The 288,358-nt window shown below is 42.6% G+C and overlaps 3 protein-coding genes and 1 long non-coding RNA gene across 11 annotated transcripts in view; 2 read left to right on the forward strand and 2 right to left on the reverse strand.

Moving 5' to 3' along the window:
• Positions 1-1,422: 1,422 nt before the first annotated feature.
• On the reverse strand, positions 1,423-129,308 carry DEPTOR (DEP domain containing MTOR interacting protein). 5 transcript variants are annotated; one of them, XM_014580813.3, is made up of 10 exons: positions 129,017-129,308; positions 128,475-128,566; positions 87,865-88,043; positions 83,489-83,612; positions 63,892-64,070; positions 47,235-47,420; positions 43,360-43,494; positions 38,295-38,365; positions 36,935-37,039; positions 1,423-8,995 (listed from the first exon to the last, which is right to left on the reverse strand). In XM_014580813.3, exons 2-10 carry the CDS (start codon positions 128,558-128,560, stop codon positions 8,867-8,869), a joined length of 1,194 nt encoding a protein of 397 aa, XP_014436299.2. In that variant the 5' UTR covers positions 128,561-128,566; positions 129,017-129,308; the 3' UTR covers positions 1,423-8,866. The 5 variants fall into 5 exon arrangements, with proteins under 5 accessions (XP_014436299.2, XP_025034472.2, XP_075776295.1 ...); XM_025178687.2 differs by having other exon boundaries at positions 128,475-128,652; positions 129,017-129,156; XM_075920180.1 differs by lacking the exon at positions 129,017-129,308 and adding an exon at positions 128,740-128,984 and having other exon boundaries at positions 128,475-128,652.
• A 27,381-nt stretch (positions 129,309-156,689) lies between these two features.
• Positions 156,690-164,298, reverse strand: LOC142826953 (uncharacterized). The gene is made up of 3 exons (XR_012901244.1): positions 163,814-164,298; positions 163,478-163,563; positions 156,690-159,499 (listed from the first exon to the last, which is right to left on the reverse strand). It is a non-coding gene; the product is annotated as an uncharacterized LOC142826953 (long non-coding RNA).
• On the forward strand, positions 164,286-188,317 carry DSCC1 (DNA replication and sister chromatid cohesion 1). Of its 3 annotated transcripts, none has more exons than XM_075920182.1 (9): positions 164,286-164,638; positions 170,154-170,322; positions 176,539-176,673; positions 177,393-177,483; positions 178,631-178,769; positions 180,578-180,630; positions 183,545-183,702; positions 184,319-184,467; positions 186,886-188,317. In XM_075920182.1, the coding sequence occupies exons 1-9, from the start codon at positions 164,469-164,471 to the stop codon at positions 186,989-186,991; spliced, it is 1,170 nt and encodes a 389-aa protein (XP_075776297.1). In that variant the 5' UTR covers positions 164,286-164,468; the 3' UTR covers positions 186,992-188,317. The 3 variants fall into 3 exon arrangements, with proteins under 3 accessions (XP_075776297.1, XP_075776298.1, XP_075776299.1); XM_075920183.1 differs by having other exon boundaries at positions 183,548-183,702; XM_075920184.1 differs by lacking the exon at positions 164,286-164,638 and adding an exon at positions 164,714-164,911.
• Positions 188,318-193,587: 5,270 nt separating this feature from the next.
• TAF2 (TATA-box binding protein associated factor 2) overlaps positions 193,588-288,358 on the forward strand; it is a 116,328-nt gene continuing 21,557 nt past the window's right edge. Inside the window, exons 1-23 of one of the 2 annotated variants that reach the window (XM_014577326.3) lie at positions 193,588-193,769; positions 195,750-195,804; positions 198,324-198,484; positions 208,770-208,888; positions 219,326-219,467; positions 219,912-220,143; positions 221,716-221,900; positions 222,933-223,046; positions 225,677-225,776; positions 230,094-230,179; positions 235,282-235,417; positions 240,052-240,206; positions 242,062-242,176; positions 242,323-242,432; positions 246,768-246,833; positions 248,946-249,198; positions 257,074-257,214; positions 258,940-259,050; positions 261,462-261,655; positions 262,506-262,645; positions 271,887-271,956; positions 274,171-274,280; positions 286,782-287,011. In XM_014577326.3, coding sequence (XP_014432812.1) covers positions 193,717-193,769; positions 195,750-195,804; positions 198,324-198,484; positions 208,770-208,888; positions 219,326-219,467; positions 219,912-220,143; positions 221,716-221,900; positions 222,933-223,046; positions 225,677-225,776; positions 230,094-230,179; positions 235,282-235,417; positions 240,052-240,206; positions 242,062-242,176; positions 242,323-242,432; positions 246,768-246,833; positions 248,946-249,198; positions 257,074-257,214; positions 258,940-259,050; positions 261,462-261,655; positions 262,506-262,645; positions 271,887-271,956; positions 274,171-274,280; positions 286,782-287,011 — 3,078 coding nt within the window. In that variant the 5' untranslated portion in view covers positions 193,588-193,716. Of the gene's footprint in view, positions 193,770-195,749; positions 195,805-198,323; positions 198,485-208,769; positions 208,925-219,325; positions 219,468-219,911; positions 220,144-221,715; positions 221,901-222,932; positions 223,047-225,676; positions 225,777-230,093; positions 230,180-235,281; positions 235,418-240,051; positions 240,207-242,061; positions 242,177-242,322; positions 242,433-246,767; positions 246,834-248,945; positions 249,199-257,073; positions 257,215-258,939; positions 259,051-261,461; positions 261,656-262,505; positions 262,646-271,886; positions 271,957-274,170; positions 274,281-286,781; positions 287,012-288,358 lie in introns of those variants that run through there. The other variant, XM_014577327.3, reaches the window with a different exon arrangement.

Here is a 288,358-nt window from a genome sequence, read left to right on the forward strand (position 1 = left end):
CAACACGTGACTGGTATTTTGACCAACTTTGGCTTTTGTTAGCTGTTTTTACCCACTGTGTTTTATTTTGATAGTATCTGTCAGGGGTTAAAGTGGCGGAGTGATACGAACGACCACCTTGCCATGTACCTACTGCACCATATCAGGTTTATAATGGCACCAACGGTGCAATGGCCTAGGCTCAGATTAGGGAAGAGGCCCAGAATCCTTTGTGTGTAATCTTAGGGCAAAAAGACTCATTGCTGGTCGCCCTGTGACAGCCACCTCAACCTGCAACTTAAACTTGTAAGTATTGTAAACCTGTGTGGGTGTGTGCTGTGTCAAAGACAACTCCTATGTGGATCACCTGTCTTCTACAATCCTTCCCCACGGTGGCCTACAATTATGTTTGGTGCCAGGCCCACAAAAAGTTAATCCAATTTTAATTCTGCAGGTGGCTCTCATTCTGTTCCCTTTTACCACTGACAGTGATGGCAGCTGCTGCTTCTCTCTCCTCTGCTCTACTCCCTTAGAAGCAACTGTTTGCCTCCCTGTGAGCCCAGGGATAAAACTAGTAGTAATTCAACAACTTTTTTTAAAAATTAACCAAACTAGGACAAATCTCCTAACAACAGACCATTCCACTATGTACAGAATTCGTAAAAGATGGAACAACAGTCCCATTGCTTGGCATATTAAAATATGGACTGCATGTAGCTATGGTCAGAGCAGTACAACATAATTGTGCAATAGTCTTCTTAGAGGATAGATTAGATGACCGGGCAGGGCTTTCCAATCTATACTACTAAATAAACACATTGGCTGGATGTTTCCCATAAAAATATCAATAGCAAAAAATTTAACAATGTCAGAATTAATTAGGTCTCTGAGTTAATATTAAAATTAGATACATGGAGGAAATTAGCACTTCTGTTATGTTGATTTCAGGCTGTCTGCAGAGCGAAGAAGCTACAGTCCTTTGGGTCACATGCAACAGGTCATCTTTACAATTTACAAAACCTACAGACAATACTGACAACCAGTAGAAATTAAATGTCAACCAGTGTAAAAAAATTGGGGCAATTTGCCTTTACTTATGACAATGTATTATTGTCATAGTTGGGCAGTAATGTTTAGAAAGATAGCTTAGGAACCTTGAGCCACTCACATTTTTCATGAAAGTCTACAATGCTGTGAGTTAAGGAAAATATTTTCTGTGCCTTCACCTTCGAAAAAAATATTCCCAGCGAAAGCAGAATAGAGAAATAGTGTCTCCAGCCAATTAGGGGATGAAATCAACTGGATTTTATATTCACACGGAGTCTGAGACTGACCATAGACGGCAGCCACAAGGCAGGCAAAACAATAACTCTTTGATAAGAGACTCTACAAGAAGCATGGATGAAACACAACCATCACAGAAGCACATACAGTAATGCTGAATAAAACAGAGTAAAAGCTTTTTAATGCAATTTTACTAGAAAACTGGTATTACACAGTATATCTCAATAACATCATTTTATATATGGCACTTAAGTCACAATAGAGATTAGCAGTTTTGGTATGTAAATGAAAGAAAAGTTAAATCATTTTTTTCCTACAATATCTGGTAGATAGCAGGAAAAAAGTCTAACCATGATAACCTTAAATTCATGATGGGCAGTGACCTGATAATTTGAGACACACAAAGAAGAAACATTAAAAATGTTGTAAGTATTTTTGTATTCTTCCATAAACCTATTCTGCGTATTTTCCTATGAGAACAGTTTCATTCTGCAATGTTTAAACTAGTTTGGAGACAAGCAAATCCAATTTAAATAATCTGGGCGTAAAGCAAGGAGCTGGTACATTTAACAAAATACAGCTAGCTTGGGGGCTGATCTGATAAGCTGCTAGGCTCCCTTTGTGAGCTGAGGCCATTTGGCTCTTCATCACAGGATCTGCTCTGCATCATGCCAACCTATGTTCTGGCTAACATTAATGAAGGGCCCTTCAGTTTCCATTGACATCAACAGCAAGACACCATTGACTGTCCCTCTTCTATTTATGTCGAGATTTGCCCTTATTTTAATATGCTAAAATATTTTAAAAGCTAGATTTCTGACTTCTTCTGTTTGAATTTTTTAAAATATACCATAACATAAATGAAAGACTTTTTAAAGCAAATAATTTGGGGTAGCTCCATGATTTTTTTTAAAAGAAAATACACTTTGCTTCATAGAACCCAAGTATAACTTTTTGCTACACTTTCATCTAGACACTGTCAAGTAAGCATCAATAAAAATTTGACCTACTGTACTATAAAACTTTTCCTCTGTATTCTACATTCTTGTTGGTTTATAATTACACCTACCAATGGAATTTTAAACCAAGTTTGCCAAATAACAGTAAGCTTGCACAGAAAGAGTGGCTTGTGCTTGCTGTTTATTTTCAGCAGCAGTGAACTTGTCCTGGGCACTATACAGCAGTTTTTACTTGGGCAAAACTCCCCTGGGAAGACTCTTTGGGAGTTTTGCCCAAGAAAAGACTGCAGGGTGAGAGCTATTATTCTCAAAGTCATGCTGGGATAAACAGGAAAGTAAACAAGAGTTCTGTTAATCTCAACCTCCATTAGAAACATAGGATGGAAAACCTCATGGTTCCTAAATGGAACAGAATGAAACGGGAGAGAAAACGACTTTGTTTTATAAGAGAGTATTACAAAAGCAAAGAGGGAGAGGAAAAAATTAACTCTGAAGATTAATTTCTGTAATCACTCTTCTGCAGCCCACTCAAATCAGCAATGTTGCCCTATAGTATTTGGGAGTGTCCCTATGGCTCATAGTTTAAAACATTTAGAACAGAGGTGCTGAGGCTGTGTACTCCAGCATGAATGAGATAGAAACCCATAAATGATTGTTCAACAATACTGTGCAACAAAATGTGAGGTAACAGACCAAAAAAGCTTATGTGCATTTCTGTTGCTTAGGTTTTTGGGCTATTTCCAATGCACCTAATGGACTGGAAAAGAGGATCAAACATTTCTGAGCTCTCAATTTACAGATGACCACACAAAAGATACGTGTGACCTACAGCTCATATGACACGTCAAATGGAGATCTGGGGTTAACTGGCTACACTCAATACTCTCTTACAGCAGAGATGAATTTGCTGCTATATTGCAAAAATATACAAGTTCAATTTTATTCCCTATTTAGTCTGATACATCTGATACATAAAGTACTGCAAGCTTATCATGAGCTAATGACCATTTTTAAATTTTATCCACAATGAAGAGTCAGTCAAATACTTGAACACTGAGTGTTAGAGAAGTCAAACAATACTAGCTGCTTCAAGCACTCATTTTAAGACTGGAGCAGAAAGTAGGACTCGGCAACAAAGTACCTTTTATACTATTCAGCAAAGAGGAGCAAATGGAGAGAAAAGCCTGTAAAATGTGCTCATAAAGCTTTTGGAAGAAAAGTATGGGCTTCATTCCTGCATACTTTCCCTGTCCCCAATACCATGGAAAGCCCCAATGCATGAACCCTTCTGAGATAAAAGTTCTTCAGAATGTTGTAATAATAAACAAAGAGATGAGAGTGCAATTAAATATAAATTGTGTACACAATTATGATCATTTCACAGTTCAAAGACAAAACAGAGAACAGCTATTGTGCAGTATATTACAGGAACTACAGTGACATGGGATAAAGAAGTTAAGTATATTATAAGAATGCTTCACTACCACTTACAGTACAGAGTACATTGGGTTTTTTTCAAAGGTACCTGTCCAAAGTTAGTCATCTAAATTGATATGGAGGCATATAACGAATTAGCCTGATTTTCAGAGCCCCCTCTGCTCCTACTGACAATATGGATTTAGGTATATAAACTTGGATAACATTACCTTGGATTTAGGTATATAACTTGGATACTTTACTCAGCTTGAGGTGGATATTTTTTCCAAGCTAAAAATGTCCTTTAAAATACTAAAGAATTACAGATTTAAATATGTAATTATTATAACACAAAAAGTCTTGTTATCTGATTTTGAGGTAAGTCAAGTGCTACTAAACTCTTGAATATTCCATTGCATTAGAAGCTCATCCTAAAAAAATGTATATAATAATTTATAAAGCTTTTTTTCATTCATACAATGTTTATAAAAGTCATTTATTTCATATTATTCCCTTCTCTGTAATATACTCTGGACTTTTCTTTACGAATTATACATTTTATCTGAACATTTTCCATGTACAGGAGGAAAAAGGATTGTGTTTGCAGTTTCACTGCTTTTTAAAGCACCCTACCAAATATAAAGTATGTCACACACCTGGTAAAGAAAGACTGTTCCACTTTTAAACAACTACTGTAATATTCATGTTATGTTGGTGGCTCTGTTTATTATAAAAAGACAGTACATAACCATATTGCAAGAGAAGCATAGTATTGTACAATCTTAAGCATTGACCATGAGGAAGGAATTTCCAAGGTTTCTCCTTCTACAGCCATGGTCATAACTTCTCTGCCTCTTTTAAAATAATTCTTACTTAGCAAGGATGTCTTTAAAATGTCAACATTCACCAACACAGTTTTATCTAAGATTATTACTGCATTTCCCTGTAGTTAGAACAGGTTGTGTCATTCCAATTATGGCAAAAGGAAACATCCATGCACAGATTCCTAATCTATATGCAGAAAGGGTCAGGCACCATTTCACCCTTCCCTTAAACATCAAATTGCTTCCTTTGGGCTGAAGAATCTACACCACTGAAAGGAAAGAATCTCTGCTAGTGGAACCTTGAAGGCAATTCCTCCAGACTGCAGCCTGTCAGTATGTTTCCATGGAAAAAGAAGTGACAGGATGGAGCCATTGATATCTCAGTTGTCCTTGTGATATAGCTGTACACAAGTGCTGTCTCTCTTCAGTTCTGAGCACTGGGCCTTCAATTTGTATGGGACTCTAAAACAGTTACGGTCACACTCAGATACACTTACGCTGAACAGTGCTTTACTCCATGAGGGATCCCAATAAAGGGTTATTCAACACTAATAAGCATATCAGAATTGGATCCTTTAAGTAATGACTGTAAATTTCACCTATTCAGAGAGAATGAAAGCAGTGCATATATGGAAGCATATTGAATTGGTGCTCCAATTAGCTCAACAACTATTTTAATAATTTGCCTAGCACTCTATACAGATATTGACTTTCCATCAAGACCTTCTGTAAAGGGCCTGCTGAATGTATATGTACCTTCTAATTTTATACTCCTGTTTATTTCACCAGACCTTTTAGGTTTACTACATTAAGTTGCACAAGATTTATAAGGCCTTCATTTTAGCTTGTTTGGCATATTTGTGTTTGCATGAGTTATCTCAGTTCCTTAGAATAACTCTTGGGAGGGTTCCATAGTAACTGACAATATGGAGGCTCACTGCTGCATACAAAGGGGCCGATCCTCAGCTGGCATAAATTGTCTCTGCTCCATTCCCTTTCATGGACTTCAACTGAGCTACAGCAGTTTACACCAAGTAACAAACTGCCCATGTGTCTTTTCATTCCCTGTTAGTTGCTGTGGGCCGTACTGTGATATTCTCACTTCGGTTTGGCAGTTCCCTAATCCCACTGACTTCAGTGGTACTTCACATGATGTAAGGCTTTATAGAAAGGGTGAAATCCTGGCCACACTGAAATCAATTTGAGTTTGCCATTGACTTCAATGTGGCTAGGATGTCACTCTGTGACTGTCTTTTTCTTAGCATGTGAATAGGATTCATTGCTGGTTGGATCATTAGCTTCTCTAATATGCGCCAGGTGCCGATGGGGAGTGTGATGTGAAACACTATCATGTGTAGTGAGATCACATTCTAATCTGAGTTGATACATATCATATGATTTTTTTTTAAATCTCACAAATAGTTTTAAGAAATTGTACAGCTCAAATATATAGAGAATATTAAACATCTCTGTAACAATGAAGAGGGAAAGAAGTTATTCAACTCTGGATCACAAATCAAGTTTAGAAAACAATATGGAAATTGCCATTAAATGGTAGGCAAGCAGTGGCATTCAAACTGCAACAGAAACTAATGTATCTCATGAATCAAAATGCCATATTCTATAATGAGACGCACAAATCTCCCCTTCATCTTCACTGCATTCCTTCTTACTAGGATCTCAAGAGCTCTCTCTATGGCATTTGGAAGCTAAATTCTGACCTAGTTTCATAATTGCCTGGAGGATACAGAGAAGTGGTAGCAGCATACTAACTACATCAAGGAAATACAAGTACAATGCTGATATTAGCAAAATGCTTATCATTGTCTGTAAAAGAATCCTTTGCATTTGAATAGTTAACCTACCCTGGCAAATTGGGGCCAGCTGACTTCTCTGCTGTCTCTCTGAGGGCCTTTAAAAGCCTCAGCAGTTGGAGGCTGGAGAGGAGAGTGAGAGGACGAAAGGAAGGTGGTGGAGAGGCAGAGAGGAAGAAAGGGAGAGAACAAGTTGGACCAGCATTAGGTAAAGGCAGCAAAGGAGGGAGCCTGTGGGCCCCTGGCTCGGGCTCCCTACCACTGAGACCCGCTGCAAAACCCCAGTAGTGGCTTGGGGAAGAGGGGCCCTTGCCACAGAAGAAAAGGATATAATAAATTAGAAATATTTGTGGAAGCTTTCCTATTCTTATATACATAAGCTAAATAGCAGCCATTTATCATATTAGAAGCTTTTCTGGGACTTCATCCTACAGCTTAAGTTCATGTGAAGCTGATCAAAGACATAAAAGCTGTACATTAATGCCATGTCACATAACATTATGCAGTGTGGAAATGTAAGTATAAGAAACCCTCTTGCAAAAACCTATTTATTTTAGTTGCACTTAACATTATGGAACTAGCAATATATTAGTATGGTGTGATGAAGGAGTTAGATGTGTACAAGAATTCTTCAGCTACATTTGTATAAGGACTAAGCAACTCTAACACAAAATGTTAAGAACCCCCAAACACAAGGTTTTTATACAGGGATAGTATTCTCAGAGCATTTAAGATCTTACAGCGGTAAACATTAAGGAATTATGAGGAATTTTTATTGTGAGTCACTCAAAGTACGGCCTTTTTGAGATGCTTAGAAAATAAGCCAACATACAATTTCACTTTTGATGTAGCAAGCTCAAACAATCTCAAAGTCTTATCACTCCTTTAATCAAGCTTGTGCAAATAGCTGAGTGAAAATCACATTGCAAGAATAATGTGTGATGAGGCCAATTTCTTAGTATAAACAGAGTCAAAGCGCTTAGTATGGAAAAATACCAAAATAGGTAAAAAGTCTCAGAGGGGTAGCCGTGTTAGTCTGTAACAAAACAAAACAAAACAAAACAAAACAAAACAAAACAAATTAAAAAACCAACAATGATCCTATAGCACCTTAGAGACTATACATATTTTTGGTTAGTCTTTAAGGTGCTACAGGATCATTGTTGTTTTTTAAAGGTTTTTTTTTTTTCAAAAAATACTTAGTTAAGGTTTTTGGATATTCTCATACTGAATGTCAAGTGTTCGTATTTAATTAAAAAGGTATTACTGTATATAAACTCAACTGTACCAGAAAGCCTACAATCTATGGATATACATATTTATGTTTTGTGAATAAGACAGCATACATTCAATTAATCTCAATTTGAGAGACCTATGGCACTCCAGTTATAACAGAATTGAGAACTAATTTAGATTCAGGAACGTATATCATTCACATGTACATTTTACAAATATTTTTCCACAAGTACATCAACAAAAATTTCTGCTTATTTCTAAAATGAGGAAGAGTCAGTTAAATACAATATTTTATTAATAATGGTATCAGATGTAAATTATTATATGGCACATTTGTTGTTTTTAAGCTTTTCCAGGTTTGAAAATGCTGGTAATCAAGGACACATTCAAGTACTTTACTTCAATTTGAAATGCACTGTACCATATCAGAGCTACTATTTCAGTGCTAATGCTAACATTGTGATTCTCTGACCTCAGCTCTCTAAAATCTTATTAATCTTCTTATATCAGGAATACCAACTTTGTGAAAAGAACCAAAATGACAAGGTACCAGGAGATTAAACTATTTTAGACAGAAGGTATAAAGATAAAAATTTCCAAAATTTGTACTTTGACACCTTGCTAAGAGGACTGGTTTTCAAAGACTGTATTTTTAAAATGAAAAATTAATGCTCACATTCATAACATTTGTCTGCTCTTGTGTTTTCCTTCATAGAACAATTGTGGCAGGTTTTTACAGGGCTATTCATCTCTGGTAATACAGTGCTTTCCACAGAAAGGCACACATTTTTATATCTGCGAATTTTAATGTTGTCTGCTAGCTGTTTACATTCAACAACAATAAACGTCTGAAGTTGATCACCTTTTTCTTCACTCTATGATTACAGATAGGGAATAGCAGGCAGCTGCTCTCCTGGGATGCACTTTGGACACCCCTAAATTTCATAGAGAAGAGTTCACTAACATTCATATGCCAACCCTACCATCTGCAAACCTTACCTGACAGCAACTTCATTTCTTTCTCCTTTTCAAGTATTGTGATCACATGGTTGAACGGCAGGCGAGATTACGCACAGCCTTTTCAGTAGCATACCATCCCAATAGATAGAGCTGGATTGACAAATAAAGACCCTGTCCTTGTCTTCAGCAAGATTGGGTCTTAAATGGTAACATCCTGGCATATACTGTTCACTTCTTAGCATATGAACCACAGCTACTATTGTTAAACTGAAGGGAAGTACCGAATGGCAAAATAATCTAGTTTGACAAGGCAGAGTTTCACCTTCTTGTGTCGTTTGGCCAGAGATTGGCTCTCCAATTTCTAATCACAGTTTGCGGTAAGGGAATGTCCTTCTCAGGAGTCTAATTCCTCCATCACTTCCATGACAATAGTCCGAGGGCCAGTCAGAATGAGATTGCTCACTGTCCTGTAGTCCACATGAAGAACATTGAGTCCATTCACAGAAACCACAAACTGACAGACCTACAGGGAAAAGAGAAGGGATGTATTACAATTGTGGTGGACTTGCGCTTCCCTTTGTGGCAGATGCAACAATATTCTACTCAGTCAATTCATTTCTCCAACAGAATTAACATTTGCACATTTTTTCACATTTGGTGAAACCGTGCCAATAGATAACTAATAAATAAATGAAATACAAAATAATACTAATATCTCACTGCAAGAGTTCAAATACATCAATGTGCAAGGAGTAAACTCCCTGTTTAACTCGCTTCTAATATCTGAAAAGATTAAAAGGGACAGATAATGAAGTAAGCTCCTGACTGACTAGTCAATCAAATGCTAAGTGCCTAACAACCTGATCCAAAGCTCACTGAGTCTTTCTATTGACTTCTGTGGGCATTAGATCAAGCCCTAGAGAAGAGAATCAATGAAGAAATAACAGAAGATAGCAGCAATCAGCTACTGAGTACTATAGAAACTTAGGTATTTAGATACTATGGTGTGGGATACAGTCTGATGGCCAAGGCAAACCAGAATGATAAGACTATCAGAGTGGTTAAAAATGGGAATAAATTGCCTACAGAGATTGTGGAATCTCCATCATTGGAAATGTTTAAAAGCAGGTTGGATAGACATCTATCAGAGATGATCTAGACGGTGCTTGGTCCTGCCATGAGGGCAGGGGACTTGACTTTATGACCTCTTGAGGTCCCTTCCAGTTCTAGTATTCTATGATTCTAAGACTGTAATGCTTTCAATGCTTCTGCCTCCCTGGTCCTCTTTGTCTTTAAGAATAGTTTCTTGTATGAAAACAGACAAGAGCTACATTTGAAACACCTAACAGTTCTATAGTTCTGAAGGATTCCACCATGTAAAGGTTAATTTCTAAGGACAGATGTGAGGAATAACATTAAAAACAGGAGGCTCTTTCAAAACTACAGAATATTTAACTACTCCCACTGTATCATTCAATTTTTCATATAATACCATGATTTACATAGTACAGTACTTTAAAAATCTGTAGAACAATAAGGCTCTGGACCCAAGCAGTGCACGGTCTAAAAAATCCTGTTTAATCCAACAGCACTAACAGGATTAAAAGAAAATTAAATGCATGCATAAGTGTTTGCATAAGGACATAGAATCAGGGCCTAAAGGTGAAATCCTGATCCACTGAAGCCAATGGCAAGAATTTCACCCTAAGAATCCAAGTTCCAATAATCAATGGGAGTAATAGTCACTTAGTATTAGAGCGAATCAGAAAGTACTAGTCCCCCTCCCTGCCAGAAATTTTTAGAAAAGCTAATTTTTTAAACTTCCTGAAAACATTTTTCAAATTGTCATAAAAAACACTGACCAATTTGAGGCAGTGAAATGTTTTCAAATTCAAAATTTATTTATTTTTGTTTTATTTTATTCAAATGAAATACAAATGTTCAGTGAAAAATGGTCACTTTCTGTGAAATGTTTGGATGTGAAATATTTTACCAGCAATATTTTGCACTTTAAAAAGTTAGAATCATGCAGAAAGGAGGATGCCATGCGATTCATCCTGTCCTGTTCATGCTGGTTTTAAGCAGGCTCCCCACAAGCATCAGATCTGCCTTCCCCTACCCCCTGCACTGCTGCCTCTGATAGAGAGGCAGCAGCGCAGAGTATGAGTGGGGGCAGGCTGGACCCGATATGTGTGGGGAGCCAGCTTTTGGCTGTCTGTGTGTGCCGGCTCTGTGGACCCGCCTGCCCCCCTCCTTGTTGCCTCCTACAGACAGCGGTGGGAAGGGGAGGCAGGAGCCAGTGCTGATGGAAGCCAGCTTAAAAGCTGGTTCACTCTAGCACCAACTCTGTGGTGCCACCTGCCCCCACCCCCACTCTGCTGCCTCTATTAGAGGCAGCAGGGCGGGGGGAATGCGGGAGAGCTGACATGAAGCAGACTCTGTCTGCAGCAAGCCTGGGGGTTACTCCAGCCTCTGTCCATGAGGAGCTTGGACCCCCCGCAGTCAGGGGTTGCTGCCAAGGACCAGTCTCTATCCACGGTAGGCCCAGGTTTGCCATGGACAGAGGCTGCTCAGTGGAAGGTGGACAGGGGCTGCTGCTGGATACAGAGGCAGCAGCACAGGGTTGGAGGGGGCTCCCTGGGAGTGGGGCCGGGAGCACACCGGCTTCTGCTCCCCCCCACCAGGGACTATCGAATAGTTCTGTAAACAGAGATTTCATGCAACTATTCAATTACGCTATATCTAACATCCCTATCCAGAACTTCTAAAAAATATTAAGTAAGTAATACAGGCTGAACCTCTCTAGTCTGGCACTCTCTCATCCGGCAACATCCGTGGTCAGGCATCATTTTAGTTAGCTAGATATCTACTTATCATGGGACTGCCCAAGTTTCCCACAGTCCCATAAAATTTTACAGCCACCATTGTCTGGCTCTCAGTGTTCTGTGCTGTTATTTAGCTCTAATTTACCCTTAAATATCTCCTAAGGGCCCATTAAGCAATGGAAGTGTTGGTAATGCTGCTAAACATCATTAACCTCTTATGGTTCAGAAAATTCACTGGTTTGGCACTGGTCAGGTCCCACAGGTGCTGGAGTAGGGAGCTTCAACCGGCATTCATTCCTCCTTGTCTTTTGGCTGCTTACTGATAATCTAAATATTCACTAATAAGGGTTGTACCGCCCTAAAACGTGACTCTCTGCTCTGGCAACATCTGTGGTCCAGCACAGACCATGGATGTTCCTGGACCACTGATCCCAGGAACAGGGAGATCTGGTAGTGGGGCAGAAGTGCGGTAGGGGGGACTGGTAACTCAACCGGGAGCCTCATGTTGGGGGGGGGGGGGGGTAGCCCCATTAGCCCAGGAGCTCTGACCCCAGTGGCAGCCCTGGCTCCATTCTGGGTCCAGCAGCTGGGATCTCTGGCCTCACCCTGGTCCCGGAGCTTCAGCCCTAGCAGCAGTCCGGCCAGCGGCCGCTAGAGAGCCCTGGGGGACTGAGGCAGCAGTGGGGCCAGGCTGGAGTCCTGGCCTGGGGGCAGCAGGGAAGCATGGGCTATGAGGGGAGGGACATAAGAATGGCCATACTGGGTCAGACCAAAGGTCCATCCTGCCCAGTATCCTGTCTGCCAACAGTAGCCAATGTCGGATGCCCCAGAGGGAGTGAACAGAACAGGGAATCAAGTGATCCCTCTCCTGTCATCCATTTCCAGCCCCTGAGAAACAGAGGCTAGGGCCCCCATTCCTACCCATTCTGGCTTTTTCACCGTTCCTACCCATTCAGTTTTGTAAAAGGAAGGTAGGCTAACGTTAACTGTAAAATCAGTACAATAATATTGTTTTAAGAATGAACTATTTATCCATAAACGATATTCATATATACATTGGACCTCCTCTGATCCACCAAATCCTCTCATTCAGGACCTGTCAGGTCCCCAGGGTGCCCAACCAGGAAGGTCCAACTCCTGTATGAATACCAAGGAAATCCTTCCCTTTACAAAACTGTTCTTAACAGTGTTCCTGTGATTTTAGTACTGTATGCACAATGTTTTAAGTCTGAAAGTCCTGAAAGATAAGAAAATGCTAGGAATTCCTGCAGCAGCACTTGGCATAAGTGAATACTGCAAGGTTTCACTAGAACCGTTCCAAAGAAACACTTAATTTTATAGATGCCTGAATGCAAATGTTCATGAGACCACTAATATAAAAAGCGCTAAAGTGGGGATGAATTTTATCTTGTCATTTATATTAAGAGAAAATCTGGCAATTTACCCACAAAATAGCAGAATAAGACCCTCATTCTGAACTGGTTTCTGTTCTTGTCAACACCTAATGCTGATAAATAAAATCAACGATGATTTGTACCACTGTTTTTAGGAAGTCCAAGCACTTTTACAAATTGCTACCAGGTGGTACTAAAAGTACTGTTTTAACAGATACAAAATAGCAGATCGCTTTTCATTAAAAAAAAAATACATTTCTGCAATGATCATGTGAATTCTGGGCCCAGTGAAGTCACCATTGACCGGTCCCAGAGTTCCCCTGCCACAGCTGAGTGGCTGGAGCAGCCAGTCCCTCATTTGCTGCATCTAGGGCAGCTTGCCCCCACTAACCCAAGCAGTCCAGACTCCCTCCCTTTGAACCCTGTGCCTCTGGAGCCCCCTGCCATTGGCTACCCCATGCTCCCCCTCACACTTCTGTACCCACCCTCTGTCCCAGCACCACCCCAGAGCCTGCACCCCCAGACAGAGCCCTTGTACCCTAGTCCTTTTTTCCAGCCCTGAGCCCCTCATCCCCAGAGCCCTCACACTCCTGCATCCCAACCCTCTGCCCCAAAACTAAGCCCCCTCCTATCCTCAGAACTCCTTGGCTCCACCCCAGCCACATGCATTTTGTTATGTGCACCAATAAGAAGAAGGTGATATGTTGTTCATCACCTCCACTTTTCACATTACCTTCATATTGGTGCACATAACAAAATTCATTCTGCACTGGGGTGGGAAAAATTAGAGGGAACAGTTCGGAAACCCCTTTCAGGTAATCAAAGGCTGCTATCAAATCCCCATCCCCCACCCTCCCTTCTCTTCTGCAGACTAAATAAGCCCAATTTCCTCAGTTTCTAAATCATGCCCTGCTGGCCTCTAATAATTTTTTTTGCTTTCCACTGGACAAAAATCTTTCAAAAGTTTACAGTTGAACATTGACTTAACTTTCCTTTTATTGTTTTAGTAGTTTATGTTTAACCTAATACTGTGCTCAATTTGCATTTTTAAAAAAAATCTCTGCTGTTGCCTGATTATCTATTTCCAGTTCCAAATGAGGTGTGTGGTTGCCTGCTCAGTTGGTAACTCTGTTGTTTGTAATGCTGAGATTCTACTGTAAAACTTAATATCCTCTCACTCTCATTTGGGCCAGAGAAAATCTCAGCTTGTCCCAGCTTCCTACACCGAGATCCAGACCCCCAAAGAACTTGACAAGGTCCTCCAAGAAAAGCATGGAAATCAAGTTTTTATACAATTTTTTATAAAGATTTAAAAATAAAATACTCTGTCCAGTTTAAGGTCTTCTTTAAATGTCATACAGGAACAATCAAGGATAGACGTTTGTTATTTTGCCTTGTAGGTCACCTTTAAAAAGAAGCAGTAACATACAGGATCATTTATTATCTGGTAAGTAAAAATATTCAAACTTCAGTTGTACAACTTATAACAAAGTTCCTGAAATAATCCTGAGTAAAAGAAATAACTATATTGACAAGTACTGTGAACTGAGATACTGTCAAGAGAAGATCCAAGGAAAGATGTATGTTTTCCCCCTCCAGATAAAAGCAAGCACAAACAGTACTGGGATGGTCTGCTTCCATTCTCTTAATCTTTACATCGTCATACAAGAAGATGAAGATAAAAGGAGATAAAAATCAGAGGTTCTAAAAGCAACTTAGTATTTTAGATCTCTCAAACGTGCTTCATGAAATCCCTGTTGTATTAATACAATGAGGGCTGGAACATCACATTTGGACTACTACTGTACATGATCCAAAGGTTTAAATATGAGCAACATCCTTTTCAACATAACTGAGTTTACTGCAATAAAACAGAATCAACTGCAGCTGTGTGTTCAGCTCTGTAAATAGTCTTAGCAAATGTGTAATTGGCTGTAGAGTGGGCGTTGTGGGAGCCGGCAAGGATCCAGTTCTTGCATAAAACACTGGATTTCATCTCCAGAGAGTTGCAGTTCTATTTCAAATGCTATAGAAGCTGTAAGCTTACTTAATGTCATAACAGTGTTCCCAGAAAATGCTTGGCAATTTCCAGGAAAGAAAAATAACTTCATGTATGGAATAACAAATGTGTCCACATTGCAACTCCTATGCACCCCATTCTTCAGTCTTTATTCAGGCAAAAATCTCTCTGGAGTTTGAAGAACTGTGAGGCTTTTGTTTTTGTATTTAATAAAGATTGTGGAGTCAAGCCATTTAAATGTCAAAGTTGACATTTTTCCATAGGATTTTTTAGAACAAAGCAAGCAATTACATTTTTAAAAGATAATCATTTTTTTATGATGCTCCACACCCAGAGACCTCTAAGACTGAGTGACAAAATTAGTAACAAGAAGCTACGTAAAAAAGAAACTAAAATATGGTTGGACATTCAACAACACTGAGCACCAGCTTAGGTAGGCTCTAACTGGAGGCAATGGGAAATTGACCATTGATTTCACTGGGAGTCAAGTTAGGCCATCACTTCTGAAAATCTACTTAATTAGAATAGGCAAAATAGACAAATAAAAGAAAGGAAGACTTGGGGTTAGACTATCTGAATTCTGTTCTTTACTCTATGACCCTGTGCAATGTATTGAGCTTGTGTGTGTCCAATCTTTAAAAGGGCCTGGCCTACCAGATGGGAGTTGTTTTGCCAATTAATTTGTTGGTATTTGTCAACTCTTTTGTTGCAGGAGTAGGGTTGCCAGATACCTTCACAAAAAAATCTCGAACTTGGCGGGGAAAAAAATTGGTTGAGAAAAAAAAAGGGGGGGGGGGAGGGGGGCAAACTTGTTAAGAAAAAAAAAAGAAAAGAAAAGTTGCTGCATTTTACATGTCCAGTATTCCGTTATTTTCTGATGCAATTATCTGACTGTCCAGGTGAAAACCAGACACCTAGCAACCATGAGCAGGAGTGCAGTTTAGAAAGTTGCACATCAAGAAGAGGACAACCAGCCTCAATCCTCAAAGCACATTATTGTTAGAAAGTTATAATAATATTCACAGCCCATGAGCCTACACCACTTTAGTACATGTTTAATATTATACTTGTAAGTAATCCCACAGAAGTCAACCATGTTACTCACATACATAAAGTTAAACATGAGTGGAAGTACATGGAGAATCAGAGCGTTAGAGTCCAGAATGGGAGTCTTACAAAAACAGGTATGTGGAATAATAGTACCCAGGAAGACTAATGGGGAATCAGTGTGCAAATGAAAACCCATTAGACTGACTGAAACCGTGTGGTCAGCAAAAGTCCCAACAAGAAACACCAGGCAGGAAAGTAGATCAAGATTCAGGTGCATTGTGAAAGCTTCCTCAGCAACTCGCTAATTGTATGCTTGGCTTTAAGGACTATTATTTATTGTATATGGCACTCTATAAATGCATTAAATTAAAAGAGAAATGGAAGTCTGGGGTAAAGTAATGCATCAATAGCAGCAGAAGAAAGTGCTTAAGATTGGGAATGCCTCCTTTTTATGCTTTGGCCTTTTTGTGCTTTTTACTTGCACGTCTACATATAAACTAGCTACTAAAAGAAAAGTTATATATAGGGAATCTGGGGTTAATATAACTACAAACATTCATTTTAAAATATCAAGAAGCGCTAAATTTGATGCTGCAAGTTGCCAAATGTATAGGAAGGATGTGACATTACAAGGTGCTTCCACTAAATTCACTGGGAGTAGAGAGGACTCAGAACTTCACTCGGACTCTAATTCTGCACATAGGGGTTGATTCCTCCGGGGGTGGGAAGGCTTCTTTGAAGTGTAGAGAAGTCTCCAAAAGTGATGGAATTTAAAGCCAGTGCCATACCTGAGCAGAATCAAGCCTGTAATGTATTTAAGTGGTAAGTCAAATAGCTGTTCTCCTTGTTTTCACAAACAAAAGTGCAGTTGTTTCTGATTGGGTATGACTAACTACGGATTGGGTATGACTAACTATGTCGAGCCATAGCTTTAACCCAACATCTTTTCTTAATTATTTGTCAACATCGCTAAAAGGATGACAGTTTGTGTCCTGAACGACAACAAAACACAATAAGAATTCTGATGAAGGGTTCTATTAAGTAGGTCAAGCTGATCAGAACCCTACATGCTTTGTAAACATTTAAGCCAAGTAGCCACAATATACACAATGCTAACAATGACATAATTAAGGAGGAAAATAAATGTAAAGAGTTAACTAAATTGTTCTATAAAGGGCTAATTCTGACTGGTGCCTAAGTGCTGACTGCAAGGGGAGTTCAAAATATTCAGCATTTTGAAGGGCTGGGCACTTATTCACTGTTTATGAAACAACAGCCATCCATAATCAACTTTCTTCAGACTGTAGAATCCAGTACTGGGACAATTTTTAAAATGCTGCCCCATTATTTAAGTAGTCTCTCTGTTGTCTAGGAGTGATCTGCAGTAGCCTGAGAAAGCTGAAGTGTGTAAGGTCACAGCTGCTCTGTCTGGCACTAAATCTCACCATTTAATGGGCTGTAGACCAGGCTGGAATTTAGAAGTTGTATCAAAACACAGGCACACCAGTGTTTTACACAGCAGCTGAAACCAAGACTGCTTTATCTCTGTCTGAATGGACACAGCTGTAATGGCTCAGAAACGATCGACAAAAGCAGATACACAAGTCCTGGTTGTGGGGATATCTGAGCTATAATGTCATGAACTCACCCCTTATTCAGAAAGATTTTTAAGCCTTCATTTTATTTCAAAAGTGTGACTTGGTTTAAAAAACAACCTCTAACTCAAAGCTAGGAGATAGCTTTTTGAACTGTTTGAAGCTTATTGATAAACTAGGCAAATATAACTTAGATAGGGCCACGATAAGGTGGGTGCATAATTGGCTGGATAACCGTAGTCAGAGAGTGGTTGTTAACGGTTCTAAATCCTGCTGGAAAGGGATAACAAGTGGAGTTCCTCAAGGGTCTGTTTTGGGACCCATACTGTTCAATATCTTCATCAATGATGTAGATATTGGGATAGAGAGTACGCTTATTAAGTTTGCAGATGATACCAAACTGGGTGGGGTTGCGACTTCTTTGGAGGATAGGGACATAATTCAGAATGACCTTAGCAAGTTAGAGAAATGGTCGGAGGTAAACAGGATGAGGTTTAATAGAGAGAAATGCAAAGTGCTCCACTTAGGAAGGAACAATCAGTTCCATACATACAAGATGGGAAGCGACTGTCTAGGAAGGAGCATGGCAGAAAGGGATCTAGGGGTCATAGTGGACCACAAGTTGAATATGAGTCAACAGTGTGATGCTGTTGCAAAAAAAGCAAATATGATTCTAGGTTGTATTAACAGGTGTGTTGTAAGCAAAACTCGTGAAGTCATTCTGCCGCTCTACTCTGCACTAGTTAGGCCTCAGCTGGAGTACTGTGTCCAGTTCTGGGCGCCACATTTCAAGAAAGATGTGGAGAAATTGGAAAGGGTACAGAGAAGAGCGACAAGAATGATTAAAGGTTTAGAGAACATGACCTATGAAGCCAGGCTTCATGAACTGGGCTTGTTTAGTTTGGAAAAAAGAAGATTAAGGGGGGACATGATAGCGGCTTTCAAATATCTAAAAGGGTGTCACAAGGAGGAAGGAGAAAATTTGTTCCTCTTGGTTTCTGAGGACAGGACAAGGAGTAATGGGCTTAAAGTGCAGCAGGGGAGGTTTAGATTGGACATTAGGAAAAAATTCCTAACTGTCAGGGTGGTCAAATATTGGAATAAATTGCCAAGGGAGGTGGTGGAATCTCCCTCTCTGGAGATATTTAAGAACAGGTTAGATAGACATCTGTCAGGGATGGTGTAGACGGAGCTTGATCCTGCCTTGAGGGCAGGGGGCTGGACTCGATGACCTCTCGAGGTCCCTTCCAGTCCTATGATTCTATGATTCTATGATATAAAAAGACACTAATAAGTTTCATGGCTTCCCAATGATGTTTTAGAAAACAGACACACAAACACTGGATTAAATTCTGATGGTCATTTCATAAATCTTTCCGTTATAAAAACGCCTTTAAAAACACACACAGTTATAAAAAACATAGTGCTCTTTTACGTGGTCTCTATGGGCCAGATTTAAATCTGGTGTAGGTAGGTGCCCCTCCACTGAATTCAGCTGCAACATGTTAAGTACAATAGCAAACATGATATTACAGTGAAATTCAGATTTATGTACAAAGCCAACTCATTCTGTTCTGTAGGTTCTTACACTACCTTCATTATCATAGTATATGAGCATCTTCCAGCTGATCTCTCCTGTGGTTCAGGCATGGGGCCAGGAGCCAGGAGAATGTAAACAGATAAAAACGATGTCCTCACCAAAGTGCCACTTGAGCCATACTTTGTGGTCCCAGGAGTCTTATCTTAGTCTTCTCCATAGGGGTGAATTTTACCTTTATAACTTTATGAGCTACCATTTCAGCTCCTGAATAACAAGAATACTATCCTTTGTCATTCAGCCATGCCCCCATGCTAGCTTTACCTAGGCCTGTAGTCTAAATAAAAAGTGCCATGCAAAGCTGGTTAAATAACTAACTTCACAACCAATAAGTAAGAGAGGAGAATTCCACACTCTACCCAAGCAGATGCAGACTCTCCCCATCAAATCTCCCCTTCTCTATGATGACTGTGCACTCCAAGTCTGTAGTCGGGTGGAGATTCCATAATCATCAAAGACACACCCAAAATAAAGATCAAGTTCTCTGAGAAGGTATCTTTGAAACAGACGAACCCTTAAACCTTGTAGGCAAAACACAACTAAATAAACAAGCCCAATTCCTTCAGTCTTCCTTCATAGGTCATGTTCTCTAGACCTTTAATCATTCTTGTTGCTCTTCTCTGGACCTTCTCAAATTTCTCCACATCTTTCTTGAAATGTGGTGCCCAGAACTGGACACAATACTCCAACTGAGGCCTAAACAGCGCAGCATAGAATCATAGAACACTAGAACTGGAAGGGACCTCGAGAGGTCTTCGAGTCCAGTCCCCTGCCCTCATGGTAGGACCCAGTACTGTGTAGGCCAGTGTTTCTGAAAGTGTTCCGCAGAATCACTCTCAGAAACACAATAACTGGCCGCCCCGGTTTGTTTATTTACCGGTGCCGTGGCCACAGAGCCTCACAGTTCCCATTAGCTCCATTTTGTCCTTTACAGTCAAGGGGAACCACGGGAAGCAGTGGCCCAGTCCAGGCCGCTCCCCGCAGCTCCCATTGTCTGCAAAAGACAAAATGGAGCCAATGGGAGTCACGAGGCTCCATGGCCACGGCACCAGTAAATAAACAAAACTGGAGTGGCCAGTTAATGTGTTTCTGAGAGTGATTCCTCAGAATACTTTCAGAAACATTGGCTGGCCCTGTACACACTTAATGGTGTGCTTTGGGAGCCTCCAGGAATAAAATTATTCCAGCAGTAATCTGGATCTAACCCCAGGACAATAATTATAAATAATACACATCTAATTGATTACATACAATTAACACACCTTTAATTAACAACTTAAAGAAACAGGGTTTAACAGGTTAACAGTGAAAATCAATTAAAGTACACAGAAATAATAGGAACTTATCTATCTGGCATTTGCACTGCCACCATTTATCCCACCCCAGAGCATGCACTCCTCTGGAGTAAGAGTCCCAGACACTTGCTTGCATGAGCGCGCTTGCAGGTGTGCAGCTGGAGGGGAGACAGCACTGTGCAGGTCCTGTGTGTGTTAGTCCAAGCTGAGCAGCCAGCTGCAAAATACCTCTGCCACTGGATCAGGGCCCACTAAATGCCAGCAGCTCTGTTTCCCTGGGCATATCACTCTGGCTCTCAATGGACGCAGAGTTAGTTTGTCTTTTGTGCTCCTTCCCAGGCAGCACTTTTCCAAACAGCCCAGTTACTCATAATCATCTCGGGTATGTCTACACTACCACCCTAGTTCAAACTAGGGTGGTAATGTAGGCAACCGGAGTTGCAAATGAAGCCTGGGATTTGAATTTCCCGGGCTTCATTTGCATAAAGCCGGGTGCCACCATTTTTAAATGTCCACTAGTGCGGACTCTGTGCTGCGCGGCTACACACGGCACGGACTAGGCTTCCTAGTTTCACGAGGAGTAACGGTAGTTCGGACTAGGAAACCTAGTCCGAACTACCTAGTCCGTGCCGCGTGTAGCCGCGCGGCACGGAGTCCGCACTAGTGGACATTTAAAAATGGCAGCGCCTGGCTTTATGCAAATGAAGCCCGGGAAATTCAAATCTCGGGCTTCATTTGCAACTCCGGTTGCCTACATTACCACCCTAGTTCGAACTAGGGTGGTAGTGTAGACATACCCCTCCTGTGTAGGTTTATGTAAGCTCTTCGCAGACACAGGCACAGCCAGAGTTTCTCCCCTTCAGGGACAATCAACAACATCCCCCAAAGCAGCCTGCTAGATCCAAGCCCCAGCAGTAATAGTAACAGGTTTAGTAACAAGCTCTAGCTCCAACATAACAGCTCCTGGCCTGGAAAAAGCTCCACACCAACAGCCTGGCTCCTCACTCCAAAAAAATGGAAACTCGCCTAACTCTCTGTCTGCATAGCATGGAAGAGGCATCGTTCCCCCTTTTTTCCTCAAGAGTTCATAGGAGTTGTAGTCTCTAGGGCTAGATTGCAGCACAAAGGATCCTCCCAGAAAACGTCAGAGGCCCCTTTAGTAAGGGGACTACACTCACAACCCTCCTGTTAATGCATCCCAGAATCATGTTTGCTTTTTTGCAACAGCATCACACTGTTGGCTCATATTTAGCTTGTGGTCCATTATGGCCCCATATCCCTTTCTGCAGTACTCCTTCCTAGACAGTCGCTTCCCATTCTGTATGTGTGAAACTGATTGTTCCTTCCCAAGTGAAGTACTTTGCATTTGTCCTTATTAAACTTCATTCTTTTTACCGCTGACCATTTCTCAAGTTTGTCCAGATCATTTTGAATTATGACCCTATCCTCCAAAGCACTTGCAACCCCTCTCAGCTTGGTATCATCTGCAAACTTAATAAGCATACTCTCTATGCCAATATCTAAATCATTGATGAAGATACTGAACAGAATGGGTCCCAAAATAGAACCCTGTGGAACCCCACTTGTTATACCCTTCCAGCAGGATCATGAACCATTAATAACTACTCTGTGAGAATGGTTATCCAGCCAATTATGCACCCACCTTATAGTAGCCCCATCTAAGTTGTATTTGCCTAGTTTATTGATAAGAAGATCATGCAAGACCATATCAAATGCCTTACTAAAGTCTAGGTATATCACGTCCACTGTTTCTGCCATGAGACTTGTTATCCAATAAAGAAAGTTATCAAATTCGTTTTGACATGATTTCTTCTTTAAAAAACCCATGCTGGCTGTTACCTATCACCTTATTATCTTCCAGGTGTTTACAGATTAATTGCTTAATTACTTGCTCCATTATCTTTCCTGGCACAGAAATTAAAGTGACTGGTCTGTAGTTTCCTAGGTTATTCTTATTTCCCTTTTTATAGATGGGCACTATATTTGACCCTTTCCAGTCTTCTGGAATCTCTCCAGTCTGTCATGATTTTTCAAAGATGATAGCTAAAGGCTCAGATACCTCCTCTATCAGTTCATTGAGTATTCTTGGATGCATTTCATCAGGCCCTGGTGACTTGCCGGACCTGATGTGTAACTTTGTGACAGTGTGTGACAGTTCTGTCACAGACTTCAACAGGGCTAGTACTCACCCTTAATTTCTAGTGGTTTATTACATAAAAATATAGGTGAATATGATGAGTGTGTGCAAAGGACACAAAACTGACAACGTGGGAAACTGAAAACCTCTGTGTCCACAGAAGAGCAACATTCCAGGCAGCGATAGTCCAGGGAGTTCACCCAAAATCACGTTAGGAAAAAATCTCCACATAACTCACAGAACTGGAGCATGGTGGCTGGCTTTGAAAGCTACTAACCCTGTTCAGTGGGTGGAAAACTTGACTGGACTGCAGAGTGGAGGACAACCTCAGTGGGAAGAGGTATAAGGAGTGCATGTCAGAAGAACATAAGAATGGGCCCTCTATCCCATCAGCTCTCTGACACCTATTGGTCAGCCAGAGGGAAATAGGAGTGGATTGGCTCTGTGCACTCTCCATGTCAATTAAACCTTTGCCCTAATCTTGTAAAGCCTCTTGTTCCATTTTAGCTACCTCGCCCTTCCTCCGTGTAGTTGTAAATATAGGAGCCGTGTTTTCTGGAATCCGCGGGTCTGCCAGATTGCCAGTTTTGTAGGGCAAGAGGGAATTTTTTGCTGTTGGGGCCAAATCAGGAGAGGCCTGGTAAGTTTTTTCAGTTTCTTCACAGCACTATGTAGGACTAGGACTTGAAAATTAGCCTTAGGGACTTTTACAAATTTTTAGTTTGTCACAACTTGCACCAAGGATGCATCTACACGGCAGGGCTTAACTCGAAATAATCTATGCAAATTGAGCTATGTCAATTGTGTGTCTTATTTTGAAATAGGGAGCATCTACACAGCATTTATTTCGAAATAGAGCGCTCTTCCTCTGACTTCCCTTATTCCTCATACAATTGGTGTTACAGGAGTTGGAGTAAAAAGTCCTCCAGCTTGTCATTCTTTTGACACTATTTCAAAATTACTGCCTGCTGTGTAGATGCAGACTAAGTTATTTCAGAACAGCGCTAGTTATTTTGAAATAGTTTTGCAGTGTAGACGTACCCTCCATGTCCAGTGAAGATAAAAGGCCAGAGTTGGGACTTTTAATGGTGGACACTGGGCTTATGGGAAAAAGGCAGATCTGGAATCTTAGCAGACTTGTTACCCTCTGTTTGCCTCACTGGGGTGCAAAAGGAGAAGAGGATTTTGTGCTAAGTTAACAGCATCTCTTGATCAAAGGGCCAGTTGGCTTCCAATGTTTAATCCATATTACCTAACCCCAATGAATGCTCAACAGCTGTGAAACTGCTGCTGTGCAAAGCACGTGTACCTTTTAAAGCCAGTCTCTGCAACACTGACTCTTTCCCGTGCTCTGTGGGAATATAGCACAGCTCAAGGGGACATAAGCAAACTTTGGTAAACTAGGAGTTTACATTTATCAGTGTTTGTACTGTATGAAGTTCCACACAATGGACACCAATAATTTCTCCCTGTTCCAGAGGGGCCATTTCTAGAACAGAAGCAGGTATTTCAGTTTGCATTGTCCAAATTTGGAGAAAAATTACATCTGCTGCGATGCAGTTACCGATCCCCAGGAAACTAGAGACGACTTAGTTGTCTCACAGGGCTGAGTCAATTTGTTTGAATGCTTCAGATTAATACACATTTCATCTGTATGTACAATGCTTAGAGGTCACAGAGGAAGAGTGGAGAGAGTGACTGACCCAAAGTCATCCAGGGTATGTCTATACTACAAGGCAAAGTCGAGTTAAGATAAGCAACTTCAGCTGTGTCAATTGCACAGCTGAAGTCAAAGTAGCTTAACTCAGCTTTTGACACTGTCTACACGCAGGAAGCTGAAAGAAGAGCACTCTTCCTTCGACTTCCCTTACTCCTCACAAAAGCAGGGTTACTGGCATCAACCAGAGTGCCCCTCTCACTTTGAATTAGCTGTCTTAACTAGACTGCTAATTCGAATCCTGGAAGATCAACAGTAGCAGCTTCAATCATTCTCTGCAGTGTAGACATACCCCCAGTGAGTCAATGGCAGAAGCGGGAATAGAATCTAAGGCTCCTAATTCCATATCCCATGTTTTATCAACCTAGCCCCACTGCTGTCTCTTCCACTCAGTGCCAATTTGGGTCAGATTCCAGCAATAACTCCACAGAAAAACCTTTCATCTTGTTACCATGTTCCATCAGAAAGATGTAACATTTTGGATAGGTCTACACTGAGAGGGTTTTTTTTTTTTTTTCTTCAAAAAAACGGCCTTTAAAAAAAAAAAAACTTCACTTATGTCCACACTGCAATCACATTCTTCCAGAAGAAAATCAAAAGAACAGAGGGGTTTTTCCAACATTGGTAAACCTCTTTCTATGAGGAAGAAGCCTTTTTTCGAAAGAGATCTTTCGGAAAAAGGCGTGTGTGGACAGGAATGAGGGAGTTCTTTTGAAAGAAAAGGAAAGAGGAAAAAGCACAGATGCTCTGGTGGCCACTCTGTCCATAGCAATCACAACTTAAATGCGAGACAGCATCCATTCAGTGTGGACGCTATCTTTCAAAAAAGTAGATCACTTTTTCGATGTGCTTTTGCTGTGTAGACGCTCTCTTTCGGAAGAAGTTTTTTTGGAACATCTCTTCCAGAAAAGCTTTTTCTGAAAGAAGCATGCAGTCTAGACATAGTCTTTCAGAACACCCTCCATGCCCTCAAAATTTTGCCATAGAAGAAGAATGAAAGAGAAACAGTATCTGAAAGGTAAGGAGATTGGCAAGGACATTGAATCCCAAATGGGAATAGCTAATAACTCAGGGTATGTATACAGTACCACCCTAGTTCGAACTAGGATGGTTAATGTAGGCATTCGAAGTTGCAAATGAAGCCTGGGATTTAAATATCCCGGGCTTCATTTGCATCTTGCCGGGCGCCGCCATTTTTAAATCCCCGTTAGTGCGGACTCCGTGCCCGCGGCTACACGCAGCACGGAGTAGGTAGTTCGAATTAGGCTTTCCATGAGAAGTAACAGTAGTTCGAATTAGAAAGCCTAATTTGAACTACCTACTCCATGCCGCGTGTAGCCGCGGGCACAGAGTCTGCACTAACGGGGATTTAAAAATGGCGGCGCCCGGCAAGATGCAAATGAAGCCCGGGATATTTAAATCCCGGGCTTCATTTGCAACTTCGAATGCCTACATTAACCACCCTAGTTCGAACTAGGGTGGTAGTGTAGACATTCCCTCAGAGAGAAAAGGGTGGTTGAGGACATATTACAAAATTGAAATAAACCTAAAGACAGTTTGCTAATATTCTGTATGGTCACAGCACTAAGAACTCACTGGTTATACTCATTGTACTCTAGAATGGTAGCAGAAGAAAACTTTGGCAAAATAGGTCTTCTTTTATCAGACAGATTAAGTTTTGGAAGTGACGTAGAATGCGGATGTAGATGATCAGATTTTCCACCACAAACTCCCTTATTGAGAGAATCTTCTTTTTCACTATGATTCTTGTTTGTTTGCTTGGTTTCTTTTATGATAAAAGGTCATCCATTTAGTGAATTGATTGTGTTTGCTAACACCACAAACAACAAAAACATTTCGGCTGTGTCTAGACTGCATCCCTTTTCTGTAAAAGGGATGCAAATTAGACATATCGCAATTGCAAATGAAGCGGGGATTTAAATCCCCCCCACTTCATTAGCATAAAAATGGCTGACGCTTTTTCCCCTCATTTTAAGACAGATAAGGGATATTTCGGAAAAGGCTTTGTTTTCTGAAAGATCCGCGTCTAGACTGGCACTTTTTTCCAGCAAAGCTCCGAGACTTTTACGGAAAAGGGATGCAGTCTAGACACAGCCTTCCTGCAACTACTAAAACTTAATGGGATTTGAAGGCATTCATACTGCAGGATTGGACTCCAAAATGAATAGCAGCAAAATTAAACATGAAGTGCCTGCTTCTGCTCTTATTGCAGTCAATAGGAAAATTCCCATAATTTAAATAGTATAAAATACACTGCTTAATTCCCTATTTGAGCAGAGGAATCACATTTTCTCTATAAATCTGTATCAGAAGTATTTCCGTGTCAAGAAGTGGGCATAGCAATTATTTTAAAATCTAAATATTAACCTAGAAATTATTACACTGCATTTAGAAGAGTGTTTAGATGAGCTGTTTTTTCCTCTTTATACAGTCTAAATCACGGGTGGGCAAAATCAAGCCTAGGAGGCTAGATCTGGCCCGCCAAGCATTTCTCTCTGGCCCATACTTGCAGCTGGCAAAGCTGCCTCTCCCTCCATCTTGCTCTGTCCTGCAGCCAAGCTGCTCCCAGGATTCTCCCTGCTAGCTGTGCAGAGCTGAGGGAGGGAGATGTAGGGGTAGAGGAGAGCGAGGAGTGCTGAAGTCAGGGTGTCCCCCGCTCCTGAACCCCATTTTTGCAGAGCAGGGGTCAGGGAGAGGGAGCTGTTCCAGTCTAAAGCATGGATGATAAATGACTCAGAGGAATGCCTGTCTTAAGAAGCAGTGCTCCCTCTCTCTCTCCTCCTCCTTCCCTCCCCCCGTTCTTCCCCATACCCCAGCTCTGCAGAGCTGGAGAGGGGACAAAACAACAGCAGGACATGGCTTCTGTCAGAAATTTATCCAACAACAGCCAGCAACACACTAACTCACACACACAATCTGTGTGTCACAAACTCTCTCTCTCACACATAGAGTGTCTCTCTTTCACACTCATCCTCTTTTTCTCTCTCTGTTGTCTCCTACCCCACCCCTACTGCCTAAGGCCTCACCTCTTCCAGGGGGTGGAGCTGGCCTGTGACTATGTACCAAAATTCATGAAGTGGCCCCCCCCTGTGAAAATTATTGCCAGCCCCTGCTATAGGGAAATGAGCCAGAGAGAGGGGAAATCAAAATAGGATTTCACACCCAGATGAGGCAGATGTGGCAACTGATATCATTGTTAGTACTAGAGAGCAAATAGCCACAAATCTATTTTACGTGCTACTTATAACATAGCAGAAGTATTTTCAGATTCACTGAGGTTTGAAACACTTCAAACTATCCCCAAAGGATGCTAACTAACGTCAAACTGCCTGACAGCAATTTTTGTCCTTGTTTTTTTACATATATATTTCCACTAAGAAAAAATAAATGAAAACTTAACAACTTGCTCTTTGTTCAGCATGAGTCATAGGACATACAAAGCTAAAATATAGTTCTGTTCTCTGATCATACAATTGAGACTCTGTTGCAGAATGTAGGTTATAAAACCTCTGAATCCCTGCCATACCTAATCTTTCCTTGTTGGATAAGTGAAGGACAGAGTTGCTGTTTCAATTTGAAGTTGTCTTCCTTTTGTCAATTTAAGTCAAAATCCAAACTGGGTATTATTGTAAAACAGGCTGTATGGTAACAACTTTCAAATGTGGGTCATTGAATTCAGACTTCTAAGGCCATTTTTAGACCCTACAAAAAAAAGAGGCTTGATCTTTTTGAAGAATTGAGCATCTACGTCATCAGTGACGTAGATGAGACCAGCAGGTGCTAAGCAACTGAAAACTGGTCCTCTTATATGTAGGTATCATGTTTAAAAATTTGTGCGCACATATATATTCCAACCATTACGTTGATAACACTAACCACACCCTATTATTATATACATTTATCTCTACTCCCCTCCACATTGCACGTTTAAGGGCATAGTTACAGCATGCCATGTAACTCATCTGTCATCAACTTTTTTGATTGTTCACCCTTTCTAAATAAAGGCATTTCTGAATTCACTCTCTTTCTAATGTAATTATCAAATTCAGCAGCCAGCTGGTCACACAACTGTATTAAAATACCAGTAGACTTCAGTGTTTTCATATAGTAATTGGAAACAGATGGCAGCCCATGTCACTGGCGTTTTTATGTAATCAGTAACATTTTTGTATAAGAGGAGAAATCTAAGTGTGAACTGCATCTGCTTCAACAGCACAATATGCTTATTACACTATGTAAATATTTATTCGTGGTCTCTTTCATTTATTCACTTGGAACTCAATCCTGTAAGAAGATGAGAACTTCCTTTGGTCACCTGCCCTTTGAAGTCACCTCACAAGAACCATTCAACACCTTGCAGGATCAGGGTCTTCGGGCCAAATACTACAAGCTGCTGTGTAACTTCAATGACCACTGAAATCTATGGAAGCAGTCTAAGGACGTGGCACTTACTCTTCAATGGAATCTTTTCAGAATGCAGATCTAAAGTAGTCATCTGTGAATGTAAAATACCCTGCTGCAGGAAAAAACTCACAGGACTGCCATTAAAGATCGCAAGGAAACCAGTACCATGTAGACAAACCTAATGTTACTGAGAGAGCCCTGAACCATAATCTCAGAGCTGTGCTCAAAGCAGCAATGGTATAAGTGATTGTACCATATCCCAAATCTCACTACTACTAATTGAAAAGACAGGGAAGGGGGAAACAGAGTATATTATCATTTTTTATAGGATGAAAAAGATTGGGTGGCATTGCTATGAAAATGAGTAACATTAAACTCATACGTATAAGACAACTGTAAATTGCTGGTTATTATTCTGAGGCTTCAGATGTTTACTCCATATTTTAACAATGATCTTTGTCCCCCGCCTTGTCTTAGTGCTATGTGCTGAATTTCCCAAACAGGATAACAAGGACAATCAGGAAAAACTTAAAAAAACAATTAGTCTAGTACCACCTTAAAGAATAACAAAACATGTAGATAGTATCATGAGCTTTCATGGGCACAACCCACTTCTTCAGATGACAGGAGTGTTGGAAGTCCAAATCCAAGAATAAATAAGGGAAGGGGGGTGGGGAGAGAGAAGGGAAAAAATGGAGGGGAGGAAGAAAAAAGACACGAGAAGATAAGCTTCAGAGGGATAGCCGAGTTAGTCTGTAACAGGAAAAACTTGAAAAACAACAAATAGTCTAGTAGCACCTTAAAGACTAAATAGTTACAAGAGGCTGATAAGAGCCATTAGTTTGCACTTGGAAAGGAAGATGACCAACACCAGATTCTACACAGACATCCAGAATCATTAGCACCTTCATTGTTTGCTTGGTTGGTTAAGTCATTACGATGTGGAAGATAATGTGCGAGATATCCGTTATCCTGATTCATACCATGTGCATAAGAATTAAACTTGTGAATGAAGTTAAGTTCCAACCCTTCTCTGTGTATTTGGCTTGTGGACTTGGTCTGAAACAAAACAGCAATTTTGAGATCCATTAATGAGTGTCCAGGAAGATTAAAGTGTTCTCCAACAGGTTTTTGTGTGTTGCCTTTTCGGATATCTGATTTGTGTTCATTAATTCTTTCCCGTGGACACTGTCTAATTTGACCAATATACATTGCAGTGGGGCATTGCTGGCATTTGATGGCATAGATCACATTAGTGGATGTGCAGTTAAATGAGTCTGATTTGGTGGCTCATGTGGTTGGGTCCAGTGATGAAATCACTTGTGTAGATGTGTGGGCAGTGTTGGAACTGGGGCAGATGCAGGGGTGGGTTTCTGGATGATTATGATGGAGGTCTGTTGCGTGGTTACTGGAAAGAATTTATTTGAGGTTAGGGGGCTGTCTGTAAGCGAGAACTGGCCTTTCCCCCAATGACTCAGAGTGAGGGGTCATTTTCCAGGATAGGTTGTAGATTGTTGATAATGTGTTGGAAGAGTTTAAGTTGTTGACTCTAGATGATGACAAGTGGAATTCTGTTGTTTTGGGACTGTCTTGAAGTAGTTCATGTCTGGGTACTTTTTTGGCTCTGTCGATCTGTTTTTTCACTTCTCCAGGTGGGTATTTCAGTTTTAAGAATGCTCTATATAGATCCTGTAGGTGTTTGTCTCTGTCTCTGGGATTGGAGCAAATACGGTTGTATCTTAAGGCTTGGCTGTATACAATAGATTGAGAAACGTGTCTTGGACCGAAGCTAGAGGAATGAAGGTAAGTCTAGCAGTGATAGGTTTCTGGTATAAGGTGGTTGAAATTTGTCCATCATTTAATTGTACTGCAATGTCAAGGAAGTGGATTTCTCGTGTGGACTGATCCAGGCTGAAGTTGTTGGTGGGGTGGAAGTTGCTGAAATCCTTGTGAAATTCTTCAAGGGTCTCTTTCCCCTAGGTCCAGATGATGAAGATATCATCAATGCAGGATAAGTAGAGTAAATGTGTTAGGGGGCGAGAGCTGAGGAAACGTTGTTCAAGGTCAACCATAAAGATGTTGGCATATTGTGGTGCCATTCAGGTGCCCATGGCTGTGCCATTGACTTGAAGATACAAATTGTCTCTGAATCAGAAGTAGTTGTGGGTGAGGACAAAGTTGCAGAGCTCTGTAATCAGGTGTGCAGTGCTGTCATCTGGGATGGTGTTCCTGATAGCATGTAATCCATCTTCATGTGGAATGTTGGTTTAAAGAGCTTCTACGTCATGGTGGCCAGTAATTTCAGGAAAATTACTTATGTTTTGTAGTTTCCTCAGGAAGTCGGTGGTGTCACGACGGTAGCTAGGAGTGCTGGTAGCATAGGGTCTGAGGAGAAAGTCAATATAGCCAGATAATCCTGTTGTAAATGTGCCAATGCTTGAGATGATGGGTCGTCCGGAATTTCCAGGTTTGTGTATCTTGGGTAGCAGAGAGAAAACTCCTGGTCGGGGATAAGGGAGGGTGTTAGTGTAAATTTGATCCTGAGCAGCATCAGGGCCAAACAGTTGTTGCTGAATAGTTGTTTCAGGTTTTCTTGGTATTCTTTAGTGGGATCACAGGAGAGAGGCTTGTAGAATCTTGTATTGGTGAGTTGTCTGGTTGCCTCCTGTTCATAATCTGTTCTGTTCATAGAGAGTACAGCGCTCCTTTATCAGCCTCTTTGATAATGAATTGTTTTTGAGGCTGTGTATAGCATTGAATTCTGCATGACTGAGATTATATATATGTTATGTTGTTTTTGCTGACAATGTCAGCTCGAGCATGTTAGTGGAAGCAGTCGATGTAGAAAACAAGACTCTTGTTATGATCATTAGTAGAGGTTCATGTAGCCTTCCTCTTGTGGGATTGGCAGGGGAGAGGAAGGGAGGAGCAGCAAGATCAGTGTATTGTACATCGGTGTTTTGGAAATATTCCTTTAGGCAGAGGCAGCAAAAATAGGCTTCCAGATCTCCACAGAACTGAATCGTATTCATACAAGTGGTGGGGCAAAAGGAGAGTCCTCAAGATAGGACAGGTTCCTCTGCTGGGCTAAGAGAGTGCTTGGATAGGTTGACAATGTTGCTAGGTGAGTTGAAAGTATCTGGAATGAGAAATCTTGAAGCATGTAGCAGTTTGGATAGTTTATTGTCCTTTTTCTTCTGAAGGAAGATGGAGTGATCTTTGTAGGTAGTTTGTTGAATTTTAGTAAAGTCTGGAAAAGATGAAGTGTGTGTGGAAGCTTGGTTTTTTATTACAGTTTCTAATGTTGATTTTCTTCTGTTTGTTGTATAGAATGCTGATAAGGTGGTTCCTGAGAGTGTGGCATAATCTCTGGCTGTAGTCTGTGGGATACGTAGATTGCAGTGGGTTTTTCACCTTCAGTCCTTTAGGTATGATCATAGGCATGTGCACGGGGTGTGCCAGGTAGGCCCAGGCATACCCTAATGTCTCGGGCTGGCTAGCCCGAGCCATTTTTGCGCCCTGGGCCCCACCCGGCCCGGCAGTACCGCTCAGCCCAGCAGCACAGTGCTGCGCCCCTGAGGTGCCCGAGAATACCCCCGCCCAGCACTGCAGCATAGCGCGGCACCCCTGAGGCACCCGGGAGCGCCCCCACCCAGCCCTGCAGCACTGTGCGGCACCCCGGGGGTGTCCCCGCCCCACCCTACAGCACCATGCGGCACTCCCAGGGTGCCCCCACCTGTCCCGGCAGCACCGCGCAGCACCCCCTCTGCAGCACCATTCAGTGCCCTGGGGGCACCCCCGCCCGGCCCTGCATCACCATACGGTGCGCCTCCCTGGCCCTACAGCTTGAGCAGGCTCTGACTCCAGCCTTGCAGCTGTAAGACAGAAGCTGAAGGTAAGGGGGGGGGGAATAAGAGGAAGGGGTGGGAGAGGAAGGGAATTTTGCTGTGGTGGAGGAGGAAGAAAGGGGAAGGGGCTTGTATGGAGGCGGAGGGGAGAGGGGGAAGAAATGGGAAGGCACCAAAGGGACAGGGTAGAGGAGACACAAATGCTAAGAGGAAGTGGAGACAATGAGGAAAAGGGCAGGAAGGGAGGTGTCAGTGGGAGGGGGGACAGGGTGATTCTGGAAGAGGAGAGGGTAAGGGCATTGGGGATTGGAGCGAGAGGTGCTGGGAGAAGGCTTGACAGAAGGGGTAGGCATGAGGAAGGTGGGATTGGATCAAGTCATGTGTGGGCACAGGGGCATGAGGGGAATGGGGGCAGAGGGTGGTGAGGGGGTGGGCATCAAGGAAAAAAGGGCAAAGGGCGCAGGGGCAGCGAGGGAAGGGGAAGGCACCAGGAGGGTGCAGGGGTAAGGGAAGGTGCAGGTGCCAAGGGATTCTGGAGGTGAAGCAGAAGGGCAGACACCTGCAGGGGAAGGACCAGCACCAGAGGAGAGAGGTAGGGCATCTGTGTAGAGGGAGGTGTTAGAAGAGGGGATGAGGTGGGGTAGCTCACATGATCAGAGTAGGGCTACTGGAGGAGTGGGCACAAAGGGGAGAGAAGGGCTGGAGGAGGGGGGCAGGTCTCAGGAAGGCTGAGGGCAGTGAGAAGGGCAGGAGTCAGGACAGCAGAGGAGGGTGAGTGGTTGGGGGGCAGCAGGCACCAGGGGAGTTGATGGAGCAAGGGGAGGAGACATGGCAGCAGAGGGGAAAGGTAGATATTTATTAATAACTTGGGTGCCACAGTGGCACATCCAAACAAGCCACATGAACTCAGTGCAGGTGCACAACACAAAATTCATTCTGCTCATGGGAGGAAACTTGGAACGCTTCCCTCTCCCCAGCCTCTCCACCCCCGCATTAATGTCACACACATTGGATTAATGCAATTGCAGGATAGTTGCATGGGGGAGCTGAAGGGGTCCAAACTCATCCCTATTGGTAGGAGGATGGTGGGAAAAGTCCTTGGGTCGGGGGTCACATAACACTTTTTACTTTTGGTCATGTGCCCATCTTGCCCGGAAAGGGTAACCTCCAGGGGCTTGGCTAATGGGGGGTCAGAACTGTGGTTAGAGGAGTCAGGGGTGTGGCTAATGGGGGGTCAAAGTGCATTTTAAAAAATTCTTTGGGTGCACACCCTAATGAAATGTGCTGCACATGCCTATGGCTATGATGTTCATCTGTTTGCACTCCGAAAAGAAGATGATGTCTTTTTAGAAACAACACTACTGTCATCTGAAGAAGTGGGTTGTGCCCACGAAAGCTTATGATACCATCTACATGTTTTCAGTCTTTAAAGGTGCTACTAGATTATTTGTTGTTTTTAAAGTTTTTCCTGTTACAGACTAACTTGGCTACCCATTTGAAGCTTATGGACAATCAACAAATTAATAATCCAAATTGTAACCTTTTAATCCCATTTGTGGGTCCCAAAAGAACAGACCTGCACTGAATACAAGTTTCTACACGTGTACTGTCCCATCAGACACTCTGGTGGTTACATTACATTAAAGAATACTGCCTACAGAATTAATCAAGTGGTTTTCTTTAACAAAGTTGTGTGGCTTTTTTTGAAAATATTGCCTCCTATGGGATAGAAATTAACTTAGCCACATGATACTGAAATGGAAAAAGACTGGCTTACCTATATCATAAGAACATAAGAATGGCCACACTGGGTCAGACTAAAGGTCCATCTAGTCAAGTATCCTGTTTTCCAACACTGGCCAATGCCAGATGCCCCAGTGGGACTGGACAGAACAGGGAATCTTCAAGCAATCCCTCTGATAGAGGCTAGGGATACCACTCCTACCCATCCTGGCTAATAGCCATTGATGGGCCCTAACCTCCAGTATCAAGATTGCAACAATGCAAAGCAAGGAAATATGATGTTTTGCAATTGAAAGAAAGGAGAAATCACACGTTTTATCAGCCAAGACTGCATAAAGAGTAGTGCCAAAAATGAACTCTTCAACTAAGTGACAATGCTGAGTCTGGGCTTTTCTTCAAATTCTTGCCCTTTTTATCATAGCCAGTTTTTCTTGTTATGGTACAGTGCTCAGAGCAATACTGGCAGACAAAGCTTCTTAAACCAGAGCAGACCTTGGCTGCCATCAGTTATTATGCCTAATGTTCTATTTGAAAAATGCCTGCCTCTGTGCTTCTAAAATGGGCAAAGATTTACTTTTGGGGCATGCATACATTCTAACGTATTGATACATATTTTCTTTAAATAGTCCAGATAGAAGGGTTTAAAAACAGACAGATTAAGTAAACAGACCAAGCTTTTCAAAAGTGGCACCTCAAATTAAATGCCTAGTGCCCATATTTCATTATGAGAGGCAAATGCTCAGCTACCTACATAGGTGCCTAAGAAAGAGCTAGATGTCAACTTATTGAAAAGTTGGCCATAATGTTTAAAGTGCAGCTCTAATTGAAAAGAGAGGCTCTAAAATAGCACCGCTGAACTTATCATAGTTACTATGCCTGTGTGTTCAGAGCTATTTCTGCTGATTTTAGTGACTAAAAATGAGTTTTTACAATTTACTTCTATGAGTGCTGTGGAGTTAAGAATTGGGCTGCATTCTATAGGTTCTTGTATTTCAAACTCTTTAAGTTCCCGCTGAAAATAACTGGGTTGCATGTGCCTCCTTGCCTACCTAAGTAGAAGACAATGAAATTCAATGGGTATACCCGAAGGCATAATTTGGCCTGTAAATCCTCTCTTTCAGTTGATGAAGCATGAAATGGACAGAACCCAGCTTGACTTTATCATCCCAGAGTGAAGGAATGACATTTAAAAAAAAACCTCTGTATTTATTGGTGAAATGAGCAAATTAGAGCTGACATCATGTAGACAATAAATATGAAACCTCATAAAGCTATTTTAACAAAGTCACATTTCAGAGTAGAACCACATTATCACAAATTGATAAAATGCAGAGAGAATAAAGACTGCTACAAACCGCTTGAGCAAACTGTTTCCAAAAAAACATGACTAGGAATAAGTTTGAAGTCCTGGAAGTGTAACTCCTTTATACATCAGTAAGGATTAGTGTTCTAAGATGACCCATTCCAAATAATATTGTCAAGATATTTTAAGTCTTTATTTATGTTATGCATAATGGACGATTATTCAAAGTGATAGAATTTAGAAAAAAACTATTAATTTTTCACCATGCATGCTAGACTTGACTCAGGCTGGACATTGGCGCAAGATGGTGGTCAGTTTTCCCTTCCAGTTCTTACACATATTGGCACAATGAAGTTGCTTTTGGGCTTCCCAGTCTTTAGGTGAATTATTAAATCTATGTATTCCAGAGCCTGACCTAAAGCCCATTTAAGTCAATAGAAAGATTACTACTAATTTCAGTGGGCTTCGGATCTGGTCTGCAAAGACTTCATACAAAAATTTTAAAAAAATGGATGAAAATATTTCATTTCATATTAGGCCATGTAAAATCTCTAGTTTTTTTCTATTCTTTCCCAAAATTGTGCTCTGGGCCTAAATGAATTTACTTTGAAAAATTGATTGCTAAACAGTCTTAGTAAAAGAAAACAGTGTCCTGTTATATTTGGCCTGACCAACATAGAAGCAATATTCCAGTTATATACCATACATTATAAATTATATAGAAATCTTACTATATATTTTACAAATGTGTATCTGCCTGCCTGCCTGTAAGTCTGTTTGTTCAAGAACCACTCCTAAATGGTAAGAGTTAGGGTCACCAAATGTGACATGCCACTTCCTGATATCATAACTTAAAGCAAGGCCAGGGTTTGGTTGTGCTGGGATAATAGGATGTGCATGGAAAGCAATTGCTTCATATCAAATGGAAAGGGAGGGGTCTGATAGCAGGGACAGTTATACTCACATATGACCACAGAGGGCCAGAAAGCACGGGGGACAGTTATACTCACAAATGATTGTGGGGGAGCACCAGTGGGTGGCGTGGCTGGCCTCCCTGTCCTAGGCCAGCCTCAGGGAGTAGCTGGAGAGTGGGATGCATTCCGTCTGCCTTGCCCCGGGCCAGTGCTGGCCCGGGGCAACACCAAATAAGTCTTCTAGTATCAAATAAATGAGAAAGTGGAGGTGGGGAAGGAGGATAGAAACCACACACAGCTGGAAGGATATGAAAGGCCTTTTAGAAGACTAAGAGAGAGGATTAAATATGGCAAAGGTGACTTTGGGAAAGAAAACACTGAAGAGCTTTTAGTTAAAAAAAATGAAGGTCAGAGAATGTCAAGGACAGAAAAAAGAAAAGGTAAAGACTGAAGTTTTGGAGGAGGAGAACAACATGTGATCCCAAAAGGCCAAAAGTTAGTACCTCACAGTGATTGTTCAGAGAGAATCACTGAAGGACACAAAAAAACCACTAGATAAACAGCTGATGAAAAATTACCTTCATTCCTGCCGCAGCTGCAGGACCACTGGGATCTACAGCTTGAATATAGCATGGCTTGCTCCCCCGCACAACAAAGCCCCATCCGACAGCATCGCCAACAACCTTGAAGAGGGGAAAAAAAAGACACAACAGTATCCTTGTAACTCATGGGGTAAAGTTCAGATGGTTGAAGTCATGATTTCAGCATCTTGTAGTCATCAGCATACAGTACATGCAGCTCTGTGGAGAGAAATACTTTACAGTACAGGTTATACATCCCTTAACCGGGACTCTCTGGTCTGGCGACATCAGTGGTCTGGAAGGACCATGGATATTCCTGGACCACAGAGCCCAAGTATAGGGTGGTTGGGCCACGGGGCAGGAGAGTCAGGATGTGGAGATTCAGCAGGGAGTCAAGGTGTAGGCTGCAGGTGGCATGCCAGGGAGTTCTGGCTCTTGCAACCAGGCATACCCTGGCCCAGCAGCAGCAGCCGTGGAACTCTGGCCTCAGCTGTGGAGCTCAGGGGCCGGCAGCATCAGCCGAGGAGTTGCGGCCCCAGCTATGGAGCTTGGGGATGGCAGTGGCAGCCACGGAGTTCCAGCAGCAGTGGAGCTCTGGAAGTGGCAGAGCTCCAGCCCCAGAGCTTTATTCCCCAGCCATGGAACTCCGACCCCGGCAGCAGCCAGGGAGCGTTATCCCAGGCTGTGGAGCTCCAATGGTAGCCATGGCCGGGCAGGCAGCAGCAGTGCTGGGCTGGAACCTTAGCCGGGGACAGCAGGACAGGACAGGCCATGTTGGGAGGGACCTCCCCTAGACTGGCAAATTCCCTTGTTCAGGACTGGTTAGGTCCCGGGGGTGCTGGAGAAGGGAGGTCCAACCTTTACCCTCTGCATGAACTATTAACTCTATAATTATGAAGAAAGCAACCAACTGAATGATTGCATTTGTGCCCACAGTACTTTTCTTTTTAAAGTTACATCAGAAATATAGACTAAAGGCTGTGAGAAGCCGTACTTCCAATTAATACGTTCAAAACAGCTACTTTTGAAACAAGGGGGGTTGGAGAGCACAGCGAGCCCGGGGCGCAGCCCCCTAGTCTCTTTATAATCTTAAGTATTAATAACACTTCAAGAGAATTTGTGCATATTACTAGATTTCTGCCAGTGTAACTCTACTGAAGACAGTGTTAGACTCTCAGACTGATGGTATAATAAAGTGGAGAATCAGACTCCCCATGTATAAAACTAATATGAATGGAATCTTATGGTTGAGATTTTTAGAGCACAAGTATCAGAAAATGTAATTAGGATATAATTATACCATCAGAAAATATTGCACAATTCACATATAGAAGACAAATATGTACTGGAGACATACTGTGAATGTTTTTCTTGCATATGGGGCTCCAGGCATCAAGAGTTCATCAGAAGTCACCGGTCTTTTTAATACTGGAAAGACATACAAATGAGTATTAAATACAAACACTTCTGAAGAAACTTTCATAAAGAATAGTCTTCGCCTTTTTAAAATTTATTTATAGGACTTAATATTTTAGTGTATGCCTCGGTAGATGAAAAGTTGTGAAAGATCATTATATTAAGAGCTTTGGGGGTGAGTGATCTGACACCTTTGGCTAAACTGAGGTTTAGATAATTAGAATATTGGTATAATACATTTTGAAGTCATAAGTCAGGGCCTATGGAATACAAGTTTAAAAAATAGCTGTGTCTGTGCCAAAAGACATAAAGAGCTAGCAAGTGACCCAAAACCTGACCAGCTCTACGGGAAGGTTGATGTTCTGCAGGTTCAAAGCTATCATTCATATGAAATTTGAATAGACTGCTAATCACAATAGTACATTTATGTATTAAAAATATTTCCATGAAAATTCTGAATGACTACATGGAACTTAATACATTATTAAGCTGGGGTTTTTTTGCTTGACAATTCTGGTGCGGCTCTTCGCATTTTTTCCACCGCTGTTTTGGCTCTTTTTGTTAAATGGGTTGGCCACCCCTGAGATACAATAATACTAGTCATCCTAACTCTTCCTCAGACAGGGAGACAGATTAGATAACCCGTCACTACAGGAAACAATATTATTAGTATTTGTGCAGTCATTTACTCCTGAGTAAAGTGTGAGTAAACACTGCAAAATCAGAACTGTAGATTTTAGACCCACATGGTACTAGTGTAAATGACTGCACTAAATGCAAGGCAATGGATAAACAGGCCTTCTATTTATTACATTTTGCTTCCTCTGTTTTTTTTAATTAAGACTATGTTTGTGTGTTGTTTTCAGTGATACACTTTCTGATTATATCTGATTTTCATACCATGGAAGCAAGCTGAAATTTTTCAGAGATAACATCCCACATATCTGTAAGGGTAGGTCTAGACAGTGGCACTATTTCAGGATACTTTCAGTATCCCGAACTAGCATTTTCCACATCTTGACAGTGCGCCCGTTATTTCAAAATAGCTTTCGAAATAACGGACACATTATTCCAACATCCTGGTAAATCTCATTCCACGAGGATTAAGGAATATTTTGGAATAGTGGTTTATTTCAAAATTTGGCACTGTGTAGACAGCACCAAATTATGAAATAAGCCTTTTTGATAATAACTCAAAATAAGCTATGCAATTCGCATCACTCAAATTGAGTAGCTTATTTCGAGCTCAGGGTATAGTGTAGATGCACCCTAAGTGTTCTGAAATGCCATATATTGAAGGAAAAAGAATTCTGGAAGATAAAAGATTTTTTTAAAATTAATGTATCTGAAGAGTTAAATTTTGCAGATTCTGCCAGTACTATCATTCTATCTCTTTGAGATCAAAGCCAGGTCATGTTTCCCCTTTTAATGATCAACTCTTACCTTTGTACTGCAAGATGTTTTTTTCAAGAAAGCTCAACAAGCTCTGTTGATTAACATGTCACTGCTCAGTAATTCAGGTGCAGCTGATCTCAATTAGATCATAAATCATCTACACTGGTGTCCTTCATAGCATTTCTCCACCTTCAGAAATAGTTTCTTTTTCTTCATGATTGGCTAAACCATGCCCCAGTCTTCTTTTTAAGTTTTCATTTCTCATGAAATACAGCAGAAGGCATCCGGCAACTGGTCTAAGTACAATTTATTAATGTTTTTCTCATGTAGTCATTCTGGTTCTTGAGAAATTTTCTAAACGATTTATTCCAGTTTAGCAGGGGATTACTTGGAGTATGGGAAAAGCTGGTCGATCCCTGCTCATAGGTACTTTTTTCAGACTTAAAAATAAGTCTGTTAAACTGTTCTGAAGGTAAAATTTATGCCTAATTCTCTTCTTCCAAGATTTCATAATCAGCTATCTTAAGATACACTTCTTCTCACTATATATAACTAGAGCCATAAATAAATGGAAATACTGGGTACACTTAAGATGATGCATACATTTATCAACAACAATAAAAATGCCAGTCCACTTGTCACAATAATATTTCCAGGGTATACTAAATGGCTTAATGGGCGCAAACATTCACCATTTAGAATAGGTCATAAGAGACTCTCTGGAGAGAATACCTGACAGGTGCAACTAAAAAAGATTACACTGTGACATTCACCCACTGGTACATACAGATGGCAAGATGGAGATGAGCAACAGACAGCAGGAGACCCAGGGTGTCTCTACACAGCCAAGTTATTTCGGAATAATGGCTGTTATTCCAAAATAACTATGCGAGTGTCTACATAGCAATTCTGTTATTTTGAAATAATTTTGAAATAATGGCTGGCTTATTCCGACTTCTGTAAACCTCCTTCTACAAAGAATAATGCCTATTCTGAAATAGCTATTTTGAAATAAGGCGTGTGTAGACGCTACTCTTCTGCTATTTCGAAATAGACCTTCACCGGGACCATTCTAAGTTATTCCTCCTGGGGCTGGCTCTAAATTGAGATAGAACGTCTACATTAGGGAAGCCTGCCTCGGACTAATTTTGAGACTTCGCTGCAGTGTAGACATGCTATTTCAAAATAAGCTATTTCGGAATAACTATTCCGGAATAGCGTATTCTGAAGTAACTGTACAGTGTAGACATAGCTTCAGTGTGCAGAAAGCAAGACTGAATGTTATTCACAAAGAAGACATGCTCCAGAGAACACTAGCACTACTGAATAATGACGTCTAGTCATGTGACCAAACTGAACACACCAAGTTCTTTTGATGTAGGCTTTTATTGAAGACTCCAAGCAATGGCCAAAGATAGACTGTGCAATTGCTCTAGAGGCCGGAAAAAAAAAAATAAAAAAATTACCACTCTCTGTCTCTATTAGTTATACCAAATAGTCACCGTGTACAATGAGGGTAAAATTCACCCTTCCCCTGCACAGAATCTGAATAAATGGCCCATAATTTGAACAGCAGCCACTGGCCATTTGGACCCTTTATCAGTGGGATCAAGAACACTAGCCCCACTGAAGTCCATGTTTACACATGCTTACACTGCCCCTTTCCCCAGCCTGTTCCAACACCCTACTCCCCATCGGTTCCAAACTCCTTTCTGTATCGCACTGAGGATGCTGCCTCATTCTGTACTCTCCCTATTCAAGAGCTACTTCAGTGTGACCATGTCCTTTTGTGGCCATGAATAAGGAGTGAATAATCATCTCTAAAAGAAATTCCATTAACATTTTGATTTTCAGCCAGCCATGTGTACTACTGAATCCAGAACACACAGGCCATATTAATACCCTGTTGGAAAAAGTTAATGGTAATAAGGAGAGGAAGAAACTCTGCTTTGATATTCAAATAAAGAGGCTGAAAGAATATGTTTCCTGAGCTACTTTTTCCTTTCATAAAAAGACAAGTGCAAACAATTTGAACTTAGCTGTGGATGAATGAATGGCTGCCCTTCCATTTGTGGTAAGACAAAAAAAAAAGTTGAACCCTGACTGCCTTTATCTTCTTACACAGAGTGGCATAAAATTTAAACTAACTTAAGGGTTTAAATTGTCCCTGACATCCTCAAAGCTACATTTTTCTCCTCTTGTTCTGGGCTGTGTTACTTACTTCATAACCCAGGTGATTACCAAAGGCTAAGTTCTCCTCTCACCCTTGCAAAGTCACACCTGTATAACTCAGAAGAATTTATGTTTGGCAACTGATATGGTAATCTGGCAGTAAGAGCGGATATAAGGCTGGATGTCTTTCTAAAAAGATATGCTCTAGCTCAGCGGGTATCTAGGCTGTCCGTGAGTCATGTCTGGGGCTCCACTGCACTATTCCTCCTCCTCCTCAGTGACTCCAGCATGCCATAGAACAACTCCTCTCCCTCCCAATGGCTCCTTCATGCCACAGCATGCAGGAGGTGCTGGGAGGGAAGGGGCAGAGTGGGAAAGGGGTACTTGTGTGGGGGTGAATGGGGGAAGAGGATGGCCAGGGTGGGGCAGGTATGTAGCTATGAGTGGGCCGGGGGTGGGGGGGCACTGGCCAACCCATTTAGCATCCAGGTCCATCCCCAGCTCTACTCTGATCCTATTGCCTGCCATGCTTTGTCTACTTGTCTGGCACTCCTGTTGGGAAGCAGCGTCAGGGTGTACCCTACTCCACCCGCCTGGTGCTCCTGAAGCCCATACTCCAATCTCACATCTCAGCTGGAGAGCTGAGTGAGCAGGCAGAATGGAGGAAGCCCCTGGACTCCTATTCTGCTCCTTGGAAGGAGCACTGGGTGGGCAGAGTGGGTGGGGATATGAGGGCACCCATTTTTCCAGGACCCCGTAATCAGCCACTGGATGGAAGGCAAGCATCAGGCAGCCAGCAGCAGTAGATGAGATCTTAAAAAAGCTAGGCCTGACACCTGAGAGAGCTGGGCTCGGCCTGGTGTGATGGGACCTGGAAGAGAGCTGGGAGCCATGTGTGTATATCCAGGGCCCTGGGAAGCTCCTGGCCCTGGGGTCCTTCCATTGATCCACACAAGGTAGACTCCCGTGGGTTGGGGGGAGACAGGCCCCCCCATCCCCAACATAGATGCCCACCCACGCAAGATCAGAGTGCACCCATATACCCCATGCTGGTTACACCACTGGAGTAGGGCCTTGGGGAAGTAATAGAGTGGGGGCAGGGTTTGGGGCTGAGAAGAGGGGCTAGAGGTCCATGAAAAAATATAAATCAAAATAGGAGTCCTTGACTTGCTAACGTTTTAGAACCGCTGCTCTAGCTCAAACAGAAGTCATGGGTTTGATGCAGAAGTTACTGGCTGAGGATCTCTGTCCATGTTATACAGGAGGCCAAACTAAATAATCATAAAGGTCCAACTAATCACAAAATCTTTGAATCTATCACTCTTTAAAATATGCCTCAACAGATAAGTTTAGATGAAGAAATACAGTCAGTCATTTTCCCTCACTCTCCTTGAGAGGGTTGCATGGTGTCTAGTATGTACCAAATTCAATCTGCTTACCAGATTTGGGGTTGCATAATACTGGGGGGCTACTACTGAGAGTAGGACTGCTGCTGAAGTAACCACTACTGCCACAACTGCTCATGCTACTCCTTCTTACTGCTGACACAATCTTTATCTCCTTGGTGGGACTCACTGTGGAAAGGAGACAGAAAATACAGGGAGAAAGGAAACTCATCTTGATTCTTTTGGCACATTTCCCCTGCTTTGTTTGAAACAGTGGTTCCCAAACTGTGCTTCGTGAGCCCTTGGGGGTTCATGAAATGTTTTAGGGGGTTCTCAGTAAACATTTTGTAATGGCAGAAGAAAAAGGGTTTGCACACCATCCTGGGACTAAGGTCATTGCAACCAATATAAAGGCAGTAATGTCCCTCAGTTAGTCAATACTCAGGCATTCTCTGTGGTGCGCTGTTTTGCTCCAGTGAGATGTGACTGAATCTTCTCCTTTACTAGTTAATTCATTTGTAAAGTGTTCTCAGCGTGGTATTTTTATCTGAACTGTCACACACCCAATAATGGACAAGCGCCTGAAAATAGAAAGTGTAAAAACACAAGAAAATGAACATTTGACATCAGCTAGTGTTTCATCAAGTCCAAAGAGTAGAAAATCTTAGTCAAATAATCATGGCAGTCCTGGAAAGTTGCTTATGAAGAAAAGAAAATATGACGATTATATAAAATATTGTGATCAAGAGTGTTCCAAACCACAGTGTGTAATTTGTGGTGATGGTCTAGCAAACATCAGTCTCAAAACATCTCTTTTTTGGTGCCACTTAGAACTAGGCACCCCCTGCACAATTCAATAAGGCTTTTGATTTTTTTCAAATTAAAATTAGCCTAGTGGAAAAGTGACATTACCCATTTTGTACCCAAAGCAAGTACTGATAGTGAAAATGAACTGGAATAGTAATACTGAGTGAGCAACCAAGTAGCAAAAACACCAGAAGCCCCACATCATAGCAAAGAGCTTGATTGGTCCATGTATGCAAGAGTTCATTGAATATTTGGAGAAAAGGCTGCAAAAGGATTGACATATTACCTTTGTCCAATAATATGTTGTCCTGAAGAATTAATTATATGTATACAGAGTGAAAAATAGACCATACTATGCTACACAGATGGATAAATCAACTCTCTCTTTTGCTAGTGTTTTGTACATTAAATGAATGAAGATATGAGTGAAGAGAACTTGTTGCTTTGCCAACCATTGAAGGAATGTACAACTGGAGAAGATATCTTCAATCTGACTAATGCATATTTTCTCAAAAAGGAAACAGATTGGTCTCATTGCTTAGGCATTTGCAGTGATAGGGCCAAATCAAGTATGGGTACATATACCAGATTTGTAGCTTGAACAAAAAAGATTGTATCAACATAAGAACATAAGAACGGCCGTACTGGGTCAGACCAGGAGGTCCTTCTAGCCCAGTATCCTGTCTACCCACAGTGGCCAGCACCAGGTGCCCCGGAGAGGGTGGACCGAAGACAATGATCAAGCGATTTGTCTCCTGCCATCTCTCTCCAGCCTCTGACAAACAGAAGCCAAGGACACCATTTTATCCCCTGGCTAATAGCCTTTTATGGACCTAACCTCCATGAAATTATCTAGCTTCTCTTTAAACTCTGTTATAGTCCTAGCCTTCACAGCCTCCTCTGGCAAGGAGTTCCACAGATTGACTACACGCTGTGTGAAGAAGAACTTTCTTTTATTAGTTTTAAACCTGCTACCCATTAATTTCATTTGGTGTCCTCTAGTTCTTCTATTTAGGGAACTAATAAATAACTTTTCTTTATCGGCCCTCTCCACACCACTCATGATTTTATAACATCTCTTGGACTCAGTGTAGTAGCCATAGACAAGCCCTCATGGCAAAATGTATGCCTGAGGGACTGAAGGAAGTGCCAGACAATGCTGTGAATTTCATAAAATCATGGCCACCAAATTCCAGAATATTTCCCATATTCTGTGAAGAAATGAGTAGCGTACACAATTGTCTGTTGACCCATACTGAAGTTAAAGGGCTCTCATAGGGCAAAATCCTAGCTTATTTAGCAGACATTTTCTCCAGGATTAATGACCTAAATTTATCTCTTCGGGCCTCAATACAACAGTTTTTAATGTGCAAGACTGAGTTAAATCTGTGATAAAGAAGTTGCAGTTCTGGAAAAGGTGTTTGGAAAATAATCAAACTGAGCATTTCATTACTCTCCATGGCTCTCTGGAAAAACATTAACTTTGGGTCAGTGCACAAAAAAACCACAATATAACTACACCGTGCACTATATAAAATCAATATAACTGCAAACAACTTTCACAACATTCAGGGAATACTTTCCAGATATGTCAGGCAATAGAAAGCACTGAGGAGCAAGAGAAATTGATTGAGATCTTCTATGATAAACTGAAAAGGAATTTCAGCAGACTGCCATTGATTAACTTTTGGTTGCTTTTAAGACATGAGTTCCCCTGCTGACAGAAAAAGCTATTACAATTTTGTTACCATTTTCAACAACATACTTATGGAAGAAACCACTTTCCTTGTACACACATCTGAAAAGTAAATACAGAAGCAGACTTGATGCCAAACCAGATCTGATATGTTTATCTTTCTCCAGTGGTTCCATGCTTCCAAGAGCTAAGCAGGTCAAAGCAAGCACATTCATCTCACTGAGGAAATTTAAACTTCAAGACTCTTTATGAGAAATGGAAAGGGAGGTGGTTATTTTTTGCTGCTTTTAAAAATAAATAGGCTTCTAGTGTTTTAAAATAATTATGAAGAACAATGTAAGGTTGTTGTAGTTGTGAGTTTGCATTGCTGAAGACCTGAATACTGGTGGTAGGAGGAACTCTTTACTTCAGTGGACTTCTTAAATACCTTCATGCTGTTTCACATCTAATACTCCTTGATGAAATGTAGGAATCTTGTTTGATTATTATAATAGGATCAAACCACGAAAGTGAAATCCTGGAAAAGTGTTGCTGTTATAATAATGTGATAAAATTAATAATGCAATAATAAATAGTAATGTAATAACGGTGTGTAATAAGTGTGTCATAAAAATATATTTCTATGATCATTGCTTTTATAATTTATGCTCAGATAATGGAAATATTCATTTGTAGGTGGGGATTTGCAAGATTTTTCATGGAAAGGATTCACGGGTTGTTAAAGTTTGGGAACCACTGGTTTAAAATAACATCAGAACATGTTTTTATTTTCAATAATGCAATCATACAATCATAGTCAGAACACTCACCTATGTGCTGCAGGAATACATGATGTATGCACGAAAATATATATTTTACTCGGATATGTTGCATTACTACATGATCCATTTTTAGCTCATTTAATTCTCTGCAGTGCTTCCACCACTTTGATTTCTACATGCTAGTGTAACAGAGTGAAATAGGCATCTACTAAGTAGAATATTTTCTGCAATTATCCCCTGCTTTCTTCCTCATTTTATTCTGCTTCCTGCTGTAATAGTATATAACTTGTTCAGGCATTCTTCCCTCCACCCCCAAATTATAACATATAATTTATGCCAAAACCCTTTGGCTAAAACTATTTTAAAAAGCAAATAAAAAAAAAATCTTCTAAACTGACTGATTTCTGCCTGTGTAAAAAATGTAAACCTGAAATCCTTTATTTATATGATAGCAAAGAACAACACGAGGCAGCTAATTCTCTGAAAAACCAAGCAGGGAGAAGAACCTGTTTACTGGGTATGATATTTATTCATGGATGAAATTCTGAGCACTTCTCTTCAGTTAAATCTGCCTCATGCTAGAGTGAAGGGAGCCAACCTTGACACCTATCTGCAAGGAAAAGTTAAACAGTGAAGAAGTTAAAGGCAAAGAACCAAGGAGTCACCTGACTGAAAACTGGTGTGTTTTCTGTTGTCATGGTTCTGCTTGCGCAGGCAAAAGGGACTGTCATGACTTTCTGGCATCAAACGGGATTTCTCAGGAAGCAGCTCCATCAGCCTCCGTCGCCGGCGGAAATTCATTCTGAACTGGTAGAGCAGGTTACTATCTGTAAAATGGTGCTTATTGGACACTGAGGAGAGAAAAATGAGTGAAAACTCTGTTGGGCAGAACACAAAGTAGGGAGCAAATAGTATACATAAAGTTGCCATTTACATGCACGCATGCTCTTTTATGATAGCAGCACTAAAGGTACTGTCTACATACCAAGTGAAGGTGTGATTGCAACACAGATCTCTGTGCTAACATGGGTAACTATAGCATTGTTTTGAAATTGTTGCACAGGCTTCAGTGCAGATTAGTTGCCTGATTATATACCCAGGCTTCCCTATGGCAGGCCATTGTGTGTGCTGAAGCCTGTGCCACCACATACACATGGCTACCATTGCCTAACCTAAATAGATTAAAGTAGCACAGATATGCACACCCATGCTACAATCTCATCTTTGCTTGCCCTTGATACTCGTTGGCTACGTCTACACTGGCCCCTTTTTTGGAAGGGGCATGCTAATTTTGAAAGTGGGAATAGGGAAATCCGCGGGGGATTTAAATATCCCCCGCGGATTTAAATAAACATGTCCGCTGCTTTTTTTCCGGCTTGGGGAAAAGCCGGAAAAAAAGCGTCTAGACTGGCCTGATCCTCCGGAATAAAGCCCTATTCCGGAGGATCTCTTATTCCTACTTCAAAGATTCTAATGACACCATTATTATGGTGTTCAATTCTGCTCAGCTCATCATTTTGGATACTTTCATTTTGTAACAACAAAATACAGTTAAGGAATTATCCCTGTTTTTAAAATGAAGAAAGAGACAGAGAGGTTGGAGTCTTGTCCGTAATCGTAAAGAACCTGCTGTCAGAGCCAAGGCTAAAATTCAGAAACATCTATTTCCAAGCCCCATTATGAAACCCTTAAAACATTTCATAAATTATTCCCAGAAGTATTGTATTGTCATAACAGAGTAATGTAAAACAAACTCTTGAAACTTCTCTTTACATTAATCTTATAGACAATTTACTGAAGTTGAAGAAGACATGCTATATACAGCCCGTTCTAAAGACATTTTTATGCCAGCTCTCATGGGACTGAGCCATCATGAATATTTACAGGTAAATATATACTCCAATTACCAAGTATTTATTATTATTATATCACTATAATAATTACTTCCAGTTCAATTTTAATATTTCTGTACTGCATGCAATTCTTCTCAAGTAAATGTATATTCTCTATCTTCTTACTCTCTTTTATTAGTACACTTGTTTGGACAATCTTAAGAAATCATGACTCCTGGATCATTAGAAAATCAACACACATTGCCACTACAGATGCCAAAAAGTAGTCAAAAATTGTAGAGTAACAATTGCCCATGACACACATTAACCTAATTTCCTATTTTAAGATATCCATCTGTATCTTACAATAATAAAGCTTGTTTTGACTAATATACTAAGTAACCATGAGATAGAGGTTACAGACAGAATGGGCTATTCTCATCCTTTGTGTAACTCTGTTGCAGACAATGGAGTTATGCCAGGGATGAGTTTGATCTAGTATAAGCATATAACTGGAAAGAGCAAAGTTACAATGATGCCGTCATCATCTGTTGTAGCAACACAAAAAGATATTCTTTATCATTGGAATATTCTCTCATCTCACATAAATAATTACAGAATTCTGGGTGCTCATTTGACTGTTACAAAATGTTTCCCAAATTCTGAGTTATACCCATGTTAAAAACATAAATAACAGAGTGCAAGCTCTCAGTGTCAGGAAGAATAAATATTTGACTCCCAGATAATGTTACTTAATATGTGTTCCTTGCCAAAATTCAGTGGCAAAGTGAAATTAAGTAGAGTTTGAAAAATCAAGCTCTTTAAAAGGAAGGAAATTCCAAAAGTTAACAATGATTACTCAATTTCAGTTGCCTCCTTGTGCTTATGCTGTCAAATAAGGGATTCTTTAAAAGATATTACTGTGGGGCACTGAGTATTTTCTGCTTTATTGTTGCTTGATGGCTTCCATCTGAGTCATTATACTTTGAGACTTCACCTTTAGGGCTGAAATTCTCCATATTTGGTCTCTGCCCACATGTGACTTTATCTGGAGTATATGAGCATATATAATCACTTGTCTTTTGCTAAGCCTCTTAATGTGGATCTACAGAGCATGGGCGCTTATCATCTTACCTATCACATATTTTAAGCACATATCTAGGCTCACTCGCATAGATCCAAACCAACATCATATTTGTTAAGTCAGCAGAGATGTTTCAGACGGGTAGCCGTGTCAGTCTGTTTCAGCAAAAACAATGAGTCCTGTGGCACCTTAAAGACTAACAAATGTATTTGGGCATAAGCTACTCCTGTGTGTGATATCCGGGATATGTGTACTGAATTAAAAATATATAATACAAATCCTAAGTATTTTTGTAACTTTTTAAGCACCAATTTATGGTACCTTCTCAATTATTGGTAGAGCTTTCCTTAGTACCTTCTCAATTATTGGTAGAGCTTTCCTTAGTTTCAAAGTATGCACATCTAAGTTAATTTTAAAGTTAACAAACTTATCCACTGAATTACACCTAAGAAAGTTCATGCTAGGCAGGTCTGTGTGTTTCTTTATGACTGCACAAATTGTTCAGGAAATTGTGCTTGCATCTGACAAAGTGGGCACCAGCCTACAAAGATTATGCTCAAATAAATTTGCTAGTCTTTAAGGTGCCACAGGACTCCTCATTGTTTGAGCAAAAATGCCTCCACCGGTTTTGAGCACAAAAAGAATGAGTGATAATGGAAATCAATTTTTAAACAACCACAAAGATAAAGTGGTAGCATTTGAAACTTAGGCTATAGCTACACTACAAAGAAAAGTCGGAAAAAAATACGCAAATTGTGAACCACAATTTGCGTATCTTTTTCCATTTTTCTTTCGAAAAAGGCTTTTCTGAAATTTGGCATGTCTACATGGTGCCAAATTTCAGAAAAAAACCCTCCTCTTTCGACACATCCCTTCTTCCTCATAAAATGAGGTTTACAGGGATGGCAAAAGAGCATGATTGCGTTTCTGAATTTTTTTTCAGAAAAGTGGATGAGTTCCTTGGATGCAGCATTGCTTTTCTGGGATCCTCTGGTATCCCGGAAAAGAGCTGCACTCTAGACATAGCCTCAGTATGGAAACAGCCTTCAAAAAGGAGAAGCACTTAGCCTTGTTCCTGAGGTTACATATTGGGAATATATAATCATTTGTCTTTTGCTAAGCCTCTTAATGTGGACCTACAGAGCATGGGTGCTCATCTCATTTGTCAGCTTACCCATCACATATTTTGCTTAAGTCAGCAGAGAGAAGAGAGGAAATAATCCTGAACAATTTGCATAATTACAAAGAGATACACAGATTTGCCTAGCATGGCCTTTTTTAGGTGTAATTCAATGGATAAGATTGTTAAACAACCTTAAAACTAACACAGATGTGCATACTATGAAACTAAAATACAAATCCTAAGTCAGTACATACATTCTGGATGACACACACAGATGTAGAGCTAAGAAAAAATGCATGATGGGTCTGTTGCCCTTCTCAGCTATTTCGCATGGGTGCAGCTTCAATGGCATTACTCTTGATTTACATTAGTGTGGCCATGTCTACATTAGGAAATTATTTCAAAATAGCTAAATTTGACTTAACTCCTGATTTTACAAAATCGATATAGCGTGTCCCCACTATGGGGAAGCCTCAAAATTAGTCTAAGGCAGGCTCCATTACAGTGGACTCACTATCTCGACTTAGAGCCCCAGGAAGCACTGGGGATTAATAAATTCAAATTATTCTGGGAGTAGTTATTTTGAAATAGTGGCACCGGAGTATCCACACTAATGGTATTTCAAAATAACTATTTCAAAATTGGTGTTATTCCCCAAGAAAAGCAGGAGTACAGATTTTGAAATAAGTGGCTCCTTAATGCTAATGTAGACACTCTGTTTATAAATTCGACCTAAGGGGTGGTTATTTCGAAATAAAGCTCTAGTGTAGACCAGGGCAGTAAGTGCAAGGCAGCCTTTGAGTTGTACTGGAACTAGAGCTGTTTTTTATGGCTCTATCTGTACATTATTTGCCAAATACAACAAATAAAATACAACACAAACTGCAATTTACCAAATAACTTATACAATTTGTAACATTGACATACAATTTTGCGATCAGCAAAGGCAATATACAACTCTCAGATTTGCAGCGAGAGAGAAGTACAGCAAAAGAACAAATATTATGTTTATTCAAATTTCACAGAACTGGAGAGGATTTACAAAATGTGAAAAGCCACTTTAATAAATTAGGTGACTCATGCTTGAAAAAAAAAACAAGTAATTTTCACAATCACTTTTTTTCTTCAGGGTACATCTAGACTGCAGAGCTTTCCCGGGATATCAGAGGTATCCAGGAAAACCTGTGCTGCATCCAAGGAATGCGTCCGCTTTTCCAAAAAAAGTCGGAAAAGCAGATGCGTTTTGTCGGCATCCCTGTAAACCTTGTTTTATGAGGAAGAAGTGATGTTCTGAAAGAGGGGTTTTTTTCCTAAATTTGGTCCTGTGTAGACAGGTCAAATTCTGGAAAAGCCTCTTTTGGAAGTAAACCAGAGTTTCTTTTTCCAATTTATCTTTGTAGTCTAGACATAGCCTCAATCTCACCCACAATTTCAGTTCCACACAATTTCAGTGCTCATATCTCATCCATCACCACAATGTGGTGATTAATGCTTTCTGCTACTTGAAAGCTGAGATTCCTCCCCTTGGACAGATTCACTAGTACACTCCAGCTGCTTTCTATCCTGCAGGCATGAGAAGCAGCTGTTAACTCAACATAACCACCAACTAAAATGGGTTTATAACTCACTGGAGAAGAGCAAAGGAACCAGAGGTTTAGATGAATCTGCTTGCTTAGCAGTGCTCAGCTCAACAAGCTGGAAATGGCAAAATGTTAGCAAACTATATGGGATTTTAAGACCTGATGTCTCATGTATTTTCACAACTGGAAACAAATGCTTTGCTCCACTGGGAAGATGATAAATGCTGCTTTCCAGAAACACAAAGACTGCAGTTCTAACCCTTCTGCTGATTGAGAGATGGCCTGATTCATCATTACATTACAATGATGTAAAACAGGAATAACTCCACTTGTTATGATAGAGACCTGCTGGCATAAAACTGTAGTAAAGGCCAGAATCTTAAACGGCACTAGTACCTCCAAGAAGTAATATTTTGGCAATCATCCAAGAATTATATATAGCAGCGTTTCCCAAACTATGGGCTGCGGCCCGCTACCAGGCCACGGGAAAAAAATACCGGGCCTCAGCATGGCTACCGGGAGAGAAGCGGAGTGGGCCAGGCTAGGAGGAGGTGTGTGTGTGGGGGAAACCAGCCGCTGGGAAGCAGGGTTGGGGGCAGCGAGGCTGTCCGGCGGAGATCAGGGTGGGCGGTGGAAGCAGAGTTGGGGGCAGCAGGGCTGTCTGGCGGAGATCGGGGCGGGCAGCAGTGGAAGCAGGGCTGGGCGGGGGGGGGGGACGGGGGAGGAGAGGGCTGGCCGCAGGAGATCATGAGGAGGAGGACAGGAGAACCAGCCACCGGAAGCAGGGCTGGACGGGGGCAGTGGGGCTAGCCAGGGGAGATCGGGAAGAGAAGGGGGGGGAGTGAATCGGTGGGTGGGAAGTGGGAGTGACCCAGGCACATGCAGACCCGGGCACACGAGTGAGTCCAGCCCTGGGGATTCCATTTTGCCCCCCCCCCCCATACTCTCCTTCGAGTAGTTGAGAACTGCCTGGCTGGTAGACACACTCAGACATCATGAGCACATCTACCAGCCAGGCAGTACGCAGCTACGGACTGATACACCTAATAATAATAAAACTTACCTAATTAGAAAATACCGGACATTTTATATGTCTGGTATTTTCTCAATTTGTTTCCCAGAAAGAACCCTCAAATACCAGACTGTCCAGTACAAAACTGGACACCTGGCAACCCTACGCCTCCTTGCACCCTCCCTCCTAGCCAGATACCCTATCCCCAATCTGCTCCTGCTCCCGCCTCCTGGAGTGCCCATGTGGCGACGGGTCCCCCAAGCCCTGGCCCAGACTGGGCAGAGGATGCAGCCGGGTGAAACACTGAATATTTATTCATTTTTAATTATTTTTTTTATGTGCGTTTATATTTTAGGCTGCAAAAAACAATACTGAAAAAAAAACAGGTTCCAACTAAACTAAAAAGTTTGGGAAACCCATGTCTAGCCAGCTTTCTATCCATTTTACAGTCCATTTATCCAATCCATATTTCCTTAACTTGCTGGCAAGAATATTGTGGGTGACCATATCAAAAGCTTTGCTAAAGCTGGCACTGGGGGCTTTGGGAGGACCAGAAACAATTTATTTGAATATTCATCATTTTCTTAATGAATATGCAAATATGCAAATGAATGTTACCAGTCCTCCAAAAGCTCGTGAATGGATTTACTGGTTCCCATGTCAAAAAGTTTGGGAACCCCTGATATATAGCAAGTCTCAGACCCCAATGTAATGTTTTGCTTTTTGAAACAACATGATGTTGCACTGAGGTTTATACTCTAAAGATACAGCAGGTAAAATACAAAACAAATACATGACAAGGAACAGATCCTAACTCGAAGACCTTGCAACATAAGTGGTCTTTAGAAAGTATTTGAAGGACAGTAGGGAAGGCTCTTGGTGTACATGAGTGATATGTACCATCCTTCTGGGGCTGAATTGTTTTCTAATGTGGCTTTTCCACATGCTTCCTATAAAATGTTTTGGATCAACTCTGATTTCTTATCAATTATTCACTTTTGCACACAACCACAAGAACTCACATTTTAAAAAGCAGACGATAAGGCAACATTATGATGACAGTCTGTATCTCTAAGGTCATTCTTTTACAAAACTATAATGGATTTTTGTACAAAGTATGCCTTGTGCCATATCATTTAAAACTCATAATATGATGGTCATTATTGTCCTGGTAAAATGTGTGTGGCAAGTTACAAGATTCTACAGTATAACATTACTGAGACATATTCTAAGTATAGAGAAGCAGGCAGAAACCAGTTCCTCACAGACAAAAGGCAAGCCTCAGTCAGGTGTCAACAAAATGAAAAGGACTATTGCCTGGTTATGTGACCATTCTTTGGCAGGAAAAAGAGAGGGAGGGAGAGAGAAATTTACATCTTAGCAAAGAAACTGCTGGAAGTTCCCATTACTAAGACTTTCTGTCTCCTGAACACCAGCTGGAGATGATTCTCAAAGAGGATTAAAAGATATAAAAATGGGGAACATAGATGCCCCAAATCATCTTCCCTTCTTCTCTACTCAAAGCATCAAAACAACTGAAGGACAAGGTAACCAACACTGAACAGCCAAGGTGGTCTTGGCTGAAAGGTCTCCAGTCAGTAAGACTGCTAAAGCGTGTGGTAAGAGAGACCTTTGCTTTGAATTAGTTTAGCATGTTAAATTACATATTAGATATATTTTACCTTTTTATTGTAACAAATTATGACATTAATATTTCATTACTTGTAATTATTTAAAAATCTGTTACTGTAGTTAATAAACTCATTTTCCTGTTTAATCTAAACCAGTATGTGTTTGAACTGAAGTGTTTGGGGAAACTTCACTTGGGAGAACAAGATTTGGGCATATCTTTTTCTATGAATGAAATGACAGACTTTATATGAGCTTTATATGAGCTTGTGTTGTCCAGGAGGGTACTGGACGCTACAAGATGCACATTTCTGGGAGAAAGTCTGAGTCTTGGGATCTGCTGGTTTTACCCTGCAGTGCAATTCATGAGTGGTTAATTATAGCACTTGTATAGTACAGCTGTAAGTGATTTACATGTTGAAGGCTGTGTGTGAACAGACCAGGAGTGGTTGCTTTCCCAGCGAAGCAGTGTCAGAGGCAACCCCGGATGGTGAACTGAGGAAGCTCAGCTGCCAGTCAGTTCAGATTGTGCCCTGGGTAATGTCACAGTTATAAAATAATGGTGCCTTTTAACAGCCCTTTTTTGAGGAGGATACACAGCTTTCTGAGGCTGCTGCTTATTCCTTTGGCCTTTTGCCAGCTCAGTTTCTGTGTCTTAGGGACAGAAAACAGTGTGAGGACCAACTTGCTGGAAATGTGTGCACTCTTTTGCACAATGCTCTGGTTGAGTGAGCCCACAGACTTTAAAAACTAAATAAGGGCCTTGCACTGTAGTCATCTAGCATTCACCATACACTCAATCATTAAGAGCCTTCCATGGATACAAGAGGGTATCAGAGCCCTGAAAATTCATGATCAACCACAGTCTTGATATCTCACACACTCCACTCAGAACACAGCCATTGGGACTCTCTGCACATTCCATTTTTGCCTTGTGCATTCCTACTGCTTTTCACACATGAAACAGCTATTAGATGAAAATAAATGGCGCTGTATTTCCCACTGGACTGTGCTTTGCCCATTCCTCTCAAAGGCTTCCTGTTTTTCCACAGCTACTCTAACATCTGTGAATGTGTTTTAATAATGGAACCTATTCAGATTAGTTTCTTATTACACATTGATGAATCACGCCTGTTTGGAGCTCTCTCAAGCTAAGGAAGAGTCACAATGTTTACCCAAATTCTCAATAAGCAGAGAGTCAATGATTGGTCCTGGATCCGCTCTACTATATAAATATTATGCAATTCTAGCCTTATCAATTTCTATATATTACATGAACTGCAGATAAAGCCAACTGTGTACATGCTTCCTTAAATAGATTGTAAGCCGGTTGCTTGATTCCTAGGTCCCTGACTTATGCTCAGGCCTGTAAGTACCGTTCTAGTGGCTCCGGTCAAACTGGGTACCCTGAAATCAGGGCAAGCAGCGATAAGCCCACTGTCCCACACAATTTTAATTAGATCACCTTTATTTGTGAATACAAACAACAGCATTATACCTTTTTGCTTAATAGTGTGTTCCTTTGCTTAGGGAAAGTTTCTTGTTACACAACGCTAATATATTTCTGCTTGCAGAAGGGGGAGGAAAATTAAACATTGTAATATGTTCTTGCAATGTGAAAGCTGATAGCAGAAGTCAATATTTAATGTACAAGTTACTATGAATGTTGTTTACATCCACAAGAACAGCTGGGGTGGAAATTAGTGAACAATCAGTAAAATCTTGTGAAGTGCTGAGCTCTCCCATCTACTATAATAGGATCTACCTATGCTTAGTGTCTCTCAAAATTTGGCCCAGTGCAATCAACCAGATTACATTTTTTTATTTAAAATTTGTTTAGATTTAATATTTTTATAATAATATAACAAAGCCCTTACTCAAACAGAAGCTCTGCTAGCCAGCTACCTTCAAAAGAGTATTCTTTCCATTCCTGCATCGTTCAGGGAAGCAAATGCTGAGACCTCAACAACAACAAAAAAACCTATCACACAGATGGCTAGTGCTGATGAAAGGTATCAAGCAGAGTTCTGTAGATTGTAAAGACTTACTCATTAACACAACAGGTATAGAATAATTAGCAAGAATGCAAGTTTCTTCAGAAAACAGCACCTCTGAGTATCTTCTCTGTCCTACACAATCTACCACTAGGCCAGAGGGGATTGTCTAGAGGCGATCCTGGCAATTACAGACCGGTAAGTCTAACTTCAGTACCGGGCAAATTAGCTGAAACAATAGTAAAGAATAAAATTGTGAGGCATATAGAAGGACATAATTTGTTGGACAAAAGTCAACATGGTTTCTGTAAAGGGAAATCATGTCTTACTAATCTAGTAGAATTCTTTGAAGGGGTTAACAAACATGCGGACAAGGGGGATCCAGTAGATATAGTATACTTAGATTTTCAGAAAGCCTTTGACAAGGTCCTTCACCAAAGGCTCTTGTGTAAATTACATGGCCATGGGATAAGAGGGAAGGTCCTTTCTTGGATTGAGAACTGGTTAAAAGACAGGAAACAAAGGGTAGGAATAAATGGTAAATTTTCAGAATGGAGAGGAGTAACTAGTGGTGTCCCCCAAGAGTCAGTCCTGGGACCAATCCTTTTCAACTTATTCATAAATGATCTGGAGAAAGGGGTCAGCAGTGAGGTGGTAAAGTTTGCAGATGATACCAAACTGTTTAGGATAGTCAAGACAGAATCAGACTGTGAGGGACTCCAAGAAGATCTCACCAAATTGAGTGATTGGGCAACAAAATGGCAAATGACATCTAATGTGGATAACTGTAAAGTAATGCACATCAGGAAAAATAACCCCAACTATACGTACAGTATGATGGGGACTAATTTGGCTATGACAAATCAGGAAAGAGATCTTGGAGTTATCCTGGATAGTTCTCTGAAAACTTCCACACAGTGTGCAGCGGCAGTCAAAAAGGCAAATAGGATGCTAGGAATTATTAAGAAAGTGATAGAAAATAAGACACAGAATATCTTACTGGCCCTGTATAAAACTATGGTACGCCCAAATCTTGAATACTGTGTACAGATGTGGTCTCCTCACCTCAAAAAAGATATTTTGGGCTTGGAAAGGGTTCAGAAAAGGGCAACTAAAATGATTAAGGGTTTGGAACGGGTCCCATATGAAGAGAGGTTAAAGCGACTGGGACTTTTCAGTTTAGAAAAGAGGAGACTGAGGGGGGATATGATAGAGGTCTATAAAATCATGAGTGGTGTGGAGAGGGCGGATAAAAAGGAACTATTTATTAGTTCCCTAAATAGAAGAACTAGAGGACACCAAATGAAATTAATGGGTAGCAGGTTGAAAGCTAATAAAAGAAAGTTCTTCTTCACGCAGCGTGTAGTCAACCTGTGGAACTCCTTGCCAGAGGAGGCTGTGAAGCCTAGGACTATAACAGAGTTTAAAGAGAAGCTAGATAATTTCATGGAGGTTAGGTCCATAAAAGGCTATTAGCCAGGGGATAGAAATGGTGACCCTTGCCTCTGTTTGTGAGAGGCTGGAGAAGGATGGCAGGAGACAAATCGCTTGATCATTGTCTTTGGTCCACCCTCTCTGGGGCACCTGGTGCTGGCCACTGTCGGCAGACAGGCTACTGGGCTAAATGGACCTTTGGGCCGTTCTTATGTTCTTATGACAAATGAGACTCAGAGGAGAGACACCAGTGAGTACCAATTGTGTGTTGATCATGGGAGAAGGGCTTCAGCCAAGAGGGCAGAGAAGAGATGGGGCGGTCTTGGGGGAATGGGTGGAGTAGAGGTAAGGTGGGGCCTGTGGCAGGGGGTTCCCTAGGCCCCATGCCTGTGGCGCTGAGGAGGGGTATATCCCAGGCCTTGTGCCCCCTAAGGGACGATCCTGCCTCCAGCAGCACTCTCTCAGACACAGTTCCTCCTGGTACTCTAAGCTGCACTCCTGCTAGTACACCCAGCTACCTCACTCTGCATTCAGCCCCGAAGCTATTCCCTGCCTGCACCCTGAACTACCCCACTCTTTGAACACAGCCCCTAGCTAATCCCTGGCTGCCTTCTGAGCTTGTTGAAAGGCTGAAAATTGTATATGAGGTCAGGTTGAGCCCTACTAACATATGTTCCCAGCAGGAAAAACATGGGCAAGGAAAAGCAGGCACATCCACCCCATTAAAAAGACTCCTGACCTATAAGTTACTTTATATTTTTATTTACAATATTTAATTTTTTTCTAATGAGCAGAGACTAGGATTGGGTCTTTATTTACACAGCACAGAAATTCAAATAAGACACTGAAAAGAAATTGAAAACATAATATAGTGTTCAAAGTTGGACAGTTATTTTGTTTTAAAATCAAATTACTCAATGTGTTTTAACAATTTTGCTAACGCTGAATTGCTTATTGTTCGATTTTATACACAATTGTGCTTTCCCTGTCTGAACACATTTTGCTCTCAATATTTGTTTTAAGTGCTTTACTAAAACTGCTTGGTTTCAAAAAAGCATTTATTTGAGTATCTATTGCTAAGGTTTTCTATCATTACAATTGTTTACATTGAAGTGAAAAGAAAACATATTGTTTATTTACAGTGTTACAGTTTATATGAAGGCAATAAATTCCTCAAGAAGTGTTAATAATGGGGTGCAGTATCTGCACTGGGGGGCTTCCGGGAAAAAAGTTTGGAACCCCCTCGATTAGAGAAGCCGGGGAATATGCACTAAGCTGTTGCAGAACAGGGCAAATGGAGAGCTGTAACTAGCTCCCTCGTACCTGCTCTTACCGCTCTGTGCCACACCGCATTAAGTGAATTTTAGCAACTGCAGATAATCTGTCATAGTGCTTCCAACACTAGATAAAATATGACAGATCCCTTGAATGTAAAAAAACCTCTGATGTCTGAATGTTGAAACATTCAATGTGTCTAGACGTCTTAAAGAAGTGGAATTTTATACAGCTGCAACATTTGTCCTATGCATGCACAGACATGCTTATCGCTCCTTTTTAGAATCTTTGCTCTGTCTGATTAATTTAATCAGCAGTTGCAAAGACAGGCTAAATACTGATAATTGTCAGAGGCAACTCAAGCGTTAAGAGATGTACCCTAGTACAAAAAGGGACCAATTTTCAGGCTATGACTTTTACTAGGGCTCACAATTTTTGTGAACCATGACTTGAATGCACAACATATTAGAATACTCATATGAAACCACTTTTGCTCATACAAATCCTTTAGATGTCAAAAAGGCTAGTTGCAAAGTCAATCATAGTATATGAGAAGTTGTGCGTGCATAAAGGGAGGTCAGACTGAGATCCTTTAGAAAATTTACCACAAGTTGTCTATCAACTGTCTATAGTACAACACTTCTGAAGTTGAAACATTTCACCTTTCCTACAGCATTTGCATAATTCATTTTAATCATCTAGTTTTCCTTTTTAAATTAAGCAGAGTTACAAGCTTTCTGGGTAAAATTAGGTTTGAGGCGGTCTGATTAAAATGAAGACAAACATGACGGCAAACTGCCCAGAATATTAGAAGAGTCAGAGACTGCCTCAGCTGCAAAATATTTTTCTGTAGTCACTGAAATGAGAACAGGTATCAATAAATAACTATTTAGTTATAAATGGAAAATTGCTATTAATCTAGTATCTAAATAAAGACTAGATCTATTAGATGTGGAATTGTAGTGATAATATTATAATAAATAAAAATAGAAGAGCAAAGTGTATTTTTTTCTCCTTCATGCATATTCAACAATATTATTTGCTAGAGATCACCTTTAGGAAAAGAAGGAATTTCATTCTCCATTTTTATTCCATCCATGTTCTTTCCACTTGTACTGTCAACAAGGATGTCAATTAATGTAAAATGAAACTTTATAGCTGATATCAAAGGAACGAGCAGGAACATAGTTTGGTGTTCAGATTCTAGAATGAACTCACTATGCTGGCAGTGGGGAAAAATACTGTTTTTTATTGGTAAATGGAGTGCATTTGACCTAGAATTCAGTAAGGGGGAACAAATGGAATACCACATACTGACTGTTACAGTTTGAGTCTAACATTTTCTAAAGAAAACCTCTCCATTCTTCTAGCTCTGTTATTTAAGGAAAACAAAACTGTACCATCTCAGTAAGTCTATAGATATACCCACTTGCTACAGATAAATCAGTAATCACACATTCTTTTATCAAATAATGTCTAACCATATCCAAACAAACTGCTTTACTGAAACCAGTAGGACAAAATACACTTATGAAATAATCTGTTGTTTTAAAAGACTACCCAAAATATTCCCAAATACAGTGCTAAATCCCAAGGTCCTGATTCCGTTTTTATTCCATCTTTATGCAAACAAAATCTCTAAGACGTTAATGGAATTAACCTTTGTCAAATAAAGGTGAATAAGGAGTTTAGTATTTCTTTTATATTGGGTACAACTCTGGTCTAGCTTTATTAAATAACCAGCCCTGTTCAGCCACCGATTTTCAATACCCTTAAGAGATCACTAAAAGGTTCATGGGTTTCAACAATAGACTCACAGGGTAGATTGTGTTTTTGGCACCCTTTAGCTCACTGGAGACAGATGGATGAGGTATAAAATGAGAAACAGACTAGATGGGTGTGGAGGAATTCACTGTCTCTAGAATCTCAAAGAGAAATCCTAGATGATTGGACCAAAAATTCGTATCCAGGCAGCGTACACAGGTAGGTCTACCAAACAACATGACTAACAGGTCACTTCTCTGGACTCTCATCCTCTCTCCAAGGGGAGAAATGAATACAGTGTGAAATGGTCTAGATTTACTATTCTAAAAAATATTTACACATGCAAACACATGTCGGTATATGTTTGTTAGAGAAAGTAAGGTCAAAGAGGTGCACCTCGCACTTAGAACAGAAGATAGTGAGGTTTGTGATGGCTCTTAGTTCCTAGGGGAATTCATTCCATGGTCTTGGGCTGGCTCCCCCAAGAAATCTGTAGTCACCTGAATCGGTGAGCTTTACCCTTATTGAAGTAAGTTATGTTGTGCCTATAGTACCCTGGGGGCCCAGTTTGCTGGGCACTGAACAGATGCTAAATCCCTTCCTCGAAGGGATTCTTTACAATCCTTACAGTGCAGGACTAACAGTAAAAATGTTCCAGGTGAAAGTGATTTCACCATTTTTTTCCAAACAGACCTGGCCAATTGTGCAAGAAGACATGCTTAGGACATTCTTTTCTGGTACTGCATTAAGGTCTTCTCATGTCTTGAAGTGTGAGGATTTATAAAGCTTGTGTAAACACTGTCTGCATAAATGCTTCCCTGAGAGCTAGCTGGGAAAAAAGGAAGAGACTCTGGGTGTGTTTATGTATATACAGTTTGCTCCTGTCTTGCTTAAATGTCCTCGATACTCAGCTGATAGAGCTGTGCTTTGCTCATTGTAATCAACTTGGCTGGTGCTGGGTAACAAATTTTGTTAGTACTAAATGCAATGACTATAATTATTGTGGGAATACAGAAAAGAAAAACTGTGCTTAACCTGTCCCAAAGGAGGGAGACACTCACCATTTATAGAGGCTTGGCACATGCATGTAAATACAGTTTGCTCTTGTTTTGCTTAGATTTGCTAGATAGTCAGCTGATGGAGTGGTGCTTTGCTCATTGTAATCAATCTGGCTGCTGTTGGGTCACAAATTATGTCAAAACTATGTGCAGGAATTGTGAAATATGGTTACCAATGCTTGTAATTATTGTGGGAATACATAAAAGAAAGACTGTGCTTAACCTGTCCCAAAGGAGGTAAACCCTGTCAGTTTCAACAACCTCAGATGGGTAAGAGCTCGAATTTCTGAATTCTGTGAGGGTATGAGGGAAGGGCGGGATTCCCAACCAGCAGGCTACATGCCCTTAAGGGTCTGCTGCAAGGCTGGTTCAACCTGTTTCTCCCCACTGTTCCAAGAATAGAGCTAAACAGGCTCCATTAGGAGCCTCTTTTTTATTTTTAAATTGCTTCATTGGGGCTGAAATTTTTGTTCAAGACTGTGTTTGGGTCCAAGTGCTAAAATCACTGTGAACTGAAATCACTTGTGGCAGGACTGGATATCTGCCCAGAGCAAAAAATCACTAAGAAACAACCCTATGGGATGGCTGATGGGAGCAGCAATCAGATGGCTAGCAGGAAGTCAGTGAGTGGGTGGCCAGTAAAGTGACCAGCAGGAGCAGTCAATGGGCAGCCAGCAGGAAGACTGGCTGGATCAGTGAGCGTGGTGATATTACCCTCCGTCCCATGTATAATCAAAGAAGACTTCATGCAAAGGTACCTATGAACTCTGGGTCTGCACTGACCAGACATAACTTTGAGTGGGGCATTAAGAGGGAGAAGCACGCCACGAGAATTGGGGTATTGGACTCAAGAATTTGAAGCAAAGGACACTCCCCAGCAGGCTCTGGGGAAAGTGTCTTGCTCGTGGGTTTGTTTGTTTACTAAAAGTAATCTAGCATTAATCTAAGAATAACAACACATACAGTATTTATAAAGAAACAAACTCTTTCTATCTTAGATCCTGTGCTTGCGAGAGGGGCAGAACAGCCTTAAAAGAATTGCCTTGCCAATGGGTAGAGTAAAATGTTCTCAGGTTGCTAGGTGGGGACTTGAACCAGTTTGGTTATATTATTGAAAAGAACCTCTTAAATATTGAACCTGGCCCTTTTTGCTGTCCACTACTACTAGCAGAAGAGCTATACTTGTAATTTCCATTCTAGCTAATATAATTCTCCTTATTTATTGCTCTAATCACCTTTGACCCTTACTAAGCTATTACCTCAATTACATCATATGGCAATGACTTCTACTGTTTCATTATCCTCCCCAAAAATAGTTACCTTGTATTCATTGCTGATTTGTTACTAGTGGTTTTTGAGTGCTTTTGAAAATTCCACCCTTTCAATAATTATACAGCCATCTATCATTTGGATAAGAGTTAGAATTAACAATATTTTAGGGCGAAGCTTCATGATCTGCAACCTCTTTACATGAACCTACATGGAAAAAAGTGTTGTAAACAGTATTACTTTTGCTACGAGGCAATAACTTCCTCACCGTGCTGTATAATTCCATGCTCCAACAGTCTACGGCCAAGTTGTTCTGCCTCAGTCCTTGCTGTGACTTCTCCTTCCTGGATCAGCCATTCAATAAACTCAGATGCCACAAAGGTCCGTTCATACTTGACTTCCTCCTCTTCTCTGGCTTGTAATAGTGTGTTCTCAGAATTCATCAGCCTGCCACACAAGAAAAAAAAACAATATATAGGGAAAGCAGTTCTTCAGAAAGCAATTTCGAATCCATTTTAGTAGATGTCATTAGTAGTAAGCAAACAGATGCAATTTGTCATTGTCTAGCAAAGTTCTTAATTATAAATTGGCATGTGGAAAGAAAATTGAACAAAAACATTCTCAGGCTAAGCATGTAAAACTGGTAACTCCAATTCAGAAAGCAAAAGGGGCTGTTAACAGGTGTCTAAAGAGTCTTGAAACAGATCCTGTGAAATATATTTCCAAAAAATAACTGTCCCAATGTTATGATTACACATAGAGAAAACTGAAAACGTTTTTCTTTAACAATACTTGCCTTTACTTTAACTTGTGTGATCTTATGATGTTGAACTACGCCCAGCTTTCTTTCTGTTATGTCCTCCTTGATTTTATCAGCGTCATCAAGAACATTCAAGGCACTAGTGTACTAGGGTATATTACAGTTACCTTGTGCTCTCTTTGAGACAGCTACTTTGCTTGAAAGAAGTCAAATTTTGTTGTTCCTCTATTTTTAAAATACTTGTAACTCATTGTGCCAGAAGGCCCCAATCAAGATTGTGCTGGACAAAGTGGCAGCAACTGGGCCAATGAGGCCTATGCTAGAGGCCCCAGCCAACTAGACAAGCCCCAATCCCCCTCTCTGGCAGAAGTGCTATATGGATCGAGTGGGGCAAATCCCTGCACCTCAACCCTACTCCCTGGCAGGAGCACTGAGTAGGGGGACAGGGCAAGTCTCCATGTCCCTACTCTATATTCTTCACAGGAGTGCCAAATGGGAGGAGAGCGGTCTGCAGGCAGAACAGATGGGGAAAGGCCTCCACTTGCTCTGGCCCAGAGCCCCACAACTGGCTGGAGAGAGGGAGAGGGAGTGTGTGTGTGTGTGTGTGTGTGTGTGTGTGTGTGTGTGTGTGTGTGTGTGTGTGTGTGTGTGTGTCAGACTGACAGACAACTTCCAAATGCTTACAGATCGAACGATATTGGTTACAGAGTGATGAGCGTTTTGTAACAAAACAAAAAGATTGTTTTCAGAATCAGAATCCAGAAAATATTCCCCAACAAGGAGGATCATTGAATACTAGAACTGGAAGGGACCTCAAGAGGCCAAGTCCAGTCCCCTGCCCACAACGGCAGGACCAAGCACTGTCTAGACCATCCTTGATAGATGTCTATCCAACTTGCTCTTAAATATCTCCAGTTATGGAGATCCACCAACCTCCCTAGGCAATTTATTCCAGCATTTAACCACCCGTACAGTTAGGAAGTTTACCTAATGTCCAACCTAAACTTCCCTTGCTGCAATTTAAGCCCATTGCTTCTTGTCTTATCCTCAGAGGCCAAGGAGAACAATTTTTCTCCCTCCTCCTTGTAACACCCTTTTAGATATTAGAGATCGGCCATCATGTGTCCTCTCAGACCTCTCTTTTTTAAACTAAACAAGCTCAATTCTTTTAGTCTTCCCTCATAGCTCATGTTTTCTAGGCCTTTAATCATTTTTGTTGCTCTTCTTTAGACCTTCTCCAATTTCTCCACATATTTCTTGAAATATGGTACCCAGAACTGGTCACAAAACTCCAACTAAGGCCTAATCAGAGTAGAGTACTGTGGAAGAATGATTTCTTATGTTTTGCTCACAACAGTCCAAAAATCATATTTGCTTTTTTTGCAACTCTGTTGACTCATATTTAACTTGTAGCCCACTATGACCCCTAAATCCCTTTCTGCAGTACTCCTTCCTAGACAATCACTTCCCATTCTGTGTGTGTGAAACGGATGGTTTCTTTCTAAGTGGAGTACTTTGCTTTTGTCCTTATTAAACTTCACCATATTTATCTCAGACCATTTCTCTAGTTTGTCCAGAGCATTTTGAATTATGACCCTATCCTCCAAAGCACTAGCAACCCCTCCCAGCTAGGTATCATCTGCAAACTTAATAACCATACTCTGTATGCCATCACCTAAATCATTGATAAACATATTGAACAGAACCAGTCCCAAAAGAGACCCCTAAAGAACCCCACTTGTTATGCTCTTCCAGCATGACTGTGAACCATTAATAATTACTCTCTGAGTACAATTATCCAGCCAGTTATGCACCCACCTTAAAATAGCCCCATCTAGGTTGTATTTGCCTAGTTTATTGATTAGAAGATCATGAGAGATTGTATCAAATGCCTTACTAAAGTCTAGGTATACCACATTCACCACTTCTTCCTTATCCACAAGACTTGTTATCCTATCAAAGAAACCAATCTGATGGCTTTGACATGATTTGTATTTTACAAATCTATGCTGGCTGTTACCTATCACCTTATTTTCTTCCAGATGTTTGCGGATTAATTCCTTAATTACTTGTTCCATTATCTTCCCTGGCACAGAAGATAAACTGACTGGTCTGTAGTTTCCTGGGTTGTTCTTATTTCCCTTTTTATAGATGGGCACTATGTATGCCCTTTTCCAATCTTCTGGTATCTCTCCTACCCCATTTCCACTTTTATTTTAACTTGTAACCCTACCCCATTTCCACTAGCATTCACTATGTTAGGCATCCCTTTGTCATCAAGCTTCTTGGTGAAGACAGAAACAAAGAAGTCATTAAACATCTCTTAACTTCATCACTGGGCCTCAGTGTTCTCCAGAAAGTACTGGCAAGTTCAGCACTGGGGCTTTTAAGGTAGGTCCACACTGCAGTAAAAGGCTTGCACTGATGCAGATGGCCTGGATCAGCCTTTCTCGGCTGACATGGCTCAGGTTGTGGGGTTAAACATTGCAGCATTCAAGCTCAGGCTGAAGTCCAAGCTATGAAATCCCACAATGGAGGTGGGTCTCAGAGCCTAAGCCCAAATGTCTATATACCAAAAATGTCTCTGGGACTCAGTACCGCAGATGTTTTTACTGCAGTGTAGACCCCAGACATCCTTTACAAACAATCCTTACAATTTTCAGTATAACTGCATAGTTAAGTTGGGAAGACAGGATATCCCAGTGGTTAGGGCAGTAGCCTTGGTATTGAATTCAATCCTCTGCTCTCCCATAGACTCCCTGTGAATTAGGGCAAGTCACTTAGGCCCTGATTCTTAAAGGGAGGCACCTAACTTCCATTGAAATGAATGGGAGTTAAGCACTGCTTTGAGGATCTGAGTCTCTGTCTCTCTGTGCCTTGTATCCCCTTACGTAACAAGGGAATAATAGCTCTTCATTCATCCTTTGCTCTATTTATGCAGGCTTGCATTGCAGCACTGACTGCCTGATACAACCTCTTCTTTAAGGGGACCTTGTGGCCTGATTTACAAGTGTGTGCCACATTTCTCAGAATCAGCATAACAATCCTCCCAAATCTTCTAAAACCCTCCAGCTGGAGATGTTACAACACAATTATCCCACAGCCTCTCAACCTTTTTGCCCTTCTAGTTAGAAGCCAGAATGTGGTCCACATGTACATGAGCTTGCTTTCAAATTGCAAGAGCATCTACAGCTCATCTCAGCAGAAAAAAATAAGCATCTGTCCCTCCAGTTTTGTAAGTCCCAAGTCTTTGTAACCTCTGTATAAGATGTTGTTGATCACCTCTCTTTTGCACTGACTTCTTGGATACATGCATTACAACTGCAATGACCTGGGATCATTTTCAGATGTTAAATGACATGAAACTCAGCCCACAGAAGGTCTTTTTAAACACAAATTAATTTCCAGCTAATCTGAAGGGACATGACTCTACTCTAGATATATACAGGCAGTCCCCGGGTTACGTACAAGATAGGGACTGTAGGTTTGTTCTTAAGTTGAATTTGTATGTAAGTCGGAACTGGTACATATTGTAGGGGAAACTCTAGCCAAACATTTCTCCAGAGCTCAGTTTTATTCTCCCACACCTTACTTCCCTCAGTCCTTTATTCTCAAGCTGAGGTGTCTGCTGAGAAAAGCCGCTCCGCGTCTCCCTGGTCTGCTGGGGTGGGGGGCACTAGCTTTGCGTCTCCCTGGTTTGCTGGGGGGAAGCAGCTAGTGCGGGGTTGCCTCACCCCATTTGTAAGTAGGGATCCGATGTAAGTTGGATCCATGTAACCCAGGGACTGCCTGTATTGAAGTTGTTGATTTTATACTCCCTCAAATAACTATGTTTAAAGAGGTATACAAGCTCAGTGCTGATACTTAGTGGAAGATATCAGTATGGTGCACAATACTCAGGAATTGTGAAAGCTTCCTAAAACAAGAGAGGGGAGCTGCACCCCTCTGCTTGCTATGCTCGCCCAAACTGTGGGCCCTTCCCCCACTCTAACCCTTATCCTAAGCCGAAGCCCTATGCTGCTCCTTCTCCTTGAGCCCCCACACTGCCCCCCAATCACTCCTCTCTACCCCATCCCCTCATCACCTGCCCTTACAGCCAATAAAAGTGGTGGGGAAAGGGCCCCCGACCTCTCCGTTGTGGTGCCCCATATCACATTCGTGTTGGAAGAGCATGATATGTATATATTAACATCACCTCATCTGGGGAGAAGTTTAGAATTAATTAATGGGGGCATCAGAAAGTGATGCTATAGGAAGATATGGAGAATGCTCAATTAAAATCTACATTGGCTTAAGCCAGCAGTTCTCAAACTTTAGCAACTCAAGGACTTCCATTCTGATTTAAATGTTTTGTGGATCCCCAAACTCCTTCCTTGGCTCAGGCCCTGCCCTCACTCCATCCCTTCCACCCAAGGCTCCACCCCACCTCCTCCTGCCTCTCATTCCACCCCTGTTCCTCCTCTTCTCCATCTCTTTCTATCCCCTCCCCGAAATGCACCACATCCTCACTCCTTCACCACCTTTCCAGCACCTCTTGCATGGCACGAAACAGCTTTTCCCTGGTGTCCAGGATGAACTGGGAGGGAGGACGGGAGGGACAGGAGTTGATCAGCAGGACCAGTGAACCCCCTAGAATACCCTTGTGAAGCCCTAGGAAATGCTGATTTACATTGATAGGTACAACACATACAATCAGTGGACCGCTGGGGCTCCGCATACATTTTTACACATGTAAAGGGCTCCGGAGCCCAAAAAGTTTGAGAACCGCTGTTCTAGGACAAACCCAAAACCAGGAGTGACATTCTGGGGTGCAATCTATGCCAGTGATAGCCTATGTTATCACCAGCCCTGTAACCTGGCATTCCCTGCCAAAGCCTTACTGCTGAAGTGCCCAACAGGGATTGCACACAAACAGCCACCAGCAAGCAGGTGCTACTGAGTGTCTGGGGGTAACTGCAGCCTGCCAACCACACCTGGCATACCCTCTGACTTTTACCAGCCTTGGTTACTTCTGAAGGATGACCTCAACACACATTCCAATCCTGGATTTTCCCCCAATAATGTAAGTTCTGTCTTCATGTCAAGATTCTTCCCCAAAGTACAATGGTTACTTCTTTTGCCTTCTTAAGTGAGAGGAATGAGATGGACAGAGAGAGGATAACTTGTTTGCTCCTCACTTTGATAGCTCAGACGCCTTCATAAAAGTTTTTTTTTTTCAGTTCAAAGTAAGGAGACATGAAAGTCTGGTGGGGAAGGAAGTTTGCTATGTTTTTTAGTAAGATACAGATCTGTTTGTTCCTGCCTCCTTTTCTTGCCAAAATCCACTTCATAGCTGATGGCCCAGTAGCTTTGATGACACCTGGTGAGGAGTCAACTTGTCCTTTGACTTTGAGAAACACATTTACCCACTCACCAGACTTGTCTGGTAAATGCACTTCAGTATTCATTTCATCTCATGCTCATAATTTCACAAAAAATGTTACATACATTTTACCATCATACTACTGACCAGTGATAGAAATGTAGCCGTGTTAGTCTGGGGTAGCTGAAGCAAAATGCAGGACAATGTAGCACTTTAAAGACTAACAAGATGGTTTATTAGATGATGAGCTTTCGTGGGCCAGACCCACTTCCTCAGATCAAATAGTGGAAGAAAGTAGTCACAACCATATATACCAAAGGATACGATTAAAAAAAATGAACAAATATGAAAAGGACAAATCACATTGCAGAACAGGAGGGGGATGCGGGGGGGGGGGGGGAAAGGAAGGTAGGTGTCTGTGAATTGAAGATATTAGAGGTAGGGAGAGTGGGATGTTTGTGAGTTAATGGTATTAGAGGTGATAATTGGGGAAACTATCTTGGTAATGGGTGAGATAGGACTCAACAAACATTTGAACTTTTTGGAAAGTGTCGAATTTTAACATGAATGACAGTTCAGAGGATTCCCTTTCAAGTGCAGATGTAAAAGGTCTTTGTAGCAGAATGCAGGTGGTTAAGTCATTGAGAGAGTGTCCTTTCTGGTTAAAATGGCAAGAAACTGTTTTCTCTTTGTGATCTTGTCTGATATCTGTTTTGTGGGCATTAATCCTTTGGCGAAGTGTCTGAGATGTTTGTCCAATGTACATAGCAGACGGACACTTTCGGCACATGATAGCATAGATTATATTTCTGGATGCGCAGGAATATGTGTTCTTGATCTTATAACTCACTTGGTTAGGTCCAATAATGGTATCAGCAGAATGAATATGTGGACAAAGCTGGCAACGGGGTTTGTTGCAAGGGAAGGTACCAGGGTTGGTATTAGTGTGGTATGTCCTGTGGTGGTTGGTAAGAATCATCTTGAGATTAGGTGGCTGTCTATAGGAGACTATGGGTCTGTCTCCCAGAGCCTCTTTGAGTATGGTATCCTGTTCCAATATAGGCTGTAGTTTATTGATAATGTGTTGGACAGGTTTAAGTTGGGGGTTGTAGGTGATGACAAGTGGTGTTCTATTGTTGGTTTTCTTGGGTCTGTCTTGAAGTAGATAGTTTCTAGGTATTCGTCTGGCTCTTTCAATTTGCTTTTTTATTTCTCTGGGTGGGTAGTTGAGATTTATAAATGCTTGGTAGAGATCCTGAAGCTTCTGGTCTCTGTCAGTGGGATTAGAGCAGATGCGGTTGTATCGAAGGGTTTGGCTATAGACGATGGATCGTGTGGTGTGTTCTTGATGGGAGCTGGATGCATGTAGGTAACTGTATGAGTCGGTGGGTTTTCTGTAGAGAGTGGTGTCTAATTTTCCATTGTTGATTTGTACGGTGGTGTCCAGGAAGTGGATCTCTCGTGTAGAATGGTCCAGGCTGAGGTTGATGGTGGGGTGTAGGTTGTTGAAATCTCTGTGGAATATCTCCAGTGTTCTGGAGTAATAACTACTGACCAGTGAGTTATTAGTTGTCAAATAATACCTTACAAGCATATTTTGTACAAAGATGATGACAATAGTGTCTAGGGTGTAAATAAAGGGATGCATTCTGTCACAGCCATGGGCGCTGATTCTATGGGAGCTCTGAGGCTGGCATGCTTACAGGGACAAATTAGTAGTGCAGAGCACCCACCAGCGCCAAGCTCTCCTCCCCTTCCAATACCTACACACCTCTCACATGCTAGGAGCCCTGCGTTTACTAACCTTTCAGAGTACTACAAATAGCTAATTCATAGACGTGATTCTCCGGAAAATAAGCCCTTTTCTGGAGGATTTCTTATTCCTACTTGAAAGTAGCATATTTTCCGGAGAATCACGTCTAGACTGGCGCTTTTCTCCGGCTTATCCCCAAACTGGAAAAAAGCGGCAGCCATGTAAATGCAAATGCCGCGGGGGATATTTAAATCCCCCGCAGAATTTGCAATTCCGAAGTCTACATTAGCATCCCTTTTCCGGAAAGGGGTGCCAATGTAGACGTAGCCAGAGAGTTCAAGCTCTGGAAGGGAGGGGAGGAGCAGGGACAGGGCATGCTCGGGGAAGGAGGCAAAGACAGGGTGGAGCATGGCTGGGAAGAGGAGGGGAAGGGGTTTAGTGGAAGGGATGAAGTGGAGGCGGGGCTTGGAACAGAGGAGGGCACTAGCAGCCCCCGGCAAAATGAGAAGTCTGCGTGTCTGGTAACAGAAGTAACATAAAAACACAATACATAAGAAGCAGAACAGACTTTCCAGACCACTGATACATTTGCATAGCCCTTATTCTTCCTTTCAGGGTTTTTTCATTTCTTTTAAAAATACAGTTAAGCAAGTTTTAGCTCCTGACCGCATAGTATGGCTGCATCCAGAACTCTTAAGGAGCTTCTTCAATTATGCCTTGGTCCACCAATATATATAAAAACACACACACACAAAAAGCAACCAAGCTTTTCAAGCCAGCTGTTGCACGAGAATTGGTTGCCCAGGCTCTTCAGGCACCAAATAAAAATTCTTTACAAAGCCTCTGTTAATTGTTCTTTCATATATCTATAATTACTGTGTCTGGCTGATGACAGAGGCAGATAGAAAGGTCCCTGCAAAAGAGATGCTAATGACTGAATTTACAGAGCTACAAAAGAATCTGGAAAAATATCAAGTGAAAAACATTCAGCTTGATATTTCACACTATTTTCCAAGAGCTCAGAATGGAACTGCTACAGATTAGAATTTGTGAACAAGCAGACATGACAAATTGACAGTTTAACAAACTCAGAAATAAGACTGTCAGCTAGTGTACTTCACCCTAACTCCTCTGACTTCAACAAAACTATACCAGACTACAAAAGATAAGGATATATTTTATCCTTATCAGCCAAATTTTAAGCAGGTTTTAAGATGGTTAGAGATAAAAATAAATCATTTAAAAAATTGGAAGTCAAATCCTACTCAGGGGAAAAAAAGAAAGGAGAATAAATTCTGGCAACGCGAGTAGACAAGTATAAACTGGCAGACCAGAAGCTTGGAATGAATAATAGGGGAAGGATCACTCAATGATTTCCTGTTCTGTTCATTTTCTCTAAAGTACCTGGCATTAGCCACTGTTGAAAGTTAGAATATTGGGTCAGATGGACCATTGGTCTTATCCTATCTGGCCGCTCTTATGTAGCAAAAGAGGCAACTAAGGGGAAATATGATCGAGGTCTACAAAATCATGACAGGTTTGGAGAAAGTGAATAAGAAAATGTTATTTATCTCTTGATATAACACACGAACCAGGGGCACCCAATGGAAAGCAGTCCTGTCCACAGGACGGACTGGGGCAATCACCTGGACCCCTTGCTTTCAGCAGCCCTGCACTTCAGGGGGACATGGAATCCAAAGCGGTGGTGGCCTGGCACAAGCAGCAGTGAGCAACCCAGCCCCAGCCCACACCACTCAGCTCCACCCTACCAGCTGTCAGTGTCACTCAGGGGAAGGGATGGAATCCAGAAAGAGATGGTTTGGGGACTCGGAGGAAGGGGTAAAATAGGGGTGGAAAGTGGGTATAACAGGGGTGGGAAAAGGCAGGGAAAAGGAGCAAAGTGGGGGCTGGGCCTATAGCAATGTGGGGGCAGTATCCCGGGCTCTATACCCCTCTAGGGACAGCTCTGCCCAATGAAATTAACAGGCAGCAGGTTTAAAACAAACATAAGGAAGTACTTCATATAATGAAAAGTCAACTTGTGGAACTTGTTGCCAGGAGATGTTAAGGACAACAATAATATACAGTAGACTTCCGATAATCTGGAACCTATGGGATTTAGGTGGTGCCAGATTATCAAATATGCCGGACTATCAGGAAGTACTATAAAATGGTTATATATATATATATATATATATATATATATATATATATATATATATATATATATATATATATATACACACACACTGTATACATTATATACTGTATATAAAGTGTTCTTAACACTTTTTATTGTACATACTATATACAGTATACTGCAATGTTTTAGTTTTTTAAGCCTTTTTTACCCTTTTTGCTCAGTTCAGCTGCTGCCGCTGTTACCTTATGTCTCATTTTTTGCCGAAGCACACTCACTAGGCTCTTGCCATTTTGATGCCGGACTATCAGGAGTGCTGGACTATTGGATGCCAGACTATTGGAGTTTTACTGTACTGTAACTGTTCAAAAAAGAATTTGGTAAGTTCATGGAGGATAAGTCCACCAATGGCTATTAGCAAAGATGGGTTAGGAGCTGCATCCCCTTGCTCTGGCTGTCCCTAAAACTCTCATTGCTAAAAGCTGGAACTGGATGACAGGAAATGGATCACTTGCTAATTGCTCTGTTCTGGTTCATTCCCTCTGAGGCTACGTCTAGATGGCAAGCTTCTTCTGGAAGCAGCTTTTCCAGAAGAGATTGTCTGGAAAAGCTTATTTTGAAAGAGAGCATCCACACAGCAAAAGCACAATGAAAAATCAATGTGCTTTTTTGAAATATAGTGTCCACATTGATTGGATGCTATCTCGCATTTAAGTTGTGATTAGTAAGGATGGAGTGGCCACTAGGGCATCTGTGTTATTTCCTGGAGGCCTCTTTTTTTGAAAGAACTCCCTCTTCTGTGTCCACACATGCCTTTTTCCAAAAAAGCTTTTTAGGAAAAAGGATTCTTCCTCATAGCATAAGGTTTACCACTGTCAGAAAAACCCCTCCATTCTTTCGATTTGCTGTTGAAAGAACTCAATGGCAGAGTAGATGTAAGTATTGTTTTTCTGGAAAAACAGCCATTTTTCTGGAAAACCTCTGCAGTGTAGATGCATCCTGAAACATTTAGCACTGGCCACTGTCTGAAGACAAGATACTAAGATAGATAGATCATTAGTCTGTTCTATGATGGCAATTTTTATAAAAAGGCAGATAGCTGACAGATTTCTTCATCAAATAGTTGCTAAATCAACAAATGGTGAAGCCATTTTAGATTTAGTATTGATGAATAGTGAGGACCTCGTAGAACAACTGGTTATAGAAAACAACCTTGGTTTGAGTGATCATGTGCTAATTAAGTTTAAATTAAATGGAAGAATAAGCAAAATAGATCTTCAACAAGGATCTCTGATTTCAAAAGAGCTAACTTTAATAAATTGAGGGAATCAGTTAGGAAAGTGGACTGGACTGAAGAACTCAAGAATTTGAATGTAGAGGGCATTGGAGTCAAAGTTGCAGAAGTTACCTGAAGCTGGCATCCTTAGCAAGGTGTGAGGGAGGAGGAGGGGAAAGAAAAGAAATGTGTAGGGATGGGTTGAAGACCAAGCTGAATGAGCAAGCATCTCAAACAGGTGATTAAGAGAAAGCAAAAAGCTGTCAAGGAAAGGAAGATGTGAGGGATCAGCAAGGAAAGCTTCCTCTTGGAGGTCAGAAAGTATAGGAATAAAGTAAGAAATGCCAAAAGCCAAGCAGAGTTAGACCGTGCAAAGGGAATTAAAACCAACAATAAAGGTTCTATAGCCATATAAATAAGGAGAAAAAAAGGAGAAAACAAGGAAAAAAGTGGAACCACTATGCAGTAAGCATAGGGTTGAGATTAAAGATTATCTATGCATGGCCCAACACCAAAACAAATACTTTGCCTCCGTTTTTAATGAGGCTAATGAGGATATTAGGAGTCTAAGGGCAATGAAAGTATGGAGGTAGAAATTACCACATCCATGGTGAAGTCAGACTTAATGGGACCAAATCAGAGGTCCCAGATAATATCTCTGTAAGAATATTAAAGGAACTGTCTCATAAAATTGCAACCAATAGCAAGGATTTTTAATTAATCTGTTAATTCAAAAGTTGTATCCTATGATTGGAGAATTGCTAATATTGTCCCTATTTTTAAGAAAGAGATAAAAAGGAAATGACAGGCCAATTAATTGGGCCTCAGTTGCATGCAAGATATTGGAAAAAATATAAAAGAGAAAGTATTAAGGATATGGAGGTGAATGGTAACTGGGATAAAATACAACACGGTTTTATAAAAGATAGATCATTCGAGACAAACCTGATTTCCTCCTTTGAAAAGATAACTCATTTTTTAAACAAAGAAAATACCGTAGATCTAATCTACCTGGATTTCAATAAGGCATTTGGTAGAGTTAAACATGGGAAATCATTGGTTAAGTTGGAGAAGATGGGAAATAAAATGAGAACTGAAAAATGGATAAGGAACTGGTTAAAGGGTAAACTACAATCGTCATACTGAAAGGTGAACTGTCAGACTGGAATAAAGTTACTAGTGCAGTTCCTCAGGGATCAGTTTCAGAACCCATCTTATTTAGCATTTTTATTACTGACCTTGGCATCAAAAGTGAGATTGTGCTAGTAAAATTTGAAGATGACACAAAGTTGGAAGGTATTGCCTATATGGAGGAGGGCCATAATACCATACAAAAAGATATGGATCACCTAGTAAACTAGAGTAATAGAAATGGGATGACATTTAATTGTGCAAAGTGCACAGTCATGCATTTAGAGACGAATAATATGAATTTTTGCTCTAAGCTGGGGATTTACCAATTGGAAGTGACAAAGGAGGGAAAAGACCTAGGTGTACTTAGTGTTTGATAACAGGATGATTATGAGCTGTCGATATGATGCAGCTATGAAAAAAAGGCTAATGCAGACTTAGGATGCATCATGTGAAGTGTTTCCAGTAGAAACAGCGACGTGTTAGTATCATTACACAAGGCACTAGTGAGATTCCATCTGGATTACTGTTTGCAATTTTGATCTTCCAAGTTGAAGAAAAAAATTAATTCAAACTAGTGCAGAGAAGGGCTACTAGGATGATCCAAGGAATCAAAAAATAACCTTAGGAGAGAGACTCAAAGAGAGTGGCTTGTTTAGCCAACAAAAAGAAGGCTGAGGGAAGATATGATTGCTCTGTATAAATTCATCAGAGGAATAAATACCAAGGAGGAGAGGAATTAAATTTAAGTTAAACAACAATATGGAAATAAGTACAAATGGCTATAAACTATCAATGAGTATAGGCTTGAAATTAGACAAAGGTTTCTATTCATCAGAGGAGTGATGCTCTGGAACAGCCTTCCAAGGGAAGCAGTGGGGGGCAAAAAACCTAACTGGCTTCAAGACTGAGCTTGATAAGTTTATGGAGGGGATGGTATGATGGGGCTGCCAACTATAGCATGTTGCCCACCGGAGACTGCCAGTAGAAAAAAATCCCCAACTGCTGGAAACAGGACACTAGGGCTACGTCTACACTGGCATGAATTTCCGAAAATGCTTTTAACGGAAAAGTTTTCCATTAAAGCATTTTCGGAAAAGTGCGTCTAGATTGGCAGGATGCTTTTCCGCAAAAGCACTTTTTGCGGAAAAGCGTCTGTGGCCAATCTAGATGCGGTTTTCCGCAAAAAAGCCCCGATCGCCTTTTTCACGATCGGGGCTTTTTTGCGGAAAACAGTACTATGCTGTCTACACTGGCCCTTTTGCACGAAACTCTTTCGGAAAAAGACTTTTGCCCAAATGGGAGCAGCATAGTTTTTCCGGGAAAGCACTGATGATTTTACATGAGATCATCAGTGCTTTTCCGGAAATTCAAGCGGCCAGTGTAGACAGCTGGCAAGTTTTTCTGGAAAAGCAGATGATTTTCCGGAAAAACTTGCCAGTCTAGACACAGCCCATGAGTGCATCTACACAGCAAATTTATTTTGGAATAACAGCTGTTATTCCAAAATAACTATGTGAGCGTCTACACAGCAATTCCATTATTTTGAAATAATTTTGGAATAAGAGGAGGCTTATTCTGACTTCTGTAAACCTCATTCTATGAAGAATAACACCTATGCCAAAATAGTTATTTCAGAATAGGGGCTGTGTAGACGCTCCACTTCTGCTATTTTGAAATAGCCCCTCGCCAGGGTCATTCTAACTTATTCCTCCCCAGTGCCTCCTGGGGCTCTAAATCAAAATAACACATCTACATTAGGGAAGCCTGCCTCAGACTAATTTTAAGGATTCCCTGCAGTGTAGACGTGCTATTGAAATAAGCTATTTCAGAATAACTATTACAGAATAGCTTATTCCAAAATAAATGTGCAGTGTAGACATTGCCTAGATGGGAAGGGTTCTGAGTTACTGCTTAGGATTCTTTCCCAGGTATTTGCTTCATGGGTCTTGTCCACATGCTAAAGATCTCACAGGCACCGACTTCCATTTTTCTGGGTGGGTGTTTCATCACTCCTCTGTGCCGCCGTCACTCTGCCCCTTTCCCCAAAACCACATCCTTGCTCCATCTCTTACCATATATGCTCTGTCTTCTTCTCCCAGTACTTCCCTCCTGCTGCTGTACAGCTGATTGGTGCAGTAGCTGATGGGTGCTGAGCAACCACTATTTTTTTCCATGACATTTCCAGCCCCGGTGCACCCGCAGAGTTGATGCCTGTGGTCTAACTGATCACACCTAGGGTCAGAAAGGCACTTCTCAGATGGCCCCAAGTTGCTGCGATGAGAGAGGACTGGGGTTGTCCTTTCTCCCTGCCTGCATACTGAACCTCTCATCCCGTCCCCATCCCAGAGCAATGATTTAAATGAAGAAAAACAAAACTTATTTGAGTTAAGGACCTGAGCGATGCCAGGTAAATCTTCTAGTCCATATATATGTGCTCATACTGAATGAAATGTATCCTGTCTCCTTCCAAGGACTGAGGGTTCAGCTCCCAGTGCTTGTGTACTGGGTATAGGAGGCATTTGCCTTAAACCAAAAGGTTTACAGAGTAAGAAACACCTTCTTGCTGAATGAATCAATTTTGTTGTTCATGCAGTAACTTTCTTATCTTAATTCATGCTCCTCATAAATAATCCACAGAAGGTACAAATCTGTATGTGATGACAGTAGATATTTTTTGTCAAGCACAAACTGTCCTGGATTCTGAATATTAATGGTGCTTGTATTCAGTTGAGAGAGAGAGGGAGGGAGGAGGAAAGAATAACATTTGAAAGCACTAAACCCAACTAGCCCATATTAAGGTCAGCAAAACACCAACAGATCTTTGACATTGATTTTAAAAATCTGTAATAATAAAATGTACAGGATTCAGATTAACTTTGCTGGGTCAATATTTAGCATTGATTCATTGCTTTGAAATCAGAATTGCAGGCGTTTTGATGAAAGGTATGAAATACTGGTCATGGGAAGTAACCTTACATCTTCCACATGCTATATGGCAGCGGTTTTCATCAGTGAGTCAAACACTATGCTTCCTTCATCCACCTTAGAATTACTATTTGACCCCTTTCTCCAGCAATGTAAGTAGATCTGTATAAAAAAAGTTTACTTCAGTCACAGAACTAGGTCTTTTTACACTGGTACCAGCACTGCAACTTTTCACTGTAAAGTTTATCAAATGAGACTTATAGTGCTTAGATGTGTTTATAGGTGCTTAGCATTATAATAACTCTACAGCTCTACTTTGCTTCCTGGAGGGATTCAATAGGTAAGCACCTCTCATCTCAAACTACTTTATGAACATATGCTCGATAAAGCATATCTGTCCTTGGAATGGAGAGTGGCAGCTAGTACACAGCAGACCGGGGGGCGGGGGAGAATTTTAGCTAAGTAAGTTGCAGCAAACCTAGATTATTACAAAATGTGCTATAGGATTAGGTATTGGATTATGAAGACCAGCTAGACCCTTGTTTAAGTTCTCATCTGAAAGAGCCCACACAACCAAGTGTAAGTATATCTGCTTATCTAATAGGTTGACCTAGGTCTGGGACCAGTGAGCACAGGCACTGCAAAACTGATGCCAACTGCTAAGCATTCCCTCCAGAAATAAAGTGACACCTGTTTTTTTTCCTATGGCAAGAAAGAAATAGTTGCTGTTGCCAGGAAGTATTCAACAAAAAAAGCTCAGACATTAAACATTATGTCTGCACTAAAACAGTCTTGTCAAGCCATCATGCAGGACAGAGGCACTAAGGCATTTTGCTAAGTCAGAAACTTGGGATCACTATTCAGAAAAATAAATCTGCTTAGTCATATTTTTCCCTTTAACAGAACAAATCACATCTTTACTTTTCGATCACCATAATTAGAAAAAGGATATTTCTATGGAGAATCAACAACAAAGCAATGTGCTTTGAACAATGAATCAAGAAGCTTATGCCAATAGTTTCAAACTGTATTGATTAAATATAGACACCACAAATCATATTTAAAGAGCCTACATAAATTAATGATGCCTAACTTAAGATACTCCAGTTTGAAAATGTGTACCTTTGTCTAACCATGTGCTTTCCTCTATATGTTCTAAATTTAAAAAGAGCCCACAGAATATAATTGGCACCTAATGACAAATCACTGTTTCTGTGAAAAACAACACATCATATCGTTATCTTTTGGTGAGTAAGCATTGTGTTGACTTGGTATCTCATGTTTTTTTCTGTCAGTGGACTCTGTACTGTCCTTTATTACTAATTATTTAACTATTATTCAGTGCTTGTAATGCAGTAGGGGTATGTCTAAACTACGGGGGTTTTTCAAATGAGGATATGCAGATTCCATGAGAATTTGCATATCTTCTTCCGATCGCTTTTTCGAAAACGGGTCTTTTGAAAATGAAAGGTTTTTTTGTGGGGAAAAAAAACTTTTTTGAAAACCACGTAAACCTCCTTTTTTTTAGGAAAAGTGGGGTTTTTTTAAAAAAGGGGGGGTTCCCCCCCCAAAAATGCATCCAGACTACTTTCACTTTTAAAAGACGTGCTTTCAAAAAAGCAATCAGAAGAAGACATGCAAATTCCCATGGAATCTGCATATCCTCTTTCAAAAAAAACCTCGTAGTTTAGATGTACCTAAGGTGATTTACAAAATACATAAAAGGGAGCAATGCTCCATTGATTTTGTACCAGCTAAGGGTTCTAACCTGTGGTCTCAGCCCTGAGCAGCTTACAATCTAGAAATAGGCAAAATATGACAAGTAATGCCAGATGGGCCCTGGGAGAGGGATTTGGAGGATGGGTAAGAGAAAACTAGTAGTATAATGTGACTGTCTTGGTGCATGCTTCGTAGGAGTTAGTTATTTTTTATTTACTCTGATGCCATAATTTGGTTCTAAGGTGTCTAGGCCACTGCATGAGTTGCTTTTAAGGAAGTAAAGAAGGAAATCTTGCCACTGGATGGAGTCTGGAGCCTTCCCAACTCTACCAATAATGATCCTAACAATAATTCACATAAATGTTGTTACTTGCTGTTTCTGCTGCCCTTTACAAGGCCTTCAAGAAACAAAATAAAAACATGAGCTTCTGAGGTGTCTATATTCCACTGTTTTCCTGTGTTCCAAGGCTAAATTCCCAGTTCCAACTTTTAAATCTGTCCACAACAGTGTAATATCACAGTTCTCTGAGAAAACAATCTCAAGCGATCAATTACTGTATTCAAAATAGAGTTTGTTCTGTAATTTGCTGCTTCTTTCAATTAAAAATCAAAGACACTTTTGTTCTGGTTACTGTATGTCAAAGAAGTTTTGCCAAAAAGCAATAAAAGGAAGAAATTGATAATGAAAAGTCCTTCACTAAATAGGAAAAACAGGACAAGTCCACAATACTTTCTAACAGCACCATATGGTACATAGGTTTATTGTAATGTACTCTATGTGGGGCTGCCTTTGAAGAGTCTTCCAAAGCTTCAACTGGTCCAGAATGAAGCTGCTCAAGTTTTAACTAATACTCATTATACAGAGTACATTATGCCAGTGCTTCAGCAGCTGTACTGGTGTCCGGTATGTTTCCGGGCACAATTCAAGGTCTTGGTTATGACCTATAAAGCCCTAAATGGGTTGGGACTGGGGTATTTGAAGGACTGTCTCCTCCTATATGAACCTGCCCAGAGATAGAGGTGAGCTGTGGAGGCTCTGCTCCGTGTTCCTCCACTTATGAAAATAAAGCCGATGTCTACGCAGGGCAGGGCCTTCTCAGCCTTTGTCCCCAGGCTATGGAATTCTCTCCCCCAGGACATTCACCTGGCACCAACCTTGGCACTATTTTGGCACCAGGCTAAAGTCATCCTTTTATTGTTTAGTTTGTGTGTGTGTCATCCTCCACTTGAGGTGTTTTAGCAGGTTTTAACCCCTTTTGGGGTTCGGGATGGGATAGGATGGGATGGATAGAGTTTTAAAAAGTGTTGTAAGCCACCTTGAATATTTTTAATGGGGGGGAGTAAAAATATTTTAAATAAATAAATAGGAGACAAAGCATATGTCTTGCTTTAGAGGCTACATCCCAAATTGTTCCCCCTTCCCACACAATCCTTAAAGCACTTGCAGCTATGAAGTTTCTCCATGTTTGGTGCCTTACCTCTGACTCGCTGCTAACGAAAACACCATATTGCCCTCACCCTCTACATCTTCCCCAGTTCCCTTTGCCTCTGTCCTCACCAAGTTCCTACTTGCACTTTCCCTTTCACATCTTTAAGGTGTCTATCCACTTGTGATGTTAGCTGATGGCCCAGCATGCCTTGGTCCTGATGACTGTTTTGATACAAACTGTAGGGCAAGGAAGTTCTTCAGAGCAATTGCCAGCTACTCTCCCTGCTGCATGGCAGCAAAGTTAATCTCCTATTGAGGATTTGGCAGGTTCTCCCATCCTTGTTAATCCTTTGCCTTTCCCTTTGAGTGCTTCCCACTATTCCTCCGCTGCTCTCTTCCTCTGCAGGTCAAACACGAGGGACAGCTCTTGGAGATTCTTTGGCCCTTCTGGGCATGTAAGATGGAATTGCTGGGAGAGGGGTTGTGTTAAAAGAGCCATTATTTTTGCCTTTAACAGCTTTCTCTGTGTGAATTTTTAATCTAAAACTTTATTCTAACAGGTAAACAACATTGATGCAACCCAAAGTGAACACAGTATCTGACATGGCTACTGTGCATTTGTTCATTAAATGTATCTAGGCATCTAATTCTCATTGCAAAGGTGTTCCTAAATGCTTCGGGGGATCTGAGCCTCGCTGCCGTAGGTGCACTGCCTGACAGCTAGAGTCAGTCAGGAATAATACTTCAAGCATTTTAATAAACAACACAACTTACTAAACAATTCATCTTAATAAACAATACAGTTTCTAATATATGCCACTAACATTTTATTCATTCTGCCTGAAACTACAATATTACAACCCCCTGTGCTTTGAATGAAAATTAAATTAATTCTGCAGTGGACAATATGGTTAAATGTCTCAGTTATTTGACACACATAATCCAGTGGGATATCCAGTATCTCAGCATAACCATCTGTTTCAACTCTTAATTAAACATTCAGGGCTGTTTTTGTAACTAGTTTTAATATAATCTTTCTTTTGTGGAAATAGTGGCGGCTGACTCAGTGAAAATTACTTTTTCTTGTTTCCTAAAATTGTGTCTGCTATTAAGGCCACAACTATGTGGCCTTAATAATCATTGATTTAGTATGTTCTGGCAGTTTTAAATCCCAGGTTTACACTTTTAGATTATTTATTTTGTGATAGCATACAAAGACTCTAGTGAGAATTGGAGTCGCATCATACTGGAAACAGTTCAACAGCTTACAATTCAAGACCAAAGGACTTGCAATCTAATGTAAACCAAGATGTTATAAGGAAGCTAACTCACATTACCAACATGCTATGGTTTTGCACACAACATACTTCTCATATAGCCTCTGTCCTCTCATGAACACCTTCACCTCGTTATCCAGTGGGAATGTTCCATCGTCTTTCCTAAAGCGGTAGAAAAGTTTGACATCCTTGAATTCCTTATGCTCGTCACAAACTGAAACATAAAATAAGGGACATGAGAAATGATCACACTTATGTTAAAGACCCAACACAATCAGAACAAGTTACCAAGCATCACCAGTGAATTTAAAACCAGAACAGGTGTATGTAGAGCTCAGTCTTGCCTTGTCTGCTCCAAAACTGTTTATTGTACAAACATGCCCCCACACATAACAGGCTGACTAGCGCCTTCTGGAATCCAAACTTCTAGATAATTATCCAAACAGAATCTCTAATATTTTGGAGCTTGCCCATCAAACATTTCAATGGATGTTGCAATAGCAATGCATAGCAAAAAGCCACCTATCTGGAAAAACCTTGTGATTAAATCAGATATTCCCTAAAAACCCTGAATCTAGGACTCAGTATTTTAAGGACTGGTTAACCAATGACTGTCACTTGATCAATCCAGGGCTGGACCAAGCAAACCTGAAACTTGCATGTATGTAAGTCAGAACATGTCTGGGCTGTCCGCTGCCTGTGTGTTCCGCCGCTTTGCTCCCCATCCCTCTGGTATGCAGACCAGGGAGACGGGGAGCAAAGCACAGCAAAGCCGTGGAGCCCGAGGGCAGCAGGACAGCCATGGTGCGTCTGGGCTGTCCCGCTGCCCCCGTGCTCTGCGGCTTTGCTCCGGACGCCTGTGGTACAGCAGCTGGGGTGCTGCCGGTTGGTCCCAGCTGCTCTGCCCCAGGCGTCCTGATTCAGCCACTGCTGGTCAGTTTCAGCAGCGGCTGAATCAGGACGCCTGGGGCAGAGCAGCTTGGGTACTGCTGGGTTGGTCCAGTAGCGCCAAGGTGCGGCGGCGCTACTGGACCAACCCAGCAGCACCCCAGCTGCTCTGCCCCAGGCGTCCCCAAGTCAGCCGCTGCTGAAACTGACCAGTGGCTGACTACAGGAAGCCCCTGGCCCGGGCTTCCTGGAATCAGCCGCTGATCAGTTTCAGCAGCGGCTGAATCTGGACGCCAGTTCTGACTTACATACAGATTCAACTTAAGAACAAACCTACAGTCCCTATCTTGTACGTAACCCGGGGACTGCCTGTAATTTAAGGACTGGTTAACCAATGACTGTCACTTGATCAATCCAGGGCTGGACCAAGCAAACCTGAAACTTGCAGCAAAGACAGATAATAAGATTTTCTGTGTGATTCTGCTATGACAGCTAGGGAATAGAAAAGGTAATGGAGAATGGATTGAGAGCTGGAAAACACTTTTAGGGAAACAGTGGACAAAAGAGTCTTGTTAAAATTGAGAGAGTGGACTGAAATGACTCCAGCTAAGACAGAGATAAAGTGGGGGACATCCCAATCAAGCTATTATCACCACAGAGCTCTCTGCATGCACAGACTCATACTCTACCCTATATGGCACTAGTGCATGCACATTAAACATTGCATTACTGTTTTAACTTACCGCTGGTGGCATAAAAGGTGCCAATGGAACCTGGTTTACTAGCCTACCTAAATGTGGCCTACCTCAAAACATTCTTGAAATAATATTAACTTTAAAGTCAAGGAAAGAAAATCCTTGAAAATATCAATTTTGTACTTACAACAAGGAATCCGGTGGCAATTTATTAGGGCATACATGTTCATGAGCTACAACTCACTTCATCAGATGCTGAAGAAGAAAAAATGAATGCAGAGAAGGCAGGCAAAAACATCTTCAAAAACAGACTGCAAGGGAAAACTGCTGAGCTGGAATTCATATACAAATTTGACAAGGTTTAAATAGGCACATTCAGTGGTTCTTACATTACAACAGGTAAATCCCCAGTTAGGTACTCTCACCTTCTCATCCCTGGTGGAGATGAGCCACATCCACTCTGATTTAATTAGCACTGATGTCCCACTGCCTTCTCTGTATCTTTTTTTAAAATTCAGTCTGATGAAGTGAGTTGTAGCTCACAAAAGTTTATGTTCTAATACCCTAATAAATTCATTAGTGTTTAGAGTGCCACCAGACTCTTTGTTGTTTTTTCTGAAACAAACTAACACGGCTACCTTTCTGAATTTGTACTTAATTTTTTTTAAATCTTTTTTTGTCAAGGACTCTTGCCTTCACTCATTGACCCAGCTAACTAGAAGTAGAGAGTGAGATTAGGTTCTGAGGGGGGAAACATTTTAACATTTTGTTAAAAGTTTAAATAAACTTTCAGATACCAAGTTTCCATTGTTCAATTAAATTAGGTTACTCTAACCTTCATGTAACTGTTCACTAACATTTCTTCAATAGAGGAAAAGCAGTTGGCATTGGAGTCCTTATAATTGCTTGGTATCAGTTCTTTAATTATCTACCTCAATTCCCAGGTTCCATAAATATCCAGAATTTTAATTTCTGAATCAAGCAGAATGTGTAGTAGTGGCACACATTCCGTCTGCATATATAGCCCTTCATTTAAGGTATTGTTTGTGCACTTCTGACTCTTTCAACTGTGCTCATGTACACATAGTTGCCTCTGGAGAAAGTCAACATTTGTTAGTTACAGACATTACTATATTCTCTGTTACAAAGAGATGAGGAAATTGCAATTTCAGATGTTGATTTTTTTTAACCGGACAATACTGTACACTTGAAACAAAGGGCTTGATTCTCCACTGCCTTGTACATTGGACATTTTGTACCTATACTTTATATAGATGTAAAATGAGTATATAAACGTAATAACTGATAATGGTTTGCAGGGCTCGACAAATAATACAACCTACTCACCCGTGGCGAGTAGATTGTAACCCAGAAGAGCCGGGTTCAGGCGATCTGCACATGCGCAGAACGATCTGTGCATGCGCAAATCACCGCACAGCGCAGCTGGCAAGCGGGGCTTGCCGCGGTTCGGCGAGCCCTGATGGTTTGTATCCTCATTTTATAAACAATGCATGTGACTTCCAATACATCATTATTATAGAAATGAAGTAAGGGGTCACCATGACACAGAGCAAGAGAAAAGATCCAGAACAGATTCAGTTTATAAAGAAAGGATGTTGCATCTAATGTATCTCACTACAGTCACTAAGGGAGAAACCCTCCCTTTTAACAGCTCCAAGTCCAGATGGTCAGAAATAACATCAGAGGTGTTCTAGACAGCAGAATCTCCGCTGAAGGACAGTAGAAGTGCAGGAGATGTGTAGCCATTGAGGCAACAGTGCTGTCTGAAGCAAGTGCATCCTTCTTTGCGGAGGAAAATGGACAATGGTCATAAAATCATAGGGCTAAAAGAGATCTCAGGAGGTCACTGTGTTCAACCCCTGCTAAAAGCAGGACCAATCCCAATTAAGTCATCCCAGCCAGGGCTTTGTCACACTGGGACTTAAAAACCTGTATGGATGGAGATTCCATCACCTCCCTAGATAACCCATTCCAGTGCTTCACCACCCACCTAATGAAATAGTTTTTCCTAACATCCAACCTAGACCTCCCGCACGGCAACTTGAGATCATTGTTCCTCATTCGGTCATCTGTCACTACTGTGAACAGCCTCTCTCCATTTTCTTTGGAGCCCCCCCTTCACGTAGTTGAAGGCTGCTATCAAATCCCCCCTCATTCTTCTCTTCTACAGACTAAATAAGCCCAAATCCCTCAGCCTTTCCTCATAAATCATGTGCTCCAGTCCCCTAATCATTTTTGTTGCCTTCCACCGGACTGTCCAACACATCCACAGCCTTTCTATTACAGGGGCCCAGAATTGGATGCAATACTCCAGATGTGGCCTCACCAGTGCTGACTAAAGGGGAATAATCACTTCCCTAGATCTGCTGGCAATGCTCCTACTAATGCACCCCAATATGCCATTAACCTTCTTGGCTATAAGGGCACACTGCTGACTCTCATCCATCCAGTTTCTCATCCACTGTAATCCCAGGTCCTTTTCTGCAGAACTGCTGCTCAGCCAGTCAGTCCCCAGCCTGTAGCAGTGCTTGGGATTCTTCCATCCCAAGTGCAGTACTCTGTACTTGTCCTCGTTGAACGTCATCAGATTTTTTAGCCCTGAGTAGTCATGGTTCTGTTGGCTCCATCCTTACATCTCTATTAGTCACCCCTATACATTGGCATGAACAGGAGTCCCCATGAAGCAGAGATGTGCAGGGCACAGAGTATAAGGACTTCCCTTTCCATGGGAATGACCGAACCCTGACTTGCCTATATACAGCAGAATAATCGGAGGCCTTCTTCAATTGCAGAAGAAAGGTCGAGTATCACAGTTACCAAGAAAAAAATTAAAACAATTGGGGCTACTGCTATTTAACTCACCATGATGGATAATGCTGTGATCCAATAATTTCTGCACCAGTTTAATTGCTGTCTCTCTGTCTGAGGCTTCTTTGCGATCCAGCAGCCAGTCAATCAACTCTTTGGCAACAAAACAGTTTGGATATGTCTTGAGATGATGCCTTCTATCTTTAATTACCTTTTCTTCATGCAGTCTGAGCCTGTGGGTTAAATCACACTATTAATAACATCTGCAGAGAAACTATATAACCAAAGAAGGAAAAGACTCCTTCATATATAACATTCTACTGCCCGATTGCCACACAATTCACATGGAACCCAATAAATACTATGCCTAATTATAAAAATGTATAGTGGCAAGCCTGTTGAAAGGCAAAGAATACAAACACAAATTGTCATCTCACCATTTTCATTTTCAGCTGAAAAAGGACAAAAAAAGCAGAAAAAGAAACAATATCAATGATTATTTTAAACCCAGCACATGGAGATTTTTTCCGTTCCAGTGGAAAATAAACAGGAGGAGAAGCAGATGTAATGCTCAGTGTAATCTGCTAAACATATGAATGCATGCTCCAGTGTGTCAATACAATTACATTTTAACACTTTGGTGTCAGTTGAAACTAATTCTCCCACATTCCCTTTAATATGCTTGATACTACTCCATTATTTTTTGAGAAAGCCACTTTCAATGATTCATTAACCCCACTCACTGGACTCAGCAGCAGTTTCTTTGTAGTATAATTCTTTTAATTTCCACTGGTTATGCAACTGCATTTTATCTACGCTACATACTAGGTACAGAGGCTGCTATTTAGAAGTCAGTATCTAGACAGTTTCCACACAAAGCTGTCTAACAGCAGCTACTTCCTTTCCCATGGGAAACGGAGCTCTGAAGTCTGCAAAATCCCACCCATATCTGGACTGATCAGAGGAAGTAAAGGTCTCTTTATGATTAGTCACTTTTCCAAATGAATATTTATTTTATATTTATCTGTTTGTTATCTATTTTATTTATACCAAAACAACAGGCAGAGATTTTGCAGATGTTTTAATTGTTTATTACTTTTTACTTTTAATTAATAATTTTACTGATAACTACTGAATTTTTATAGTCCCATTTATCAATAACTATGAAGAAAGCACAGGAGCCTCTCAGTAGAGCACATCATGGAGGGGGGAATCTTAGACTCCAACTGCAAAAACTTACACACATTTAAGTTTATGTGCTTTCAATGAAATTCTGGCCACACTGAAATCAATGGAACCATTGCCATTTACTTCAATGGTGCCAAAATTTCACCCTAAAAATAGTCTCAGTGACTTCAGTAGGGCTATGTGCAGGCATAGAAGGGCTTTTCTCTGAAAACAAGTAGCAGGATCAGGACCTAAATAGGCAGAACAGTTGCCAGAAATACAAACCAGTGCAATATGAACAATAGTTATTCCTCACTAACTAATCTGGTTTAAAATATTGCAGCACCTCAAAATCTTCAATGTATTTACCTTCACAGTGCTTCTGGGAGGGACAGCAGTGCTATTATCCCTATTTTGCAGATGGAGAACCAAGGAACAGCAAGGCAAGGTCACACAGGTGGTTGAGTGGAGAATTGGACCTTGGCCTCCAGAGTAGGGCCCTAACCACTAGTCCAGTGGCTCCCAACCACCGGTCTGCGGTCCAGTGGTGGATCACAAACCCATGCCTGCCAGGCCGTGGCACTCTTCCAGGTCATACCCCTGGCTGTGCACAAAGAATTTTAGGCGGGCTGCTTAGCGGACAGTTGTCCTGCCCTCATTGTGCTCCAGCTGGACCTGGGGAGCATTGAGGCTGTCCTTATTGGGGCAGCCTCGGCAGGCAAAATGCTGTGGCCGACTGGCCAGACCACGTGGCAGTGGGCAGCTGCAAAGCTAGAGCAAAGGGGGGCAGCCACCCACTGCCATGCAGCTCAGCCAGCCGGCCATATTGTTCCGCTCACCAAGGCTGCCCCAGCAGAGGCAGCATTACCGTGCCCCGGCTGCTCCTGAAAGGTTGATGCAGATTTGGTTCTTTTTGATTTTCGATTCTTTGATTTTTTTTTTCCAGCTTTGGCTTCTGCCAAAGGGGGGCATACAATGTATATAGTTATAGTTGATATTAACGTATTGAACTGGACAACAAAACTTGAACCTTTCAGCAGGGCCAGCCCAAGCCATGTTGGCGCCCTGGTCCCTAAGGGTATGTCTACACAACCCCGCTAGTTCGAACTAGGGGGGGTAATGTAGTCATACGGAGTTGCAAATGAAGCCTGGGATTTGAATTTCCCCGGCTTCATTTGCATAAAGCCGGCCGGCGCCATTTTTAAATGCTGGCTAGTTCGGACTGCGTGCCGCGCGGCTACACGCGGCATGAACTAGCTAGTTCGGATTAGGCTTCCTATCCGAACTAGCTGTACGCCTCGTGGAACTAGCTGGCATTTAAAAATGGCGCTGGCCGGCTTTATGCAAATGAAGCCGGGGAAATACAAATCCCGGGCTTCATTTGCAACTCCGTATGACTACATTAACCCCCCTAGTTCGAACTAGCGGGGTTGTGTAGACATACCCTAAGTGCGTGGCGCCTCCGGGCGCACGGTGCATGGCCCCGCCTCTGGGTGCACAGTGCATGCGCAGGCCAGCCCACGGGGAGCGTGGGTGGACTCACAGTGCATGCACTGCCCAGTCGGCCTGGCCACTGCCGAAGGCACGCAGCCCGGGGCCACCCGGAGAGGGCTGCGCCTAGCCATGCAGGGCCTTGTGACTGCAGGGGGAAGGAGGCTGCTGGCTGGTGCTGCGGGGGTTAACATGGCCCCCGCCCCGGGCAGCTGCTGCAGCCCGCCAGAAGCCGGGTGCCCCCCATAGGTTGGCAGCTGACCGGCTAGCCCATCCCTTAGTCCGGCCCTGCCTTTCACAGTATATGAAATTTCAGAGGTAATATAGCTGCTCTTCAGTTAAGGCTGTGCTGGAATTTGCATTGAAAGAAGAAATTAAGCCTAATTTTTTAAAAAATGAATGATAAAATGTATTTGGCTACAATTAGGATTAGCATATAGTCTAGGAGTGAAGACGATTTACAAGTGAATGTATTAACTTTATTAATCAGTCTTGCATGGTGCCTAGTTTTCAGTGTTGCCCTGTAATGCCAGACTGTATTGAATATATCTCAACATGGAATTTGGCCCAGTGTGTGCCATATTATGTGTTATTTTACTACCTCATTGGCTTCTGTGGATGGCTTCTGTGGGGGATCTGTTAAAGTAGTGCTTACGCACATAAAAAGAGATGAGTACATGTTGTTTAGACTAGAGGAAATCTTTGTTTCTTCTAAGATAAGTTGTTTCATGTATTTACTTAAGATTTATATAATCACAGCAAGGTTTTATAGTAATTGTGTTAGTGCCTTCTTCATAGCATAGCAATAGCTTGTTAGCAGCTGTGAAATGCTTGGCAAATCCTAACTTCTTTGCACAATCAAGAAGACTGCTTTAAATTGAACTATGCAGACTCTGTAACTGCAAATCCCATGTTCTACTCAATTATACCATCTGACATCCAAGAAAAATGTGTGTAAGCATTTGTCACAAAAATTAAAATGCTTTAGAGGGGAAGGTTCTTTGCATAAATTCATATTACCCAGGAGAACAAAGCAATCAACACTGGCTACGTCTAGACTGGCATGATTTTCTGGAAATGCTTTTAACGGAAAAGTTTTCTGTTAAAAGCATTTTTGGAAAAGAGCATCTAGATTGGCATGGACGCTTTTCCACAAAAGTACTTTTTGCGGAAAAGCGTCCGTGCTAATCTAGACGCACTTTTCCGCAAAAAAGCCCCGATCGCCATTTTCGGAAAACAAATCTGAGCTGTCTACACTGGCCCTTTTGCGCAAAAGTTTTGCGCAAAAGGACTTTTGCCTGAACGGGAGCAGCATAGTATTTCTGCAAGAAGCACTGATTTCTTACAGGAGGAAGTCAGTGCTTTTGCGGAAATTCAAGTGGCCAGTGTAGATAGCTGGCAAGTTTTTCCAGAAAAGCGGCTGATTTTCCGGAAAAACTGGCCAGGCTAGACACAGCCACTATGTAAGTGGTATGACAGCAAGAGCTATCGTCCTCCTAAAAGGTTTTTTCTTAATTAAATAAACCTTTCGGTGGAGAAGAGAAGTTATATGATAGCACGGAATATTTTGTAACATTAGATAAAAAGAGATTATTTTTTAAAAATGTAAAACAAAAATAAATATGTACTACTTAATAAAATACATTATTAAGTGCATAGGAATCAGCACACAGGTTTAGGCCAATGAATGACATGTATTGTGTACATACAAATGCAATGTAAAACAACACGTGACCTTTTGAAATAAATTACCATAACGAATATGCAAATATGTTAATTGTCATAATGAATATGCAAATGTTTCCATCCTGGTCCACCAAAAGTTTTGAACGAGTTTGCCAGTCCGTGGTATAAAAAGATTGGGAACCACTCCACTGGTCCACCCTTCCTTTCAATGTGATATTAATATGTTTTAGCATCACACTGTTCCTTTTGAAACCCACAAGGGCAACTAAGATGACTAAGGGTGTTAATGATGCCATTACTTGCGTCATAAACAAGACTTAAATATGGCTTCCACCTATAACTATCCATAACCAGCAGTATAGGAACTGTTTTGCAATATTTATCCTATTACTCTAGAATGAGATTGCCCTTCCCCCGCCCAAAGTTTGGCAACTCTGTAATATTTATGAACTGGACAAACCAGCAGGAGTGCTGGAAACTCGCCCTTCCCATCCCTTCTCCTTAAGGGCCTGCCCCTGCCCTGTCCCTTCCCCCTGGAACCTTGCCCATTCACTCCTCTTTCCCTGTCCCTCTGTTAATGGCTGTTTTTTGCCTCTCCTCCATTCCCTGTGTGGGTCAGGAAGGACTCGCCTGTAGAGCTGGGGCTGGAAGCTGCCAAACACAGGTAGGAGGTGGCCCTGATGGAATGACTCAGTGCCTCCCCAACTTGATAAGGCTACGTCTAGCCTGCAGCACTTTTCCAGGATACCTCCAGTATCCTGGAAAAGCAATGCCGCGTCCAAGGAACGCATCAGCTTTTCCAAAAAAAAATTCAGAAAAGCAAATGCATTCTTACACCATCCTCTAAACTTTATTTTACGAGGAAGAAGGGATGGTTCTTAAAGAGCTGTATAGACATGTCAAATTTCGGAAACGCCTCTTTTGAAAGAAAAGTGGAAAAAGATATGCAAATTGCAGTTCCCAACTTTCCTTTGTAGTCTAGACGTAGCCTAACTGAACTTTGGGTGTCCTGAGAGCAGATCTGAATGGACACCATTAGGTCCCCTTTTTGACCAACAGAAGACCTGGCCATCCATAGTGTGGCTTAAAAGACAATTTGACAAATACCATTAAAATGAATACTTTTGCGTTAAAAACAACATAGAAATCAATAGAACCTGCAAATCTGCATATATCCGCTTTATATCCACAGGTATCCACATCCGGGGACGTGGCTGCAGATATCTGCTGCTCATTTTTGCAGATATTGATATTAATTTTGTTTCTAGAGCCCTGCAAATTTACAGATATCCACATCTGCAGATTGTGAAATACAGCAAGCTAAAATATGTCTTTGGTTACAGCTATGATACCGTCCAGCTGTAATATAACATCTTACTGTACTTTGAAGTAAAAGCCTGTGTAACCACCACCGGGCAGATGTGAACCTAGAACTTCTGGAGCTGAGTATAAGAGCCTCTACCCTCTGAGCTAAAAGCCAGCTCATGCCTAGCTGCCTCTGTTGTAGAGGTCTCTTGATCTTAGCTGTTGCTATGGTCTACGTGCCACTGCATCGGTCAATGAACCACACTAGGTGTGTGTATTACACCTGCACTTTTTATTTAAAGACCCTGGTGTTATGTCCATTTTTAAGCTACACAGTCATCTGAAAGTACAAAACAGTACTGAAACAGCATAAATATATCTATATGCACACAGAGGCTTTGCTCGCCCTTTCACTTCTATAGATGTAAATGTAAATGAACGGAATTACACAGGTGTAAGAGGAGAATCAGGCTCTGATGATTCTTTGCTACTACATAAGGAGTTGATATGAGTTAAAAGGACACTAGTACCTAGGTTGATATGGTGTTCCCCAAGCAAGAGGCAGCATTTACACACAAGTATCAAATGGGTATGGGACATAGCTATTATTCCAGACATCACATTAAGTGACAAGTGTCTCAAGCCTCTCCTTTCCCAAGGCAGGGGTGGGGAAAACATGTGCACTAGTGCTGGGCCTAACTGGCTTGGTGTGTGACACCGAAATAGGAGCCCAACACTCCTCCGTAGCAATGCACAGCACTACTATTAAATCACAAAGCTATCCCTCTACTCTGAATAGCTATATGCTCCTAACTGTACGGTACAAAATCAAGACATTTAAAGAATACCTAGTGCTAGTCATGATATATAAGACCCCATATACATTTACTGCACCTATTTTTAATTACACAGAGCAGATGTTTGCACTCTGGCATTTTGAAAATGTTTCAGTGTTCAGCCCTGTGGATCAAGAACACAAGTATGGTGTCTCTAGTTATAAAAAGAATGGCTCAAGACCTACTGTATAAGTTTGATACACAAAGCAAAGCTCACTCATAAAACTTCAAATGAAGGTAAGGGAATCTGGATTTCAGAGTCCTTTGAAGAGTTGCCCACAGTCTAGCTACTGATGCTTCGCAACTCGACTATGGTAACTACCACAAGAAACCAACCTTCCTCACACACAGTATTAGACTATCATACGAATGTGATTCCTCATATAGCAAGTTGGCATCAAGGACATTTTGCACTAGAGGCCACATTCTGCCCTTCTTGAAGAAAAAAGTGAGAGCATTACAGCAGGTCTCTGGAACTAACAGGACAGGGAAAAAAGCATATACTTGTCTTCAGCCCTTTGAAATTCACGTCTGCATGCATTTCTCATATTCCAGACTCCAGCGAATACAGACTGTGCTTAACACTTACATATTTGCATGTAGAGGTCTGTGCTCACATATTGGTCTGTTTTATGCTAATCCAGAGCAATCTGTTATTTCTTTACCAGGCAAAACAAAACAGACTCACAGAGCCACCAAAATCGGCATTACTTAAAGGAAAAATTGATCTATTTGATTGTCAAACCAAAAACTAGTCACTAACTTCCTGGGCCAAAACCCTGGGCCAACACCATTCCCAGCAACAGAGCCACTAGAAACACAGGATGGTTCAGGGCAATTGTTGCTTCAGGAGGATGCAGAAGTGCAAGGCCCAAGGGATTAGTGGGTGGGCCTGATATTGGCAGCAGGGGTCAGGCCCACCCCTACACTCACCACTGGTGGCAGGAAGTGGAGCAACCCAGCTTCAGCCCACTCCACTATGCCAGCTCCCAGCATCGCTTGGGCGAAAGGGCAGAGGCAGAAAGAAGCAGGGCAAAGGTTTGGTGGAAGGAGTGGCATGGGGGCACAGCCAGAATGGGGCCTGAGGTGGAACAGGGGCGGGGGCCTCGAGGAATAGGGTAGAGTCAGGGCAGGACCCAGGGTGAAGGTGCCCCTAGAGTCAGCCCTGCCTAGCAGCATTTGTCCATTACATTTTCTATTAGAGAAATTGCCCTTTCAGAGATTGTCACAGTTCAGAGCAACTACACCTGCGTTCTCCTTCTATAGTCTCCCCAAGGGCACCAAATCTAGCTCCCAGCTCTCTCTGCTGTTGTAACCATTACAGGATAGATTTGAACCTGAGACGGTTCACGCAGAAACCGCTACAGCTTGAGGCTACAAAGCCCGCTCTCCGTCAGCTTAGGCTGTAGAGCTCCCTTGTTCTTATCTCTCGCTGTAAGTGGTCTAAGTGCCACTACATGAGACTGTGAACCACACTAGGTGTGCAGGTTACACTGTCAGCTGGGCAGAGATCTGCATCTCTCTCCCTTCTGACCAAGGTTTTTCAGATGCACAGCTTCCTGCCTATACTGTGATATTCCCAGCAAGCCAGACTGCCTAAAAGGCCAGCACCTGTGCTTTGCTTTGTCTCCAACTTAATTATCACCAATTAGAATTTATCACAGAGCTCTTTCTAAGGAAGCACATTTATTTTTAAAGTGAAAGGATTACAAAGAAAGCATATTAAAAACAACATAGGAAACCTACATGCATGCTAAAAAGCTTACCAGAAGTAATTCGCCAATCATATGAGGCTTCACTAGGGTAAGTCCTTCCAACCCTTCCACAAGGGTTGGAGCATCATACTCCCAATCCCCCAAACAGAAGGTTCTGCATGTGTCTTGTAACAGAAGACTATAGGGCAGTTTAGACTGAGACTGTTTATCCAAAAGTCCTTCCTTTGTCAGTCTCTGGAGAACCTAGATTGTGAGTAGTACCTCTTGGGGGGGAGAAAGGGGCACAACTTTGATGAATTGCCTTAATCCCCACTGGTTTTTGTTCCTGGAGGAGCTGTGGTAGACCTCCCCCAAGGAATTGAACAGTGTCATACATAAGCCATTCATAAACACAGTGAACCCCAAAGATGCTGCATAGGGCTGTATTACTTGCCATATCTTCCTCCTGGAGAGGTTACATATAATCCCAAAGTACAAAAATAAGGCCAACTCCACAGTACTGTAGGCCATCTGTCTAAGTTATGCAATTTCAGCTATATCAATAACGTGGCTGAAGTCAACGTACTTAGATCTACTTACTGTAGTATCTTCACCATGGTAAGTTGTCAACTGATGCTTTGCTATCAATACCACCTATGTTTCTCATTCTGGAGTAGTACCGGAATCAATGGGAAAGAGAGCAGCAATTGATTTATTGTGTCTATACTAGACACAATAAATCAACACCCTCTGGATCAATCACTGGCTGCCTGCTGATCTGGCAGGTAATGAAGAAATGCCCTACATAAATAATACAGTGATGTTTTTCAAGGATATCACAGGAAACTGGCATCTCTATCACAAACGTTTCTTGCATATTTCTTTGAAACAACTGATAAGGATGCTGACTAGTCTAGATGCTAGATCGGGGCAGGCAAAATACTGCCTGTGAGCCAAATCCAGCCCACCAAATCACCACATCTGGCCCACAGCCCAGTGGGAGACTCAGTCAGGCTTCCTGCCTACCCGGCCCTGCAGGCTGCTCATAGCAGCTGTATAAAGGAGCCATGTGTGCTACTGTGAGTGCTGCAAACCCGAGGGAACCCAGGACATGCTTTGCATGCTGCCTTTGCCCCGAGCACAATCTCACAGCTCTCATTGGCCAGAAATCGCCCAATGGGAGCTGCCTACTTGCAGGACAGGCAGTGCACAAAGAACCCCTCCCCTGGAGCTTGTGGTGTTCAGAGAAGTACATGGCCAACACAGCCCATGCAAAAGGCAGGCAGCCTGGCTATGGGATCTGCTAGGCTACTGGCTGGGCACTGCCCAGGTAAGTACCACCCAGCTAGTGCCTGCCTCTGGCCCCACCATCTCCTCCCTCCTGCCAACCCTCTGGACCCCCTACTGCAACCCTGCCCCATGTAACTCAATCTTTCTGTACCCATACCCCATCCCAGACATAGCACTCCTATCCCCTGCCTGAGGTCACAATCCAAACCCCTACATGCCCTCCTGCCCCCCTACCATACGTAACCACTCCCACATCCTCCTACACCCTTCCTCCAGAGCTGAATCCTCTCCTGCATCCATACCCCCATCTGGACTCTGCACCCTGCCCCAGGTCACAACCCCCTCCCCTTCACCAAAATTCCCTCCCAGATCCCACATTTCCTCCTGCATCCAACCTTCCTTTTGCACCCAACCTCATCCCAGACCCCGCATCCCCTCCATTAATATCAGAGAAGAGTACAGTCCTTGACCACTTACCAAATTCTTGGTGTGGCACCCCATCAAAAAATTATTGTCCATCCCCGTGTTAGATGGACAATTTATCACCTCCCAAGTTGTTGAACAGTATTACCTATGTTGTCACTTCATTTACCCTAGTGAAGCTCAGGCATTGTACAGTTTGGATCTGAAATTTTTTCAGACCAAAAGCATTTGAAGAAGTTTTATATTGTTCTTACTCCTTCACCTCTATTTTGCCCAGATCGGGCCTGTTTTGCAGACATGCCATCACAGAGTGTAAGACATATGGCGACAGAACTTTTTAAACAACAAAAACCCCAGGGAATGAACAATTAACTGCTGAGTGCTTTAAAAATTATTATTTTTTATTTCCTAATATTCATCAATGTGCTAGCTAGAACCCTCACAGAAACTGCACAAAAAACAAGTCACTACCCCAAAGAGCTTATCTACTAACCCAGATCCTGCAAACAATTACTCCTTTGTGTTGTGCTTCCTGTAATGATTAGTCTCATTGATTTCTATGTGACTATTCATGCTAGTAAGTGTTTGTAGGATCAGATTCAAAAGATGGACTTGACAGAAAAGTGAGGACACAAGGAGAGGGAGGAATTATTCATTACTCATTATTTGACATTTTCTATTCTTTTGTAAATGTAAAAGGGACACTACATAACACTATATAACAGTGTCTTCCCTAGGAATTAACCGGCAAATACTAGGTGGATTAAGTTTGTTCCAGGTTTGCATCAGCTTGTGATGTCATAAAACGCAGGTTTCAGAGGGTACGTCTGCACTGCACGCTTATTTTAAAATAAGCTATTCCGGAAGAAATATTCTGAAATAGCTTATTTTGAAATAGCACGTCTACACTACAGGGAAGACTCAAAATTAGTCCGAAGCAGGCTTCCCTAATGTGGATGTGCTACCTCAATTTAGAGCCCCAGGATTACTTCAAATGATCCTGTGGAGCTTTTTCAAAATAGCAGCAGTAGAGCGTCCACACTACCGCTATTCTGAAATAGCTATTTCGGAATAGGCATTATTCCTCGAGGAATGAGGTTTACAGAAGTTGGAATAAGCCTCCTGTTATTTCAAATTTATTTTGAAAGAATGGAATTGCTGTGTAGACACTCGCATTGCTCTTTCGGAATAACAACTGTTATTCCAAAATAACACTAATGCGTAGGTGTACCCAGAGCTAGAATGTTTGCCAAAGAGGCTACAGTGGAGTAAATAGTCACAAATGCTGGTCACAACCAGCATTCCCTGTAAGCTTAGCACAAGGAGAGTCAAATGCCAACCAGCTGATTAGCAGAGCACCCACAGCCAGCAACATACGTTTCTGGTGGTTTGCATCTGCACATGCCTCAGGACACATAACAAAATTTATTCTGCATATGCATGGGAAAAATTAGAAGGAACATAGGTCACAACCTCTTTTCTGCTAGGAATGACTGGGTTTGGGTTTCTGCCTAAACAAGTGGGAATCATTAGAGAACAAAATGGCATAGCAAGGACAGCCAGAGAGCAGACTGGTTCAGCACCCTCCCTCAATGAGTCCAAAAGAGATTGATGAAAGATTAAATTGCTTCTCTCCAGATGTGCAAACTAACGGAGGGCAGTGGCAAAAACATTGCCAGTTCTCCCTGGAGCTGACACTTGCCTGAGGTGCATGACACTCTGCTGGAAATAGGGAATGAATAATTTACTTCAGTGAATCTGTCCCATCACTTGGTCAATATTTACTATGAATGAGATTTTCATAAGTGCCAAGGTGACTTAGGAGCAAAAGGCTCATTATAAATTGAAACTCCCACTCCAGGTATCTTCATCATACGAGAATAAACAGTAAAGCAAAATAAGAAATACCTAAATATTATAGTTTTACTCTACATTTAAACCCTTACTCTCCCTCTCTTTTGCCAGCCAAAAAACATGTAGATCAATGAAAATATAAACATAGATGCCTAGGTGAAGGTATTCTGGAAATGCAATGTTAATCGCCTAGGACAAGCATTTCCACAGAGGCCTGCCAATTCTTAGCAACTAACCACTGACACTTTCCAGCTATGTGTTCCTCTTTCTATTTATGCCTCAGCTTTGAGACTACATAGTTCTGTTACCTGATATTCATAGCAGCTATAACAGTCTTGAAACCCGTGGTTTACACTAGAAACTGGATGAAGCTATTTCTGTTAGTGTGTGCGCTAGGGAGGAAATTCTGTCCCATGAACTAAACATTTTGAATGGTGTCTTCAAAGCATCTTCTGAGATCAGCTCCCCTCATGATGCCTGTCTCTAATTCAGGCACAGCCGAATCTGCAAAAAAAGTGGACTCTGGGGGCACAGAAAGGGAAAAGACATTCATATCTCCTACCAAAAAAGCTGCAACATACCAATGCCTCTGTGACCTTAAATTAGTCATTGGAGCTGCCTGGTTTTTTTTGTGAGGGAGAGGGTCTTAGTAAATTATTTAAGTTTAGAAGATAAATAAGCCTTGATACTCCAAGTGACTGTGCACAATCACACTCACATAGCATCCTACTGACTCCAATAGACTTGGCCCAGGCTCAGCACCACACCAAGATGTCATTTAGAGCCCAGTAGTAACAGAGATGTAGCCGTGTTAGTCTAGTCTAGCTGAAACAAAAACCAGGACTATGTCGTACTTTAAAGACTAACAAGATGGTTTATTAGGTGGCTCATCACCTAATAAACCATCTTGTTAGTCTTTAAAGTGCTACATAGTCATGTTTTTTGTTTCGTTTAGAGCCCAGATAACTCTGCTCTCTCCTACCCCAGAAATGAAGACAAGGACCACACTGCAATGTGGCTCCCTAAACAGGACTGGTAGTCTTTTCTGTCGAGGCCAACACTGTCTTTGTCGGTGTCTCATGCAACGCTGAGCACTGATTCTTGGTGTTTAATAAATAGTATTTATGGATATTAAAGGTCTGGCTTGCAGTTGCAAGCAAAGATATTTTAGGAGTCAGACCATTCAGGAAGCAGGGAAGTCCAATGCATTTTGTCAGACAACAGCCAGATCTTCAGAGCATTTTTACAGCTATTCTATGCGAGGCATGCAAATAGAATTTTTTTTTCTTTGTTACTCAATCATTCTTAGCCTCAAAGGGCTGAAATCATTCTTAGCCTCAAAGGGCTGAAGTCATTGGCTGGCTGCAATATGCTGAGAATTACTGTTGAAAAAGGAAAAGATAAGCCAGAGAAAAAGTACCTTTCTAGTACAGTGTATGAAAAGAAAGAGAGACTCAGATGGACAATACAAGGGCTTGCTTCCCCACTTGGTTACACCAGTTTTATTTTGGTGTAACTTTACTGATTTTATAAAACTGATAGTAGATAATCCAATTCTGTTCAGCTAGCTCAGGGCAGAGTCTGCCTTGGTTTAACCCCAACATCTTGGAATGAATTTCGCCCCTTATTAACAAAAGCAGGGGCAAGATATTTACTCCTTGATCCAGCAAAACATTTAAGCACATTTTAAGTTAAGCACATGCTTGTTTTGTTGGATCCATATATAGTGAGGTGCACCTAAAAGTGGAATTTTCAAAATAATTTGGTGTTGGCCTAAGTTTGGCCTGTTCTCATGAAGTCATCGTCAGTGAGTTTTATTGATGATTTCCAGACCAGTAGCATTAGGCTAATCCCTGCTAATCCCATTCTAAATCAATACCACAGTCTCAACTATTCACCAGAAAGTATCCACAAAGGCCAGACACCATAACCTGCCCTCAGCACAGCAACCATCAGCTGAAGTCACAGGTACTAGCACCAGCAATATGTCCAGCACAGTAATACCTGCCATCCCATTAACATTGTGTGTGGGCTGGGATTTTTTCTTCCATGATCTTCACCAATTTTTCCCCAGGCAGAATTATTTTTCCGTAACTGTTTCCTATGCAAAGTTATCACTCCACTTATTATAGCAATAAGTGCATTGGGAAATACTTTCTTTTTCAGCAGTGGAAGACCATCATGAATCTGTGCTAAAAAATCAGAGAATTTTCTTGGATGCTATGAAAAATCTTGTTTGCTCAGTGTAGCTCAAAAGCATGTCCCTTTCACCAACAGGAGTTGATCCAATAAAAGGAAAAGTCTTGTAAAATACACACCTAAAAAAATAGGAAGTGATTTTATTCACAAATTTGTCTTTCTTCACCACAGTATCTGAGCACTTCACAAACACAGCTGAATTTCGTGTGACACAGGGAAACTGAGGAATGAATAGATTTAAGAACTAGACCTCTCCTCCAGACCTGCGAAGTCCATGAAAGGGCAAGGGACAGTTAAATTCCCTGCACATAAGATAATGGTTTTAGTCTCTGGTGTCTTCCCATGCTTTCACATCCTTCCATCAACATGGCTTTTCCTGCAGCCTCACATAGAAACAGAGCTCCCATTGTGTTTTGACTTTTATAATACTTGATTTAGATCTAGATGGGTGAGATAATTTCTCTTATTGGATCAACTTTTGTTGATGAAAGACACTATGCTTTCAAGCTTAAACAGACTTCTTTTTTAAGTCTGGAAACATACTCAGTGTGTCATAGTGAAATACAAGGTGGAGCAGATAAGTTAACCCATAGAATCATGAAACACTAGAACTGGAAGGAACCTTGAGAGGTCATCAAGTCCAGTCCCCTGTACTCACAGCAGGACCAAGCACCAGCTAGATCATCTCTGATAGATGTTTATCTAACCCACTGTTAAATATTTCCAGTGATGGAGATTACACAATCTCCCTAGGCAACTTATTCCGGTGTTTAACCACCCTGACAGTTAAGAAGTTTTTCCTAATGTCCAACCTAAACTTCCTATGCTGCAATTTAAACCCATTGCCTCTTGGCCTATCCTCAGAGGTTAAGGAGAACATTTTTTCTCTCTCCTCCTTGTAACACCCTTTTAGGAACTTGAAAATTGCTATCATGTCCCTTGTGAGTCTTCTATTTTCCAAACTAAACAAATACAATTATTTCAGTCTTCCCTCATAGGTCATGTTTTCTAGACCTTTAATCGTTTGTGTTGCTCTTCTCTGGATCTTTTCCAATTTCTCCACATCTTTCCTGAAGTGCAGTGCCCAGTACTGGACATAATACTCCAATTGAGGCCTAATCAGTGCAGAGTAGAGGTCTTGATATATGAACAATGATTGCCAAACAACCTGTTCCACTTTGCATTTAGCTGTTACACAGTGTAAGCTCAAAAACTTGTTTCCCTCACCAACAGAAGCTGTTCCAATAAAAGATATTACCTCATCCACCTGATCTCGCCAATATCTTGGGACTGATATAGCTGCAAGAACACTTTTGCACACATCAGAAACCTAGGCAGACTGGTAAATCAACATTCTTTTATCTTGAACAAAATTGATAATCAACTGTGCCTGGTTACATGATTTAAACATTTTAGTATATACATACAATTTAATTATTACCTGTACATACATGATATAGAGCTTGTAATAATTAGTTTAATATCAGCTTTCCTTTGATAACTCATGTGACATTCTTCATAGTAGGTAAATACTATGACAGCAATGTGTTAGGTGTAGTGATTGTCAGCCCCCTGTGTTCACTAGTCCATGTCAGCAACTAATGGGCCTTTGTGTCAGAGGGTCCATTCTCACATCAGACAGTTGGGAAGAGGGTGAGTTTCAGAACACTAAGTTTCTGAAAACTATGTAGTGGACTATGTATTCCCTCAGGCATGGTGGGAGAGGGAAGGTGTTTCCTCCCACTCCCTCTCTGAGGGGAGGTTCAGTTCCACACAACTTTTAAAGCAGAGCAGTTCTGAACAAGCAGAAGATCGTCTCTGCTGCAACTGATCTTCCAGAGTTTAATTTAAAGAGTCTAGTTAAGACTCGCTAAATCAAACTCAGGAGTCCCCACCAACAGCTAGTATTCCTGCTCTTGAAAGGAGTAAGGGAAACTGACAGGAGCATTTGCTCCCATCAGCCTCCTGCTGTGGAGACAGCCCCAAGCTCAGCTTAAGGTAAGCCAACTCCAGCTATGTATTCTGTGTAACTGGAGTTGCGTACCTTAAACCGAGCTTCCAGGTCTAATGTAGATCTGGCTTAAGTTATTTGACCAATGTTCGCTAGGAAAACTGGGGTAAAGCTGGGACTAGAATCTCTATCAGGCTTTAACTGTAAGACCATCCTTCCTCTTTAAATACACTTCTGTCTAAACAAGAGGTAAAAATAAAAAGACCTCTGTGAGTAGTTGCTTTGGGGCACAAAATTAATGATGGAAGCTAGAGCCAGATCTTCAAAAGCATGTTATCTGATCTCACGAAATGATATTTTTCCTACCCAGTTTCAAGGGCTACAACAGATTGTCACATAAGAAGCCATACACGGGGCCTGCAGCCCAGAGGTCTGGGATGGAAGTTTCCATCCTTGGAGTACACAGCCTAGTACAGCCTTGAACCCTGCAAATGCAAACACCAGATGGCCCTTATGGGCCACAGTTGAGTTGGGAATGTAGTGAGGAATAAATCACGTTGACCTTGACTATAACTTCATGAGAATGCTAAGAGTGGCGTGGGGCTCATACACGCAAACACAGTAAACAACTGTGATATAGTGTGGGAAGTCCCCTGCATGGTGAGTTTAACAAGGGACCTAGACCTCGGAGGGTGCCCTGGATTCTCCTCCTCAGCTGGAGCCACGTTGACCGCAGCACTTAAAGCGAGGATAAGGGTCAAGACTCCCCGCAGCAGAGGATGTAAGCATTCCAAGTGCCTTTTACTCTTATATGCATTGCTCTGTAGTGCTTGCTGATGTGCACTCTGTAATAGCTGTTTAACAACAATTCAGCAACATTAACTCTGTAGCAGCAGTGACGTAGTGAGACTAATAAAACTAGCTATCCCTAATCGACTCTGTGTTGAAGCGAATCCATAATCATGTGCGTCCATGGCCCTGTGATTTGACACAGTCAAAAGAGCTTCATATTACAAGAGTAGTTAAGACTAGATTATTTTAATGTCTAATTTACCTCTATACCAACACAGAACTCTAAGGGTATGTCTACACTACCCCGCTAGTTCGAACTAGCGGGGTAATGTAGGCATACCGCACTTGCAAATGAAGCCCGGGATTTGAATTTCCCGGGCTTCATTTGCATAAGCGGGGAGCTGCCATTTTTAAAACCCCTCTGGTTCGAACCCCGTGCAGCGCGGCTACACGGGGCACGAACTAGGTAGTTCGAACTAGGCTTCCTAGTTCGAACTACCGTTACTCCTTGTGAAATGAGGAGTAACGGTAATTCAAACTAGGAAGCCTAGTTCGAACTACCTAGTTCGTGCCCCGTGTAGCCGTGCTGCACGGGGTTCGAACCAGCAGGGTTTTAAAAATGGCGGCTCCCCGCTTATGCAAATGAAGCCCGGGAAATTCAAATCCCGGGCTTCATTTGCAAGTGCGGTATGCCTACATTACCCTCCTAGTTCGAACTAGGAGGGTAGTGTAGACATACCCTAAATGTTTCATGTTAGTAAACTAGTTTATTATACAGTGAGTAACTTTGTTTAGCAGAGTCTCAGAAGGGTTAGTCTGTAGCTTTAAATACCACAAGTAGTCCTGTGGCACCTTAGGCCTGGTTTACACTAGGGAGTTATTTCGAAATAACAAGCAGAGCATCCACACTACCAATCCTGTTATTTCGAAATAAGGAGCTGGTTATTTTGAAATAATAACCCCTGCTTTCCTTGGGAAATAAGCTTATTTTGAAATAATTATTTCAGAAGTTATTATTTCAAAATAATTTCCTAGTGTAGACATGCCCTTAGAAACTAACAAAAATATGTATAGTATCATGATCTTTGGTTTTGCCCACAAAAGCTGATGATACTATATATATTTCTGATAGTCTTTAAAGTGCCACAGAACTACTCATTGTTTTTGTTTAGCAGAAACATTTAATCATCAGCTGACAGACAGAAGTATTAGTCACAAAATAATGTGATGTGCTACAGATAACAATAAGGGCTTTATCAGTTTAAAATGAGAAACTATAATTTGAGGTTTTCTACACTCATAACAATTCAAATGATTATTTTTAAAAAGTGTTAGTGTGACGGTAGAGATTTCTTACAATGAAGGTATGTACAGTGCTCTTAGAGCAGCTCGAGTGTTGCAACAAAGCCATCTATTGACCGTGCTTCATATTTTTGGTTGCAACTGACATTCTAGATGAAAGAATTCTTTTTCCATGTTTACTATGGCTGCAGTTATTACATTTTATATTAATTTCAGATGGCACCATTAAAGCTGTAGAGCAAAAAAATTGCTTACTAGGACAACTGTTCTATATTGAAATATTTATATGGGACAGATAATGCCAAGTTTCTCCTGCAAGATACTAAGCATCCTCAGGTCTCTTGGACTTTCACACCTTCCCTAGTTGGATCTTATACGTCTAAACTTTAAAAAGAATGTTTCAAAATTGGGGGGTGTCTCAAAGAGATACACGAATAATCAGAGGGGTCTGGAAAACATTCCTGGCTGTCAGCAGGTTGCCAGATGTTTTTACCAAAAATACTGAACACTCCCATCCCATTCCCCCCACCAAAAAAAAAACACTAGGGAAAAAAATTCTATTGAGAAAAAAAAGCACCCTGAGAGTTATTAAGCAAAAAAAAAATTATTTTTTTTAAAGTGTGGACCCTTTAAGAAATGCCTTTGAGGCTCTTTGGCCCTAAAAGGCTGCCGCCATCTATCCGCCATCTTGTCTCCCTGCTCTGGGCCAGACAGCTCCCCTGCGGGACCAGGTAAGCACCCAGGATTTTTAGGTGTTCGGTATTTTCTGAATTTTTTTTTTTTACCAGACAGGAGGCAAAAATACCGGACTGTCTGGGTCAGTACCAGACACCTGGCAACCCTAGCTGTCAGAAACAATTTAGTTTATCATAATGATTATTTGATCTCAGTGTTGAAGTACCTGCACAGAGAGAACATCTCTGATTTTAGGCAGCTCTTTAAGCTATCAGGAAAAAGCATAACAAGATCCAGTGGCTGAAAGTTAAACTTAAAGAAACAAGTCAAACTGGAAATATGATGCAACTTCTTAAACAGTGAGGGTAAGCAGCCATTGGAACTGATTACCAAGGAAAGAGGCTCATGCATCATCAGCATGCTGAGCTAAACTGACATAGGGAATAGAGAGCAATTTAAATGGGGATGGGTATTTGAATTTGTCTTTGAAAACTTTACATCCAGAATAAATAGCTTTCTAAAAGCTATGCTGCATGTCATCCTCAACTTATTGGGCTTGATAGTGCCCACTTAAGCAGGGAAGAAAAGACTATCCCTCCTCTGTATGATTTACTGACCAAATTGAGGTATGTTAAAATATGTTTTTTTGTGTAAATGTGCACCCGCTGAAATTTTCTGCAGATACATGTTTACACACAGGAGGAGCTGGAGGGAGGCGGGAGCTGGTGCTCGTAGGGAGCCAGCTTTTAAACTGGCTCCCGCCCCTCCCCCTGCTCTGCTGCCTCTGTGGGAGGCAGTGGGGAGGAGGGCTGCATGTAACCGAGAGGGGTTAAATCGATGAGCCTAGGCTTATCGGTTAACTGTATACTGGGCTACACATTCACATCGCTATCCAAAATCCTCTTACCTGAGGTACGCAGGGCTCAGATTAAATAATCACAACGATCCTTCTAGCCTTAAAATCTCGGTGTTTTATCCATATTCTCCAACAGTAGCTTATGCATAGCACTTACTTTGCATAAGGATTGGAAATTTGTTTTTAAATTATTCTTGCAGCACAATTTGACTGAAATAAAATATAATGTATCTCAAATCACTAACAAAGTATTTCAATATGGCACAGCAATCTAGGCAGTCATGTTATGACCCTTTTAAATTACATTGAGCTATTGTATTTGCTTATGAAATAGTTGTTTAGATATGTGTGATGAAGTGGAGATTGTATTCACTCTGTTCGCTTGTTATGTTGCATGTGATTTCTACTGTTCTGTAGTAACCCTGTGTGCACCTCAGTTTCCCTGGGCACTGCACCAATATGTAGATGGTCATGGGAATTTTGATGTGTTTCCCTCGTGTACACAATGGCCGATGCTTTCTGTAAGCTGAGCCTGGGAGATGGAGGAACCAGGTGACACTTTTTGCCCAGGAATCTGGACAAAGGCAAGAGATAGGGCTGCAGCAAACTGCTGAGTATTGAGTTAGTCTCGCTAGCTTGGGATGCAGAGATGAGGGGGCAGGGCCCTTGGCTTTGAGCTCCCTCTCACCGAGATGGATTGTACTGACTGCTACTGGTTTCTGTGCTCACAAGTCTGCTCTACACTGTATCCCTATTGACTAATAAACCCTCTGTTCTACCTGCTGGCCGAGAGTCACATCTGACTGTGGATGGGGGTGCAGGGCACGTTGACTCCCCAGACTTCCATGACAATATGTTACAAGTCAGAATGGTTTCCTGTGAAAGCCATATGCACCTGCCTGGGCCCTGGTCTACACTGAGGAGTTATTTTGAAATAACTCCCCTTATTTTGAAATAACAAGCAGAGTGTCCACACTACCAAGCCCGTTATTTTGAAATAAGGGGCTGATTATTTCAAAATAACAACTCCTACTTTCCATGAGGAGTAACGCTTATTTCAAAATACAGTAGATTTCCGATAATCCAGAACCTATGGGACCTAGGTGGTGCCAGATTATCAAATATGACAGACTATCAGGAGGTACTATAAGATGGTTATATATATACACTGTATACATTATATACTGTATATAAAGTGTTCTTAACCCTTTTTATTGTACATACTGTACAGTATACGGTAATATTTTAGGTTTTTTAAGGCCTTTTTTACCCTTTTTGCTCAGTTCAGCTGCTGCCGCTGTTACCTTGTGACTCATTTTTTGCTGAAGCTCACTCACTAGGCTCTTGCCATTTTGATGCCGGACTATCAGGAGTGCCAGACTATTGGATGCCGGACTATTGGAGTTTTACTGTAGTTATTTTGAAGTAGCGGTAGTGTTGACGCTCCACTGCTGCTGTTTCAAAACAACCACTTCCCAGAGTCATTCAAAGTAATTACTCCCCATGCGTCCTAGAGCTCTAACTCAAGCTAGCATGTCCACATTAAGGGAGCCTGCCTCGGGCTAATTTCGAGACTTCCCTGTAGTGTGGACATGCTATTTAGCAATAGTTATTTTGGGAGTTATTCCTGCAAAATAATTTCCTAGTGTAGACATGCTCTAAGAGACAAGATCAGCCAAAGACCCTTATCATTTCATTGTAAGTGCTAAATAACAAGAAAGAAAATGAATCTCTTTCTCTACAGAAACTGAGAACTACCGTGGAGAGCTACTGATTATGCCAAACACTACATTGCTTCCAAATGCATTTATGTTAAATGACAACAATGACTTGACTCCGAGATTCTGTAGCATCAGATTTTTTTTTTTTTTAGGGGATGGGGGTAGAGTCATTTCTATCTTTCCACAAATATTTTCAAACCACAAAAACAGTCCTGATTTACACCCATTTCCTTCATCAAGTTTTGATCCTCCAAGCATATTAGCATGTGAATTTAAGAATACTCAAGTGCGTGAAGTTACTCGCATGTTTGGTAGCATACAGAGTCAGGGTTTTAACTAACACAAAACTTCAGCTTTGAGGAAAAAACGTGTTAATAAAAGTTCCTGTTAAAGATTTTCACTTCAAATCACACACACACACACACACACACACACACACACACACACACGCACGCACACACACAGGAGGGGTTTTGTGCTGAGCTCAACACTTTTGCTACACCTGATTAGTGACATGAATGTGTACACAACTATTGTTGAGTAACTCAGTTACTTTCTTTTGCCAATCAGCTATCGAGGATTTTGTCAGGCTTGATTAGATCGTCAAACATGGTCACAAGTGGACTTGCTTTTAAAAGATAAGGATCACACAGAGGCATTTCTCCACCACTCTTTGTAATTAAATGAAAATATCCCCAGACAAAAATACACCCAGAAAAGTTTTTCCCATCATATTCAACAACTTGCCCTCCTTGCTCAGCAGTGTTAATGGAGATTTTATCTACAGCCAGGTCTAAACTACAGACCTGTATCAGTATGACCATATAGCTCAGCGTTGTGAAAAATCCACACCCCGGAGCAACATAGTTATACCAATAAAGTCCCTATGTAGGCAGCTCTGTGTCAACAGGAGAACGTCTCCTGCTGACGGAGCTACTGCCTCTTGGGAAGGTGGATTAAATACACCAACAGGAGAAGCTCTCTCATCAGCACAGAAGCATCTTCACTTAAGCACCAAACCTATCCTAAGACTATGGCCTTTCACTCATTGCTCTGGCTGGAATTGTCCCTCCAAACACAAAGGGGAGCTAAGTGGGTAGGTTCAGGGGCGGCCTGTCCATATAGGCAAACTAGGCAGTTGCTGAGGGCGCCAAGTTAAATGGGGCGCCAAATGGTGGCACAATATCATTGAGGGGTTTGGAGGTGGGGGCGCCGATTGCATGGTTCGCCTAGGGTGCCAGTTGTTGGCAGCTAGTCTAGAGCTGCCCCTGGGTAGGTTTCCTATCTTGTGGGGAGTAAATGCATGAACAAGTATACCAATTTTATTAGCAGAATTCAAGCATCCTGCTCCTTACTCTGAGTCCCAGCACCTGAATCCCATCCAACAGGGTTGGGATGCTTAAATTACAACAATATGCTGGCCTTATAGAAGACATCATTACAATGGATTTTTTGCCTGGAACTTTGGAAAGGTCTAAGTCTCTCCTCACCACGATACAAGCACATTACACGGGCCACTTCTGCAACTACTGCTCCATTCCCTGTGCTAGAATAGGGGCAAACAGTTCTTACATATTCACCGCTAGAGGTTTGTCAGTGAAAGTATGGCCCTGTGCCTGCCACCTACCACCAGCCTGTCCCAGCTCCTATTTCTACCATGTCATAAGCAGTGCTGGTCTAAAACCTCTACCTACAAGAATACTCAGTCCTCTTTGCACCTACTCTGTAACTGCCCATACCTCATGCACCAGAACTGTTAGAACTCCACTGCATGGGGACCTTTCCAGAACCCCTACAAGCTTCAGTGACTTTCTCTCTCAGTGTTTATTTTACTTACTCTTGAATGGGTAATGCAATCTTCTCTTCCTTCCTCTCTTTGCCCAGTACTGCAGTTCCCAGGAGTACAATAATTACTGGCCTTTTACATAGAACTCGGATGTTCCAAATGTAACAAGAACAGAATCAACAAGAAGGTTGTTATTAGCATGGGTGGTTTTTATTCTATACAGTTTAAGCTGCTTCCGCTTTTCTGAGTTAGAGATGAATGAAAAGAAATCCAATACATCTGTTAAAATGTTAATTTAGTGCAGCTCCAGCACTTTTAAGTCACTAACTTTCCAAACATCAAGTGTATGCAAGCAGTTTGTTTTTCAATTTTCCAATTTGGTCAATTACAGGAGACCCAAAGCACAGAGCCTGTCAAACAAAGGTTTTATATAAAGTCTAAAAGCAATAGAAAATTCTTATGATTTTATTCCTTACTCTAAACTTATGGTCTCCTCCTGGACACTTCCTTAAGGTAGGGATGTTAAATTTTGATTAACTAATTGAATAGTCAATGGGATTTCCATCAACTATTTGATTAGTTGAGAAGGACTAGGTGGTGTTCCACCTTTGAAATGTACAAGATTGAAATGCCATGTGGAGCCTGGGGCCAGCTGGGAGTCCCCCACTGATCCCGGGCTCCATACAGACACTTTCACTTTAAAATGTACAAGAGGCCCTGCTGGTCGACTAGTCGCTTCCCCTGCACTTGCAGCCTCTATTAGAAAGAGGCAGCAAGTGGGGGAAGAAGCGGAGGAGGTGCTGGGGGGAGCCAGCTTAAAAGCCCATTAGGGCTCTTGTACATTTCAAAGTTGGAACACCACCGCTGCACCCCTGCCCATTCCCACAGAGCTGGAGTTGAAGTGAACCAACTTTTAAACTGGCTCCCTCCCTTCCCCCCCACCCCAGCACTCTCTCCACTTCCCTCCCCTTGCTGACTCTTTCTGATAGAAGCTGCAAGTGGGGGCGGGAAGCAACTAGTCAACTATTCAGTAAGCTTTTGCTTATCAGATAGTTGACTAGTTGATTAGTCGCTTACATCCCTACCTTAACGTAGCCTTGCAGGTGCTGCCTTACCTCAGTTTCCTTCTTGGTTTCTCAAATAAACTCAGCATAGCCTTCGGACCACATGAATAGCCTTATTTGCAGGGGAATTTATTACTAAAAGTCTCATTACCATTAACCAGAGTCACTGTCCCTTCCACCCACCCAGTCCAATTAGCACATTCATCCCAACAGCAAACCCACCAACTTCAGTTCCAGCATCTCTCATCACAACTCACCCCAGTTCTCAATGTCTATCACCAGACCTCACTCCACTTCTCAGGCACAGCTCCAATGTCTCAGCACTGCTCACTTCTGTTCCTAAGTTCCAGCACCTCTCATCTCACCTCAGTTTCCAGGTACCAGTGTCTCTCACCCCAATTCCTAGTTACTGCTCCAGAATCTCTCCCAATGCCTCACCCCAGTATCTCTTATAACATCTCACCCCAGTTTACAGGTATGGCTTCAGTGTCTTTCACTAGTTTCCAGATACAGCTTCAGCATCTCTCACCACACCTCACCCCAATTCCCAGGTCTGGCTCCAGCGTCTTCCACCACACCTTACTCCAGTTTCCAGTTACGGCTCCAGTGTCTTTCACCATAGCTCACCAGAGTATCCAGATACTGTTCCAGCATCTCTCACCGTACCTCACCCAATTCCCAGGTCTGGCCCTGGTGTCTGTCACGACACCTCATTCAAGTTCTCAGATACAGCTCCAGTGATTAGGAAGGCTGTACTGAGGTAAATGATTGTCTTGAAATAATAAAGAATGACACAGATATTCAGCACTACTCATGCCTATATGGAGATCTACCCTCAATAGCCCTTATTGTGCCAGACCTTTGAGGACTGGCACAAAGCCACTCCCTAACATGGCCACTTTGCCTTAGATTAATAGAGTCTAAGGCCAGAAGAGGCCATTGTGATCATCTAGTCTGACCTCCTGTCCAACATAGACCACAGAACTTCCTGAGCATACTTCCTCCCTCCTTGTGCCCCTTGTCTTCACAAAATGGCATGTTAGGCCTTCTGTGACATGGTGGACCTTTCAAAAGCCCTTTGAGGACTAGGGTGAGCTACAGTGTTGCTCATATTGTGGAGAAAATAAAATATTCTTCTGATGACAAAAATCCACTAACTAATTTAGCCTGAATGACTTTATAATTCTCTTTTTATGTTACCCTAATTTTTAAAGTTTTTTAATTTCCATATCATTTCCTTCTTTAGACTTCTGTATTCATCATGTTCCTGCACAATGCATTTGGTGGGTGTATAATTTAATGTTACTTTTAGTTTCTTTATACCTAAATTTCTCTTTTTGCACTGACCAGGTGGCAACTACATCAGCTCAGGGTCTCCCTTCCCACTAAAGTAAATTACTCGCATCCAGCTGCTGAGCTCATTCAACTTGAATCCTTAGAAGTTAAGAAGCAACTAACTGCTTCCTATTATGTTGCACTGATTTCTAAATTATATTCTACAGTAACAAATTTGGGTAATAATCAGTCAGATGGATAATGTATACAGTTATTATGATCTTGATTGAAATTGTTCTACCTACTTGCAGAATCACTGCCGTGAATAATCACTAGTGTTCCTCTCTTCAAAAGCAATTGACGCTATTTGATATTCTAAATTTGAACAATTTTTATTGGTTACTCTTCTCTGACTTTAGTGAGCTTTAGTTCTGAAATTAGGTTTCCGAGGTAAACATTTCATATTCAAAATGTGCTTCTTCTGATTAATTAAATTTAAATCCACTGCTTCTGTGATATGTATTATATTTGTGCTTGGTGGGGTTAGGTTTTTCTAGGACACTGTCACTGACAGTGTGCAAGGCTCTGTGCAAACACAGGAATACACAGTTCATGATGCAATGTGGTTACAGCCTTTAAAGATTGAAAATACTTACACAGGATGGAAGAAAGAAAAGAATATAACATGCAAACACTATTTTATTAAAATCCTGACAATATGTTTACTTAGTAGACTACCAATAGCAAAAACAAACAAACAAAACCCCAAAAAGGCAAAATAGATGCAAACATATGCACAGCAAATCTGGTTAAAGATTGAGATGAACACTAATGGTAATGTTGTGACAGTTTTCACCAGCTCTAATAATAGGTCCTGAGAAGAGGAGATTGTGAAATGTAATAAATAAATAACAATCTTGGTTCCCAAGACAAATGTGGCACTAGGGAATGGTTTGCATAAGCCATGTAAAAACCACATAGTAACCAGAAAGGGTAAAAATGTCAAAGCTGATAATGTTGAAACTATTTATAAACAGAAGAAATCTGGAGGCCACGTGGATACATCCTGCATAAAATCTCTGAGAGAGCCTTTCCTCTCCATCCACACACTGAAATTCTCATCTAAGTCCTCATCATTTCACCTCTCAAGACTTCTCTTCTCTTCCTTTGAGAAATGTAAACTTGCCCAGTTCACAACCATTCAAAGACAAAGATAATTTTCCTGGCAAGTCACTTTGATTATATCACACTCATGTTGACCTGAGAATTTGGCCTTAACATCTCTGCCTTGGTCTTCCTATCTATAAAATAAGGACAATAGTATCTACTTACATACCAGAGGTATTGGGATGATTAACTAACGCTTCTAAAACTCTAATGAGGTATCCAGGGGAAAGACATGATATAAGTGCAAAGTATACTGATATAACCTAAACCTCTTGAGAGCCTGAGTTTGTGACCAAATTCATAATATTTGAAGTTTAAATTCCAGGGAAGGGTCACATATTAAAGATAGGGTTGCCAGTCATCCAGTTTTAGACTGCAATGCTTGGTCAAAAAGGGACCCTGATGGCTCTGGTCAGTTCCATGAACCGGGCCATTAAAAGTCTGGTTGACAGTGCAGTGCAGCCCAGGGGCTAAGGTGGGTCCTATCTATCTACCATAGTTCCTGTGGCCTCTCGACCAGATTCTCCTTGCCTCTGCACACTGGCCTGCCCTTAGTGCTGATTTTGCAACTCACACTGGCTGGAACTGCAACCAATGGGAGCTGTAGGAGCAGCGCCTGTGGGTGTGAGGGCAAGGCATGGAGCCTGCCTGGCAGCCATGTGCATAGGAGCTGCAGGGACCTGGCGGCCACTTCCTGGGAGACATGGTAAGTGCTGTTGGGACCCTGTACCCCAAACCTCCTCCTGCCCCCCAATACCCTGCCCCAACCTGAAGCCCCCTTCTGCACCTTACAAACCCCGCATCCTTGGCCCCACATCAGAGCCCACACCTCCATCCAGAATCCTCAACCCCCACATCCTTAACCTCCTTCATCCCAAATCCCTCATTTCAAGCCCCTCCACAGTCCCTGCACCCCCAGACAAAGTCCTCACCCTGCCGCATCCCAACCCCCGTCCTACTCTGGAGCCCCCTTCTAGACCGCAAATCCGTCATCCCCAGACCCATCACAGATCCCACACCCCTAGCCAGAACCCTCATAATTCCCGAATCCCAATCCCTTGACCCAGCCCAGAGTCCTCTCCTGCACCACAAACTCCTCACCTCTGGCTCCACCCCGGAACCCACACCTTCATCCCTTCCCCAACCCCAACCTGCTGACCCAGACCAGAGACTTCTCCCAAACCCCTCATCCTGCCCTGCCCCAGAGCTTGCACCACCAGCAAGATCCCTCACCCCTCTCTCACACCCCAACTCCCTTTCCCAGCCATGTAAAAGTGAGTGAGGTGAGGGAAAGCAAGAGATGGAGGGAGTAGGTAGAGTGAGCAGGGGACAGGGTTTCAGAAAAGGGACAGGGCAGGGCCTCAGGGAAGAGCCAGGGCAGGGGTATTCAATTTTGTGCGAGTGGAATGTTGGGAACCCTAACTAAAACCAGATTCTCCATTTCCTTGCACAAGTGCAAAGTGAGTGTGAAATGTTATCACTTTGATTTCATTGAAGGATCAGGCCTCTTGATATTTAAAACTTCCTATTTACTTAATTTGCAGGCCTAGTCAGGTACTTTTTCAGTTATCTGAAAGCACATTTGATGCATTGGGATGGCCAAAGATCTGAATACACAGGCTGAGTGAAGCATTATTTAAAATAGGGCAGAAGTCATTGTAAAATTATATTGTTGGAAGTTCTGAAAGAAACCTTACACTTTGAAGTTGAGTTTTTATAAGATGGAAGCCTATGCTGAACTAGTTACAGGGTTCATTCAATGCAATTTTCAGCACCTATTAAATGGAAAAGTCAATATTTGCGCCCACCTTTTGTATTATAACCTGTAAAGCATACAGTGGAAAGATACAATAGAGACCTTGACTAAGAGAGATGTCAGACATGCTTGTATGTAAAGACCTTTGCTCAATGTGATTTAAAGGCCAATTTATCTCACCATACCACATGCTGGATTTCATGATCTACCTTATTTTTAAAAACTGTTAAAGTGGAATCTGAAAATTCTGTGTGTTCAAAGAGTGACTGTCCTCATGGTGCTGTGGGTCTTTTTTTTTTTTTTTTTTTTGCAGTGTAGATGTACCCTCCAAAGCAAATCTTGCCTCTGCCTCAAACGTGGAGGGACCCATCTGAGCCAGCAGGACCAGGATCTGTGGAGCCCACACAAGGGTGCAGAATGAGCCCAGCTCTACGAGGCCTCCCTCTTTATCCTTGTTCAGTAATGGTGGAAATGAGGAGCCTTGGTAAGGCAGAGTAGAGCAGGCTTTAGGCTGATTCAATTGATTCCCCCAAATTGGGCCCCGTGCCTAAGAGAGCCCCGCTCTGGCTGCTCCCCTCCCACAGCTCTGCGGCGTGCTGGGTGCACTGTGGGAGGGGGCGTTGGCCCCGGAGGAGCACGGTGGCTTCCCTGGATTTAAAGGGGCTGTGACTCTTTTTGTGTGTGTGGCTTTTTTGTTTTGTTTTTTTGCTCTTCTCAACAAAAAATCCTGGCTGCCGGGGCCCCATTGAAACTGTTCGAATTGGGCCCCTCACTTCCTAAAGCCGACCCTGAGGCAGAGGGACAAGGATAGAGGGTCCAAATGGCAGCACAGCCACAGGATTTTGCGCTCTGAGAAGTTGGGTGCAAGAGCAGCAGTGGTAACTGAAGCTTCAGAGCTGCTTTGCAGTCATCATTCCAACCCTGCCTCGGGTCCACGTGGTGGATTCACGAAGCTCAGACATTCTGGTCTGGTGCAGGAGAGGAGGGAGGATTTGCCTTATAAATAGGACTCTTGCACCTTTAGTGCAACTATTTTCATATAGTCATTCAACTATTACAACTTTGCTTAATGTTACAGAAAGCCAAATTCTAGATTACAACTCTTTGATTATTTGTGTAGAGTCTCTGCTGAGGTAAATTTTAATTGTAACCTATTCCCTGCTCTAAATGTATGAGTTTCTCTCTTTGGTGAACAGGACTAATTTCATTTCTCTGCGATGGAACATTCTTTGCTTTCCCTCCTCCACTCATTCGTTCAGTGAAGCTCCACTCACTCTGTCAGTGCAGCATTGCCAACTATTAGAGGTAGCTATGGTATATCAGTTACCAATCCAAACAGCAGCAGCGCTTCTTTCCTCTCTGGGTTGCCATCTCCTCTCCTACCCCAAATCTCTCTAATGTTATACAAATAGCTTTCTTACCGCATCTGAATATTAATACCTTTCTTTATCTCAAACCTTCTTGGATCTCCTGTGTTTCTCCCTGCTGACAACCTTTGTGTCTTTGTGTCATCCTTCCCCGTCCAGGCATCTTATTCCCCCTCCTTGTTTCTGAGTTTCACAGACATGAAAGAGCAGGATTTCATATTATTATACCCATAACAATGCACAATAGCACTTTCATGGCAGAGTGTGACTGTCCAGATTCAAATATTGTATTTTTCTTTAGATCTAAACTCACTTTCATTTGGCTGCTGTCTCTGCTACTGTGCAGAAACATAACTTGCTGCAGAGATTTATCCTTGAATGCTTGGGAAAATATGGTATTTTAATACACAATTCAACCCCTCCCCATCCCACATGCATAGCAAAACTTTAAGTATTTATGAATTTGATTAATATTTAATTTAAAGAAAATTGCAGAGACCTTGAGGGAAAAAACTAAATATTTTAAAAGCAGAGTATATGAAAGAAATATCATTTTTATGTAATATGGCAGGATTACACAGTTAATGTTTTTGAAGAGCTTTAAAATAATGTTAAAATTAAGGTCCCTAAAGTAAAATAATCTTGGCTACATTATCCAGTACATATTGAAGTAAATATGGTTACACTGATATAACTAGGAAAGCAATATAGATCATGTTTAATTTGTAGTATCATACACTATTTAAAAGCCTAAATGAACAGCTTTAATGCTGTGTATTCTTTCTGCAAAGAAAAATTTGAATAAAAAATAGTGCACAGATGGAAGTTAGTATTTCTGTAGAGATCTTAACTTTTGCATTTCCTGACATTATTAACCTTGCAAGCTAACATTATGTTTACTTAGGCTTTTTTTTCAGTCAATTTTCTGGGGTGCTATTATAGAACAGTGGTGGGCAACCTGCAGCCTATCAGGGTTCTATGTGTAGGCTGCAAGATATTTTGTTTACTTACCATTGACCACATGGAGGGTTGCCAGATTCTGCTGATTTCCATCCACACAGGTTTTTTTCCTACCAGTATTAGTAAAGTGATGCATAAAGCTAGGGCACATTAAGGGTAAGTCTACACTGCAATACTATTTTGGGATACTGGTGTATCCCAAAATAACTATCCTGCATCTTCCCAGAAAGCCCATTATTCAGCTCGCTATTCCGATGTCCCTGTAAATCTCATTGTACGAGGAATAAGGGACATTCCGGAATAATGCTTTATTTCAAAATTTGGTGCTGTATAGAAAGCACCAAACAACAAGATATTTCGAAATAGCATTGAAATTAGATACACAATTTGTGTAGCTCAAATTGCATATCTTATTTGAGTTTTGGTGCAGTTTAGACACACCCTAAGCGACTTGAGTGCTGACTGCATACATTGACCATGAGAGCTGTGTGCTTCCCCTGCATCCAATCAAAGCACTGCTATGGTTCAATTTGCATACCCTGAAAATTCTAGGTACATGCGTGTAGTTAACAAAACTATCCTATCCTGGGAGATTACACTGGTTGCAACTAGGGATGTTAAATTGCGGGTAATTGACTAATTGAATAGTCGATGCATTTTGCATCGAGTATTCAATAGGGTGTTTCCGCCTTTGAAGTGTAGGTGGGGAACTCCCCAGCTGATCCCAGGCTCCATGTGGCACTGCTGCTTTGAAATGCCAGGAGGAGCCTGACTCCAGGCTCCCGCAGCATTTCAAAGTGGCAGCGCCATATCCCCCAGCTGTTCCCAGACTCCGTGCGGTTCTGCCGCTTTGAAATGCTGGGAGGAGCTTGACACCAGGCTCTGATAGCGGCGTTTCAAAGCAGCAGTGCCATGTGCCCCAAGCTGCACGTGGCACTGCTGTTCTGAAGTACCACCTTCTTCCCTCCCCCCTGCTGCCTCTTTCTGATAGAGGCAGCAAAGGGGAGTGAGCGACTTGCCAACAAGCTTGTCGACTATCCGATAAGCATTTTGACTAGTCCTTCACATCCCTAGTTGCAACAGTCTTGCGGCCCACTAAGAAGTAGGGCCACTAATGTGGCCCGCTCATTAGCAAAGGTAGCCCATCATTGCTATAGAGTGTACAATTCCTGGAAGCCCAGGTACACTTCTTGAACCCAGCACACAAACTAATTCTGCCTTGCTGTTGCATCTTTACCTTGGCCCTCCTACTCCTTGTGCCAGCCCTCCAACGAACACAGTTTTCCCCAAAAAATAATAATTATACATTAAACGTTAAAAGTTCTTGGGCTTTGCACTCCACAACAGACTGGGGTCTACAGGGACCAGGATATTTCTTCCAAGAAGAGGAAATGCCTAGACTAGTCCCTGATCACTGTCAATCAATCCAGGAACCGAGGCCAATCCACCTCCTTCCAAGTTTCATGGTGTTATTCTCACCTCATGCATTCAAAACTCTCTACTATTGTCTCCAGCTCTGATGATGTGACTGTGGAAGTGGGAACCAGGAGAGGGAATTCCTGTCAGAGTATTGTGCACAGAGCTCCCAGTCCCCAACCATCCTGGTAACTATGAGACAACCACTGAAGTGCTACACCTGGGAGCCGCCACTCGCTGCAGTTTCAGACTTCCACCTATCTGGGCCTTGTGTGCCTGTTTCTAGAAGGCAAAGATGGGTCTGCAATTAGTGAACAAGGAGGGGCTGGATTCCAGGCTGAATCTTTCCTCAGTTCCCTAGGAATCTCAGCCTCATAAGGTCTCTCTCTTTTCAGTGAAATCCTAATACTGACATTTTCAGCTGCCATCAGTTGTCAGGTAGCTAGCATATCGGATGAGATTTGTGTGGGAGACAAGATGTGTATGGACCATTTTTGGTTCTGTGTTTGTGAAGCACTGAGCACAATGGGGTCCTGGTCTGTGACTGGGGCTAATGGGCATAGGGTGACCAGTTTTCAACCGAATGCCTGGTTGAAAAGGGACACTCTCTGGCCTCGTAAAAATGAGTGAGCGAGTGAGGATGGGGGAGAGTGAATGACGTAAGGAGGGAGGGTTGAGTGAGCGTAATAGGGCTAGAAAAAGGGGCTAGGGTGTTTGGTCAGAAAGTTGGCAACCCTAGCATCACATGATAACGTATCATAAACCCACAGATGCCCCCTGCCCAGGAAGAAAAACAAAAAAACTACCACACCAAAAATGCTGCAGTGAGAGAATGGGTGAAGAGCCAAGCATACAAGAAATGGCAAATCCAGGCTGGCTGTGCAGTGTTAATTCTGGCCTAATTTCACAGGCACAATTATTACTTAATCTTCAATTATTTGATCACAGGGTATTTTTCAAACAAAATACAAATATCCATGCATTTTAACAGTGTTTCTAGACACAAATAGCTTCGCATGGCAAGAGACTACCCTGGCTTAACCAACAGATCCTACAAAAGGGGCAATAAGGGCAACCCAGGGAATTACAGGTAAGTCAGCTTACCAGGAAAGATAATGGAGGAAATAATTAAAGAATCCATTTGTAAATATCTGGAAGATAATAAAGTGATAAGTAACAGTCAGCATGGATTTGTCAAGAACAAATCTAGTCAAACCCACCTGACAGGTTTTTTTGCAGGTAACAAGTTTTGTGTATAGGGGGGAAATGGTAGACGTTGTATATCCAGACTTTAGTAAAGCTTTTGATACAGTCTCACATGACCTTCTCATTAATAAAATTGGGAAATACAACCTAGATGGAACTACTGTTACGCAGGTATATAACTGTTGGATAATTGTTCCCAGAGATTGGTTATCAATGGTTCACAATCATTCTGCAGAGATCAGTTCTGGCACAATTTATGTTCAACATCATCAATGATTTAGATAAAGGCATAGAGAGTAAGCTTGCAATGTTTGCAATGATACCAAGCTGGAAGGGGTTGCAAGTCCTTTGGAGGACAGGATGCAAATTTAAAATGATTTGGACAAACTGGAGAAATGGTCTGAGGTACCACATAGTATGAAATTCAGTAAGAACAAATGCAAAGTACTCCACTTAGGGTATGTCTACACTGCCATCCTAGTTCGAACCAGGGTGGCTAGTGTAGGCATTCGAACTTGCAAATGAAGCCCAGGATTTAAATATCCCGGGCTTTATTTGCATGTTCCCGGGCGCCGCCATTTTTAAATGCCCCGTAGTTCAAACTACCTGCTCATGGCTACATGCAGCACGGACTAGGTAGTTTGAATTAAAGCTCCTAATTCGAACTACTGTTACTCTTCATTGCAGGACTATCGCCGAGTCTCATTTGCATACCTAATGAGCCGCCATTTTTGCAGAAGAGGCTCTTGCGCCAGAAGGAGCTATCTATACTGCCCCTTCTTGCGCAAGAAAAACTCTCTTGCACAATGCCATTACGCCAATTACTTTTCAGGAAGAACGGCATTTCGCAAGAGGTTTTTTCTTGCACAAGAAGGGGCAGTGTAGACAGCTCCTTCTGGCGCAAGAGCCTCTTCTGCAAAAATGGCAGCTCATTAGGTATGCAAATGAGGCTCGGCGATATTCCACGCTTAGCCTCATTTGCAGGGCTTGACAAACGGTGGTGAAAACCACTCGCCAGCCCCTTACTGCGCATGCCCAAGACCCGCATTGTGCATGCGTGCGCCGCCGGTGAAGGGTGCGCGCGGCTGAAATCTACTCGCCATGGGCGAGTAGATTCTATAGTTTGTCAAGCTCTGCTCATTTGCATATTTCTCATGCAAGAAGCCGCGAGTGTAGACATAGCCCAGGAAAAACTTCCTAACTTTCAGGATGTTTAAGCACTGGAATATATTGCCTAGGGAGATTGTTACATCTGCATCATTGGAGATTTTTAAGAGCAGGTTAGACAAACACCTGTCAGAGATGGTCTAATGGTGCTTAGTCCTGCCATGAGTGCAGGGGATTGGACTCTCTGATCTCTGGAGGTCCCTTTCAATGCTATGACTCTATTTATTAATACAGCTATATATTCTAATTATTAATTTTCTCTAAACCTGACTAATATTGTCCAAACAATAACTAATCATATAATGTCTAGGCTCCGATACCTTCCCTCAAAGAAATCCATCCTCAAAGAAATCCATCTTGATTTAGAAGATCCTGTGACATAGTTCACATAGTTGCCTATCTGGAGATGCATTGAGAAACTAGTGAGGAAACAGGTTTGCAGCTTCTCAACTCGAGTGCTGTAGAAAGCTGGATCCTCTGCACTGTTCCTCTAGGTTTCCTTCCCCCGAGATCATGATTTCTTCAGGACCTACGCTGCCATTCGTCATGCATGCATTATCGACTACTTCTAAATGAAGTAGAGACTACTGGATCCTAAAAACATTTATTATTCTATCTCATAAAGGCATGTGGCATGACCCACCATCACCTTACACATCCACAAAGAATTTTTAATCAAGATATTACAGATATATGAACTAAGTCACACACACTGATTTGATTTACAAATAGTATAAAAATATAATTATAGATGCCTAATTTTCATAGGATTTTTCTGACATAACCCTGTACACCCCTCTTGTGTTTTCATTCTTTTCCCCCTCCCCCACTTCTGAAGTACAGTCATCTCGAGATATGTAGCATTTGCTCATCCACACTTTACCTACATACCGTATACGCATAATCTCCAGTCACTAAATCATTACTTAACCATTCTCTCTAAGGTTTTATGTAATATTTGTGAGTATCAATAAGAACTGACTACAGTATGTTTCTTCAAAATATGTGTATAGTAGTTTTCTAGCATCATTCTGTCTATCCTATAAGTACATACCTTTCTCTTCCTCTTTGAGCCTGAGAATGAGGCAAGTTGACATTTAGCATTAATATTTATATACAGTACTTCTTTTATATAGGAAAAGAAAAGGAAACCACAAATATGTTATTTGCCAAAACTTGTCTATGAGCCAGTTTGGTATATTTAAAGCTCCTATTTTCTGAAACAAGAAGTGCAACTAACAACCCTATTCTGTTGCCCAGAAGATCTAAACAGTGAAAAATATAAGAAACAAATATTTGCACCAGAGGGAGTTACAAATTCAGAGATAACCTTAGCCTCCAATCCTTCAGTCTGATTGATAAGGTTGGATCCTTCCGTTCATGTCCCCCGCTGATTTATAGGGCACAAATTGTCTTTATTTTCACTAGAGAAAATAAAGACAATGTATTATTATCATAGGAGGATGGCTTGCTTCATGGGCTGCAGAGCCTGGAGGTAAGCCAGCCCTGATTACTGAATGAATCTCACCTGAGAGAAATCAGGTGATTCCAGTATAAAAGGAGCAGGAAGTTGCAGCAAATGGAGAAAACTGTAGCTATCTATAGGGCTTGTGTGAGATCCTAAGTCATCCAGGATGACACTCAGGAATCTGCAAGAAGTAAGAAAAGCTCCTGGAAGGAAGACTGATATCTGGTAGGGTTGTCAACTTTGACTGAAGCTATTCTGAGAGACTTTTTTTTCTCTAACGTGACATAATATACAGGCAGTCCCCGGGTTACGTACAAGATAGGGACTGTAGGTTTGTTCTTAAGTTGAATCTGTATATAAGTCGGAACTGGCATCAGCCGCTGCTGAAACTGATCAGTTTCAACAGCGGCTGAATCTGGACGCCAGTTCTGACTTACATACAGATTCAACTTAAGAAACCCAGGCGTCCCCAAGTCAGCTGCTGCTGAAACTGATCAGCGGCTGATTCCAGGAAGCCTGGGGCAGAGCAACTCTGCCTCGGGCTTCCTGTAGTCAGCCGCTGGTCAGTTTCAGCAGCGGCTGACTTGGGGACGCCTGGGGCAGAGCAGCTGGGGTGCTGCCGGGTTGGTAAGAAAAGCCTGGTCTGCTGGTCGGGAGACGGGGAGCAAAGCCGCGGAGCATGCCCGCAGGGGGACAGCTCAAGCGCGCCCGGGCTGTCCCGCTGCGGGCGTGCTCCAAGGCTTTGCTCCCAGTCTTCCTGCAGACCAGGGAGACGGGGAGCAAAGCCTTGGAGCACACCCGCAGACCAGCTCCCCGTCTCCCAACAGACCAAGGAGACTGAGAGCAAAGCCTTGGAGCACGCCCGCAGCGAGACAGCCCAGGCACGCCACGGCTGTCCCACTGCGGGCATGCTCCCAGGCTTTGCTCCCCATCTCCCTGGTCTGCTGGTCGGGAGACGGGGAGCAAAGCCGCGGAGCACGCCTGCAGGGGGACAGCTCAAGCGCGCCCGGGCTGTCCCGTTGCGGGCATGCTCCAAGGCTTTGCTCCCCGTCTCCCTGCAGACCAGGGAGACGGGGAGCAGCTTTTCTCGCCCCGGAGGACGGGGGCAGCGGACCGCGGCGCATCTGGGTGTCCTGCCGCTCCCATCCTCCGGGGCGAGAAAAGCCCCGTTCGTAACTGCGGATCCGACATAAGTCGGATCCGCGTAACTCGGGGACTGCCTGTAATGTTCTTAAAGTATTCTATTAAATCCTTCAGGATTGCTTTCAATAATCACCAGAATATTAATGCTGATTCTGGGAGATGCCAGGCCAATCCTAAAGGGGAGGCAACATTAATATCTAGGGGCTTGGATGCTTAGAGGTAGAAACCTGAGACTTTGACCTGGGAGCGGCCAAGCAGGAAAGGCCGCAGGCAGAAGGCCTGGGAGTAGTATGGTGAACAGGAGCATGCTGGGAAGGATCAGGCTCCATCAGAAAGGCTTGTATTGCTTCCCTATAGACACTAAAGGCAGGAAAAGCCTAGGAACGACATGATAAGACTGATAGACTGTGTGTTGGGACTATTTTATTTTAGAGCATTGTTTATGTGAATAAACTTGGAAAAATGGTGGTGAATGGACAAGAAAAGCCCAGGCAGTGTTTATTTAAGAAGCCTTTTGAGAGGGACATGATTGGCAGAGCAGCCCAGCAACATCTCTGGCCATGAGTGCCAAGGAGGTGGCTGACTCTGCCAGAACTACAGAATGAATATTTATAATTTCCATCCTCTTAAGAACATAAAAATGGCCATACCAGGTCAGACCAACAGTCCATCCATCCCTGTATCCTGTCTGCCGACAGTGACCAATACCAGATGCCCCAGAGGGCGGGATCACAACAGGCAATCCTAATGTAATCCCTCCCCTGTCACCCACCTCCACAGAAACAGAGGCTAGGGACACCATTCCTACCCATTCTGGCTAACAGCCATTGATGGACCTAAGCTCCATGAATCTATCTAGCTATTTTTTGAACACTGTTAAAGTCCAAGCCTTCACCACATCCTCTGGCAAGGAGTTCCAGAGATTGACTGTGCACTGAGTGAAGAAAAACTTCCTTTTGTTTGTTTTAAACCTGCTACCTATTAATTTCATTTGGTGACCCCCTAGTTCTTCTATTGTGGGAATAAGTCAATAACTTTTCCTTATTCACTTTTTCCACACCAGTCATGATTTTATAGACCTCTAACATATCCCCCCCTTAGTCTCCTCTTTTCTAAGCTGAAAAGTCCAAGTCTTTTTAATCTCTCTTCATATGGGACCTGTTCCAAACCCTTGATCATTTATGTTGCCCTTTTCTGAACCTTTTCCAATGCCAATATATCTTTCATGAAATGAGGCGACCACATCTGTATGCAGTATTCAAGATGTGGGCGTACCATGGATTTATATAGAGGCAATAAGATATTTTCTATTTTATTCTCTATCCTTTTTTAATGGAATAGAGATGAATCTCAGTGAGACTCAGTGAGTCTCCAAGGGCCAGACTTTTAAACATATTTAGGTGCTTAGTACCAGAGAGAAGCTTCTGGTGGCATTTTCAAGACAGCCTAGCTGCCTAATTCGTATCTGCCTCTTTAAGCACTTAAGCACCTTGAACCTAACAGCGGAAGCTAAGATTCCTAAGCTAATTGCTAAGAAAATTTATATGTATCAGTTTAGAATAAGAACTCAAGTCCATGGGCCAGATTTTCTTCTGACGCAAGTCAGCAGTGCTTCACTGACACTGGACCTACACCAGTTTAAACCACCTGAGGAGCTGGCCAGCATAAGTAACCAAAATCCAACTACTAGCCATGAAAATGTCTTCTAAGGTAGCAGCTCAAAACTGAAAAGGTTTCCTAAACACTTTGCTTTAGTACTATTTTTTTCATAGTTTAACTGCCAATGGCATAAACAAACGTAAAATATAAACTGATCTTAATGCAGGTTGCTGAACCAGGGAATCTGCTGGACCAAGGGAGGTCAATGCCAAGCTCTCTGGTTGTGGAGGTCTGCTCCAGCAGCAGCAGAAGGGACTGAGCAGGGACTGGGAGGGGTGCAGCTTGGGGGAAGAGGTAGGGCAGCTGCAGAGGGGACCAGGAGCTCAGCCCCAGGGGCTCTGCAGACACCCTGCCCACCTTCCCTGAGTATCTCTCCCCTCCCCCCCCCCCCATCCCTGCTCATCCCCCTCACTCCCTGAATTTGAGCACCACAAATGAGCTATTTACTGTGCTCTGGAAGCTCTAGGAGGGTGGGGCAGTATTTGCTGAGTGCAGTACCCAACTATTCCCCATGAGCGCTCCAGCCCGGGAGCAACCACAGGGCTGCCAGACACAGATGTTGCCAGACTATGGAAGTCTGGACTATAGAAGTCCAACTTCCAATAACTTTGTTAGTCTGAATATTTAACTTCTATTAAGATGAAATAAAGAAACTGGTTCTCAGCTTAATAGCTCCCAGATCAAGCAATATTTTCAAAATTCTGAATGGAAAATGTTAAACCTGCACTTTCAAATTTTCAGCAAATAATTTAAGAACTTCTGGCCAAACACTTCTGTTACCACTTTCTAATTATATCACTAATGTACCATATTCTGTGTTTCCTTAGCTACAGATTTATAGAGAGAATTTGGAAACTTTAAAATATTCTTCTTTATGGTGTATAATACACAGGAAGTTGATCAGCAAATTCAACATCTATTATAAAAAGAACAGTGTTACACCCAAAGTCTTTCTGCATTATTATAAGAGACTGCAAAACCCTGGATCTTAATGAAGACCTATTCTATCCATCATCTAACTTAATCATTTTTACAGCACCAATCATCATGCTTGAAGGGTTAGAACAGAAGTTTATAAAAATCTGATTTTAAATTATTCATCTTCAGCTGTTTCCTTTTAAATCCCCCTTTGCTGGCTTGCTGTCACCTTACCCAGAATCCTTAAATATCATGGCAATGACCAAATTAGAAGACCCTAAACAGAATGTAACAGAAAGCTGCCTCTGGACTGTAAATATTGCATCCGTAAATATTGCAGGGGATAACATTATCCAGTGTCTGCAGTACTATGAATATATAGCCCAATTCCTAGCTGTAACAGCAGTGCTGACCAGCTGTCAAGCTAAAAGTGGGAGTTTTTAAGAATCTAAGTGAAACCCTTCATTTGCAGGAGGGATGAGCAACAACTAATCCCAAATGAGAGGTTTAGCAGGTCTGAAAGATGTGTGTACACTAATAATTCCGTTTTTAAGAGACGTCCGAATGTATATCTGCAAAAACACCATGGCACCTTAAAGACTAACAGATTTATTTGGCCATAAGCTTTCGTGGGAACCAAGTCACTTTGTCAGATGCATTCGACCAAGGGGTTTTTACCCACAAAAGTTTATGCCCAGCAACCCAAATAAATCTGTTAAGTCTTTAAAATGTCACGGGACTCCTCCTGTGAGAGCGAGTGAGGCACAGAAGATCGCAAAGGTTGCGGTTCACCACTTACACCCCTTTACACGATTGACATCGGTGGCGTTCTACTGGTGTAAATCAGAAGAGAGACCAGAATCAGAGCCAATCGGGTTGCACCTGTGCAACCGAGAGTAAAATTTGAGCCGCTGATTTCAATGGAGTCAGTCCAGATTCACGCCCCTGTGAAGCCAAAACATGGCTCTTTGACAGCCATTTCCTTACATACAGGAGCAAAGGAGTCCGTTTCTCCTTTTCGAGTCTGTAGTAACGTTTGTGCGGGGCGGGAGGAAGGAGCCGTCTCCTACCGTAACTGCTCCCCAGTCAGTAAGACCTCGGCCATGTGCTCCAATTCAGCAGCCTTCTGCTGCATGCTGTCCAAGTCCTCCTCCATCGCTGCCTGCCGGGCGGACACAACACAACAGGGTTAGGGAGGCTGCGGCTCTCAGCACTGCAGGACGGGGCTGGTCTCACGTGCTCAGCCGGCTAGGTTAAGTGACAACACAAACACATGAAACCCCGAGCCCAGTCCAGATTCCCTCCCTCCCCTGCAAACCCAGGAACCCCGCATACCCTTCGCCTGCCGCGCACAAGGGAATTGCGCCCCGGGTTAACCAAGCCCCATCGATCAGGCCGTTTGATTAGGTTTCCCGGCGCTGCAAAGCTCTTCGTTTTGCAGCCCCCCTTTTGCCCGGCGCTGCCCAAAACACGCCTCCCAAGCCCTGCGGCGAGGCACGCGCTTTATTTCTGACAGCTCAAAGGAAATACGCCTTCTGCTCCCGTTGCAAGAGCCTGCCTTCCCCGGCTGCTTCTTTCAGGGGGGCACGGCCAGCGCCTCCCTCTCCCTTACCTTAATTGCGCAGGTCACCTTTCCCTTCTGGAGGGACCCCACCGACTGCCTTGTTATTGTGTCACAGCCAGAGAGAGACACAAGCTTGCAGCAGCGGGTCCGGCCAAGGCAGCAGCGTCCCCCTCCGTCTAGCAAATTGCTCGCTACTGCTTCCTCCAGCGTGCAAAAAAACCCCTGACTGCCACAGCAAAGCCGTCGCAGCCAAGGGGGAGGAGGGGAGGGGAGGGAAGAGAGGGCCCTATGTTTATCATCAGCGACCTTTGAGACTGCAGGGTGCAGCACAAGCTGCCAAGGTGCTCTGGGCACTCAAGATACCGCTAAGCAGCCTCCCCAGCTCCCCGCCCTCTTGCAAGGAAAACTCCAGCTGTTCCTGCCCTCACTCTCCACAGAGCTTTTCCTTCTTGCATGGCTTGCTCCACAACAACTAAATAAAACTACTGGGGTCCAGGGAAAATTAGAAGAGTGTGGGTGCGTGAGAGGGGGCCGAATAGACTGATCTTTTAGGACCAAATCCCCCCTCCCCACACTCCTCTAATTTTCCCTGGACCCCAGTAGTCAGTGCAGAGCTCCCAGTGTGATTCTCCTCCAAAATCACCCCAGGCTTTCCCTTCTGAGGCTAGGGCAGCCAGTGTTGCTTTCCCTCACTCAGTATGGGGGGAGGTGAGGGGAGAGAGGTTTCTTTCCTGTCAGAAGAAAAGAGCAAGCTAGAAAGAAGTGCCCAGCCAAATGTGCTCTGAGTTCCAGTACCTGGCAGAAAGTACAGCTGCCTCTCAGGTTGCACAGAATGTACTTTGGCAGCTGGTCTTGGATATTTGCTACAAGGAATCTGAGGCCAAATTCTGAGCACTCTAGCCTGTAATTCAAACTGCCCTATATCTCTAGCACTGTGTATTCTTGGTCACTCAGCAAGCCAGTGGGGTATTCATGAGAAACAGCTCTCCATTCCCCTTTCTTTGCATTTCCAGTCAAAAGGGGGTTCCAGTCAAAAGGGGGTGCTAAATCCCAACAAGTAGAGAGAAGGCCACAGAAATTTCCCACATGGGGGGGGGGGGGCAAATGTCAAGTGCTATAGTCAGATAACTTAAATTTCTTACATGTTCTGGTATATCCCTGGGGGGAGGGGCAGAGTGAAAGTCTGAGAGGGTGATATGATAGTATTTGTAAGAAACATAAGTGTGGGAGGCTCAGGGCAGGGGTAGGGATGTGGGGGTGTGTGCGCAAGAGTCAGGGTTGGGAGTGTGAGGAGGGACTCGGCAGAAAATTGGAGAGTGTGTGGAGCGGTGCAGGAATCAGGACAGAGGGGCTGGGAGTGTGGGGGCATATGGCAGGGAGTGAGGGATTTGGGGGGAAAGGTACTCTTTAGGGAGGGCATGGAGCAGGGGCACCATTTCAGATTTTAGTGGGAGGGGGCAACCTGTACATGCCAAAATGGGAGGAAAGAGTGAGAGCATGGGTCAGACTGAGGACAGGCTTCAGCAGTGTCACTGAGTGCAAGCCAAGCACCAAATCCTCAGTGCAAGCCAAGCACCAAATGGGGAGGGGGGAACCAACCCCATCTGCCCTCCCATTCACCCACACATCTCTATCCAGAGGCTACCAAGGTACTGGAAAACTCTACTTTTTTGGCAGACAATATAGCAGTTAGCTGACAGGAAGACTGTATCTAATTCCTATATCAAAGAAAGAAAATTAAACATTAAACCCACTCAACTCTAACACTGATATCTTGTGGCAAGTCACTTAAGGGACACTGGTTAGTCTTAAAAATGTAATGTATATTCTTACTTTGTTACTAACTCCATGGAGAGAGAGAGAACCTAGGAGTCCTGACAGAATTTATGTCAGCTCTGGAAGAAGTGGGGTCCAGTGGGTTATGGCAAGGAGGCAGATACATTTCAGCTCTATATAAGAACATCAGAATGGCCATTCAGGGTCAGACCAAAGGCCCTTCTAGCCCAGTATCCTGTCTTCCAACAGTGGTCAATGCCAGGTCCTTCAGAAGGAATAAACAGAAGAGGCAATCATCATTATCCATCTCCTGACACCCATTCAAAATTTCTGGTAAACAGAAGCTAGGGACATTATCTCTGCCCATTCTGCCTAGTAGCCATTGATGAATCTATCCTCCTTAAACTTATTTTGTTTTTATTGGAACCCTGTTATAGTTTGGGCTTTTCCGCCATCCCCTGGCAAAGAGTTCTACAAGTTGATTGTGAAAAAAATATTTTGTTTATTTTAAATTTGCTACCTATACATTTAATTGGGTCAGCTTCTTGTGTTACATTAGTGAAGGAATAAATAACATTTCCATATTCTATTTTTCCACACCATTCATGATTTTCTAGACATCTGTTCAAAGCTGAAAAATCCCAGTCTTGTTAATCAATCCTCATAAGGAAGCTGTTCCTTACCCCTAATAATTTCTGTTACCCTTTCTGTACCTTTTCCAAATACAATATAGCTGTGTCTAGACTGGTGTGTTCTTGCGTGAAAACAGCTGTTCTTGCTCAAAAACATGTCGCCTGTCTACACTTGTGCAAGAGTTCTGGAAGGCTACATCTACACTGGCATGATTTTGCGCAAGAACTCTTTTGCGGAGGAGTTCTTCTGCAAAATCTCTTCCAGAACAGAGCGTCTGCACTGGCATGTGCCTTTGCGCAAGAGATGTGCTTTTGCACAAGAGCATCCATGCCAGTATAGACGCACTTTTGCGCAAGAAAGCTCTGATGGCCATTTTAACTATAGGGCTTTCTTGCACAAGAAATTCATGTTGCCTGTCTACACTGGCCTCTTGTGCAAGAACAGTTGCGCAAGAGGGCTTATTCCTGAGTGAGAGCATCAGATTTCTTGCGCAAGAAGCATTGATTTCATACATTAGAACTTCAGTGTTCTTGCGCAAGAATTCACGGCCAGTGTAGACAGGCAGCAAGTTTTAGTGCAAAAGCGGCTGCTTTTGCGCAGGATCACACCAATGTAGACACAGTCTTCGAAGAGTTTCTGCAAACAAGAGAACATCTTTGGCAAAAGAGTTTTTGCGTGAGAACGCTCCAGTGTACACATAGCCTATATGTTTTTTTTAGATGGGTTGACCAGATCTGCATACAGTATTCAAGATGTGGGCATACAATGAATTTATGTAGAGTCAATATGGTATTTTGCCTTATCTATTCCTTTCCTAATGACTCCCAATATTCTGTTAACTTTTTAGTCTGCCACTGCACATTGAGCAGATGTTTTCTGGGAACTATCCACAAGGATTCCAAGGTTTCTTTCTTGAGTGGTAACAACTATTTTGTATCTATAGTTAGAATTATATTTTTCCATGTGCTTTACTTTGCATTTATCAACACTGAATTCCATCAGCCTTTGTGTTACCCAGTCACCCAAATTTGTGAAATCCCTTTGTAGCTCTCTACAGTCAGCTTTGAATTAGTGGGCTGTGTCTAGACTGGCCAGTTTTTCCGGAAAATCAGCCACTTTTCTGGGAAAACGTGCCAGCTGTCTACACTGGCCGCTTGAATTTCTGCAAGAACACTGATTTCCTACTGTAAGAAATCAGTGCTTTTTGCGGAAATACTATGCTGCTCCCGTTCGGGCAAAAGTCCCTTTTGCGCAAAACTTCTGTGCAAAAGGGCAAGTGTACACAGCTGAGATTTGTTTTTGCGCAAAAGTGCATCTAGATTGGCCACAGGCGCTTTTCCGCAAAAAGTGCTTTTGCGGAAAAGCGTCCATGCCAATCTAGACGCTCTTTTCCGAAAATGCTTTTAACAGAAAACTTTTCCATTAAAAGCATTTCCGCAAAATCATGCCAGTCTAGACATAGCCGTTCTGTTCACCCCTTTTTCAAGAACATTTGTAAGTTTAACACCATAATCCAAATGCAGATCCCTGCAGCACAATACTCATTTCTACTCTTTTCCCACCTATTTTTAAGTGGAGTACCAGCAATGTTTTCATGATGATCTAGCAATCCTTCATTTACTTGAATGCCCAGTCTTCTGTTCTTTTAAATCACTCTGCCTTCCTCTTTCTATAACAGACTCCCTGCCCCAAAGGCAAAGCTGCAAGCAGCTCAAACTCTGTTGCATTTAAGAACTGTCTCTGGAGTCAGGGCATGCAGCTTTAAGCAGACATCAAGTATGAGATCCAGGAGGCTCAAACTTGGGAGAGGGGGTTACTGCCCCTAACCCCGCATAAATGGTGACCTTGGCATGGAAGCTGAAGCCTTCCCCCCCCCCCCCAATTCCTACCAAAATTATTTGTTGCTCACAACTAGGTTACTTCCTCCTCTGCCCTGTGGATTGTAGGAGGGAGAGGAACGCTTGGACAGTGCGTACTTTCCTGTGTCACTGCAAGAGAGTGAGAAGGGGAACAAGAAGCAAACAAATATCCTCAGTAGGAATGGGTGGGGGAGAGCTTCAGTACCTCCTACCCTCCCTAATGGTGCCCTGGGTGGGGATGAGGCTATCCCAGACTGGTGCAGGGCATGCCCTGGCCTGGCCAGCCCCTTTCCCTGTCTCCTACTTAGTGCAGGTGCCTGCACAAGAGCCCCAGCAGGCTAGGAGCCTGCCTTCCCTTCTCCTCAAGCTGAGCACCCCAGCTGGCTCTTATCCGAGCAGGGCACTCAGACACACTGGCTTACTTTCAACTTGGACTATAGCCCAACTTGCTGAATCTGCCTTTGCCCCACTGACACACCAGTGTCCTGCCAGCAAGGGAGACAAAATGAGGGAATTTCACCATGAAGCCTGACCGTGCTTCATTTGTGTATACACTCTCTACATACTATAGTGGAATGTTCTTTAGTTGCATGATATTTCCTTTTTATTCCCGCCCACTTCAGGAAGATGAACAGGGCAGTGTATATTTTAGGTTAGTGTTTTGGTTTTTTTCCCCCTTTACACATTTTCCTAAATTCATGAACTTTAAGGCCTTAAGGAACATTTTGACCATCTAGTCTGACCTCCTGCATAAAACAAAGAATTGTACCAAGTCAGTCCTGCATCAGAACCCTCTCTTGTAGTTGAGTAAGAGCATATTTCAAGAGAATATTATTTATTCTTCATTATAGAGCATGTCTGTGTAAGATAGGTATTTGGATGATTATTTTTTTTATTTAGAAACCTAGGAGAATGTCATTTTTTGTTCAGGATTATGTAGTTGCATATCTGTGTAAGTACACCTGCCATCCAATTTATCACTTGTTACATATGTTGAAATTGAAGTTTCTTACACTATTTAAAGAACATTACTGCATGGATGAGGAAGTTTTGAAGACATTATGGTAGGGGGCATCCTACTAAATATATATTCCACTTTTATGCATTTGCATAATTTCTTCAACATTTTAAAAAGGTAACTGTTGAAACACATAAAATGTGACTCTCGGATTCAGGAACTAGCTTCATCCTGCAAACTAGAAGCTTATAATATGAATTAATACACTGACAGTGAATAAGAACTTGAGTACCAACTATCAAAGCCGAGGTTTATTTTTACGTAGCAGTTATGGATACTGCTTGCTTAGCACTCTAGCTACTTACTTAAGCCAGCCCCCAAAGATGATGGTCAGAGGGGACAAACACACACATCAGTCTTGGAGAAAGCACAGATGGAGGTCTGCTGGTGGCACAGTTGCAGCATAACTTACAGACACTTTTTAAGATACTGTTCAAGGAATACATTTCTGCAAAGAATTGTTAGTTCTCCCCTCCCCACGTGACAGTTACAACTATACTTGTGAGTATTTGTCATTTCTGCTATGATTAGTCATGGGAGGAGTCCCATAATATTGTTTCTCTTTCCCTTGAGTGGATAACTAGAACTAAGTAAGGACAGTGAGAGCAAAAATAATTAAGATGTTGATTATTTCATAGAAGGGCTAGGGGAGTCCTTTAAAGAGAAAAGGAGCAGATAAATAGGATTGGGAGTTTTAAATTTTAGTTTTTCCCCTCTTTTTGCTACAAAAGCAAGCATTACATGGACTTCAGAATTTAAAATACCAGGTTCCTCCTTCCTCAAGGGAAACAGAAAAATATAAACTAAGTTTGTAGCTTTTCAGCTTTACCCTATTTTTCTGATAGCACTGATATAAATTAAGTATATTTTTGCATATTGTGGCAGCGTAACCTCACTCCTGGGTCCCAGTACCCTGCTAAGTCCTTCATCAGGCAGGCTCCTTACTGCATTACCAGCCCTTGGCAGGATTTAACTTCTGATCCCTCGGCTACCAAGGGCATTGGGGCCAGAGCCCCAGGTACAGCCTGAGCTGCAGAAACAGTCCTTTCCAGCTATCAGCTGGGGTCTCAGGCTGCCCAGAAAAGGTAGGCCTAACACCCCTATTTAGCACTTCTAGACCATTACCTTTCTTAGTCTGCTCAAGTCTTCTTTCACCTCTTTGCTTGTGAAGAGGGCTTCCTTTTAAAGGCTCCATGGCAGCCTCAGGTGAGATCAGCTGGCCCTGATTAATTAACAGCAGCCCTACCTCCTTTGCTCCTGATTGACCAGCTGCCTTAGAGCTGCCTTTCTCCCTCTTAGTTGTAGTCCTCCAGCCTGACCCTGTTACAATATGTATATACACACAGGCTTATTTGCAAAAATAGAGTCACCTATCATTGTTGGAAAACTGGCTAATTTTTAAATTTCCAGGGTTCTAGCCAGATATTGTCAATTCTCCCCTCCACATTTCATACTGAATATAATACATTTTTCCATGCACAGATTGAAATTATTGGTGTTCATTTATTATAACCTTCAAAACATTGTTAGGACAATATAGTTTTCCCACAAAACAAGTCCAAAGTAGTCAGACAAATCCGTGCTTATCTCTCTGTATATATAAAAAAGTTTTTCCTGCTGGGTGATAGAAAGACATCATCACATTCACACCCTCTCTGGCCGCGAAAGCGGCCAGAAAGAAGGGGGTTGGTGAGCATAAAAGCCAGAAATAGGGGGGTTGGTGAGCATAGCAGCCAGAAAGAGGAGGATTAGCAAGCATAGTGGCCAGACAGAAGGGGGCAAGCATAACGTTCGGGGGGGGGGGGGGTTGGCGAGCATAACATTCAGAGAGAGGGGAGTTGGCGAGCGTAGCGAGCAAGGGGCACAGCCCCCTAGTGTGATTAAAAGAATGGAATACTTCAGGTTTCTAGTCTACAATGGGAATTCTAGACTGGGACGTGACTGTGTAGGAAGGAGTATGGCAGAAAGGGATCTAGGGGTCATAGCGGACCACAAGCTAAATATGAGTCAACAGTGTGATACTGTTGCAAAAAAAGCAAATGAGATTCTGGGATGCATTAACAGGTGTGTTGTGAGCAAGACACAAGAAGTCATTTTTCTGCTCTACACTACACTGATTAGGCCTCAGTTGAAGTATTATGCCCACTTCTGGGCACCACATTTCAAGAAAGATGTGGAGAACTTGTAGAAGGTCCAGAGAAGAGCAACAAAATGATTAAAGGTCTAGAAAACATGACCCATGAGGAAAGACTGAGAGAATTGGGCCTGTTTAGTTTGGAAACGAGAAGACTCCGAGGGGACATGATAGCAGTTTTCAAGTAGGTAAAAGGGTGTTACAAGGAAGAAGGAGAAAAATTGCTCTCCTGGGCCTCTGAGGATAGGACAAGAATCAATGGGCTTAAATTGCAACAAAGAAAGTTAGGTTGGACATTAGGAAAAACTTCCTGTCAGGGTGATTAAACACTGGAATAAATCACTTAGGGAGTTTGTGGAATCTCCTTCACTGGAGATATTTAAGAGCAAGTTGGATAGACAGCTATCAGGGATGATCTAGACCATGGTTCCCAACCTTTTTTATACTGGGGACCAGAAAATCCATTCACAAACTTTGGTGGATCGGTAACATTTTATTTGTATATTTGCATATTCATTACTTGCATAATGAATATGCAAATATACAAATAAACTGTTACCAGTCCACCAAAAGCCCCAACCTCCAGAGCCCCCAAGTGCCAGCTCTAATCCCTAGAGACACCAGTGCTTCCACTACTCCCCCAATGCCAGCCACTGACCTCAGAGTTCCCTACACCTAATCCCCCCGTGCCAGCCTCCCATCCTCAGAGCCCCCCAGTACCAGCCTCCCATTCCAAACACCTCAGTGCCAGCCCCCTGTCCCTTAGAGCCCACCACCACCAGATCCTCCATTGCCAGCTTCCTGTTTCCAGAGCCCCACTGCACCCAACCCCCTCAGAGTCCTCCCTGGTGCCAGCCCCCTTTCCCAAATATTAACCCCATCACTACTAGCTCCATCCCCAGAACCCTGCAGTGCCAGTTCCCCACTCCAGATGCCCCAGTGCCCCCCAGCATCAGCCTCCTGCCTCTAAGAGCCCCCCAACCCTTAGAGCTCCCTAGTATTAGCCCCACCCCCAAAGCCCTCCAGTATTAGCTTCACCCCCGGGTAACCCTGGTGCTAGCCTCTTAGGCTATGTACACACTGGTGGGTTCTTGCACAAGAACTTGTCCACACTGCCATGTGCTTTTGCGCAAGAGCGTCCATGGCAGTGTGGACGCTCTCTTGTGCAAGAAAGCTCAGAGGGCCATTTTAGCCATAGGGCTTTCTTGTGCAAGAAACCCCTTCCGCGCATCCACACTGCCCTCTTGCGTAAGAGCTCTTGCACAAGAGTGCTTACGCTTGTTAGAAAAGAGCGTAGCTCTTGCGCAGGAAGCCCTCTCTTACCACACTTTACTGTAAATCTTCTTGTGCAAGAACGGGCGGGCAGTGAGGACGCTCTGTGGAGAATGGCTGTTCTTGCGCAAGAACCCACCAGTGTAGACATAGCCTGAGAGTCTCCAGCCTCCAGAGCTCCCCAGCACTAGCCTCATCCCCGAAGCTCCCAGTGCCTGCCCTGCCCCTTTACCTAGCCCTGTGCTGCCTCCCAGTGTGGCTGCTCTAAGGCTACTGTGCTGGGATCCACATAGCCGTCCCGCTGCACAGCAAAGCGCTTTTTTGTGTTCAGGAAGAGACCCCACCCCTGCCTGGTGCTGGTTGTCTGGGAGGCAGAAGAGGACATGCCTCTTCCAGTAGCTGCGGCAAGAGCGGTGTACCCCAGCTCTGGCCCCCAGAGCTACTGTGGCCCAACTGCCAGAGGTCTGCATCCCAGCAGTGGGCCGTGGAAGATAAGAAAGTGACTCTGTGTGGTCAGGGTGCTACTCTACCCAGCACACTGGGAAAGCATCAGAGTAAATTACTTGTGGTACCTACTGACAGTGTGGAAGCTTGTAGCAGTCTAGAAACCTACAAGGGGAAGGAGGATGTCTCTGACATCTTACCAGAGAAGTCTGTTTATTTGTCTGAAAGAAGGTTGTGAGCAGGGGCGGCCCATGGTTATAGGCGGATTCGGCTGCCGCCTAGGGCGCCTGATGATGACGTCAGTCCATTGACAGCCTTGAAGGCAGGGGCGCCGATCGCGCCTTCCACCTGGGGCGCCAGCTGCCACAGCCAGCCTCGGGCCGCTCCTGGTTGTGGGGAAACCTGCCTGGGGGGCCAGAGGTGATTCAGGGACACTCCGGATGAGTTGATGGTGGCTCAGCAGGGCAATGCTCCTATAGGGCCAGGGAAAGGTGAGCTTTTGCTTACAGAAGTTCATAGGGAAGAGGATCCTTATGGTAATGTTGGCCAGCAGTTTGCTGTGCTTGAAGGGGGTAAAAGTGACTTGGGGTTAAAAAGATCTTATATGGACAAGGGTGAGGAAGCTGCAGAGGGATTGGAGGTTGTTTCAGATGGAGTGGAGATAGCCAGGGAGATGAAGCAGCCCTCTGATGTCCAAGTGACTGTGTTTGTCCAGCTTCCCAGGGAGTGTGTGTTGCTGGGACAGGGATGGTTCCAGTTTGATCCTGTGTGTGGGCAGTGTGTGTCTCAGGTTCTGAGGAAGGATTGTGTAGCTGGATATGCAGACTAGAGCAGCTGTGTTGCACTGAATCTCTATGGAATGCAGGAGATGGCAGAGAAACTTCCATCTCTGGACACTGTGGACACTTGTAATTTATCGGTGGACTTAACATCTAATTACAGGAGGAAGCAGAGGTTAGTGGTGAAAGGACAAGAAATCTGTAAGTCTATCTGTACACCTACGCCCTGTCTCTATGAGGCAGTGTCCCACTTGGAAAACTAGATTGAAAGCAGGGGGCCAGATTAGTGTCTGGACTGCTTGCTACCTGATTAGCTGTGGGAAGCAAGGAAATTCCATGGCCGTTGTGAGCAGCCAGCCCTTTGTCTTTGGGATAGGGAGTTCAGAATTTGAACCCACAGGGCAAGGGGAAAGGGCAAGACTTGTGTTTGTCAAGGAATGCTGCAGCTTTTTAAATCTAAAAGGCCAGAATTATCAGGGTACACTTGCTATGGGTTTGTTCCCATGGCTGATGTCAACTTTTGTAACCACTGTACTGCTGTAACTAAGAATTGTAACAATGTCCAATGTGCATGATTTTGTGCCAAAATCCTGGAAACTGTTAATAAATGTACCCGACACACTGTATGTTAAAAAGCCTTGTGATGTTGAAATTTCACAGTTACTATCTGTAATTAGTATTGGAGCTTCTCACCTGAGAAGGGGCATTTCAGAATTGAAGTGCTATGTGAAAGGGGAAACTGAGGCACGACTACATTTTTGTTTCATTGCTAAATGTCAAGATGCCTACGTTATGGGGATTGAGAATACCTATATTAACTCAATAATAATTGGATTTCAGACCATTGCCAAAGCTGGCATGGATAAATTTAATTTCTTTAGCTCTGAGCAAGGACATGGCTGTACCCACTAATGGGTGTTGGGTCCAAATGCTGTGCAAAGAGGCCCATGTAAGGTGCCAAATGAAAATGTGTACTCTGATGATTCTATGTATAATACTTGTGTACGTGTGTGGGTTTTGTGTATTATGGAATGGACTCTGTTCTTGTATTTTAAAATTTTTCTGTCTGAAGGAAGCAATGGGCCTGGACTGCCTACTGTGAGGAATGATCATTCAGTGAATGGCAGTAGCGCTGCTCCAGGGACAATGGCCCATACACACCTGAGGAATGTGTATGGGAGCTTGCAGATCAACCAGTGCATGGGACTGCTTGCATGTGTAACACAGACAGGTCATTTGATTATGTGACCAGCTCCAGTTGGAAGATGCAAGAAACATCAATGGGCCCTTTGAGGCTGACACTAAAGACTTTTAAGCTAGTGGTTTGTACTATCTCTGCTAACAGCCTGCATCAAGCACATGGTGACTGATGTATGACACGTGTTCAAATTAACAATCTCACTCAACTTTTTCTTTCTTTTATTAATACCCCTTTCGAGTTTAGATTCTAAATAACTGGCCCAAGCGTGCTCTTGTGGGTAAGATTTAAAGTAAAAATTGTCCTGGAACTGTCGCTGAGTCCTTTGGACCAGGAAGATCTGTTTGGAGTTGGTGAGTGTGGGTTTTTTAACCTCTCATCTGTGTGTGAGGTGTAGCTCTGATTGTGGCACAGGAAAGCTGGGGTGTCTGAAGGGTTTTGCTGGTGGGGCTTCCTGCTGGCTAGATTGGCAGCTGAAGTGCTGTGTATGACTGGTAGGATGCCTTATGGGAAAGGTCCCTAGGAGAGGGCAGTAAGTAGCTCTGGTTTTGAGCAATTCACCCTGAGCTGATGCCCTCAGCAGAGTCAAGACCCAGCCTGGTGTATGACAGTGGTGTATTCCACAGAATGCACAGTGCCTAGTCAATTGAGCTTTGGGTCAGGACCCCATGCTGTTCTAAATTTGATTTTGAAACTGAGAGTGTGATTGGTTAAAGGGGCAGTTATAATGAGTCAACTACGAGATGAGGGCCTTGGCAAAAAGGCCCTGCAAAAGTAATACTCTACAAGAAATTTACTTAGGACTCTCTAGCTATGTCTACTCTGGCGCGTTCTCACGCAAAAACTCTTTTGCGGAAGAGTTCTTCTGCAAAAACTCTTCCAGAAGAAAGCGTCTATACTGGCATGTGCTTTTGCACAAGAGCATCCATGCCAGTGTAGATGCTCTCTTGTGCAAGAAAGCTCTAATGGCCATTTTAACCATAGGGCTTTCTTGGGCAAGAAATTCATGTTGCCTGTCTACACTGGCCTCTTGCGCAAGAACAGTTGGGCAAAAGGGCTTATTCCTGAGCGGGAGCATCAGAGTTCTGGCACAAGAAGCCCTGATTTCAGACATTAGAACATCAGTTTACTTGTGCAAGAACACGCAGCTAGTGTAGACAGGCAGCAAGTTTTTGCGCAAGAGCGGCCGCTTTTGCACAAGATCGCACCAGTGTAGACACAGCTGTATATCAGTCATGGTACTCCACAGAGGTGGAAGGGGTTTGTTTAATTTTCATGTATTCCATAGTCTAGTAAAGTGTGCATGTACTTATTAACTATGTTTTATCCCAGGCTTCCCAGAAGAAATCACAGCCAGTGTGGCCAGAAGCTGTCCAGCACCCTCTGCAATTTGGAGGCATGTCATAACCATGAGGGCTGGCCAGCACCTGGGGACTAAGGAGTTAACTATGTCTCCTATCTCTAGCCAGATATCTGGTCAGCCAATAGTAATGCAGGTAGAGATTTCAAACTGGGACAAAGGAATTTTTAACTTTTCCCTCCTTGTCTGAGTCAGAGCGTTTTCTTCCACATAACAGGGAGATGGGAAGGCCTGTTTCTCTCCCAAGAATGGACTTCTTATAAGTGTAAGTAGGGCAAAGTCTAGATAATCCATCAGGTTTTATTGTTTTCTGATTTGGGACTGTGGAATTGATGTCTGAGCTGTTTGAAGTGTATTTTTTTCTTTTCCTTTTAAAAGTGTTTTCCTTTTGTAACCAAGTTTGTGCCCATGGGAGATCCCCCATGAGTATATCAATTGGTGGCTCTTTTTCATCTAGCCACTTAATTATGCTTGCAACTATGGTATTGTTTTGATAATAAAAGTTTGTTTTCTATTTCTAATAAACTGGTATTGGTAAATTTGTGTGTCCTGGTGTTATTTTAGGGAGGAGGTTTCCCAGGTGATCTCTTCCCTGGTTTCTTTGGAATACTTGGGTGGTGGCAGCATTTTTTATTCGCCAAAATCCGGATATTAGGATTCTGGGAGAAAGATTTTGTACCAAAGCCTGTAGAGATCAGGTTTTGGGGTGCTTTTGCAGGCCCCTCACTTCTGCATTTATTGTGCCAGAGTGGGGAACAGCCTTGATAGAAGCATTCCACTCCATTATCCATAGATGAAATGTAAATCATTTCTCATTCTTACCTTCACACAATGTTAACTATGTCCAAACATTTCCTCTCCCAACTTTGTTCTGACAGTTCTGCCACTTGTTTCTTCCACTTATGTCCTCATACCACTCTGTTCATTGAATGATCTTCCAGATCCAAAAGGTCAAGGAAGTCAATAGAGACATTAGAAAACAGTCTGTCAAATATGGGGAAGAGATACCTAGGGTCCTTCCAAATTCATGTCTGTGAAAAATGCATCATGGATGATGAAATCTGGTTTCTCCCCATAAAATCTGGTCTTTTGTGCACTCATAAACTATACTACACAGCAGTGTTTCTCATACTGTAGGTACCAACCTAAAACAATGTTGTGGGGGCAGTGACGGATTAACCACGGAGCTGATGGCGCCTGTTTCCAAGAGCCCCAGCCACCAGGTCAGAGGAAGCATGCACACCCTGACACAGCTTTGCAGCATCAGTGAAGCCCCTCCATGGCCCCTGACCTGGTTCCCATCAGGGTAAGCCCCTCCAGTGGCTTCCAAACCCATCCCCAGCAGGGCAAGTCCCTGTACCCAATCCGCTCTCTAGCAGAAATGTTGGGTGGTAGAAGCCCCAGTATGCCCACCTACCTGAGCTGCAGCTCTGGGACTGGAGAAGCTCTCACTCTCTGGTTTTGGACCCATAGTTGGACAGGAGAACAAAAAGGAGCAAAAGGGCTTGCAGTGTTATAGTAGGGTGTAGACTGGGGGGACCCCGCGTGGAACAGGGGCAGGCCCTGGGAAAGGTCAGAAAGGGGTGGGGTTGGGGGTGGTGCCACGGGCAGAATGCTGGGGTAGGGCCCTACACCAGTGTTCTCTCTAAACTGTGGGGCAGCACAACTTCACAGGTGTTAATCAGCCCCACCCAGTCAGAGGCTCAGGGCTCTATGGGCCGAGCTGACTGACTGGGCGGGGCTGATTAATCATCTGTGAAGTTGTGCTGCCATGCAGTTTACACTGCCCTACACCTGCTATGGCCCCAGGCCTAAGGAAACCTTATTCTATTGAAGTTTTGGGAGGGGGGTTGCACTATTATTGTAGTGGAATCACGATATTTCCACCCTCACTTCTGCGCTCTCTTCAGAACTAAGTGGCTGGAGACTGGTGACTGCTGACCAAGAACCCAGGTCTGAAAGCAGTGCCACCGTCAGCAGCAGGGCACAAGCAAGGATGGGAATACCGAGAACCCCCTACAATAATCTCACAACCACCTCCCCACTACTCCTTTGGGGTTACAACCCCTACAATTACAACACTGAAATTTCAGATTTAAATATTTGAAATCATGAAACTTAGGAGTTTTAAAATCTTATGACCATGAAATTGACCAAAAGGGACCGTGAATATGATAGCAACCTACTTTAGAATGAGGATTTGATACAATTGCCCAGATGTGTTTTTATCTGACTACATTTATCTGATGGTGATTATGAATTCTTCAACCTGGATACACAATTTTGGTTTAAGGAACAGCTACAGGGAATTTGGTGAGATGACAGCCAAGTAGCTACTGCCATGAAATGTGAAATCACAGTTCAGCTATTTTATTAAAGAAAACCTATAAGCTACAAATAAGCAAATAGTATTTCACAAAGCTAGACAGCTTTGTCTTTCTACACCACAAAAAAATCTAGGCTGAATACAATGCTAGATGTAAAAATATCACTCTGGTCATAGTGACATCTGGTGGTACAGCATAGACTTGTAGAATGTAAATTTTGCCACCAGTTTGGGCTAAGGTTGCAGGGGCTACATCTAGACTGCAGGCTTCTTTCAGAACAAGCTTTTCTAGAAGACATCTTCTGAAAAACTTCTTCCGAAAGAGTGTGTCAACACTGCAACAGAGCATGGAAAAAGCAATCTGCTTTTTTGAAAGATAGCATCCACAATGAATGGACGCTGTCTCACATTTAAACTATGATTACTATGGACGAAGTAGCCACCAGGGCACCTGTGCTTTTTCCTCTTTCCTCTTCTTCCGAAAGAACTCCCTTCTCCCCGTTCACACGCGCCTTTTTCCGAAAGAGCTCTTTCGGAAAAAGGCTTCTTCCTCATAGAAAGAGAATTACTGATGTCAGAAAAACCCCTCTGTTCTTTCGATTTTCTTTCAAAAAAACGCAATTGCAGTGTGGACGTAAGTGAAGTTTTTTTCAGAAAATTGGCTGTTTTTCCGAAAAAAAACCTCTGTAGTGTAGACATACTTAGGGAGACGCTAGTCACTCTTCGGTTACACCTAAACTTGAAAGTAGGGGTAATTCCTGTTGTATAAAGCCTCTGCCCAATGCAGTATAATGTGAATGTAAGTTTTGTAATCTTTTGAGCTCTGTAATATCCCATTATGTGAGAAAGGGATCAGGAAGATTCTTCTGATTCAGCATGATCCCACTGTTGCTCTTAGACGTAATTAGAACATAGATATGTTATAAAAAAATATGATGAATGATTCTTTGTATTGAAAGAGATTGATACCTTTTGTATGGACAATTGTATCCCTTTTCCCATGTGTGAAATGACTGTACAGTTCCTGGGGAGGGGGATGAATGAGTTTGGAATGTGAGTGTTTGGAGAAGAGGTGTCAAGGTACCAAAAATTGAGGCCTAAACAAAGCAGATCAGCGCAGGACATTATGGATAGCCTTGGAGTGTAAAGAGCTAGCACCCTTTTACAAACAAGACAGCCTTGAACTAACACTGGGAAGGAGGCACCAACTCACTGTACTAATGTCAGTTGGGAAGATAAACAGATGTTAAAATGGTAATTGATTAAGAACTGATGCAGCAAAATGTATAGACTTGTATGGGAGAAAAGTCCTATAAAAGATAGGGCATCTTGCATGAAACTCTGGATCTCATCTTGTCAAGATCAGAACGTCAGTCCAGACCAAGAGAAGTCCCTGCTCCTCCCCCTCATATTTAACTCACTTGGCCAGTGAGTTAATGTGAGTGACAGACTGGTAACTAAGGAAAAGCAAGACAGGGTTTGTTTATTTGTATATGAGTGTATGGATGTGTGTGATCAAGTTCAATCTCTTTTCCATTATATTCCATTTAATTAAACAATAGCATTTAATAAAAGCAATATATATGTAACCCCGAGTTGGTCTTAAGTGAAAATAGGGTAACAGTTCCAAGCTCACTTACACATATTCACATGTAGTCATGGTAACATGGCTGTGTGAAGCACATATCAACAGGGTTCAGAGAGTTTATTTTGGCATGACCAGCCTCTGTCACTGCTGGTTGCTCACTGCTGTCAGTGATACCCTGACTACATTACTATTTTTAGCGTACTAGCTCAATGAGCTAGTGCAAATATGTCCATGGAAGCTAGGAATCACACCTCATGTAGACAAATCCTCAGAACAAATGGGATCAGTTATTAAGACAATATTCACCAGTGTCTATTCTTTTTGGTCCAAGTTTGTGCCTAGGTTTGGGTGAGAAAAACAATTATAAATGTCCTGCTGTTTTTGGTCAAAGGGTAGTTTAGAGTCAGAATAATTGGCCATTACCAGCCTTTTGTCACAAAAATTACAATTTCATCCCTTCCTGTTTTTGCTATTATATATCTGTTTCAGGTTGGTAACTGAAGTTGTATTCTTTGTGCTATAAATGCCCTTAATTTATGAGATTTTTTTTTTAAGTGGCCCCTAGGCAATACCATTTATTTTATTTCATTCATTACAGAGCATACATCACTGTGCATAATTTAAAATGCTAAATATGTAAAATGCCCGTAGCAGCATGCATACAATTTGTTATTGTGAAGTGTTTATGTAAGTATGTGGAACCTACTGAGAGGCATTTCTTGTATTTATACATGCATGGCTCAAAACCACATTGTTGGATGTCAAGTGGGAGAAAAAAGGCATAATTATGAGCCATCTTTTAGATTGGCACCAGTCTGCCTAGAGGCCAGCAGAAGAACTGATTTTCTCCAGGGAAGCTGCAAGTTGTAGAATACTGGAGTTATGTGTATTATACACATGTGAGCATTTATATTGTAACGTGGGCTTTTGCCCCAATTCATTGAGTTTTTAAAAAAATGATACATCAAATAAATTGTTTTTACTACTTACATGTTAAATTAGTCTGACTCCATGTGGTTGTTTTTGGAAGCTAGCTAGGAAGGGAAATGTACATTAGAGATTTCTTATTTGTTAATTCTCAAAGAGAGGTGGGGAAAGAATGGTGGTAAGTGAAATTACTGGTTCTTTTATGAGAAAAAACATGGAAGTATAATGCTGGGAGTTTGGTGAAATGTAAATAAATAGGATTGCTTCAAAGAAATACCTGACTCCACCATTTCTCCTAAACTCCTACTGGAAATGAGCTGCAAGACACTCAATTAGCTAACTGCTTGGGCCACAAGAGGTAACAATGAATATAGAAAACTGGAGTTTCATAGAATCATAGAATCCTAGGACTGGAAGGGATCTTGAGAGGTCATCGAGTCAGTCCGCTGCCCTCATGGAAGGACCAAGTACTGTCTAACTAGTTTCTTCTTGTATCTTTTCTGTTCTGACAATGACTTGCAGTAGGAGTGTTTGGCCAGCACTTCCTGATCTCATAACCCACTTAGAATTGTATTGCAGAATGATAAACAAGCCTACAAAACAAGATTTATACTGCATTGTTATGATTTTTCTTTAAAAGGGATCTGGATCAATCCTTACCTGTTATTTTTAGTATCACCCTTAATTATGTTGTGTGATGTTCTATTTTAGTGGTTTACAACTTCTGATCTGAGAACTATGTCTAAGATTTTTAAAGGAGTTGTCATGACCATGAGGAATTGCCAGCATCCTGGGAACTAAGGGATTATCTATGTCCCTTACCTAAATCAGGTGGCAGGCAGCCAACAGAAATGTAGGTAGGAATTTCAAACTGGGACAAAGAAATTTTGGGGGTTTTCCCTCCTTTGTCCTGGGGAGTTCCTCTCCAGCAACTGAGAGAGAGAGACATGTCTCTCTCTCCAAGAAACCATTCTTCACTTTCTGTAAGTAGGGTAAGGTTTTTAGATAAATCCGTTTGTTTTATGGTTTGGGAAATGGGATCTGATGTCTGTGCACTTTTTAAAAAAATGTTTTGGCTTTCCTTTGTAACTAAGTTCTAGGCCCAAGGTGGAGTTTCTCCATGAGTATATTATTTTGTTACTTTTCCATCTAGTCATTATGCTTGCAACAGGAATATTGTAGTGATAATAAAAGTTCTTTCTCTTTTATTTTTATTAAACTGGTATTGGTTAATTTTTGTGTCCTGGTTTGTACTTCAGGGGTGAGATTTCCCAAGTGATCTCTCCCTGGATCTTTGTATCAATAGTTGGATGGTGGCAGCGGAATTTTTATCTCCAAAATCTAGGTTGTTAAGATTTTGGGGGGAAGTTTTATACCAAAGCCTGGTAGATAAGGTTTTGGGGTACTTTTGCTGGCCCCCACTTTTGCATTTATGGTGCCAGAGTGGGGAATGAGCCATGACAGGAGTCCACATCTCCGAAATTTTGTAGGGGGTCTTCAAATTAAAAAGGTTGAAATTCACTGATCTAGTGCAACACTGTCCACAATCACAGGCTATTTAGTACATTGTTGTTTTGTCTGTCACCAAACAGCTGTTGGAAGAGTACTTTCCATACACATTTTAGGGAAAGAGACTCTGTCACCTCCAAACCTACTAGCTGCCAGAATTGTCCTGTTTTTTTTCCATTTGGTCAGTCAAAACATTTTTTTCTTATCTATGAAATGTTGCTTTCAGACATATCTCTAAACAAAATGGACTGTGCTATGCACTTACAAGGAACAAATACTTTAGTGGAATAAGTATTAAGAACGGTAGCTGGAGATAAGAGCCAAATGAGATTACCATTTCTTTAAGCTGTTGTTTTGATCAAAGGGAATGTTTTTGACCCTTCACAGTGATTCATGATCTACTAACTGGCTACATTTAGACTGGCATGATTTTCCGCAAATGCTTTTAACGGAAAAGTTTTCCGTTAAAAGCATTTGTGGAAAAGAGCGTCTAGATTGGCACGGACGCTTTTCCGCAAAAGCACTTTTTGCAGAAAAGCGTCCATGCCAATCTAGACGCGCTTTTCCGCAAAAAAGCCCTGATCGCCATTTTCGCGATCGGGGCTTTTTTGTGCAAAGCAAATCTGAGGTTTTGGGGAAGAAAAGTTTGCCCTGAGGCAGTTGAGCAGGACACAGGGAAACAATGCTCTCATCCAGCATGTGGGTGAGGTCTGTGCAGAGATGGTTGAGGAGGCCACCTGGAAGCTCCCTTCATGGAAACCAGACCAAACGAGAAGGAATGGTATGGAACACCGGGTTTCTCAGAGCCACCATCTCCCATTTCTTCCCTAGGCATGGGACCCCTTTTCCCACAGCATTCAGTGCAAAGTTTCACTGGAGTCCCAGGGAAGGCAAGTTTTCCTCCTACAAATCAGTAGGCAGAGATTTCTGATCATAACCAGCAGGACTTTCCAAAGCTCCCTTTCAACCCCATATGCTGCTACCAGCAAGGGCTGAGCTGCAGTGCTTGAATTACAAGGAAGCGTGTGTGTGGTGGCAAGGGACCTCACCACTTTTAAGAGCTACCTCACTTCTGCCTTATTCAAAGATGCAGTGGGGAAGCACTTTAGTTCTCACCAATGTTCTTTATATACTGTGCGCACACATGGCTACATAGAAATCTTCCATATACCGCACATGCCACTGACAAGTTCCACTGCCCCTTAGGTGGGCGCTGCAAGAGCCTGGCTGGTAACTCAGCCTGGATGAGATTCCATGGTTGCCTGGGGTGCAGGTGAGAGTGAGGCCCAGTAGGAATCAAGGTGACTGGGCTGGGGTCAGGAACAGCTAGCCCTGGCAAGAAAAACATGAACCCCTCTTCCCAGCCTGGAGCTGGCTTCCCCCTTGCAGAGTCTCAGTAGCTTCCCTTGATTTCCATGCAAAGCAACAATACTATCGCCCTCCTGTCCCTGACACCCTGACTGTCTCCTAGTGCCCAAGCAGAATACCCCAACTCCCTATCCTGTTCTTGATATCCTGGCCTCTCCCCTCTCCTGCACATCATCCAACTTCTCATAGACTCATAGACTTTAAGGTCAGAAGGGACCATTATGATCATCTAGTCCAGTGGTCCCCAACACGGTGCCTGCGGGCACCATGGCGCCCGCGGGGGCATTTGTGTGCACCCGCCAAGTGCTCAGGGCTGGCCTGGCCCTGGGCACATGCATGGTGCCGGAACTGGCCCCGGGTGCACGGCGAGCACCGGCCCCGGGAGCGCCGCGGATTGGCTGCCTGCACTCTGGGCGCGCGGCGCTTGGTTGGGGCGCTGCCACTGGGCACGCGGGGCTTGGGGGGGATAGCGCTGGCCCCAGGTGCACGGCACTTGGGGGGAGCTCCGGCCCCAGGTGCGCAGCGCTTGGAGGTGCCGGCCCCGGGCGCGTGGCACTTGGGAGGGGGTGCCAGCTCCGGGCGCGCAAGTGTCCCCGCCCTCTAGTGCCTGGCGGGCGAACAGCCACGCCCCCTGGCACCCGGCAACCTCCAGTGGTTGGGGACCACTGATCTAGTCTGACCCCCTGCACAATGCAGGCCAAAGAATCTCACCCACCCACTCCTGGAATAATCCTCTCACGTATATCTCAGATATTGAAGTCCTCAAATAATGGTTTGAAGACCCCAAGATGCAGAGAACCTTCCAGCAAGTGATCCGTGCCCCATGCTACAGAGGAAGGTGAAAAACCTCCATGGCCTCACACCCTACACCCCTTCCTATCTCTCCTTGCAGAGCAGCCATCCTGGCTCCCCTCACTCCCATTGAGAGTGCCCATCTTAACACCCCTTCCTGTTTCTGCCCCCAACTTCCCATCTCTTCCCTGTGGTCCTGGGCTTTCCCCATGGGCATGGGCTCAGCCCTAGTAGCACAGTGGCTCTGTTGCAAAGTGGCTCCCTGTGATAGAAGTGTTTGGTCTGCTTAGATGAGGTCCTGTCATCCTGTAGGAGTCTGTCTCCCTTTGGGCCCTCTCTCCTCCTGGGCTTGGCCACGTTGCACTCACTCCCATCTGGAGTAGTTAGGGGAAGTGGAAGGGATGAAGCAAGCTGAGGTATCAGGAGGTGAGCAACCAGTGGCCCCAATCATAGTGAGCATCCTCCATAACATTTCCTCCAACTACAACTCTATATCCTTTTACAGAGTTAGGGCATCCGTGTAAAGATCAGATGTTGATGGTCAGAATTAAATCAGTCATCCAGGGGGCTTAAACCTGACACAAGTAATCTTTACTCACCAGGTCTTCTCAATGAAATCAGTGGGAATATTCAAGTGAGGAAGTTTTCAGTAAAATGGAAAAAATATTGAGGGTCATTGTGGGTGTAGATGAGAGCAGCATCTGGACTAAAGTGGGCCAAATTTTTGAACAAAAGAAGGTGAAATGGCCAGACTCCTATTGAGAGCAGTGAGGCTCTAAGCAATTTTGAATGTCTACTTTATTGAGCTACTTAAATAGGAGAGGTTGTGTAACCACCTGCAGGCAGAACAGAATCTGGGACCTCCGGAACTTAGTATAGAAGCCTCTACAGCTAGAGCTATAAAACCAGCTGGCTCTCAGCTTAGGCTGTAAAGCTCATTCATTCTTCTCTCTCACTGTAAGTGGTCTAAGTGGCACTAGATGGGACAGTGAACCACACCCCATAGATTGCAAGCTAAGCTCTGTTGAAAATCCAGCCGGGTATGACTGTCAGGACTGGAAACTCATTAACAGTTGTGTTTTGACAACAGGCTTGGGATATTTAAAACAGGAAGTTGGACCGGCGTTCTAAAAATAAATTTTCCTCCTTTTATTTAGAGCTCCTACTTTTTTTCCCTCATAATCTGAGCAGCTGCCATGGGCCGTGTTTTACAAGAGGTCATACAGTGATTACCCTTTTCCTTAGGAAAACATGTAAGATACTTGCCTTCAGTGTTCTCTGGAAGCCGTGCTTGGGCAGCCACCCAGGGTGGCAGGGCAAACTACTGCTGCCTTTACTTCTGTGCTGCTGAAAGTAACAGTGCAGAAGGGTGGCATACTGTGGCATTGCTGCCCTTAGTTTTGCCATGCTTCTGGTGGCAGCGCTGCCTTAAGAGATGGATGGCTGAATATCATTGACTGCTGACTGGCCATGCAGCTCTGAAGGGAGCTATATCACCAGGTGCAACACAGAGTAAAGCGTGGCATGGTATGGTATTGTCAACCTTACTTCTGCACTGCAACTGTTGAGGAGTTTTCCTCAGAACAGAGTGGCTGGGTAGTTGTGCTTACTGGCTGGCCACCCAGCTCCAAAGGCAGTACTGTCAGCAACAGCATGGAAATAAGAGTGCCAGGGGATGGTACTGGCACCTTTATTGCTGCTCCACCACTAACAGCGGCACATACATAAGGGTGGCATGGTATGGGTATTGCAAAACATACTTCCACGCGCCTTCTGGTGGCACTGCTTTCAGAGCTTGATGTCAGGACAGCAGCACAGAAGGGTGGCATGGTATATTATTGCCCCCCCTTCCTTCTTCATCTCTGTGGGTGATAACATTGCCTTCCAACCTGGCGGCCAGAGAGCAGCAGTTGCTGCTTGAGTGTTCGTGTTTCTTGCTTCTCAGGAGCACTATTTTTTTAAACCTGCTCCCATCCTGCCCCATATGCCCACTCCCATCCACTCTCCTAATTGTATAAATTTGATCCCACTATTATGGCAGTGGGTCCTGCTGGACCCCTTGGACCCTCATCCTTCTGCAGGGCTCTAACTCTACTATTTTTCATCTTGTTTTGCCCTTTTCCCCTTGATATGAACCCCAAGTTGGTGACCTGTTTGCCCTGCTCTGATGATGGCCCTGCCAACAAACTAGCCCAATGCTTGCGTGGCCATTGTGCTGTCATGGCAACCTGGTAAAAGGTGATGAGAATGGCTTCTGGGTTATCTTCAATCCTCTTCTTTGGGAGTTTTAGCTGAATGTTTGGAAATTGAGTGGAGTTTGAAGGTCTTGCTTCAGGATTTACATTTGGCCTCTGAAGCTGTAAGAGGGTGGTGTCATGGACTGTGTGGCCCAATGGCCAGAGTCAATATGGCTGCCCTCTTGAGTGAGGCAATGGCGTTGCAGTCCTGCACCTAAGTCCACTTCACCATCCTTAATCTTAGGGAAGCCTGGAGTCAACAAGTACCCTCTTCTTCAGGGCTGTGTGGCCCAATGGCTAGACTCAATATAGTTGCCCTCTCCTTCAGGCAACATGGCCAGAGTCAATAGTGCTGTCCTTGTAGTTGGAGCTCTGTGGCCAATCAGAGAGTAAGCAGAGATGTGGTTTAATGGCTGTAGGAAATAGGAGAAGGGCCACCATCCAAGTGGGAAGCTGGCCAGGATAGTAGGATCCACACTTTCCTTACTACATTGGGTCGCAGCCTAAGGTCCTATTAGTGAGGAGTACATTTGTCACTGGGTCAGCGGGGATGCTACCAAAACACACCGATTTAGCTTTTAGTTCTCTATCAACATAGTGTCCTCCTGGGTTATACTCTGGAGTGCAGCTCTCAAGGACCCTAGGGAAACCTCTATTGCAGTGCTGTGCAACCTGCAGCCCATGGGCCATATGCCACCCATCGGGGTTCTATGTGTGTCCTGTGAGCCTTTTTATTGACTGCTGCCCATGCACAGGATTGCCAGGTTCTGCTGGTTTCCATCTGCATTTTTTTTTTAAACTTACCTCTATTACTAAAGTGATACACACGTAAAGCAAGAGCATTTTGACTATGAGCCGTGCGCTCCCTCTGCATCCCATCAAAGTGCTGCTGTAGGTCAATAGGCACACCTCACAAATTCTAGGCATGCAAACGCAGCTAACAAAACTACTCTATCACAGGAGACCCATCTTGGTTATGACAATCTTATGGACCACTGAGATGGAGGCCCATTCACTAAGGGTATGTCTACACTCCCCTCCTAGTTCGAACTAGGAGGGTAATGTAGGCATACCGCACTTGCAAATGAAGCCCAGGATTTGAATTTCCCGGGCTTCATTTGCATAAGCCGGGCACCGCCATTTTTAAATCCCGGCTCATTGGAACCCCGTGCCGCGCGGCTACACGCGGCACGGACTAGGTAGTTCGGACTAGGCTTCCTAGTCCGAACTACCGTTACTCCTCATTCCACGAGGAGTAACGGTAGTTCGGACTAGGAAGCCTAGTCCGAACTACCTAGTCCGTGCCGCGTGTAGCCGTGCGGCACGGGGTTCGAACAAGCTGGGATTTAAAAATGGCGGCGCCCGGCTTATGCAAATGAAGCCCTGGAAATTCAAATCCCGGGCTTCATTTGCAAGTGCGGTATGCCTACATTACCCTCCTAGTTCGAACTAGGAGGGGAGTGTAGACATACCCTAATTTATGTTGCCCATTGGTACATTATTGCCTCCCGCAGAGACTCTTCCTTGTACTAGTTGCTTGGGACTTGGGGTTTTGGAGCTGACAGACTTTTCTTCCCTTCTCCTTAACGATGTCTCTGGTAACTGGATTTGGTGGCTGCAGCATGTGGATTTGTTCCAAGAGGAAGTCAAACTGCAGCACGACAAGGACATTGTGACCTCAGACATAGACAACTGGTGCCGGCCAGGAGAGGGACACCCAGAGGAACAGGAGCACCCCATTTAGCAATCAAAATTCTGGCAGGGGCACAGGGAGCAGTACACCTCCTGTGTGCTACCATGAGTCACCTATGTCTTCAGCACAATAGGCCTGGGGCGAGGGGGTTCCACTATTGGCCTGTGATGGCTCTGGGCAAACCCCACTCTCTTTCTGGGAATCCAGTAAGGATCAGGCAAGAGCTGGGTGTGTCCTGCCCACTTACCAACCTGGTAGCTCCCCTCTCAGACATTCATGGGTCATCCAGGAAGACAGGGACAGGAACTGGGTCCCTGGAGACACAGTCCTGTCGTAACTCACCCACCTGGAGATTCTTTTCATGCCCTGTAGCAATGGATTCATGGAACACATGAACCCACGATTATTAGCAAGACTCCAACCCAGGACCTTTGAAGCCATCCTCTTCCCACTGGCTGAACAAGGAAGTCTAGGTGCTAAAAACAGGTATCAGGATCTTCACCAGTCTCCATCATGTAGGCACTGTGGGGACACCCAGACAGATCCACACGTTGAGATGTGGGAGTTCCTGGCAGAAAATTCTTATCTCCCCCAACTTATCTGTATTCCTGTAGCCCATTCTCCTGGAGCCAATCCCAGCACCACAGGTCTTCAGCATTATGTATTGTCAGCCCCCTGGGGAGGGGGAGGAAGAGAGAGCCACAGATCAGAGATTACACTTGTCACAGGACTGTAAGGTGTAGGATGCACTGGTAAGACCTCAAACACATACCCTGTCCTCTCTCATTTATATCCTACTGCAGGCTTTGTCCTCGGCTATTTCTTGTTTCTCTAGACTTGACATTTTAGAATGCCTTGGTGCTCAATACCATGACAGAACCCTTTCTCCATCACAAATTACTTTAATGCGCATTATCTCACTCAGACTCACTTCTGCCAGGAATTGCAGGAGTGTTTTGCTTCCCATTGGACAAACTGGGATCCTGAGGTACAGCGAAAAGAAATGATCAACATCAGGTCACACAGCAAGGCGATGGTAGAGTCAGAGAGAAAAGCCAATGTAGTAGGGTCACCAATGTAATAGATCAGGATTTATTGGTGTGGCGTCCTGAGAGGTCTCCTGTTCTGTCAATGATGATAACCAGAAGGCTGCGTGCCTGCATGCGTGCTCAGTGATGTGTGCTGTGTTGACTTGTGCAATTAGTCAACACAGCAGACTCCAAGAGAGCCCTCAAAGACCACAAATCAGATAAAGACTGAAGGCACCCGGCCAGATTTCTTGTCAAACGAAGTACAGTAATAGTTGTCAGTAGACTCTACCGAACCACTACGCATATGTACCCGCAACAATGGACTCAGCTCAGTCAGTGGGAGGTTCCACTATCCCCTCGAATGAACAAAGGCTGCCCCTCCAAGACACCACTTTATATACAGATTCAGACAAGTTACACATCTCTCCTGTGTCAGGTTACCACCCTCGGACACTACTTAGATACCACCCATCACCTTGCACCTCATGGTTCAACTTAGAACATCTCTATCCATCATGCTGTCATTTTAGACCCTTTCCTGAACCTGGGTCAGTATCTGTGGGGAGAGTGGGCAATGTACGCTTTTCCATCCAGGCGCAGAATAAATTTTGTCATGTGCACCAAGGTATGTGCAGATGTGCACCACCAGTAGAAACATTTGCTTCTGGCTCTGGGCACTGTGGGTGCTCTGCTAATAATCTGGGTGGCATTTGAATCTCTCCTGGGCACCCGTACAAGCACACAGCTTACAGGGAACACTGAATGTGGGTACCATAGTCTCATTACATACAAAGAGGAGAAAACTTTAATTTAGAAACTAGATCAGATACTTCAGTACTGGTAAAGTAGCTGCTCCTTTTAATGGTTTAAAACTAATAAAACACCAATAACATACACTATTTCAGCTATTAAATAGGATAACACCATTGACCTCAGATACCTGGGACTGGAGCCTGAACACAATAAAAAAAAATCAGATAAACCAGAAAATAGGAAAGTACAAAGCTGTAGCACCATCTGGTGGCCACAGGAGAAATCACCTGGTTCTGGACCTGTGCACTAGGGGTACGTCTAGACTACAAGCCTCTTTCGAAAGAGAGCGTCTAGACTGCAACCTCTTCTTTCCAAAAAGTGAGCCACTTTTTTGAAAGAGAGCACCCAGACAGCCTGGATGCTCTCTTTCGAAAAAGCCCTGTTTGCATTCAAGAATGCCTTTTTTTGAATGAGCACTTTCGAAAAAAGGCGTTCTTCCTCGTGAAATGAGGAGTACCGCCGTCGAAAGAAAAGCCACATTCTTTTGATTTAATTTTGAAAGAACGCGGCTGTAGTCTAGATGCACGTGAAGTTTTTTCGAAAAAAGGCTACTTTTTTTGAAAAAAATCCTGCAGTCTAGACACTGCTTAGCTGTTCAGTTAACATGGAAAGCTGTATAACGGAAGGTTGGAAAAACAGGGTTCTAGTGCACCACATCATAATTTATAATGACTCAACATAATAGGACACCTCATATTATACCAGGGGCGGGCAAGGCCTTCCGCGGGCTGGATCTGATACATAGGCTGGATCCGGCCCAAGGCCGCCCTGCCACTCACTCACTCCCAGGCCAATCAGGGCCTCAGGGTGGGGGAGCATGCGAAGTCTCCTCACTCCTGCAAGAGCACACAGTGAATAGAGAGACAAGCTGGCTGTTTTAAAACAGCTGGCGTTTATCTCTAGCTGCTGCATGACTTTGGCAGGGCCAGGGAAGTGCGGGGGGGGGGGGGGGGGGAGGAAGAACTTTGCGCACTCCCTGCTCTTCAACATTCATGTGACTTTAGAATTAAAACAAAAAAGTCAGACTCTTGTTAACAGGGCAGAGAGATTGCCTCCCCATATGACAAACATTTAAATGTTTGAGAGAGAGCCATGTTAGTCTGTAACTTTAAAAACAATGAGTAGTCCTGTAGCACCTTAGAGCAGGAGTGAGGAATCTAAGACCTGGGGACCAGATATGTCCCCTGGGTTGCCTGAATCTGGTCCCCAAGGCTTAGGGCAGGCATGTCCAAAGTCCGGCCCGCGGGCCAATTGCGGCCCGTGTTCCGGTTTAATACGGCCCCACAGGTAATTTGGCAATATCTATCTTTTATGGCCCCCAACGAATCCATATGTATTGAGATGAATACATTGTAAAATCTCAGTTAATGTCAGTTGGTCTAAATCAGTTATAAATATATTTGGACACTACATGTATACTTGGTGTTATGTTCCTGTTCATATTTTTTTAACTTAAAAGTTGACAGACAACCTTTATTACCAATAATATGTAATGTACTTTACAATGTTCCTGACATATATTTCAGCTTCCTGGATTTTTTTTTCATCTGGCCTTCAGATATGAAAGGCAGAGTGATTTAACACCTGTTTAGATTTGTCATCCATGTGACGAAATGAAAAGTATGCTGTTTGCAATAAATTTTGCATAAAATAGTTAATTTGCATTTAATTTTAATGGTTCAAAGAATGTCAGGCAAAATGGTCGGCCCTCACGCATGTTCACTTCATCAAATCTGGCCCTCTTTGAAAAAAGTTTGGGCACCCCTGGCTTAGGGCCTCTGCCAGCATTGGGGAGCCCAAGCTGGCACTCCAGCCCCAACACCGCCTCCCTGAAGCCCCTGCCCGCCAAATGATTTTTCTGTGGGTCAGCAGCCCCCAACCCCAAAAAGTTCACCACTCCTGACTTAGAGCATCTAGTGTTGATTAAAAAATTCCAGTGATGGAATATTGACTACAGGCTTTGGTGAGATGCATAATACAGAGATAAAATAATAACAACAATATAAAATGAAGCAGAATATGCTAGTAAATCTTTACTCATACATTTTTAAAAAAATGTTTGTTTACTATGAAGGCACTGAGTCAAGTTCTTTACTAATGCACCTTGACAGAATTTTCTACCACAAATCTTTTCTATACAAAACTTTAATTTTACTGCTGTTTACTGGCTTTGTGGAAGCTTTCCCATGGCCTTATAGTCATGCAATGTCTGATCTCCAAGATCTTGTCATAGCTGCTGTTCATTAGTGGATCTGGGCAAGATACATGGTTTTCCAGAGGCATTTTACCAGCCTAATTGCATCCCCTACTAGACTGCAAGGGACTATACTTTCAATCCTGCCATCCACCCTATGGGACGGGAATGGATTCAAAAATAGTCCTTTCACATCGCACACATGAACTCACCAGCTGCCGCTCTCCATGCCACCTTTACATGTGTGCTGCCATGACAGCTGAATGACTGGAGAGCTGTGACCACTAGACAGCTTCTCAACTCTAAAGGCAGAGCTGCCACAAACAGCAGTGTAGAAGTCACTGAGTAATATGGTGTAGTATTGCTGCCTTTACTTCTGCACTGCCACCAGTAAAAACATGGAAGGGTGGCAGGGTATGGTGTTGCTGGTCAAATTCTGTACTACCACCAGCAGAAGTATAGCAGCAAGGGTGGCAGGGTATGGGTATTGCTGCCCTTACTTCCACACTTCTCATGGTACCACTGCCTTAAGAGTTGGATGACTGGATAGCAGTAGCTGCTCACTGGCCAACTAGCTCCAAAGGCAGTGCTGCCATAGGAAGAAGCAAAGGAATAAGGGTGGCATGATGTGGTATGATCCCCCACCTTGCTTCTGTACCACCAACAGCAGCAGCTCAGAAGTAATGGTGCTAGGGTATGTCTGGTTATGATTATACTATTTATGTGCATGTATCATTTGTGTACTTGATAATGTGCATTAGCTCTGCATCTGTATTTCAAATGTTGGCTCCTTGAGTAACACCCACAGAATAGTTAGCCAGTATGTCTTAGGCCACTTATCTATGAGATAAGGTCAAATTTATTAAGGTTGATTTCTTACCACCCGATTGAAGGTCACAGGTCCATGTCCCCACTGTGCACAAGAATTGAACATAGTTTGAAAGTAGCGTGTCCCCAGTAGGGAGATTGCCATCGACTTTGTGAGTCATGTACTGTGGGTAGCTATCCCATAGTGCCTGCATTGCTTTGCATTCTGGATTATGCTCCCAATGCACACTGGGATCAAAACTGTGCAGCAGGTGGTTCTGTGTTCATGTTGTCAATGCCCCATAATGCACTCATTTACTCCTTTGCCCCTTGCTTGAGATCAATGGGAAATGGTCTTTTCACGCACTTTTTGGCTCTGGTTACCCACTCAGACACCATAGCAGGGTGAGCATGACCCCCCTCATGATTTGCATTGTACATCAAAACATTGTGACGTTGATGTGTACCTTGGTGCAGCTAATGGAGGAGTATGTTGAAAGTGTATGCACATCACTCCAGGAAGAGGATGAGGAGGAATCTTAAGGAGCCATAGGCATGCTCTTCAGGCAAGCCCTTGCGTTGAGCAAGGTATGGAAATGCAGCTGGCATTTGATCCTCTGGAAACAGTGAAACGCCATTTCTTGAGCCATCAGACAAGCACAGACTGGTGGAACTGCATGAGACTGCAGATATGGGACGATCAGCAGTGGCTGCAAAACGTCTGAATGAGCAAGGCCATTTTGACAGAACTTTGTGAATGGCTTTCCCCTGCCCTGAAACACAGAGACACCCGAATGAGACTCACTCTGACAGTGGAGCAAAATGCAGGACAATGTAGCACTTTAAAGACTAACAAGATGGTTTATTAGATGATGAGCTTTCATGGGCCAGACCCACTTCCTCAGATCAAATAGTGGAAGAAAGTAGTCACAACCATATATACCAAAGGATACAATTTAAAAAAAATGAACAAATATGAAAAGGACAAATCACATTGCAGAACAGAAGGGGGATGCGGGGGGGTGGGAAGGGGGAGGAAGGAAGGTAAGTGTCTGTGAATTGCTGATATTAAAGGTAGGGAGAGTGGGATGTTTGTGAGTTAATGGTATACAGGTGATAATTGGGGAAACTGTCTTGGTAATGGGTGAGAAAGTTCAAAGACTTGTTAAGTCCTTGTTGGTAAGTGTCGAATTTTAACATGAATGACAGTTCAGAGGATTCCCTTTCAAGTGCAGATGTAAAAGGTCTTTGTAGCAGAATGCAGGTGGCTAAGTCATTTAGAGAGTGTCCTTTCTGGTTAAAGTGGCAAGAAACTGTTTTCTCTTTGTGATCTTGTCTGATATCTGTTTTGTGGGCATTAATCCTTTGGCGAAGTGTCTCAGATGTTTGTCCAATGTACATAGCAGACGGACACTTTCGGCACATGATAGCGTAGATTATATTTCTGGACAGTGGAGAAGCATGTGGCAATTGCCCTGTGGAAGCTTGCAAAGCCAGATAGCTACCAGTAAGTTAGGAGTCAATTTGGAGTGGGAAAATCTACAGTGCTGGGGTACTATTATACAAGTAGCCAAAGCAATCAATACCCTTCTGCTACAGAGGGTAGTGATTCTGGGAAATGTGGCTGTCAGAGTGAAGAGCTTTGCCATGATGGGGTTCCCTAACTGCAGTGGGGTGATAGAACACACCTCTCCATCTTGGCTCCTGACTACCTTGCCAAGGAGTACATAAACCCCAAGGTGTACTTCTTGGCGGTGCTGCAGGATCACAAGGGTGGATCACAAGGACTGTTTTACCGACATCCATCTGGGATGGTCAGGAAAGGTGCATGATGTACTCATCTTTAGGAGCTCGTGCCTCTTCAGAAAGCTGCAAGCAGGAACTTTCTTTTTCCAGACTGGAAAATTAGAATTGCAGAGATGGAAATACCAATAGTGATCATTATTAGGGTTACTCTTCAGGGAGTGCACGGGATTGATAATTCTATTAAATGTACTGTTTGTGTCACTTGTGTTTTCACACGAAGCTTTAGTTCTCTCTTCTGCAAATTCCCTCCCAATGTGGAGCTATTCTTCAGGATCAAAGTTCCCCAGGGTTCTTCTTGCTCTGGAATCAGATGCGCACGCACGCACACAGACAGACACACACACTCATTCACACTAAGGGTACATCTACACAGCAACATTATTTCAAAATAACAGTCTGCGTGTACACTGCAGTTATTTTGAAATAATGTCAAAATACTGTCCAGCTGGAGGTATTTTGGTGCCCTGTTGACCCCAGCACTCCACAGGTTCGCAGGAAGTAAGGAAAGTCAATGGCAGAGTTTCTCTCGTCATCCTCCCACAGTGGGGACGCTGTAGAAATTCAACTTAAGATATGTCACAACCAGCTACACTACTCTTGAAATCCTCATTGTACAAGGAATAAGGGAAGTCAGAGGAAGAGTGCTTATTCTGAAATAAGTGCTGTGTAGATCCTCCCAGTTTTGAAATAAGCTATTTGAAATAAGCTACGCAAATTGAGCTAAGCCCTGTTGTGTAGATGCACCCTAACAGAGCACATCTGAGAGGACCAGTTAACCAGTACTCACAAGGTGATCCCTTATATGACTTGGAGTCAACAGGCTGGGTTGAACAGCAGTTTTAAGCTCTTAACCACATACGTCTTTGGCCTCAGCAAACTGGGCTAAACACTTTAAGGTGCCACCCTCATATGCCCCCAGGTTCAGCACATTTCTATCCCACTTTCACACCACAACCATTCTGCTGATAACCCACTTGATGAGCAAGCCCCAGAGGATTTTGGGGCGCTGCAGGAATCTTTAGTTTAGTTTAAGGAGCACTGCTGCAGAGGAAATGGGTAGCAAAAAACACCTACAGAAGAAGTGTTTGGAAAGAGAGAGAAAGAGAGAGAGGCAACCAGTTTAACATGAAAGTAATTTATTTTCAGGGAGTAATCATACAAGGGGAGCCAAACAATATAGTTACAATATTAAATCTAACAAATGTGATTAAAAAGTTACAGTTAGCAAACCATAACTGATCACATAAGACAAAACCAGGTGGCTGTTCTGAGAAAGAGAGGTGGATTTTGCCACTCTGTGAAGCTTGAATTGATCAGAGTTCCCAGGTGATAATGGTAGCTGAGAGTATTTAAAATCCTTTGTGTACCAAAGTGTTCATTCAGCTACAGGTTTTTCTTTTTCATCAGTAAAATATGCCAGATTAAATTCTTCTTTGAGGATTCGGGGAGTAATGGAAATGCACATCCCTCCCGTGTTGAGGCATTCCTTCCCTCTTCTCTTGTGTGACATATCAGCATAATTACATGCACTTAAGCCAGGACTACACTAATGCTATGTCTACACTGGAGGCTTCTTGCGCAAGAACATCTTGTGCAAGGGTTCTTCTGCAAGGGGTCTTGCACAAAAAAATGTCCACACTGCCATGTGTGAGCTGTACTTTTGCACAAGAGCGCCCATGGCAATGTGGATGCTCTCTTGCACAAGACAGCCCTGATGGCCACTGAGCTCCTGCGCAAGAGGGCTTATACCTGTTAAAAAGGAACGTAGCTCTTGCGTAAGAAGCCCTCTCTTACCATGCCGTAGTGTAAATTTCTTTGCGCAAAAGCGGGAGGGCAGTGTGGACGCTCTGCGCAAGAAGCCTCCAGTGTAGACACAGCCCAAAAGAAAAGTTGAATCAAGATACACAAGTTCAGCTATGTTAATTATGTAGCTGGAGTCAACAACATACCTTGTTTAAAGTTTTCCTGCTGTCACCACAACAGGAGGCCAAGGGGAGCAAATGCTCCAGTTGGCTTCCTTATTCCTCACACAAGCAGGAATATTGACTGCCAGCAGGGGCACCCTGTAAGTTCCATTTAGTGAGTCTTAACTAGACTTGCTAAATCAAACTCCGGAAGATTGATCACGGCAGATTGATCTTCCGTTTAGTGAAGACCGGGCTTTACAGACTCCTGATGATTTCTACCTTCCTGTCTCAAATAAATGATCTTAGCTTTGTCAGGTGCTGCCAGTTCAATATCTGACACTAGTGGATCAATGAGGTTCTCATTAATCTCCCAGGCTCTGCTCCCAAGAGGCTAAGAGAGTCACCTCATAGTAGGGGTCCAGACTCAGCACTTCCTTTGAAACTTGAATGACAGATGGGCAGCTTGGGGATTGGGATCGGGATCCAGATCCAGAACCCATCTCCCAGACCCTCTTACCAAAAGTGGAGCGCTCCCCTTTTTCTGGGCCACTTGCCACCACCGTTTAGCTGCAGACACACAGCTCCCTACCATGACAGATCTTTCCTTGTAATAGGAACAGTAGCGGTTAACCAGTAAGTATCTTGCCAGTTACTGGTCAAGCTGTGAACTGGCTGGGCTGGAACAGCCTTCTGCTCACTGCAGATGGGGAGGGAAGCTGCCATGCTGTGGACATGGGGTGCTCCAGTCTGGTCTAAGAAGTCCCCTGCACGCAGCAGGACACCAGCTGGCCCAACCAGCCTTCCATGCTGTGACCAAAGGGTGCCCTAGCCCAGCCACAGCAGGCTCCGTCTGCAGCAGCCCAGCCTGACCAAAGCACCCCACCCCTCTTGTGTGTGGAGTGCTTTGGCCCAGCTGGAGCAGACCCTGCCCATAGTAAGCCCAGCTTGGCCAGAGCAGCCCTCACCCATGCTCCCATTTAATTGGTTAACTAGAACATTTAACTAGTTAACTGATTAAATGAGATGTTACATCCCTACCTTTGAAAGCCATGCCTTCTCTTCTCTTTTTCCACTGGGTAAACTCTCAGCCACCAGGTGCCTTTAGTCTGGGAAGGAATTGTGACCTGGGAGAAGGGGAGATAGGAGGTGCAGTGAGTTTGGGTGGTGATGCAGGGCAGGGGAATGAGGTGCAGGGTTAGGTAGGGGTACTTGCACAGCAAATAATTCTGGCCTGAAGGAGGGGTACAGGAGGGGATGCAGGGTCTGGGAGGAAGTGGTGACCTAAAGGAGGTGGGAATACAGAGGGTCTGGGTGGTGGCCTGGGGCAGGTAGTTGGGGGAGGGCAGAGGCAGGCTCTGGCTGGGATGCACTTACCTAAGCATCTCCCACCCAGCAGCCCTGCAAGCTCCCTGCTTGTTGGCCGCTCCACCGGGCTCTGCTCCAGCACAGGAAAGGGGGCGGCTTCACTCGCTGTCCCTGCGTTCCGTAAAGCGTCTCAGTTCCTATTGGCTGAACACTGGCCAATGGGAGCTTGGAGATTGTGCGCGGGAGCGGGGACAGCGCAGGGAGTTTTCCCCTCCCTGCCCAGCTTGCACAGCGAGTGGCAGCCGGCTGTTGAAAACAGCTGCGCAGCGAGGCGCCTCTTTGATTGTGCAGCCCGGCATCCAACGGGGAAAACTGAGGGAAGGGGGCAGCAGGATGAGGGAAGCTCCTCTCGCGTTGCTTCCTCACAGCCCAACCCTCGCGCCTACAGGGGACGGGGAGGGGGACTATCAGCGCGTGAATGACAGAAACGCGAGGATCCATACGGCGCGCACGCGCCCTAGCCCTTCCCCGCTCGCGCTCGCCGCTGCCCCCTCTACCGGTCACTGTGGCGGGGCTCCCGGCGCCTTCTCCCGTGCGAGGGGTCACGTGACTCGCCTGGGCTGGGCTCTCGCTCCCTCGAGGCTCCGCGCGGGGGAGGAGGAAGAGAGCTGCCGTGCTCTGGCGCGCTTTTCGAGCCGTGTGCCGCGTGCCCCCCCCGTGCAGGATGCGGAGCCGCGAGGAGGTGGAGGCCACGCTGCACATCGCGAAGCTGAAGCCGGCGGAGCTGCTGCCGCCCGTGCACTGCCTCAGCTTCAGCCCGCGCGCCAGCGCCGCCGAGTGCTGCCTGCTGCAGCTGGAGCCGGGCCTCTGCGCCGAGCTGGAGGCGGGGCACAGGTGCGGGCGGAGCCGGGGTTCGCGGCCCTCACGCGGGGGGGGGGCCGCCTGCCGCGCCGTCTGGCGGGCGGGACGTCGCCCTGCGAGGCTGCGAATGGCCGTTCGCACGGGGCTGTGCCGTTAGCCCCGCTCGAAAGCCTCCCTAACTCCTGCCCCATGTTGGCAGGGCGGCGCCTCTCAGTGACCCGTGTCGGCTCTGCAGTGCCCCGGGGCTAATCTGCGGCTCGCGCCCTGCAGAGAGGGGGGTGTCCCGCCTGGCTGTGCCAGTAACAGGTTTGCTCACTCCTGGGTATTGCCAGGCTGGATAATCACCCCCTCCCCCTCAGAGGAAGGCGTGAGACACTAGGATAGGGAGAGAAATGTAGCCGTGTTAGTCTGGGGTAGTTGAAGCAAAATGCAGGACAATGTAGCACTTTAAAGACTAACAAGATGGTTTATTACAGGCATGTCCAAAGTCCGGCCCGCGGGCCAATTGCGGCCCGTGTTCCGGTTTAATACGGCCCCCGCTTCCTCCCCCTCTCCTGGCTCCCCGGTGCTCTTTTGAACTGGCGCGCCCAGCGCGCCGCTTCCGGCCGCGCCGCCACCGCCCATGGCCTCCGCGGTCCTAGAGCCTGCCCTGTAGGGCACGTCCGCAGCCCCGATCCCCCGCTCGGCTTCGCCCGCCCACCATCCCATGATTTCAAATAGGCCCAGGCCGCCGTGAGGCCGGCCTGCCCTGCGCTCTCCGCCCGCCTCCGACCCCGCGGGCCCTCCGCCTTGGGGCTGAGAGTGCAGGGACGGCCCTCACGCATGTTCACTTCTTCAAATCTGGCCCTCTTTGAAAAAAGTTTGGACACCCCTGGTTTATTAGATGATGAGCTTTCGTGGGCCAGACCCACTTCCTCAGATCAAATAGTGGAAGAAAGTAGTCACAACCATATATACTAAAGGATACAATTAAAAAAAATGAACAAATATGAAAAGGACAAATCATATTGCAGAACAGAAGGGGGATGCGGGGGGGGGGGTGGGAAGGGGGAGGAAGGAAGGTAAGTGTCTGTGAATTGCTGATATTAAAGGTAGGGAGAGTGGGATGTTTGTGAGTTAATGGTATTACAGGTGATAATTGGGGAAACTGTCTTGGTAATGGGTGAGAAAGTTCAAAGACTTGTTAAGTCCTTGTTGGCAAGTGTCGAATTTTAACATGAATGACAGTTCAGAGGTTTCCCTTTCAAGGATAGGGAGGTGGGGGATAGGGAGCCCTCTCCCTCCCTGTGAAAGGCTCAGCCTCATTCCTAGCAATCGGTCCCGCTGTGTCTACACTGCCCTTTTAGCACCAAAACTTTAGTTGTTAAGAGGTATGACAAAACCACTGTTCCAGCATGCTGAAAAGTGTCAGTATAGACAGTGTTTTATCTTTGGGAGTCATTTCCAGTGATAAGTTACTACCTGGGGCTTGGGATACTTTTTTATCGCCAAGAGAGCTCTCCCTGGGGAATAAAATATAACGACTATACTATGGCAGCAGTGCAGTAACATGGGCAGTGTAGACAATAGCCCAAGTAAAATCCCTGAAGCATGAGGATTTATGACCCTTTTCAAAAAAATACTTTGCATAAATTACAGTAATTACTCGTTTAACACGTGCTCGCTTAACACGTTTTTGCAATAGCATGATTTTTGGGGGGAATGTATTTTGAATAACATTACTGTCCCCAAAATAACACAAAAATAATCAAGTGGCAGACTACTTCGTGCGGCGGTATAAATTGGTGAAAATAAAGTGGTGGTATGCATGAGCAGATGAATACACATGGTCACAGCGCTCCTCTGCTCACTTACGTGTTTATCTTTGTGTTTTAACAAACTGCGGGGACTTGTGTTGCTTGTTATCTTGTGTTGCTAGATATCTAATGTTGACGTTGATGACCCAGTACCAACAAAAAATTTACTCTGCTACCACCACCTGAAACGCAACCCCCAACTTTTCCATTATTTTTACTGGGAAAATTGACCCCGCATAGCACGTTTTTGCTTAGCAGGAACATTTTCAGAAATGCATCTATGGTGTTAAATGAAGAATTACTGTATAACTTTGTACATAGTTATCAACAGTCCTGTGATGTATCACTGCAGTACATATAATATATCTTTACTACTCAGATGTAGCTCCTGTGGTCAGAGAGTTGGAAGCAGTGTCACAGGGCATAGCAATTTTCAGATACCACTGTGATGGATAAGCGACAGGAATCCTGTGACACCTTATAGACTAACAGATTTATTGGAGCATAAGCTTTCGTGGGCAAAGACCCACTTCGTCAGATGCATGTAGTGGAAATTCCAGAGGCAGGTATAAATATACAGGCATAAGAAAAGAGTAACAATCAAGAGTAAGGCTAGAGATAACGAGGTCAATTCAGTCATGGAGTATGAGGCCCATGCAGCTGATATGGAAGTGTGAACACCAAGAGAGGAGAAACTCCTCTTGTAGTCAGGTAGCCATTCACAGTCTTTGTTTAATCCTAAACTGCTGTTGTCAAATTTGCAGATGAACTGTAGCTCAGCAGTTTCTTATTGAAGTCTGTTCTTGAAGTTTTTTTCTTGCAGGATGGCTACCTTTTAAGTCTGCTATTGCGTGTCCAGGGAGATTGAAGTGTTATCCTACAGGTTTTTGTATATTACCATTCCTGATATCTGATTTGTGTCCATTTATTCTTTTACGTAGGGACTGTCCAGTTTGGCTGATGTATATAGCAGAAGTATATTGCTGGCACACGATGGCGTATATTACATTAGTAGATGTGCAGGTGAATGAACCCGTGATGGTGTGGCTGATTTGGTTAGGTCCTGTGATAGCGTCACTGCTTCCTCCTCCCCACTTGCTACCTCTTTGTGATAGAGGCAGCAAAGGGAGAGCGACTAGTTAACTTGTCCTTCACATCCCTAGTGAGGATAGCTACCTATTGGAACAAATTGCCTAGGAAGGTTATGAAATCTCTGTCATTGGTGGTTTTTAAGAACACGTTAGATAAAGGCCTGTCTATGATGGTCTGGAACAGTGATGGGCAACCAAATGGGACACTTGAGTTGCCCTCCTTTGTCTCAGAGGGCTGCAAGACAGTTGCAATCAAGATGGTCTCCCAGGATAGGTTAGTTTTGTTTGCTAACTGCAATAAAACTAGTTAAAAACTAACTGCATTTATGAATCTAGATTTTACATGATGATTGAACTAGATTGAACTATAGCAGCATTTTGATGCAGAGGGAGTGCATGGCTCTCATAGTCAATGTTGTGTGCAATCAGCATGCATCACACTTCACATGCCCTTGTTTTACGTGTGTGTCACTTCAGTAATACTGGTACGAGGACAGAAGCCTGCAGAATCTGTCACCCCTGCTGTGGGCCACACCTGGAACCCTGATGAGTCACAGGTTGCCTACCACTAGTTCTAGAATAATACTTAATCCAGCCTCAGTAGAGGGTATTGGACTAGATCAGTGGTTCTCAACTAGGGATGTTAAATTGCATTTAATCAGCTAATTGAGTAGTTGATAGAATTTCCATCAGCTACTTGATTAGTCAATAAGCAGAAGAAAACTGCAGAGCCACAGCAGGGTTAACCCTCCTGCGGCTCTGCCTTTTAAATATATTAAACGCCGCCAGTCAGTGTCGTACACTGTTGTAAATGCGAGTTGCGGATGTAAGTGGGGGGGGCGGGGTAGGAGCTATATTGCATGAAAAAAGGTTGTAAATGCAGGGGGTCGTAAGTCGGCTGGTCACCTGTAATTATATGTAAAAAATGATAAAGTGGGCAATTTTTCAGTAATAGTATTCTATAATACTTGTATTATTGTCTGATTTTGTAAGCAAGTCATTTTTAGTGAGGTGAAACTCAGGGTAAATAAGACAAATCCTCCTCCTGAAGGGAGTAGTCTGGAAACATCAAGAGCCACTGGACTAGATGACTTAACTAGGTCCTTTCAAGTCCTTTACTTCGAGCTCTTATCACAGGTTTATAGAAGGGGAGACTAGCGAATTTGCAGCTATGGGGTATGTCTACACTTACACCCTCTTTTGAGACAGGGATGCAAATGAAGACATTCGAAACTGCAAATGAAGCTGGGATTTAAATATCCCGCCCTTCATTTGCATATTGGCTTTATGGCGCTATTTCGAAATAACAGATGCTGTTAAGACACGGTTATTTCGAGAGAAAACCCTTCTCTCGAAATAACCCTTATTCCTCATACAATGAGGTTTACCAGTTATTTTGAGAGAAGTCTTAACAGAGTCTGTTATTTCGAAATAGCGCTATTTCGAAATAGCACCATAAAATGAATATGAAAATGGAGCATGGGATATTTAAATCCTGACTTCATTTGCAATTTTGAATGTCTTCATTTGCATCCCTCTCTCGAAAGAGGATGCAACTGTAGACATACCCTGTCTGCACTTTTTCTGTGGGTATCTGTATCTTTGAATGTGGATATCTGCAGCTCATTTTTGTGGATACAGGATATCCGCACAGGGCTCTAGAAACAATATGGAAACCATCTCACCTCTGTAATTATTACAAAGTGAGTCAGTGAAAGTGCCAGAAATGGAATCTGGGCCTCCTGGTTCTCATTTTTCATTTCATCCAATAGACAAGAAGTTCTCACAACTCCAGAAGTTCTCACAACTCCAGATTTAACTTCGTGGGTTACCAAGAAGTCTGCTGGAGATTGGGACAATGTACAACAAAATGTATATGTATTTATGTGCAATTGATGACACTTTCAATAACAATCCATATGTATTGTTTAAATTTATATTTTAATTATTTGTTAATATTAATTTTGTATACATAGAACCGTATATGTAACACAATTAATTGAAACATCTCTTAACTTCTAAGCACTTCTGCCTAGTTCTTTGAAACTCAATAGGACTGTTCACAAAGTACATATGTACATGTGAACTTCATTTGTTTTTGTGGTTCAAGTTAGGCTTTTTGGTTGAAACAATGGAATATATTCTGGTTTAGGGGCCACAAAGGATTCTGGATCATGGAGCCATGGGAGAAAAATGTAAGTGGCTTGAGGATTGTGGTTGGAAAAATATTTGAAACCCCTTTCATTTGACTAAAGTTGTCCTGTAAGGCAAAAGTATAGGAAAACATAAAAAATCATATGTAAGTAGAATGTTGTTGTTATGCTGTTAACCAGTGATCTAAATTAAACTGGATATTACTGGGACTTCAGTGAAGCTTTGACCATATATATGAGCTTGCAGGATCAAGATCTAAAAGATAAGAAAATGGGTGAAATGAGCAAAAGGTGTGGGAAGGAGAAAGGGATAACAATAATATGGTTAAATTAACTGTGGGCACAACTTGTAGATGTGATATTCCAGTTAGTTACTCTGATTACTGCTACCAACTTGCTACCAATATTGTTAATGTATTTGAAATGTGTTATCATCTGTTAATAAAGATAAGTATTCCTTTAATTATTTTTGTATTTAAAGACAATAACTTTTTTTTTTTTTTTGCAGCCTAGTGATCCGTGGTGAAAAAGCTGAACAAGCTGTACTATGCAGTAAAGATAAAACTTATGATATGAAAATAGCAGATACTTCAAATATGTTGCTGTTTATTCCTGATTGCAAAACTCCAGAACAGTTGCTTGCAGATCAAGCACTATGTAATATCATTCACACCCAGGTATATTTTATTTTCTTATCCTCTATTCTTCACATTAGTGTTACAGCTGAGATGTTAGAAATGATCAGCATTGTATTAACATAAAACTTACCTATCATAGGTTCAGTTACAATTTGTTTACTAGATCCAAACATAACATCTATATTGGATGAGGCAGTAATTACCCTGGTGCTTAGTAACTTGAAAGAATATTTTCTTTCGTTCAAGTGAGCCATTTTACATTTAAGACACAAAGGGCAAATGAGACACTTTTACTTATGTAAAGTGCCTGTTTAAATGGCCTACCCTGAAAGGCAGTTTGTGCTGCACGATTTTAGTTCCACAGTCTTTAAAAAAAACTTCAAACATGATTCTTATCCTAACTGTTGCATCTGGAAAATTCAATTGGGTGAATTTCAGAAATACAATTTCTGTCCCTTTGAAGCAGATGTAAACAAATTTTCCTAAAAATGGTGAGGAAAATAAAATCATTTGCTCTTAATTTTGTGCAGTGGGTATAATGACATCATTATGGAGGGGTCACTCTTCTTGTCCTGTTCTAGAACAATCAGAACATAATTTATTCCACAAAGTCTGCAGTTCTGCTAATGGAAAAAAATCCATGCAAAATAAAGTAGGTTAACAAAAAAGTAATATTCTGCTTCCTTTACTCCTGCTATGTTCTGTAATGATTTTAGTGATTTGCTATGAAATAACATGCACCAAGATAACTTCCTGCCAAATGACTTTTTTTGGTTGGGATCTTGTAATGTATAGTTATATTCAGATTTCAAACTCTTTGTGGGAAGTACTTTTTGTTACAGGGTTGCATAGTGCTAAACGCAATGAGGCTGGGGCCTATGAAACGCTACCACAATACAAATAAGATATTAACTTTCTTCTGGATGCAGAATAATAGGCTCATGTGTCCGTTCAAAGAACACTCAGCAACAAGCACTCCCTTCCGAAGCGGCTAAGTACCTTCTGTTTGTCCAGGATGAGCAACTAGCTCTGGCTATGAATTTGCATGTTTTTCTACCACTAAATGATCAGGCATATCTTCTTTGAGAGATTTGAAGAGGTATGAAAAGGAAGCACGGAAAAAGACCCAAATGTTGTAGTTATTGTGTCTATGTAATTGCTTTTGCATGTGAAAAGAGCTGGAGAACTTGGTCATAAACTAATATTTATTTAAATTATATGTTCAACAAGTCACTGAATAATCTAATATAGTAAAAAACTATAAAAAAGTCTAAGCTTTCTAAATAATTTGGATACAGTACTTTGAATCTGCTTTCTTGAGTAATAGGTGTTTTTTTTGACAATATAGTTTCAATAATTTAAAGAACAATTAAAAAGTACTTAAATCAAATTTGATGGAACATCTTTAAAATTCAGCCTTTTTACATAAAAAAGCTGTTATGTCAGCTGTTGAGCAGGAATTTGTATCCAGGGATATGGAGCATACCACCATATGATCTTGGAGCCTACTATGCCTTCCCCATTCTGAGTTCACACTTGTATGATTGCTGGCCTCTTCAACAGCAGAGCATTATGGCCTCCTATCATCTGAATGCATTAGGACCTTAGGAGATTCCCAAGGTATTCTTCATCAGTGCACCTTGGGATTCCTCTGAAGGTCCTACAACGCAGGCATGTCAAACTCGAAGCCTACTGAGGGCCACAAGAATTAAAACTGATAGCTTTCAGGGCCACCAATGTACTTCTGTTGGAAAGTCATAATTATTTATTATTATTAGATTATGTTTTGGTATATTGTATAATATTTTTCAGGTCTTGTTTGAATATAATACAATAATTTGATGTGTAAAATTGTTGTTTGCTGATATATAATAATTTTTAAATATAAATTTAAGGTACTTTTTAATTATTTTTATCTGATACATAACTTGTTTTGTTGAAATAAAAACAAGTATAGACCAAAACAATGAGAGAGAGACTGGTATTTCAGAATAATTGCTTCAGCCTGGCAAACAATAGCCTTTGAATTTTCTTTAAAGAAACAGTGTAAACCAGGTACATGCGGATTCTTTTTTTGCCCTGGAATTTAAATATGACATCTGTGTTGGCTGCCTTATTCTGCATCCAGACCCTCTCCTGCTCTAAGTGTGTATTTGTTCCCAGAAGGATTACCAAAATTAATCGAGTGGCTTGCAGAGCTGGCCTTTATGCTATCCTTAGGATTTCTTAAACTTTGCACTTTCAAAGGTACATGTAATATTCTTACACAGATAATCCATGCAAGACTAATAAGTTAATTGCCCTTTGGCTGACTGATGTACAAGTGCATATTTATTAGGAATATTGTTATGCCCCTCTTATCCTGGACTGGCTGGTATTTCTTAAATGTAAAACTAGATAATTTCCTTTTCCTTTTTTATCTTTAAAGCAGATGTTATTTGAGCCAAATGGGTATCCTTCAGAAATTGGAAAGTCTATAGTTAAGTCCCAAGTTAAGTCTGTAGAGCAGAAAATGAAAGGATATGTAAAATATAAGATAGAGATCAGGTGTGCAAAGTGGGAATTGATGAGCAAACAGTCAAAACGTGACAAAAAAATTGATAAAAGGAAACTTTTTTTTACCCAATTAATCTGTGGAACTTGCTGCCATTAAATAGTAGTGAGGTCAAAAGTTTGTAAGATTTTTTAAAAGGATGGCTTATTGATAATGAAAACATCTAAAATACAGTAATTCCTCATTTAACACTATAGATATGTTTCAGAAAATGATCGTGTTAAGTGAAAACGTGTTATGCGGGGTCAATTTTCCCACTGAAAATAATGGAAAAGGTGGGGGTTGTGTTTCAAGCGGTGGTGTCTGTTGGGACCGGGACATAAGGTTGGGGGAGAAAGAGGACTGGGTTACAGCAGGGAGGGGAAGAGTTTGGTTCTGGGGAAGGGAAGGGAGGGGGATTGGGTTGGGAGTATGCCCCTGTGACGGGTCTGCCAGGACCAGCACTGCGTCTGGAGATGGGGATGTCGCCGGGGAACAACCCATCAAGTGGCGAATCCTCCATCACTTTGCAGGGAGGCGGGGGAAGCCCCGCGCAGCTGGCGGTGACGGGCCGGCTGGGAAAACCTAGCCGCTGCCCTGCAAGTGGGTATGGAGGAGAGGGGGCAAGGTGTCTGGCAAGGGGGAGTCAGCGGGGAATAGCGTGGCGAGTGGCGAACCCTCCACCGCTTTGCAGCCACCAGCAACAGGCCTGCTGAGGAAATCCTGTTATTCCGGGGATGGTCGTGTAATTAAAAAAAAATCGTGCTATCGCGAAACCGTGTTAAGCGGGCACGTGTTAAATGAGGAATTACTGTACCATAGGTAGAATAAAAAACAGACTAAAACCCACTCATGTTTCAGGTCATAAGCCAGCCACAACCTGATGGGAATGAAGAAGAAACATTCCCTGTCCAGGGATAACTGTCCATTGTAGTTTCTTCTGGACATATGCGAGCACACTCACACCCCATCCTATGAAATCTTGTATTGGCCACTTTGTAGCTACAATACTGGACTAGACTAGAGGGTCCCATTGGCTGATTTGGCAATGCCTACATTCCAAGGAAATCATATGACTAATATTAACACAGTACAGTTAGGTATTTAAAATTCAGGACATATGAAAATTAAACTGGGAACTACAAATCAGCCTCTTGTGTGTGTGTATATATTACAGTACTCTTGATTCCATTCCATTTCCCCCATGCCCCCGTAACCTAATGCCTCTCCTCTCCCCCAGAGTCAGACACCCCTCAGACACCCCCAACCTAATGCCTCCCCCCTCCCGCAGAGCCAGGCACTCCCAGCCCCCCCAAACCTATTGCCTGGGTCCCAGAGCCATGTCACCGTCACACATTTCTTCCTCAGGCGCTGGGGCAGCATGAGCACAGCGGCCAGCTGTGAGCAGGCACTTGATGCCTGTGCAGAGTGGCCTGAGCAGCTGTGAGCATGTGCTGGGTGCTGTGCGCAGAGTGGCCCAGCTGTCCGTGAGCAGTTGCTGCAGCACAGTGCATAGAGCAGCCGGCCCGCTGTGAACTACAGGCAGTCCCCGGGTTACGTACAAGATAGGGACTGTAGGTTTGTTCTTAAGTTGAATCTGTATGTAAGTCGGAACTGGCATCCAGATTCAGCCGCTGCTGAAACTGACCAGTGGCTGACTACAGGAAGCCTGAGGCAGAGTTGCTCTGCCCCGGGCTTCCTGGAATCAGCCGCTGATGAGTTTCATCAGGCTGAATCTGGACACCAGTTCCGACTTACATACAGATTCAACTTAAGAACCCCAGGCGTCCCCAAGTCAGCTGCTGCTGAAACTGATCAGCAGCAGATTCCAGGAAGCCCGGGGCAGAGCAACTCTGCCTCGGGCTTCCTGTAGTCAGCGCTGGTCAGTTTCAGCAGCGGCTGACTTGGGGAGGCCTGGGGCAGAGCAGCTGGGGTGCTGCTGGGTTGCTCCAGTAGCGCCGCTCCTCGGCGCTACTAGAGCAACCCAGCAGCACCCCAGCTGCTCTGCCCCAAGCTTCCTGATTCAGTCGCTGCTGAAACTGACCACCAGCGGCTGAATCAGGACGCCTGGGGCAGAGCAGCTGGGGTGCTGCCGGGTTGGTCCAGTAGCGCCCAGAGCAGTGCTGCAGGACCAACCGGCAGTGCCCCAGCTGCTCTACCACAGGCGTCCGGAGAAAAGCCTGGTCTGCTGCGAGGGTGGGGGGGGACGTACTAGCTGCGCGCCCCCCCCCCCCTCCCCAGCAGACCAGGGAGACGCGGGCGGCAGACTGAGACGCACCACGGTCCCGCCGCCCAGGTCCTCCGTGGCTTTGCTCCGCGTCTCCCTGGTCTGCTGGAGACGGGGAGCAAAGCCGCGGAGCATGCGGGCAGCGGGACAGCCCAGATGTGCCGCGGCTGTCCCGCTGCCAGCGTCCTCAGAGGCTTTGCTCCCCGTCTCCCTGGTCTGCTGGTCTCCAGCAGACCAGGGAGACACGGAGCAAACCCCGTTCGTAACTGCGGATCCGACATAAGTCGGATCTGCGTAACTCGGGGACTGCCTGTACACTCGGCCATGTGCTCCAAGCGGCTAGTGGGCCACACTTTATTCTTTTATAAAATGTAGTGGCGGGCCACAAAAAACTTCTATAGGGCCGCATGCAGTCCTCCAGATGCCTGTTTGACATGCCTGTACTAGCGAGTTTAGAAGATTGGATGCTTTGCATCAATTACATCTCTGCTTCCTGTCCTCTGTGTGATAGATTAGAGGAAGTCGGTTCTGCTGATTGCCTGACAACTTCTTTTATGTCCTGTCTCTGGTCAGGTCTACACTAGATCTGGAAGGTCAGCTTAGGGTATGCATGTGCAGCTATGTATTACTTTAAGCTGAGCTTGGCTCCCTCCTCATTGTGGGAGGCTGATGGGAGCAAATGCTCCCATTGGCTTCCCTTACTCCTCTTAGTGCTGGCTGGAGCTACCCTTAGTGTTCAATTTACTATACTAGACCCACTAAATCAAATGCCAGAATGTCAATCTCCGGTGCAGCGAGTGAAGACATGCCCTCTGTAGATATATCTTGGGAAAGGGAGACAGCACCTTGGCTCTAAACCCTACCATAGTGTTACTGGTAAAACTCTTTCAGGGCTTGGGAAAAAGAAGATTTTTAACAATGACCTATTGGTCCACTGAGTGTATGTGCTTGGCTTTTTAGCTGTGTAGCAAACATTGTTTTTCATTCCCAAGATGCACATTTAATGAAGTGATGACTCATAGCTCCCTTTCTCGTTTATTGCATAGTAAAATGCCCATTAACTATGAATTCAAGGATATGGGAAATAACTGGGAATAATAGACCAGGAAAATAAAATGATGGCTTATGGAGAGAGGCAAGACCTGAGGAATTTTTAAGATGAAAATAGCCAATGTTGGAAGGCATGTAATTGACAGGATTTCAAACTCTGGCCATTAGCAGGTATGGTCCATATATATGGACTAGATGGTTTCTTTGTCATGTGACAGCAGGTATGCTTTTATTACTGAATTACAGACATTTAATTCTTATTATGAATAATGGACTTCAGGGATGAGTAATTCTTCCTACTCTGCTTTAGAATGGAGAATCAATAAAGTCCTGGGGTTTTTTACATAACCTCTGTAAAATTCATTGCTAATTATTCTTTGCAAGTTACTTTGATTGACAGTGTTAAAATAAATTAATCCCAGAACATTTAATTTCTTTTTTGCAGATTGCTGGGTTCTCCAATAATTACTGGGAATTAAGGAGATGTCGGCCTAAATTAAAAAAACTGAGGAAGCTTCTAATGGAAAATCCTTATGAAGGGCCAGACCGTGAAAGAGAGAAAGCTGTGACTGACTCAAAGGTAAGCCTGTTATGTAAATCATTTTTGTTTTTACTTTTCCTTTGTAATTATACAGTGTTTGTTGCATATAAACACTCAACATTTAAATGTATTCACTACTGAAGTAAAACAGTGGATGTTCAGTATCCAAGTACAGATTGAATCTCTCTATTTCAAAGGCACAATGAAGACAACACTGAGGTGCATTTTGGGGAATCAAGGAGAGCATGTTTGTCAATTATTTGGACTGAGGTGATGCAATTTTATTTTGCTGACTAGAATAGTGGAGATACTCATCCACATTTTGTGACTTGTTTTGCCTAATTTAAACCTGCTTGAATACTGTTAGAGTTCCAGAATTTGATTATGAACTGAAACGTCTGAATCATGTGGGTGAACGAAAAGCAAGTATGTACCTTTGTTTTGATGCCTCCTTGAAGTAGCCTTAGATCACTGGTGTGTAGTGCAAAAGTTTCCTTTAATTAGAAAGAATGTTATTTAAATTTTTTTGGGGGGAGAAACATGTTTAAATTGCAGGAAACGATTGTTTGCAAATTTGAACTAGTATGGTAAACTTAAGATACTTCAACTTTGCAACACCCAAGCCTCCACTGTTTTCTTCCATCCTTGTTCTAAATAATGTTTCTTTATCATACTTAAATAAGGTGACATTTATTTACTTCAATTGAGCTTTATTAAAGGCTGAAGATAACCCATTCATTTCTTCTTGCATGCTACAGTATACAATGGAAGACTTGCTAGATCTGATTCAAGCGAGCGAGGAAGAAATATTACATCAGCTGAAGGTTATAAATGCCTGTAAAATTGAAGGTATTTGTCCCTACACATTATAGATTATTTTGAAGCATAAACATATGGAGTCAGCTTAAGAATGCTGAAAATGGAGGTCTCTGCAGCTTCATCATGTCTATAGCGAGTCTTTCAATGTTAAAATGGGAGTCAAAGAAGTTAATTCCTCTATTCTAAACAGGCATAGCATGCAAGGCAGGCAATTAGGCATAGGCATAGGCATGCATAATGGGTGGAGAATACCTGTCATTACTGTTAATTGTAATCATGGATCAAAAAATATTAAAAGTTTTTATTGACTACATCTCTGATCAGTTGTATAACATCCCTTTAGCAACTGTACAGTAATTGATTTACATAGAAAAGTAACTAAGGGTATTTTGGTCTCCTTGAAAAATTTAATATCACAAGTCTGTTTGCTCCATTCTGCTCCTCTTTTGTTTCTTGTTTTAAGATAATGTTTAAGTGTATTTAGGATTTTGGTGTTCTGTGCCTTGAAAGGGATATGATACCGTATTTTCCGGCGTATAAGGCGACTGGGCGTATAAGACGACCCCCTAATTATCTAGTTAAAAGATAGGTTTTCGTCTTATACTCGCCGTATAAGACTACCCCCCCTTAAGAGGCCAACCGGCAGCGCCCCAGTGCCCCTCCGCCTCCCCGGCTTTGCTCCCGGTGTCCCTGGTCTGCTGGAGACGGTCCCGCCGCTTCGGCTTTGCTTCCGGTGCCTCTGGTCTGCTGGGGACTGTCTCCAGCAGACCAGGGACACCGAGAGCAAAGCCTCTGAGGACGCTGGCAGCGGGACAGCCGCGGCGCGCCTGGGCTGCCCTGCTGCCGGAGCCCCTCCGTGGCTTTGCTCCGCGTCTTCCTGGTCTGCAGACCAGGGAGACGCGGAGCAGCTTTTCTCGCCCCGGAGTACACGGGCGGCGGGACCGCGAGGTCCCGCAGTCTGTGTCCTCCGGGGTGAGAAAAGCCCCATTTGTACCTGCAAGTCGGGGACTGCCTGTATACCCGGCGTATAAGACGACCCCCGATTTTTGTGGGATGTTTTTTAGCATAAAAAGTCGTCTTATATGCCGGAAAATACGGTACTCTAGTGTGAGAATCTTAAAATATATTTTCAGAGAATTAAAATTACCAAGTATTACATATTTCTTCTATTTGGCAGGATATTGGAGGGTTTTAGAATTTGATTACGAGATGAAACTTCTGAATCATGTGACTCAGCTAATAGACTCTGAATCTTGGTCTTTTAGCAAGGTTCCTTTAAGTATCTGTCTTCAAGAGCTTGGACCCCTGGAGCCCAAGTAAGTAACTTTTTGTTTCTTTAAGTGCTTAAATCACTAGAAAACAAAATTACTGTTACCCATATAAATCAAAATTAGTATTTGCACTTACCATAGAGTAATCCTATATAACTATATTTAACTGCTCAAGATTTCAAGTTCTTTGACTTCATAAAATGTAAGTTCATTGCACCTTTAAGGCATAGTCCTGCTCTGAGATCAGTGTGGAATTGCACTTCTCCTGGGACAAGGAGTCCTTTAGCACCTTATAGACTAACAGATGTATTGGCGCATAAGCTTTCGTGGGCAAAGACCCACTTCATCAGATGCATCTGATGAAGTGGGTCTTTGCCCACGAAAGCTTATGCGCCAATACATCTGTTAGTCTATAAGGTACTACAGGACTCCTTGTCGCTTTTGCAGATCCAGACTAACACGGCTACCCCTCTGATACTTCTCCAGGGAAAGCTCTGGCTCATAGTTTGGAACACATTCATTGCTATAATCTGCTAGGGAAAGAAGCAATGCACTTATCTCCTGACCACTCTAAATGCTTTTAGCCACCTTTGTTGTCTTGTATGCAGATGGAACAGGGCTGTGACCAGTCTCTTCGTCCCAGGAATCTTTGTCCCATAGAAGAGCAGCCATACTCATATAGGAAGTATGTGAGCTGCAGTTGTGTCCCATACACTGCAAAGGGCATAAAGGCTTCTTCAACCCTTTTTTCCTTCCACCATTCTTTGTGCTCAAGAAGAGCATAAAATGGCCTGGAGTAATTATTGACACGAGGTCTTCCTTCATCATTGTCACAAAACATAGGTTGGGATTATAAAAGATCCTACTCGAGTCTCATGACAAGGATAAGTATCCACTGATTCCAAGCACTACTGTTACAATGAAATGAAAATCACCTTAGCTGTTGCATCAGTGTATATTTCATGTGCTGCTAGTACCCATTATTTAACTAGCAAATTGCCTTTCATGGTGGGATATCATTCAGGAAATATGGCAAACAAATAAGCGGCTGGCACCTCCTCCATAATCATTTTGTATTAAGCACTGGTATATTTGGTAGTGTAGTGTTAGAGCTGAATAAATATCAGAGTGATTATATTAACAGAACAGTATTAAAATATTTACAGGCCATTCCATTCATATTACAAGACTACTGAATGTACTTAACCCACTGAGGCTTTTACAAATTTTGTTGAACTTTATTTAGAGGAAAAAACCCATACTGACATCCCAGATCTGCAAAGTAGTACAAGTTATGCTATTATTTGGTGCAACCAGGCCATAAAGTACTTCTTATTAATAGATTATACATAGCTGGTGTACTTTGTGCAACTCTGTGATGCTTTTATTTTCCTTCCCTCTGCAACTCTTCAAAACAGAGGAGAGCAGGCACTAAGGAGGGGGAAGTGAAATTGCTAGGGTAATAGTCTGAACCAACCAAAGGGAGTCTTCAGAGACCCTGGATTAACATCCCTCACTTTATCCATTTCAGCCCCTATTTACTCATTCTCTTTCGGCTCCTGTTACTTCTGTGTCCCTCTTTCAGCTCTCCCACCTTATTTTGTTCCTTTGCTCCTTAACCCTTCAGCTGCTATTACACATCCCATCCCCTATTCTCTTTCCTGGCTTTACATTGCCTGTATCTTTACAACCACTGTTTCAGAAGGTCAGTGGGAGGAAGAAAGGAATTTGTAGTGTTTTGTTTAATGATTGTATACTAACTAACTTTATAGAATACATTTTTTCAAACTGCATTTCCTTTGCCATAAGTCTTAATCTACTTTTATGCATTTCAAGTTTAACTTTCCTTTCAGAGAAATGATACAACATATTCTTTTAAGTTATGGAATGAAACATACTGACAAAGGTAAGCTTGGCAAGGATACATTTATTGAGATTATTCATTAGGAAAATGAACATAGTATTACTAGCTACAAATAACTGACAATTGTATAACAAAGTAGGGTTAAGACTTAACAAATGATGTTACTAAAATAACATTGTATAAGGGTAGGGAGGCCAATACTGAGCTAAGAAATGTTTAGAGTGATTATCAGGGAAAATTTCCTTAACTGGAGTCGGAAAACTAGTATAATTAGAAAAGAATCATAAATTAGCAGAGAGGTACCTGACATAAGTAGTAAATATTTCCAATTCATAGTTTCTGTGATTAATGCTGTACAACACATTTAAACTCAAATAACTTTTTTCTGATTTGGATTTTGTTATCTAAGCATTTGGAATTAAATTATGTGTAGAAGGGCATAGTGGCTCTCAAAGGGCTATAAGTCCCCCCCCCCCCCCCCATGAATGTTTTTTATTTCAGACCACATTGTGGGACTGGAACCAGTGCTGGGAAAGGCAGAGCTGTAGAAGGCACTCTACTTGCATGAGTTGAGACCAGGAAAGTGACACGAGTTAGTGTGGAGCTCTCCACTAAGGGCATTGAGAAAGGTGTTGTAGTGGCAGTGACTACTGGAGTATCTCTAGACAACGCATATGGGAATAGCTTGGTTTGAGCCCAAGAAAGTGGCCTGGAAGTCCTGTGAAAGGACCTGGATGCAGGAGGACCTTTGAAAGGGAAAAAGTGAAGCAGGTAATTTAAAACCCTGCTTGTTTGTACAAGGAATGTAAAATTTCAATTAATTGGCTAATTTAATAGTCCATGCAATTTGCATAGACTATTTGATTAGTCGATAAGGGCACCTCTGCCTTTGAAGTGTAGCAGCAGCATCAGGGCTGTTGCTACACTTCAAAGCTGAAAGCACTGCAGAGAGCACGGGGCCAGTGGGGGACTCACACAGTCCCCTGCTGGCTGGGCTCCTCTCAGTGTTTCAAAGCGGCAAAGCTGCTTGGAGCCCGGGGTCAGTGCTGTGTGAAAGTGGCAGATTCCACGGCAGCGCCATGTGGAGCACAGAGTATGGTTTTGGGCTCCACACACAGCATGGCTGCTTTGAAACACACCTTATTGCCTCTGATAGAGGCAGCAAGGGGAGAGGAAGCAACTAGTCAACTATCATATCAACTATCACATAAGCATTTGCTTATTGGATAGTTGACTAGTCATTCACATCCCTAGTTTGTACATATTATTCTTATGGGTTTAAAACAATGTCTTTCTGAGAGTGGAAGAAAGTACATCTCACCACTTTCACTACCCTACATCATGAAGACAACCAAGATGTGGACTAAGGATATTAACTAATGATTAATTTACTAGTAATTTCCATCGACTAGTCAATAGGCACTGTCGCATTCCTGGGGCTCTTCTGCATTCCTCCTCTGAAATGTACAACTCCGTGTGCAGCCCGGGGCCAGCGGAAAGTCCTGCTGACTGTGGGCTGCATGCGGGCGTGCCAGGCTCTTGTGCATTTCAAAATGGAAGTGCCCTCATGTAGCGTGGGGTCTATGGGAGACTCAGAGTTCCCCACTGACCCCGGGCTCCATGCTGCACTGCTGCTTTGAAATGCAATGCAGCATTTCAAAGGGGCAGGGCTGCACAGAGCCCGAGCTCAGCTGTGTGGCGCTGCTCCTTTGAAATAGGGATGTAATAGTATAGTCAGCTAACCAATTAACCGACAAGCAAAAGCGTATAGATTAATTCTCCAGACTACACACATTCTCCTTTTCCCTACCTCCCCCCACCAGTAAATTTTTTAGCACACGGGCCAGCAGCCTGGCTCAGTCCTGGCTTGCGACGGGTCCGGGATCTACCCCTGCTGCGGCTCTGCCTTTAAAGCGTACCTGGAGCCGGGCAGGCAGACAGCTCAGCTCCGTTCTGGCTCGTGCCAGGTCTGGGAGCTCAGAGTCTAGACTTGGGCTGCTACCACCCTGCACTGTTCCTCCTGTCAGAGGCAACAGCACAGTGTAACAGGCAGGCAGTCTGCGAGGGGAGCTGGATTTTAAACTGGCTTCCCTTGCAGACCAGCTCCTGCCTGGCACTCCATGCTGCTGCCTCTGATGGAGGCAGCAGCATGGAGTGGCACGAGGCTCCTTGGGAGTGAGGCACACTGGCTGCTGGCCCCGCCCCCAGGAACTATAGAATAGTCGACTGATGATAATTCATGAGATTACTCGATTATTCAATTAACCGATATTTAACATCCCTACTTTGAAACGCTGAGGCAGTGTTTTCAAGGGGCAGTGCCACACGGTGCTGACCCCGGGCTCAATGTGGTGGTGCCCTTTAAGGGGCAGCGCTGCATGGAGTCCGGGGTCAGATCCTTGCAGCTCTGCTTTAAAACGCTGAAGTGGCGTTTCAAAGCAGCATTGCTGGACAGATTTGAATTACCCCCTCTACTCTCCCCCTTTGCTGCCTCTGATAGAGGCAGCGGGGAGGGAGGGGGTAATGGACTAGTCACTCGACTAGCCAATAAGCATTTGCTTATTGGATATTCGATTAGTCCTTAACATCCTTAATATGGACCTTGGAAATGAAAGGACTACTGAATTGTTTAGCTCGGAGTGCAAACAAGACTGTGAAAGATAGGGGTAGGGTGAGGGTAAAAGGAAGGTTTCTTTTGAGGAGAGTGCAGATCTGTTAGTCCTGTATCAGGAGGACTAACAGCTGTGGCTAGGAGAGAACTAAGTATGTACTTGTTTGAGTTCTGATTGTTTAGATGGAAAGGGAGAGAACTTTAACTTAGCTAGAGGCGAAACTTAGGCACAAACTACCTGCCAGGAGTGGGAGTCAGCAGACCAGAGGGGAAACTTGAAGCACAGAAATGTCTTGATACCAATGCAGGCAAGAAGCTGTAAATGTAATATTTCTTTTTCCTTAGTAGATGAAGTCTATTTTGAAATGAATGCAGACAAAATATGCACAGCTACAGCACAAATGCTCTTGCAAAATGCAGTTAAATTCAATCTATCAGAATTTCAAGAAGTATGGCAACAAAGTGTCCCCGAAGGACTGATAACAAGGCTGGATCAGCTTAAGGTAAAAAACTATACTAGTAGATTTGTTTACATGTATTAACAGGATGTTCTTACTGCTGTATTATGTAGGACTTGTATATCATGAACAACCTGCTTCTTTTTTATTTCAACAGTATTTGCCAGCAGCTGAGAGAAGCATCCTGCTCCTGCTCTAAAGCACTTAGGCAGTTTCACTTCAGAGGAAATGCCTAGGACCTCAGTGTAGGAGCATGACACTCCTCTCCTGTCTGCCTGAACCTGATACACATAACTGTAGAAGAAAAAATTCAAATGTAGGGTCCATGACTATCTATGTAGACTGAATAGAAGTGTAGCATACTATGGAACAGCCTTCAATGATTCAAGCATGTAGCAACCACTGTAAAACATTTTGCTCAAAGCAGCAGTGTGGGATATCAAGTATTGAACTTTTACAAACTCTCCTTCCTTAAGGGATGGGAGAACTAAGTCCTTCATGAGGGCAGGTATTGTGAAGGTTTCCATTTTGCTTTTAAAATTGTACAGTTTTAGGAGTTAAAATACAGAGTTAAATGGCAATAACACATTGATATACCAAGAGATAGGAGATTTGATCATGTTTTGTGTGTTAATTTGTCATTCTATCATTGCCCCGATAGGGTTTGGCTCTGTTGGATAGGAACTCCAGACCAGAGACTATCTTCTTGCTAAAAGTAGAAGACTTGCCTGAAGATAACCAGGAAAGGTTCAACAGGCTATTTACCATTCGGGAAAAGTGGACAGAAGCAGATATTGCTCCATATATTCAGTAAGTAGTTCACTGTTAAGCAGAAGACTTTTTAAAAGTACAGTAAGTACATAAAGACTTTTACAAGTTGAACCTCTCTAGTCTGGAACCCTCGGGACTATGCAAGAATCATGAGAGGCCAGTATTGGCTACCAGCGTTACTAACACTTCCACTACTTACTGGGCTCTTAGAAGACGTTTAGGATAAATTAGAGCTAAATAGCAGCACAGAATGTGGAGAGCCAAAACTGGTGGCTGTAAAATGTTCTGAGACTACAGGTAACTTGGCTACAGCCATAAGTGGAGTTCCTGCTGTAGCTGAGGGAGAAGTGTGCTTCCCCCAGTGAGGCAGCTACGTGCATGGAGCTCTGAGCCACTGACTGGGCAGGGCTCATTAAACTGTGAGGCTGTGCTACTGCACAGCTTAGAGGGAACCTTGGTGTTGAACCACGAAAGGACAGCCAGTCTAATGGACAGTGAAGGGATCAGAAGAGCTTAGCCAAGAAATCTTTAAAATGAGGGAAAATAGAGAGATGACTAGCAGTAAATATTTGACTTCAGAGAAAAGGCTAAAACTTCAACTTTCCTTTATACATCTTATCTCCCAAATTAGTTTGTCAGCAAAGTCAAACTTAAAATTCCAGAACCATACTCTAGTAGTACTTCTCGTGTTGCATCCTTTCCCTTAGTCCTTTCATTGTTTAAAATCCAATCAAGCTCTGGGTCTTGTACAACTAAGCAGTGTACAAGCATACTTGATTTGACATGGCCCTTGCCTCAGAGCTTTGAGCCAAATTCTGCTGCTCAGAGTAAAATCTGAAGTAACTTCATTGATTCAGGTTTGCTCTAAACTTATCAATATAGCTGTGTCAATCAGGTGTGTGGAAAAAACTTCACACCTCTGACCAACATAGCTATGCCAACAAATTCACAGCATAGATGCAGCTATGTTAATAGAAGAGAGCTTTTGTTGACGTAGCCCACATCGTTCGGGGAAATGGTGTATCTGCACTGTCAGAAAACTCTGATGAAGGCTGAATCTGTAGGAGTGGGCTATGCTGGTAGAACTATAATGGTATAGGCTCGGTTGTGTAAACAATTGTACTGATGTAACGGACAACAGAATTAGATTTTTGTCTTCAGATTGTAAGCTATTCAAGGTAAGAACCATATTGCTGTTCTGTAAAGCATGTAGTATGTTTTTGAGCAGTGTTTCCCAAACTGTGGGTCGCGGCCTGGTACCGAGCCGTGGGAAAAAAATACTGGGCCTTAGCATGGCTGCCAGGGTGTTCCGGGCTCCCGGACTGCCCATGCAGTGCCGGGTTCCCCAAGCCCTCAGCCAGACTGGGCGGATGCAGCCGTATGTTTCAGGCTCCCGGCAGAGGCATAGTGAGGGTTACCAGGTGAGCTCTTATTGCTGGCTGTGAAGGGGGGGTTGGATATGGGCCGCAGGGAAGCAGGATTGGGGCAGTAGAGCTGCCCGGGGGAGATAGGGAGGGGAATCGGCCGACGGAAGCAGGACTGGCCGGGGGGGTAGGAGCAGTGGGGCTGGCCGGGGGAGATTGCGGGGGGAGGGGAGGGACCGGCTGGCGGGGGCAGTGAGGCTGGCTGGGGGAGATCGCGGGGCTGACTGGGGAACCGGCCAGTGGAAGCAGGGCTAGCAGGGGCAGCATGGCTTGCTAGTAGAGATCGGGAGAGAATGCTGGCGGGGACAGCCGGGCTGGCCCAGGGCAGGGTGGGGGGAAGGTGGAGTAAAATCGGCCAGCGGGGAGCAGGACAGTTCAGGGCGCACAAAGATCCTGAATAAAAATTTAAAAGCAGTGCCTTTTAAATATCCCCACTGCTGACAGTGAGGTTTAAAGGCACTACAATGTGTCAGAATGGAGAGAACCTGGTGCATTCACCATCCGGAATGAGAATATGGATACAAAATTCCAAAGATAGTGTCAGCTTTCTGAAAATATGAGCCCCTTTTCAATACACGATGTGGTGGTGCAGGTTTTATTGGATTACAGTCCATTTTTCCAATCCATATTCCCTTAACTTGCTGGTAAGAATGTGGTGGGTGGCTGTATCAAAAGCTTTGCTAAAGCAGGCCCTGGGGGCTTTGGGGGGGGGACCAAAAACAACATATTTGCATATTCATCATTTGCTTAATGAATATGCAGATGAATTTTACCAGTCCTCCGAAAGCTTGTGAATGGATTTACTGGTCCCAGTGTCAAAAAGTTTGGGAACCCCTGCTTTTGAGTGTTACATAAGTGTAGCAAGCTATGAATGTTAGATGATTCAAAGCTATTAGTGTGCTTCTCCCAAAATGCTTATTAAACACTCTTGCCAGGCTGATTGCTACGTTAGGAAAACTGGTTTTTAAAAAAAAGTTTTTGCTGGTAACCTGTTTGTAAAGTTACTGAAGTTTTCACTTTTTTTTCTCTCCAGAGACTTATGTGCAGAGAAGCAAACAGTAGCTGCACTTCTGACCAAATATGCTCGTTCTTCCGTGCAGAATGGTGTCAAAGTTTATAACTCTAGAAGACCCATCTAACAGGAAAGTCTTAAGAATCAAGAATGCATCTAGGAATAGTGGTGTTTATCCCAGACTGATCTGTGCTTATGTAAAATTATCAACTAATATGAAACGTCACTGTTTAGAAAGATCTGTCAGCTGAAAAAGTGTAGTACTGTATATCAAAGACAATGCAATTTGGTTATTTTAGATCTTTGTCGAAATAATTGTTTTTCTACCAAAAGACCACACACACATTACTGGAATCTAGTTTCCACCACTTAATCAGGAAGATGTACAAATTGGTTTGCAATGCACTGAATTTTGTAATTGTTTTGCTTCTAGAATATTAAGACACACAGTATCCTTAATTTACTTGCCCTTACTGTTTATGCAAAATAAGTCTAAGAGGCTAGTTAAGTCCAATAAAAATTATTAGAGAAAACTATTGTTTCTACATATTAACAGAATAACGTTTCCTTTCTTTTATCCTGTAAAAACATTACTTCTAATGATGATGCTGAATACATTATTTCAAATGCAAAGTGGAATTCTTGGTTTGTTTGCTATAAAAACGGAACTGTCAGGCATTCTAGTTAACAAGCAACAGTTTGAGTTCTGTATGTAAAATTAAGTTTGGCATTATAGGTGAATTACATTTTTCCATTGTGCACTACGAGTCAGGACTTTGGAAAGTTCTTCTGATTCATGTCTTTAAATGTGGATAACATCAGACTTAAGGCATAATTTAATAGTATTAGCAAAATTGCTTTAAACTACATAGTACCAACAAGTGTGTAAAATCCAGGCTAAGAGGATGCCTCAGATTACTCAGACATGCTATGGACTCAGCAGCTTTTTCTGTAACATGCCCTTCTGCACCACTGACATATTGCTGACATAAAATAACTGTTTTTGCAGAAGGCTTACTTGTAAAAAGTGATAAATTTAACTTTGTAGTGTTGTACTGCATATCAAGAATATACGTAAACCCTAGAAAAATTTCTGCAACTGTTCCATCTAAATGTAAATCTTTTTGAAATGTAGAGCTGTGAAGCATGTACTCTTTGTAATATTGGTAAATTAAATTTTGTAAAGGCTTTTTATAGCTAGATTTCCATTTGTCATTTATTAAACCTGTGCCACCCCAGTTTGCTATTTTAACACAGCAGATTTGCACAGCTGTCAATGGAAATATTATGGCAGCGTGATGGTTAATATGCCAGTGGGGTAAAGGGGAATAGAGGACGATAGATGTTATAAAATAACCTAGTTTAACCCTTAAAATATGGTATACCTTACCTTAAAATTCTAAAGATATGTAAAAACTGAATAAACTCCAGAACCACCTCTTCTGTGCTGTCAGCTTCTCTGTTTTTACTGTCATTCCATTTTGCTAGACTATCCCCAACCCAAAATGGATGTCAAAAGGCTTTAGTGAACAATAACACTCTCTCAACCAACTGGGTTTTCAGGGCAGAATTTGGGGGTTCTGTTTCAAAAATGTTCTACCCTGTTAGGCTGGTGAAGCAGGAGCGCGGAGCATGTAGGACTCCTGGGCCACAACTTTTCTCTTTCCTCTCAGCTGTTCCATTCTCCTCCAGGAGACCCTCAACACAAATGTAAAACAGAATTGGTCAATATATTGAGTCAACACCTTTAATTTCTTAATAAAATTAGAATCTACAGTATGAGTAATGTCTTACTCTGTAAAGCACCATGTATATTCACAGTGCTATTTTACTTAAATTTTAATTGGCAATGACAGTTACTAGAAAAAACAGTAGGAAACCAGGACATTGCTACAGCTTTGTCTATGCACTCAACAACTTATCAACACAGCCGTGTTGCCTAAAGTCAGGCATGCTTTTATCCACTTCTGCGGACAAAATTCTTCCAGTCACCCTGACAAGCCATTTATGCTAGAGATGTTAAAATGCGTTTACTTTGTTGTGAAAATGTCAGTGGTTACACATGGGGAGGAAGTGGCACCGTGTGTTAAAAGCCGGCTCCCAGCATGTAGTGGCTCCTGCCTGCCCTCACTCGTGCTGCTGCCTCTGTTACAGAGGAAGGAGGGTAGGGAAGGGCAGGTGGCTCTCTGTAACCTGAGATCAAAGTGACAATACAGTGGCAAGATTTTGTTTCTTACAAATATTTGGCAGTCATATCTAGGGATGTTAAGGACTAGTGCTTATCAGATAGTTGACTAATCGCTTCCCCTCCTTGCTGTCTGAGAGGTACTTCAAAGCAGCAGTGCTGAACGGAGCCCCATAGCCTCCTCTGCTTGCTCCACATGCCACTCAGAAACATGGATGCTGTGTCCCATTTTTGTTTCAAAACTGGAGGGGAGGGGGAAAGCTTCAGGAGCTGCCCCACCACAAGCACAATCCCCAGAAACTGGCCAATTGGAGCTGCTTGTTGGAATAAAAGGAAGCCAAGAAGAATCATGCTCCCTCTTCTCAGCTCAGTTATTCACACAAGCACATGGCTGTGCAGGTGAAGTGTAGGCAGGCAGGTTAGCTGAGAAACATTTTAAGCTCTGCAAGCCTTAGCTCTGCAGGTAGGCAGGCTGGTAAGTCTCCTGGCCAGAGCCTGCCTCTGGCATCCCAACCCTCTGAACCCCCAATCAACATACCCAAACCCTCTGTTTCCCTCCCCCCCCCCCCCCCAACACCTATACCTCCTCCCAGATCTGGCACTTAAATTTCCTGCCACAGATCACAATCCCCTCCTACCTTAGGTCACATCCCAAACCTCTGCACTCCAGTCCCCACCCTACATCACAACCACCTCCTTCACCCAAACTCCCTCCCAGACTCCATTCTCCCTCCTGAAACCCAATCCCTTACCCCAAGCTCCCTTCTGTACCCGACTTCCATCCCAGACTCCGCATCTCCACCATTAATATAATGAAAGAGTGCAGCTCTCGACCACTTTCCAAAATCTTGTTGACACCCCCGTCAAAAATTATTGTCCACCTTGGTCTAGACATTTATCAGCGTAACAAAATAAGAGTTTCAAATTTACACACTGAAAGTGAATAAATACACAAGATAGTTACCCCAGAACAGGGCTACCCAACACACAACCTGCGGTGCAGTTTGGGTCTATGTGGGGCTCAACACATAACCCATGGTGGGGGAGGGGGCAAGTAAAACCAAAAAAGTAGTCTTCTGTTTATATCGATTTAGTAGTTAAATTCCTGGACTGTCATTGCTCATTAAGGGTTCATCTAGACTACGGGGAACGGTCGAAAGAAGATATGCAAATTCTACAAGAAGAGTGACAAAAGTAATTAAGATGCGGCTTTTTCGGCAAACTACCCCCTTTGTTGAAAAGCTGCTCTTCCTCAAGAAAGGAGGTTTACGCAGCTTTTCGACGAAGAGGGGAAAGGGGGTCGCCGAAGAAGCCATGTCTTAATTACTTTCACATTCGAAAGCTCTGCAGAAGAAGATATGCAAATTCCCGCAGGTGTCATATGGGTGGAAATCGGAGAAATACTGCATTTTATTAATATCAGTAGAACTGACTTAAAGGGGCCCTGTGTGTTGTGTACTCTTGCTTTAATCTTTGTATTGATGCCCATCAGTGTGAAAGAAGCTATTTGAATACAGTAGAGTCTCGATTATCTGACCTTCCTTTATCCGACATTTTGTGTTATCCGACCTGCCTGTGGCCACCCAAGGCAATTGTGCGGGCAGCGGAGCCGGCAGAGCAGAGCATGGAAGGGAAGGCGCATCTTCCATGGTGCGCAGCCCTCCCTCTCCAAAGGAGGAGGCTCTGTTGTATCACGAAAGATGTAGTTTGACCAGGTACCTCACTTATTGAAAATGAAGCACCAAACTGAAATGTTTTGGATTTTAGCTGGAATGTTTGTTCCTGTATTTCTGCTAAATTATCAATATTCTATTGAAGATTTAGATGAAAACAATTTTTGGGTTTGTTGCGATTTTTCCATTGGGGAAGTGGGTAACCCCTCCCAACCCTACCCCCTTCCAAGCTCTAATTGTAAGATGTGGTAAAATTGCAATAGTGGGCAACTCTTTTATACTGCCCTACAAGGAGCCTGAGGGAAACGAATCCTGTAGCAAAACTTGGTTCCTACAGCGATTTTTCCACTTGCAGTGCGAAGACAAAGGCGGTGAGAGAAGAGAGAGGGGACATGCAGCAGGATGCCATGCAGCAGTATGCCGGAGCCCAGCTGCCCCCACCCCCTGAAAGTCGCAGAGTGCCTCCGTCTCCCCCATCCCCTCCGGCCAGTCGCACTGCCCCAGACCTCCTTGATCTCCCACAGCCAGCCATGCTGCCCCTGACCTCTCCTATCTCTCCCGGCCAGTTGCGCTGCCCCGCGGCTGGCTGGGAGAGAGAGGGGACGTCGGGGGCAGCATAGCTGGCTGGGGGAGATCGGGGAGGTCGGGGGGCAGCGCAGCTCCCCATGAAGCAGCCGAGCGTCTGTATATATTTGCATGTATATGCAACCACACTTAAGTTGTGGCCCCCAAGGCTTCCAAAGTTGAGTAGCTCTGCTCTAGAATGTGAGGATTTGAGTGCGTTAGAGAGTTGGGATGGGAATGAGGGAAGGAGGAGTGTCTGTCACTATGTTATGCACATAAAACACAGCAATGGAAGGGTCTGACATTAAAAAAATGGGAGAAGCAGCCATTGTAATTAGGCAGGATCAAAAGAGAATGGAATCATTTTACTACCCATCCCCATCATGGCCTTGACTTAAATGTCCATTATGACAAGGACATAACTCCTTGTGGTAGCTGCAGCTAACAGTAACTTTTACTAACTATAGATTAAATTTTATCCAAACTGTACCTCTGAAGCCAGCTCTGCGAATTAAGGTTAGTGTTTGGCCAAAAGTATTAGGAACCAAGTTTTGCTACAGGATTCGTTTCCCTCAGGCTCCTTGTAGGGCAGTATAAAAGAGTTGCCCACTATTGCAATTTTACCACATCTTACAATTAGAGCTTGGAAGGGGGTAGGGCTGGGAGGGGTTACTCACTTCCCCAGTGGAAAAATCGCAACAAACCCAAAAATTGTTTTCATCTAAATCTTCAATAGAATATTGATAATTTAGCAGAAATACAGGAACAAACATTCCAGCTAAAATCCAAAACATTTCAGTTTGGTGCTTCATTTTCAATAAGTGAGGTACCTGGTCAAACTACCTCTTTCATGATATAACAGAGCCTCCTCCCTTGGAGAGGGAGGGCTGCGCACCATGGAAAATGCATCTCCACAGAACAGCAGGTGAGAAGGCAGAACTACAACTCCCACGAGGCACTGCGGCAGTACTTCCAAATACTAGTTTTTTCACGTCTCCAGGGGTCATTTAATTTTCCCCCGCAAGGCCAACACTTTTTGCAAATAAAACCTCAAAAAACCACCAACCCCCAACAACAACAAAATCCAAAGCATAACTCTTCCCCAAATAAAACCACACTTAGTAAGAAAGGTTAAAAAATCTCCACTGAAAACGTTTTTGCCTAATATATTCACCAGCCTTACTCGGACGGTGAGAAATAGGCAACACCCTAACACAGATGATGCCCACCCTGTCCAATGGCATCCATTGGGGCACAGCCAATCAGAAGACAATTGCCAGGGGGAGGGGTGAGATAGCGCCTACAGCCTGACCTTACAAAGCATATTGTCTCTTGCCAAGCCGCCAGTAGCTCACTAGCTGCGCATGCGCTTCCTGAGGTCCTGCTCACCCTCCGCTTTGTGCTGTTACGGTCGAGAAGCGCATGCGCATTCTGGCCGAAACGCTTATCAGTATAATTTTGATTCCCCTACCTCCGTTTTTTTCTGTCTCGCTTATATTCTCCCGAGGCCGAGACGGAATTAGAAATGATAAGGTTTTCTTAAAAAAAAAAAATCAAAATCAGACTTGACCTTTCAACTGCCGGAAGGTCAAAGGTTGCCGACAAAATGGCGGCCGTGGCTGCTGGAGGGCTTACTGGCGGAGTGGATCCGGTGAACGCTGGGACTGCGTTGCATTGAGGGGCCGAGCTCCTGTGTTCACGACTTAGCACCTAGCCGCCCTTGTTGCCCCTGAGAGACGCTGCTGGACGGCAGCGGCCGCCAGCCCCAGCCAGGAACCGGAGCAGCTTCAGGCGCGTAGGAGCCATCACCAGCGCCACCAAGTCAGGAGCACCCCTCGCCCAGGGTGCAGCCGCGCCCCCACGGCACCCCACCCCACCCGCTAGAAGCCCCAGAGCCCCCGCCGTGCCCATCCCCTCCCCGCCTTTCCTGCCTCAGACCTTTGCAGCGGCAGCCTCGCTCCCGCCTAAAAATAAAACGCCTCAGCAGCCCCCTCCCACCTACCTATTAGCAACAGCCCCTGCTGAGCCAGCACTGCCCATCCAGGAGCATGAACTCACCATCAATAGTTCCCAGACCTCCCCCAGCAGCAGCGTCAATTACCTGTTGAGCAGCAGGCCCACAACACCAATTTCTCCTCTGCACTTAACAGTTCCGGTTGTGCACTTTCCAGAGGGAGAGAGGCAGGGGAAGGGAACTGTGTGTCACACTCATACCTGTATATATAAGACTGTATATTGTTGACTTAATAACTGGGCTGCTTCTCTGATCTGGTCATGGCTGAATCTTGGGAGTCTTAGATCCACTGCTGGGAGAACAGTAATGAAAGGGAACTTGACAAGGGGAAAAATCAAATCACCTATTCAAAGACTGCTAATGAGGATGATGTTGATGCATATTTGACTCTCAACAATTCAGTGCTGCTGTGCAGGATGAATAGGAAGAAAGGAGACAAGGGATTTGAGAGCCCGAGACCTTATAAATTATAAGTATTTTTTGTATCTCTTTTATGTGCTTAAGATTAGTGTTCCTTCTCTTTATTCTATAATATGAAAGCTTTATTGTATAAGCTGACCAAAAGTTGATCATTAAGGTTGGAGTTTAAGTCAAGTGAAACTGTACAGGATAACCTAGGGATGCTTTACTATTATTGCTGAACATGCAGTTATACACTGAAAAATAACCTAGTAAAATAATTTTACTCTTTAATGATGCATGGTGTGTTTCCATGTTCCCCATGTACTATATCAAATATGCACTAGATATGTAAAAAAGTGTTTGGGTTTTTTTTTTCTCCATGTGAGGTGGGAGAGGCACCTGTTATGGTGCTGCTGCCTTTGACACGGGGGAAGGGAGGGACTTGTGTAACTGTTTAACCATGACTCTCACTTCCCTCATATACACAATTTTCATGTAATTTTTTTCCTTCAAATTCAGTTTGATATCTGGAAGGAAAGCTATATGCTTTCCAACTCATGTATAAAGATTTTTCAGCTAGAAGGTAGTTAACAATATTGTTTATTATGCATGGATGAGAATAGAATTCTGTTACTTGTTCTATGGGTGTAGGTGCTCTGTACTTAAACCATAGGAAAAAGTGGCAAAAATTATTTCAGGCCTCAATCCTGCATGATCTTTACAGAGATGCATAGTTTGGCTGCACAGAATTTGTTGTGGAATGCCATATGATTTCTCAGGACTTTCTAATTCTTGAAGCAAGTGCAGTTTCCCATAAAACATCCGGTGTCTTCCTGTTCATGTAGAGAATTATATATATGATGAGAGAGTCAACTGGTCAGAGATATGTTTACTCCTTATACTTTCTGTCCGATCTCCCCTCCCCGTCTTTGTCCAGTAATTACACCTTTTTGATGTCCATAGCATACCTATTCTCTTGCAGTTTGGCAGGGATAAAATTCCATTAGTTTTATATAGTTGGTCATATTATACTTTTATAATTGACATTTCATGTATTTAAAGCTGTCTAGATAATTGCTAGAGCTTTCATAGCTTCCTACAAACCCTGTACTATTGTATTTGGGGTCATAGACAAAAAGATTAAAAAATAATTCCTGTGCAATATTTTAAAGCTATTCAAAACAGTTCAACAAGGATGTTAGAGATTAATTTAATAATTGTGTAACTGCATCAGAGGTTAGTGGTTACATGATTATTTGATAATCCCTAGAGGCGGGGCCAGCAGCCACACACCCATGCTATCCCACGCTGCTACCTCTGTTTAAGCTGGCTCTCCTGAGCTCCCTGTCCTGCCTGCCCTGGCTGCCTCTGAGGCAGCAAGGGTGGGGCAGGTGGCTCTGCAGAGCTGGCATGTGTATTGGCTCCTGCTGACCCTCCCCACACTCGTGTGCTACTGCGTTGAAAGAGAAGCAGTGACTTGGGGTGATACACATGGTGAGCTGGCTTGAAAGCTGGTTTTTCATGTGTATCGGTTCCTGTCTGCCCCCGTCTCTTTCCACGCTGCTACCTGTCTATCTCATACAGAGGCATTAAGGGGCGGGGGAGTACATGTAGTTGATAGGATTAACAGATAAACCCAGGCTTATCGGTTAATCGTGTTGTTGACTACATGTTGACATCTCTACAGTTCAAATTATATTTTTTCCTGTAGCATGTATGAGTACATGCTATATAATGGTATATAGAGTTACTTTAATGATTTTAGTGCTGCAATGGGACATACTGTACAATTCCCTTCCTATTTAATTCACTGTATGCCATTCATACAGATAAGATCTTCATGCCACATCAGTCATGCATTCTCCCTTAATTTATACATATTTACATAGAGTATAATATGTATTCAATATCTATATGTGTATAGAAACACATATGACAAAGATTGTTCATCTAAGATTTTTTTAACTATGTGAATGAGACATGAGAAATGACATTAGTATGTTACTTGTCTGTACCTTATTTTAAATGTTTTTGTTTTTTCCAGCACAACGCAACAGGTAGTCTGCATCAACAACATAAATTTTCAAAGAAAGTCTGTTGTTGTAAGTATATTATATCCACAGTGTTAAAGGTCATGTCCAAAACCAAAATTTCCTTCTTTATTTTTTGAGGAAACATAACTACATAAAAGGTGCACATACTCTGCAACTTCTTTGCACTTTTCTGTGTCCTAGATGCAGGACTCTTGCCTGAGAGAAAGGGGGCAAAGTTTCAGATCTATAGATACAGGATAGACAGTAATTTGTGCCTTGATTTATCTGGAATGTGATTTAAGTCTCTTAAATTTAATTTGAGCTGTGCCTAGCAAATAAAAAGTTACTCTTAAGAGAATATAATAAGTTTAGGTCTTAACTTATTGTGTTGAATTCAGATTTTATTTTACACAAATTTATTTAAAATTATAATTGAAATTACAAAATTAATAAATCCCATTTGTATAAAAATCTGATTCTTTTTCTGTATGTTTTCCCCCCAACAAATCTATTTTTATCCATTCTGGTTAAAATTAGCTTTTATACCTTTAAAAATAGATAACTACAATTTCAGCTAATGCCACTATTTAGTTAGGGTATGTCTACAATGCACAGGTATCCCGAAATAGCTACCCTGCGTCTACACAAGGCACCCGTTATTTTGAAATATTTTTCGAAATAATGGGTGTGCTATTTCACCATTCTGGCAAATCTTGTTGCAAAAGGGATAAGGGACGGCTCAAAATAGTGCGTTATTTCGAAATATGGTACTTTGGAGATACGCCAAATTTCAAGATAAGCTATTTCTAAATAGAGTTGAGATAAGATACACAATTTGCATAGTGCAAATTGCATATCTTATTTTGAGTTTTCGGTGCTATGTAGACGCACCCTTAAGGATCAGAGTAGTAGAAATTTAAGCCCTGATCCTGAACCAATGTGAACTAATGACTAGGGATGTTAAGGACTAGTCACTTCCCCCACTCTTGCTGCCTCTATCAGATAGAGGCAGCAAGAGCGGGGAAGAGAGGGGTACTTCAAAGCAGCAGCACTGCACAGTCCGGGTCTATGCAGTGTTGTCACTTTGAAACACTGCAGTAACGTTTCAAAGCAGCAGTGCTTCGAGGAGCCTAGGGTCAGCTGGGGAGTCCCCAGCTGATCCCAGACTCAGTGGGGCGTTGCCGCTTTGAAATGTCGCATGGAGCCCAGGGTCAGCTAGGGCATTTCAAAGCGGCAGGCTTCCTGCTAGCCCTGGGCTCCACATGGCGTTCCAACTTTGAAATGCACAAGAGTCCCCACTGGGGCTCTTGTACATTTCAAAGGTGGAATGCAGAAGTGCCTATCAACTAGTCGATGGAAATTCCATTGACTACTCAAGTAGTATATTAATCGCTAGTTAACATCCTTACTAATGACCAGGCCCTGGCAGTCATGCAGAACACAGTTGATGTTAATGGAGCTTAAAATGAGTTCACAAATCTGCTTGTGTAGATCACCTTGCAGGATTATCAGGACTTTGGTTATGGAAATCGGTTTTATTATGATTTAAGTAGTCATTTCAGTTTGAACTAAAAGGGACAACATCAACTTGAATTCTAGCCAATTAAAATTAAATGATCTTCAATAATTTATCTATTCCTGAGTCATACTGCCAACTTCCTTAGTTTTATGGCTGAGAATATCCACCTTTCAAAAATTATAAATAGGACTCTACAAAATTCATAGCCATGAAAAATGTGTTGCAAACTGTGAAATCTGGTCTTGCTTGCTTTTACGTTATGTTAAACAGGTTTCACGGGGTAGACCAGCATTTCTCAACTTGGGGGAGCTGACCCAAAAGGGAGTTGCAAAGGGGCTGCAAGGTTATTTTTTGGGGGGGGAGGGGATGAGAGCACAGAATTCCCTCCCTAACATCTGTACTGCCTTCAGAGCTAGGTGGCTGCAGAATGGCAGCTGTTGGCTAGGTTCCTAGCTCTGAAGGCAGTGTTCTGCCAGCAATAGTGCAGAAATAAGGGTGGCAATATCATACCGTACCACCTTTCTGCATTGCTGCTTTCAGAGCTGGGCAGCCAGAGAGCAGCACTTGTAGACTGAGGCTCCAGCTTTGCAGGCAGTTGTGCAAATGTAAGGGTGACAATACCATCTTGTGCCATCTTTACTTCTGTGCTGCTGGTGGCAGTGGCTCTGTCTTCAAAGCTGTGCTGCTAGCCAGGAGATGCTGCCCTTCAGCTGCCCAGCCCTGAAGTCAGCATTACAAGTAACTTTTTTGGATCAGGACCCGTACAAGTACAACACTGTGAAATTTTAGATTTTAATAGATGAAATCATGAAAATTTATGATTTTTAAAATACCATGAAATTGAACAAAATGGTCCATGAATTTGGCAGAGCCCTAGTTATATGAGAGAACCCATTTTTAACTCTTCTGAAACTTTGTTCTTTTTTAGAACAAAAAATTATTTGGATGTATTGTTTGACTTGTGTCCCTTTTAAAAATATGAATAGACTGAATATATAGAAAGGAATATTTTTATGTTTTTGAATATGATTGCATAATTAAATGATGGTATTGGTTTACATATTTATAGGGCTATGTGGAACTGACAATATATCCTACGGTTGCAAACCTGAATAGAATCAAACTGAGCAGTAAACAATGCAGGATATACAGAGTCAGAGTCAATGATCTGGAAGCAGCTTTTATTTATAATGATCCAACACTGGAGGTTTGTCACCATGAGTCAAAGCAGTAAGTAACTTGTTTGAAGTTCTGTAAATGAGTTGCCTTGTGTTACTGTGATAGTAAGTCATTGGTTTTTCCTCCTGGCAGATTTTGACTAGTGGATTTATTATAGAAACATTAGTTTTAGTGAGAGTTAGCCCTTACCTAAATCATGGTGTCCCTTGTCAGTTCCTTTTGTATACTGAATTATTTCCTGAAAAATTTAAGAGAGTTTGTCTAGCTTGATCCACTATGCTACTAGTTCATTTAAGTAAAATATCCTCATTCTTTGGTCCCTTTCCTTCTGTGGTGCTGTTCTAGAGAAATACTATTACTGATTGTTGTTTTATCATTTCTTTGTTTTACTTTGTCATAGATTCATTTTTTAAATGTATTTTCTTAGACAAAAATGATGAACTCAGGTTCACCTGCAATGTGTCAGGTGTTTAAGTCTCATTGTTTTCAAATGAATGTTACTAGAAGGTTTAAAGACATTTTATATAATCTGGGCAACAGTGTTAAGATTTAGGGCATATCCCAGTTTTTCTCATCTTGTGGGTCGGCACCCAAAACCGGGTTGCCAGCATGTGTCAAGGAGTACGTGGTAGGCCCTGGGAGGAAGGAAAAAGAGCCTGAGTCCTAGTCCTGCAGTGGGGGAGGAGTTGCACAGCACTCCCCACAATCACTCTCTTCTATGAACCTAGTGCTGTGCTCACAAGTGGCGTTGTCACTAGGGGCAGATGAGGGGGCTGTTTTCTATTTATTCACATCACAGGCAGAAACCTACAGGCACCATCTTTGGTGAGAGGACAGTTCTCTTGTCATGGCCACTCTGTTCTTAGCTTTTCTGCTGAGACAATCAGGAATGACACAAATTGTGGCTGTTGTAATGTCTTATGTGTATACTACCAAGACAGACCTCTAGAAGCATTTCACCAAGCCTTGGCTGTATTTGAACTTAGATTCTTGAAGCTGTAGGTTCATTATCTCATTGTTAACTCTCTGTGCAAAAATGTGAAAAATCCACTCTACCCAGGTGCAGTTCAGTGGATAGGGACCCAGAGTGGAAGTCAAGAGACCTGAATCTAGTCCTAGCTCTAACATTGTTTCTCTGCTGTTCAGTATCTTCTGAGCATGTTGAAACTGACAAGAATCATATTAATTTCATAGTGCTGATGTTTGGCAAAACTGTAAGCTTCAGCAGATGCATTCTGTGGAATTATTTGTGTGTTTGGATGACCAAAAATATAGACACCAGAGTCTTTTCTACACAAGCAGACTCTTCCATCATAATTCATCCTTTAAACTAGGTTTAGACCACACATGGTGAAAGTGTGTTTCATCTATTCTATAGAATACACCACTGCTGCCAGCTGCCAGTGGTAGAACTTGTACTAGTGGTGTATTAAGTGAATGAAGTATGCTAATATAAATAGTAGGAGTGACCCACCCCCTTTTACTCCAGAATTACAGTGCTTTGGTGTTACAAAGGAAGATCACTGCTCCTTTTTTTTTTTTTTTTTTTTTGGCTAGGCTCTTCTCTTCTATGAAAGTGGGTGTCTACTTCTTTCACCCTTCCAAGACTTACATTTTTGGGTGGTTCTTTCCAGTGAACAGCTCCAGTGTTTACTCCTGATGTTCCTTTTCATAGATTTTCCAAGCAGTGATGAGGAAACTGGGATAGTTCTGTATTATTTTGTGACTGTTCAGAGGATTTTGAATAGTGGCTGTGAAAACTGACTCTGTTCCGCTCAGTTTTCACTTAGCAGTTATCTTTCTGCATGGTCAGAATGCACTCCATTTGTTCACATTTGATTCATCTTGACCAGTGAATGCCACGCTTCTGGATCTAGGAAATGGAGTCTAATGATGGAGTAATAGTTTCAAATCCACATTGCTTCTTAAAGGGAAGAAGATTTGGACCTCTTTGACTTAGTGAAATATCTTTGAAAGTGTTAATGGTTGATGAAGGTCATTTAATGAATATGGTTATTGTGGATTGTCAAAAATGTTTTTGATGAAGTCTTGTTATAGAGTAAAAGCTACTTAAAGGGCTTACTCTGATTTTTCTTAAATCTTGGAGTACATTTTGTTTTTGGAATCAGTGTAACACAAACATATTTCTTGGGCTCTGTGGCCTAGCCAGCAGAACAGTGGAGTGGACACTCTCTGTGAGGGAAGGAGGCCAAATGCAAAACCTAGTTGACAGGTTAAAAAATAGAAAACACGTTGTGTTCTTCAACTTTCAAAAGACCAAAATTGAGTGGGGGGGAAAAGTTGAATTTTCCCCATATTTGGCCTCTGACTAATTGGTTTGTTCATTGAGCTTATGTGCTCAATTTTGAGTTTCTTGTTTTATATATTAACTCAACATTGCCCGGTAATGCCACTACTCTGAATCTTGACCTTTTTGTCTCTTTTCTGTAAGGTTTATTGAGAAGCAATCCTATTCCAGGTACATCCTGTTTTTCTGGCTTTTCTGGTTCAGCTTCTTTCAACATTCGCTTAGTTATGTCAGTTTTGAAGACTGTACTTGCTTTGGTGATTCTGTCTTTTTACTGTTTGATTTTTGTGAGAAGCAGTCCCATTCCAAGCACATCCCATTTTTCTGGCACAGCCAAGTGTTTACATGGTTTTAAGTTATGATAAGAGAAAGCTGTGTACTGAATTTGGTGGTCCTAGCTCTTACTATTTAGGAGTGCTCGATCAAATAGTCTAACTCTAAAATACATAGTAGATGATTTCTGACACGGAAGTGAGCAGCCATCCTGCTGATGGCACTATGTTATTTTAGTTACCAAATCTGTGGAGGCTTTTATGAAATTCTGGTTGTATGTAAATATACCGGAGCGTCAAATAGAAGCAAATAAAACATTGGCCAGTACTTTCAAATGGAAGTACCTCTAAAATTAGACACCTAAATAAGTCTTCTGGTTTTCAGAGGTGGTGAGCAGCTGCAGTTTTCATTGCAATGAAAACTGCAGCTGCTCACCACCTCTGAAAATGAGACCTCTTATTTAGGTGTCTAACTTTAATTTGGAGATTCTGGCTGTTACTTATATTGGCAAAAAAAGGTGTTTAATATATGCTTATTAGTTCTGAACTTTCAAGACCCTCTGAGGAAAAGACTTGAAGTCCTTATAGATCACTTGGTGAGGATGTTACTAAGCACAGCAGCAGGGTAGGCTGGCATAACCACTGCTCTGCATCTGAGGGGGCCCCGTCACCTTGCAGTTTGGCCTGCTAGAGTATTCTTCCAAAGGAAAAAAAACCAAAGGGTCAGTTTGAGGTTCTCAGTGTGTCTTGGCCTTCCGGCAAAGTGTGACCACGAACAGTGAAAGATCTGGCCTGAAGTCAGGCAGAGCTGTAGCAGTTTATTCACTCAATCTAAGGCCGTGGTGTCCGACACAATAGCCACTAGCCACATGTGGCTGTTTGGCTGGTTGAGTGTGACTAGTTCGCTATCGCAGAACTAGTTGGACACCACAGGTCATAGGGCTCTGTCAGGGGCGAGCACCAAGCATTTTTCTGTGGGGCTCTGGCAGGGGTGAGAGCCAAGCGAAGTTCCAGCAGGCCTGCCCAATAAGCCAGGAGACCTGTGCTTCAGGGGGTGGTGGTGGGGACCTAGGCTCACCTAACTCCACTGCATCCTAGCCCAGTGCCCTAAGTGGTTTGCCACTGGATCAGTAGGAAATCCACCTGCTGCATGCCAGGTCCCAACAGGCTGCTGCCGGGCAGCCCACTGCCCTGCTGGCCCTCAGGTCTCCCAAGTGCCAGCCCTCCACCAGGACTCTCTGATCCTGGAACATCTGTGGTCCTGCCCAACCAGCGAGTCCCAGTTTAGAGAGGTGAAACCTGTACTCTGGTCAGGAGGAAGAGAAATGTCTCTTCACCAAAGAAAGGTAATGGCTGAAAGCCAAGTGTGGGTACCCTTGCTGAACCACTGGGCGGGGAGAGGAATGCTGATGCAGTTGCTGTTGTGATGTTTCCTTCTGTATTCCAGGAACTGAACTTAGACCATTAAGTTGTTTTGAACAGACCACTGAATAGACATCAGATTTACTCATTTTACTCTTACAGTTATAATGAAATTCAACACACACACTGTTTATTCAGATCATAGAAAACTGTTTAAAACAATATTGAACTGAGTATTTTGTTACAAAAAGTTACAGTGGGATATATGCTTCCTAACTGTGTCATTAGGGGGAGCTGGAAAGTGAATGTATATTATTCTCTCAGTCAGTTCACACTTGGTAAATTGGAACCATTTATCCTTATTTCTTGACCTGTATTTTTTGTCTACAACTATGGAGGTATTTTTTAAACAGCCACATCCCGTTTGTAGAGGGCAAGTCAAGCCATGAAAAGATTGCTCTATGGTACTAATTCTCTCATAGATTCCTATTATAATGAATCATCTATTTGATTTGGACCGCTGTACATCTCCACAATAAAAGGAACAAAATAAAGACTGATTTTTATTAAAATGTTAGGCTCTATTGATCTTAATAGTCTACCTTTCTCGTTACATAATAATAACCTTTTCCTGTCTGTGAATCCACTGGAATTTAAAATGTAACCACAATCTCACCACAGTTCCTCAAAATTGAACAAATTCTTTCTGACACATTGGAAAAGAATCCTTTGCCAATAATTAGAGACAGAAAATGTTAACTTTCCCAGGACTAGATTTACGTTAATATGAGTTAAAACAGAAAATACCCCAAAATTAAAACTAATATTAAAGTCAACTTATTAATTTTTATTTTCTTTTGGTCGTGACTTGCTATAATTTATAAATTAAGCCATGAGTGAATTAGGAAATTAATGTTTGCTTTTTTCATTCTCACCCCAAATCCTTCAAACAACACTTAAGCATTTGCATAACTTTGTGCATGTGAATAGTCCGGTTGAACTCAGTGCAGATTGGATCTCCCTGGTCCCAGCACCCTCAGGACCTGACTGGTCCTGAATGAGGGAATTCGCCGGACCAGGGGAGGTTATATCTCGCTCCCTTGCTCCTGGCTCTCCCCAACCATGGACCAGCCTCCTGGCCAGCTCCCCCTTGCTGCCAGCCTCACTGTGCTGCCATTTTCCCCACCTCTTTCCCTGCTGCGCCGGACAGCCCAGCTTCCTGCACGCCAGGCTCCTGGCCCCCACCAGACAGCCCTATTGTGGGTGCCAAGCTGCTGGCCCCCACCGGGCAGCCCCACTGGGTTGAGCCTGACTGTTTGGTTGCAGTGGGCTGGGCAGCCTAGCCGCAGGGAGCCCAGCCACCGGCCCTCCACTGGGACTCTGGTTCTGGAACATCTATAGTCCTGCCAGACAACAGATGTTGCTAGTCCAGGGAGTCCCAGATTATAGAGGTTCAACCTGTAGTACTGTTCATGTGACTGATTCTTTCTGGGAATCCTACTTTTTAAATACACTTCAGTTACAATACAGGAAAAAATGATCATGTAAACACATGGGAATTTGGAAATGCTCTCATTTCTTGCTAATGTTCTTGGATAGTTTAAAGCAAAATAGCTTATTGTTCCTAATGTTCTCAATCCTGCTGCTGCTACCATTCTCAGTATATTTTAGCTCAATGTCTTAGCCAAGACATTGGAGGGGAAGGCTGAGTATCTTAAGCATCAAGTTTGAGACCTGGATGATCCTTTGCCATTCTTCCTTCCAAATAAGATATAGTAAATTGAGATTAATGCAGTTTGTACTTGTAGTTGACTCTAGTGGATAGAAATTGGGTTGAGATCGAAAGAAAGTAATAATTTAAAATGAAGTCATGTCTAGTTTGTGTGGACTTGAGCTTCCATGGACCTCTCGAGTGGAGGTTAGCTTCGGAATCTGTGACCAAAACCCTTCATTAGGGATGTGAAAGACTAGTCAACTAGTTGACTATCTGATAAGCAAAAGCTTATCCAATAGTCAATTCACTAGTCGACTAGTTGCTTCCCCCCTCTTGCTGCTTCTATCAGAAAGAGGCAGCGGGGAAGGAGGAAGAGAAGGGGAGGCTTCAGAGCAGCAGTGCTGCATGGAGCCAGGGTCAGCTAGGGACTCGCCACTGACTCCAGCTTCCATGTGACTCTTCCTCTTTGAAACACTGTGTGGAGCTCCCCGTGGCGTTTCAAAGTGTCAGCGCTGCAAGGAGCCCCATGCAGCATGCAGCAGTGCCGCATGGAGCCAGTGCTCAGGACTCCCCAGCTGGCCCCCGTCTTCGTGCCACGTTTCAAAGCAACAACGCCATAGGGAGCAAGGGGACAGCAGGGGTCTCAATCAGTCCTCCACTGGCCCAGTGCTCCCCGCATTGCTTTTGCCTTTGAAGTGTAGCAACAGCCCTGGGGCTGTTGGCTACGCTTCAAAGGCGAGGTTCCCTTATCAACTAATGGAATAGTCAATGCAAATTGTATTGAGTATTCGATTAGCCTATTAATCTAAATTTAACATCCCTCCTTTAAATATGCCCCTCTGTTGTGCAAAGCATTATGATTTGGCTTTCTGCTGGGCTACAGCCCTCCATCCCCACAATAACTGGATTTCATTGGCAGTGAGCTTGTAAGTGCTTTGGATACTTTTGAGAGAAAAGACAGCGAGTAATTTAAAATATACTTTAAGGTGTATTGTTGCACACCCAATCTTCAATGAGCAAGTCTGTAGAAGTAAATTTATACTGGGAAGGTGTTATTGATCTTCAGAGTTTTAACAGTTTTTTTTTAAACTAAAGATATGATTTAAAACCAGAAAATCAAGAAAACTCTCAAACTTGACCAAAAAATTCTAGTATTTATGGGCAAAGGATGCAGATTGGATAATGTTAATGATGGGATAGGTATGGCCAGATACTATTGGAGAACTGAATTTTAACTGTGAATTTCTGTGCTTTTGTGAGTTAAAGTAAAAGCTTTAACATTCAATACAACTCTTGGTGTGAAAAACACAAAGTATAGCAATTTGTATCCAGCAAGCAAGGCAGAGAAGAAGACTACCAAACTAAAAACCTATTTCATTCACAAATCATAGAAATGAAAGCTAGAATGAACCATGCAAATTCATTAAGTCCATCCCACTGTGCTGGGGCAGAGCCAAATATACCTAGACTATCCTTTATTATTGTTGCGTCCAAACTGTTCTTAAAAACCATCATTGATGGGGATTTCATGACCTCCCTTGGAAGCCTATTCCAGGGCTTGACTAGCTTTAAAGATTTTCTTAATAGCTAAGGTAAGTCTCCCCTGTGCAGGTTAAACACATTCTTCTTGTCCTGCCATCAGTAGACATGGAAAATGATTGTCATTCTGCTCACTATAGCCATTAACAAGCACATATTTGAAAACTTACCAGGTTCTTCCCTCAGACTCATTTTCTCAAGGCTACGTGGCCTTTTCTTAACCTTTCCTGGTAGGTCACATTTTCTAAACTTTTTATCATTTTTGTTGCTCTTCTCTGGACTCTCACTAATTTGTTTACATCTTTCCTAAAGTGCACCCCAGAATTGGCCACAGTACTCCATTTGAGACCTCACTAGTGCTAATGAGAGTGGAGCAATTACCAGCTGTTTCTTGCATATGACACTCAAGTTAATTAACCCAAAAATGATGTCAGCCTCTTTTTTTTTTTACAACTGCAGCACATAATTGACTCGGATTCAATTTGAGATGCACTGTAACCCCACAGATCCTTTTCAGCAATACCAGTTATTCCACGCTTTGTAGTTGTGCATTTGATTCTTCCTTCCATCCTAATTAAAGTATTTCGCACTTGTCTATTGAATTTCATCTTGTTAATGTCATACCAGTTCTGCAATTAGTCACAGTAGTTTTAAATTCTAATTCTGTGATCCAAAATGCTTGGCAACTCTTCCTGCTTGGTATCACCAACATATTTTATTATCCACTTCATTATCCACGTCATTAATGAAAACACTGAATATTATTGACCTTATTGCTTCCCACTGGATTAGGGATGTAATAGTATAGTCGATTAACTGATTAACCAATAAGCAAAAGCTTATAGGTTTAATGCTATAGACTACATGCATTTCTCCCCCACCCCTTACCAGTAAATTTTTTAGCAGGCTGGCCAGCAACCCAGCTCAGTCCCAGCTTACACTGGGTCCTGGACCAACCTCCGCTGTGGCTCTGCTTTTAAAGTGTATTAGGAGCCAGGTGGGCAGGCAAGCTCAGACCTCTCGAACCCGGACAGGGGCTGCCCGGGGACTATAGAATAATCGACTACCTGATAGGAATTAACGAGGTTAATTGACTATTCAGTTAACTGATATTTAACATCCCTGCAGTGGATAAGGCCTCCCAGTTTGACAGTGAACCATTGATAATTATTCTTTGGTTGTGTTCTTTCAACCACATTTGCATCCACTGTAGGAGCAAGAGAAAGCTTGGACCACTTGGTCTGGTGCAAAATCTCTGAACCAGAAGTTATGAACCAAAATTAGGCCATGTTTTAAAGTAGATGTTTACAAGTTCACTGTCCAAAATATAACCTTGGCACAAGTACTGCTACCATTGCTAAAGCACAGGCATTCCTGAGAAGCAACACATATTGGGTATGTGTGAGAACACTCTCCAAAGAAATTAGCCCCGGAACATCCTGACCAGATACGAGGATGTTTTGCTTAAGACACCTGGAGCATGATACAAATGGAGGTAACAAACAGATGTCATGAAAGACATGAGGTGGTATGTAAATAGTTTTTCTTAGTATATACATTTTGAACTTTCTTGCCTTATCCATTTGTGTAGCCAAGGGGACAACAGAAATTCCCGCTGCTGACTGAACCTGGGCACTTATGTTGTAGTGTCACAGCTCAGTAGTTACAGGTTTGCTCATACTGTGCCTTAAGGGCAATAAACCTGGCTGATTGCCTTTGTCACTAAATCATGCCAGTGGTCGTTCTTTATGAAAAGTATTGAGATTTTTTTTAAAAAGCTGCATCCTAGGCTTGTGTTGTCCAGAGCAGGGATGTAAATTCCTATTTAATTGTTTAACTAGTTAAATGTATTGTTCTCTCTCCCCTCCTCCCCCCTCCCCATCCACTAAACCAGTAACCTTGTCAAAGAAGGAAATTAGGTAGGTTTGTCATGCTTTGTTCTTGATAAATCCATGCTGGCTATTCCAAATAAGTTCATTATCTTCTAAATTCTTACAAACTTATAATTTATTTATTTTAGTATCTTTCTGGGTATCAGAGTTTAAAATTTTTTAATGTCTGCTTTTTAGGTACGTTGTCCTTATTTTGCTGTTCTCGCTCCTTTCTTTCCTTAGATTTATGACATCTGTCCTTTCATGATCAGTTTCACCCAACTGTCCTTCTATTTTCAGATTCATAACCAATTCCTCCCTGTTGGTGAGAATTAGATTTTTAAATCTGATTTCTGAGAAGTACTATATATATTTAGTCTAATATTTTCCACAATTGAATCTGAAATTAGATTTCTACTGCACCATTTAAACACCTAAATAAATGAATGTATTTTCAAAATGTTGAACATCCTCTAATTTTCAGGAGCAATTAAGTGCTTAAATGTTTTGAAAAATATTAGTTTGAAGTCTAACTAAGTTCCTGCTTTTGAAAATCCTGGCTTAAAAACATAACATGTTTTTCACCACACTGACCTTAGAAATTCACTTGTGCTAATAAATGGGTTGTCACATTTTTTTTTTACATTGAATACGTTCAGATTATTTTAAGAAGTAGACACTTAGTTGTTTCTGTGTTTTGTTTCTGTTTTAGTAAATGTTTATAAGTCTGATTTTTTTTCCAAGAAGCAGTACAGGTTGAATCTTCCTAGTCTGGCGCACTCTGGTCCGGCAGCATCTGTGGTACAACATGATTTTAGTTGGCTGGATGTCTACTTACCATGGGTGCAGCTAAGTTTCCCATGGTCCCATAAAGTTTGTTTACAGCCACTAGTCCTGGCTCTCAGTGTTCTGTGCTGTTATTTTGCTCTAATTTACCCCTAAATGTCTTCTAAGAGACCCATAAATGGCGGTAGCGTTGGCAACGTTGCTGGACAATATTGACCTTCCGTGATTTGGCAAATTCTCTGGTTCGGCACTGGCCAGGTCCTGATTGTGCCAGACTAGAGAAGTTCAGCCTATATTATTGTTTGATACTTTCAGTTTGTTGTATGTTTAAATTTCTCTGTTTAATGCTAATCATCTCAAGAATTATACAAATTAATATTATAATAGAAGCCAAAGCAAACAGAGAGCATTATAATATAAGTTGTGCTGATGCTGTATTTTAATGTTCATGATAAGAGTTTAAATGGATTTTACTTTCTCGTAGGAGAAATCTAAACTATTTTTCCAACGCTTATGCTGCTGCAGTCAGTGCTGTGGACCCTGATGCTGGAAATGGAGAACTCTGCATTAAAGTTCCTTCGGAGCTATGGAAACATGTTGATGGTAAAGTGTAGAGACCATATTGATACTTAAATTAAGGTACTGCAGATTTGATAGCCAGGGCATTTTGTACTGAAAGACATTAGATTGAAGTGAACATAAATAATATATTCAGTTATGTAGATTTAATTTGAATGACTCTTTCCCCTTCCCCACAAAAAGAATCCCACTGGCACCTTTTTGGAAAGAATAAAAAGCCCAGATCCACAAAGTTGCAATGCTCAGCTTCACAACACCTAACCAACAGCTGATGCAACAATGCAATTTGCAGAACCTTAGTTAGCTACCTGAGAATGGGATTCATGAAAGCTAGCATGTTAGGCAGGGAACTTCCTAAGCACAGGTTGAAACTTTCTAATCTGGTACTTTCTGGTCCGGCAGCATCCGTCAGGAATGATTTTAGTTAACCGGAGGTCCATGTATCATGGGTGTGGCCAAATTTCCTCTGATCCCATAAAGTTTGTTTACAGTTACCAGTCCAGGATCTCCGTGTTCTGTGCTATTATTTAGCTTTAATTTTCCTTAAATGTCTTCTAAGAGCCCAATAACCAGTGGAATTGTTGGTAATACTGCTAGACAATATTGACCTCCCATGGGCTGGCAAATTCTCTGGTTTGGCATTGTTCAGGTCCCGAGGGTGCCAGACTAGAGAGGTTCAACCTGAAGTGAAAAATGCTGTTCTTTCATGGAGTTAGGCAACTGAATAACGGTTACAGGGGAGATGCTTTAAGTATAACACATGGAGGAGAGGGGAAGTTGATAGTAGTGAATAGCAATAAGTTAGCAATTATAGAAAACTGATAAACAAAAGGACATAAGAAGTCTATGGCCATCAAAGATAAGAACAGCAAAAATAAGTTTTTAAAATATACTAGGTGGCTATGCCCCTTGCTCGCTAGACTCACAACCCCCCTCTCTCTGGGGGTAGGTGTCTGGCAAGGGGGGAGGAGGCAGGAGTAGCCTGGGGGTGCATGTTCTTGGCAGAAGGAGTGAGGGAGCTGGGGGTGTGGGGTGTCCGCTTCAGGAGGGCTGAATGAGGGGGTTGGGGGTGCAGGGTGTTGGCTTGGGGGGTATGAGTGAGCAGGGTAGAGATGTGGAGGTCTCAGCAGAGGGGGCGAGTGAGCAGGGTTGGGTGCATGACATAGTTCCTGCTAAGGTGTGCCCTGTGTGGCCACGCACACAAAATTATTCCCTTGTCCACGTCCTCCGGCAAGCTGCACAGCAGCTCTTGCATGGCAGGCAGCTGCTCTGATGGGTGGGGCTGGCTGAAATGGCATGATGAGGGAGCCAAGACTGCCGGGGCTGTGTGGTGGAGGGGAAGGCCTGCTCTAGTGGCTAGAGCTGCCAGGTGGCAGGGGGGCCCGGGGCCTGTTGTGGCGGCTCAGGCCGGGAATGGGACCTGGCAGGGGGCAGGGTCTGCTTTGGTGGCTGGGAACGGGACATGCTGCATGGCGGGGAGTGGGGAAGCCTTGCTCCAATGGCCAGAAACGTGTGCATGAGTGTTAATAAATTGGGTGCCACGGTGACACACATCCAAACCAGCGCACGTGACCTCAATATTTGTGCACAAGCCAAAACTCACTCTGCTTATGGTTGGAAAATCTTAGAGGAAACACTGGTGCGGGGTCTCAGTGGAGGGGTGAGTGAGCAGGATGAAGGTGTGGGGGTCTCGGCAGAGCGGTGAGTGAGGCAGCTTCCCTCCCCCCCCGCCCCGGCGGTGCAGCCCTTCCCCTCCCCCCCCACCCTGCGGCATAGCCCCCCAGGGCGTGTAGTAGGAGCCCAAGCTGGAGCAGCCCATGCCCAGAGGGGATCTTGCGGAGGCTGGCCATAGCAAGCGGCTGAGGACAGAGGCAGGCAGCAGCAGCATGTGGATGCTGATGATGTGATGACATCATTCTGTTGTCTGGCAGGACATTTTTTTATAGAGAGAGAGATTAGGAACAAAAAGAAACCTGACAATGATATTATCCTTGACTAGATGGAAATGGTTGGATTAGCAATAGTGTGGTAAATGCAGAAGTGTTCAGTACATGTTTTCTCCCCATGTACAGAAGAGAAATATAATATAGTCTCCTCAAATGTTTATAACCCTTTTTGCATTCCACCAGCATCTCTGGAAAATATTAAACAGAAGCAACTAAAGTTGACATTTTAAAATCAGCAGATCCAGATAACTTGCATCTAGGTGTCTTAAAAGAGCTGCAGCTCACTGGTTGTTAATGTTGATTTTCAAAAAATCATGGAGCTCTGTGGAAATTCCAGAAGAGTATAAGAAATCTATTTTTTTGCCAATTTTAAAAAGGGTAAAGGAGATGATCCATGTGATCATAGCTCTGTCAGCCTGACATGCATCCCAAGGAAGACAATGGAGCAGCTTACATAACACTTGATTATTAAAGAACTAACGGAGAATAATGTAATGTCATTAATACAAGTCTACAGATGTTTCTGTAGAGTAGATCCTGTCAGCCTAATTTAATATTTTTATGAGATTGCAAGTTTGGTTAATAAAAATAATAATTTTCATGTAATAGACTTCTGTACAAAACTAGACATATCAAATTAATACGACACACATTAAATGGATTAAAAACTGTCTACCTAATAGATCTCAAAATATAATTTAAATAGGGAATCATCAAATGGGCATGTTTTCAGTAGCGTCTCTCAGGGATCAATTCTTGGCCTTGTGTTGTTTAATATTTTTATCACTAACCTGGAAGAAAATATAAAATTATCACTGATAAAATTTGCAGGTGACACACAAATTGAAGGAGTGGTAAATAATGAAGAGGACAGGTCATTGAATCAGAGTGATCTGGATCACTTTGGAAACTGGGCACAAGCAAGCAAAATGCATTTTCATATGGCTAAAAACATATACATCTAGGAACAAAGAATATAGGTCAGGCTTAAAGGATGGTGGATTCTTTCCCGGGAAGCAGTGACTCTGGGAAAGATTTGGGGGATGTGGTGGATAATCAACTAAACGTGAGCATCTATTTTAATGCTCTGGCCAAAAGAGCTGATGTGATCCTATGATGCATAAAGAGGAGAATTTGGAGAGATTATTTTATCTCTGTATTAGGCATTGGTGCAACTCTTTTTGGAATACTGTGCCTATTCCTGGTGCCTGAAGGATATTGATGAATTGGAGACAGTTCAGAGAAAAGCTGTAATAATTACTAAAGGATTAAAAAGCATGCCTTATAGTGATAGACTGAAAGGGTTCAATCTATTTAATTTAAGAAAGAGAAAATTAAGGGGTTACTTGAAGAGCGTCTGTAAATATCTGCTTGGGGAGCAAGTATTTAATAATGAGGTCTTCAGACTAGCAGAAAAAGGCCTAGCATGATCCAGTGGTTGGAAGTTGAAGCTAGACAAATTCAAATGAGAAATAAGGCATACATTGATAATAGTGAGAATAATTACCCATTGGAACAATTTAGCATGAGTTTTGGTAGGTTCTTCTTTAGTGACAAGTTTTGAATCAAGGGACGGATTTTTTTCTAAAAGCTCTGCTCGAGAAATTATTTTGGGGGAAATTCTATAGCTTATGTTATACAAGAGGTCAGAGTAGATGATCACAATGGAATTTAGATGCCTAAGCTGTGTTTGTGTGTTTTTTAACTGAGAATGAATTAAGCACCTGCCTTACTTAATGCAAAATGAGAAGAAGAGATGGTGATTGATGCCCATATTTATAACTTTCCTCCCAGTGGTTAGAAATTTACTTGGCATGTGGAAGGCCCTGGGTTGAATTTTCCTCTGCCTGAGGTGAGAGAGGATTTGAACAAGGTCTCTCACATGACTCAGGAGAGTGTGCTAACCACTGAGCTCTGAGATGTTTTGTTAAAGCTGTTCTGCTTTGGATAAATAATCACCGGAGCAGGGAGACTAGTACCTGGGTCTCCAAACACTCTGGGGGATGCCATAAGCATCAGGCATTAGAATCTTATTCTTTCTCTTTCTACCTCTTATGCAATACTCTGATTATTTATCCAAAAGTTGGAAGAGCTTCAACAGGAGTGATTGAGGGAGGAGTACTTGCTCTTGGGTTTAGGCACCCAAGTACTTTGGTGGATCCTGGTCACACATCACTCATGAGAATAACTAGACTACGTATTACTGACAAGAGCTTCTTTAAAAAAAAAAAAAGCTCTTTTGCCCTAAAAGCACAGGCTTTTGGGATAATGTTTTACCTGTCAACATCTGTCTTCTGAAGCTATCCATTTTCACAAGGATAATTGGAAAGGGCATTCTGACTTCTGGCTTCAAGTTTTCCTTGCAGTAGTTAAGAAAATGGGTCAGTTACTCCCCTCTAGTGAGTTCTATTTTAAGTCTGTTAATAAAAGCCAAATATCTTGCATGCTAAAATTATTTTCATAAACTAAATCAAGGAATATGGAAGCCAATTGGCATATTTTGATAACATTATGTGTATTTCCATATCTTCATCTATTTTTCAAGATACATTTTTCTTATGACTGTCACATTGTGGGAGATTTTATTATCATATGTGGGTGGTCTAGTACATATGGTGAAGAAGAAATGTAAATTTATGTGTATACTTGGAATAACTGTGCTGGTACAATTAACTAGTTTCACAAAGAATCAAAAGAGCATCAGTATAACAATTAATATATATTTTCTTGGATATATTTAAATCAGTCTTTCCTAGATTAAGTTTCTGTGATGATAGTGTCTTTTGATACTTGACCCTTATTGTATTTGCTAGTACTTCATTGGGGAGAATTATGTTATACATGGTACCAGTATCAGCTTTTCATTTCATCCTACTGTTTTCAGCCATTTGAGAGCAACTGTGTGTACAATAAATTTCAACAATACCCACATAAACTAAATAGTGCTAGACCCATACCAAACATTTAGTTTATCAGGTTTAGATAATTAATTCCATCCTAGTATTAATAGCTTTACTCTTTATATACATTTATAAAGTGCCTAGCACTATTGTATCTATTACAGAGTTTAGACATTGACATTAAGAGGAACCCCCATTACACAAATTTTTTCTTTCTCTCCTCTTTTCTGTTATGTGGGATAGTTTGCTAATATTTTGTACAGATTTTAGGCTGACGTATCACCTGATTTATGAGAAACTGTTTTGAAATTATTATAATGCTGATTCTTTAGCTAGAAAACTCTTGCTGAACAATATTTGTCTTACCAATATTTGGGAGTGCTGAATGTATTTTCTTTCTAACTAAATAATTTGGGAAATGACAGAAACCTGTATTTAAGAATACCATACATATAGAGTAATGAATTACTTCCTTTCTAACTATTGTTTAAATTACTATGTAATTTATTATTTATTGATACAGCCCACTCTAGGAAACAGTCATGGAATAACTATTGAACACAGAAAGATTTGTGCATTCCTTTTCATCTTCATATTGTCTCCATCACTGTCTATAATGTACTACAAATAATGTGGTATTTACAGTGGATGTTTCATCAAGCTGGGTTACCTAATCCTTTCTGGGATCTGTGGGAAATGGAAATGAAACCTTATGGAGTGTCAGAGTTGACAACATTCTATGCAATGTGGAGGTGCAATGAAATGCACAAGTATTTCCCTTTACCTTTTTATATCTTTAAAAGTTTCAGTGAGGTAGCCGTTAGTCTGTAACTGAAAAAACTTAATAAACAACAAATAGTCCTGCCGAGTCTAACAGAAAATGTAGATGGTATCATGAGCTTTTGCGGGCACAACCCACTTCTTCAGATGAATGGAGTAAAGGAGTTCAGGTTGCAAATAAATAGCAGAGAAAGGGCATGGGGAGGGAATGAAAAGGAAAAAAATGGGAAAAAAATATTGTCATCAAATTATCATCAAATTCTTCAAGATAGGTCCAACAAAGAAAACAACAGAACACAACTTGTCATTACAGGCAGTCCCCGGGTTACGTACAAGATAGGGACTGTAGGTTTGTTCTTAAGTTGAATCTGTATGTAAGTCGGAACTGGCGTCCAGATTCAGCCGCTGCTGAAACTGATCAGTTTCAACAGCGGCTGAATCTGGACGCCAGTTCTGACTTACATACAGATTCAACTTAAGAACCCCAGGCATCCCCAAGTCAGCTGCTGCTGAAACTGATCAGCGGCTGATTCCAGGAAGCCCGGGGCAGGGGCTTCCTGTAGTCAGCCACTGGTCAGTTTCAGCAGCGGCTGACTTGGGGACGCCTGGGGCAGAACAGCTGGGGTGCTGCCTGGTTGGTCCAGTAGCGCCCAGAGCGGCGCTACGGGACCAACCGGCAGCGCCCCAGCTGCTGTACCACAGATGTCCGGAGCAAAGCCACAGAGCACGGGGGCAGTGGGACAGCCCAGATGCGCCGTGGCTGTCCTGCTGCCCTCGGGCTCCGTGGCTTTGCTCTGCTTTGCTCCCCGTCCCCCTGGTCTGCAGACCAGGGGGACGGGGACCAAAGCTGCGGAACACGCGGGCAGCGGACAGCCCAGACGTGTCTGGGCTGTCCGCTGCCCGCTGCCCGCGTGCTCCGCAGCTTTGCTCTGCTTTGCCCCCCGTCCCCCTGGTCTGCAGACCAGGGGGAGTGGGGGGGGCAAAGCAGAGCCACGCCTCGGAGCGTGCTGCCAGCTGACAGCCCAGACGCGTCTGGGCTGTCAGCTGACCGCGCGCTCCGCGGCTTGGCTCTGCTTGGCTCTGCTTTGCCCCCCCCCCCCCCCCCGGTCTGCAAACCAGGGGGACGGGGGGGGGGCGGGGCAAAGCAGATCCAAGCCGCGGAGCGCGCGATCAGCTAACAGTGGGGCAAAGCAGAGCCAAGCAGAGCCAAGCCGTGGAGCGCGTGGGCAGCGAACAGCCCTGTCCGCTGCCCACGTGTTCCGCCGCTTTGCTTCCTCTCCCTGGTCTGCTGGAGACCAGGGAGAGGAACGGCCCCGTTCGTAACTGCGGATCCGACGTAAGTCGGATCCGCGTAACTCGGGGACTGCCTGTACCTACAGCCCTCAACTTAAGCCCCCTCCAGTGCATTATCAGCAATTTACAACCTATCCTAGAAATTGACCCCTCACTCTCACAAGCCTTGGGGGACAGATATTCAAAAAAGTAACACACACAAACCTGTTGGAGAACATTTTAACTTGACCGAACGCTCATTAATGGATCTCAAAGTTACCATATTAGTACAAGTCAATTTCAAATCCAGCTTGAAAGAGAGGCTGCAGAACTTGATATCATTTACAAGTTTGACACCTGCAGTAGAGGTTTAAACCTTAATTGGATGACTCGCTATATTCCACATCCTAATGACATAAAAAACCAAGCACCGGGTACTTAAGAATTCTTAGAACCCACTCTATAAGCTTCATTTAGCACGGACATTCTAATTGAAAGAACAAGTTAAAAATTACTTAGACAAGTTACATGTCTGCAAGTCACCAAGGCCTGATGAAATGCATCCTAGAACACGCAGGGAGCTGATAGAGGAGGTATCTGAGCCTTTAGCTATCATCTTTGAAAAATCATGGAAGCCAGGAGAGATTCCAGAAGACTGGAAAAGGGCAAATATAGTGCCTATTCATAAAAGAGGAAATAAGAAGAACCCAGGAAACTACAGACCTGTCAGATTAACTTCTGTGCCAGGAAAGATAATGAGGCAAGTAATTAAGTAATTAATCTGCAAACATCTGGAAGAAAATAAGGTAATAGGTTACAGCCAACATGGATTTGTAAAGAACAAATCATGCCAAACCAATCCGATAGCTTTCTTTGATATGATAACAAGTCTTGTGAAGCGGTGGATGTGGTATATACTTAGACTTTAGTAAGGAGGCATTTGACACAATCTCACATGACCTTCTTATCAATAAACTAGGCAAATACAACCTGGTGGGTGCATAACTGGCTGGATAATTGTTCTCAGAGAATAGTTATTAATGGTTCACAATCATGCAGGAAGGGAATAACAAGTGGGGTTCCGCAGGGGTCTGTTTTGGGGCCGGTTCTGTTCAATATCTTCTTCAACATTTTGATGATGGCATAGAGAGTACAATTATTAAGTTTGCAGATGATACGAACGTGGGAGGGATTGCAAGTGCTTGGAGGACAGGGTTGAAATTCAAAATGATCTGGACAAATTGGAGAAATGGTCTGAGGTAAACAGGATGAAGTTTAATAAGGACAAATGCAAAGTACTCCACTTAGGAAGGAACAATCAATTTCACACATACAGAGTGGGAAGTGATTATCTAGGAAGGAGTACTGCTGAAAGTGATGTAGGAGTCATAGTAGACGACAAATTAAACATGGGTCAACAGTGTGACACGGTTGCAAAAAAAGCTAACACGATTCTGGTATGCATTAATAGGGATGTTGTGAGCAAGACACGAGAAGTCATTCTTCTGCTCTACTCTGAGCTGATTAAGCCTCAATTGGGTATTGTGTCCAGTTCTGGACACCACATTTCAAGAAAGATGTGGAGAAATTGGAGAAGATCCATAGAAGAGCATCAAAAGTGATTAAAGGTCTAGAAAACATGACCTATGAGGGAAGACTGAAAGAACTGGTTTAGAAAAGAGAAGACTAAGAAGGGACATGATAGCAGTTTTCAAGTATCTAAAAGGGTGTTACAAGGAGGAGGGAGAAACATTGTTCTCTTTGGCCTCTGAGGATAGGACAAGAAGCAATGGGCTTAAATTGCAGCAAGGGAAATTGAGGTTGAGCGTCAGGAAAAACTTCCTGCCTATCAGGGTGGATAAACACTGGAATAAATTGCCCAGTGGTGTTGTGGAATCTCCATCTCTGGAGATATTGAAGAGCAGGTTAGACAAATACCTGTGAGGAATGATCTAGACAGTGCTTGGTCCTGCCATGAGGGCAGGAGACTGGACTAAATGATCTCTCAAGGTCTCTTCCAGTTCTAGTGTTCTATGATTCACAATATTTTTTCCCATTTTTGCTTCTCTTTCCCTCACCATCCCCTTTCTTTCTCTATTTATTTGCAAGAAGTTGGTTGTGTCCATAAAAGCTCATGATACCATCTATATTTTTTGTTATTCTCTAAGGTGCTGCAGGACTATTCGTTGTTTAAGTTTCTTTCATATTTGTACTTTAAGATTGTTTGTGAATGGGATGTTTCCTAACACAGCCGTAACTATCTAAACATACTTTTGTTTTCTAATATGGATCCCATTTAATTCTAGTCATCTAAGCATATTCCAAAATAAAGGTGAATAATGTAGTAAAATGTGCCAAACTCAGATAATTGATCAAACGTGTAGGCTTTTGCTTGCAGACAGTCTCTTCCGTTTGGGTATTGTAGCCAGGGACTGAGTGGTTAGTGCTCTCTGGCACCACATTTTCAAGCACTCAAGTCAGTGTCTGCCACTAATTTGATGTGGCTATGGGCAGGTCATTTAGTTTCTCTCATTTTTATATTTTAAGATTGTCGTGTTGTTTTCTTGTCCTACCATTGATTTTTGAGAGATAATGTTTGTGAAGCATTTTAATCATATAAAAGATGTCATAGCAATGGTTTGCTGAAATTCTTGACATTTATAATTTGAAACTGGTTCTGTTAAATATGTAAAATAGTTTAAGGTTCTGCACTTCCAAAGAGTTAGCCTATCAATTTTTGTGGTTTTACAAGCACATTTTCCTGCTAATGTGTGAAAGTTCCATACTAACGTGGAAAACTGAGGATAATGGATCAGTGAAACTGTCTGTGCATGCAGTGCTGTGAAATGCACAAAACTTAATTAGAAAGATAAATATTTTTATTCTTCCATTTCAGTTATACTGTTGTAGGTGTTACTTATGATAATTAAAACAATGTTTAAACAGATAGCAATTTTAAGCTTTGACATACTGCCACAGATATATTAAGACTGTGGTGAAATCTAGTGGACAAATCATTTGAATTTCATTTCTGACCAGTCAGCCTTAATATAAATAACAATAACAGTAAGTTCATACACCAGATTCTGAGATACTAAATGTAAGCAAAGATATATAGCAGTTGCCTACAAAGTTCTTACTGTAGTAGGATGTTTTAATAAATGTAGTGCAAATGAGAACAAAAGTGATAAAAATGTGGATATTGCATGTAAGTTTTGTGGAAAACATTTTCAGTAATCTGGGGAAACGTCAGAAGTTATAGTGCAAGAGTAAAGATATTTTAATATTAGGGAGTTGGAAGGTGAAATGGAATCACAAGTGAAGATTTTAATTAATATGATACTTTACTATAGAAAATAGTTCAATAGATTGATGGTACATTGCACTGTTTAAGCTTTAAATGGCCCAATTGTCTGAATAACTGAGTATTCTGCACTCCCCCCTGAGTTAATGAGAGTTGAGACACTCATCGCCTTGTAAGATAGAGCCCACAGTTAAATAAATTGTATATGTATTGTTATTATACACATATGAAACACATGATTGCTTTCTTTCTGCTGTAGAGTTAAAAGGCCTAAAGGTGCACATAAATTTTTCTCTGGACCAGCCAAAGGGAGGCCTTCATTTTGTGGTGCCCAATATAGAAGGTAGCATGGCAGAGAGAGGGGCTCATGTCTTTTCTTGTGGATATCAAAATTCTACAAGGTAAGAATCTTAATCCTCAAATGTTATATTGCATAACAGATCTTGAGTATCTAACAGAATCTCAACATATTGGAAATATTTGTAATAATTCCTCTGTTTTCCAATTTAGTTTCTTATGGAAAATGTCCGTTGTTTAATCTCAGACTTCTGTTTGGAGTGAATTCAACAGACAGAGTCTGGCACAAAATGAACCACTGGAGATTTCTAAAGTCTACATGGCATAATTTAATGAGAAACAGTAGCAAAGAAGCTTCCACTGCTGGCAAACTTGTATGAAGTTGGTGTACAGTGAGAGCTGTAGAGTGGGGGTGCTAGCATGCCAAATACCAAAGTATTTAGAAATATATATAGCCTGCAATTGGAGAGGAAAAAGTTGTCATAAAAAAGAAAAGTATGTAGTGTTTTCTTATTATTTTCTTTTTAACATCTTAATCTTTTTTCTAGATTTTGGTTTCCTTGTGTTGATTCATACTCTGAATTGTGCACATGGAAACTAGAATATACAGTAGATGCTGCAATGGTGGCTGTCTCAAATGGAGATTTGGTGGAAACAGTGTATACCCATGATATGAGAAAGAAGACCTTTCATTACATGCTGACTATTCCAACTGCAGCTTCTAACATCTCTCTTGCTATAGGACCCTTTGAAATCCTTGTTGATCCATATATGCATGAGGTAATAATCTTCAGAGGACTCTGCTTTTTAGAGAACTAGTTTATTTTAATGCCTTCAGCTAGATCCAGCTAGTATCAGTCCAGGAAAGATATGCAACTAATATACCAGTCTCTGTTAGTAAAATTATGGGTTGATACTGATCTAAAGGTACCTTTTATAAATCCTGGTAATGTTTTGTATCTCTGAAATAAAATCCTAGGTAGAAGTCAGGGAATTAGATTAATTGGAATTGGTAAAAGGATACTTTTTCAAATAAGTTTAGATAGAAGTCAGTGCTCATAGTGATTAAAAGTTGTTGCCACTTAGTTCAGTGGCTTATGTGAACAACTAAATTGGTAGCAAGATTCTCTGTCAAGGTGGCCTGTTGTGTTGTCCATGTCCACAAAATGAGTATTTATTATTATAATCCTACCTATATTCTCAGAGAGATTGAAGATGAGCTAGGCAGACAAATTGAGCTAGGTAGAAAACTACCTTTTCACCCCAGGAAATGGTCCATATATGTCCCTCTTGGTTGAAGTTCAAGCATGGGAGGGATATTGTTGGCATACCTATACTATTGGTGTCTATGCTGTATTTGATCTATGGAAAAACTGAAAACTTTAATCTCCAATGCTGACAGCCTGATAACTTTCACAGGATTAAATTAATTAAAAAAAATATGGTGGGAAATGTAATATCTAGTATAAAAATCAGTGGAAATGATCTGAAAAATCCAGTGACAAAGCAACAGAAATGGCATTTCTGCAGTGTTTTAATGGCTTCTTGGCTATTAATGACATTGATCCAAAGACTCTCCTGACTGGTGGAACACCACAGAGATCAATGGAATTGTCATAATTCTGATCCGTTATTACCAGTTGCACAATAACCTTTGGGGAAATAACAATAACAAAAAGTAGTTAGTAGGATGAGGCTATAATATGGTTGAAACTAAATAATAATAGCAACATTCAGTGAAATAGCTACTGTCCAATATAAAATCATGCATTATTTCATAAAGGAAGATAGTGTTCAACAAAGTGCCTGATGGATTTTAAAAAAATCCTTAGAATGGTAGACATCAGTAGGAAGGCATAATTTGGAAAGTTTCCTAACTTCCTGATCCAAAATAGTTTCTATGCATTGACCTATAGTGCACATTGGTGAATGGGTTAACTTTTCAAGTTTAGTACTGCATACCTGTGTAGCTTGACTCATTATACCCACGTTTCTCAAACTGTGGGTCTTGACCCCCCGGGAGGGTTGCAGCAACTTAGAGAGGGGTCGCGAGCAACTTAGAGGAGGGTCTCAGTATCACAATGTTTGAGAACCGCTGCATTATATGATAATTTTTTAGCAAATTATTTTTCTGTTGCACTTCTGATAGTTAAGATAGGCATCACAGTGACCTTTTTCTTCTATGATACTTGTTACAACAAATGTAAAAGTGCTAGTTGTTGGTTACAGTCCTATGGCTTCAACACTGTTTTTTGTTTGATTTTTATTTTGCTTTAAATGTTATATAATGTTAAAATTTAATATTTAAATATTGTTAAGTTTCTCATTAAATTAATTTTGTTTTGTTTTTAGGTGACTCATTTCTGTTTACCACAGCTTCTCCCATTACTGAAACATACCACGTCATACCTTCATGAGGTCTTTGAATTCTATGAAGAGATTCTTACTTGTCGCTACCCTTACTCTTGTTTCAAGACAGTTTTTGTAGATGAAGCATATGTTGAAGTAGCTGCTTATGCTTCCATGAGTATTTTTAGGTTAGTATTTATAATAGGGATGTTAAAATATGTTTATTTAGGTAAACTTGTAACCTCTGAGAACTTCAGCAGTTACATGTTTACATGTAATGGTGGAGGCAGAGGTAACACTGCAGTGAATCAGGCAGCTCCATAGGAGCTAGTACGTGCAGGGAACCAGTTTAAAAGCTGGCTTCCGGCTGCACTTGCACTTCCTGCACTGCTGCCCCTAATACAGATGTAGCAGCACAGGCCAGAGGAGTGGGGGGACAGCTGTGTATAACCATGCATGTTAACCAGGTGAGTCCAGCCCCATCGGTTAACCATGCAATTGTTTACACTTTCACATCCCTAATTTAGAACACTTATATGTCTAAAAATGTGTGTTGATAGATAACCCACAGACAAAACACCCCTTTTCTGGTGATGAGAAGATTAGGGCCAAAAGTTTCTAAGTTGGGTGCCTAAAGTTAGGTACTTCAGGGGTTGATTTCAAAGGTGTGGATTGTCCACATCCCATAGTGACCTCATAGCCTGACTTTAAGCACCCAGGTATGAAAATATTTGCCTTTGTCCACATTGCTGTCTTTTAAGGTAAGTTTCTAGTTTCCTGCTTTTTTGCAAAGATATTTATATTTAAAATAGCAAATCAAAACCCAGCATTTGCAATGCTGCATTTTCCTTTCTGCAAGCAGAATTGCTCTCTTACAGAAGTTTGACAATTTTTTATTTGTCTTTTTCTTCGGTTGCAAAAAGGTGTCTTGTATCCATAGAGTTTCCCCAGGTAATACATAAAAACCAAGCTAGCATCATTTCTGCATTTGGGACAGAAACATTGAAATGTTAACCATTGTATGTGAAAACAACTGGAGATCTTTAGGTTACTGAAGAGGTCTGGTTTTAGGTTATTTAGAAGAAGCAAAAGACAAAGTAAGTTCTGCTTGCTAAAAGAGTAAAAGATTCCCAAATTAAAGTGCCACATCTCATATTTTGTTCTGGTTGTGTTTCCTTCTCTTGTAGATTGTTCTTATGTTCTTTTTTGTTTTCGTCTAGCACAAACCTCTTACATAGTGCAATGATTATAGATGAGACTCCACTGACAAGGAGATACTTAGCTCAGGCTCTGGCTCAGCAGTTTTTTGGCTGTTTTATATCCAGAATGTCCTGGTGAGTAACATAAAACAGTAGTGCATACAAAATGATAATAGGATATTTTGGAAGTATAATTTGCATTTTACCCTAATAGTAGCTGAAACAGTATTCTTAGAAGAAATAATACAAATGATTATGTTACTGTGATCAATGCAGTGAATAAGAATTCAAGATAAATTATTTGGTTTCCTGCTGAAAGAAAAATTAAAGGGAAGACATTGTTCCCACCTGGTCCTAATTTATGTGGTAATTACTGAATAAGATAGGGCACAAAGCAAGTAAAAGAATTACCGGTAAATCAGAAGATCAGAATCTGATTTTAGAGGTTAAGTGATAAAAACGTGTACAATTTTTTTTTTTATTGTGAAAAAATGATGACTGAAGGGTCCTAACTAGGCTTTTGAGACCTGTAGCTGTTGGACCTATGCGGGCTGATTATCAGAGCTGTGAGTTCTGGTTCTGGAATAGGTTAATCTGTTCAGAAGAAAATTTATACCGCACAGTGATATGGTAGACAGTGGTTCTGGGTATTTAGAAATGCACAGAGTAGGCTAATCTCACATTATAATTAGCCTTTAATTAAAGGTACCCAACACTTTCCATTAAGATTTTTTTTTAAGAAAGTTGCTTTATAAAGTCCAACCTTAACTATTTGGGTTAAAAATTTCCATGTTGGATGTCTGCCTGAGGTTGAATTTCTTTTTTAAATTTTTAAGAAAAATAGCTTAGTTATTTCTGAAAACAAGATAGGAGAAAAATACTTTTTATCCCACATTTAAAAGAAAACTTAACTGTTTTATTGAGATGATCTAGAGTCTGTGTGTTTTGGAACAAAGACTTGAAATTAGGGATATAAATGCCCATTAAAATAGTTAACCAGTTTAAATGAAAATTTTAATTGGTTAACTGTGGAGGGCTGGTGTACAGTGCCTGGGGTCCTCCGCAGCTGAACTTCTTCAGCCCAGCCCTCGATGGACAGGGGGCTGCTCTGGCCGGCCAGGGCCTTGCTGCACTGTGAGTGAGGAGTTGTTCTGGCCGGCCAGGACTCCGCCTTGCCATGGTCAGGGGGCTGATACCCCAGCCAGCCCTCAGGTTAACCAGTAAGTATGAAGGCTAATGCTTACCCGGTAACCTTTTACATCACTAATTGAAATGAGACCGAAAGATTGCCTTTGTTTGAGCATGAGCCTTTTGCTATTCCTGTGAAAATTTACCAAAATGTAAATATATAAGCCTTCAAAAAATTATACTATGCAAATATTGTAAGAGTTTGGCAGATATAGTTTCTGCAGATTCCACCTACATTAAAGCTGCAGGAGCTGATCATGATCCCTACAATTGTTGCTTCCAGATACTACTCCTTGGCACTAGACCTTATGGCACAGAGATTCTTCTGTGCTGTCAGTATTGCCACCTGCTGTCCCCAGGCAGTGTGGAGGAGGAAGCAGCCTGACTGGATTTCAGAATGAACAAGAGGGGACTTGTGGAGTGGGAGAACTAGTAGATTGCAACAACAAGCCTGGTGAGGGTGCCTGGGAGCTGACAGGGGTGAAGGAGAAGTATAGGAGCAAGGAGAATGGGATTGTCTTGGCACATTTACTAGGATGGGAAATGCCTTACCTTCATAACTACAACACAACTCATCAAAAATGTCTTGCGTTTTTTTCTTTTCTTACCCATCTGTCCATCAGCCTGTTAACATTCAAATAGTCTTGTCTATGCTGTATATTTCAGTCATCAGTGGCTTGCCAGTGTTTTAATCCACCAGTGCAAACTCCTAGTATAGACTAGACAATGCTATTCTGAACTATTTGCTCTGATTATCTTAGCTGTGCTGGAGACTCGACTGGTCATGAATAACTTCAATAGGGGCAAAATTCTGGTATAGATAAGGCCTTTTTGGCTCTTTCTCCCACTCACATCTTTGCACCTTTTATGCCACTCTTGTCCTTGGAATTTGTTGCTATTGTTCACCAAACATCTTCTTTCTGCAGATTCATATCCCTCCTCAGAACATGCTTCTCAAAGGCATATAACCATGAGATGGTTGGGATGGCAAAACTAAAAATATGCTTTAGGAATTGTTTTAAGAAAGTACTGTATGGTCTGTATTATGTAGGAAAACTGTTATCATGATGGTCCCTTTTGGTGTTGGAATCTGAATCAATAAATATATTTTGACTTCAATATTGATGAGATATTCTGCTGAGTAGGAACTGTTTCTTTCATATTTGTACATACTTGTGATTATTTTTCAGCAGTCTTTTCTGTACATGATGCTATCTAAAACTCATCCATCACATTAAAATAGCTTTCAAGCAGTAAAAGCTGTTTAGACCAATATTGATTTTTATGCTTTAGTAAGTATTCTTATCTTCATTACTGTTACAGCTAAACAAAATTTTATATTTTAATCTGAGCTTCTGTTGTAAAAGAAATTTACAGTTTTAACTGGCTCATTGATTTCACGAATCCTGTCCAGGTACAAAATTGATTCACAGGATATCAGGCTCATATTGACTTATATAACCAGCTGAAACATGTACATCAGTGAAACATGAAGCATGAGCTGCTCCTTGCTAATTCAAAATACCCTGCATATGAAGGCAAAATTCATCATGGTTCTTTCCCCCCCCTTATTGCAGGTCAGATGAGTGGGTGTTGAAGGGAATCTCTGGCTATATTTATGGCCTTTGGATGAAAAAAACCTTTGGTGTTAATGAATATCGCCACTGGATTAAGGAGGTAATGAGATGGCAGGTTTGTTATTGTAAAGCATGCATACATTTTAATATAACTATAAGGTAAGCTAGAAATCAATACAGTTTTGCATTACAATTTAAAGGGACATAGTCCACTTAAATCATACTTCTCACAGAGCACTTATCTTCTGTTGTTACAAGTGTTAATGAAAGAAATCTAGAAACAAAACATTTTTCTTAATCTTTTACTTTGTGCACAGTCAATGTCATTGCTTCCCCTTTATAGTCAGTTTCTTCTGCTTTTTTTAGTCTTTTTCCCATTAACAAGGGAGAAAAGAAAAATATAATTTTTAAACCTGAGATATTACTTGAATCTGCTTCATCTTTCTGTGGTATTAGAACTGCCATTGGATCTCTCCTTGAACTATGGAAGTAACCCAATAGGGGCTCAAGTAACTTTTTACATAGCATCATTTTTCAAAAAGTGTCTATTATTATTTTAGGGCTAAATCATAAAGGAACTTACGCATGGCAGTGCTGAGTGTTGTGTTTAACTTTTAGGTGCCTAGAAAATTACTAATAGAGAGGTAGCAATGTTAGTCTGATCTTGCTAAAACAAAAGGAAAAATTATGTAGCACTTTAAAGACTAACAAGATGGTTTAATAGGTGGGTCTGGTCCATGAAAGCTCATCACCTATTAAACCATCTTGTTAGTCTTTAAAGTGCTACATAATTTTTCCTTTTGTTTTAGAAAATTACTGGGACTCACCATGCCTGAATTAGGCATTTGGGCTTCCTGTACAATGAATGGAGGCGGAGAGGCTTCTAAAACTAGGATTCACAAAAATCACACTCTATGCAGTTCCCCACATAGGCTAGCCAAAGAATGATGTGGAGGAGAGGGACGTGTCCTAAGTCTCAGCCATTGTTAGGGAGTTTGGCACCTACAGCCAGGCCAGAGGAGGCTTCTCCCTCTGTGGAAACCCTCTCAGCATTAATAATCCTACACCATTTTTTGCAAGAAGCAGAGGAAGGAGAAGGACCTTCCTTTGTCATTGGAGCCCAGTGGCTCCAGGTTCAAAACCCCAGGTTCAAGTTCTCCCTCTACCTGAGTGGGAGAAGGGCTTTGTACAGGAATCTTCTACCTCTTAGGTGAGTGTCCTAATTGCTGGGCTGGGGAATATTTTGATGTGGGGCTCCCAGAATTTTTCATTAGAAAAAATCATTGGAGCAAGAGGACTGAATCCTGGGTTTCCACCGCTAACCAGGCTATCATCATTATCCTTCTCTCTCTTTTGTTCCCAATGACTCTTTCATTCAGAGCCCTGATCTGATAGGAGAGCTCTAAGCCTGCTTACTGGATCAAACTCTGCAGGCAAGTGAAGCCAAGGAGCATCTGTCTTTCCATGGTTCATTTATGGCAGTGGGGCATAGGTGTCTAAACACTGAGGCTATGTCTACACTCGCAGCTTCTTGCAAAATTATGGCCGTTCTTGCACAAGAATCCACAGAGCGTCCACACTGCCACTCTTCCTCCCACTCTTGCGCAAGGAAATATACAGTACGGCGTGGTAAGAGAGGGCTTCTTGAGCAAGAGCTACGCTCTTTTTTAACAGGTGTAAGCCCTCTTGCGCAGGAACTCTTGCGCAAGATGACGCCAGTGTAGACATAGCCTGAGAGTGCAGCTGGAGAGCACAGAGGCTAAAATAGAAGCACGAAAGAAGCTTTTACTACAAAAACTTGGGTGCTGAGTAATATTCCCTCTAATCTTTTCCATCCATGTGAGGATTTTTCATCCACGTGCAAAATACATTCTTTTATGTGTACTGAGGCATGCTTGAATATGCACTACCAGTAGAAACAAAACTTAGCTGTGGACTTTCTGCTAATCAGCTGAGCAGCATTTGAATCTCTCCTGAGCGGCTGCACACACACACACACACACACACACATCTTTCAGGGAACACTGGTGCTGAGTGAGTTTAGGAGCCAACAGGGTTCAGTGGCAGCTAAGAGGTAGTTTTGTGAATCCCAATGGGTCCTGGTTCTGGGATTCAGGTGTTTAAAGTAGCAATTAGGTGTTTAAATCCTTTTGTGAATTTAAGTCTTAGGCTATAAAAATAATTTAATAAATCTTATTTGGTTTTGATGTTGTGCCCACGAAAGCTTATGATACCATCTCCGTTTTTTGTTTGTTTCGTGCTGCAGGACTGTTCATTGTTTAAGTTTTTTCTTTGATTTTGTTTTCTATGGCCTGGTTTTGCAAAATACATTTGTTTTTATTTTCCAAAGGGTCTGAAATAATATTCTACCAACTTCTCAAAGTGCACTTTATGAAAAAATCTTATTGACTTGATATCCTGTGGTCTGCCTCCATAATCCCAGAGGGATCCAATTGGTATTTTGACTTCACCAAATGATATATCCTGGGGCATCACAGAAATGTAGAAGCTGACCAGTATGACTCTTGAGTGCTAAAATTAATGAAGTTTGGTATTTAGGTTTTGTTATGAATTGAATATTCTGACCATGTTTCCTCAAAACTTACTTAGCATCTTCCCAAGTAGAAAAATTAGGCTTTGATTATACAGTAAGTTCTGCACATGATGAGCCTGGTCTTAATAGCTGAATTTTTTGAGTTATTGAGAAGGAATCACTTTTTATGTAACACATTTACCCCTGTTTAACTCTCTCTACAGGCAGTCCCCGGGTTACGTACAAGATAGGGACTGTAGGTTTGTTCTTAAGTTGAATCTGTATGTAAGTCGGAACTGGCGTCCAGATTCAGCTGCTGCTGAAACTGACCGCCAGTTCTGACTTACATACAGATTCAACTTAAGAACCCCAAGTCAGCTGCTGCTGAAACTGATCAGCGGCTGATTCCAGGAAGCCTGGGGCAGAGCAACTCTGCCTCGGGCTTCCTGTAGTCAGCGCTGGTCAGTTTCAGCAGCGGCTGACTTGGGGACGCCTGGGGCAGAGCAGCTGGGGTGCTGCTGGGTTGCTCCAGTAGCACCGCTCCTCGCTCCTTGGCGCTACTGGACCAACCCAGCAGCACCCCATCTGCTCTGCCCCAGGTGTCCTGATTCAGCCACTGCTGAAACTGACCAGCAGCGGCTGAATCAGGACCTGGGGCAGAGCAGCTGGGGTGCTGCCAGGTTGGTCCAGTAGTGCCCAGAGCGGCGCTGCAGGACCAATCGGCAGCGCCCCAGCTGCTCTGCCCCAGAGTCCACAACAAAAGCCTGGTCTTCTGGGGGGGGGGCACACTAGCTGCGCCCCACTCCCCCCCCCGTCCAGCAGACCAGGGACACAGGGAGCAGAGCCGCAGCGGCAGCAGGTTCCTGCGCTTCTGAGGCTTTGCGCCGCTGCTGCGTCTTCGCTCCCGGTGCCTGTGGTCTGCTGGGGACGGTCCCCAGCAGACCACAGGCACCGGGACTGAAGCCGCAGCAGCGGCAGGTTCCCGCGCTTCTGAGGCTTTGCTGGCAAAGCCTCAGAAGCGCGGGAACCCGCCGCTGCTGCGGCTTCAGTCCCGGTGCCCCTGGTCTGCTGGAGACGGTCTCCAGCAGACCAGGGGCACCGGGAGCAGCTTACGAACGGGGCTTTCTCACCCCGGAGCTCGCAGGCAGCAATCCGCCATCTCGACCTCCGGGGCGAGAAAGCCCCGTTCGTAAGTGCGGATCCGACGTAAGTCGGATCCGCGTAAGTCGGGGACTGCCTGTATTTCACCACTCCTCAGTGTTCATAATCATGTTTGCAAAGAGCTCTGAAGTTGTAAAGCAAAATATATATTATAACAACAACACACAAGTTCAACCAAGAGTTTTTGAAATGATTATGAAACCTCTAAATGGGGATAGAAAGAAAATGTCCGTCAAGGTGTTAATTCCAGTTTTCTTGTATCTCTTTCTGAAGTAGCTGGTACCATGCACTTTCAGAAACAAAATGCAGAACTAGATGTACTGGTCCAGTATGGCAATTCCTATGCTTCTAATAATGATAGATTATTCTTAGTGGAAATGCAAATCTTCTTGGAAACAAAATCACTCTCTGGTACTGGTGAAGTCCCTTGTTTTTACTCATAAAAACAGGGGAAGTTTATGCTGTAACAAAGTGAATAGCAAAATTCCTCTGATATATTATCAGCAAATGAATATTAAACTGAATGAGAGCTGTCTGGTCTTCATTGTAATCTTGTAAATATTGCTAGCTCTTTAAATTAGCAAAATTACTTCACATAAATTTCACTTGTTATTGTTCAGATCTGATCACTAAGAAATGGTCACTTTATAGAACACTGGAAAGCCCACTAATTAGCCTATTCTGCTTAACAAAATATACATTTTTACATATTGTACTTTTCAGGAGCTAGATCAAATAGTGGTATATGAACTGAAGACTGGCGGAGTTTTACTGCATCCAATATTTGGAGGAGGAAAAGAGAAAGACAAGTATGTTTGTTTAAACTATAAGTCATTGTAGGGTGTGTGTTTTATGAGGCCATTAATATATACTTTGTGTGTTGAGAGGCACAAGGCCAGAGACTGAAGGACTTCAGTTGCCTAAAGCCTTATAAAGTACATTGTGGGGGTAGTTTATCACTATTGTTTTATGAATCTCTAATTTTAAAATATAAGGACAGTTATTTTTATTGAATGTTTTAATTTTGCTGTGAAAACCAGGGACATGAGAGAAAAAAGGAGTTAAAAACTTAATTCCTGCCATTTTTACAATGACTTTTTTAATCATTTTTAGGGTTTTTTTACACAAAATTTATGGTGAAATTGGTGACTGGATTTGATTTTCTTTGCTCTCTTGTTTCTGATACCATGTCTTGTTTTCTTCTCTTTTGATGCTGAGCCTTTGTCCTGTTAATTAGAAAAATGAAACTAAACAGCAGACCAGCTGTTAAGAACCACTGCCTACCAAGAAAAGGAGAATGTCTGGAATACTTTTCTGCATTCATCCATCTGCAGGAATGCTTTTTTGCTATTGAGTGTATGCACATCCAGATTTTGTTTTGGTTTAAAATCAGAACTCATTGCCTCAGAATACCCATTTAACAATTATACATTGATTTAAAAAAAAGAGAAAAAATAAAGATCTTTCAGAATGAGGACTGGAATGTAATTAACAACCAATTTCCTGCCTCAGTAATACCTCAACAACACAATGTTGTATGGCTGTTGACAGTCTCAGAATCAGCTTGCATGTGCATTCCAGGCCATTACTCCACTTTGCCTTCCAGCTCATGTTGGGTTTTTCTTTAATTCAGTGCCCTGCTTTTTCACAAATAGCAAAGCAGGCAAAGTAGTGAGCTGGCCTTGCTACGCACACCTCTGGAAAACAAGGCATAGCTGTTATGTCTACTTTTAGGCTTCCTAGCCTGGTGGATATCTTGTTAAATTAAATAGGATGTGCCGGAGTGGAATTTGATTTAGTGTTGGAGTTCTTTTGTTTTTGTTTTTTATTGGCAGCTAAAATTGTAACAGCAACATATTCTCCACTTCCGAGAAGCTGACTTCAGATGAGTGGGGCTTGGGGAAGCCACTGAAAAAAAAATATTGCATGTTTTGAAAGCCAACAAACTGCTTTATGTTGTAACCTCATTAGTTTCAATGGACTCACTCTGGATTTAGAATTGTGTAACTGAGAGTACCTTGCTCTAAAGTGCTTAAAATTGTAAGTGTTCCCATTACATGCAATTCTGATCCCTGGTTAGGAATTAAATGGACACTAGGGATGTGATAGTGTATTTGTTTAAATGGCTAACCTTCACAATTACAGTAAAGGGCATTTCCCCCTGCCCCCCCACTGCCTCTGATACAGAGGCATTGGGGGGGAAGGGTAGGCGGCTCTGTGGGAACCAATGCTCGCAGGGAGCCAGCTTAAAAGCTGGCTCCTCATGAGCACCAGCTCCTGCCTGCTCCTTTCTCCCTTCGTACTGCTGCCTCTGATACAGGGTGGGGCTGGCAGTTACACGTTTACCAAAAAACCCGATTTTTAACACCCCGATGGATACCATCTATATAAAAATGACATTTCTTTCATAAAATCATAATATATATAATGCCTTTCATTAGAGTATTAGGTCATTTTATACCTTTGATATAAATTAAACCACTATTATTAATCTCTTAAATTTTAATAACTAAAACAGATGTTGCTATCTAAATATAAATAGGAAGCAGGCTCTGTAGTTAAGACACTCTAAATAATTAAAAACATTGACTCCAAATGTATTTCAGTTTTCACTTAGAGCAAAATCGTACATTGTTATTGTATGCTGCAAAGAATCAGTATGATGAAGAGTCTTTTTTGGTCTTTGGTTGTTAAGAGCTGTCATTCTGTGAAATTTACTAGGATGTCAGGGAGATGGGGAAAGCTAATTAGACACCCAGTTCTCAGAGATACCTTTGGGAAAGAAAATTAACTCTGTTGTTCATGGCTGTAGGAACTGACTAGAAAGATCGCTCACTTAATTCTCAGGCATCCTAGTGAAGAAGAGTTAAGTTTTAGCACTGATGTTTCCCTCTCAATAGCTAGTTGGAATGTGGCCAAAATACAGTTAATTTCCATAGTTACTTTTGAGTCTTTTTCATTAAGAAAAACCTATTTTTTGCAAATACATCTAATTCACTCACAGCAAACACAATTATTACTAGTTCTAGATTCAAATGGTTTTCTTTAAATCCTGAAAAGAGAAACAATACAGTTTATTGCAATAGGAATATGTGTTATAAAGTGAAGCTGCATATCGATTAAATGGGCACTTCATCCTTCTTTACATCCCACAGATTATGGCTCTTCTTGGACAGTCTTGATTGTGGGGTTGCTAGCTTTACAGTGCTTAGCTGCTACAAAAATCCAAGTAGATTCAAATGACCTCTCAGTTTCTTGGGATAGAGAAAATAAGAAAATATAGACAATGCGTGCAGGTTTACAATGCATAGCTGGGGTGTGTATGTGAACATAAAATATTGTCAGTATCCTGTCACATAAGTCAGTATCACTATTGGATTTGAGTTAAATCACGAAAGTAGTGCAAAAACCATTAGTCTTTATAGATGCTGTAAAAGGTTCCAAAATGTGGTTGCCTTCATGTTTATAATTTCCAGTTAAATTCAAGGCAAAAGATAAGGAAAGAAAAATGTGTTACTTAAGATAACAAGAAGTTTGGGAATTCTTAAATTCTCATGTTAGGCTGGGCTCATGTAAAGTAGGAGTTGGAACAGCAGACAAGGAGCCAAATGATGGTCTGCTGGCATAGCACTAGTTACTGTGCCTCCTTCAGATGCATGGAGATACTTTCTCTCCAAGGCCAGGAGATTCTCATAAGGTGAATTTTTCCTTGGCTGGCTGTTTATCCAAAAGGTGAGGCTTCTTAGCTTAGTCGTTGATTCTTAAGGTTTACAATTTTGCTCACTCTGCCTTGCATTTCCTCCTCTGTCTACCAAGTTTGGAAAAAATAGGTGGAAGGCCTGCTTTGAAGCCATGCAAGTTTGAATTAGGTCATTGCTCATGAGCATAAATCTGGGAAATTTTAAAGCAGCAATTTAAAAATATTCTATGTTTTCCACATCACAGAGGTTGTTGATCTGTGACCCCTCTCCTGCCCCCCCCCCCAAAATAATGTAAAAAATCCAGGTACATAACATCACTTTTGGGTTGAATGTCTTAAGATGTCACCAGTTTATGGAACGTTCAGTATAAAACACTTTATAAAAAGGGCAAAGCTCTAGCACAATCAAACAAGCCATTGAACATGAATTCATCAGCCAAACAAAAATAAATTCAGACTTATACAATTTATCGGCTGTAGGTCCTTCTCGACTAATTAAAAACAGGCAAATGTTCTTATTTTTCTTATTTTACAAATAAGGTAATTAGAGTAACTTCTATTTTTGAACTGGGCTATAGATCAAGCAGCTTATTTTTAAAAGTTATTTTAAATCTTATCAAGAAGAAGCCCATTTAAAATATAAAGTCTGTATACCACACAAGCTATTTTCCTCACGAATGAAGGAAAATGTCTGCCACGTGGTGGGTGGCTGCCACAGCTGAAGCCAGCTGTTCAAGGCATCTCTGTAGTTCTCGTAACTCATGCACCCAATTCTCCTCTTCTCCCCTCCCGCCAAGCCTCCTCACGGTGCCAGCCCCCATTATTAGCCCCCTCCCCAGAGCCCCCCTGTGCCAGCTCTGCCCCTGTAGCCCTCCCACTACTAACCCCGCACCCAAAGCCCCCCAGTGCCAGCTCCCCACCCCAGTGTCCCCCCCAGCGTCAGCCCCCCGTTTCTTAGAACCCCTCCACCTCCACCCAGAACCCTCTCCAGCACTAGTTCCACTCCTGGAGCCCACCGTGCCTGCCCTGCCCCCCCTCACGTACCCCTGCACCGCCTCCCAGCCACCAGCTGAGTGCTGCTGCCTGTGTCACAGCTGCTCTAAGGCTGCTGTGTCGGGATCCACATGGCCCTCCTGCCACACAGCAAACTGCTGTTTCATGTCCGGGAGGAGACCCTGGCCCTGCCTGGTGCTGGTTGGCTGAAAGGCGGGCCAGGACACACCTCTCCCAACAGCTGCAGTGAGAAGGGAAACGCTGGGCGGTGTACCCTAGCCCCAGCCTCCGCAATAGGCCTGGCACCAGCCGGTGACCCAGCAGTTTGGAACCATTTGTGTATAGAATAAGAGAGGATATGCTGCGTTGTGTGGTTTAAACAAAAATCTGTTTTCTAGCCATTTTACAATTTATGAGCAGCTTTACTGCAGAGATTGGCTTTCAAATGAAACTGCAATTTCTATATATTTAAACAAAGATTTATTTGGAAAGCATACAGTTATTTCAATCAAATTGCTTTTAAATGAAGGATGGGGGCCCAAAGCTATGGACAGTTCTCAGTAGTCTGATGACGTACTTCCTTTCCACCATGGTTTATTGCTGGACAACTACATTACTGTTCAGGGCTCCCAACAGAAACGCTGGGCCATTGGACAAGGTGGGGAAGTGGCTCTAGGCACCTCTGAGGTGGAAGGGGTGAGTTTGGGGGCCAGACTCCCTCAGCCAACCTTTCAGCGCTACCCAACCTGCGCTGCTCTGGTGGCATTTTAAAGGGCCATGGGTAGCTGTCCCTTTTGACCCCTATTGGCAGCCTTGGGTGCTCCATTCTGCTGCAATTTCATTTTCCTCAATATAATAATGGCAGGGAGCTCTCAGCTGCTGCTAGTGCAGCAGCTGTGGGGAATCATGGGTCCTTTTAAGTTGTCTGAGCCCCTAGGCAATTAGCTCCCCCCCCCCCCAGCAGTAGCCTGTTACTACTCCAACTGTAGTTTTCTCTCACTTTATTCTCTGTACTGCTCTTTGTACTATGCATAACCTATCTCTATGCTATAAAAATTGTAGACTTTTTCATAAGTAAGCCCATGGTGCATTGTCGTCTTAAATGAGTAGAAATCTGAATAAATACTGCATATCTTGTTTACCAGTAACTGTTGTGGACTTTTTGCCATCAATTTCAGAACAGAAAATACATTAAATTATTTTGATTTAATGTTTCAGCCCTGCATCGCATCTACATTTTTCTATAAAACACCCTCACACATTGTCCTGGGAATATTACACTATGTTCCAATGTAAAGCCCATCTTGTTATGAGATTGATAGAAAACAGGATCAGTATGGAGTTCATGCTACAAGTAGGTGGTTAATGCTTATACAAGGTATATTCAACTTTTTATCTTTAACTGCAATTATGTTCTTGAAAGTGACTTTTTAAAAATCACGGGGTTTCATTTTTGCTCATGTGTCTAACTTCAAAATAAAATGTACTCCTAGTACAAGTAAACTGAATTATGATGCAGGGTTTGGCTATTCCCTTCACTGACACAAATAGGAATAAAGGCTCTGAACCCCAAATTATCTCCTAAGTGATATCTTCAGAATTTCATTGCCTCCAGTGGAGTTAGTGCTTGAAACTTAGTAAACAAATTTTTTTGCACAAAAAAGAGAACAGCCAGGATCCTGGCCTATGATGGGCTCCTCGCATCATTATTATAACTAAATAATAAACCATAACAATTAGAATGGATCTTGTGCTCTTAGCTCTCTTGGCTTTGCAGGACTAACAGGAGCATATAAGTATATATATAAAGTACTTGAGTAGGAAATTGCAATTTTTACATCATAAAGTTGGATTTTACTTTGAACAGTTAAATACTTGTGAGATTTCTCTTTTTACATTTTACGATTTTATAATTAAAAATGTGCCATTGTTAATAATGGAAGACACAGAATAGCTGAGAACTCTGAATGCAGTCATCTTCTCTTGTCACTAGAGATGTTTTTTCCTATTCAACAATAGGGATAATGATAAAATACTGTATAGGACAAAACATGCAACTCTAGCTCTTGTTTGAATTGGGATAACAGCAGCCTATAGTGTGTTCCTTCATATATTATCCAAACGGCAACTTATCATTTATAGTCATTTAGAAGAAAAGTCAACCCTGATATAGAATCATAGAATAATAGGACGGGAAGGGACCTCAAGAGGTCATCAAGTCCAGCCCCCCGCCCTCAAGGCAGGACCAAGCTCCGTCTACACCATCCCTGACAGATGTCTATCTAACCTGTTCTTAAATATCTCCAGAGAGGGAGATTCCACCACCTCCCTTGGCAATTTATTCCAATATTTGACCACCCTGACAGTTAGGGATTTTTTCCTAATGTCCAATCTAAACCTCCCCTGCTGCACTTTAAGCCCATTACTCCTTGTCCTGTCCTCAGAAACCAAGAGGAACAAATTTTCTCCTTCCTCCTTGTGACACCCTTTTAGATATTTGAAAACCGCTATCATGTCCCCCCTTAATCTTCTTTTTTCCAAACTTAAACAAGCCCAGTTCATGAAGCCTGGCTTCATAGGTCATGTTCTCTAAACCTTTAATCATTCTTGTCGCTCTTCTCTGTACCCTTTCCAATTTCTCCACATCTTTCTTGAAATGTGGCGCCCAGAACTGGACACAGTACTCCAGCTGAGGCCTAACTAGTGCAGAGTAGAGCGGCAGAATGACTTCACGAGTTTTGCTTACAACACACCTGTTGATACAACCTAGAATCATATTTGCTTTTTTTGCAACAGCATCACACTGTTGACTCATATTCAACTTGTGGTCCACTATGACCCCTAGATCCCTTTCCGCCATGCTCCTTCCTAGACAGTCACTTCCCATCTTGTATGTATGGAACTGATTGTTCCTTCCTAAGTGGAGCACTTTGCATTTCTCTTTATTAAACCTCATCCTGTTTACCTCTGACCATTTCTCTAACTTGCTAAGGTCATTTTGAATTATGTCCCTATCCTCCAAAGAAGTCGCAACCCCACCCAGTTTGGTATCATCTGCAAACTTAATAAGCGTACTCTCTATCCCAATATCTACATCATTGATGAAGATATTGAACAGTACGGGTCCCAAAACAGACCCTTGAGGAACTCCACTTGTTATCCCTTTCCAGCAGGATTTAGAACCGTTAACAACCACTCTCTGACTACGGTTATCCAGCCAATTATGCACCCACCTTATCGTGGCCCTATCTAAGTTATATTTGCCTAGTTTATCAATAAGAATATCATGCGAGACCGTATCAAATGCCTTACTAAAGTCTAGGTATATGACATCCACCGCTTCTCCCTTATCCACAAGGCTCGTTATCCTATCACAGAAAGCTATCAGATTAGTTTGGCATGACTTGTTCTTCACAAACCCATGCTGGCTATTCCCTATCACTTTATTACCTTCCAAGTGTTTGCATATGATTTCCTTAATTACCTGCTCCATTATCTTCCCTGGGACAGACGTTAAACTGACCGGTCTGTAGTTTCCTGGGTTGTTCTTATTCCCCTTTTTATAGATGGGCACAATATTTGCCCTTTTCCAGTCTTCTGGAATCTCCCCTGTCTGCCATGATTTTTCAAAAATAATAGCTAAAGGCTCAGATACCTCCTCTATCAGCTCCTTGAGTATCCTGGGATGCATTTCATCAGGATCTGGTGACTTGCTGACATCTAACTTTCCTAAGTGTTTTTTAACTTGTTCTTTGTGTATCCTATCTTCTAAACTTACCCTCTCTCTGCTTGTATTCACTACGTTAGGCACACCTCCAGACTTCTCGGTGAAGACCGAAACAAAGAAGTCATTGAGCATCTCTGCCATTTCCAAGTTTCCTGTTACTGCTTCTCCCTCCTCACTAAGCAGTGGGCCTACCCTGTCCTTGGTCTTCCTCTTGCTTTTAATGTATTTATAAAAGGTCTTCTTGTTTCCCTTTATGCCTGTAGCTAGTTTGATCTCATTTTGTGCCTTTGCCTTTCTAATCTTGCCCCTGCATTCCCGTGTTGCTTGCCTATATTCATCCTTTGTTATTTGTCCTAGTTTCCATTTTTTATACGACTCCTTTTTTATTTTGAGATCATGCAAGATCTCCTTGTTAAGCCAAGCTGGTCTTTTGCCATATTTTCTATCTTTCCTACACAGCGGAATTGTTTGCTTTTGGGCCCTTAACAACGTCCCTTTGAAATACTTCCAACTCTCCTCAGTTGTTTTTCCCTTCAGTCTTGCTTCCCATGGGACCTTACCTACAAGTTCTCTGAGCTTATCAAAATCTGCCTTCCTGAAATCCATTACCTCAATTGTGCTGGTCTCCCTTCTACCTTTCCTTAAGAGCATGAACTCTATTATTTCATGATCACTGTCCCCTATACTGTCTTCCACTTTCAAGTTCTCAACTAGTTCCTCCCTGTTTGTTAAAACCAAATCCAGAACAGCTTCTGCTCTGATAGCTTTTTCAACCTTCTGAAACAGAAAGTTGTCTCCAATGCAGTTCAGAAACTTATTGGATAGCCTGTGCCCCGCTGTGTTAGTTTCCCAACATATGTCTGGATAGTTGAAGTCCCCCATCACCACCAAATCTTGGGCTTTGGATAGTTTTGTTAATTGTTTAAAAAAGGCCTCATCCACCTCTTCCACCTGACTAGGTGGCCTGTAGTAGACTCCTAGCATGATATCACCCTCGTTTTTTACCCCTTTTAGCTTAACCCAGAGACTCTCTACACAGCTGTCTCCTACGTTCATCTCCACTTCAGTCCAAGCGTGTACATTTTTAATATACAAGGCAACCCCTCCTCCCTTTTTTCCCTGTCTGTCCTTCCTGAGCAAGCCGTACCCTTCCATACCAACATTCCAATCATGCGTCCCATCCCACCAGGTTTCTGTAATACCAATGATATCATAGTTGTATTTATTGGTTAGCAATTCCAGTTCTTCCTGCTTATTACCCATACTTCTTGCATTTGTATATAGGCATCTAAGATACTGATTTGATCTTGCCTCCCTGTTGTGCCCTGACCCTCCTTTCTCCTTGCCATTATAGGCCGTAGTCCCCCCCATTTCCAACCCATCTCCCAGTCCCGCACATTCAGCACTTACCTGTGGGCTTTGCTCACCTGTCCCCGTCGAACCTAGTTTAAAGCCCTCCTCACAAGGTTAGCCAGTCTGTGTGCACTTTAAATACAGCAGTTTACTGTCCTGAGAAATAAATTCAGTGACCTATTTTACAATAGATAGCCTTAGAAGTTCATTTTTTTTATAGCAAAGGTACAATCAAGTTTTAAATAGACTTTTAGTTGGAACACAGTAATGTACTACATGAGATAAAATCATAAAAGATTTTTTTATAAGGATGCACACACAATTAAGTTAGTTATTGGAGAATGCATCCTTATGTGTAAAAGAGAGATAAAGGATAATCTCTACTTTTTTATATGTGTTATCACATTTGTGAAAAAGAAAATGATTGTTGTTGATGGTAACCTTAACTATAAGCTCTCAAAGCATTTATAGTCCTGTGCTTTAGAAAGGCTTATAGCTAGATAATAGATACTGAAATTCATTTCTGCATTCAACTCCATGTAAATTTATTAAAAAGCTGCCTGTTAAAGTATGATTGATGATGGGTGGTGAGCAAAGATGAGAAACGGTAAAATAGTGTTTAGCTTCCTTTTTTTCCTTTTCATTGTTTGTTAATAAGATAATGTTGATACTGCAGCTTCCTTTGAATTAGGTCTCTGACCTGTTACTAGCAACCTTGTTTCTGCATTTGACTGCAAAATCCAACTTCAGATAGTGACAACATGAGTTTCTGAAATCCCCTTTTTAAGGGATTTTTTAAGGTAAATGTTTCAGTGTGAGCTGATTGGTATTAATGTTTCTTGAAGACAACCAAGATAAAAATATGTAATTCAGTATTCAAATATGTTAAAAAAATTCTGTCATTTTAGGTTTTCAACAAATTGTTGAGTCTGGCCAGCACTGCCTCGTCTCAGAAGTTCCAGTCTCACATGTGGAGTCAGATGCTGGTTTCCACATCTGGATTTTTGAAATCCATCTCTAATGTCTCTGGCAAAGACATCCAGCCTTTAATAAAGCAGTGGGTGTATCCTTTTCATTCTAGTTCTGGATTGTTAAAGTGAGAACAAATGTAGCTTTTCATTGGCACTATTAAAGGAATGTGCAGAAAGATATGAAATACCTAAATTTTTAAAAGAGTTAGAAACAAAGGGATTTGCATTACAAATGGGCACAAACTATTTATTCAAATTCCTTTCATAGTAACTTACAGTATGCTGTCTTTTTCTGGGTGCTTTTTGCTTTTCAAGACTAGAAAGAGTTGCAGTATTTGTCAGTTTTACCAGTAGTGAAATTATTATGAAAGAAGCACGTGCACTCTGGTAGAAAGAAAGGCCAAACTATTCTACAAAGAGCCGGAGGTACTGCCCATAGAAATATGCTGAAGTCTGACATGGTAAATGCTTAAATGTCTGGTGCATTTTTAGCTGTGATTTCTAGTAAATCACTGTGGCAACAGTAACATGGGATAGCAGATTGATAGCTGAAAACAGACTAGTAATAAATAATTTGGGATGGCTGGTGTTAGTGTTATAAACTTGTTGATAATAGTTCATGCTGATAATATATGCTCATACTCAGTGGTGTTTCAGATCCCCATGAAGTTAGTTTGGAAACAGTACTTTTTCAGATCAATGTGAGCCCTAAACTTTAAAAATAAATGTATCTGTTTCGTTCATATTTTATTCATTCATTATGAAAGGGACAAGATAAGTGAGATAATGCCATTATTGGACCAACTTCTGTTGCTGGAAGAGACAAACTTTTGAGCTTCTTGGAGCTCTTCATGTTGGGGACGGTAACCAAAGGATCTAATCTAAAGAAAATTTGAGACAGATTGTTATGGCTAAGGACCCCTCATGTGCCATATAATTGTACTAAGTAGAGAAAACTCAGTTTAATGTATGTGGGAGTTATTCATTTGTTCTTAGTTTTCCCATAAGTAATATTTTATATAACTCTGAGTACACAAAAACACCCCAAGACAAGATTACTCTTCCACAATACTATGATAATACATAAATATCTATATGCTTCCAAGTAATTTTAGAGCATATCACATTTCTGTAGTGAAATATTTCATAATGGATTTTAAGGATATTAGAATTTAACCAGTTAACAGGTTACTGATAAGATTATGCTTATTGGTTAATGTTACCTGCTAAATGCTGCCCACCTGGAGAGTTGGCTGCATCTCCCCGCCATGACTTTTCATTTAAATTTGGAGCTCATAGGAGGGCCTCGTCCTGGCACGCACAGGATCCTGGCAGCTGGCTTCACTGAGGCTCTACATTTGAATGTGGAGCCAGCACTGGAGACACAAATGGGGGAGGAAGGGAACAGAGCAGCGCTAAGGATGGAGAGGAGCTGGGAAGGGCTCCCTCCTTGCCCCCTGTGGTAGCTGATCCAGTCCCTGCTGCACCCCATTCATTCCTCCACACCCTCCTAAGAGGGTAACATCCCTCAGTTAGGGTACCTTTGTGCTAGATGATACTCAAGAACATCTATGGGAGTGCGAAATAATACAGCTTTGCATTATGACTTGTTTTTTATTTTGTCAGTGGAAACTATTTACTGCCTTTCACAGTACTAAGTATTCTGTCAATAATTCATTTTGTTGAGCTTTCTGCATATAAAAATTTCAATAAGACTTTTTAAAAATATTCCTGAGGTGCTTCCTTTGCATGCTGCTTTTATCTCTCATTGATAGGATGGAAGGGAGTCCAACATATTTTTACCCTTCCACTTTTCTTTGGATTTCTTTGTACTGTGACATTCAAATATAAAACTAGTGCAAAGCATGAGACTATAAACCTTATAAAAGTTATTTTTATTTATAAATACTATCTTTTGTCCTTCAAGATTCCTATACAGTTTATTAGGGATCAGAGTAGTGTGGTAAAATTTTATGGCAGTTTTGCATTTAATAGAAAACGAAATGTATTGGAATTGGAAATAAAGCAAGACTATACTTCTCCTGGGACCCAGAAATACGTGGTAAGAACCATTTTCCATAGTTTGTTTGCAAATCATTATTGATATACATTTATTTCTGTATACACATTTATTAATATTAGGTTTACATTTATATTAGATGCATTAATTTCTAATACTAATAATGAAATTATCTTAATTTTTTTCAGGGTCCTCTTAAAGTGACAGTGCAAGAACTTGATGGATCTTTCAACCATACATTGCAGATAGAAGAAAACAGTCTTAAGCATGATATACCTTGCCATTCTAAAAGTAGAAGGTAAGAATTAAAGCTACAGAATGCTGATGTTTTATACAAAGTATTTATAAAAATTGCTGGTGCAATAAATGGGAAATTGCAAGATTTTAATACTTCTTTTAGTAAATTAAATATTGATAATCTTTTTGTATAATTTACCAATTTTGTGACAATAAAGTCATAGGCAAAAAGGGACCACTAGATCATTTAGTCCAGGGATGGGCAAAATATTTAGTCCAGGGGAGGGCAAAATATAGCCCATGGGGCAGATCCAGCATGCTAAGCTACCAAATCCAGCCCATGGTCCAGCAGGAGCTTCCACCAGGCTCCTCTGTTCCCTCACTCCACATGCCACCACTGCAATGATCGTGTGCTTCTGCGAATGCTGCAAGTCCGAGATCAGGTGGGGGAGAGTCTTTGTGCACTGCCCCAGCCCCTAGTACAATCTTGCAGCTTCCATTTGCTGGAAACTGGAAGCTGCCTATTTGCAGGACAGGCTGTGCACAAAGTACCCATCCCTCTGGGCACACAGCAACTGTATATGGCCCCTGCAGCTGGGGGCAAGACAGACAGTCTGCCTGAGGGATCTGCTGGGCTGCTGGCCAGGAGCCACCTAGGTGAGTGCTGCCTGGCAGAACTTGTCTCTGGCATCCCATCCACCAACCCTCTGCAGTCTTGCCCCATGTAACCTAAGCACTCTTCTCCCCCACTCCTGCACTCCTCCTCCCTCCCAGACCTTGCACCCCAATCCCCTGCCCTTGGTCACAACCCAAATCTCTGTACTCCCTTCTGCACTCATGTACCAGATCATATCCCCCTCCTAGACCCCGCACCCCTGTCCCAGGTCACAACCCCTTCCATCCAAACTCTGTCCCAGATCCCACACCCTCTCCTGCACCACAGTCCCTTACCCTTCTGCACCCAACATCCATCCCAGACCCTGCATCTCCTCCATTAATATAATGGAAAAGTGCAGCCCTTGTCCACTTACAAATTCTTGGAGTGCTCCCCCCCCCATCAAAATTTATTGCCCACTCCTGAGCTAATCTGACCATCTGTATATTACAAGCCACCTACAGCAATCAGCACCAATTAACCCAACAGTCAAAATTAGACCAAAGTATTACCGCCCACATGAGACTGTACTGGTATGTACTACAGGCAGAAAGTAGAAAGGATGGGGGTGCACTAATGCTTGTTGCTTCCATAGTGGCAGGGAAATTATGAAGTGTGATATACCAAGATAATCCTGACAAGTGACTTGCACCTACATGCTTTAGAGGAAAGTGAAAAATCCTGAAGGTGACTGCCAATATATCTTGAGGAAAAGTTCGTTCCTGACCCCACATATAACAGTTAAAGCCTTAGCACATGAGGAAGAAACAGCCAGTCAAGCACCAGAGAGATAGACTGCTCAGTGCCAGTCAGAGCCGTGGCCCACATTAGGCTTCAAAGGAAGAAAATTAAAAGGGACACCCCAGAATATATTCCAGTGGGAGGACATCCCTTTCTGACCCCTGTAGGTGGCCAGCTGAAACCTTGAAGCATATAGTTTTAGGATTAAACTACGTAAGACGAAAACCAGAAGTGCGCCCTACAGCTGCCAAACCCTGCCTCCTCCCATCACAAGCAACCCCATCGTACAATCATATTCATAAAATTGTCCAGCTCTCTCTTACAGCTAATTTAGTTGTGTGCCCTAAAAACTCCTTTTAGAACCTCATCTCTTATGGTTAGAAACCTTCTAATTTCAAGTCTGAATTTGTTCATGGAGAGTTTATACTAATTTCTTGTGCCAACATTGTCTTTTATCTTAAATAGCTCTTTGATAAATACCCTCCCTGGTATTTACTTCCCCTGTGTTGAAAGCAATCATTTCTTTTCTCAGCCTTCTTTTTGTTAGATTAAACAAGTCAAGATCTTCCAAGTCTCCTTTCATAAGATAGGCATTTCATTCTCCTGATCAGCTTAATAGCCCTTCTTTGCACCTGTTCTAGTTTAAATTTATTACTCTTGAACATGAGTGATTGGAGATGTACACAGTATGCCAAGAGATCTCAGTGCTGTGTACAACTGCATTAATGCTTCTCTATCTGTGCAAGAAATGCGTTACCTGATGCAACCTAGAATTATATTTGCCTTTTTCCCAGCTGCATCACTTTGGTTAACTCATAGTTGGCCTGTGATAAACTTATACTGAGATCTCTTTTCTTTTCTGTTGCTTCCAACTTCTGAACCCACAACATGTAGCAGAAATGCTTATTAGACCCTTAGTGCATGACCTTGAACTTCGCACTAATCAGTTTCATCTTATTTCTGTCACTCCACTCATTAAGGTCATCTGGCCTTCCTGTGTAATATCCTGATCCTCTTTTTAATGACAGTGCCCTCCAGCTGTGCATCATCACTAAAATGTCATTAGTACATTCCTACTTTTTGTGCCGAGGTCATTAATAAAAATATTGAATAAGATTGGTGCCAAGACCTATGTTTGAGTAACTCCATTAGTAAACGCTTTCCAGTCCAATAATTCACCTTTCACTACTCCCATTTATCTCCTTTTTCCTTTTAGCCCATTACTTATTCATTTGACATTTCTAGTGCCTGATCCTCACCTAATTTTACTAATAATTTTCCATGTGGTACTATGTCAAATGCTTTACTAAAGTCCAAGTAGATTATTCTGATCTGGTAAACCCATGTTGTGTTGGGTCCCCTTTACCTTCATACATTTAATTATTCTTTCTTTCACAACTTGTTCTAATTGGGAAGGAAAGAATAATTGCATAGTACTGAGGTCAGACTAACAGATCTATAATTGCCCAGGTCACTATTTTCCTACTTTATAAATATAGATGCAACATTATTTTTCACCGGGCGTAGGTAGATGATTATTCTCCCAAAAAGATTAAAAGCCTTATTATTGGACTAATTATCTCGTGTCAGTTTTTTAAAGTATTCTGGGCTGGAAATTACCCCTCCCAGTTTGAATGCATTAAGCTCTTTGAATTCTTCTCCCACCTCAGCTGTGGTGATTTTCATTTCTAGATGCTCATTTTTATAAGCCATACTGATTTCATGCATATGTTTCATTTTATTTTGTTTACTGAAAATGAATGCTATAATATGTTACCTTATAATTAGCAGACATCTCTACAGTGTATAAGAGAGCAAAAAACAGAATCAGTTTGTAGTACTGCATTCACAGGTAATCAAATGTTAATACTTGACAACAAATTTCCAGTTTGCAAAGTTCCTTGGCCTTGTAAAAATCTAAACAGAAACTTGTTTCTATAATATGGAAGAGTTTTTTAATAAATTTAATTATTTATTAATTGCTGAAAGAGAAATGCCTTTGGATGAGAAATCTCACCAAGAAAGAAGACCAGAAACAGCAAGAAATAACTCCTGTTGGGAAAAAAAAACATGTTTCCCCTCCCCTAAAAATAACAAGATATTATTAATTAAACTGATGAATAAAGCAAATCAAATACCTCCCTGTTCAGATTGTCTCAATCTCCTAAAAATATTTTTAAAAAATCACTTCAGCCCCAACTTTGCAAAGATGTATGTGCTATTTAATTTTAAGCATGTAAGTACTGTAGTCTTATTTAAGACAGTGGATCTCCTTTTGTGCTTTAAGTTATGTGAGTAAGGATTTGCAGGATCTTAAATGAGTCAGAATGGGTGAGAAGGGAAATTAAGTACTTACATTTTCCAAAAATTATTTATTTTGGAGTTTTACAAAAACTATCAACATAAACATGAACACCATAATGTTACTTTTCTCTAGCAAAACAGAAAATCAAAATATACAATGAAAAACTTTAACAAAGCTAAAATCCTTCTTTCTGGAATTGGTGTCACTGATGGGGTATTGTCAGGACCAAAGGCAGAGAGGATTTCAGCAAGACTAAAATATAAACCCTATAACACAGCTTGTCAAACTGACTCAGGACACCAAAGTATGTTGCAACCCTATTAGACTTGCAAGGGCTGAAGCCTAAACTGTACCTCCACCAGGGCAGCAGTATTGGAGTGCCAATCCCTTTTCTCCCTAATCAGGACAGCAGACTCAGACTCTGCTTCTCTCCAGCCCCCCACCTCCCCATCTTGTGGTGGTCATTTTGTAATTGTGTTGTCAGAAGGGGGTTCGTTCCGGTGTAGTGAAATTTGAGAAGCTCTGTTAAAATGGTGTTTTTAATGGGCCCATGTATTTTATCTTAGTATTCATAGCGATCACATATAACACTTAATCCTGATTTAAACATGTTATATGATATATAAAGTCAGTATAGTTGTCAGTTTTTTTCATTTAAGGTATAGCTTAAATTGTATTACTTCTTTGAAACACAGAAATAAGAAAAAAAAGATTCCATTGATGAATGGAGAAGAGGTGGACATGGATCTTTCTGCAATGGAGTAAGTTGGTTTGTTGAAGGCAAAGGGAAATTGTCTCCTCCATGCCTATGAGTTATTCCCTTAATAGTATTAATAATTAATAAGTGCCCTATGCACATGTTGAGGTTTTTGTGATACTATCTCTCAATTCATAATATTTGTTTTTTTCCTGTCATCTGTCATTTTTATGTTTGCTATTGTTGTTCAATATTTGAGGTATAGTTTCCTAATTGTGGATAGTTTAGGAAATTCTGATAATTGTAAATCGAGTAATATGAGCTTTCCCTCTCTCCAGAAGTTTTGCCAGGTCTGTAATCTTTTGTACTCCTAGTCACATTTTCTCACAAGTGACTTCATTTTTTCTTCATGTCTCCCTCCATATGCCTAGAGCGTCTGTCTTGTCTCTGCATAAGGAACAAGAAGTCCTGTGGCACCTTAAAGATTAACAGATTTACTGGAGCATAAGCTTTCGTGGGCAAAGACCCACTTCGTTAGATGTTTCCTCTTAAAACTTCTTTCTTTTGGTTATTCTTTTATTGCTAGTAACCATTCTGGCTTTAATTCTAGATGTTTTCCAAATTTATATATATGTACAATTGAATAAATATAGAAACACTTACATTACAACATGAGATATGCTTATGTTCAGTGTTAATTCTCATCATCTTCCTGTGCCCTCTCCTATCCATTGTTTGTCACTGTCATCATCTTGCTGTGTTACCAACTTTTACATGGTAAGTTTCTTGTAACAGAGGCTTTTTTTTTTTTTTACCTGTGAAGCATCGTATGCAACTACAGTGCTATATAATATTGCATTGGAAAAAAACCTCCCTTTTGGAGGGCACCACTGGAGAATTTAATTTAGGAAATTGAGATGATGGTAAATTAAACCTTTTGACTCTGGGTCACTACTTTAAATCCCATATAGTAGTACTTCTAATCACTGTTAGGTACTAGGGATATCAACATGTAAATGACTACATGATTAACCAGTAAGCCTGGATTTATTGGTTAATCCTGTCAACTACACACATTTCCCCCCCTGCTGCAAGGGTGAGGGGAGGTGGAATATTGCATTGGAAAAAAAACACTGTGGAGAGGCACCAAATCTGCTTCCCGCCTCCAATCCCCATGCTGCTGCCTCTGATAGAGAGGCAGCAGCACAGAGGGTAAGGGGGGGCAGGCGGGAGCTGATATGTGCAGGGAGATGGTTTTTAAGCCAACTCTCCATGTGTGCCACTCCAGGATCCTCCCCCCCCCCCCGCCCTCCCTTGCTGTCTCTTAAGAAGGCAGCGGAAGTGGGCAGGAAGGAACCGGTGTTGGCGGGGGGAACAGGGGGACCGCTTAAAAGCTTCCCTGCTCTCTCTTCCCACTTCCATGCTGCTGCCTGTATTCTACGGGGCAGCCTCTATCTGCAGTGAGCCTGGGCTCTGTCTACGGCAGTAGCCTCCTGTTCGTGGGGAATCCGAGCTCCCCTCAGACAGGGGCTGCTGCCATGGAGCAGCCTCTGTCCATGGGTATCTGGGCCTCCTCTGCCCCCCCTCCCCCCGAGCAGGGGCTGCCGCCGCGAATCAACCTCTGTCAGCAGGGAGCTCGGGCTTACCCACTGCCTCTGATACAGAGGCAGCAGTGTGGGGTGGCAGAGGGCTGCCCAGGACTTGGGTAGGGAGCACACTGACGGCTGGCTTTGCCCCAGGGACTATTGAATATTTGTGTAACTGCTAAAAGTTGATGCGGTTACACAACTATTCAATTACATGCTATCTAACATCCCTGTTAGGTACATGTGAAATGAACTGGAGATTCTCATCAGTTTCCACCATGATAGCTGTTATAAGCCATCCATTTCAATTGTCTCTTATTGGCCACCTTGTTTGTACTCTTTGCACTGTTCAACCATGCCATATACAGTCTCTGAGAAAAGAGAATTAAACACATTGAGAATACTACTTATTTTGCTATTACCTTTCATATTGTTGTTAAGGAAAATGTTTATTTCCAGGTTTTCCTATTTAGCATGCTTAACTGCGGTTTACCATTTTTTGTTAATTTACAATTAGCTGAAACATCATTTTTGTTTACTATTGTAGGGTTATAATGCTTTAAGCTATGAATCTTTGTGTCTCTTTTTAGTGCTGATTCTCCTTTACTCTGGATAAGAATAGATCCTGATATGTCTGTATTGAGGAAAGTAGAATTTGAACAAGCTGACTTCATGTGGCAATATCAGCTTCGATATGAGAGAGATGTAGTTGCACAGGAAGAATCCATTTTGGCATTGGAAAAGTTCCCCACTCCTGCTTCACGACTTGCACTGACTGATATACTAGAACAAGAGCAGTGTTTCTACCGAGTGAGAATGCTGGCCTGCTTCTGTCTTGCAAAGGTGAGATCATATAACACAGCAATAATGAGAGAAATCTGCTAGACATTGTAAACATTTGAAAATGAGTTTAAAATCACCATAATTTTTAAACTGGCTTGATATCTGGCCTATTTAAAGGGATTTGCCAAGTATTTTTAGCATGACTGATTTGAAAGGAAAGCTTTATTATTTTAGTCTGTAAATGTAGACAGCAGAAAGCTTTCATAATAATTGTCAAAATTGAGATGTCAGACATTTAAACCACAAGGGATTTTTCCAGATTTCATTAAGTTGCCGAAATAAAAGAACTTTTGTTTAAATTTTTTTCAGAGCCAAAAGTATTTTATTTTGGTGGGAAAGTCCTTGGCCCGTCTTCTGAGAAATCTGGTGAAGTGGTATATTTCCCCTTTATAACATGAGAGAGACTACTGTGTGCATTCACATTGCTACACTGTATATCTTTAGGTTGAGTGAAGCAAAAATAATTTAGTCTGCATTTGAAAATTTAGAATCAAATTGTTGACTTAAAAAAGGGGGGAAATAGTTTGGATACAAAATTAATAAATATTAATGGAGTTCAAATGAGAAGCAAATTGAATATCACTAGAAACATACAAGTGAAAATGTAAAAAGAATGAAAATAAAAAATCTTATGGAAGCATAATCAAGAAGTAGCTGGATGTTTTCTGGTGTGCAGTAGATTAATCTCGCTGAACTTCCTTTCATTATGAGGATGAATACAATAAATATTGATTTGAAAATATTTTTAGTCACATTTTCAAAATCAAAAGACTCTGCTCAGGGGCCTGGGTTGCGGGTCCCTGGGAGATGTACGCCTCACTCCCTGGTCCGAGGGTCTGCTTTATGCGTTTCCCCCATCCCACTGGTACACAAAGTGCTCCTGAGGGCCTGGGAGTTCAAGGCTTCCCTCATTCTCATAGCGCCAGCGTGGTCCAGACAGCACTGGTTCATGTCTCTGCTGAGCCTCTCCTGCGAGAGACCAATTGCCCTTCCGCTGTATGCGGCTGTGTAGTGGGGTGGAATGGCCACCCACTGAGCCAGAGGCGGAGGAACCCCTCTGGGAGCCATTTTGGGCCCAGCCTAGCCCCGCCCCCTCACCTGACCAGAAGTCAAAGGGCGGGGCTAGGACTATAAGAAGGCTGCCGAGGAGCTCAGTCAGGGCCCAGCCTCTGAAGGAGCCGGTGGCCTGTCTGGAGCTCCTGCCTGGGGAGGCTAAGACCCGGGCTAGGCCGCCCTCAGCGGCCGCCTCGGAAGCCAGCCAAGGCTTCCCTGCCAGGGCTACTGAGGCCTGGCCACGCCAGCCAGCGGAACCTCCCGGGGACCCCGAGGACTGGACCGAGCCGCTGGACCAGCTGGAACCCCGATGGGTACTGGAACGCCGGGGCCGGGTGACCCCGCGGGACGCTGCGGGGTTCCAACCCCTTGACCCCTGGATTGGGCCAGCCGGACCCTGCTGGGATGACAGCGCCTCGACTCCCTGCTCAGACCTGCTGGAGGTACAGGTACCAGCGAAGGGGGAGACAAGAAGCGGCCCAGGGGGTTAGCATGGGCTGAGAACTGCCCTAGGCCAGCAAGTTGCGGGCTGGAGCCCCTGCTGAGCCCGTAGCAGCTGAACTGCTGCATTCAGGGCCCCTGGGCCGGGGCGCAGGAGAGTGGGTGGGCCTGCGCCCCCTGCCACCCACTAACCGGGTGGCAGTCTCCCCCCTTTGCCACTGCTGCAGGTGCACTACCTGCCCAGCTCTTGAACTAGGAGCGTCTACAAACCTGGGTGTTTGTCTGCGGCCCTGCCTTGGGTTAGGGCCGGCTCAGCTTACTGTGGTTTGTTGCCATTTGTTGCCCTGCTCGAGGGCCTGGGCCTCCGTATGGTGGTCTTGGTACCTGGCCAGGATCCGGACCGGACCTTTTTAAAGGGCCAGGACTAGGACTGTTGCCCTGCCCTAACTGAGTTAAGGGACTTAAGTATACGCAGAATTTCTTCCCCCATGGCCCGGGCCTGAAGCAAGGCCGGGCCTCTGAACTATTGTCTCTCACCCCGACCTGAAGTAATGCCGGAGATAGACTCACAGACTCGGACTGTTTTAAGGCACGGTAGGGCCATAGGGCGGACTATCCACCCATTGGGCCAGGGCGGAGGAACCGCCTCCGAAAGGCCTGCCGACCTACAACTAACAACCGCCCCCGGAAGGGGGGAAAAGCTCAGGCTATAGTGGACATTGCCGGAGGGCAGTGTCCTGAAAGACTGCGCCACCTGCCGGCCGATCTAATTCCCCGAGCAGACGGCAGGGGGCGCTGTGGTGGAGCCGGGAGCCCGCTACAGGCTGTCATAATACAGGACTTCGGCAGGCTTCATCATCCTGTGGTCTCTATACCTAATGGCCTGGAAGCTCCATAGCTGACACCGGTAGAGCTGCAGTGCTCAGAGTGGGTGCAGGAGGTCCTGCTAGGGAGTAGGAAACCTTCCACTAGGGCCACCTACCTGGCTAAATGGAAGCGTTTCTCTATCTGGGCTACCCATCAGGGGATTTCTTCTATGGATGCCCTGGTCCTGCTGGTCCTGGATTGTCTACTGGATCTCAGGGTCCAAGGGCTATCTTCCTTGTCAATTAGGGTACACCTAGCAGCTATCTCTGCTTTTTACCTGGGCTCCCAGGGCAAGATGATCTTTGCAGACCTCTCATGGTGTATCATTTTCTGAAGGGGTTGGACAGGCTTTATCCACATGTCCAACAACCTGTTCCTCAGTGGGACCATAAACTGGTCCTGACCAGACTCACATGCTCCTCCTCCCCCTTCGAGCCTCTGGTGACGTGTTTGCTGGAAGGTGTCATTCTTAGTGGCTATCACGTCAGCCAGATGTGTGTCAGAGTTAAGGAGCTTTATCTTGGACCCTCCTTACACAGTCTTCTTCAAGAATGTGGTTAGGATACACCCTCCCCCCGCCTTTCTACCAAAGGTAGTGTTTCAGTTTCATGTCTCTTAAGACATTTTGCTCCCACTTTTTACCCTAGGCCTCTGGTAAAGAACAGGCTTTACACACTCTAGATCAGTGTTTCTCAACCAGTGGTATGAGTACCCTTAGGGGTACTCAAGAGAAGTCTGGGGGGGCGGGGGCATCAACTCAACTGAAATATGGAGAAAACTGAATTTTTGTTTTAAATTTTACAGCGCTTTATTGTTTTTGTATTTTTTACACCCAAAAATTGCATCGCCCGCTTGGCTATGATTAAGTTGTTCAAACAAATGTGTTGCAATGGTAAAAAAAAAAAATTGTCTGAGAAAACTGTAGGTACTGAGGGTACTCTTTTAAAAAAAAAAAGGGGGGGGGAGTACTTTATTAAAAAAAGGTTCCTCTCTAGATGTTAGGAGAACACTGGCCTTTCATTTAGTCAGGACAAAGCCTTTTTATAGGTCTCTGCAGTTTCTGGCTATTGCGGAGAGACTCAAGGGCTAGCCAGTCTCTGCTCAGAGGAGTTCTTCATGGATAACCGCCTGCATCAAGGAGTTTCACCTTATCAGCATCCTATACAACAAACAAAAGAAAATCAAGGAGGAGGTGTCAACATTAGAAACTCTCATAAAAAACCAAGCTTCCACATATACTTCCTCTTCTTCAGACTTTACTAAAACGCAACAAACCACCTACACGGATCACTTCATCTCCCCTCAGAAGGAAAAGGACAATAAACTATCCAAACTCTGACACGCCTCAGGATCTCTCATTCCCAATACTTTCAGCTTACCTAGCAACATTGTCAACCTATCCAGCCACACTCTTAGCCCAGCAGAAGAATCTGTCCTCTTGAGGACTCTCCTTCTGCCCCACCTCGCGTATTTTCACAGCCTCTGCCTAAAGGAATATTTCCATCACACAGATGTACCACACACTGACCTTGCAGCTTCTCCCCGCCAATCCCACAAGAGGACGGCTTCTATGTGGACCCCTAGTAATGGTTGTAACGAGAGTCTTGACTTCTAAATTGATTGCTTCCGCAAATGTACATGGGCTGACATTGTCAGCAAACAACATCCTATAACATATAACCTCAGTCATGCAAAATGCAATGTTATACACAGCCTCAAAAACATTCTAACATCATAATCAAAGAGGCTGTCAAAGGGGGTGCTGTAGACATTATGAACAGGTGACCAAACAACTCACCAACACCAGATTCTACAAGCTTCTCTCCTATGATCCCACTAAAGAATACCAAAAAACCTAAAACAACTGCTCATGAAGCTTCCTGATGCTGCTCAGGACCAAATTTACAGTAACACCCTCCCTAATCCCAAACCTGGAGTTTTCTGTCTGTTACCCAAGATACACAAAACTGGGAATCCCGGACGACCCATCATCTCAAGTATTGGCACACTTACAACAGGATTATCTGGCTATATTGACTCTCTCCTCAGACCCTATGCTACCAGCACTTTTAGGGTATGTCTACACTACCACCCTAGTTCGAACTAGGGTGGTTAATGTAGGCAACCGAAGTTGCAAATGAAGCCCGGGATTTAAATTTAAAATTTCCCGGGCTTCATTTGCATAACGGTAGTTTGGAATAGGAAGCCTAATCCTAACTACCTACTCCGTGCCGCGTGTAGCCGCGGGCACGGAGTCCGAACTAACGGGCATTTAAAAATGGCGGCCCCCTGCAAGATGCAAATGAAGCCCGGGAAATTTAAATCCCTGGCTTCATTTGCAACTTCGGTTGCCTACATTAACCACCCTACTTCGAACTAGGGTAGTAGTGTAGACATACCCTCAGCTATCTTCGAGACACCACTGACTTTCTGAGGAAACTACAAAACATCAGTAATCTTCCTGAAAACACCATCCTGGCCACTATGGATGTAGAAGCTCTTTAAACCAACATTCCACATGAAGATGGATTACAGACTATCAGGAATACAATCCCTGATGACACCACTGCATACTTGGTTACAGAGTTCTGCGACTTTGTCCTCACCGACAGCTGCATCAAGGAGTGTTATGATCTGGCTGAGGTTCCAGCCCCACCTCTACATCTTTTGTGGCTCAGGTCCCTATTCTGGATATCTGTAGGGCTGCCATGTGGTCTTCAATCCACACCTTTGTCAACCACTACGCACTGGCTCACCACGCTGGGGAGGATGCAGCTCTTGGCAACATCCTCCGCTCAGTAGAAGATTAGAACTTTGACCCTATGTCCTGAGATTTCTGCTTTGGAGAAGGTGTTCAGTTTTTATTAACTTTATTGAGCAAAATAATAATTTCCTCTAGATATTTGAGACATGGTTGTCTCCTAACTAGAGCTGTGATTACTGTTGTGAAAAATGTGGTTGCAGAACTATGGATTTTCATTTTGATGCTCAGAAGTAGTATGTGATATTCTAGGATAAAACAGTAGTTATTAACTACACTGAATACAACATCTGCTTAATATATTGCATTCAAAACCATTAGTAGCAGATGAAGCAGCCAGATGACACATTGAGCTATAATCACCTGAAATTTTAATAGTGGTATGAAATAATCTTTTTGGCTTTCTAGACATGTTGGTTATTTAAGTATAATTTTAGTTGAAATTAAAATGTACCTTAGCTGGCCTATCAACAAATACTACCATCAACCAGGTAATGATTTTTCAGTGAATCAGTATCAAAAGTGAAGGAAATGCAATAACACCTGTACAGCTCCCTGAGTAGATGATACCTGTGGAAATGACCATGAAGACAAAAGAGAAAACCAAGTTCTTGAGTTCTTTTTTGAATGGGACACGTAAGCTTTGGATTCTGCTAAATAGACAATGATGCTATTTTGCTGTAGAATCACAAATTAGCAGTAAAGATCCTCCATTGCTACGTGATCATATTGAAGGATGAATGAATAGCCAGGTGTTTTTATTGTGATGTACAGTATAAGGGTACAAGAATGCTTAAAAATACATTGTTGGAGGAATATGATGAGAACGGTGTAAGTTAGATAAGAACAACGAACCTGTCCTAGAGCTTTTATAGTCCCTAAAAGTAGAAATAATTTGAGACAAGCTTCTTACCTTGTGATGTGGGAAACTTTCATTCATTTAATTTATGTATGCATGGAAGATCTTCACCAAAGGCCATGAACAAACTACTGCACATAAATAGAACAGAGAAACAGAAAAAATGGTTAAGTTTATGATTGAAAAGGTAAGAAATTAATGTGACTAAGTTAGAAAGTATTAAAAGACACTGCTGTTGGTTCAATTTACCATAGATGGTCTTGACACCCTCTACTTTGCAGCAAACTGCTTAAGTAAAAAATTAATATGCATTCTTTTAAAAATTATGGTATGCAGTATTTATGTAAATAACAGTTTATACCATGTTGATGTTTTAATCTTTGGTAATACATCTCCTGAATGTGTATGAATTACTCTGATACAGAAATTTTAGAATTGAGGATATAACTTCCATTGTTACAGTAACATTTATCTCTGGAAAACAAAAGTGTTCAGCAGCCTTGGGCATGTAGATGTGAGGTTTCTCTCTGTGGGCACGTCTACACAGCAGATGTCTACATCTACATCAATTGCGTAGCTTAAGTTGAAATATCTTATTACGGCTTTTGGCGCTATCTTTACACAGCAGGAAGTCCGAGAAAGAGCACTCTTCTTCCAACTTCCCTTATTCATCGTAAAATGAGTGTTACAGGAGTCAGAGTAAGAAGTCTTCCAGTTTGCCATTATTTTGACATTGTCGAAATAACTGCTTATAGTGTAGACACGAAACATGTTATTTTAGAATAATGTCAGTTATTGTGAAATAACACTGCTGTATAGATGTACCTCGTGAGAGGGTTTGTGCATTACAGAGGAGAGGTAGAATCAGCTTTGTCATCTTGGGTTAAAAGCACTCTTTAGCTCCTTCTCTGTTTCTTTACCCAAGAAACCTGGCAGTTTCCTGTTTCCATATTTTCTGCCTGTCTGAGTGAAAATTGTTTCCTGGAAGTGACTCTGTTGCCCTTCTAGAAACATGAGAGGAAAAAATATCAATGTGGCTCTGTCAGACCTTAGTCAGAACATCATAATCACAGATCCAATTCTGCCTTGCAGTATAAAATATACTCTTCTGTGAGGGTCCTTTACCAAAGGCAAACTGTTCAACCATTACTGCCAAATCATAGAAATGCATAAAGTCCTGATGGTAACATTAAAAATTATATAAATAAATACAGTGTATATTTTAATGTCTGCAGACATTTACTATTCTATACACTAAAGATCTCAGAATGATGGCCAGGCCCTAGGATAACTATAGCTGTGTCTTTGTGGAGTAATAGTTCATTACAGTGAAACAGATCTCAGCAAGATTTGCCTGACTTCGTTCTGCTTTTGGTCCATGAATACAGGAATACATAAATTCAGACAGGAGCCTGAATTGTCTTTTACTCATGGGGTGGTCTTTTGCTTCTGAGGTGGTTGACATGTGGTTGAAATCTATGTTGAGATTATTGGCTGGGTAAATTTGGGAAGTTATTATTGCAAATGCCTCTTCCGTAATTGGCTTCTGTAGAGACAGAAAACTTGGCTTAATGAGCACAAAATATTTGTCTAAAATATAAAAAGAGGAAATAATGAAAAACAGAAATTGATCATGCAATGATAATTAGTTGCAGATTTCCTATAAGCAAAAAGACTTCCATACACTTTAGTTCCAGTGCATAGATGGTATGTTGGAGATGATGGCATATTGATAAAAATATGCAACTGTTGAAGAGCAGTTTATTTTGTCAAATTATTATTGTTGGTTGTTTTTTTTTAATTGTTGGAAATACATATGTTTTGCTTTTGTTCAGCCAATCATAAATTTGCAGAGGTGATGGTAATATGCCTTCCCTTCCTCCTAATTATATAGATTGCAAATTCTATGGTAAGTACATGGACAGGACCACCAGCCATGAAGTCACTCTTTACCCGAATGTTTTGTTGTAAAAGTTGTCCAAACATTGTGAAGACCAACAACTTCATGAACTTTCAAAGCTACTTTCTGCAAAAGGTAAAAGATATTTTTTCATTGTAATTTTTAAAGATATGTCAGAAGTTATTTTCTACAAATGGCAAATTGTACAATATAAATTGTAAAAACACCATCTGTGCCACAAGCCAAAAATCACTGGTTCTCTCCACACTCTCGGTATGAAGATTGTATCTAACTTTCTTGTCTGTTCGTTGCATTCTTGTCAACACTAACTTGAAAGTTATAACTGTTTTCGTTCTGAATATCTAAAAGAGAGCAGCAGTCATTTGAATTTAAAATATATTTCACTATTCAAAAGAACCAAGTATATGGGCATAATAGACGAAAATGCTTTGCAATCATGTGCAAACTTAATCTTACACTTATTGTTTTATTTACCGTGATTAAACAATTGTTGTTCCACTTATGTAAAGTTAAATTACTCATATTATTTGTCCGCTGTTTTTTTATTTCATTAATGACCAAGAATCTCTTCTAAGACAAATCTTATTCAAATTAGGGATGTGAAAGGTTAATTGGTTAACCAACTAACCAGTAAGCATCACCCTAAATGGGTAATGCTTGCCAGTTCTGGTTAACCATCTGGCTGGAGCAGCTCTCCACCCACCTAATTCAACCTTGCAGCGCCAGCCGGAGCAACCCCTCTGTGTGTGGTGGGGCGGGCAGCCTCTTCCCTAGAAACGGGGCTGGCAGCTCTTACCAGCTCCGCTTCCGGGGAAGCGGCTTTGCTGCAGCGGGGAAGCGGCTTTGCTGCAGCAGTGAAGCCAGCTCCCCAGGGGCTGGACCAGTAGGAGCTAGCAGTCCCACTGCTAGGGAGGCTTCACTGGGCTTGAGGCTTTGCTGGGCATTATACTTCAGAGCCTGCAGTGCATGTAACTGGTAAGATTTTCAATGGTTACACGTTTACCTTTTTAACTGACTTTTGACATCCCTAATTAAAATGTCATTACTAATTCGCCTGTAGAATAGAAGAATCTTGTCACTGTTGCCCTTTGTTTCTCTCTCTCCCACTTTTTGTTTGTCAGCCCCATGTGTTGCATCTCAATTTAGATTCTAAACTTCTCAAGTTAAGGACTGTCTGTCTTTTATACTGTATGTGTGCAGTGCCTAGCATAAATCCCTATGCTCCTTGGTACTGTTGTGATTAAAAATAACAATTTACAATGATTGACAGTATTTTCTTGTCAAATTCTTTTTTAAGAAAATTCTGGATTTTTGAGTTGTCCCATATGCCTTATTCCTCCTAAATTTAGTTTTAATCCCACTTCTTTCACATCCTTCTCCCATTCTTCCCTCCAAAATTACTCATCCCTTTTCACCATTTCAGCGTCTCTCATCCCAGACTTTCATATTCTGGCAAATGCAGATGCATTGGGTCTTTGTTCATTCTCTGCCACTCTTTTCAGTGTTGTTTCTCTTCCCAGAACACACAAACTTCAGAATCCTACATTTTAGATTTTGCTTCTGATGATGTTTCATTTGCCATGTTTAGCCTTATTTGCCTGGCATCAGCTTCCTGTTCTGTATACGTGGGCCCATTTAAAATCTGTTTCCATCAGAGCTAACTGTTTTTAGAAAATAACATCACAGCACTTCTAACTAAAAATTGTGTAAACATTTGTATAAGGCATGAATTTTGGCTTTTCTAAGAGTTGTTGTTGTGAAACTGTTCATTGCTCATTATTTGAGGTAATTTTTTGTTTTCCCTGCTAATGTAAGAATTTTGTTTCAATTTTCACACAGACTATGCCTGTTGCTATGGCCTTGCTGAGGGATGTTCATAACCTCTGTCCTAAAGAAGTTTTAACATTTATTTTAGATCTAATTAAGTACAATGACAATAGGAAAAATAAGGTAAGGTTGCAAATAGGGTACAAATATTTGACAATCTATTTAATAACTCTTGTTATGTGCAGTGTACAGAGCAGTGCCCTGTGGCGGTGAGTATGTGTGCAGGTACACATATATATAAAATGTGTAACACAAGCACATATTCAATAAAGCTGGTAATAGATAACAAACTAGTAAACGTAGAGCCCCAAGAAGGCTATCTGGCTACATAGCAATTATTTCCCAGCTAACTGGATATGCTTATGGTATGTAAATTAATATATTTGTATTACTAACATTGACTTTAGTCACAATTAGGTAGAAAACAAGAGAAAACTTTGGCAAAATTTCATGGCTTAGGTTCCTCTGTCAGTGGTTTCCAAATGCTGAAAAGCATCAAAAATATGGAAAATTCTGTAGCAGAGAGTATTCTAGGACTGTCTTTTCCAGTTGAGAGAGAGCTGTCCCTACCCTTTTCTTCCAGCCCTGTAATTTGTTATTAAAAGCCTACTCATTTTAACGTGTATCTGTCTAGTTTATCCTTCCTGGCTAGTTGTTCATGTCCCATTCACCAATGACACTTGAGGAGAATGTTGTAAATAATGTCATTATTTACATTAAGCAAAATAAGCACAGTTAGGAAACAGAATTTCAAACCTGAGTATGTAGAGGAAGAGAAATGGCCTTGTATTTAAGGTAAGAGATTGAGTCTTTGAAGATTGAGGATCAGTTCTCAGCTATGCCACTGACTTTGTTTGATCTTGATCAAGTCGTTTAATCACTCCATGCCTCAAATCCTTATATGTAAAATTAGGATGATGGATGATACTTCCCTACTTTCTAAGGATGTTCCAAAAGTACTACAGTAAAATTCCGTTGGTCCGGCATCCAGTACTCCGGCACTCCTGATGGTCCGGCACCATCAGGAACCTGGAAGTGCTCTGGCTGCTGGACAATTGGAGCTGCTCTGCGCCCGGCTTCCCAATTCAGCTGCTGCTAAAACTGACCAGCAGCTGAATCGGGGAAGCTGGGGGCAGAGCAGCTGGGATGCTGCCGGGTTGGTCCCGTGGCGCTTTCCCTTGGGGCTGCGGGACCAACCTGGCAGCACCCCAGCTGCTTTTGGGGACGCCTGGGGAAGAGCAGCTGGAGTGCTGCCGGGTTGGTCCCACAGCGCCGAGGGGCAGTGCTGCGGGACCAACCCAGCAGCACCCCAGCTACTCTGCCCCAGGCATTCCCAAGTCAGCTGCTGCTGAAACTGATCAGCAGCTGACTCCAGGAAGCCTGGGGCAGAGCTGCTCTGCCCCGGGCTTCCTGGAATCAACCGCTGGTCAGTTTCAGCAGCAGCTGAATCCGGAACGCCTGGGGCAGAGCAGCTGGGGTGCTGCCGGGTTGGTCCCACAGCGCTGAGGGGCGGCGCTGCGGGACCAACCCGGCAGCACCCCAGCTGCTCTGCCCCAGGCGTCCTGGATTCAGCTGCTGCTGAAACTGACCAGCAGCGGCTGAATCAGGGACGCCTGGGGCAGAGCTGGACTATCAGAAGGGGGGCTATGAGGGGTCTGTGGTGGCATCCCCCCCACCCCACCCCAGACCCCTCATAGCCCCCCCTTCCGATAGTCCGGCATATCTGATAATCCGGCACCCCCTGGGTCCTAAAGATGCTGGATTATCGGAAGTTTACTGTACATAGAAAATACCCACAAAAGCACCAAGCGGAAGAGAGCTCGACATGGAAATTCATGTGTATGCTCCTTAATAAAAGGTGTCCTGATTTTCAGAAGACAGCGCCCATTTACACCAGTAAAAGTTTGAGTTCCTACTACCTCTGAAAATATAGACATCTGAACATGAAATAAAGTGCCTAATATAATATATGCATGTTTGAAAGTGTCGGACCTTATTTCAAATCAAGTAGATGAGAAAAACATTGCATTCACTGATGTTTTGGGGGGAAGAGAACAGTCATAGTATGACTATTATCAGAATATTCATTGATTTTTTACATGAGGATTAATGATAACGCTGTCTGCCTGCTATAGCTGTGTCACCTAACTTCAAAAGTATCTACACTAGCCACTAAATCATTCAGTTTAATAGCCCCCTTGCATCCACCCCCCTCTTATCAGGCTGCATCCCACCTTCCCCCCCAATGACTTGTGGTCCCCCCCCCCCCAGCAGGCCACATCCTGGCCCCCGCACCGCTCCCGTGCCCCCCCATAGACCCCGCATGGCTCCCACCCCACCCCCCTCAGATAACCAGAATTTTTAGGTTACTGGCATGCCCTAATCCCCAGGCTTGTAGGATAACACAGGTTTTACTGTACTTTGTATAGGAGCAAACTGAGCTAAGTGCTTTAGCATGATTTGTTTTATTTTAAAAAATAAACAGTGCAATGTTCACTACCTCTCTTTGTTCAATTGATGGTCCTTTGATTCAGTTTTCAGACAATTATTATCGTGCAGAACTGATTGATGCACTAGCCAACTCTGTAACTCCTGCAGTCAGCGTGAACAATGAAGTTCGAACTCTGGATAATCTAAATCCTGATGTTCGACTCATACTTGAAGAGATTACCAGATTCTTAAATATGGAAAAGCTTCTGCCCAGTTACAGACATACTATTACAGTCAGGTATGATTTAATAATTTCTAAAACTTCTACGAAGAAATATAAGGAGATGATCGACATAATCATGTTTAATGTATTTTCTTAAAATTTCTTATGTCCTGCTCTTAACACTAATGTGATCACATTGAGGTTACTTTCCCTAATTTTAAATGATGTGCTCTCTTTATTTTAAATACACTAAAAAGAACATTAACAGAATGCAGGAAAATATTTTTTGCCATAAGGACACTAAAAGGCATGCAGAGAACATTCTTTCTTTTTAAAAAAATTGTGAGGCATATAAGGTATTTTTAAACCATACAGTTAAGAAAACTTTAAAATATCAGGAAGAAAATTAAGTTGTCATAGAACAAATAAATGCAAATACTAGTGTTACTGAAACTTTAATGTTGAAAAATTAGGCATTCAAATCATCAAATTCTAAAAATCTGTATTTTAATGGCAATTTAAATTGGTCATATATTGTATCCCATATTGATCATTCACAGTACATTTACGAAAATTATGCAAAGGGAACAATTGGGACTATAAAAAATACAAAACATCATGGGGCAGGTTTTCTGCTGGTGTACATTAGAACAGATCCTTTGAAGCCAACCTAGGGAATTTGGTGCAGTGTTTCTATTTACACTGTAAACTCATCTTTTATGAATTGTACTTGCCTACAACCCTGACAGCCATACAAACTCACGGTGGTATAGTAATTTGGATACTTTTATCCTAGAAAATTTGCAGTGAAGTTTACAAATTTATATTGTACTGTCAAAGAAAGTAGCTTCATTAATCACAGCGATTAATAGTCTAGAAACTTACTGCAAATTGTCCTCCCTTCTCACTCCTACCCTCCATCTAGCTGTTTGAAAGCCATTCGTGTTCTTCAGAAGAATGGACATGTCCCAAGTGATCCCGCTCTCTTTAAGTCATATGCGGAATATGGACACTTTGTTGATATCCGAATAGCAGCTTTGGAGGCAGTTGTTGATTACACAAAAGGTAATTTTTTGAGAAAACTTTTGATCACTGCATAAAATTCACATGCAAATGCAGAACCTGAACAGTTACCTCCAGCTCATTTGGTGAAGTGGGTTTTACCCACAGAAATTCATGATATATTTTTTTAGTCTGGGTGTCACTGGACTGCTTGTTGTTTTCAAATGAAATGATGGCATGACAGTGAGTAAGCCAATGTGTGGCTAAAAGAGAACACAGGATTACTAGTAAGGTTTGCCCATATGAGCATGAGTTTCATGAAGTTGGGATGAATATTGCTTTTCAGTATCCAGAAACAAATGCCTTCTGCAATGTGTTTTTGGTGGTGTGTGGTAGGTGATATAGAAAGCCGAAGAATTCACTTAACTACTTATTTTCAAGATTTAAATAAGTTGAATGAGTGGTGTGTTTAGAGTTAGGGATGTGAGCATATAACCATGTAAACCAGGGGTGGCGAACCTAAGGCCCACGGGCCAGATGTGACCCCTGGCTTGCCAAAATCTGTCCCCCAAGGCTCAGGGCCCTCCCCCAGTACTGAGGATCTTGCACTGGCAGTCCAGTCTCCTTGCTGCCCCCCTCATGGGGCTGGAGCACACACAATCTATTAGCCTGGGCCTTCCTAGCTCTGGTTTGCGAGGGGAATATGGGGAATGTCTTTCACCTTCTCAGTCGGGGGCTACGTCAGTGAGGGGTTTTTTGTTTGTTTGTTTTTTTGCTTCTCACCTGTGTGCAGCCCCCAAATGATTTTTCTGTGGGTCAGCAGCCCCAAACCCAGAAAAGGTTCCTCCCACCCCTGATTAAATGGTTAACTGATAAGACGTTAACATTCACAGTTACACGCAGGCTTCCCGCCCTGCTCCTGGGGAGCTGGCTGCCACCCCTTGCTGCTCCCTCTGTATCAGAGGCAGGAGTGTGGGGTAGCAAATAGCTTTTTGGAAGCGGGGCTGCAGGTAGGAGCTGCCTGCCATCCTACGCTGCTGCCTCAAGTATTGTGAGCACCATTAAACCCAAAAAATCTAAGGGCTCCAGTTCCAGAAAATCATTTGTATCATTTGCGGATCATGGTGGCAAGGAAAAGATAATCACCTTTAAATCTATACCAGTACAATCAGTCAGGCTCTTTGTATCTACCATTTTGGTATCACTGAAGACCAGATTATCATCTGACAGGACTTCTTAGAGTGCATAATGCCTTCCGTACCATCCACTCTTTCTGCCCACAATCATCTCTGTTCAAGCTGCTCCCTTGCTACTGACTGCCATGTTGGTACAGCAGGAGTTTAGGTTTTCATGAAACCTCAAGGTGATGGTCTTGCTCCCCTTTGTTCTGTACTGATCTTTTCATGGTACCAAGAATTCCTAGGATTCCAGACATTCATCCAGTACGATGGGAGAAGCGGTAGACGTGGTCTGCCTAGACTTTGGTAAGGCATTTGATACAGTCTCACATGATATTCTTATCAATAAAATAGGCAAATACAACTTAGATGAGGCTACTATAAGGTGGGTGCCTAACTAGCTGGCAAATCGTTCTCAGAGAGTAGATATTAACGGATCACAATCTTGCTGGGGTTCCGCAGAGGTCTGTTTTGGGACAGGTTCTGTTCAATATCTTCATCAAAGATTTAGATATTGGCATGGAGAGTATGCTTATTAAGTTTGTAGATGATACCAAGCTGGGAGGGGTTGCAACTGCTTTGGAGGATAGGGTCATAATTCAAAATGATCTGGACAAATTGGAGAAATGGTCTGAGGTAAACAGGATGAAGTTTAATAAGGACAAATGCAAAGTACTCCACTTAGGAAGGAACAATCAGTTTCACACATACAGAGTGGGAAGTGATTGTCTAGGAAGTAGTACTGCTGAAAGTGATTTAGGAGTCATAGTAGATGACAAATTAAACATAGGTCAACAGCGTGACACTGTTGCAAAAAAAGCTAACACGATTCTGGTGTGCATTAATAGGAATGTTGTGAGCAAGACACGAGAAGTCATTCTTCTACTCTATTCTGCTCTGATAAGGCCTCAGTTGGAGTATTGTGTCCAGTTCTGGGTACCACATTTCAAGAAAGATGTGGAGAAATTGGAGAAGGTCCAGAGAAGAGCAATAAGAATGATTAAAGTTCTAGAGAACATGACCTATGAAGGAATACTGAAAGAATTGGGCTTGTTTAGTTTGGAAAAGAGAAGACTGAGAGGGTACATGATAGCGGTTTTCAGGTATCTAAAAGGGTGTCACGAGGAGGGAGAAAAATTGTTGTTAGTGGCCTCTGAGGATAGAACAGGAAGCAATGGGCTTAAACTGCAGCAACGGAAATTTAGGTTGGAGTTTAGGAAAAAATTCCTGTCAGTGTGGTGAAACACTGGAATAAGTTGCCTAGGGAGGTTATGGAATCTCCATCTGTGGAGATATTTAAGAGTAGGTTAGATAAATGTCTATCAGGCATGGTCTAGACAGTACTGGGTCCTGCCATGAGGGCAGGGGACTGGACTAAATGACCTCTCAAGGTCTCTTCCAGTTCTAGTGTTCTATGATGGAGTCATCACTTTTTTCTACCAATACTCCACCTCTACAAAGTGATGTTGAAGAGGAGGCAGATGGGAATGTCTCATGTTTCTCAGATATTAGTTCAGGGCTCTCCTTATCTCAGTCAGAGGAGTATTATTCAGAGGAGTATTGGGAAAAGGAACTTATTTAACACCCTCAAGATCAATCCCAGTGCCATGTGCACTCTTGTAAGCCCCCATTCATATCATATGGGCCTCTTCATTGGCCATGATGGAAGACACAAGTGGCAACAATTTTCTAGAACCCCCTTCAGTCACTCATCTCCGAAATGGGGTGGACTAACCCCTCCTCCCCCCATCCTTTCTCTCAAAGGCCCAAAGTAAAAGAAGAGACTTTCAAGGAGCAGGAGGAAAGTGTGGACAAAGATGTCACCATGCCAGCCAACATCTTTTCTTCATCGCCAGGTGAAGCAGCCATTCCTCCTCAACCATTGAACTGACAACTTCAGTAGTTTCAGGACTTCATTTAAATGATAATGGTATTCATACAGATACCGTTTGAGGAAGTTAAGGAGATACAACATAGACTTAAATAATAAATAAACAAACAACTAGGTAGTCTGTATGCAGTCTATTGATAAGGCTCTGCTCTGCTGGATCTGACAAAAGTAATATCCTTGTGACAACACTGCCCACTTATAGAAGGATTGAAAAAATATGTTTCATCTCTCCCAATTAACAGGGAAATTTATGTCATGCTAAATCAATGCTCTACGATAATGATCAAAAGCATTTTGATTTACTTGGTCACAAAATATGTTCATCGGTGGCTCTGCAGTTTAGGATAACCAACTGTCAGGTGTTGATGGTCCGATTATATTTCACCAGTTACTGAAAGCTCATCTAGTTTATTGAGCATTTATTACCAAAATAGAGGGATTTGTTCCTGGCAGTCATTGCAGAGGATCAGCCTCTTGCCAGAACATCTCTGTAGACCTCTATGAATGCTGCTAACACAGGTGCTTGCTCTGTTTCTAAAGCAGTAGCTATGAGAGGGGCCTACAAGCTTCAGCTGTCAGAATTTTTGAGTGAGGTCCATAACACAGTTGAGGATCTTCCCTTCACTGACTTAAAACTGATTGCAGAGAATACTAACAAGTCTCTGCAGACATGTAAGAGTCCAGCGTCATTCTACAGTCCCTGGGAATTTAAACCTGTGCACATAAAAATAAATTTAGTAAGTGCCAGACAGCACAGAGATCAGTTCTCCGACTCCCATAGACCTTATGAACCCCAACAAAAGAGGCAGAAGATCCAGAAAGAGAGACTGCTACACAGGCATCAACCTCACAGGGGTGCTGGCAAATTCCATGGGCAAGGTGTGGAGGGGGCAGCTTTGCTCTCCTGGAAGGGGTGGAGCGTTGGGCAGAAGGGGCAGGGCTGGGGCACCCATTCCTCTGTGCCACCCAGAGCACAGTGCCAGTCCTCAATGATACCCAGAATTCAACTCCTCTCACACCAGTCTGTCAGCAGGCCTGCAACCTCACAACTCTCATAATCAAAACACGAATTTTGATGGGTTGGTTAAGGTTCTGAGTTACTCTCCCTTTCTCCTTACCAGCTACAACAGTTCACGTGCCTTTCTTGTTTCAGGGACTGGCTTGATCACTTTCAACAAGCTTGGGAGCATATCACTGGACAAGTGAGTTTTGGAAATTATATTAGCAGGGTACTCCATCCATTTTGCCTGTCTACTGCCATCCCACCTACCTTCATTGTCTTTCTTCAAGGCCATACTGAGGGGACAGGGGCTAAGCAAGCCAAAGCGTGTCTCCCCCTGTGCCTGGCATCTGACTCCAGGCACGAAGCGGATCATCACTGCCACCAAGCTAGGCGATCTCAGGCGGAAGTGGCTGTCTTATACCCAGGGCTCACCAAGCCGCGGCGAGCCCGCTCGCCAGCTGCGCAGTTCAGCACACTGCGCATGCGCAGACCATGCTATGCATGCGCTGACTGCGCTGCGGTGCCATGCTGGGCTATAATCCACTCGCCCGTGGCAAGTAAATTACCTGAATTGTCGAGCGCTGCTTATACCCATCCACCCAGCTGCCATAAACAGTGACTGAATGTACTGCGGGGGAGGTGCAGGGAGACAAGGACAGAACATCAACCCTGTAGGTAACGTCTTGGAGCCCAAGCTGGGTGCAAAGTGGAATAGGTGTTACTAAGCAAGAGAGATACATGGGGTGATCATGTGTCCTACCCTTCATATTGTGCCCCCCTCCCAGTGTGGGGAGGCACCAGTTGTCTATGGCTGTCCCAAATATCTGAATTTCTGCTTCAGAGGAGGCATCTCTCCAGACTTTCCACCAGAAATCTTTCTCCTTCAGTGGTCCTGAGGACCCCTGTGTGCTTTCCTGACAATTCTTCTGATCTCCAGAATATTATCTAAGATTGGATAGGGTAAGGCTTTATTATTGTGATAGTCTTATATTGTCCAAGACAGTTTGGCTGTCAAACCTGGTAGAACTATCAAAGCAGCTTCCTATATACCTTCAGGCATGTTCAGACTGTAATTGGGTGGCACTCGCCTCCCGCAAGCGTCCCTGTCTGGCTGAGTGTGTGTGCTTGCACTCGCTCTGTACTTCAGCCTTTTTTGGCTACTCAGCTCTCCAGCTGAGTCACGCGCCCTGTGTAAATCATTCAAAACCCCTTCCAGGGTACACGCTTACCAGGTCTCAATCAGTGCCCACTGTATGGTCTTTCAATCTATTCCCCACTTGGATGGAGAGTGCTGCCTCCGGGGTTTCTCTTCCTGGAGAGAGTGTCCTTGCCCTTACCTCAGGGTTCTATCACAGTTCATCATATAGTCTACAGTAGCTCTGTACATGGAGCTCTCCATGGTGCTGCTGCTCCCTCAGCCAACCAGTCACCTCTGGTCTTATCTTCCTGAGATCTCTAATGGTACTGAGCTGACTCTGGGCCTAAAGCTCGTTTTATAGTGCCTTCCTGGCCCCTAACTGGTCGCTTCCTCCTGCAGGCACTCTAGCCTCATTGTAGGACTTCTCTATGGTTTGCTGGGATGGGATATGGCAAAGCCACAAGACTCCAGCAGGGAACTTCAGGGCCTGGTCCACCCCATCACGCAGACAGTATCCTGGAACTTCAGTCAGATAAAACACTCATATCTGTAGTCATTTTGGCCAGCTGAGCACTGCTGACATAGGTTGCTTCCTACAAGTTCAGGAAATTCACATACAAAACAGAAATCGTTCCACGAGGAAGACCTACTCTCCAAAATGCAAAAGGTTCTGGACAACCTGTAATATTGATCAAATGCAAGCCCCGCGACTGAAAAATCTTGGACTACATTTCCCTCCTGGAATACATGGGTAACATTTAATTCCTAAGTTTTACCTGGCCATGAAATCAATGTGTTATGTTTTGGTACAATCTAACTATGTTACTCAAGCTTTATAATATTAAAATTCCTCAGAGGCATTCGTATTTGTTCTCAAATCAAAGATCTGATTCCCATATGGCACCTCACATTTTCCTTTTGAAGCTTATTGCGTGTCCTCTTGAAGCATCAGAGTGCTCAATATACCACAGTGTCATCAATGGCAATTACCTCAACAGAGTTAATGAGAACTACACGCTTATGGCCAGGCTGTGTTGTGCCTCCTTCCAAAGGAACAAGCTGGTAATGAATCCACTCTCTAAATTCATCTTGTCAAGTCTTAAGGTGAAGCTGAACTCAGTGCCAGGAGAGAAGAAGTTGCAGGCTTGGACATCTCCAAAGACTTGCTATATTACCTACCTATACAATTGACCAAACTTTCTAGGCTTTCTCCGCCTCTTTGTGACTATAGCCAGTATCGAAAGGCCAAGCTCTCTCATCATAGAGAAACTTGAAATGGATCATGAAGCATATTTTCATCTTTTATCACTTGGCTGTTGAGTCACTTCATCCAGACATCAAAGGTTCACCAGGGCTCAGATGGCATTGTCTACCTGCTTAAAGTTAGTCTCTGTGATCTTCAAGGAAGTTCTGTGGAACAACTCACTAGCTTTTGTTGAACAACATGTGTTTTGGTGTAGCAGCCAGATAAGATGCCAAGTTTGGGAGTGCAATACTTCTATCTCAGACTGATAGAGCTTAAACACCTCATTCCCACTCTCCAGGGAGAATACTTATGGTCAGTTACTTCTAGGAGGATCCATGCCGGCAAATACTCAAAACAAAACAGAAGAAAACTTACCCTCCAGCAATTGTGGGTCCCATGGCCACACCCTCTGTCTCCACTTTTGAGACTCCTGACCCATGTGGGCTTTGAATTGAGAGGGAACTGAGAGAGGGGTTGTGGCTGCTCCATCCATTATGCCCTCACATAGGAGCATACAAAAGCACAGACATATTCACAGCCCAGTGGACACTGTTAATAAAAAAAACAATCCAGTCTGTCACACATGAGGTGCATACCTATAGTAGTATGCACATTGACTAAGTACCTTGAAGAACCACAATTACTGTAGGATTAGTAACCATTCTTCTAGTAGATCTGTTAAAATATTTTTAAAGAGAAGATGCTGATTTTTCTGTAGATAATTTTCAGTATAATTAAATACTGTTCCATTAAATCCAGCTCTCCTTACATTCATAGGGCATTTCAGAGAGCAATGGCAACTTTGCTTTGGTGTAGATTAGACCAGAAAAGATAAATAAATTATAGTCCAAAAACTGCTGACAGAGAGACCAAAACTGAAACAAATCAGAAGGAAAAGTTGAACTAGCATGAATAAAACATGAAAATTAGATAAAGGAAACAAAACACAGTAAATGGAGAATGCTGCTCTCTTTCTGTTTTATAGAAACAAACTTTCTGTTGAAGACATCTGCACAGCAACAGTTAGTAAATGCATTTGAAATGTGGAGGATTCTATTTAGATAGATGAGTAAAGTCACTCCTGAGCAAATAACTACATATTGGTGATGGTTATAAATTAAACCATGTTGTAGCATCCTAGGAACACACTGAGAGAGGAAATTAAAATAGTTGAGGGAAAATGTTTATTTTATCTCATACTAGCGGATGTTCCTGGCATTGCTTGGATCTTTAACTGAAATAATTTTTTTTTTTGAAAAATACATGAAAAATATACATGCTTTATATCAATGAATGTATTTTTTGAAAATGAAGGCTGGAGTGAGAGTTTGGGGGTGAGAAGGGGCAGGGTGGAGGGAGTGGGGGTGCAGAAGTCATTGCAGGTGGGACGTGCAGGACTCAGTTCAGAGGGCTCAGGACTGGGAGGTTGGAGGAGCTTAGGGGACCACCTAGGGTGGCAAGGGTAGTGCTGCTCTGGCAGTGACTCTTCTCAGAGGGTAGGGGCAGCACTCCGCTGCCAGCAGGCCCTTCCCAGTTACAGCTTCTCCCCCTCCCCCCTGCAGCCTGCAGTTTTCTGGGGAGACAGGCTTCGGAGGCTGCCACCCCTCCAGCAGTCCATCCCAGGGCTTGCAGGCTGTCTGAAGGGGCGAGGCTCTGGGATCTACTCCCAGCCTCCAGTGTCTTCCCCCTGGCTCTGCTGGCTCTCTGGGGGCCAGGCTCTGGTGACTGCTCCTCCCCCTCTAGCTGCCCCATGTCCAGTGGCTCCTCCCCTTCAACCTGCAGTCTCTCCACAAAGGGGAGTAGGCTCTGGGGGCTGCCCCCCTTGCTGCCGGCAGGCTGTTTAGGTGGGGAGAGGCTTCAGGTTTGGAGCAGGAGGTTCCTTACCAGCAGGCTGGCAGGGAAGATGGCGGAGCCCCAGATCTGCTAGTCACTCTCCTGGTGCATAGCTTCCCTCAGTGGCCACTCTCAGTATCACATCCCTCCTCTCTCTCTTCCCCCTCCCTTTCCATGTTATGAACAGAGTCACAGACTCACTCTAAAATATATATAGAGAGACTATTTTTTTCTTTTGTAGTATTACAGGTTGAGCCTCTAAAATTTGGGACACTGGTCTGGTAAAATCCCTGGTCCAGCATAGGGATGTAAGCGACTAGTAAACTATCCAATAAGCATAAGCTTATCAGATAGTCGACTAGTGATTCGACTAGTCATTTTTCCCCCTTGCTGGCTCTATCAGAAAGAGGCAGCAAGGCGGGGAGCAGGCTTAAAAGCCGGTTCTCCCCAACACAGTCTCCGCCGTGGGCAAGGGAGGTAGAGGCAGAGCAGTAAATGGTGTGAGTGGGGACTGAAGCAGTCTCCATTTGTTTTGGTCCCACTGACTATTGAAATATTCAGAAACAGTTTGATAGAAAGAAGATTGTAGAGAGGGACTATGTTCACAGTTTTGTAAATAAGTATTTTCCTAGCATTATTTATATCCAGTCATCTATCACAAAACTTAATTGTATCACTAGTGCCAGAATAATATTTTCTTAAATGCTTTTGAATGAAATATACTACTGGATTATATTGTCTACAGACTATTTACTTTTTAGTGTGCCATGTTGAATACTGAAGAATTTTTGCTCCTTTAAAAAAGAAAACAATGTCATTTTAGATGTATCACTAGTATTTACCTATACTGATATGGAAATATGTGTTAAATCATTTGAGATACATTCCAGTCATATTACAGCTTCAGATAATCCCTTGTGATTCTACATAACACATGTAGAATAATTTTCTAATGTCTTTACTTCCCTCTTTATTTGTGTAGGCATACTAACAAGTCATTTAATTTTTGTTATAGTTGATCGGAGTTATGAGGAATTACAGTGGTTGCTTAACATGGTTCAAAATGATCCTGTACCTTATGTAAGGTTAGTATGTCTACAGATACTCAAAAGTCAGCACTTTTCTCCAGTATTCAAATTAGTGCATAAAGTTCTTCAGTCCCTATTATGCCATAGGTTAGGATAGATTACCATAATGGTCATTTCTAGTCTTAAAATTTATGAATATTTTTTGAAAAATTGTTTCCATTAATTTTTAAAATACCACCAAAATTCATTTTTGCTATTCATGATCATTTATATTTAGCAAATAGTTTATCATTGTTTAACTAAAAAAAAAAATCCCTAAAACTTGATCAGGTTTTAGTCTCAAATTACATGTGTGGTTTTGGTTTGTCCTTTGATTTAAGAGGCTTTGCTGCATACAGTTGGTACATCTAACTCTAATATTGATCTGTTGCATGTAATGAAAACAAATCTTAAGTGTGTAAAAGTGTTTTAAACATAATAATGTTCATTAGGTTCTAACTACCAAAGAGCTTAAAGAAGTTGTTAGACTGTAGATGAGAAAAAGGATAACAAATGAAAATGTTGTGGTTACTTACTACTTTAATTTAGATTTAGCCAATGCAGTAAATAAATATATTAGCATGGGCTATGTCATTAGTTATGATCTTCATTTCCCGGCTCCTCAATTCTTTCTTTTACTGATTGCCAATGCAGCAGTACTGTTCTTTAAAATGAATATACTTGTGTATTTTTCCTATTTATGTTTTAGGCTTCCTATGCAAGTATAGTTACTATTTTTCCTAGTCCTAGGAATATATTGCTGTTATTTTTTAAAAGGAAGTTAGATATAATTTGATTTATTATATCAGGTATAAGTAACAGACAATATCTGGTGAGGAAGCAAAATATTTTTAATTGAGTCTGTCAACGAGATTCTGTCAGTTTGAATAGAGCATACTTTAAAAATTATATCCTGAATATAAAAAACTCCCTTCAATGTTAAGGGTATTTCTGTTCCCATATTTATAAGGGTCTTTTCAACAAGGAAAAAAAAGACTATTTAGAGAAAATGGTGAAAAATACTATTCAGAATTTGTTGTCATAAGCATAGTAAACAATCTGAAAAAATGCAGGTTTTTTTCATTTGTTTTTGCTTGCTGCTGGCAGGTGTTGGGGTCATAAGTGTTTCATTGCAAATATTCAAACAGTATTGTAATTTCTAAATAGTTGGCGTCCCTTTTAAAAGTGAAGTGTGAGTCTTAAATGTTTTGACGGATTCCTGTAATTTTGTAGCATGTTTAATGTTTAGACAAGTTTAAAAAAAATTTAGGGGAGAATAAATATTTATTAGAATGTGAAGTGTTCTAATATGGTTCCTATTAATTTAGCTAACAGCACAACATGGCCATTCAGATTATCATGAAAACAGCTTAGATACAAAATCACGCTTTCTCTTTATCATGATGTGTAATGTTGGCAACTAATGTCCACACTGATTGTGTCCTATTCATTACTTTTAAACTGAGTGCATATATGTGTGCATGTATAGACTGAGGAAAGAGCTAACATGAATTAAAGGTATGTATTATGAATGTTGTGAGAGAGACACAAGAAGTCATTCTTCCTCTCTACTCTGTGCTGATTAGCCCTCAATTAGAGTATTGTGTCCAGTTCTGGGCACCACATTTCAAGAAAGATGTGGAGGAATTGGAAAATGTCCAGAGAAGAGCAACAAAAGTGATTAAAGGCCTAGAAAACATGACCTATGAGAGAAGACTAAAAGAATCAGGTTTGTTTAATTTAGAAAAGAGACGACTGAGAAGGGACATGATAGCAGTTTTCAAGTACCGAAAAGGGTGTTACAAGTAGGAGGGAGAAAATGGTTCTCCTTAACCTCTAATGATAGGAGGAAAAACAATAGGCTTAAATTGCAGCAAAGGAGGTTTAGATTGGACATTAGGAAAAGCTTCCTAACTGTCAGGGTGGTTAAACACTGGAATAAATTGCCTAAAGAGTTATGTAATCTCTATCATTGGAAATATTTAAGAGCAGGTTAGATAGACATCTATCAGGAATGATTTAGATGGTGACTGGTCCCACCGTGAGGGCAGAGGACTGGACTCGATGACCTCTTGAGGTCCCTTCCAGTTGTATTCTATGATCCTTTGTAATAGGGGCTCACAGATCTTAACATTTGTATACCCAGTAAAAACTCCAGTGCCAAAACGAGAATTTCAGACATACAAAACAAAGCAATTTTGGATTAAAAAGCAACCTTTGTTTCTCTTTTAGACATAAGATTTTGAACATGCTGACAAGGAATCCCCCCTTTACTAAGAACATGGAGTCTCCCTTGTGCAATGAAGCTTTGGTGGATCAGCTTTGGAAACTTATGAATTCAGGTTTAATCTATTTTTAGTTTTTAAAACTTTGAATGGTTAACATTCTGCACGTTCTCTGGTATATAAAATCAGTACTCTATTTATGTTTGTTTTTAGCAGCTCAAAATTGAGGCTTTCCATTCACAGTTTTATCATCTTGAAGGGATACCCAATATAGAGGATTGTCCTTTGGCACATTGTTTTTTCTTCATCCACTTAAATTATCCTACTTCTTGCAAAGTTCATTTATCATAAGACTCCCACTTGTGGAAATCTTTGATCCAAGTCTACAAGGAATATTTCTTATAATAGGGCACACGGTTTTTACCTTGTGTTGCTACTTCACATGTTGTTGGTCTGTAATTTTCATATTTATAATTTTGGAATAAATTCTTAAATGAATTTTTGAATTATTTTCAGTATTCAGATTGATTAAACACTTCAGTCTCTCATTAGATGAAGCACCCTCATCCCCAACTTAAATGAATAAAATAGATTTAGAATTTCTGGGGATAAATTAGATCTTAATAGTTTTTACTTTAAAATTAAGACTTAACTTGGCTTTGACTAGTAAAAATCCTAATGTAAGAAGTGTTTGTATCTTTTGCTATTTACTTGTTTTTTCATTGCGAAGGCAGTTTTATCCAGTACTCATGAACTGCTCTTTAACATTTGGCAGAGTTTCGATTTCAGATAAACATTGATGTAGTCTTTTAGGTCATTGAGAGCTGACTGTTCTCTTTGCATCTTTATTTTTAGTGTTTGAATGTTTTCAGATACACTTCAGAGGTTAAGGTAGGGTGACTACTAGTAGTTCAGTTTTGTAAAATTTGCCAAGTGTCACTCAGGGAATACACATTTTTATGTTCCCTCTGGAGAATGTGTGTTCCCTGTTTCTCAAGAGGAATATGTGTACAGTGTTCACTTATAGGCATTACCTTTTTTTGCAAATAACAAATAAGTTAATACATTTTTGTTGTACAGGCAGTCCCCGGGTTACGTACAAGATAGGGACTGTAGGTTTGTTCTTAAGTTGAATCTGTATGTAAGTCGGAACTGGCTTCCAGATTCAGCCGCTGCTGAAACTGACCGCCAGTTCTGACTTACATACAGATTCAACTTAAGAACCCCAAGCTTCCCCAAGTCAGCTGCTGCTGAAACTGATGAGCGCTGATTCCAGGAAGCCTGGGGCAGAGCAACTCTGCCTCGGGCTTCCTGTAGTCAGCGCTGGTCAGTTTCAGCAGTGGCTGACTTGGGGACGCCTGGGGCAGAGCAGCTGGGGTGCTACTGGGTTGCTCCAGTAGCACCGCTCCTCGGCGCTACTGGACCAACCCAGCAGCACCCCAGCTGCTCTGCCCCAGGCATCCTGATTCAGCCACTGCTGAAACTGACCAGCAGCGGCTGAATCAGGACCTGGGGCAGAGCAGCTGGGGTGCTGCCAGGTTGGTCCAGTAGTGCCCAGAGCGGGTGCTGCAGGACCAATCCGCAGCGCCCCAGCTGCTCTGCTCCAGGGTCCAAAACAAAAGCCTGGTCTGCTGGGGGGGGCAGGGCACACTATCCGCGCCCCCCCCCCCAGCAGACCAGGGACACGGGGAGCAGAGCAGCAGCGGCAGCGGGGTGCCGCGCCTCTGAGGCTTTGCTCTGGCAAAGTCTCAGAGGCGCGGGACCCCCCCCCGCGGCTGCGGCTTCAGTCCCGGTGCCTGTGGTCTGCTGGGGACCGTCCCCAACAGACCACAGGCACCGGGACTCAAGCGGCAGCAGCGGGCGGGTTCTCGCGCTTATGAGGCTTTGCCAGAGTCTCTTTGCTCTGGCAAAGCCTCAGAAGCGCAGGAACCCGCCCGGTGCCCCTGGTCTGCTGGAGACGGTCTCCAGCAGCCCAGGGGCACTGGAGCAGCTTACGAACGGGGCTTTTTCGCCCCGGAGCTCGCAGGTAGCAATCCGCTACCTCGACCTCCGGGGTGAGAAAGCCCCGTTCGTAAGTGCGGATCCGACATAAGTCGGATCCGCGTAAGTCGGGGACTGCCTGTATTTGGGACTTTAAGCACTTAAATCCCTATGCATTAAGATTACATTCTGTTTGAATTTTATTTTCAATAAGGGATAATAGCAAAGATTGAGTGCCAATAGCAATGTTTGTTAAAGATCAGATTAATTAATAATCCACCAGATATATGGCTGTTTAGCCTTAAAGCCATGGTTCATTTAAATTTACTAAAAGCTAAAATAATTACATTGTGGGAAAACAAATATTTACATTTCTTCTATAATCCTTTATCTTTTATTGACAAACATTGATGTTACTGGATTCCAAAGTGTAGTGATGAGCTATATTTGTAAGGATTCACATATTCATTCAGCAGCTGTATTTAAGATTAACAATTCTTCCAGCCTGCTCTGTGAAAATGGGACCGATGCTGAATGTGTACTCAAGTGGGTTTTTTAAAAGTTTTTCTAACTAGAATAGCTAAGTAAATTCTTTTATTGAATGTTAAATGGCAAGATCATTTAATGTGGATAAGTGTAAAGTAATGCACATCGGGAAAAATAACCCCAACTATACGTACAGTATGATGGGGGCTAATTTGGCTACGACAAATCAGGAAAGAGATCTTGGAGTTATCGTGGACAGTTCTCTGAAAACTTCCACACAGAGTGCAGCGGCGGTCAAAAAGGCAAATAGGATGCTAGGAATTATTAGGAAAGGGATAGAAAATAAGACCCAGAATATCTTACTGCCCCTGTATAAAACTATGGTACGCCCACATCTTGAATACTGTGTACAGATGTGGTCTCCTCACCTCAAAAAAGATATTTTGGCCTTGGAAAGGGTTCAGAAAAGGGCAACTAAAATGATTAGGGGTTTGGAACGGGTCCCATATGAGGAGAGGTTAAAGCGACTGGGACTTTTCAGTTTAGAAAAGAGGAGACTGAGGGGGGATATGATAGAGGTCTATAAAATCATGAGTGGTGTGGAGAGGGCTGATAAAGAAAAGTTATTTATTAGTTCCCATAATAGAAGAACTAGAGGACACCAAATGAAATTAATGGGTAGCAGGTTTAAAACTAATAAAAGAAAGTTCTTCTATACACAGTGTGTTGTCAACCTGTGGAACTCCTTGCCAGAGGAGGCTGTGAAGGCTAGGACTATAATAGAGTTTAAAGAGAAGCTGGATAAATTCATGGAGGTTAGGTCCATAAAAGGCTATTAGCCAGGGGATAAAATGGTGTCCTTGGCCTCTGTTTGTCAGAGGATGGAGAGGGATGGCAGGAGACAAATTGCTTGATCATTGTCTTCGGTCCACCCTCTCTGGGGCACCTGGTGCTGGCCACTGTAGGTAGACAGGATACTGGGCTAGATGGACCTTTTTGGTCTGACCCAGTACGGCCGTTCTTATATAAAGAAAACAATAAATATAGTTCTTCGAGTGCTTTCTCATATCCATTCCACTTAAGTGTGCGTGCACCATGTGCACAGATTGTTGGAGAGTTTTTCCTTAGCGGTACCCGTCAGAGGAGCCCCCCTGGAGTGGCGCCACTATAGCAGCATATATATACCCCTGCTGGCCCTCACCCCATCAGTTCCTTCTTACTGCCTGTGAGGGTTGTTGGAGCTCTAATTTTGCTTATTTGCAAGTGCATGACCAGCAGTATTCACAAATTCTTACTAGTTACTTAGCATGTAATTGAGTCCCTTTGTTCTTTTCAAGTTGCTCTTCCTGTTAATTGTTCATTAAGTAGTTAATTAGCTCGTATTTGTGTTGGGTTGGGGTCTACCAGCTGGACATGGCACTCAGCCTGGGGAGGCTGCGCCTCGTTCCAGCTGGACTGGAGCAAAGAGGAAGGGTTTCCTGGCCAGCAGGAGCGTGGTGCAACCTCCCTGGACTGAACGCCATGGCCAGCTGGTCAAGCAGCCCTTCCCCTTTGCTCCAACCCATCTGGAGTGAGGCACATCCTCCCCAGGCTGAGCGCGGGCATCTGGGCTGGAGCAAAGAGGAGCTGCTGCCCAGCCAGCTGGCCATGGCGCTCAGCCAGGGTGCACCACGCTCCATGTGGGCGGAAGCAGAGGGGAAGCCGTCTGGCCAGGTAGCCGTGGTGGTCAGCCAAAGCAGAGGTCAAATCTTTGAAGGTGTGAGCAGGGTCAGTGTACCAATCTCAAACCAGTGGCCTTTTCCCAATTGCCTTTCCCCTTTCCATCGTGCCTGGTTGCATATCACAATGGATTGATGGGTCCTGGGCATGGTGAAAAGTGGGTATTTCATTCCAGTCTGCTCTCACTCCCCTTCCATCCCCCTACCCCATCCCTATTCACGGTCCCCTCTCATGAACACCTATTAAGGTTAGAGATGCAATAGCTTCTCGATCTGGGGTCTGTGGAGGAAGTTCACTGGGACCTCAGGGGGAGGTGCTTCTACTCCTGTACTTCCTGGTCCCAAAAGACCAAGGGCAGCTTTTGCCCTATCCTGGACTGATTCTGATAGCTCTGGTGTGGCCTCACCAGTACTGGTTTCCAGCTCTCCCCAAATTCTTAGTAGAACAGCCTTTGGCCTTCCCCCTATACCCGGACCTGATCTCTTAGGAGTTCAGCAGGCTTCGGCACCCAAATCTCTGCTCCCTGCATTGCATGGCATGGAAGCTCTGTGGTTGACAGCCACGGAGAGGCAGTGCTCGGAACGAATCCAGGCAGTCCTTTTGGGGAGCTGTAAACCTTCACAAGAGTATCTTACTTGGCAAAGTGGAAGCGCTTTCTTATGGTCAGAGGATAAGGGGTTCCCCCCTATGGAGGCCCCTGTGCTGGCCATTTTGGATTACCTCCGGGATCTCAGACTCCAGGGTTTGGCTCCTTCCACGATACGGATGCACCAGGCAGCCCTCTCAGCCTTTCATTCAGGGTTGCAGGACACGTCTGTTTTCACAGACCCTATCATCCACCATTTCCTTAAGGAGTTGGATAGGGTTTACCCCCAGGTGCATGAGCCATTGCCCCCCAGGACCTGAATCTGGTCCTCTCAAAGCTCATGGTCTCCCCCTTTTTGTACCATTGGTAATGTGCTCCTTTTTGCACCTGTCCTGGAAAGTGTCCTTCCTTGTAGCTATTACCTCGGCCAGGTGAATGTTGGAACTGCAAGGTGGGCCCTCCATGTATGGTCTTTTTTAAGGATAAGGTCAGGATTTGCCCCCACCCCACCTTTCTTCCCAAGGTGGTATGGTGCTTTCATGTTAACCAGAATATTTTTCTGCCTGTTTTTTACCCAAAACCTCATGGTTCCAGGACAAAGCAGGCTCTACACTCTTTAGAAATTTGTGTGCTTTAGCTTTTTATTTAAAAAGCTCTAAACCCTTCTGTAAGTCCCCCCAACTGTTTGTATCCATAGCAGACAGGATGAAGGGTCTGCCAGTGTCAGCCCAGTGTCTTTCGTCCTGGATCACCTCCTGCATTAAGGCGTATTACAAGTTGACGTAGGTTCCAGCCCCACCTATCACGGTCCACTTAACCAGGGCCCAAATATCTTCCACTGCCTTCATTGCTCAGGTGCCTATTGTGGAGATCTGTAGGGCAGCCACCTGGTCATCCTGCACACCTTTGCCATAACAAAGTAGGTCAGGGAGGGCGCGGTGGTTGGCAGGGCTGTGTTGCAGTCTGTCTCTATGTAGGCTTCAACCTCACCTCCTAGGGTTTGGTTTTGGAGTCACCTAAGTGGAATGGACATGAGCAAGCACTCGAAGAAGAAAAAGCTGTTACTTAGCTTCGTAACTTGTTCTTCAAGATGTATTGCTCATGTCCATTCCACATCCCACCACCTCCCCTATGTCGGAGGATTCTGGTAGGAGTATATATGCACTGCTATAGCAACGCCACTCCAGGGGGATCCCTTGCTGGCCTGACGAATATCGCTAAGGGAAAACTCTCGGCAATCTGTGTATGTGGCACATGCACACCTAAGTGGAATGGACATGAGTAACACATCTCAAAGAACAATAGTTACGTAGGTAAATAACCGTTTTATCTCATCAGAATATTTTCTTCTTCGTTTTGCATGTTAAATCTGTCCAGATTTTATTGCTCCCCCATCACCAGCCAATTGCTTATGCAACTCTCATCAGAAAAGAAGTGCCTGAAACTGCATAAATATATACAACAAAGTCCATTCCAAACACTGTTCGCTCCCATGATACCTCTGATTCACAGGAATACATCTTGTAATTTTCCCCTCTGCAAGGTCTTGCTCAGCCAAATCAACACGACAGTTGGCTCATCATTACCTTGTTTATCAATTTAATTTCTATTCTTGCTAGTGAAAAATATGTTTGATGAACTCATAATCAATCAAGTGCTGGCCTGAGCTTGTACCAAAACCATTGTACTTACAGCATTGTGCCAAATATTTTTTGCTATAGGTGGTGCCAAATGTGCTTTTACCATTAGAGTGTGATATCAATGCAACATGAAGCTTTTAATCATTGCTTTTTTCAGGAAAGCATCTTCAGTGTATTTAAAATGTTTTCTTAAATGTAATTACAAATAAGATATTGGATTCAAGTTGAAACATACTAGATGGTAGTCATGTTAGTTGCTCTTTTTGAGTTATGTCAGTGACATTTCCAGAGTTTGTGCAGCAGTTTTGCTCCAGTCATTGGGGTTCCTCTTTTGCTAAATTTTATAAAACACAGAGGAAAACATAGTTGTTCTTTCAGAGACGTCCCCAGAGGTGATCAACAGCAGGTGTCAGGGCGTTCCAGCGCCGCAGAGCGGATTCTTCCTAGCAATGCATTGGGGCCACACATGTGTAGTGCAGGAGGTGCATGGTGCCACCCAGCACTACCGTGCATGCACGGCCATCCTCCCTTCAGTTCCTTCACACCATCACCAGCTCAAGACAGACCTCCACAGTGCTCTTTGTTCCTCAATAGTTCTCGATAGATAGATAGATAGATAGATAGATAGATAGATAGATAGATAGATTTGTTAACTCCAAGTTCTCCCTAGTTGTTCATCAAGTTCTTAAAAAAAAAAAAAAAAAAAAAAAAGGGCTGTTTGCCCCAAGTTGGTTCTCCCACCATTTAAGATCATCCGGAACGAGGGGCTCACCGGAGTTTAAACTCTGCACAGACCATAACAACGCAAAGCTGGCCTCAGATGGCCACGCAAAATCCGTCAAGTGTCTTGTGGACTTCCATATTCAAAGGGACTGCCCACACTGTGCTAAACTTAAGGCACCAATGCAGAAAGACAGAGACCTCCATTTAAAAATGCTCATGATAGAGAAGGGCAAACACCCTTCCTCATATCAGGGCTCTCAGCAGATTGCCAATGATAAGGGGAAAAAAACAAAGAAATCCCCGAAGAAATGTGCCACCTCTCTGCCACAAGATCTGCACTCACCTAAATGGCCTTTGACCAAGAAGCAGGTGACAAAAGCTGGAAAATCACGCCTAAGCAAATACGATATGCCGGGTACCTCTGGTGCTGACTGAGCTCCCCACAGATGTGCCTCACACAGCACCCATATAGAAGCTACAGGCCATTCAGTGCCTACCTCGCAGAACTTGGCACCGAGCATGGTGCCAAACAGCGCTGTGCCTGAGATCACAGCACTGAAAGTGGTTACAAGGGCACTGCAACAGCTGACAGGGCAGCCTATTGGCACTTCCCCGCTTTTGCTGACCACAGCAACTTTTCACAGTGTGTGCTCTGTGTCTACAATACCACAGTTGTGGCACTGGCGCCGCTTGCAACTTCATTAGCAACTTTCACTTACTGGCATCAGAGAAATCTTGTGTCTCCTTCACTTTTAGCTCTCCATTTTTAAGAACTGACAAATTATCTTACCACAATTCAAATACACATCATCACCTACTTTATTATCAACTGATGCTGACAAGGAGCCAGAGGTTTTCTCACCCCAGCTTTTGCCACGTACAGAAACATCAGGACACTTGTTCCATGCTTATTTTGTCCACCCTACCAACATGGGCATGGCCCCCTGGGCTCCATACCCATGGATACCACCACCCATGCCTTATCCACCGCAATGGCAGTATTGGAGCCCATGGCCTCAACATCACAAAAAGAGGCCATATAATACAAAGAACGCTATGAAAGCACTTTGTCCCCTGTCCCAATCCTCTCTAATACAAAGAGAATGGAGTGAAATTGATGAACAGTAGTCCACCAGTTTAGGTTCGGACGCATTACTAGACACAAACTCACCATCTGTGACAGGCAAGGCTGTTATGCCACTACCCCTGGCAACCACTAAAGCCTTCACCCCTTTCCAGGAACTTTTTAAGAGAGTCGCAGCTGAACTAAATATTGCCATGGAGGAAGTGCAGGACACACAACATGAGCTTACAAACATCCTGCAGTCTACACCTTCTTCAGAAATCGCCTTGCCTATTAACTCAGCCATCACGACTCCTGCCAGTTCTTTGGAAAACTCCTGCCTCAATACCTCTCACCTGCAAAAAGGCAGACCGCAAGTATTGTGTCCCACCAAAGGAGTCGGAGTTTTTATTTACTCATCCACCACCAAACTCCCTAGTAGTGAACATGGCTCAGCAAAGAAACAAGCAACAACAAAGTTGTTCCATGCCATTCTGACAGGGAAAATAAAAGACTAGACACGCTCGGCAAAAAGGTGTACACCTCGCAATCACGAGTGGCAGATCAACCGTTCAGTTCTGACAGTTATTCACACAGTGGGGATACCCTCACATAGACCTATTCGCCACCAGAACAAACAAAAAATGCCTACTTTATTGCTCCAGTGGGGGCATGGGAAAGCACTTATTTGGAGACGCTCTTATCCTCAAGTGGAATGACCACCTACTCTATACATTCCCTCCCTTTCTCCTCCTCAACAGAGTACTCATCAAAATATGGAGGGACAAAGCAAAGGTTATCCTAATAGCATCTTGGTGGCCCCAGCAGGTCTCGTTTTGTACACTGGGCTGCTTCCCGTAACATATCACCGGAGGATGCCTCCCTACCTAAATTCCTTGATTACTTACTACATCTTAAGCAATCCAGCCTTTCCATGAGCTCAGTTAGTATACAGTACATCTTGCAGCAGTAACAGTGTTCTATATGACCATCGATGACACCATGGTCTTTGTGCATCCCACATCAAAGAACTTCCTCAAGGCTTACACTCCCTATATCCTGATGTTTCTGCCCTACAGGAACTATGGGACCTACATCTGGTACTGACCACACCCATGAAGCCTCTGTTCCAACCTATGGCCACATGCTCCCTTCTCCACAACGCTCAAAATGGCATTCTCACTTGCAATGTCAGCTCATCGGGTAGGAGAGATGACTGCCCTAATGACAGACCCACCATTTACCATCTTTTTTAAGGATAAAGTCTTTCTATGGACATATCTGAAGTTTTTACCTTCCACCTGAAGCTCTGCCTTCCACCTTAACCAAACAATACACTTACCTGTATTCTTTCCAAAGCCTCATGCCAAAGCCTCATGCCTTTGAGGCACAGATGTATACACTTCTATCACTCTCCTTCTACCTCCACAGAGAAAAACTCTTTAGGTTGTCCCCACGACTCTTAGTCTCCATTGTGGATGTAACAAGCGGCATCAGCTATCATCTGAAAGATTATCCCATTGGATCTCTTGACTACGTCACAATGTGCTACAATCTGAACCATTTACCACCACCTACCTCAGTCCATGCACACTCCATGAGAGTGGTCGCCACTTCCTTCACTTACCTGAAGAAGGTTCTCATCAATGATGGATGTGCTGCTACTACATGGACATCAGAATAAACCTTCACCAGACACTATGCACTTTCCACTGGCCCTCTTTATCCTACAAGGGTAGCAAAGGCCGTACTAACAACTGCTTACCTCCCTGATCCAAAGTCCCTACCTCCATAGGACAAATTGTTTTGCAGTCACCCCCAGAGATAGATAGATAGATCTCTCTCTCTCTCTCTCTCTCTCTCTCTCTCTCTCTCTCTCTCTCTTTACTCACCTTAGCTGTAACTGACATTCTTCAAGATGAGCGTCCCTAGGGGTGCTCCACTACCTTCCTCCCCTCTACTTTGGATCAAAAACAAAAAATATTTTCCAGATAGAGAAGGAACTGAAGGGAGGGTGGCCATACATGTGCGGTAGTGTCAGGTGGCACTCGGCGTGCAATGCTTGCATGGCCCCACTGCACTGCTAGGAGGAATCCGCTCTGTGGCGCTGGGACGCACCAGAACCTGCTGTGGAGTTCCCCCAGGGACGCTCATCTTGAAGAATGTCAGTTACAGCCAAGGTGAGTTACCTCCTCTTCCTACCGCAAAAACTTTTCAGTCATTTCTCTTTCTCTCAAACTTTGAACTATGTTTGTTTTGAGCTGTAATGCCTCACTAGTAACTGTTCCTGCTGTGTGAACCTAGAAAAGACAGACAGGAATAACAACTCATTTTACTTAGGATTGCAGATTGCATCTCAGTCCCTCTCCTAAAGCTGTCCTCCTATATGGTATTCAGTTAAATTATTTTTAAAAAGAGTAAATGCATGCTTGAGACACAAAGTGAATGGGGTAATAGTCTTTTATTAAACCAGTTTCTGCTGGTGAGAGTGACACGTTCCTCAGCTCAGGTTGGCTTGAAAGCTTGTCTCTCTCACCAAAAGAAGTTGATCCTGTAAAATATATTACCTCTCCCACCTTGTCTTGCTAATATCCTGGGATTTACATAGCTACAGCTACACTGCATAGAGGACCATTTTTAAGCATATGCAGAATATGCAGCTACTTGGAGCATCATTGTGCCCTATATTTAGTAATGCTTTATGAGGCGCATCTAACGCTGGCCATGGGCAGTGCTGGCTCGAGTGGTCCCAATCCCCCAGTCTCCCACTCCTACTCTGCCTTCTGGCCTCGATTCTCCTACCCTCTGCTCCCCCGCCCCAACCTGCTACGCCAATCCTCTGCTCCATCTCCAGCCCACTGTTCTGGAGGGCTGCGCACCGCTCCCCCATCTGCCTGGTCCCCCATCAGCCTCCCTGCCCTGTTCCTTCTTCCCACAGCTCCCACTCCTGCAGCTTTGATCAAGATAGTAGTTATCATGCAGTACAGGATGCAAGACGGAGATACAAACATCATGACTCTGAGTGTATTGCAAAACTGAATTTCTCAGCATTTTATTGATTTGTACTACACAGCATGTGATTGGTTGAACCTAATGTCTTGTGTGGCAAAGGTTGCTACTATTTTAGCTTCTTGCATAGCTTTTTGATTTTATAGCTTCCCCAGATACTGCTAATTGTGCTGGATTTTATTGTTCTGTGATGTAGACAGGAAATAAGTTGAAGCAATAAAATTTATTTTTCATGCAACTCATTTTCACTTTCAGACTTGCAAAGGTGAAAGCCTAGTTTGTCAATGTGTTCCACTTATCTGCTAATTGTCTTTGACAGTAAAATCTAAAATGAGATGTTAAATGTGGAAACTACTGGCATTTGTCTTTTTTATTAATATTATTTAGTGCTATTGTGATTAGGCATGTTAGATATTGGGTAATGGAATAGTCCTCAAGAGTGGGGCCGGCAGCCTGTGCACTTCTGCCCCACTCCCAACCCCTGTCACCCGGCGCTGCTGGCTCTATATCAGGTAGGAGCCTGTCTGCAAGGGGAACCAGATTAAAAACCAGCCCCCCGTGCAGACTGGCTGCCTGCCACCCCACGCTGCTGCCTCTGATACAGAGGCAGCAGCGCAGAGTGACAGCAGCCCTTTCCGCAAGGGTTGGAGCTCCCCTCAGACAGAGGCTGCTGCAGGGGGAGGGAGATGGAGGAGGCTGTCACAAAGCAGTCTCTGTCCAAGGCTGGTCTGGCAGAAGCCCCTGTCTACGGGTGTCTGAGCTCCCTGTGGACAACGGCTGCTCTGCCTCCCATGGAGCAGCCTCTGTCTGCAGCAAGCCACAGGCAGAGGCTGGTCCAGCAGCAGACCCTGTCCGTGGAGGATTCCAGCTCGCCTCCCCCAACCCCCATGGACATGGGCTTCTGCCACAAAGTAGCTTCTGTCTGCAGTGGGTCCAGACTCACTGTGGACAGAAGCTGCTCTGCAGGGAGCTTGGGCCCACCATAGACAGAAGCTGCTTCGTAGCAGTCTCCCTGGCCCCCACTTCCCGCTGCTGCCTCTGATACAGAGGCATCATGGGGGGGTTGGAGTTGTTGACAAGATTAACTGATAAGCTTATCAGTTAATCATATAGTTGACTACTCGTTGACAACTCTAATTGTGATATAGCACCCAATAATCGCAGTCATGATTGAGATCCTGTTAAGCATTGAATAGAACATATAGGTGGACATTCTCCGTGCCTCAAACAGCGTACAGTCATTATTATGAGTAAACATAACAAGTGAGTGTAACAAATAATAGGAGGGAAGGAGGAAGATGAAGACAACATAGCAGGCTAAAATGTGCACAGCTTGAAGGTTCCAAATAATTTTGAATTTTATTTTAAAGATTATCTCTATATTTTAACACTTGTTCCTCCTTGATTTTTAGGTACTTCACACGACTGGAGGCTACGATGTGGTGCTGTGGACCTGTACTTCACGCTTTTTGGCCTTAGTAGACCTTCTTGTTTGCCATTACCAGAGCTTGGACTGGTCCTTAATCTGAAAGAAAAGAAAGCTGTTCTTAATCCTACCATCATCCCTGAGTCAGTGGCAAACAATCAGGAACCTGTGAACAATCCTAACAATCATGGACAACTGATAGGATTTCAAAACACTGTAAGCACTGACTATCTGCACATACCCCCTCACCCTGCTTTGAGTACTTCCATTGGCTCCCAGTTGTACTGTGTAATTAATTCACATTTCTTGTCTGAATTTTCAAGACTTAATTCTTTGACCTTGTTGGTTTTTATTACCCACATCCCTCCCAATATAATGCTAGCCTTAATAGCCTGTTTCTCTCTCTCTCTCCCATTCCACCATTGCCTATTCCCTAATCTGTGGAAAAACCTTCTAGGTAGTTTGCTGAGCTCACACCCACTTCTGATTTGTATCCATTCTAAAATGTAACTGTTCTTCTTTGAGTGCTTGTTCATGTGCATTCCAGTTTGTTATGTGTTCATGCATGCATGGAAACTGGAACATTTTTGCCTAGCAATATCTGTCAGGTCAGCCTAGGCACTCTCTGGAAGGTGCTGATATGACTCTTGATATAGCCTTGTTGACCCACCAGCCCCCCTACTTCCTCCTTAGTGTCTGGTAATGGCAGCTGGAAAATCTCACTCTTGCTATCGCAAGCACTCCTATCAGCGTTTAGTGTTTAGAGTTAATAATTTTAGTATAGTTCTAGTTTGTAATTAGTTTGTTGTTTTTTTCCCCTTTTCCCCGAACCGGGACATGCCTCAGTCCCCAGGATTTAAAGCTTGTGGCAAGCTTATGCCAAAGTGTGACCCTCATACAGAGTGTCTAAAGTGCCTGGGTGAAGGTCACGAAAAGGAGAAGTGCTGCCTTTGTAAGAGCTTTCAACTGCACTCTGAAGGACTGTGAGCAGAGACTCAGAATCCTGCTTATGGAGACCATTCTTCACCCCCAATTGGATTCGGTGCCATAAGGCCCAACATGCAGTGCTGCATCATCAGCACAGAGGGCCCTGGTGCCATTGACCTGTGATGCGAGTAGAGACCAGCACTGACATGGTATCAACACGGCACCGACTGTAGAGGCACTCAGCGCAGGTCTGTGTCCTCTGTGCCTCAGAAGAAGCATAGGCATGAAAGGGGTAGATCCTCCAGAGCAGGCAAGCTGCTGGGCAGACCGAGACACACCTCTGGGTATATTGACTCCTGTCCCACAAAGGGGTCCAGTCAAGTCTGATCCAGGAATGCTCCCTGGAGCTACATGGCTGGGATATTCAACTTCCTTTCACCCTGGAAACTTACGAGGGAGCCCGAGATGATACAGATGACTGCACTTGAGCCTTCTAGGAGGGACAAGGCACCTGTGTCAACTAGACTGCCAGTCGATCTTGTGATAAGCCCTTTCTGCTGCCATGTCGCTCATCTTCCCGGGTGCACACTTCCCTGCTGAGGTCAATTCAGGATATGGCATTGTATAAATCACTGA

This window comes from Pelodiscus sinensis, chromosome 2 (assembly GCF_049634645.1).
Source record: "Pelodiscus sinensis isolate JC-2024 chromosome 2, ASM4963464v1, whole genome shotgun sequence".
Taxonomy (NCBI): Eukaryota; Metazoa; Chordata; order Testudines; family Trionychidae; genus Pelodiscus; species Pelodiscus sinensis.

Bases quoted from the DNA above. Each gene is read 5' to 3' on its own strand.
- DEPTOR (XM_014580813.3), bottom strand. From the start codon at position 128,560: ATGGAGGAGGACTTGGACAGCATGCAGCAGAAGGCTGCTGAATTGGAG. The intron at 64,071-83,488 runs GTATGTTGTGTG...CTTGTGTGGCAG, and splicing joins GGACAGAGGCTATATGAGAA to GCTGATGAATTCTGAGAACA. The intron at 38,366-43,359 runs GTAAGCAGATTG...ATGTCTTTCCAG, and splicing joins ATTATGCAACCCCAAATCTG to TATTAAAAAGACCGGTGACT.
- DSCC1 (XM_075920182.1), top strand. From the start codon at position 164,469: ATGCGGAGCCGCGAGGAGGTGGAGGCCACGCTGCACATCGCGAAGCTG. The intron at 164,639-170,153 runs GTGCGGGCGGAG...TTTTTTTTGCAG, and splicing joins GAGCTGGAGGCGGGGCACAG to CCTAGTGATCCGTGGTGAAA. The intron at 184,468-186,885 runs GTAAGTAGTTCA...TTTTCTCTCCAG, and splicing joins GATATTGCTCCATATATTCA to AGACTTATGTGCAGAGAAGC.